The sequence below is a fragment of the Triturus cristatus genome, chromosome 8 (genome assembly GCF_964204655.1).
Source record: "Triturus cristatus chromosome 8, aTriCri1.1, whole genome shotgun sequence".
Taxonomy (NCBI): domain Eukaryota; kingdom Metazoa; phylum Chordata; class Amphibia; order Caudata; family Salamandridae; genus Triturus; species Triturus cristatus.
The window spans coordinates 28882889-29171246 of NC_140591.1; the positions used below are offsets into that span (position 1 = coordinate 28882889).

The 288358-nt window shown below is 48.5% G+C and overlaps 1 protein-coding gene and 1 long non-coding RNA gene across 7 annotated transcripts; one reads left to right on the forward strand and one right to left on the reverse strand.

Moving 5' to 3' along the window:
* Positions 1–35548: 35548 nt before the first annotated feature.
* On the reverse strand, positions 35549–68892 carry LOC146799878 (uncharacterized). Its single transcript, XR_014968042.1, has 4 exons — positions 67243–68892; positions 61866–61912; positions 55737–55783; positions 35549–35873 (listed from the first exon to the last, which is right to left on the reverse strand). It is a non-coding gene; the product is annotated as an uncharacterized LOC146799878 (long non-coding RNA).
* A 258-nt stretch (positions 68893–69150) lies between these two features.
* Positions 69151–228626, forward strand: LOC146799879 (uncharacterized). Of its 6 annotated transcripts, XM_085620796.1 has the most exons (7): positions 69151–69409; positions 76058–76168; positions 78674–78781; positions 79225–79332; positions 79770–79877; positions 177221–177328; positions 226824–228626. In XM_085620796.1, the coding sequence occupies exons 1-7, from the start codon at positions 69391–69393 to the stop codon at positions 227663–227665; spliced, it is 1404 nt and encodes a 467-aa protein (XP_085476922.1). In that variant the 5' UTR covers positions 69151–69390; the 3' UTR covers positions 227666–228626. The 6 variants fall into 6 exon arrangements, with proteins under 6 accessions (XP_085476922.1, XP_085476925.1, XP_085476924.1 ...); XM_085620799.1 differs by lacking the exon at positions 177221–177328; XM_085620798.1 differs by lacking the exon at positions 79770–79877.
* Positions 228627–288358: the final 59732 nt, after the last annotated feature.

The following is a 288358-nucleotide window of genomic DNA, read 5'->3' on the forward strand; positions in this document are numbered from 1 at the left end:
AGTTTCTGACAGACTTCGGTGAAAGTGGATTAGAAAACAAGAAAGAGGAAGACAGGGAAATTAGAGAAGGTATTGTGAGGAGACTGGTAAAGGAAAAGTAAATATATAAAAATTAAAAAAAAGGAGAGAGAGGGGAGACATAATAATAAGATTAAAAAATAAAAATAAAATAAAATAATATATAATTGAATAGAAAATGGAAGGTGTGGAAGGTAGCTTTGAGGACAGGATGAAAAGCTACATGGAGAAGATGTTTGGAGAGATGTCGGCTTCAACAGATAAAAAGATAGAAAGTAGTATGGAGAAAGGGATGCAGAGAAGGTTAAGAGAAGAAGAGAATTATTGGACCACAGAGGAACATGATGCGGTAGCAAGTGGTTCGAAAGAAGGGAATAAAAAGACTCAAAAAAGGAAGATCAGTGAGACAACGAAAAAAGGGAAAGAACGTAAGGTTCTAAAAGGTGTGGCTATAAAGGCCAAGGAGGGCGCCAAAAGGGCGCAGAGGGGGAAACATACTAGTGTTTCTTGTGATTCGACATCTTCAAGCGGAGATGTTGAGCTAACTTGTAGCTCAAGCATAGATGAATCAGATGTTGAAATTGTACCAGTTAAAAGGAGAAAGATTAAGGAGTGTGAGATTAAAGTGGAAGATAAAGAGATATTGGATCCTCAGAGTGAGGATATGTTTAATCCCTTAATGATTCAACATCCTCTCTCTCCACAATGGGCTCCGGTGGAGCATGTAACTAGATACGTGAAATACTGGATTAGAAGGGAGATTCCAAAGGAAGTCAGGACAAAAATGCGAAGTGAGTGCCCTAGACCTAGTCTACACAGTAAAGTTGCTTACACGCCGGAGTTAGATCAAAAAATGATGGCGTTCATAAATAAATATTGGAAAGACCCAAGGAAAGGTCTGGAGAAAGGGCTAAAAGGGTGTCAGGACAGGCTTTTGGATGCCCCGGGACCGCTCACTAAGATTTTTGATATGTGCGAGGAAGCACATACAAATAATTTTGGAGTGGATGTCGCAGAGATGCGTCAATGGGTCCAAAGGGCCATATGTTTATTGGGAAATGCGAATACAGCGATTTGTATTGAAAGAAGAAAATCAATACTGTTCAATGTGATGGCTTGCTCTTTGGGGCCGAGTTTGTAAAAGACATGTCTCGCTATGTTAGCACTTTTAGTTCATTGGAAAAAGCTCAAAAAGATATTAGGAGAGTTTTTGCAGTGGCCGGGAGGATGCGGGCCGTATCCCCGGCCAAGGACAATCCATTTCAAGAGGAAATTTTGGAAGGGGAGGAAGGCCCTATGTTTCGAGTTATGGATCAAACTATTACAGTTCAAGAGGAGGACAGGGAGTTTTCTTCCCTCAGAGGCAGAGAAGTAGGGCGAGAGGAATGCGTCCTGAGAGACGAGCAAGAGGTGCCTCAGGTAAGACGCTTATTAGACCCTTTTGCTATCCAAATAAAGTTGGGCGGCAGACTAGCCCATTTTGTTTCGAGATGGAAAGAGATAACCAGGGATCCTTGGGTTTAGGAAACTGTGACAGGTTACAAAATAGACTTTGTGCAGATCCCGGTTCAGTTAAGGACTCCGAATATTTTGAGGTTCTCAGGGGAAATGGAGGATTTAGTGACGAAGGAGGTAGAAGAGTTAGAGGAGAAAGGTGCAATAGAGGTGGCAAGGAGTGTCAAAGGAATTTTTATAAGCAATATTTTTCTAGTGGAAAAAAGGAGAAAGGTATGTGGCCAGTGATAAATCTGAGAGAATTAAACGATTGGGTGTCGTACAATCACTTCAAGATGGAAGGGATTCATATGTTGAGGGATCTCTTAAGGAAAGGAGATTGGTTAACAAGATTAGATCTGAAGGATGCTTATTTGACTATTCCTATGTGCAAGGATCAGAGGGATTTTCTACAGTTCAGGTGGAAAGGAAGGTTGTGGAGGTTCAAGAGCCTACCATTTGGTTTGAGCTCGGCACCATGGTGCTTCATGAAGGTAATGCGTCCAGTAGCAGCTTGGTTGAGATCAAGGGGAGTACGTTTGATAGTATATCTGGACGATTTTTTGATAATGGCAGAAGAGAGGAATTTGGCGAAGGAGCAGACGGAGTTTGCAGTGAAAGTGATAGAGGATCTAGGTTTTGTGGTGAACAAGGAGAAGTCTTGTGTGGATCCTCAGCAGACAGTACAGTTTTTAGGTTTTCAGATATAGACATTGGAATGTTTGTTGAAGTTACCAATGATGAAGGTGAGGATAATAAGGAAGGAAGTGAGGAGAGTAATGAAGTCGGAATGGATTACGTTGAGACAGCTAGCTCGATTGCTGGGTCTATTGTCAGCATCAATACAAGCGATTTTTCCGGCCCCTCTACATTACAGGGCATTACAAAGACTGAAAGCTGTTCATTTAAGGAGGGGGCGAAATATTCACAGAGAATTGTATTGAACCTGGAATTGAAAGATGAATTGAAGTGGTGGATGATGAATCTGGAGGCTTGGAATGGAAGGGCAATTTTCGGGGAAGTACCGGAGGTAGAGATAGAATGGGATGCAAGTCTTCAAGGATGGGGAGCAAGATGTGGTTTGGTTTCGACAGGGGGCAAGTGGTCAAGAGAGGAGAAGGAGATGCATATAAATTGTCTGGAGCTTCTAGCAGGGTCTTTTGCAGTAAAGAGTTTAATGAAGGAAAGAGTGAAATGTTGTGTGTTGTTGAAGATGGACAACGTGTCGGCAGTAAGGTATGTAAACAAACTGGGAGGTCCAAGGTCGAGAGGTTTAGCGGAGTTGGCAAAGGATTTTTGAAACTTTTGCTTAGAGAAGGAGATTGTAGTCCTGGCACGGTATATTCCGGGTCTGTGTAACGTAGAAGCGGATTGGTCTTCAAGGTATCTCAGGGACGTGAGCAATTGGAAGCTTCAGAGAAAGATCTTTCTGAAGTTGGAGAAGAGATGGGGTCCTTATCAGGGGGATCTTTTTGCGGACAGACTGAATTGTCAGTTGAGGGAATTTTACAGCTGGAGACCAGATCCAGAAGCAAAGGGAATAGATGTGTTTCTTCAGGATTGGAGCGCGGGGAGAAGTTATGCTTTTCCCCCATTCTCATTGATTCAGAGAACTCTGATGAAAGTCAGGAGAGAGAGGGCAGAGATGGTGATTTTAAAGCCATTTTGGAAAAGCCAAGTATGGTTTCCAGATATAATAGGTCTGTTGATAAAGGATCCGGTGTTGGTACCGGATTTGAGGGAGATAATTCTGGATCCGGAGGGGAATGTTCACGATTTAGTGATGAGGGGTCAGTTGAGACTAGTGGCATGGCTGATTTCAGGAGAGTGTGGCAAGTGCATGGATTATCGAAGGAGGCTGAGATTCTTTTTTTTTTTTTGAAACCTTTATTACAGAAGTCAAAAGAGTTACAAAAATGGGCCTACAACCTTCGGGCCGGCCGCTAGCAAATGATAAGAGCATAGAATACAAGTGGGAAACACACGCTGCAGCGTGAGAGAGATCACAGGAGTTGTAAAGAAAAAACATTGGCGGCCACACCGTCCGGACCCCCCAGATGGCGGTTCCATTTTTATGTAAGAAATAACAAACAAATCCACAAGGCAGCAAAAAATCGAAGCAGCAGTATGCGCTCCCCCGGGGAGGACCCTACCGATACACAGGAAAAGCGGGGGGGGGACAGGCCAGAGCGGAGACAAAGTGGACTCCGTACCCAGAACCAAGGAGACAAGGAGACTAGGGAGACGGGGCCAGTGCCAGTTCAGGCGTCAGCGGCGGGGTACAAATTCCGCCACGGTAGGAGTTCCAGGGGCCCCACACTTTCACCCATTTCCCAGGCTTACCTCTCGCGACATACACCACTTTCTCCCGAAACATACACCAATCCATGTTGTCCTTCCATGCCGAGATCGTTGGCGACCTCTGGGAGCCCCACAGTTGCGCTATGTCACGCTTTGCCACCATATAGCCCAGAGTCACCCACCACGTCTGCGGCACTGAGTAATCAGTCGGCTCCCACACATTTAGCAGACACCTCCTCGCCTCAGGAAGCAGCGGCACATGTGTGACCGCCCGCAACACCGCATGCACACCACGCCAGAATCGCGCCACCTCCGGACATTCCCACAAAATATGGACGAAGGTCCCCAATGAACCACACCCACGCTTACATAACCCATCCACGGAATATCCCATACGCAGCAAACCCGGCCCCGTAACATAGACCCTATGGAGTATTTTGAGCTGGATGAAGCGAAGGCGGGCCGGTATGGCCACCTCTTTCAGGGAGGCCACCGCAGACACCCAGTCCTCGTCGTCCAGCTCCAATCCATCGGCGACCCACGCCTCACGAAGGCTAGTCAACAGTCCCGAGCGATCATTGATGAGCTTTTTGTAAATCAAGGAAATCGTGCCATCCGGCACATGCCCATCTAGCACTCTATCTTCCAGAGGGGAGTACTCCGGGATGGAGGCAACATCCGGGAATACGGAGACCAGCGCGTGACGGACCTGTAGATATCGAAAGTACTCCCTGTCATGCAACTGGAATTCCGTCTGCAGCACATCGAATGTTTTGAATCCCCCCCTCGTCCAGAGATCGCCCACCCTGCTGATGCCTATCATGTCCCACTTCTCAAAGCCCTTCGAGGTCCACAGGGAGCCCAGCCGCTCAGAGGCATACAGTGGCGTCGCCCGGGTCAATCGATCCTTCCACCCCATCGCCAAGTTTGCCGCGTGCCACACCCGTACCATGACCCGCGTAGGGCCCGTCAGACGCGCGTCGAGCGATCGAGAATAAAGCGCCCGATTGTAGTCACCACCCGGCAGTAATAGTTTATCCATCTCAAAGGCTGGGTTTAAAGCAGGCCCGTAAAGGCCGTGGTTTATCGCGGCCAGCTGGGAGGCCCAGTAGTACCGTTTGATGTCTGGGAGGGCGACCCCCCCGTCATACCACGGGAGTGTCAGCTTCGCAAGGGCGATACGCGGCCTCCCATCCCAGAATAGCTGGCGCTGCAAACTCTCTACCTCGCGAAAGTAGCGCGCCGGGACAACATCCATCGTGTTCTGTAAAGCATATAGGAAACGTGGCAGCGACATCATCTTAAACAATGCCGCACGGCCAAGCGACGAGAGCGGCAGGCGCCTCCAACGCGCCACGTCCTCCTTCAGGCGCTGGAGGGGGGGGAGCAAATTTTGTCTATATCGGGCCTCAGCATCCAGGGTAATAAAGATACCCAGATATTTAAATCCCTGCGAGGCGACCTGGATAGGGCAGCCCCGCGGTAGGATAGGAGTCTCCCCGGAGAGGACATACACACAGGATTTAGCCCAGTTGATGACTAGGCCAGAATTACGGCCAAAGGAATGCAAAACATCCACTAATACAATCAGCGATTTACGCGGGGAAGCAAGGTATAAAAGGATATCATCTGCGTAAAGAGATACGCGATCCTCATATTCAGGGGTCCAACGGAGACCACGAATGGAAGGCTCCCACCGCAGCCACTCCGCCAGGGGTTCCAAGGCAAGTGCGAAGAGGAGCGGCGACAGCGGGCAGCCCTGCCGCGTACCCCTGCCCAGCTCAAACGGAGCCGACACTCTACCGTTCACCACCACCTGCGCCAGAGGTCCGGAGTATAACAGTTTCACCCAGCCAATGAATCCCGGGCCAAAACCAAACTTCGCCAGCATCGCCCAAATATACGGCCATTCAAGCGTGTCGAACGCCATAGTGGCGTCCAAGGACGCCAAAATGGCTGGCTCTCGTATGAACGGGACCCGCGCGAGCACCCCGTGCAGACGCCGCAGATTAAGCGCGGTGTTGCGATGAGGGATAAAGCCGGACTGGTCCTGGTGAATCAGATCGCACACCACGCTAACCAGCCGATTAGCCAGCACCTTGGCGAGAATTTTGGGCTCCGCATTCAACAGAGAAATGGGCCTGTAGGACGTGACCCGATCCCGCGGCCTCCCCTCCTTATGAATAACCACGATAGTGGCCAGACGCTGGTCCAGCGTGAGGGAGCCCGCCGAACGGGCCGCGAGGAACTTAGCGAGGAGATGTGGCGCCAGCGTATCCGGTCGCAGCTTGTACAATTCGATGGGAAGGCCATTAGGACCCAGGGCCTTGCCGGAAGCGACCGAACGTATGGCGAGGGCAATCTCCTCAGATGTAGGGGCGGCATCCAACGACACTTTATCCTCTTCCGAAAGGGAAGGCAGCGCAATGTCTTTGAGCAGGTCATGGGAATCCTCTTCCGAACGGGAAGATACCGGGGAATACACCCCACGGAAATACTCAGCGAAACATTCAACAATTTCCTCCGGCTCAGTGACACACACACCATCCAGTCTCTCAATCGACGGGACAACTCGACTCGCTCTCTCCTTTTTATCCAGCCACGCAATCAATTTACCAGCCTTATCACCCACATAATACAGTCGCCCTTGTTGCTCTCTACTCAGGCCCCTGGCTGCCTCCATGACTAGGGCCTTGTAGTCCGCCTGTTTGAGTCGGAGAGCATGCAGTTTATCATCCGTTACCCCACATTCCAGATCACCCTCCAATTCAGTTATCTCAGTTTCAATACGGGTCACCTCCTCCCGCCCGCGCCTCCGGGAATGGGAAATGAGGGACAGGGCCTCCCCCCGGATTACCGTCTTAAACGCCTCCCACAGAGAGACCGAAGACAATACAGACCCCACATTATCTTCAAAATACCGCTCCAGAGATTTAACCAAATCTGCGCGAATTGTTGGGTCACGCAGATACCAGGGATTGACCGGGACCACCCTCCCCTCCCCCCTCGGGACAATGTCGAAATGCAGCAGGAGCAGGGAGTGGTCCGAAATACCCCGCGCCAAATGTCGTACCTCCCCAACCCTCCCCGCCTGTGCCGCTGGCATCAGAACATAATCAAGCCTTGAAAGACTGCCATGAGCCCCGGAGTGAAAGGTGTACTGTATCTGCGTAGGGTGTTTCAGCCGCCAACAATCCACCAGCCCCAATGTATCCAAGAGGCCGGACAGCCACGCTTGGGCACGGGGGAGATCCCTAGGAGGGTGACGGTCCTCAGTACCGGAAACTACAGCGTTAAAATCTCCCCCAACCACTAGAATCCCCTCCGGAAGGCCAAGGAGGAGGCGTCCCAGATCAGCGAAAGTAGTTGTTTGCAACCCTGGCGGAACATAAACAGAAACTAAAACAATCACTCTACCCTCCAATCTACCCACCAGAGCCGTGTATCGTCCCCTGTCATCGTGGAACACCTCATCCATCTCAAACGGGAGCGAAGTTTTAACCATAATTCCCACGCCCCTCGAACCAGAGGTGAAGCCCGAGTGGGCTATAAGGCGATAGCCCCGTCTATTCATAGCACGAAAGGAGTTTCCAATGAGGTGCGTTTCCTGCAGAAATACTATATCGGGAGAAATACGTTTTAAAAACTGCAGGACCACACCCCGTTTTATCCTGTCCCCCAGTCCATTGACATTCCAGGACAAAAGACTCAGTCCCCTACCCCTCATCATAGCCGAAATCGAGCCATCTCCCCCCAGGGAGCACTGTAAAAGTAGCACAACAATACATCTGCCTTGTGGTACAAATAAACAATACCCAACCCCAACCCAACAGCCCCAACAAAACTCCCCCCTCCCTGCACCCCTGCATGAGCCCAAACAGCCCCCCCAACTTGCAGTGTGCCTGTCGCCCCTATGTAAATGGAACTACTAAGACCCCCTAGAGGAGGAGGGAGAACCCCCTCGAGACCCAGCACAACCTCCCATGGAGGGGAAACAAGGCACAATAGGCAAAAGACCCTAAGCATGGCCAAAAGTGGCATCACCCGGGTTGAGCCACGGTGTCAGTACCTCAGACCCGGTCTGGTGAGTGCTCACCTCCCGTCGCCCCCCCCCATCCCGACCATGTCCCCCAGACAAAGTGTCCAGCCAGTCCCCGGCCATGTCAGGACGGTCAAAGAAGTGAGTGCGATCATCAGCCTCCACCCGCAGCCTGGCCTGGAAGAGCATGGCATATTTTAGGTTCATGTCCCGAAGCCGCCGCTTGACACCCAGGAAACTCAATCTCTGCTTCTGGACCGCCTGCGTGAAGTCAGGATAAAAGTTCACCTCCATGTTTTCCAGCTTAATCGGCCCTTGCAGTCTGGAAGCTTGCAGAATCGCATCCCTGTCCCGAAAGTTAAAAATACGGGAAATAAGAGGCCGCGGAGGGGCTCCGACCTTCGGCCTGCCTCCGGGAACTCTATGGGCCCTCTCCACCGCAAAGAATTTACTCAGCCCCTTAGGCTGGAGATGGGTAGAGATCAGGTCCTCCACAAAGAGATCCGCCGCCGACTCCTCCCGTCCCTCGGGCACTCCAATAATGCGGATATTATTCCTCCGGGCCCTGCTCTCGGAGTCCTCCAGGCGCCGATCCAGGAGCGCACTTGCCGATGCACCTCCGTCTGAAGGGCCGCTACCTCAGTCGTGAGGCCCGACGCGGTGTGGGCCAAAGAGTCGACCCGGTCATTTGTCTTAGAGAGATCGGCTCTAACAAGGTTGACGTCGATGAGGACCGCGTCGAGTTTATGTGCCAAGGTGTCGAATTGCTGGCCCACTGAGGTCTTCATCTCAGCAATGGCGCCCATAACATCCTGCAAAGTCAGATCCGCAGGCAAATCCGGGGAATCCGAGGGGCACTCGGAGGACTTGTGCGATCCGCCGGGAGACCCCTTCGGGAGGGTGTAGCGGTCCATAATGTTGGCCTGATGCGCGGTGCCACGCCGGGTAGACTTGGCCTTCAACCGATCCCCTTCCTGCTTCGTGTCCATCATCGTGTGGCTCGCGACCTCACCAGGTACGCAGTGGAGAGCAAGCAATCAATCAAGGCCGAGAGCCCCGGGGGTCACCCCAGGACGGCAGAGCGGGCCACCGCAGGCAGGCAGGCAGGGTCTCCCAGCGAGGCCACCCCAACACAAAGAAACGCCGTGATCCCACTTGCGAAGATGGCAAGGGGAGTCAAAAGCGAAAGTGAAAGTGCGGGGTGCGCGACTCTCCAGGCCCAGCCCGCCGTTGTTGTTCACTTCGCCACTGGGTTACCCCCAAACTCGAATCCGGGGTCAGGAGGGAAGTAGGCCGCAAACTTCAGTCGGTGCTCACCCCGGCACCCGGGGTCCGATTCAAAAACGGAAAACGGGTACCACCTCGGCTCAGGCTCACCGACACAGTCCCCTCAACCAATGCAGGATGAAGACAGGATAAACGTAGGAGGTTGCGGAGGTCCTCGGGAGCCTCGCACCTACGCGGCCATCTTGGTTGCGCGCTAGGCTCCTCCCCTCGAGGCTGAGATTCTTATCGCTGAATCATGGTCTAAAGGAACGACAAAAGTTTACAGATCAGCTTGGAGAAGATGGTCTGATTGGTGTTTTAGGAGGAATTTGGATACCGTATCAGCCCCTGTAGTGGAAGTGGTTAATTATTTGTCAGAATTGTATAAGTTGGGTCTTGCTTACAATACGGTTAATATTAGCAGATCAGCGATTTCAGCAGGTCATGTTTTGGTGGACGGTATGCCTGTTGGGCAGAATGTGTTGGTTAAAAGGTTGGTTAAGAGTGTAAGGTTGATTCTACCACCTAAGGCAAAATATGGGGCATTTTGGGATGTCTCTTTGGTTTTGAAAGAGTTGGATAGCTGGGGTGATAATATTACGATGGATATGAGATTTCTATCTTGGTAGATGGCAATGCTTCTTTGTTTGGTGTCTTGTAGAAGGGTTTCTGATATAAAGGCTTTAGAGGTAGATTCAAGGAGCTATCAACCTGAAGGGGTGTGTTTTGAGTTAAGGAAAAGAACGAAGAGCATGTCAAGAACTATTTTCTATCCTAATTTGGAAAGGAATGAGAATTTGTGTGTAGTACGGTGTTTGAGGGATTATGAAAGAAGGACTTTATGTTTAAGGCAAGGAGGAAGTTCACAACTTTTAATTTCTTATAAAAAGCCTTTTAGGCCAGTATCAACGCCTACATTGGCAAGGTGGGTGAGAGAAGTAATGTTGAGGTCTGGAATAGATATAAGTGTTTTTGGGGCACATTCTGTTAGAGGAGCTATGGCATCAAAGGCGTTTATGAGAGGTTTTAGTTTAAATGGGATTATGAAGCCTGCAGATTGGAGTAATTAATCTACGTTTAAGAAATTTTATTTTAAGCCTGTGGAAAATGTTTTGGATAGAGTTTTAGATGAGCTTTGAACATGCATAATATTGGCCTCCGGGCCTTGATGTAAAATGCAGATTTTCCACATTTAGAAATGGGTAGAAAATCATGATTTTAATAAAGGCACGGAGGCTAATATTATCCCTCCACGGATCCCTCCCTGATTTATTAATGTTTTTCTTTCTTTATTATTCAGGATAAAGGAAAAAGAGAAGGAAATGAAGGTTCAAGGAAGTCATTGGCAAGAAAGTTGAACTTTGGTACTATATAATAAGGGACTTTGGTTTACATTCTTCGCAGCATACAAAGAGGAAGATGGCTGCCAGTTTTGTGTATTTATGCATGTTCAGTGTTCTAAGAATTTGATAGTGTTCTAATTCTACTGTTGTTTTTGTTGCTGCTGTCTGGGGAGCAATAAAACGGATATGCATAATATTAGCCTCCGTGCCTTTATTAAAATCCTGATTTTCTATCCATTTCTAAATGTGAAAATTCTGCATTTGCTGGTGGCCCAAAGGATGAGAGCAACGCGTCCTGTTGTCAGGGCAACCATACTGCTGGAACTAAACTGCAGAACACGATAGTGGCAGTAAAGGCTGCAACCCTATAACGTGATGTTGCACTGCTATGCTGTTCTTATCACAGTGTCCCACCTTAAGATGTTGACCATTCTGCGTGTGGCCACAAGCACCCCTCACACTATAAATTGGAGGATGTAAGTACCCTCCACATAAAACGCCTTAATTACTTATTCTTAAAATGTTGATTACACCCTTCATTAGTCTTATTAGTAGTGGAGTATGGAGCGCCCATCATTAGTTATTCTTTTTGCATTAACTTATTTCACCTCGGTGTGGTTCCTCAAAATACCCACAAACCGAAATACTTCTTCGCTGAACTAGGTGATATTACCCAGTCATGATATCTTTTGTGCACAGGCGTTCTCAGCTCTGGGTGTGGGTGAAACTTATTGAGAAAGAGACAACAACTTTACATCTCCCTTCTCTAAATGTCAGCGGGTGGATGTCTACCTATTAAGGGAATGCCATGGAATTTCATCGTTGAGGCCCACCTGATGACTTTTCAGACGGTATACCCATTTTATCTCTATCTACCAAAGGCCGGACTAGGCACACACACAAACACATACCTGGATACCCTCACGGGTGATAATGTGCTTTACCAATATTTATAACATAACAACATAACAGGGGTCAGAACCAACCCCTGTGATTCTGGGGGTCCAGAGACTGCATCAGTATCTCTGTTTTCTTTCTAATTCCACTCACCTGTACCTGCTTCCACTATTTGTCTCGAATAACATACTATGTGTGGTAAGTAGTAGTGGTGAAGACGGCTGAAGACGGCTGAAATGCCAGAAACCGGTCCTAGGAAGCTTGTTTCCGGTCCAGGGAAGGCATGGCTTGGCAGTTCGGGCTGGAATGTTCCCATGAGGCACAGGGTCAGACTGATTTGCATATGGCCATGTCTGAACTGGGGTGGCAGAGTGGGCTAAAGAACGGTGATGGATCAAACCCAGATCTGTTGACTGGGTGTGAGTGTTTGATTGGTTCTGATGCTCCGTCCATCACCACCCCCTTTTGTACCGCTTTGTTCGCCATAAGTAGTAGTGGAGGCAGGTGGATCACCAGTACACTATCAAATTTGGCCCTGTCTTGATGTTTATTCTTGAATGGTGTGATAAAACAAAAATTTGTGTTTTATCATTTTTTGTTGTTTGAATCCTTTTATTGATTTTATATATTTGGTATACAACGCTTTCAATGAAGGAAAGCAAAATTGTAATCACATTTAAAGCCAACGTATAGCTTATAAGTGATATCTCAAATCTGATAAATACAACTTTCAACAAGTACAGAGGGTAATGCAGGGGAGACAGGTGTTCATGGGCAAAAGGGGCGTTGCCCTGCCAACCTCCAGGGAGAAGCAAGAATAGGGAAATAAACACAGAACAGCTGAAAATAAAAATCCCTACTCTGAGACAGTGTGCTGAAACTCTTGGGTGAACTCTAGTGAACTTTGCAGATATCCTACTGTGCAAGGGCCAGTCCGGGCAAGGTTTTCTTCGATCTGCCGACACAAGCCCTGGGAGGAGTTACAAAACTTTCACCATCCAGTTCAATGGCAAAGGGTGGAGCAGGGTGTGGAGCAGGCTGATGAGACAAGGAGAGCCTATGAGACAAGGAGGGTGTGGGTGGCACAATTTGTTGCTCATCACAGAGGGCCAGGCTGTAGAAGGGGTGCAGGGGGCTGTTTACCTGGCAGTAGCCCCTGTTTAGCACTGCATTTAGTTTCACTTTGGAAAAACAACGTTATGGAGCTGAGCACAACTGAGTACTCCTTATCTTGACCATAGAGGCCCAAGAGAGTGAATTAACCAGCTGCGGACAACAAGTGCACTTGTGGACTAAGAAGTAAGTGTGCAGCTAAGATTCTGCCTGTTTCAGGGGCGTCATCAAACACCCCCCTTCTCTTAGCAGCTACAGTGGAGTTGGGTTCTTGATGGGTCTCTTCTGTCTGCAGCTGGGCAGACAAAGGCTCATAATTAACTTGGGGGAGTGAGTGAGTGAGATGAAGGATGGATGAAATGGTGGATGGATAGATGCATGGATGACTGGGTGAAAGGATGCACGTAGAATGGAAGAGTGAAAGGCAGGGAGGGTCTATACGTGAAAGGGAGGATGGATGGGTGGATGGATGGAGTGAAAGGATGGGATGACGAGAGAAAGGATGCATGGATGGTAGAATGAGTGGATGGATGGCTGGATGGCTGAAAGGGTAAATCGATGGATGAGTGGATGGATGATGGAGTGAAAGGATGGATGAGTGAAAGGATATATGTAAAGAATGATGAGTTAAACAAGGGATGGATGAGTAAAAGGCAGGGTAGATGGATTTCTGGGTGAAAGGATGGATGGATGAGTGAAAGAGAGCATTGATGGATGAACGAATAGATGAATGAGTGAGTGAAAGGGTAAAAGGTTAAATGGAGGGGTATATGAATGGATGGATGGGACGAAGGGTGGATGGATGGATATAAGGATGGATGGCGGAGTCAAAGGGTGGATAGATGGATAAACCTAAGGGAGGATGATGGATGGAAGAAGTGAAAGGATGGATAGATAGAGTGAAAGTGAGGATGGATGATTGAATTACTGGATTAATGAATAGATGGATGGAAGGGGTGGATAAGTGAAAGGATAGATGATTGAGTGTATGGATTTGTTTGATGGATAGGTGTCCTTGGACCAATGGTGGCTGTCCTTTATGGGCTCCACAGCTACACTACACCCTCCTTGTGTTCCATTGTTATTGTAACAAGAGTGAATAATGCAGACCCCCTTCGAGCCCAACAACAAACTGAGGCAGCTAGTGACGTTGTTTGATTGTTGACACAGGTGCATGAAGGTGCCTGCACCATTACAGCACTGTGAGCCTGTCTGTGTGAGTGTAAGAGAGAGAGAGTCAGTCAGTGAAGGAATGAGTCAGAGTGAGTGAGATTGAGTGACAGTAAGGACCAGTATGTGTTAAAATGAATGTGAGTGAGGGAGAATGACAGTGAGTGTAACTGAGTGTTACTGTGTGTGAGACTGAGTCACATTAAGACTGAGCAATTCAGAATGAGTCGGACTGAGGGAGGGCCAGTGTAGAATGAGAGAAACTGTGTGAATTAGTGAGACTAAGTGAGACTGAGTGAGTCAGAGTGAGACAGTAAACTTAGTGCAAGGAAGTGTGAGAGAACCCTTCAAGAAAAAGCTCTTTGGAATTCAAGCCAAGGATTACCCCCACAACTTTTAAAGGTCAACAGCTGCCACTGGGGTAATGCAATCGACTGATCACATAAACGACAAATTGCAGGTTTTAAAACAAATGTAAGCAATCTAGGTAAAGACATTAAGCATTAAGTGGTCCACATGGATCCGTTGAGGGACCAGATACCCATACCTCTGCAATAGAGAAGAAAAGATTCCATAATGTAAGAACAAAACAACAGAAACAATAGGAGCCTGCAACATCAGATCACTTCGCCTCCCCCCACACCCAACACACACAGACAAGTGAAGCATCCAACTCTGCCAGTAAATGTGCAAGATGAAGTAAAACCTAAAGAGGCTGTGGCAGGTAGAATGTCGGAGCAGTATGGCGGATGTGTGGTGCGATCAGCCATCGCGCTGTCTCTGTCTTCCTGTAGGCCCGTGTAGCTCCCGTCAATGAGTTTTGTATCATTAGTGTAAGAAAATGATTTTTAGTTTCAGCGGCTTAGAACTCATTTCTAGTAATGATCACAATCTCTGTCTGGGTGAACCACAAATGTCAATAAAGAAACCTGCGCTTAACTCTCTGCAGCTTGGCACAAAGCAGTCAGGCTTAACTTAGAGGCAATATGTAAAGTATTTTTGTAAGACGCAAACAACAATAAACACAATACAAGAATCCTATACCAATTTACAATATTAGATAATATTTTACTAAATAAAATGCCACCAAAACAACCAAAGTTCAATCAGTAGACCTGGAGTTATGAGGTTTTAAAGATTTAGGTAAACAATTGCACCAGGAAGCCTACAGGACTACCCGTGGGTATTTAGTAGCGGTGGACGGGGATGAAGTTACAAGCTCACGATGACCGCAATGGAGTGCGGGCGGGATACAGGACCAGATTCATTCTGCTGGAAGGGTTACCTTCCAACTTTGGTGCGGTAGCTATGCGGTGTTGCGCAGTCAAGCTCTGCATCAGATCCGTTGAAGCCTCCGATCAGGAGCTGCTTGATGTTGCACTGCCAGAATCTGCATCGGATCCATTGAAGCCTCCGATCAGGAGCTGCGGGATGTTGCAATGCTAGGATCTGCATCGGATCCGTTGAAGCCTCCGATCAGGAGCTGCGTGATGTTGCAATGCTAGGAACTGCATCGGATTCGTTGAAGCCGCTGATCAGGCGCTGTGTGATGTTGCAATGCTAGGATCTTCATCGGATCCGTTGAAGCCTCCAATCAGGAGCTGCGTGATGTTGCAATGCTAGGATCTGCATCGGATCCTGTTGAAGCCTCCGATCAGGAGCTGCTTGATGTTGCCATGCCAGAATCTGCATCGGATCCATTGAAGCCTCCGATCAGGAGCTGCGGGATGTTGCAATGCTAGGATCTGCATTGGATTTGTTGAAGCCTCTGATCAGGAGCTGCGTGATGTTGCAATGCTGTGATCTGCATCGGATCCATTGAAGCCTCCGATCAGGAGCTGCGGGATGTTACACTGCCAGAATCTTCATCGGATCCGTTGAAGCATCCGATCAGGAGCTGCGGGATGTTGCAATGCTAGGATCTGCATCGGATTCGTTGAAGCCTCCAATCAGGAGCTGCGGGATGTTGCAATGCTAGGATCTGCATCGGATCCGTTGAAGCCTCTGATCAGGAGCTGCGTGATGTTACAATGCCAGGATCTGCATCGGATCCGTTGAAGCCTCCGATCAGGAGCTGCGTGATGTTGCAATGCTAGGATCTGCATCGGATCCGTTGAAGCCTCTGATCAGGAGTTGCGCGATGTTGCAATGCCAGGATCTGCATCTGATCCGTTGAAGCCTCCGATCAGGAGCTGCGTGATGTTGCAATGCCAGGATATGCATCGGATCTGTTGAAGCCTCCGATCAGGAGCCGCATGATGTTGCAATGCCAGGATCTGCATCGGATCCATTGAAGCCTCCGATCAGGAGCTGCGGGATGTTGCAATGCTAGGATCTGCATCGGATCCATTGAAGCCTCCGATCAGGAGCTGCGGGATGTTACACTGCCAGAATCTTCATCGGATCCGTTGAAGCATCCGATCAGGAGCTGCGGGATGTTGCAATGCTAGGATCTGCATCGGATTCGTTGAAGCCTCCAATCAGGAGCTGCGGGATGTTGCAATGCTAGGATCTGTATCGGATCCGTTGAAGCCTCTGATCAGGAGCTGCGTGATGTTACAATGCCAGGATCTGCATCGGATCCGTTGAAGCCTCCGATCAGGAGCTGCGTGATGTTGCAATGCTAGGATCTGCATCGGATCCGTTGAAGCCTCTGATCAGGAGTTGCGCGATGTTGCAATGCTATGATCTGCATCGGATCCGTTGAAGCCTCTGATCAGGAGCCGCGTGATGTTGCAATGCCAGGATCTGCATCTGATCCGTTGAAGCCTCCGATCAGGAGCTGCGTGATGTTGCAATGCCAGGATATGCATCGGATCTGTTGAAGCCTCCGATCAGGAGCTGCGTGATGTTGCAATGCCAGGATCTGCACCTGATCCGTTGAAGCCTCCGATCAGGAGCTGCGTGATGTTGCAATGCCAGGATCTCCATCTGATTCGGTGAAGTCATTGATCAGGAGAGGCATGGTGCTGCGATGTGAGGCTCACAAAAGGGATCAGTTTGTTCCTTGTAGTATGCACAATTTTAAGAAGAAGAGGATATTCAATAAGAAATTAATCGAATCCGCAAATAGTATCAATTTCTAAAGATATTTAAAAAATGAAAGAGGTGTTGGACCATCTGAAATGCCAAAAAGGTTAAATATATGTGTGTGTAAATATATATATATATATATTCGGGAAAAAACATTTGTTTCAATGACAGTTAAGTGCAGCTAGCTCTGAGAGTGCTCTCTGAGCCGCTACCAACGTGTAGCCAGAGGTCCAGGTGTGGTATTCTCATTTTAGGGGCAGAGAGCACCAGTCTCTTCATATAACGGCTGCAGTGAGGCTGAGGGCGATTTAGGGGTGCACTAAACTTAAACAATCAGTCCGGATGGAAACTAGAATTAGCATGATGTTGTCATGTTGCTGGCTTGTTAATGAGTTACATTGTTTTAACAGTAAGTCACTGTGAAAAATGATTGCATCTTCCCCTTCCTGGTTAACATTGCGATTCACCTGAGTTATTTAAACCTGTTTAAAACTAATGAATCTAGGACCGGACTAGTTTGAGGAGCTAGCCGAGCATTGATCAAAGAGGGATGCAGTAGATGAAACGAGCGCACATTTTATTTCTATGTGCCAATGCTGGGCATAGATTGCATGCCACCAGATTCAGATTGCCAGCTGCAGTGTAGTTGTGGGAGGTAATATTTAAATTTAACCCTAGAGCATATGGCCTGCTAAGTAAGCTTGTCTTATTGGTTTTGGGGACAAACATCATTTCACTTTTGAGCTTGTACACAATGATTAATTCTAACTCTAAGGGGTCATGTTAAGGCTGGAGTTGGTGACTTGACATAACATATAGTTTGTTTACCTCCTCCCTCAGACTTGGAGTAAGTATGCAAATGGATAGCACTGCGTTCGAGTGCAGATGGGCGCAGACGGGATTGCCTTTAGCGCTCCATCTGTGTGCCCACTGCGCATCCACACCATCATCTTGCTTTTATTCTGGTGGAGCGGTCGACACAAGAGACCAAGGGTGTCTGGACCATCTACCAGCACTGCCACAATATAATATTTCCAGGTAGTGATGAAAGGGACCTAGGGGAGCGAAAGCTACCTGGAAGGAATACAAATTAATATCTAGGGCTGTGCTGCGTGAGAGGGAGAAGGCAGGATTGCGCAATATCTACCAAGATATCTAGGTTCTGCGTCGCCCTGCGTCCCCTTGTGAGGTGCCAGGGCCACGCAAAATCTTAATAAATCTGGCCCTTAGTGTTATCAGAGGGCTGACAGACAGCACTAAGAGCCTTCCGGCAAGATGTAGGCTATCTTCAGGTGAGGCTATCTTGAAACAGAGCTACGTCTCATCAGCCTGTTGGTAGCAGAAGATCCCGGATTTCACTAAGGTGATACTGAGCGGTTCAAGGAGGGATGTGAAGAATGCCTGGGCCAAAAAGGCATTTTGGGGTACACCTTGAGACACGCAGACAGGGCCAGAGTAACTGCTGACAATTGTGACCTACTGAGTTTGAGAAATCCTAGCAAATTGATATCAAGTATATTGTAACCTCTACCCCCACCCCCTCTTGATACGACCGAATCAGCTGGGGTTTGTCCCTGATAAATACACCTTGCATAATCTCAGAAGTATGCTAGCATAGTTACACCTAATATGGCCTGATCGAGAGGCGGTGGCAGTCTTCTAAGATGCCACTAAATTATTTGATTCACTAAAGTAGCCGTATTTGTTTTATATTTTACAACGTCCGGGAATTGGGAAAAGACGTTGTGGTGGATTTGCTAATTTTATGAGCCTCCAACAGCACAAATACGTCAAAATAGCGTGATTTCTGAAATTTGGAAATGCAAAACTATTCATACCTATAGGAATGAATGATTTAGCAATTCCTAAATAGCGATTTCCTAATAGTGATTCCTACTTTGTACATTCCATTTTGCATTTCCTAAATAGCGATTTCCTAATAGTGATTCCTACTTTGTACATTCCATTTTGCATTTCCTAAATAGTGATTTGTTGGGATTCACTATTTAGGAAATGCAAAATGGAAATTTCGTACATATGACCCCATAATACTATGAGCGAACAAGACATTTTAATTTATAGGAATTCTGGAGGTATCCCCAGAGCCATAGGGATTGGATTTCTGATCCTATAGTGCAAGAACTTAGTTCAGTGCACCAACATTGAATTAGAAAGCCAATTGGACTGCGGTCTTGACACAAGCCCACTGACAAATCTTGTGCAGGCAGCGCTTTCTGGTTACTATCAGTCCCGTTCAAGCTTCAGGGACACAGTGGTAATCCAAACGATGTGTTGGAAGCCCTGTGCAGCCCAGAGAGGAAGGCCAGTCCAAAGGTGGGAGGAACAGACAGCTTTAGCTGTGCAATTTATCTTTGAATTTGCTGTTTTTGTATGTTCACGACAGTTTAACTTTCTTTTTACAAACTGTACTAACGTAACTAAAGGTTGAGTTCCTAATCCACCCCCACCACTAAGCCAAACAAAAAAGGGGTACAAGAGGTTGATAGGGCTAGGCTTGTTATTTGAACTATGGCTTAGGGCTTACATTCCAATAGGTTCTTAGGGCTAGGGTTCTGATTGCTTGATAGGGCTAGGCGGTACAAAAGGGGGTGGTGATGGACGGAGCATCAGAGCCAATCAAACACTCACACCCAGTCAACAGATCTGGGTTTGATCCATCACCGTTCTTTAGCCCACTCTGCCACCCCAGTTCAGACATGGCCATATGCAAATCAGTCTGACCCTGTGCCTCATGGGAACAGTCCAGCCCGAACTGCCAAGCCATGCCTTCCCTGGACCGGAAACAAGCTTCCTAGGACCGGTTTCTGGCATTTCAGCCGTCTTCCGCTTTGTTCGCCATAAGTTGGCAGGGTATGCTCACGTCTGAGCATACCCTGCCAACTTATGGCGAACAAAGCGGTACAAAAGGGGGGTGGTGATGGACGGAGCATCAGAGCCAATCAAACACTCACACCCAGTCAACAGATCTGGGTTTGATCCATCACCGTTCTTTAGCCCACTCTGCCACCCCAGTTCAGACATGGCCATATGCAAATCAGTCTGACCCTGTGCCTCATGGGAACAGTCCAGCCCGACCTGCCAAGCCATGCCTTCCCTGGACCGGAAACAAGCTTCCTAGGACCGGTTTCTGGCATTTCAGCCGTCTTCAGCCAGGCTTGCTTGAATCCAGTGGCAAAGTGAGCAAGGGACTCACGTCTGAGCATACCCTGCCAACTTATGGCGAACAAAGCGGTACAAAAGGGGGTGGTGATGGACGGAGCATCAGAGCCAATCAAACACTCACACCCAGTCAACAGATCTGGGTTTGATCCATCACCGTTCTTTAGCCCACTCTGCCACCGCAGTTCAGACATGGCCATATGCAAATCAGTCTGACCCTGTGCCTCATGGGAACAGTCCTGCCCGAACTGCCAAGCCATGCCTTTCCTGGACCGGAAACAAGCTTCCTAGGACCGGTTTCTGGCATTTAAGCCGTCTTCAGTCAGGCTTGCTTGAATCCAGTGGCAAAGTGAGCAAGGGACTCACGTCTGAGCATACCCTGCCAACTTATGGCGAACAAAGCGGTACAAAAGGGGGTGGTGATGGACGGAGCATCAGAGCCAATCAAACACTCACACCCAGTCAACAGATCTGGGTTTGATCCATCACCGTTCTTTAGCCCATTCTGCCACCCCAGTTCAGACATGGCCATATGCAAATCAGTCTGACCCTGTGCCTCATGGGAACAGTCCAGCCCGAACTGCCAAGCCATGCCTTCCCTGGACCGGAAACAAGCTTCCTAGGACCGGTTTCTGGCATTTCAGCCGTCTTCCGCTTTGTTCGCCATAAGTTGGCAGGGTATGCTCACGTCTGAGCATACCCTGCCAACTTATGGCGAACAAAGCGGTACAAAAGGGGGGTGGTGATGGACGGAGCATCAGAGCCAATCAAACACTCACACCCAGTCAACAGATCTGGGTTTGATCCATCACCGTTCTTTAGCCCACTCTGCCACCCCAGTTCAGACATGGCCATATGCAAATCAGTCTGACCCTGTGCCTCATGGGAACAGTCCAGCCCGACCTGCCAAGCCATGCCTTCCCTGGACCGGAAACAAGCTTCCTAGGACCGGTTTCTGGCATTTCAGCCGTCTTCAGCCAGGCTTGCTTGAATCCAGTGGCAAAGTGAGCAAGGGACTCACGTCTGAGCATACCCTGCCAACTTATGGCGAACAAAGCGGTACAAAAGGGGGTGGTGATGGACGGAGCATCAGAGCCAATCAAACACTCGCACCCAGTCAACAGATCTGGGTTTGATCCATCACCGTTCTTTAGCCCACTTTGCCACCCCAGTTCAGACATGGCCATATGCAAATCAGTCTGACCCTGTGCCTCATGGGAACAGTCCAGCCCGAGCTGCCAAGCCATGCCTTCCCTGGACCGGAAACAAGCTTCCTAGGACCGGTTTCTGGCATTTCAGCCGTCTTCAGCCAGGCTTGCTTGAATCCAGTGGCAAAGTGAGCAAGGGACTCACGTCTGAGCATACCCTGCCAACTTATGGCGAACAAGGCGGTACAAAAGGGGGTGGTGATGGACGGAGCATCAGAGCCAATCAAACACTCACACCCAGTCAACAGATCTGGGTTTGATCCATCACCGTTCTTTAGCCCACTCTGCCACCCCAGTTCAGACATGGCCATATGCAAATCAGTCTGACCCTGTGCCTCATGGGAACAGTCCAGCCCGAACTGCCAAGCCATGCCTTCCCTGGACCGGAAACAAGCTTCCTGGGACCGGTTTCTGGCATTTCAGCCGTCTTCAGCCAGGCTTGCTTGAATCCAGTGGCAAAGTGAGGAAGGGACTCACGTCTGAGCATATCCTGCCAACTTATGGCGAACAAAGCGGTACAAAAGGGGGTGGTGATGGACGGAGCATCAGAGCCAATCAAACACTCACACCCAGTCAACAGATCTGGGTTTGATCCATCACCGTTCTTTAGCCCACTCTACCACCCCAGTTCAGACATGGCCATATGTATATCAGTCTGACCCTGTGCCTCATGGGAACAGTCCAGCCCGAACTGCCAAGCCATGCCTTCCCTGGACCGGAAACAATAGATAGGGCTAGGCTTCATGGGCTTGGATTCAGGTAGGTGATTGGGTTGGGGTTCTCATTGGTTGATAGCAATAGGCTTACTGTTGGACCTAGGGCTTAGATTCTGGCCAGTACCTAAGGCTAGGGTTCTGATTGCTTGGTGAGGCTAGGCTTACTGTTGGACCTAGGGCTTAGAGCTTGTATTCAAATAGGTTCATTGGGCTGGGGTTCTCATTGGTTGATAGCAATAGGCTTGCTATTGGACCTAGGGCTTAGATTCTGGCAGGTACCTAGGACTAAGCTTCTGATTGACTGCTGGGGCAAGGGCTACCATTGACATTAGACACTAAGGTTTTTACTTTTGGGCAAAGGGGTGCAGGTGTTCCATCATTGCATTAGGCTATACCATGGGCCACTGAAAATATGCGATTGTGCGGTCGACTCAGTTTTTCACATATTTATAGATTTGCCACACAATCAATCTGCTACATAATCTGAAAATTTCAACAAAGAAAATTGTTTCTAGCTCAAGTGGATCAAAAGTTACAAAATATGCAGTGATATGTGCTGCCGTGCAGTGGAAGCCCCTTTGCCCAGACAGTGTAAACAAGTGTAAGAATGTCAAAATAATTAAGTAATACTATGTCAAAATGTGCTGCATTATGCCAGAAAATGTACCTTTCTTGCTGCATAATTTACTTAAGGCTGCCGCACAATATGTCTCTCCCATGCGGCATAATTCCAGTCACCCTGGCTATACACTGACTCCAACAGGGGCAAACCAGTCTTTCTTCCCCTCTGGTGAGGCAGAGAGGGATTTCTCCCAATTTGCCTCCTTGGGGCAGAAACCCCACTGGACACCAGGGATTTCAAAATGGTGCCAAAACAAATAAAAGGATGGAAGCAGCCCACCCTGGCATCAGGCCATACTCCCCTTGCCAGAAGATGCACTAGCGCCCTTTCTGCCCCCCCCCCCCGCCCCCTCAGTGGGCAGATAGGTGGTTGGTCCCCATTGGGGAGGTAGCCCGTAATATGCCCCTCAGCGGGAAAAAAGGGCTCTAGACACAAGGATTTTAAATGTGGGCAAAGCAGTGGTGCAAGCATCCCACGCTGGCATTGGGCCATAACTGCAACCCAAAAGGGGCAATTCAGAGTTTCTACTCCCCCACAAGGAGCAGGAAACAGGGTTTGCTCCAATCTGCCCCATGGGGACTATGTCTACTTTTTAGGTCTTCACTGCTCATGTTCATTTGAGACCTGGCCACCCCCATTGGCAATAGACAGTCAGAATTTTACATTTGCGCAAAAGAAAGTGGTGCAGATGGTTAATGAACTCACTGTACTCGGCATCTCCACTAAATAAAGGCTTAAAGAAACCTACATGGTGTACTGGAATTCATTTGATTCATGGATTTAACAGGGGCGACAAACGGAACCTGCCATCAGGTTTGACCATCAGCCTCAGAGCCTATGAGGAGGTGGTACCTGCTAGCTGTGAGAGTGTGCTTAGGAGGCGACAGGCGACCAGGGCGGGGGATGAGAAGGGATTGGAATGGGTGAGGGCATGGGAGCTGATAGTGCAGGCTCTGAAGGACTACCGGCTGGAGAGCACAGAGCAGGAAGACCGGGAGGGCGGGGTTCCACGAGGCCGCGAAGCTATAGGCGAACAACCATAGCAGTAGAAACAGTATGCTAGACCCCACGAGCGGGGCCCACGCCAGCAGTAATGGGGGGTGGGTAGGGTGGGGGGGAGTTATTGGGGTGTTGTAGCAGTATAAGGACGGATGGCTGGGGACTGAGGCGGTTGGGTAAAAAGCAGATATTAACCTGGGAGGTCGACCAGCTCTTCTGTGACAGGATAGCTAGGATACTCAGAGGATTGTAACGATGTGCCGCCCGGCCTCCGGGATGTGGGCTGAATGGCTGTGTACAGCACTACAAAGATGGGGGGGCTCTGAGATACCTTGTGAGCACAGGTCGCTATTATGGAGTTCTTATTCTTAATGCTGCAATAAAAACACGTTTCAAAAAAAAAATGAGGAGGTGGTACCTATTTTGCAAACGTTCACCTCTATGAGTTATTACATGGACAAGATTATAGGATTAGATCCACTATGAATGCAGCAGCTGCATTTATAAATTGCCAGGATATCAAGCTTTGCCATTCCATCAATATAATGTTATTCTTTTTTTTTTTTTTTGAAAACTGTTTTTATTATTTTCATGTTCACGGCACAGATATTTCTGACATATTTAAGCATATACATATAATCATTACCTTTGAATTGATGAACATTGTGGCACTTGGTGTTATAAAATCGTAAACATTTCCTTAAACTGGTAACTGTCTTCACATTACATTTCCAACTCTCCTCCGTTTTCATTGTCTGAGTCCTCCTCTGCTTCGATGTCGGGAGGTTCACAAATGTATCCCCTGTATTTATTCCATGCCCCCCATATCTTGTACCATTTCCGAGGACAGCCCCGATTTACAAACACTGCTTTCTCTGCCACCATGGCCAAATCGAGATCTCCACACCAGGCGGCCAGTGACGGTGTTTCTTTCGCTCCCCACTTTTGTGCGATGTTGCGCTTTGCCACCATTATCCCCATTGTTACCCACTCCTGTGCTGGGCGTGTGAGGTCATTTGGCTCCCATACATTTAGAATGCATCTTCTAGGCTCGGGCGCCAGCGATATTTCCACCACTTGTGATATGGTCCTCATCACTTTTACCCAGTATTCCACTATCTTGGGACATTCCCACAAGGTATGGAGGGAAGTGCCCTTCTCCCCACAGCGTCTCAGGCAGTACGGATGTGGTGCCGACCCTATTGTGTGTAGGATACGTCTAGTGTAATAAGTTCTATGTTAGATTTTTAGTTGCACAAGTTTAAGTCTGGACGGTATCCCCACCTCCCGCGGCAAGGCTAGCGCCTCTCGCCATTCATAGTCGTCGAAATCGCCCATATCTCACGACCATTTTCCCCTGAGCGTCCCGTGAAGGTCCGGGAGGTTGTTCACTAACTTTCTATATGTGTAAGAAATGGCTCGTTTTTACATGCAATCTGTCAAAAGCCTATCCTCCAAGGGGATGGCCTCAGGGACCTCTGTGCCGGGTGGTATGGCCACCTGTAGCGCATGTCTAATCTGCAGGTACCTAAAGCGCTCAGAGGGCGCCAGGTCGTATTGCGCCCTGAGATGCTCGAACGTGGCTATTCCTCCCTTATGCCACATATCACCCACTGTTGATATTCCAATTGCATCCCATTTGTCAAAGCCCTTGCAGTGTCCCAAGCCGCTCAGCCGCTGTGTCACCCACAGAGGGGTGAGCTGTGTTAACTTTCCTGCCCATCCCATTTTAGCATGTGCTACATGCCAGATGTCAATCGTCTGCCTAGTGGGTCCGAGTAGTGTCGGTGTACGCTTTCTGTTATAAAGTGCGGACATCATGCCTTCAGCCCCAAGCCCACATCTATCTGCCTTATAGGCGGGATTCGCCTGTGGAGCATGCACCCATTGATTAATGACTTTCAAATGCGCCGCCCAATAATATAGATGGATGTCCGGTAGCGCAATGCCCCCATCAAACCACCCTTTGTTGAGCTTGCGTTGTGCGATGCGTGCCGTTTGTTCCCCCACATTAGCCCCGTGACTTGAGCCGCAATGTGCTTAAAGTAGGTGGGCGGCACTGAGTATGGCGTATTTTCGAGGGCATACAGAAATCGAGGCAGTGCCATCATCTTAAAAAGCGCTGCCTTCCCCAGCAGCGTTAGGGGGAGATTCCCTCAGTGGGTGGCATCTCTTATGAGACGCTCCAGGGGAGGCAAAAGATTTTGCTTAAAAAATTCATCGGGATCCGCTGTGGTGTAGATTCCCAAATATCGGAATCCCGCCACCGAGATCTGCAATGGGCAATCCTCCGGGAGCTGTGGCGGCGGGCCCCGGAGTACAAAAAGTATTGACTTGGACCAATTGATAGTGTAGCCTGATGCACGACCAAATTGGTCACATAAATTGAGAAGTATCAGGATGGAGCATCTGGATGAGGCCAGGTAAAGCAGAACGTCATCCGCATAAAGCGATATGCGATCTTCCCAGTCTGCTGTCCATCTAAGTCCGCGTATTTGAGGCTCCCACCTGATCCATGCCGCCAGTGGTTCTAGCACCAGTGCAAACAGTAACGGTGACAGCGGACAGCCCTGACGCATGCCTCGGGACAGTGGGAAGTCCTTGGATATGTGTCTATTAGCCGCTACGTGGGCCAGTGGCTTTGTGTAGAGTAGGCGCACCCACACACAAAACCGTGGGACAAACCCCAAGTGTGTCAAAACCGCAAATAGGAAGGGCCATTCCACCATATCGAACGCCATATGGGCGTCCAATGACAGGATAACTGCTGGCTCCTGAAGATAAGGTACACGGGCCATCACTCCATGCAGTCGCCTCAGATTTAACGCCGTGTTCCTATTAGGCTTAAACCCCGATTGATCCGGGTGAACCAGGGCCGTGAGATGCGGAGTAAGCCGCAACGCCAGGACCTTCGCTAATATTTTAGCCTCCGCATTAATTAAGGAAATGGGGCGGTAAGATGTGCATTCTTCTGGGGGCTTCCCTGGCTTCGGGATCGCCACTATTGTAGCCACACGTTGATCCCGCGGGAGTTCTCCCTTCATCAAGTTATCCCAGTACATGTTAAGTAGGTGTGGGGCCATTGCCCCGCCAGCTTTTTATGGACCTCTACGGGGATTCCATTTGGTCCTAGCGCTTTTCCCGTCTGCAAGGAGCCAATTGCCACCTGCAGCTCCTCGGTCGTCAGATCCGCCTCCAATGTGAGGGCTGTCTCTGGGGCGAGCTTGGGCATTGCAATATCCCTGATATAGGTCAGTGCCTCTTCCATTGTCATCGCTGACTGTGACGTGTACACCTGCTGAAAGTGTTGCGCTAGCCTGTGGACTATGGCTCGTGGGTCAGCGTTCATTGCATTATCTGTCATTCTAAGCTGTGCTATCTATTTTCTATCTCTCTCCCTTTTATCGAGCCATGCCAAAAGCTTCCCTGCTTTATCACCGGCCTTGTATATTTTATGTCTTGTTGCTGACAGTCCAAGTACAGTCACCCCCCTCAGATGTTCCCTATGCAATTGTTGTTGGAGGCGTAGGGTGCGGGCTGTAACGGGAGTCGGGTCCTGTGAATGTTGTGTGTCCACCTTTTGGAGCTCTGATTCCAAGGCAGTAAGTTCTCGTCGCTGTTCTTGCTTATAGCCTGATATAGCGGAGATAGCTTGCCCTCGGAGCACAGTTTTATAGGCCTCCCAGAGGGTGGACGGGGAGTGGACCGACCCGGCATTTTCCCTGAAGTATTGTTGTGTGGATTTGCTTATGGATTTCATAATAATGTTATTCTTAATGTTTATTTTGGTTCACATAATGAGGAATAACGCTTAGAGTGTACACAATTTGCCATTCTGGATGTTGGAACCCGAGGAGCGACGGTTACAATGTACACATACTGCTTTTGGAAATTGGAATTCGCTTCTGACTCTGTTTACTGTATGATGAATATATGGATTACACTCACATACTAGCTGTCTGAAAACAGGATTGTTTTTTATTTGAAGGCTGTATTAACGAACTGAGCATACCTTCTGCATGGGAACATTGATCTTACCATAAAGATTCTTGGTATTGTGACAATGCTTTTTAAGGAGAAACTATTATTTGCACGGTTATTATTCTCTGCGTTTTTCCGCTCCAGTTCCCTTCTGCTCACGGTGATCACCATTGTCATTGTTCATATGTACGGAACTTTTGTGGCAACTTTGCTACATTACTTGTTTTTCATTTCATCTATTTGCATTGCATTTTTTTTTTATATATCTTTGTTGTCTATCCTTTGTGTCGGTGGCAAACATTTCTCAGTCACCTGTTTTCTGGAAAAGAGTGATCCTATGCTCTCATCGAAGCAATGGAAAAAATTATATGATTCATATTTAGTAGCTATAGGTGGTGAAACTTTTACCACAACTAGAAACCAAGTAGTTTTGTTGCATAATTTAAGATTGGAAGGAAGAAATATATATATGACAGTTTGGAGCAACTGACCCTAGGCTCATCGTACGGGGACCTAGAGATGTATATGAAATGTCGGTGAAGATGCTGGAAAAATATTTTGGTACCATGATAAATGTTGTTCTTGAACAGCATATGTTCTCTCTCAAGAACCCAAGGTAAACTCAGAAAGTGGGTAATTATGTTGCTTCCTTAAAAACTCTAGCTCGTACACATGAATTTGATGCATTAGCTGATTCTCTCATCAAAGACCAATTGGTGAGGTGTAGCAACAATTACAAAGTGCAGGAAAACCTCTTAGCTAAGGATTATAGTCTGGAGTAGGCAATTGTCACAGTAGAAGCTCTAGAGAACATGTCTATGCTGGCTCGGGAATTTCATGGCAGTCAAACTCCTGACACCGGTAATCAGGGTGATAGGATGAAGGATGAATCTGATATGGAGGGTATTAGATTGTGGGTTAGAAAGGTAAATAATGAGACAGTGTTAATGGAGATAATAAGGAGGAAGAATTCAAGTGCTGTAGATGTGGTAGCAATGGGTACCTTTCTAACAACCAGGGGTGCTATTCCAGGAATGCTATTTGTAAGAAATGCTGGAAAAGGGGCCATTATCCGAGAGTGTGCAAAACAGGCTAAGTGCATGCAATAGATAATTTGTCAGTAAGCCCAACTGACACATTAAGGAAGGTGATTGGAACTGTGAAAGAGAATGGAGAAATTGACAGTGATCATTTGACCATGCCTGAAGATGAAATAATGGCTGGTGGAGAAAAGTTCACAGTTTTGATGGATTCAATTTCGACATACACCGTGGTTGGAGATCAACATTGGAACAGGTGTTTTGGTGGGGACAACATAAAGTTATTGCCGTCTGATTTCAATCAAGTGGAGTATGGTGGATCTAGGATTAATGTTATGGGTTACAAAGTAATGAGGATCCAATATAAAGATAGAGAAACCGTTGGCAGGGGCTATGTTGCCAAATGTGGTGACACAAAGGGGATACGAGTATAACTCTTAAACCAAACTCTCCTTAACCAGTTTTATTGGTGTCTAACAAAGGGAATGGCTGTGAGATTGTTAGCATGTTTCTAGAATTGTTTGAGAAAGAATCAGGATTGCTTCATGGATTTGAACATAAGATTGTTCTCAAGAAGACTGAGGTGCTGTATGTGTTTACAGTAAAGAAAGTACCGAATTTGATGATTGACCCTCTAAGGCTGAATTTCAGAGGTTGCTAAATTTAGGGATCATTGAACAGATTGAGTCCTTGGAGTGGTTGACTCCAGTGGTTCTTGCGGCCAAGGATAGTAGGAAAAGAATAAGAATGTGTGAGGACTTTAGAGGTCTCAGAAAACATATTTGGGTGGATCACCAACCATTCCCCAATATCACGGAAGCCCTAGCAGGACTTAACGGAGCTACGTTGTTTAGTATCATTGGCTTAGCCTCAGAATATCCTCAAGCACTTCATGCTAAATCTAGGCATCTCACTTCTTTAATAACAGATTATAATAATGCTTTTTGGGCTAGCTTCGGCAGCCACATGTTTTCAAAGGGTGATGAAAAGAATCTTGGAAGAGATACCATGGGTTCTCTTCTTCCAAGACAATATATTGGTATTTGGAAAGGACAAGGATGATCATGACTGAACTCTGGAGTGTGTACATAACAAATTACAATCTTCAAGTTTAACTTTGAAGAGTATCAAAGGCAGGTCTGGCACTGCTGCTGTCCCATACTAAGGACATACAATATCTGGTGGTGGTATAAGCTCAAAATTGGAGCTAGCCATGAGTATTACTGATGTGCCTACTCCAAGTGATTGTGATCAAGTGAGGTACTTTTTTGAATTGCCAGAGCTTTGCTCGAAATTCCTTACCATCTTTGCCAATGTTTTCCAACCACTAAGAAACGTGCTTGGGAAGGGGTCGATATTCAATTGGATGAAAGAATGTGAGCAGGCTTTCTGCTTGGTCAAATCATCCATTGGTAAATGACCACCCTTGGGGAACTATGACACTTGCAAAAGAACCATTCTGATCACTGATGCAGGTTTTAAGGGTTTGGGAGCTGTTTTATCTAAAATTGTTGATGGGGAAGAGAAAGTGATAGCGCTTGCTTTGCATTCCTCGTGAGGAGCAGAGGAACGCTACTCAGTCATAGAGAGGGAAGCCCTAGCTGTGGCTTGGGTGATATAGCATTTCAGATTTTATTATTGGGATGTACCGTTTGTGGCAAGATATGACCATTGTTCTCTTGTACAGATGTTTGTGTGTAGAGATAATACCATTTTAATGCCAATGATTAGGATATAGATTGAAGGTTTAACTGAATATAACTTCCAGGTGTAATATTTACCTGGGGGCCGAATCTTACAGCTGATTTGCTGTCTAGGTTGCCCATTGGGTGCAGCGGTGAGTAGATTGATCCTGCTACACCTGTGGCAAGGGTGAAGGACAAGGCGATTGCTAAGGAAGATTGGGAATGTGCCAAGAGTTGTGATGAGGAGTGGAGTAAATTATCTAAGTATGTAGTAAGTGGATGGCCAAATATCAAAGATGTTCCTGATGCTTTTACAAGATAATGAAATGGGTTCACACAACTAATAAGACGGTTATATACGAACTCACAGACGCAAATCCTAATTAACTCCATAAACGTAGGCACCTGTCCAATAAATAGAGGCACCAGACAAGGGTGTCCTCTTTCTCTGATTTTATTTGCGCTATTTATAGAACACTTAGCAATAGCAATTAGACAGAAAAAGGTGCAGACCCTCCCCCTTCAAGGGATGACGATATCATTATTTTCTTAAATCCTGGAAATGACACCCAGGAGCAAATCAAGAGCATTTTCTCAGATTTCCAGACAATAGGAGGCTATAAAATAAATAAATCCAAGATGAAGATATTTCTGTGCAATTGTTCCACCGATTCACTATTGCTAGATTTTAGATCCGTATATAACACTCGTCCAAAGAGATACTTAGGGATCTACGTGACGGAGAAAGTAGAAGACATATTCCACTTGAACTATACCCCGTTGATTAAAAAAGTGAAACGCCTCTTAGCACGATGGAACCAACTCCCTCTACTAATTTTAGGTTGGGTGGCACTAATTCGTATGTCTATTCTGCCCTTATTTGATTTCCTATTTAGAGCTGCCCCAAGCGCGCTTCAAGCATCTTTTTTTAAAGAGATAGATAGTATGTTTTCTTCCTTCTTATGGTCTAACAAAACACTGAGGTTGGCATTGAGCACTTTAAGCTACCCTGTTGCAGAGGGAGGGCTGTCCCTTCCAAATATTAGGAATTACTACCACGCTAGTTTTGCACATAATAGTTGTAGATTTTTATCTCTATTAGACCCCTCTGAGGTAGACAATTTTTTTATGAATAAAATATTAATGGAGATCAATATTGCCGACCCCACAAGAATAGTTAAATACCCCCAAAAAGTTTGATATAAGACCCTTCAATGGATGTTCAAGCAAAAAACTCAATTCCTAACATTTTTTGGTATTCCAAGAATGAATTGCTCGACAAGGCTGTCCCATTTTAATACATGGGAAAGATGTTTATTAGATACCCGTATCTTAAAAATATGGGAAGATAATGGCTATGTACAGATTCGGGATTTTATCATAGGCAACTGCTGGAAGTCTTGGCCTGAGATAGAAATGGGGCTCCTACACTCTAAAGCATTGCTGAAATGGTCATTTATCATTATTAAACCCTTTTTGGAAAAATTGGACCTAAGAAGTATACCTTCAAGAGCAGACATCAGTGAAGCTTTTGATACCCCGTCACAACGGTCAGTCAGTACATGGGTCAAAATTCGAGATAGATGGTGGAAAAGGGAAGGGATGCACCTCTCAAATTTAACTTGGAGCAGAATTAATAAACTCAATGCTTCTGTACTGAGAGGCGCAATTTTCTTCTAAATGGCTAATTTATAGGACTCTTTCTTTCCTACATAATATTTATCCACAAATTGATGACAGGTGTTTCTGTTGCGCCAAAGAGAATGGTGGCACCTGGTCACACATTGTTTGGGAATGTCTGAAAATCAGCACTTTGTGGGAAGAAATTAAAAACTATCTCTAGTCACCATAGATCTTTCCATTTCCATTGACATATCCATTGCAGTTTTGGGTTGCTCTCCCAATAGAATGCTAAGCTCCACCCATGACGAGTGCTTATTTATTGCAGCACTAGTAGCAAGATCATTAAATTTACAGAGATGACGAACCGATAAGATCCCTTCATTCCAAGCCTGGCGAGCGAAATTAAACAGAATCAAAGACTGTGAAAAAAAATATGCCTTAAGATCAGGGTCTTCAAGGAAGTTTGAGAAACGCTGGAGTTCCTTGGGGAATTAGTCCAAAAAGTAAGGTAAAGGGTCTCTGCTTTGACGGTGTATAAGGGGCCGAGGGGGTGGCAGGTTTTGGATCAAATAGCCAAGTATGAGAGAGTATGTATCTCGATGATCACCCTCCAAAACTTTTGATACTCCATGTTATGTACTTTTGCACTTTTTGTATCTCTTACCTTCTTGCCATATGAATGCTCTATTCCCTTTCTGCAACATGGTTATTTGTTTGACAGCTTGAATATGTATACTTTTAATTTTCTGCATTTCGCACTTTATACTGCGGATTTGTATGGTGGTATTTCTTTCCTGTACGATGTTTATCTGTAATGGCAGCTCGAGTATTTATAATCTAATTGTCTCGCACAATGCACTTTAACTTTGCAGTTATGTATCTCTGTCTATCCTTGAACTCTCAATAATTTTTTTTTTTTAAAAGATATTGAAATGCGAGAGACGAACTGTGTCTGATAGATGGATATCTGTTCCAGGTTGCACGTATGATTCCGCCGAAGGATTTAAGCAAAGAAATTGTAAATTTGAGTTAAAAGGGTAATCTAGGAAGGAATCTAGCTAAAACTAGCATAAAGGAGTTTTATTGGTGGCTTAATCTTGATAGTCACGTTAAGAGAGTAGTCAAAGTTTGTTTGCAGTTTGCTAAGAGTGACAACAGCAAAGTCATTCATACAACATCGTTATCTCCAGTGGGAGTTCCTCGTGAGCCATGGCTGAAGCTTGGGTTGGATAAATGGGCCCATTTGATTTGTTGCAACCAAGGAAGACTTATGTGTTGTTAGTTGATTACATGACCAATTTGGTGGTCACCAAATTGATATTTTGAAAGATGAATATGCATGCCAGGGGATTCCTAAAATCATAGTTACGGACAATGGAGTGAAATTTGTTTAAATGGAAATTAAGGAATTTTAAAAAAAGACTTCTTGATTAAGCATCATAGAGCACCCCTTTATTGCCCACAAGCAAATGGCTTTTCAGAGTGCATGAATGGGGTTCTCAAGTCATGTGCGTAAATGTGGATTACGCTCAAGGAAGTTCTCAGAAAAACATGGTAGCCACATCACAATGCCCCCAACTCAGTGACTTTGAAGTATCCTTTACTCGTTTTGAAAAGGAAGGGTTCTATGTTCCAAGCTTAATCGTGTATAGTTGAGCACTGATCATGGTGAGAGCTTGAGGTTGAATAAGGCGTATATTGTGGACAGAGAAAGAAACATCAGAAGGGATACAAAGCCATATATTATAGAAAGAACTGTGTGAGAAGGGGCACCTGGACTTTGGATGATGTGGTATTGATCAGGAAACCGTGTTTGGTGAAGAAAAGGAGGCCAAAGTTTGCAGGACCTTTACAAAATAAAAGAAGTGTGCATGAATGTTGTTGTTTTGGACACAGGCGATGAGCGGAGTATGTCATGCACTATCAAAGCAAATTCTGGAGATTTGAATTATATGAATGGGAAACCTTGCTTTTCTCCTGCTGCATTTCCTAGAGTGGAAGGTGGTCGTGCAATAAGAAATTGTAGAAGGCCTAAATGGTGGAAGAATTATGAAATGAATTAATGGGTGATATGATGTGTCTATTTATATTCTGAATATATTGCTAATTGAGCTAGTTCTTGTTTTAATATTTTATTGTGTCATTTGGTTGTTTGTATTAATATTGGGGAAGGTGTGTTGTGGCTTGCAAATATGCTAGCACTGTTTGTGACTACATATTAGAATTCAGAATCTTCTGAGGCATTTCTATGTTGCTTTGTGAATTAGATCAGTTAAGACCTGGCTGCCCTGCTGTCTGATTGATGGACTTGTTGTACTTGGCATCTCCACTACATAAAGGCTTGAAGAAACATATATGGTGTACTGAAATCCATTGGATTCATGGGAATTGATACAGTGCATTTTTGCCAATGCGGCTGCATACATGCATGTGTACACATAATGCTGCAGCAACGTCCATTTTTCTTTTGAGTCTTTACATATTGGCCAGCAGAGTGGGGCTAAATCCCATTACTGTCCTACTTGCTATGCTCAATGGGAGATCTATTAGGACTTGGGACAGGCTGCCACCTGGGGAAACTTTCCTAACCTAGATATTTCTGAACACTAGACGACCCAGGGAATTCAGGGAGGTGTGCCTTGCATGGATCCCACAACGTTGTTTTACTCACAGTACCCTGCAAACCTCAAAGTTTGCCTTAAATCATGCATTTCTGAGACAGAAACTTACGGAATCTGCTGGGATCCACAACACTCCTATCACCTACAGTTTCCCCACCTGTCTCTATAAAAACAAGATTCCACTTATGTGGCTTGACATATCAACTATGACAAACATAGCTCAGCCCAGGGACAATGGGAATCTTTTGTGTATTTTCCTACTAGTTTTTTTGTTTTCATTTTAACTATTATTTTTGGGGGGGAAAACAAGAGAGATCCTCACAAACGTCCACTTGCTGAATTCAGACTTTTGTTTACTTTTCAGAAAAGTATAACTTTCTGGGATCAACCCTGGGGTTCACACATATTTCTACCACAAACTGCAAGCAGGTTGAAACCTCAAAAATTAGGAAAACGGACTACCCCTCAGAAAAATGGACAAGACAGTAGTAGGATTATGTTTTTTTGTTATATATAAAACTCTGCTTTTTCCTGAAAGCTGTGAAGATGTTTACTATAGCAAAGCAACCCTATTGTTGATGCCATTTTTTTTTTAGAAAAAAACACATACTTTCTTGAACAGCACGTTTCAGCCCATAAAAAACATAATGTGGTTATAGTTTGTCTATTTTCTCTGTTTCCTCCAGGGGAATATACAAACCCAGATTATTTTTAGAACATCCAGGATGACCTTTATAACACAGAGGATGCTGCTAAAAATGACCCAAATGTGGAATGGATACATTTGTGTAAATACTTTATGAAGGTTTAAGCGTGAGCTACTCATACATCCAAACAAGCACTAGCAAAGCCAATAGGTCTTGCCTTACAAGATAACACACTTATGCATATCAATTTAAAAAAAGAAAGTGACGATGAAGCCAACCAATGGTAAATAAAGGGCGCATTCAAAGCCCTTTTTCTTTCTTTCTTTCTTTCTTTTTTAAACAAAAGATCTTGCAAAGAACAGCTTTCTCAGGTGAGCCTTAAAAAAGGCTTTGCGTGGGAAGATGCTATAGCAGACACGAGGCTGGTACATCTGGCCCTAAATCCTGATGCTGTTCATTTATCAGAAACCGTCCACAGCTTTTGCAATGGAAACATTTCTAGCTAACACAACAAGACTTTTCAATTCCATTAAGGACACGAAGATGAGGATTATGCTTCTGTTTCTTTACTGTTAAATTCACAGCAGCCAATCAAAACACTTAAAACGTTACACTGCATAGCCCAATGTCCCATCCAATCACAGGGGTCATGCCTCCCTATACATGTCGACATCACCATAGTCCTTCCACTTTCTTTGCGAACATCAACATAAAGCCTCAAAACCCGAGTCCAACATGAAACTTCAATCAAACCAACATGTCCAACCCACAGGAGTAACCGAACACAGTCAGCGAAGATGAACTTCTGTCGCAGCGATACAGCTGGTCAACCATCAGCAACTTTATATGCAGCTTCAAGCCGATTTAACTTCCGTTCCTGCAACAAAAACAACAAAGGTAATAGCCAATCCCAGAAAGATACTTCAATCAATTATGGTGAGAACGTAATAAGACAACAGTATCAGCAATAAGCAATGAGTCACAGAAAGCATAATAACATGCAGAAATAATGTGTACTATTAACAACCCATTAAAAGGTAGTGTAAAGTCCTAGGGTGGGATAATCATCGCTTATGTGTCCTTAATAGAATTGAAAAATGTTGGCGCCATAGCTAGAAAAAATGTAATTCTATGTCAGGAATGGAGGCTTTGGATTATGCCAGTTTAAAGTTGAGTCATCACCATTGATGCAACATCCACTATAGGCTTATGATAAAAAACCTTAAAGGTGTAATTAGAAGACCAGTATGACCTCCAAATGAGAACCAGTCAAAAAGGCTTTAGAATGAGCTCCAAAACTGGAGAAATGCATATGAGCCTCAGCCAACAATTTGACCCATCTGGCTAAAGTTGGCGAGGAGACCAGGTGGAAAGGTTTCTGAAGAGAAATGAGCAGTTGTCCCGCAAAATCTCTGAGCGATTCACAGGTACACTCCTTATATGATTTGAGGCATTTATCCGCACATAACAACAGATCATGAGGAAAAGGAAGATAACTGATATATCATGAAGCAGTCTTTGTATGTCTTGAAATAGTAAAAGGCACCCCGGAGGGAGTACAAGCTGTACCTGCTAAATCCAGGGCCTGCACATCCGAAATGCGTTGACAGGAAACAAGACACAACAGAAGTGTCAGCTTTGCCGACAACTGTTTACAAGAAAGATCCTCGTTAGCTGGCCATGATCTGAATAAACGCAAAACCACGTCAACATCCCATAACATAGAATACGTCGGTTGAGGAGGACAATCTAACCGAATACTGCACAGAAATTTGCAAACCAATAGATGTTCACCAACAAATTTGCCATCCAAATGAGGGTGTCCAGCAGAATTAGCAGAACGGATGTTATTAACCATCCTATAAGCGAGGCCTTGACTAGGCAATTCAGATAAGAAATTCACAATCATATGGAAACCTGCCCCCACGGAATTCACACTCCGTTCTCTCCACCAGCGTACTCATCGGTACCAAGCTGCCTCATATCGTTTGTGTATAGAGCAAGACCAAGTCTGTGATAAGAAGAACATAGTGTCCTGCGAAACTCCTAGCACTTGGCAGTGTCGCCTGGAAGATTTCATGCCAGGAGGGATAACTGGCCTGCGACACCAACAAATGCAGAAGACCCATCGGGTATGAGAGAAGGTTTGGAAAAGAAAGAATCTTCACTGGTGGAGCGCAAATCAGCGACATAGCCACAGGAAACCAAGACTGGGATTTCCAATTGGGGGTCACTAAGATGAATTCTGCTGTCTGTCGACTCAACCTCAACAGTACCCTCTGGATCATCGAGAAGGGGGAAATGTGTTCAGAAGACCAGTCGACCAAGACTGGAGAAAGGGATCGGAATTGGCCGCCAGATGATCTGGCCTCCAACTGTAAAAGATGTGCATTCAGACGAGACGCAAATAGATCGATCAAGCATGGGCTCCAAAGTCAATTCAGCTCCTGAAATACTCTGGGATGGAGTCTCCAATCGTTGGACTCACGTAAGAACCGAGAATTCCCGTCTATCACATTGAACTGCTGTCTGCCGTCACTGAGATTTAATGCTGTAGACAGTAATGGTAGAAATCCTTGGCAATCTCCACCAAAAGAAGGGCTTTTGTCCCACCCAGCCGGTTGATGTATCATACCGCTGATACGCTGTCCATTCTCAGAAGAATGCAACAACTAGTTTTGAGTGGTGATAGAGAGTGAACTGTAAATGACCCTGCCAACAGTTTGAGGCAATTGAGGTGGAGGTGAAGTTACTCCAAGGACCACCTGCCCTCCCCCCTCCCGTCTCCACCAACCACATAGGCCCCCCAACAGCTGGCATTCTATGGTCACCTCCGAAACTGATGCAAATATAGCCTTGCTTTTCCATGCATTCATGTGATCCAACCACCAGGACATCTCCCTCCTGGCTTCTTCGACAGTACTATTCACTCTGAGTAGGAAAGCCCCTTCCGAAGATGTATGATCTTCAGTCTTTGAAGGGCCCGGTAATGAAGGGGACCCGGAAATATCGTCTGAATGGAGGACACCTACAGACCAACAAGACGAGCTAGTATCCTCAATGATCTAGTCGGAGAGGCAAGCACTTTCCTTAACTCGGTCTTGATAAAACAACCGTTTTTTTCAATGGTAACTCTAGTTGGGCCTTGATAGAATCTGCCTGGAAACACAGAAATTCCAGAAAACTGGGAAGGAACCATGGCCGATTTCTCCAAATTGATGATGAACCCCAGATCCTGAAGGAGGATGTCATCTAGGTATATGATTTACCTTACTCGGAGATATTGGACAACCGGCTGCAGCATTTTGGTGAAACACCATTGAGCTGATGACAGTCCAATGGGCATGGTAGTGAGCTCGGACCATTGATGGTGCCACAAAAATTGGAGAAATCTCCGGTGGGGGCAAAGATGGGGACCGCTAAGTAAGCATCCTTGAGGTCTAGATGAACCATCCGATCTCCCTCTTGCAACAGATCGCGGAGTAAGTGTTTGCCCTCTATCTTGTAGCGGCAATACACTATCCAAGAATTGAAATGTTTGAGGTCCAGGACCAGCCAAAGACTGTGGTCCTTCTTTAGAACCAAGAAAATAGTGCTGTCAAAGCCTTGGGGATTAGGAGCGGTCCGCACAACCACTCTTTTGGATAGTAGGGTCTGAATTTCTTCGTCTATGAAATTGCTCTCTGTTTGGGAAAAAAGAAAGAGTGGGTTGTTTGCCCTGGTGAGGGGTGAAGTAGAACTCCAGATCTGAACCCTTGAACTGTCTTCAATACCCACGGATCCTGTGTGTAAACCTCCCAACTGTGCAGGTACAACTGTAGCCTTCCCCCACCAAGGCCTCTGAAGTCGGAATAACTCTTACCTGAGTAAGTGGCATCGGCTGCATTGTGAGCACCTCAATATCCGCCTCGGTGGACACAGCCATGATCTCCTCTGTTACGAGTGGGGTAGAAGTTGGAGGATTCTGAGGGAACACATCTTCCCCTCTGATAGTAGCCTCTGGGGGCCTGATGGAATCCTCAGCCTAGTGCTCTGCCTTTCGTGCACCCGGCCCTGACAAAAAGACCACTGTAGAACACCTTCTAGATAGACTTTTGGGCCTTATCTAAGGCGGAAAATGTGGCAACATACTTCCCAAGATCTTTAACAAATCTGTCCCTAAAGATCAATCTGTTTGCCAGAGTGCCTGCCTCCGTAGAGGCCAATTCCACCAGCTTCAGCTCAATCCTCATTAGAAACGATTTACTCCGTTCAGTAGACGAGGAGCAGTTAGCATTGCTGAGGAACCACAGCACTCTCTGGGCCCATTTAAGGATCTCAACTGGATCCAACTGAGCAATTTATCCTGTCACCCATGCCATGTCCAGACCTTTTTTTTAGGGTCTTTCACAAACTTCTTGAGAAAAGTTGCCATGTTGAGATCTAATTCAAGTGTATCTGCTACATTGCGAAGGAGAGATGGTCGAGGGCATTCCAACCTTATGGTGTTGCGCACGTCACGCTCAAATCCCTTGTGCCGAAGAAGTAGAAGAACCACCACCTAAGGCTATCTGGGGAATACCACTTGATTCGTTGCAACATCACTGGAAAAGGAGACACCAGGGGCCCCCATCAACTCGTGTTCCATAACGAACCAGCTACTGTGTAAAAGGCCTCAAAGCCCTAATCAGGGCCCTATTAACGGAATTCTGCACATGGGTGTCCAGTGCTTCCTCTAACCGCTCTTCCACCTGGTTTTCATAAGGCACTTCTGTATACGCCATGTTGCCTTCCTCCTCATCAGCATAATACGCGATTGCTGTTTGTCAAGAGGTGTGCAGCGAAGAGGTGGAAGAGTTTAGGGGGGATATGGACCCCAAATAGCAGGTACATTCAAGCCTGTAAGGCAACTAAAGAGCAAAGATGCTCAAGCTAGTCCAAATTAAAGTGAAGGGAGCCACCTGCATTTTTCCCTAGGGCAGGGGACAGTAAAAACCTTTAATCGCCCAGCCGGGCATTCACTGGGGACTGGAGCACTTGGAAGGCCTCTGCACAGCCGATCAGAGATTCTGAGGCCAGCAATAGAAAGAAGACAGATTCATCGCTCCAAGTGGTCAAATCACTCCGATTCCCTGAGCCTGTTTGTTGGAAATGGCCCTTTTTGTAGTGTTATCCCCAAACCTTTTACTTTTTCCTCCTATTTTTCCCTGACCTGTTTGTGTTGGTTTTAGGACTCTGGGCACTTTACCACTGCTAATCAGTGCTAAAGTGCATATGCTCTCTGTGTAAAATGTGTTATGGATTGGTGTTTCCATGATTAGACTATTTGATTTATGTGTCAGTCCCTAGTAAAGTGCACTGCGAGTGCCAGGGCCCATGAATCAAATGCTGTTCGTGGGCTGCAGCACTGGATTGTGCCACCCACGCAAACAGCCTGCAAAGTATACTCTGGCCTGCCATTGCAGAGCCTGTGTGCAGTCTGGGACTGCCATGTCGACTGGGCAAGTGCACCCACTTGCCAGTCCCTGAACCTTCCCTTTTCTACATGTTAGTCACCCCTAAGGTAGGCCCAAGGTACCCCTGTGGGCAGGGTGCATTGTATGTGAAAGGTAGGACATGCCCTGGTGTGTGTGGCATGTCCTGATAGTGAATTACAGCCTACTTCGTTTTTCACTATTGCAAGGCTACCTTTTCCCCATAGGCCAGAATGGGCAGTTTGATTATAACATCCTATAATCCTAACTGACCCAGGGAACATGGTAGAAATTCGAGTTTAGTATGCCTGAACTCAGAATGATAAAATACATCTTTTAGTGAAGTTGGTTTTAACATTCTGTGTTTGAAAATACCACTTTTAGAAAGTAGGTATTTTCTTGCCTAACCATCCCGATTGCTTCTGCTAGGTTGTGTATTGTCTGTCTAGTTTGTGAATGACAGGGGCTGGGGGAGACTCCAGGAGGCAGTGTGAGTCAGCACAGGGATGAATAGACCATCTGCATGTAGATGGGTGGGAGGAGTAGACCTGGGCCTGAATAGGGCAGTGCCTGCCTTCCACAATGCTGGCTCCACCTCCTGTGGTGCGTCTGAGGACCCTGGCCCACACTGACAAAGGAAGAAGGTGCACACTGGCAGAATGCACCCAGAACTGGTTTGACCTAAGTATAGGACCCTCTGCCCTCAGAGACAAAGGATTTGCTAGTATAAATATTGGGACCCAGACCCCAAGATTTCAGAACGCTCTTGGGATCAAGAAGACTGCCAAGAAGAAGAGCTGGAGAAGCTGTGAGGAGGGACTACCACTTTGTTGTGTGCTTTGCTGTGTTGGCCTGCAGTGGCTGCTTCTGTCTTGGGCAGTGAAAGGACTGGAATGAACTTTCTGCAATCTACTTTTGTGAGTTTCTCCAAGGGCTTGAGGTAGAGCTTGCCCCCTGTTAAAGAAGTCTCAGGAACACCAAAGACTTCAAGCTTGACGTCGTCTACGACGCCGCAGCCGACTCCGTGTCCTGAAGGCACCGCAGAGGGCACCGCCACAACGCCGCACCGTGACCCTGGTCTCACCGACTACGCCATCTGACGCCGCCACTGAGCCGCTGCTCGCACCACGACCTGAGGGCACCACACGCCGCACTTCGTACCGCAGCACCAGACGCCGGCCGACGCCAGCGCTCCTGACTTCAACAAAGAGGAGTTCGATCTGCAACACGTGTGACTTTGGGGGCCCCGACGACTCCTGCACCGACCTCCGGAACCGACGCCTGCGGACGCCGTGTTTTCGGAAGCTCAACGAGAGGTCATCGACTCCCTGCATTTCTGAAAGGTACTGTTTGCGGGTCTTCCCGACACCGTAGCTGGCCAGCGACACCGCGGTCAGCCAGAACGGTTTGGATTTGTTTGCTCACGACGCCGTGATAGCCCCGGACAGAGCTATCGACATCAAGGAACTGTTTTACAAGGTTATGTTGATAACTGAAGATTTTTAAGTACTGTATTGTGGATTTATTTTTATTGTTTTGGTCTTGTCTTAAGTATATACAAATATTGGATATTTTTCTAAACTGGTGTGGTGTCCGTTTGTAGCGCTTACACTGTATTACTGTTGGTATGTGGAAATGCTTTACACACTGCCTCTAAGATAAGCCTGACTGCTCGTGCCAAGCTACCAAGAGGGTGAGCAGGGGTTATTTTAGGAGTGTAACTCCCTTATCCTGACTAGGAAGAAGGGTCCCTATTTGGACAAAGGTGCAAGCCCTTGCTAACTAGAGACCCCCATTTTTAACACTGCTCCACACTGGCACGGCAACAGGCTACGTATGGGCATTTAAGGGGGCTGCACCCGCTGCCGCAAGTACACAATCACAATGGCAATAAAGCACTATAACAAGGCACAAAGGTACTAATATAAGAAAAGGCACTTAGCTCGGCTTCTGCAGCAGTAAAGAGGAAGGACTATGGGGATGTCAGCATATATAGAGAGGCATGAGCCCCTGTGATTGGATGGGACATTGGGCTATTGCAGCTCATGGCATATACAGCTTAACGTTTTAAGTGTTTTGATTGGCTACTGTGAATTTAACAGCAAAGAAAGAGAAGCATAATCCAAAGCCCTTGGTCCTAACATAGAATGAAAAATGTTCTAGCTAACGAGAAGGAAAGTTTCAATTCCGTAAAGGACAAAGTGGCAAGGATTAAGCATTTATTTCTTCACTTTATTTTCACAGCAGTATTAAAAGAACTTTAGACAAAAAACAGGAAATATTACAGACTACACATCTCCTCAACCATAGGGAAGCAGTCTCCATGGTAACCATAGTCCAATCACAGATCAGTCCGTTGCATACAATCAAGCGATGTCCCTTCCGCTTCTCTGGAAGATATTAAGCTGGGATCTTCAACTTATTAGAACTTTTGGGGCCAGATGTATCAAGCTTTTTACCGTTCGCAAACGGGCCAATTCGCAGAATTGGCCCATTTGCGAACGGTAAAAAGCCTTTTGGGATGCATCATCTCAAAAGTCATTTGCAAAATAGGGAATCACAATTTTTGTGATTACCTATTTTGCGAATGCATTTAAGGAATCGCAATTTGCAATTCCTTAAATGCAATGCAGGAAGCAAAAGAAATTGCGACCTGGCTTTAAGGAATCGCAAAATATCACCAACTTCTAGTTGGTGGTAATTTGCAAGTTCCAAGAAAAATGCACCTTTTGTATTTTTCTAGGTGCCATGTGGCGTACATACATGCCCTTAGGGCATGTATGTGCGCCACAGGTGCACACATGCATATTTCAGGGGTGCAACGGGGTGTCCATTTGGCACCCTTGCAATTACATGCGCAATTTGCGAGTACCTATTGGGTACTCGCAAATTGCGCATGCAATTCCCATTCATTCCTATGGGCCTCTAGGCCCATAGGAATGAATGGGAAGCCATTCCTTATTTGCGACTCGCATTTTGCGAGTCGCAAATAAGAAATGCGTAGGAATCGCAATTTTATTTGCGAAACCTACATACATTGCATTTTGCAAGTCCATAAAAGCGAATCGGTAAAATTCGCTATTAAGGACTCGCAAAATACAATGTTGGTACATCAGGCCCTTGATCATTACCTACAATACTGAGAGAGTCCCATAAAAAGCACTCTTCAGAATATATCAATATGTCAACACTAGTCAATAAATTCACTCAGAGTGCAATATTCCAACTGCATAAAAATCATTACAAGTAATATTTCAACAACTAGTCATTAACATGGAAGCATAGTTTTTACTGGTAACTAATTATCCTGGGAGGGACTGAGATCGAAGGGATTCTCAGGGCAGGATAATCCTTGCCTCTGTGTCCTTAATAGAATTGAAACTTTCCTTCTCGTTAGCTAGGACATTTTTCATTCTATGTCAGAACGGAGTTGAGGATTATGCATGTTCAAAGCTTACTTACGACCAGAGATGCTGCCCCCTTCTCAAAGGTAGACTCCGAAGACCAATGAGCTGCATTCATAATATCTTCCAGCCTACCACCTACCTGAATGGCTTTTGATGCCATAGCTTCTCTCATGGAATGTGCACCAAATCTACGCATACCCACAACTGCCTCTGTCATGATCCATCATACCCATCTGGCAATGGAAGGAGAAGAAACCGCTTTGAAAGGTTTCTGCATGGTGATGAGTTGCCGTTCCCGAGGGGGTCAGAGGTCCAAAGTCATATCCTCATATGCCTTAATGCACCTAACCACACACAACTGAGAATGTTCCGGAAAGAAAGGATGAGATACTGACCTGGTATTGGTTTTTGTCGTACTGGATATGGTAAAATTGACCCCCTCGGGGGTAAAAATCTTGTGGCGATGTCCAATGCTCTCGTATCTGTAACCCACTTACTGGAAATGAGACACAGCAGAATTGCTAGTTTGGCGGACAGCTCCTTGCGAAATAAATATTGGTTATCCTGCGAGCCTAGAAGATGTCTCAACACTGCATGAACGTCCCACAGGCCTGAATGTCCAGGCTCTGGAGAGTTAGACAGGTGGATGCCTTTCATTAACTTACAAACCCAGGGATGCTACCCTGCAGGTTTACCAACAATATCGCTATGTCCCGCTGAGATTGCCGAGCGAAAATAATTAACTGTTCGATAAGCCAGTCCAGCCTGAGCCAGTTCCGCTAGGAAATTTAGAGTGTGAGTAACCTTTGCTCCCATGGGATCCACGTGTCTCTCCAGAAACCAATGGTGCCATTGTCTCCAAGCGGAGCCACACCTCTTGACCTGACCTGCAGTGTGATCGCATAGCGCGCTGCGCTTAGAACGGCAATAGTGCAATTTTCGGCTTGTTTTTTTAACGATTCCCGCTTTTGGTATTTTATTTTATTTTCTTTCTTGTTCCCCTGATTTTAATTCGCTGGCCCTCTTACTTGCACTATATTTATTGGAACACTCACCGCTCCTTTAGCGGGTCCCTTTTCCATCTCCACTACCTACTGCGGACATATTGGGGGGAGAGAAGGACGCCTGGCGGCGCCATCTTTGTTGACGGTCTAGTCGTCAGAAGGACGCTAGACCTCTATTTAAGCCGGGTAAATCTAGTGGCAATTCTTGACCTGACCTGCAGTGTGATCGCATAGCGCGCTGCGCTTAGAACGGCAATAGTGCAATTTTCGGCTTGTATTTTTAATGATTCCCGCTTTTGGTATTTTATTTTATTTTCTTTCTTGTTCCCCTGGTTTTAATTTGCTGGCCCTCTTACTTGCACTATAATTATTGGAACACTCACCGCTCCTTTAGCGGGTCCCTTTTCCATCTCCACTACCTACTGCGGACATATTGGGGGGAGAGAAGGACGCCTGGCGGCGCCATCTTTGTTGACGGTCTAGTCGTCAGAAGGATGCTAGACCTCTATTTAAGCCGGGTAAATCTAGTGGCAATTCTTGACCTGACCTGCAGTGTGATCGCATAGCGCGCTGCGCTTAAAACGGCAATAGTGCAATTTTCGGCTTGTATTTTTAACGATTCCCGCTTTTGGTATTTTATTTTATTTTATTTCTTGTTCCTCTGGTTTTAATTCGCTGGCCCTCTTACTTGCACTATAATTATTGGAACACTCACCGCTCCTTTAGCGGGTCCCTTTTCCATCTCCACTACCTACTGCGGACATATTGGGGGAGAGAAGGACGCCTGGCGGCGCCATCTTTGTTGACGGTCTAGTCGTCAGAAGGACGCTAGACCTCTATTTAAGCCGGTCATGCTGACGCGCAGCGGGCACGCCGGATCTCCGCCGGAGTTACGCCTGAGTTCAGCCCATCTGCGCCCGTCCGCGCTCGGCCGGGCTCAGGGGCTTGGTCTCCTGGTCCGCGACAGGTATTCTCTTCTAGAGATCTACATTATTTAGATATTGGTAGGCAGAAGCTAGATCCCACTATCATGACTAAACTAGAGGATTTGAATATCCTTCGACCTCCCAGAGGGAGGTCTGGGACTGACCCGCCTTCTCTGAAGCTAACCAGCCTGAACACAAGATCGCTTCATAAGCATCATCTTGAAATCTTCACTCTTCTTCAGGATGAGGACATTGATGTTTTAACTCTTACAGAGACGTGGTTGGGCGATAATTCCTTGCCTGACATCATAGCCGCCCTCCCCAATGAATACGATGCGGTATGGCACAATCGTGCCGACAACGCTCGGGGTGGGGGGGGGTAGCAATTTTGTATAAAAAATACCTAAAGGTCGTCAAAATAGCGGCTGAGACCGTAGATCTATCCGACATACTTGGAGTGAAGATTACTCTGAATAATTCATGCCTTGTGATTCTTACAGTTTATCGTCCTCCAAATTCTACCTCAGCATTTAACGATTTATTTGCCCCTATTATGTCTGATTTTCGCACAAGATACCAAAAAATTGTGGTAACCGGGGACTTTAACATGCATTGGGATAAAGCCCATAAAGATCCGGCAACTCGACACCTGGAGAATATTATGTCTTCACTTGTAGATGCCCCCACACATATTAAGGGGCATACCCTTGATCTTATTTGGACCTCAGACCCAAAGGTAAACCTTGTGGACATTTTACCTTGTATCTGGCCGGATCATCATTTGTTGAATTGTGAGATCCCCACTGTTGGTTATCCAGCCCAAAAACCACTAAAACTGAAAAAAGTTTGTCAGTGGATAAAAGTTGATTCACAATCTTTGACCAGTATTCTTCCTGATCATGCCCAATCATTGGCCTCTAGTGGGGACTTAGATCAGGACTATAGGGACATAATGCGGAATTTGAGTCAGGCGATTGACCAGATAGCACCCGAGAAACTACAAAAAGCAAAAGGAGTAGGAAAAGGGGCTCCATGGTTCACCCCGCTTCTGAGGGACCACAAAAAGAAGCTCCGCCATCTAGAAAGGAACTGGAGGAGAACAAAAGATGGTATAGATCGGGAACAGTATAAAATCTCACTCAACTCATATAAAAAGCTGATTATGGCAACAAAAGCAGAATTTTACGAAACCCGCATAAATCAGGCCGAGAATATTCAGAAAGAAACGTTTAAAATCTTAACAGAGTTGAGTAAAAAACCAGAAACGACTGAAACCACAATAAACGTTGATACTTTTCAACGCTTTTTTCTGGAGAAGGTGGAGACTATTCTTTCTGAGATCGAGAATAGTACCTTGAATGGCCCGCTTCCGTCACAGGAAGTCCAAATCCCCTTGGAAGCCTCTATTTCAAGGTTCCCTGAGATAGACTCTCTAAGTCTTGAGAAGCTCATGAGTAGAACCAAGTCAGGTTCCCCGGCGGACCCGTGTCCCCCCAGGGTTTTTCGTCTGGCGCGTCCTATTTTAGAAGATCATATCATCTCCCTTCTTAATAGCTCAATGGAGACTGGCCATTTACCATCGAGTCTAAAGGAGGCACGAGTTAAGCCTTTGTTAAAGAAGTCAGGAGCCGATCCGGCTATTTTAAAAAACTATAGGCCGATATCCCAACTGCCTTTTCTGTCCAAGGTTTTGGAGCAACATGTGCTGAAGCCCCTTTCCTTATTCCTGGAGTCACACCATCTACTCCAGGAGCGTCAGGCAGGGTTTCGTGCAAACCACAGCACCGAGTTGGTGATGCTCTCGGTGCTGGATGAGCTTAGAGGCATGGCTGACAGTAAGAAACCGAGCGCCCCGATACTTTTAGACCTATCGGCGGCGTTCGATACTGTCAGCCATTCCCTGCTACTGGACAGATTGGCCACTTTTGGGATAAGGGGCTTGGTCCATCAATGGCTTCAATCCTTTTTGACGGGCAGGACGCAGAGGATTCAACTGGGGGATTGTATCTCCAATGTAGGTATTCTGGAATGTGGAGTCCCTCAGGGTTCTGCATTATCCCCACTTCTGTTTAACCTCTACCTGCAACCGTTGATTGACTCTCTAGTGAACATGGGTTGTCGTGTGTTTAATTACGCCGATGACACCCAGTTGCTACTGAGTATTGATAATACGGCTTTGGCGCAAACCAATGCCCAGAACATTCTTAGACATACGGTTGGCTGGATGACTGCAAACCTGTTGAAAATAAACCCGGAAAAAACGGAGGTTTTGGTGGTTTCGACCGTAGCCTCACCCTGGAGTGACCTATATTGGCCCCAGGAATTAGGTCCCACACCGATACCACGTGATAAAGTAAAAAGTCTTGGTATCAAGATTGACAATGAGTTGTCAATGGCCAGTCAGATTTCCTCCGTAGTAGGGATGTGTACCGGCTTGATCAGACAGCTGCGTAAGCTAGCTCCCCTGCTTTCTCTTTCCATGCTCCGTATGGTTGTCTCTGCTACAATCATTTTGAGTTTGGATTATGGGAACGCTCTCTACTTAGGTCTGCCTAAAACCTTGACCAATAGATTGCAGGTTGTCCTGAATGATGCGGCGCGACTAATTTTCAGGCTACCTAGAAGAACCCATGCCTCTCCTCTACTGCTTAAGCTACATTGGCTCCCTACTGAGCAGAGAGCGGAGTTCAAGAGCTTATGCACGGCCCATAAGGCAATTTATGGGCAAGCCCCCGCCTATATTAAAGAACGCTTGGAGGTCTATAAGCCCAAACGAATTCTTAGGTCTTCTGATTCCCAGCTATTGGTCTGCCCTCGATATAAGTTAGCAACCAAAGGAGGGAGATCCTTTTCGGTTTTGGCTCCACAGATATGGAACAAACTACCAGAACCGCTTCGGAGAGAAGAAAATCTCCTGCGTTTTAGGAAGCTGTTAAAAACGCTTCTATTTAGGGAGGCATTTGGCCCATTTAAATAGCTGCATTGTAGGCCTTTCTCTGCCTCTCTTACGCTTTGAATCAAAGCTGTTTGTCATCGGTCTTGAGCGCCTAGAGACCTGTAGGTGAGTTGGCGCTATATAAACCGAAGTTAACAATAACAATAACAATACCTGCTGCTCCTGTCTGTTGGATGAGGTTTGCAGCGTCTGATGAAAGTTGTTCGTCTTTCCACCATCCACTGAAATCCTCCATGCCAAGAGGGGCAAATGACCTTGGAGGACCAATGGATGACAGCAGCCCTGAGGGTCCTTGAGAATCGAAGGGAATGAAGGCAGTTGTATCGGTTAATCCCACAACAGTTCTACCAGTGTCTGGAACCAGACTTGGGCCCCCAGATCGGCGTGATCATCACTAGGGAAGCCGATTGCCGCCTAGCTTGAGCTGCTACTCTGGGGATTATCATGAATGGGGGAAACGCATAAAGCCCTCTTTCGACCAATCTTGGAGAAAGGCATCCACTGCCATGGCTTCCGGGTCTGGTTTCCAGCACACATTTTGTGGAAGTTGGTGGTTCAATCGGGAGGCAAATAGGTCCAGATAGCAGAGGCCCCATCTGTCCACCAAAGCCAGGAACACCACATGATCTAGTTGCCAGTTGCTGTTGTCGGAATAATTCCTGGAGTTCCAATCCGCTACCATGTTCTACAAGCCGGGAAGGTAATCCACTGTCGCTGAGATCTGCCTCTGGAGGCAGTAGTGCCATAAGTCCTTTGCCAGGTTCAATAAGGCCTTAGATCGTGAGCCGTAAAGATGGTTGATGTACTGGACAGCCGAGATATTGTCCATCCTTAGCAGAATGCAGCAAGATACCCTGTCTCTGGTGAGGGATTTTACCACAAAGGATCCTGCCAACAGTTCCAGGCAGTTGATGTGCAACTGTAGTTCCTCCTCTGACCATCTGCCTCCCATCAAAACCACCCGCATCGGGCTCCCCGGCCCAGTCTGCTGGCGTCCGACTCTATGACCATATCTGGAATTGATCAGAAGATCGATGTCTCATTCCAGGCTGCCATTTGGTCGATCTACCACTAGAGTTCTGTCCTGAGTTCCTCCGTCAGGGAGATGATCTCCAAGTAGGTTAAGCCTCTACTTAGATGCTGAAGTTTCAGTCTCTGAAGGGCCCTGTAGTGTAATGGGCCCGAGAAAATGCCTTGAATTGATGAAGGGAGAAGGCCCACTATCCTCGCCAGCTGTCGCAGCGAGTTTAGTCTCACTGAAGGACTTGCTTGAGTTCCTTCCATATCTTGGGCACCTTCAAAGTTGGTAGGCTCAAGGATGCAGAGACTGAATCTATGAGAAATCCTAGAAAGATCATCTGCTGCGCCGGTTTCAAATCCAATTTTTGCTCACTGATGACGAACCCCAGGTCTTGCAGCAATGCAATAGAAATGTTCAAGTTGCGGGTGAGCTGCATCAAAGACTGATCCATAATCAGGATGTCGTCCAGGTAGATAATCATTCTCACTCCCTTCTCACAGAGCATTTCCACCACTAGGCGAAGCAGCTTGGTAAAGTGTTAGGTTCTAGATCTGGAGTTTCACGTGGAACCTTCGCATGGAAGACGGTTGAGAAGGAGAGAGAAGGAGGGAGCTGGCATTGTGTATGTCCGTGTGTCCTGCTGCCTAATAAAGACCATACGAAGACTTCACTTCTTTTCACTGGCGACGATTGGCTAGCAGGACGTCCACGCGTGCAATGAGAGAGCTTTGGACGACGGAGCCCTGGAGATCTTCTAGATAAGCGGCTTCCGAGTGTCCCACGACGTCTTAAGCATCCGGGCAACATTGATCCCAGTAGCGGTGTGTATTTCCACAACTTGAAATAACTTTGAGGTATGTGGCGGCTATAAAGCAAACAAGCGATTCATCGCGTGCAGCACCGCGCGCCCCTCCTCGATCTCTGCGCATGACGCATGACGCACACGCTTCGACCGGAACTTCCAGCGCGTTTACTCGTTGCTGAGCAACACGCGCTGAAGCTTAAACTGTATACAGACAATACCGCATTTCTAATACAGCGATGCGCACGCTAATACATTGAAGACTTTAAACTGTGTATGGGCAATAGCGCATTTGTAATACAGCGCGCACGCTGATATATTGAAGAATTTACACACTTCAATTTGTAACAAATAAACAGTATTGCCAACAAAACTACCAAGTTTTGTTCCCAACCATTTTCTTTTATTGTTTTAACCATTTAATTGCTGCCACTAAAAATGCAACAATCTATATCTGCCCCTCCAGCGTTTTCTCCAAGCTCATCTTCTCCTGAATTAGACTGGGAGAAATGGAAAGAAAGCTTTGAGGCATATCTTGATGCTCTTGATGGCGATTCCTTTACACAAAAGAGGAAATTTTCGATTTTAAGGCACTGTCTCGGATCTGAAGGTCGCACCATCCTTAAACATAGAACAAAAGTTGTAGTTTTTTTAAGCGCAGACGAAGGAAGCGGAGATGAAGCTCATGGTGCGGAAGATCCTTATTCTACTGCTATTAAATCTTTAGATAATAGTTTCAAAGCATGCAAGAACATAACACTAGAAAGACATGAATCCAGGAAAAGAGCTCAGCTCTCTGGTGAATCTGCTACTACTTATGTTGGCGCTTTGCGTATTTTGGCTGAATCGTGTGATTACAAAAATGTTGAAGAAGAGATGATTAGGGACCAGTTGGTAGAAATGACCAACAGTAAAAAGGTTCAAGAAGCCCTTTTAAACAAACCTAATTTGTCCCTACAGAAGGCGCTCGAAATAGCCACAAGGATTGAAAGTACTTCTTCTCATTTAGAGCAAATGTCCATAACCAGTTCAGAGGGTCAAGCGCAAGCAGTCTCTTCGCTAAAAACCAAACCAAATTCCTTTTCAAGAGATAGACGCAAAGAGAAAAAGGAGGGACAACGCAACACTGAGAAAAATTCCAGAGCTAATAAACGTTGGGAGTGTTACCGTTGCGGGAGCAGTTCCCACCTGGTCAATGGCAAGTTTTGTCCTGCTCTTAATAAAATCTGCAGCAAGTGTCAAAAGAAGGGACATTTTGCAAGTACTTGCAGATCCAATAGCAAGATGTCTTTGAGCCTACCCAACACGTCATCCACTAAAAAAGTCATGAACATTGAACAATCCTCGGACACATCCTCTTCTAGTGATGAAGAACAGATTTGTACACTATTTGATGCCCAAAATGCTGATGTCATTGCTATAATTGAGTCAGAGGCTAAACGACCCACATGCATGCTAACTGTAAATGATGTCAACATCAAAGTACTAGCTGATTCTGGATCTCCATTTACTTTAATTTCAGTCAAAATTTGGGAAGAACTGTTCGAAGCTAAAGGCCATGTTTTGAGACATTCGTTAGTAAAACCTATAGCGTGTGGTGGTAAAAACATAAATGTTATAGGTGAATTTGATGCTAACTTATGTTTTAAGGGTAATAATGCTAGTACAATTGTGTATGTTGCTAAAGATGACACATGTCTTTTGAGTTGGAAAGACCAAGGTAATCTGGGAATTGTGTTAGATCCAAATGACCCTGAACAAGTAATATTAAAAAAAGACTTAGTTCTGGTACATGCACTCACGGATGAAACATGGGTGAATACTCATCCTGAGATTTTTAATGATAAACTAGGCTTAATTAAAGGTTTCAAACACAGAATTAAGCTAATTGAGGGAAGCAAACCTGTGGTGCATAAAGTTCGGAGAGTACCATTGGCTCTACGTGAAGCTCTCAAAAAAGAACTTGACAAACTCTGCGCGAGTGATGTCATCGAGTCCATAGAATCTTCGGATTGGGTTTCCCCCATAGTTTTGGCGCGTAAGGCCAATGGTTCTCTTCGGATGTGTGTGGACCTTCGAGAATTAAACCGAAACATTTGGATAGATCAGCATCCCTTACCAAACATTACCGAAATGACCAGCACCCTCAAAAATGGGAAAAAGTTCAGTTTGTTAGACATGACCTCAGCCTACCACCAAGTTGAGTTGCATCCTGATTCGCGGCATTACACTGCTTTCATCACCCCTGAAGGATTGTTCCAATTTAAACGTATGCCATTCGGTCTTGCATCCGCTTCGGCGGTTTTCCAAAGAATCGTCGAAAGTATGTTCAAGAACATTCCTGGGGTGATGGCGTTTCAGGATGACGTTTTGGTTTATGGTTCGGATCAAAGACAACATGATGAGACGTTGTCTAAGGTACTCAATACTCTAAAAGAAAAAGGTGTTACCTTAAGTGTGAGCAAGTGTAAAATGGATGTAGCTTCTGTGGATTATTTGGGGTATAGGTTATCTGATAAAGGGATTGAACCTAAGGATAGCCTAATCAAAGCCATAGAAAACTTCAGTATTCCAATTGACAAGGATCAATTAAGATCTTTCATGGGACTCATTGAGTTTTATGCTAGGTTCGTTCCTAATTGCTCATCTAAAACTTTTCACATGAGGAATCTTCTTAAGAAAAGTGTACTTTTCAAATGGTGTGAGGAATGCAACAAGTAATTTTCAGATGATTAAACATGAGGTTGCTCATGCCATTCCTCTGAAACCTTTTGACATCAATGATAGGACCATATTAATGACAGATGCCAGTCAGAAAGGTCTTGGCGCTGTGTTGATGCAACGCAGGGATGGAAGGGAGGATGTTGTAGCCTTTGCTTCAAGAAGCCTTAAAGGTGCAGAAGGAACATACTCGGTAATAGAGCGCGAAGCTTTAGTTTGTTGGTGGGGAATTGTTCACTTTAAGCACTATTTGTGGGGCTCTAAATTTACGGTGAGGGTTGATCACAAGCCTTTGGTACAACTCTTCACCACGAAAGGAGGGGAGAGAGCAACACCCCGTATTGCAAAATGGCAATATAGATTGTTGGAACATAATTTTGATGTGGAGTACGTTCCAGGAAAAAAGAATATAGTGGCGGATTGCCTGTCTAGGTTGCCAAATAGTGAGAAAATAAAAGAAGTAGAAGAGGTGGAGGAAGGTGATGTATTTTGCTTTGCCATTTTTAATCCATGTAGTGCAATTTCACAAGAAGAGTGGAGAGAGGCTTATGCCAGTGATGTGGACATCAAGGAGGTAATGAACACGATTCACACTGGATGGAATAATGGATTATCTCTTTGTGATTCTATTGGTAAATTCAAACATGTTTTTGATGAGCTGTCAATCATTAATGGTTGGTTATTTCGTTCCACTTCTCTGGTGGTTCCAACAGCTATGAGGAATAAGGTTCTTACCCTGGCTCATGAAGGACATATAGGGATACGTGCTATGAAAAGAAGGATTAGGGAGCAATTCTGGTGGCCGGGCCTTGACAAAGATGTTGAACATTTTGTCAGGGATTGTATGCAGTGTGTTGTCAGCGACAAAACTCAAATTACTGTTCCCAGTCTGGTTCAGGCTGTAGAAGTTCCTTCAAAACCATGGTCCAAATTGGCCATTGATCTCATAGGTCCCTTAAAGTTGTCGGATCATGGTGTGTCAGAGTATGGTATCGTGGTCATGGATTATTACAGCCGTTGGCCAGAATTAAAGTTTGTGAAGGTTCCCACATCTTCTTGTATTATAGAGTTCTTAGAGTTCCTTTTTGCAAGAGACGGTGTTCCTGATGAAATTGTTTCTGACAATGGCGGCCAGTTTACCTCCTCGGAGTTTGAGGAGTTTTTAAAATTCATTGACATAAAACATACCAAGACTTCTCTTTATCACCCTAGGAGTAATGGCCTGGTGGAAAGGTGTCAGGAATCACGGGAGGTTTCCTCCCTCTACTTCCTCTGTGGCTACGATTTTCTCACTGCAAAGGAACCCAAGGGCAAGCAATCCCCTTAGCTGGAGTGCTTGTTGGCACCGCAGGAATTCCAACATGGCTGCCAAACTTCCTGACCCTGCTACAGCACACCGCTGTTTAGCAGTCTAGTCTTCCAAACATATACTGCCTAAGAAGTGTGCTTCAACATTCCACTGCGCACTTCACCAAAGAATTCACTAGAAGAGCACCTGTCACCCAAGCTTCGTGGAAGTTAGTCAGGGTAGTCGCGAAATAACGGGGTTAGTTTCGCCGGTCTACTTACATTCAAAGAACCAGGTTAGCACATTTATTTTGTATTATTTGAAGAGATAAAATTCTGAGTGAAACGTTTTTTCTGAAAGGAAGACTGTTAATTCCTAGTAGAGAAATACAAAAGAGTTATTAACATCATTTCCGCTAAGTTTTAGGCGTTCCTCTAACCGAAGGAAAATAATTAAAGGAAGCCTTTTCAGAACTTGACAGAAAGTGCGTGTACATTTTACACGCAGCTCTGTAACGAAGTATTGTAAGGCAATTCGTTGTCTCCTCAGTCATTTGAGCCTTCTGTTAACTCAAGTAAAGTATTTTCAGAAAAGCTCGAGCGCGTTTGCCAGAACCTCCGTTTTCGTGCTCGAAACATAATTGGAAGCCTTGGGGAGAATTATTCTGACTTAGCACAGACCTTCTCTCTGAAGCATTAAATACGAGTTTCTTGGGCTGAATAACTAGGCATTCTTGGAATCACTCTGAAGTTCTGGAAGCGTCCTCATTGAGATAAAAAGTGAGACGCTTTCAGTTGGCATGCCTCAATAATTGACTATTAAATTGCAGAATAATACTGTGAGATTTGAACCAAAATAGAACAGCTAAATGTCGAAGGTTCACGGAACCAAGTTCTAAAAATAAATCCCCATTATTAGAGAAGGAATAGCAGCACATGCAATTAGCGCCCTCTGCTGCCCGTTTGTTTAACACCAACTATAGATTCCAAAATCACAATAAGAAGAAACAGTTTTAGTGACACAAATCCAGTCAAAGTCACGGAGGAACTGAACGATTCTTGTCACCCAATATCAGACTCACCCTAGCTCTTCACAGTGAGTAGAATAGGTAAAAGGGAAAGAAAACAACACACACTTAATAAGACATAGGAATTATACTCACCAAGTTTCTCTCTTTCACTATAGTGCAGAATCCGGAGCAGAAAAAACCTAAAAAGAAAATAAAGACTGCAGTGAGCTGAGTGAAGGCTTCTCTACACACACATATGATATATTAGAGAAGTAAGAAGAGGGGCAAGCTCCAAATACCTCCCTGGTAAGATAAGTAATCCTTAGTTTAAAATAGAAGGTATTAAAGTATTGACGCCAATTGATAAATGTATATGTATTAGCCTTGACCGTGTGAAGAAGAAGAAGACGAAGCAGAGCAGGCGGAGTTTGGAGCTGTCTCTTCTCTGTCCCTACCCCTTTCCCCCCCTTAGAACTTACCTGCGACGGAATTCTAAGATAACCTAGCAGGGAGAGTTCTGAGAAGGGCACTGGAACTTAGCGTCATTCTGCTCCTGTGTGGAAACATTCTAATTGAGGCTCGGATCTGACAGAGTGAAGTGCCCACGTTGTTTAAGCACCCGAGCAGAATGGCGGAAGGTTTAGATTTAAAGAAATTAGGGGAGATATTGAGCAACATACAAAGAGACTTAGAGGCAGTTCGAGAAGAAAATAAAATATTAAAACAGGAGATCATAACATTTAAAACAGGAGCCTCAGTTCCAGGTACAAGTCAAGGTACCACACCCTTTGGAACCCAGAACCTCAACCCAAGCACTTCGACCATTGCCCCCACACAAGTCATCCACTCCTTGTCCCCAGTAATTCCTCTAGCCCCTCCAGAGAGATTTAATGGCGACCCACAAAAGGCCCAAATTTTTTTAACACAATGTTCACTCCATTTTATGTGTCGCCCCACGATTTTCCCCGATGCTCAGTCCAGAGTGGCATTCATCCTATCCTACCTTAGCGGAGACGCCGCCTCATGGTCCATGCCATTGGTGACCAAGGATGATCCAATATTATATAGCTTGGACGACTTCAAGAAAGAATTTCTTCGAATTTTTGACCGAAGAACGGCCTCTCAAGCATCTGACAATGAATTGTTAGAGTTGAAACAGGGAAATCGAGACCTTGTGGCTTACCTAGCCCAATTTAACAAATTAGTAGTGGAAACCAATTGGCCTGAAGACAAAAAAGCAGCAGTATTTTATAGGGGATTGCGAGAAGAGCTGAAGGACGCTCTATCACAAATTCCAAATCGTCCCACCGACATTTCTGCATTGGTAGATTTAACCCTAGAGATTGATTATAGGCAACATGAGCGGAGAGGTGAACGAAGAAGGGAGTTCAGACCAAGTGTACCTCGTTTCGACCGAGTCAAAACTGAAGCTACACGAACCACAGAGAGTACCTCAGGAATTGAGCCAATGCAGATCGGAGTAGTCAGAGGACCACTTTCTAAGGAAGAAAAAGAAAAACGAAGATTAAATAAGCTGTGTTTATATTGTGGTGGAAGTGGGCATTTCGTTAAGAGCTGTTTAAAAAGACCAAAGTTGCCGACTAAGGAGAAGGAAAACTAGAGGCACCACAGGTAGGCGGAGTTGGACCTGTGGTTGCGAATGGAACAACGACTCCACTAAGCCATCAAATAGCAAACACACTACAAATTTCGTCACCCCATTTGATAATGACTGTAAAGTTAATGTTCAGGGATACAATTTTAAATGGAGTAAATGTCATGATTGATTCTGGGGCTACAGGAAATTTTTGCGACCACAAATTCGCAGACCAAATAGGATTGCAAGCTGTCCAAAAAGAGAAAAGCGAAAAAGTCCGTGCAGTGGATGGCACAGAGTTAACTTCAGGACCTATTACCAGTCACACTGAGTTAGCACTTATGACTACAAATGAAGGACACCAAGAGAAGTTACAGTTTGACTTAATAGACGCACCTCAATTTCAGCTAATCTTAGGTCTTCCATGGCTGACTGAACACAACCCATTGATTGATTGGGGAGCCCGAACTATTCACTTAAATTCAGAATATTGTGCTGGTCATTGTTTCAAAGAAGTGATTGACCCTACAGTACCCAGCGCGGTTACACAGTTATGCTCTACTGGCAGTTCTGTATGTGTGATTCAACTGACTGAAATACCTGAACCTTATCAAGACTTCGCAGATGTCTTCGATGAAATCAAGGCCGAGACCCTACCACCCCATAGGCCTTATGACTGCAAAATCGACCTGGAGCCGGGAGCGAACTTACCCTGCAGCAGAATTTACGCCTTAACCGAGAAGGAAAACGTCCACTTGAAGGAATACCTAACTAAAAATCTGGAGAATGGATTTATTAGACCGTCTCAGTCCCCAGTCTCTTCCCCCCTTTTTTTTGTTCCGAAGAAGGGGGGGGATCTCAGGACTTGCATTGACTTTAGGGCTATCAACAGGATAACCGTAAAAAACCGATACCCATTACCTCTCATTTCAGTTCTGATTGATCAAGTAAAGGAAGCAAAGATCTACACTCGTTTAGATCTACGAGGGGCGTACCATCTCATTAGACTCAGAGAAGGTGACGAATGGAAGACCGCGTTCAGAACTAAATTCGGGCTGTACGAGTATTTGGTAATGCCGTATGGTCTTTGTAATGCACCTGCAGCCTTCCAGTATTTCATCAACGATGTTTTAAGCGACTTCATCGATCAATGTGTTATCGTATACATTGACGACATTCTGATTTATTCAAACTCAACAGAAGAACACCATGATCAGGTCAGAGCAGTTTTACAACGTCTTCGAGAGAACTCTCTATACGTAAAATTGGAGAAATGCCTGTTCAACACCGATACAGTGGAATTTCTGGGCTTTGTGTTGTCACCTCACGGCGTTCAAATGGATGCGCAGAAGGTGAAGGCAATTACTGACTGGAAATCTCCTACTTGTATCAAGGAAGTTCAAAGTTTTATCGGCTTTTCCAATTTTTATAGACGATTCATTCATGGTTTCTCTTCCAAGATTTTACCTCTGACTCGTCTTCTGAAGAAAGGCGTTTCTTTCCAGTGGTCCGAAGAGGCTGAACAAGCATTCCAGTTGATGAAGAACAGCTTCGTTACAGCACCAGTATTGCTTCATGCTGATCCCTCAGAGCCTTTCTATTTGGAAACCGACGCTTCAGACCTAGCCATCGGTGGCATACTCTCTCAGAGGCATAAAGACACGGGACAGTTGCATCCGGTAGCTTATCGGTCTCGCAAACTCAGTCCTGCGGAATGCAACTATACCATCACAGAAAAGGAACTCCTGGCAATTAAGGATGCCTTCAAGGATTGGAGACACTACTTAATGGGAGCTAAACACACTGTAACGGTGTTCACAGACCATCGCAACCTAAAATTCTTGCGATCTGCCCGTACACTCACGCCGCGCCAGTTACGTTGGTCTCTGTACTTTGCGGATTTTGACTTTGTTATCACTTTTCGTCCAGGATCTAAAAACGGGAAAGCTGATGTCCTTTCTAGTCTGGATACAGAAAATCAACTCCCTATCATTGAAAATCACCAAATTATACCTGACGACAAATTCATCGGAACAATTTCATTGGAACCCTTTGAGCAGCATGTTCGAAATTCCATGTCGAACCTGGAAATGAAGACTTGGGCCTCTGAAGATCCGCAACGTCTCATCCGTAATGGCCTTCCCTACCAAGGTTCCACCCTGTATTTACCCACCAAAGCACTTCAGTTGAAAGCAATGCAGGAATGTCATGACAACCCTCTGGCTGGTCACAAGGGAATCCTTAAAACCGAAGATTTACTCAAGCGAAGCTTTTGGTGGCCATTTATGTGCCGGGATGCTCGCCACTATGTTTTGAGTTGTGAACTTTGTGCACGGGGAAAATCAGATAGGCAACCCCCAAAAGGTCTATTGCAACCCATGCCTACCCCTCCTCATCCTTGGCACACGGTTTCACTTGATTTGATCATTGATTTACCTTCCTCCCATGGTTATGACACCATTCTTGTAGTTGTTGACACCTTTAGTAAAATGGCACACTTCGTTCCCTTTAAGGGTACACCTACTGCCAAACAACTATCCCAACTTTTTAATCAACACATCATCCGCCTTCATGGGATCCCAAAGGTCCTCATTTCCGACAGGGGCTCCCAGTTTCTTTCACGTTTCTGGAAGGCTTATGTCACTGGTCTCAATATTGATCACCGTTACTCCACTAGTTTTCACCCAGAAACTGATGGTCAGACGGAACGCATTAACCAAGAACTAGAACAACATCTCAGGCTATATTTGTTAGATGAGGAAGGGGATTGGCCTGACCATTTATGGACTGCAGAGTACGCCTATAATAACGCCCTTAATGTATCTACAGGTTTCTCCCCTTTCTTTATAAATTCAGGCAGACATCCTAATTCTTATGCGAATTTTGATGATATTAACATCCCTGCTGTTCAAGATATTGCCCGTCAGATCTCTAAAATCCATCACTCTGTGACTCAGAATTTGTCACTCGCGAAGGCTCGTTATAAACACTTTGCTGACCGAAAACGTAGACAACACCCTAGACTTCATGTAGGGGATTTAGTGTGGTTATGCACTAAAAACCTCAAACTTAAGGGCCCTCGTAAATTCCAACCCCGTTTCATGGATCCATATCCAATTGAGAAGATAATCAACCCAGTCACCTATCGACTCTCTCTTCCCGGTTCTGCCAAAATCCATCCTGCCTTTCATGTATCCCTCCTAAAACCTATTCACCCGGGGTTGCGTACCATTTCTCCTCCTGATCCCCTGACCCTTCATGGCGACACAGAGTACGAAGTTAAACGAATCCTAGATTCTAAACTCCTTCACAATGAACTGTTCTACCTCATTGATTGGAAGGGTTATGGTCCTGATGAACGTTCTTGGGAAAAGAGTTCTGATGTTCATGCCCCTCGATTAATCAAAGCTTTCCATGCCAAATTCCCTACCAAACCCAGTCTGGAGGAAACCCCTTTGGGAGGGGGTACTGTCAGGAATCACGGGAGGTTTCCTCCCTCTACTTCCTCTGTGGCTACGATTTTCTCACTGCAAAGGAACCCAAGGGCAAGCAATCCCCTTAGCTGGAGTGCTTGTTGGCACCGCAGGAATTCCAACATGGCTGCCAAACTTCCTGACCCTGCTACAGCACACCGCTGTTTAGCAGTCTAGTCTTCCAAACATATACTGCCTAAGAAGTGTGCTTCAACATTCCACTGCGCACTTCACCAAAGAATTCACTAGAAGAGCACCTGTCACCCAAGCTTCGTGGAAGTTAGTCAGGGTAGTCGCGAAATAACGGGGTTAGTTTCGCCGGTCTACTTACATTCAAAGAACCAGGTTAGCACATTTATTTTGTATTATTTGAAGAGATAAAATTCTGAGTGAAACGTTTTTTCTGAAAGGAAGACTGTTAATTCCTAGTAGAGAAATACAAAAGAGTTATTAACATCATTTCCGCTAAGTTTTAGGCGTTCCTCTAACCGAAGGAAAATAATTAAAGGAAGCCTTTTCAGAACTTGACAGAAAGTGCGTGTACATTTTACACGCAGCTCTGTAACGAAGTATTGTAAGGCAATTCGTTGTCTCCTCAGTCATTTGAGCCTTCTGTTAACTCAAGTAAAGTATTTTCAGAAAAGCTCGAGCGCGTTTGCCAGAACCTCCGTTTTCGTGCTCGAAACATAATTGGAAGCCTTGGGGAGAATTATTCTGACTTAGCACAGACCTTCTCTCTGAAGCATTAAATACGAGTTTCTTGGGCTGAATAACTAGGCATTCTTGGAATCACTCTGAAGTTCTGGAAGCGTCCTCATTGAGATAAAAAGTGAGACGCTTTCAGTTGGCATGCCTCAATAATTGACTATTAAATTGCAGAATAATACTGTGAGATTTGAACCAAAATAGAACAGCTAAATGTCGAAGGTTCACGGAACCAAGTTCTAAAAATAAATCCCCATTATTAGAGAAGGAATAGCAGCACATGCAATTAGCGCCCTCTGCTGCCCGTTTGTTTAACACCAACTATAGATTCCAAAATCACAATAAGAAGAAACAGTTTTAGTGACACAAATCCAGTCAAAGTCACGGAGGAACTGAACGATTCTTGTCACCCAATATCAGACTCACCCTAGCTCTTCACAGTGAGTAGAATAGGTAAAAGGGAAAGAAAACAACACACACTTAATAAGACATAGGAATTATACTCACCAAGTTTCTCTCTTTCACTATAGTGCAGAATCCGGAGCAGAAAAAACCTAAAAAGAAAATAAAGACTGCAGTGAGCTGAGTGAAGGCTTCTCTACACACACATATGATATATTAGAGAAGTAAGAAGAGGGGCAAGCTCCAAATACCTCCCTGGTAAGATAAGTAATCCTTAGTTTAAAATAGAAGGTATTAAAGTATTGACGCCAATTGATAAATGTATATGTATTAGCCTTGACCGTGTGAAGAAGAAGAAGACGAAGCAGAGCAGGCGGAGTTTGGAGCTGTCTCTTCTCTGTCCCTACCCCTTTCCCCCCCTTAGAACTTACCTGCGACGGAATTCTAAGATAACCTAGCAGGGAGAGTTCTGAGAAGGGCACTGGAACTTAGCGTCATTCTGCTCCTGTGTGGAAACATTCTAATTGAGGCTCGGATCTGACAAAAGGTTTAATAGGGTGATTAAGGACAACATTCAACTCTCTAAGGCTAGCGGTCTTGATTGTAAGAAAGAACTTAAGAATCTGTTATGGGCTGTACGCACTACTCCGAACTCGGATACAGGGGTTTCTCCTTTTGTTTTACTCAGGGGTCGAGTTCCCTCTTCTAAAATGTTGAGAGGATGGATGGGGGTATTTAGTGTGCCTATAACAAAATTGCAAGAGGTTGATAAGAAAAGACATGATGCTCAAAAGAAGTATGTTCAATCTAGCACTAGACAACTGAATGTCAAAGTGGGGGATTGGGTGCGTGTTAAATGTTCTAGAATTTTACCCAAAGGTTCATCTAAGTTTTCTCAACCTCAACTTGTGGTGAGAACGAATAATAGTGCAGTACAATTGGAAGATGGAAGGTGGTGGAATAAGGGCAAGATTTCTGTTTCTAACCACTGTAACTCGTCTTGTGTTAATTGGCCTGTTACTGATTCTAGCCAAACTAGTACATCTATAGATTCCCATCTTCGGGAGCGTTCGTCCAGGTCAACAAAATTGCCTTGCAAATTTCGTGATTATGAAATGTATTAATGAACAATGTCACATGTTAGTGTTTGGTTTGCTATGCTGTTTTAGGGAAACATGGATGTATGTAATTTGTTTTAAACTGTGTAGGGGAAAGATGTGTTAGGTTCTAGATCTGGAGTTCCACGTGGAACCTTCGCATGGAGGTTCGACGGGAGTTCCAGAAGCGGGGAAGAAGACGGTTGAGAAGGAGAGAGAAGGAGGGAGCTGGCATTGTGTATGTCCGTGTGTCCTGCTGCCTAATAAAGAAGTAACTTACCATACGAAGACTTCACTTCTTTTCATAAAGCACCATCGGGCCGAAGAGAGGCCAAAGGGACGTGCTCAAAACTCTAATATCTGACCTTTCCATACGAACTGGAGAAATCTTCGCTGAGGAGGAAAGATGAGGCCAGCTAGGTAAGCGTCATTCTAGTCTAACCTGACCATCCAATCCCGACAGGATGATGTCCCGGAGCAGATGTATCCCCTCCATCTAGAAGTGGCGATAGACCAGCCACTTGTTAAATTCTTTTAGATTTATGACGGTCGGAAGCCTTTGTGCTTCTTTTTGACTAGAAAAAGGTTGCTTAGAAACCCACCTGGGTGGAGTACTGACCAGCAAATGGCTCGTTTTTCAGTAGTTTTGAGACCTCTGCATCTATGAGACATCCCTCTTCTGCCTAAAAAACCAAGGGTCTGTGGCCCAACTCCTGAATATGGGCACCGTAGACCTGTATGTGGAAGCCCCTTACAGTCTGAGGGTCCATTGTGATCCTTCACCAGTTGTGCACAAAGTGCAGAAGCCTCCCCCTTAAATCTTGTGGGGAAGAAAGGGTAAGTCTTACCAGAGGGTCCCGCTGGAGCGTTGTCACCTCCGCAGGTGGTTCAGTTGCTTTTCTCTCTGCCGGAACCCTGCTGGGGTAGAAGGTCCCTTGACTGCCATCATTCCAGCCATTGTTCTGTCGTTGCTGGCCTCTGGAGGGACCCTGCTGGTAAACGAGACCAGAAGAGTGGCCCCTGCCTCTTCCGGCCCCATCAAAAACCTGCCCTGGGAAAATCTTCTTGATTGAGGTCTGGGCCTTATCCAGGCTGATAAAAGTGGTGCCGAACTTACTTGTCAAGCTCTTTAACAAAAGGCTCACCGAAGAGCTTACCATGCGCAATGGGCCTTGCCTCAGAGGTAGCTAGGCCTCCTAGTTTGTGGTTGATCTTTATGAGAAGGGACCTTCTCCTCTACGCCGGCAGGGCACAGTTCGCGTTGCCGTGAAGGCATATTGCTCTCTGTGCCCAGCCAGCAACTATGTCTGTAGACATGGGGATTCCGGAAGCCTTAGATCCTTCCGCCATTTTAATAATTTGGATCAAGTGGCCTACTACATCCAGGAGTTTGTCCTGGCAAAGTCTCCAGGACCGATCAAGTCCCTTTTTGGGATTTCTCATATATTTTAAGTAATAAAAAGCACCTAACTTCTCATCGATCTCTGGTGTGTTCGCAACTTTTTCCTTAAGCAAAGGCCTGGGGCATTCTCCCCGAAGTCTATTCCTATCTTCTTTTTCCAAGGGCTGGTGGATCTTCCCCACCACATACTCCGCCACTTTGGCACAAGGGGTCCACTCTGCCGACCTGGTATGATAGAGTTGTGTAGGGTCAAACATATCTGAGTGGTACCCGTGTCAAACATATCCGAGTGGCCCCCGTTCCCCTCTGGGGACTCAGAGGTGTGGGATCCAGTTGTTAAGGCCAAGATACTCCTGTAAGTCCCCCAGGGTGGGGTAGCATAGAGATAGCATGCTGAGGGGAATAATCTCCGCCTCCGCATCCTTAATAAAATAGAAACTTTTGTTCATGTTAACTAGGAAATATTTCATCCTATGTCAGGACCGGAGGGGAAGATTATGCATGTTTAAAGCTTACTTACCACCGATGCGGCCGTGTCATAGATCGGTTTAAAATAGAACCTTTTGAAAGTGGAGAACAAGGACCAATCTGCCACATTCATGATATCCTCAAGCCTGCCACCTACCTCGACAGCCTTGGAAGCCATAGAGCCCCTAGTCGAGTGAGCCCAGAAAGCAGTGGTATCAATGCCGGCCTCTGCCATGACCCATCTTACCCACCTGGCAATGGTCGGAGAGGACACCGCCTTGATTTTTTTTTATGGCAATCAACAGTTGCTGTTCTCCTAGAGGCCGAACCTCCGTTATCATGTCCTCCTATGCTTTCAGGCACCTGACCACACATAACTTGGGGGCCTCCGGAAAAGCTGGATAGTATACCGACCTGGTACTCGTCTTCGCTCTCCTGGAAATGGTGAAGGTAACCCCCTCTGGGGTAAAGATCCTAGCTAATAGACCTAAGGCTTGCACATCCAAAGCTCTCTTACAAGAAATAAGACAGAGCAGACCAGGAGGATAACAAATGCTAGACTAAATTGATGTCCCAGAGGCCCAAGTACCGGGGCTCGGGAGGACGAGATATCCTGATGCCTTTGAGGAATTAGCTTACCCAAGGATGTTCACCACCTACCAGAACACTGTTCACCGGTGCATGGCCTACTGAGATAGCTGACCTAAAACAGTTAATGGTACAATATGCCAGTCCCTCCTGGAAAAGCTCAGGCAAAAAAATTCACTAAGTCAGTAACACTGGTGCCCACGGGATCCAGGTGTTTCTCCACACACCAACTAACCCATCTCCTCCAAGCCGATCTGTATCTGTATAAGGAGAAAGTGAGGAAGGGCGTAAGCTTGATCTATCGACCAGTCCTGGAGGAAGACATCCACCGCCCCTGGATCCAGTCTCCTGCTGACGTAGCAAGGAAGCTGCGTGTTCCATCTGGAAGCAAACAGGTCCACCTGACAAGAGCCCCATCGCCTCATCAGAGCCTGAAATACCCTCGCGTTGAGCTTCCAATCGCTGGCATGCTTGGGGTACTTGGAGTTCCAGTCTGCCACTGAGTTAAGCACTCTTGGAAGGTATTCCGCTGTCACTGAAATTTGCCGTTGGAGGCAGTAGTGCCAGAATTCCTTGGCTAGTTCCACCAGAGCTCGTGAACGGGTCCCGCCCAGTTGGTTGATATATTAGACAGCTGTCGTGTTGTCCATTCACAGAAGTACACAGCACGGTACTCTGTCTCTTGTGAGGGGCCGAATAGCAAACCACCCCACTAGTAACTCGAGACAGTTGATGAAAAGGGTCATTCTTCCTCTGTCCATCTGCCTCCCATGCAGCTCGAGCCGCATCTGGCTCCCCAGCCGAGGCGGCTGGCGCCGGATTCTATCACAAGGTCCGGACAGGAAACTAAACGCACCCGTCCATTCCATGCCTCCATGTGGTCTATCCACCACTACATCTCCGTCTTGGCCTCCGACGTCAGTGACACCAGCTCTGAATAGGTAAGGTGCCTCCGAAGATGAGCCGCCTTCAGCCTCTGCAGAGCCCTTTACTGGAGTGGTAGAGGGAAAATGGCTTTTATCGAGGAAGATAACAGACCAACAATACTGGCCAGCTGCCGCAGGGAGATCCTGTCTCTCCTGAGAACCTTCTTCAGTTCTTTCTTGATCTTGGTCATCTTCTGGTCTGGCAAGCTCAGGGTCGCTGCTCTGGAGTCTATGCGAAATCCCAGAAAAGTCATGGTCTGCTGTGGAACCAAATCCGAGTTTTGTTAGTTGATGACAAACCCCAAGTCTTGAAGCAAGTATATGGTGGTGTTAAGGTGAGACACCAGAAGATCGTGTGATTGATCCATCTGGAGTATATCATCGAGCTAGATGATTAACATGATGCCCAGTGTCTGGAGGTGTTCCACCACAGGTTTGAGGAGCTTCATAAAGCACCATGGTGCTGATGACAGACCCAACGGGAGAGTCCTAATCTCGAAGATCTGCCCTCCCCATTCGAATTGGAGAAACCTGCAATGTGAAAGAAAAATGGGGACCGTCAGGTAGGCGCCCTTGAGGTCTAGACGCGTAACCGATCGTCCTGGAGCAGAAGGTCCTTGAAGAGATGGATCCCGTTCATCTTGAAATGGCGGTAAACCAGCCATTTGTCAAAGGATCTGAGGTTGATCACGGGACAGAAGCCTTTGTCTTTTTTCTCCACCAGAAATAGATTGCTGAGGAAGCCTCTAGGGTGAAGAGCATAAGTGCATACCGCGCTCTTGGCCAGAAGGTCTTGTACCACTGGGTCGATAAGAAACACGTCCTGTGTGGAAAAATGCAGTGGCCAGGGTTTTACTGACTGGACCAGAGGCCCGTAAAACTCCATATGGTAACCATGTAGTCTCCAGCACCCACTGGTCTGCCATGATCTCCACCCATTTGTGTGTGAAAAAACACAGTCTCCCCCCCAAACGGAGAGGTAATGAAAGTATGGGGCTTACCATTGTATCCGCCGCTGTTGTTGGCCCCTCCCCAGGCCCGGTTGTTCCTTCATCTTCTACTGCCGCGGGTGGAGTGGAATGTCCCCTGACGGCCATCGTGCCATCCATTGTTCCTCCTGGCCTGGGCTCTGTTAGGGCCTTGATAGGACTGGCGGCCGTATGAGTGACCCCTGCCTTTTTCAGTCACTTCAAAAACCTTCCCAGGGAAGATCTTCTTCATGGATGATTGGGCTGCACTATAGGCCCCGCCTCCGATGATGAGTTCCCCCATCTTAGGGTCTATTTTGATCAGCAGGGAGTGAGGTTGTTCCGCAGAGAGGGAGCAGTCGGCGTTGCCGAGGAGGCAGATGGCCCTCTGAGCCCAGCCTGCTCCATCATCTGTAGGGAGGAGTTTCCCTGACTGCTCAGCCAGCTCAATAATCTTTGATATGGGCCCCATTCACAAAAGTAATCTGAGAAAAAAAGTTAGGATTTTGTCTCAGTTAAACTTAAGTTTTGGTCTTAAGTTAAACTTAAGACCAAAACTTAAGTTTAACTGAGACAAAATCCTAACTTTACTACTCCTAAATGCCCTTTGTGAATACTGAAAGTCGTAAAGTTAGGATTTTGTCTCAGATTACTTTTGTGAATCGGGCCCAAGAAGTTTATCCTGACATGCCCTCCAGGAACGGTAAATCCCCTTCTTGGGATCCTTCATGTACTTGGCGAAAAAGGTACACAGCTTGGGATCAATATCTGGGGTAGCTGTGATCCTATCTCCTAGCGATGGTCTGGAGCACTCCGCTTGGAGGCGGGCTCTCACCTCCTTGTTAAGTGGTTGGCGGTTCTTGTTCGCCACATATTCCGCCACCTTTCTTTCAGGGACCCACTCCGCGGAGCGCAGTCGATATATACCTTCAGGGTCAAACATCACTAGGGGCAGCGTCCCTCTCATATGGCTCTGAGGTGGCCAAATGTGATCTACCCGAGTCCTGGGCTTCATCAGAAGAAATGTTGTCATCCTCCAGATCACCCTCCCCCAATCGGGGAACGCCTCCTCTGGGTCAAAGTCTGTTGCGACATCATCACCTATTATCCCAGGTGTTTCCTCCTTCCGCTAGGGTGCATCCTTCATCGTGAGCGCACTCATATTGAAGACCTCGGCCAAACGGTTGAAGTCCTCCAGGTGCCCCAGGTCACACTTGCGGGCCTTACGCATAGGGACCGAGGTCAACCAGCTAGGACCAGCCCGCAGTCGCCCAGGATCCCGGTGTCTCTGGAAACCTGGGCTGATAGCCTAGCGACACTCTCCTGAAGAGGGGCAAGCGCAAGCGCCTGTGATATGGCCTGGGTGAGGTGCTTGTCCATCTCTGCAGTAGGCGCCGCTGGTGGGGGGGGGGGGCATTCCTCCTCTGAGGTATATGAGGGTGAGTAGTCGTGGTCCTGCTGGGACTGCATGATAACAGGGTGAGAGCACCAGCCACACCCTGCAATACTATTAATAAGGGCAGTCCTGTCGCTGGTGCGCTGAACTCTAAGCAATGTATTATATATTATGAGGCCAGATGGGCAAGGCCCCTTAAATCCTACATAGGAGGTGTCAAGCGAGGGTTGGAAGGGGAGAAAGGCACAGAGCCTAGAAGACCCCTCCAAGAGGCTGACAGAGCTGCTCTGTGGTTGATGTGCGCAGGTGACGCGTGCTTCTTTCACTCTGAGCATGCGAGCGGAAATGGTGTCTTGTTTCTGAGCACGCGCTAAGTACTCAAACACATTGCTTCACTCTTTTATGCACACAGCGCAGAAGCTCGCTGCTTCACTCTGAGCATGCGCGTTAGAGCAGTGTTTTGTTTCTGAGCCTGTGCTTTCCGAAGAGCGAGTCTTCCGAGCATGCGCACAGAGACTAACTGTATTTTCCAGTCTGAGCTCCTTGTTGCGCATGCGCCTTATCAATGACACATGTCTGTGCCTGACTCGCCTCCATGGTGCAGGAGCGGCTGAGGCGAGGACCGCCGTTACTGTGTGAGGGAGAAATTGCATTTTCGCTTCTTGGCCTCGCTTCTGCGCTTCGTTTCTGTGGGGGAGCAGCCGTAGAAGCAGACGAGCACCGGCCTGTGCTTCCCCCGTCTTTTGTCTAGTCACGGCCCAGACCCCGCATTTCACCTGTAAGGAATGTCGCGCCAAGAACCAGGTAAGGTAGAGATGAAAAAACTGGGGGGGAATCTCGAAGGGGCGTGGCTGATGTAATTAAATGCGTGGCTTAAACACCGAAGCTGTGCTTAGCAGGGTGTGCCGAACCCCCTGGCATTCTGCTGCTTCTGTCACTGCATCCAGATATATAATGCTACAAGCCAAGACTGTTGGCTTTATCAATGGTTGTTAGTTGCATAAGACAAATAAACAGCAACTCTGGCTTTTATATAAAATTGAAAATGCTGCAGTTCTGAAACAAGTGAGACTGGAAGACCCTCAACGATTCTCTTCGAAGTTACCTCACAGGCAGTGAGGGCTCCAAATAGTAACAAGCATTTGCTATGTAATAGGTCTCGCAATTTTAGGATTTTGACCTATTGGCATTGTAAATGGCAATGACATTTATTTATTTGTTTAAAAAAACTTGCAATAATAAAAGGCATTGTCATTTATAATACCAATAGGTCAAAGTTTCTAAAATGCAAGACCTATTGCATTGCAAATGCTTGTTTACAACTTGCATTCTGAACTCAAATATCTGAAAGTGCTTTCATAAGTGTTAATGAAGGAAAAAAAGAGTTTGGGAAATAAAATATTTGTCTAAGATCGCACAATTTAATCTGAAAAGCTGCAATTTATCCAGGTTTTCTAATTTAACTTTGTGCAAATCAGCCAGGAAATGGGCACCTAGGTGTCTTGTTAAGGCTTTGTTTTAATCTCTTTGTGGATTTTTCAGCAATTTTTATATAACATGAACTCGACCCAAATGTATTTTAGCACCTTACATGACTGTTACTTATATTACACAAGATGATATTCATTGTTCATAGGCAGGGGGGCGATTATGTGATTTACCCCAAAACACAGGATTTTGAGTCGATTCCTAAACTAGAAGCAGGTCCGAAGTTCTGACCGTAAAGCCACATCCTGGGTAGAGGAAGGCAGACAAACAGACAGAAGCCATTTGAAAACTCAGCTTGTTATGGGCTCGAAGTTCCAACAGGAACTTGAGTTGAGCCAGAGCCATGCCTCAGGCTCAAGCCTGGCTCGAACTTTCAGTAGCTCACCCACCTCAATTCGTAATGTAACCAATGTTTGAACAATGCCATGCAGTTCAATGCAAGCCTGGCTCGAACTTTCAGTAGCTCACCCACCTCAATTCGTAATGTAACCAATGCTGGAACAATGCCATGCAGTTCAATGCTCCAAAATACAACATTAATATGCGTGGTACCCTTACTCACAAGGTGGAATGTGTTTAGTTTTAAAGCCAGTACTGGCTGCTGGTATTACTTCTGACATTGAGCCACCTACTAGCTGCAAATAAGGGTATTATGCTGTTTCCATAGCTACCTGGCACTCCACTATTCACTGCATAACTATGAGGCATTTGGCATGTACTCCGCTATGGTAACTGACACGTAGGCGAGGATTCCTGCTAACAATTTTGCCTGTGACAAAACATTGCCAACAGATCAAATATGTTTTTAAATCAGGTGCTGTTTTGAGAGTTGGGTCCAATAGTGCGCCTGCTTAGCATGAATGAGGACTCTGCTGGCAGTGCGCAGTACCAGGGTGCCTGGAAAGTGCAGCACTGATTCCTCAAACACAATTTTAACAGAAAGTCAGGTCTGGCTGTAGCTCTGCAGAGAAGAGAGGAGGAGCTGCAAGGCACTTTCGAGGAAACCTGGCTCACTTTAATCTTCTCTCCCCTACCCCTGCTTCACAGTTCAGTGGGGGTAATGCATGAACCAGAGTATACCTTGATCGCAGCACATTTGAACACAGACTGAATCAACTCCGCATCTCATCTTTCCTATGTGGATAAAATGAGTTCTACTGGAGAATATTATCGTCTTTTATCAATGCCCTCCGTTTAGAGTGCGCATTGTGAGGTTGCTGCACACCCCTGACATGGAACAGCTTGAGGTCTATAAAAAGAATGAAGGGAGCCTAGCAGAGCCAAAACAATAAAAGCTTGCTGCATGAGCTGCACTCATTCAGTAAGAGATCTTGATGGAATGGATTAAGAAACTTAAACCCTGGTTGCTGTTCCTTACACACCGGATAGTGTGGTTACCCGTCGAGAAAGCTGCACTGACTGGGAAATGCACTGGGGTTTCGTGAACTATTTCTGCAGTACTTTAACATCCCCAGAGGTGTTATTTTAGTTCTAACTAAAAATTTTAACCCTAAGCATAACTAAATGCGTATTGGGCACAATCCAAAATACTTAACCTAAAAAATAGTTAAAACATTGAAGCACAAGGGAGTCCCAACAAGTAGAAAAAAACTTTAATGTAAGTAAAAGGTCCCTTGCCCTCTGGCTGTTCTCAAAAAGGCTGTTTTGAGACCCTGACAGATGTACTTTAAAGTTGCTATTGTCTTCTGAGTGAGCTGTTCATAAATTATGGGCAGTGAATCACGACTTGTGAGTGTGAAATTAGACTCCACAGTACCTGGGGTAGCAGCACACACATTCACGTTCCTCAAAGTGTGGAAGTACGGGTCCTGGGTTAGTCTCATAGGGCAGGCGTGGGCCGTTCAACAAGGTGACGCGGACACCTAACTGATCGAATCACGCTTGCCAGTACTGCCGCTCGATGATTGGCAACCTACCACCTCTCCCATTATATCAGTACTTCACTGGACGCAGGTGACGTAGGTAAGATGGAAACTCAGATGGTAACTGATTCGCAACACTTCCACTTTTGTTCGCCCTAGCGATGGAGCCGCTGGCCGAGTTGCTTACACAGTAGGGTACTGAATGGGGTATCCCACTGGGAGACGGTATACATGGAGTATCACTGTACGCTGATGACATCATGATCTATCTTAAAGATGTCCACACCCTCCCAGTTGCAGTAATGAACACCCTGACGACTTTTGCCAATCTGTCGGGATTGAAGGTAAACTGGAGTAAGTCCTGCTTATAGCCCTTTAGATGTGCACAACCGGATCCCGAACTCTGATGCAGCGACATGGGTATACCCTGGCGACCCGAAAGGCTCAGATACCTTGGAATCCGCATATACCACAGTCAGGAGGACCTGCTGGAGGGAAATATAGATATAACAATGACAGCACTGCGTTCCCAGATGACCTTCTGGAGCATGCTTCCGTTATCATTTACAGGCGGCATTGCACTGGTGAAGATGGTGGTGCTCCCCAGGTTATTTTATCACTTCACAAACTTACCCGTCTATGTGGCCCCAAGTATATTCCGGAGATTCGAAAATGCCCTAAGGGAATTTATATTGAACGGTTCCCACTGCCGATTAACGCTAGCAAAGCTGTACCTCCAACCATCACCTGGTCAGCTGCTACTGCAGATTGCGTACAAAACGTACCGTAGAAACGTTTACATTACACGAGAAGTGCCACCATGTGCACCTGCCCTACTGCTGCAGGGTACGTCTATCAGAGATGGCCCGCTGACTGCTGCAAGGCTGGCGGGCTGGCTCAATGCAGGGGTGCAGACACTGGGGGACCTCTACCAGGATGGGACGTTCATCCCATTTGAGGAGCTGGCGGAGGCTCACGAAATTCCACCTGGTCAGTTCCTACTCTACTATTCAGTTCTGGCAACACTGAAGGGCAGATGGGGAGAAATGAGTACGGAGCACCCTATGCATTATACCATACAATATTTGCACGTTATGGGATGGGGTCGTCACCACACTAGCTGGTTGCCGGCCTCACTCCGCCTTCACACGGCAGAATCAATGACGTCTGTTAGGCAGAAGTAGGAGGCAGATGAAGGGCGGCCGTTTACGGATAAGGAATGGTCTGTAATACTACTTAGTCTCACATACGTTCCGCCTAACTCATGTTTCAAACTCCTACAACACTACATAATCCAGAGGGCCTATCTCACTCCCTAGAGGACCAATACATTTTATGGCCAGACAGATGGGGCATGCCCCAGATGCAAACAAGTAGGGGCTGATTTATTACACATACTATGGCACTGCACCTCCCTAAATGCATACTGATGACGGGTCTGCGTAATACTGGAGGCGTCTATGGCTCGCCAATTAGAATGCACCTGGGAGGAGTGCATACTGCACCTCTGCCCTAGGGGTAAGAGACTGAGGGCAACTTCTCGTGTCCTGGACCTGGGTATGCTAACTGCAAAACATCTGCTAACCAGGAGATGGAAAAGACCAGATCCGCCGTCAATACCAGCATGGAACAATCGTTCATTAGTATGGGCTAGGGCAGAGGGTAAGGCGCTCTGTGTGGAATTCACCCGGGCTTCCGCAAAGTTCCTATAGCGATGCAGTGGGAGGTCATGGTGCAGGAATTGTATGGGTTGCTGTAGGATGGCGACAGGGACCCAATGTCGACTCTCCCCAGAACCGTCACATTAGATGTGGGTGTGCAAGCGGACTTTACAGCCAGAAATTGATAGATTGGTAGGGCTTCCCCTCCTCTATGTACCCCTATGGTTCCCTGAGCTCCTGAATTCATGGAATTGCTGGGCGGGAGTAACCATAGAGTGGCCTGAGCCTAGACAATACGAAAGCATACATATGCAGCGCTCCCTCACAACTCCAAACAGCACAGTGGTGACACGTGGGACTCCTACAGTAAAAGTGCTGTTCAACCCCCTCTCCCCGTTTTTTGTAACAGTGGAAACAAAACCGAAATGTAGTGTATAGGAAATGTCATAAGTCACACCTGTAATGCCGCTAAAGCACTGTGTACATGTAGGGAGATACAAAAAGTATAGTACATAATAGAATGCTCATCTGTTATTGTTATTGTTTTATATGTTTGAACCTGTTGCACAATTTTTAACCACCTGTACTAACACATTCAGGCTGATAGTGCCCAGCACTACTTACCGGCAAACTCATTGAAGTAATACACAAAGTGCGCAGTGGGTAAACACGAATTGAAGTGTACGATTGATGCTTGAACAACAAAACTGCTTGAAACCTTGTACAAATATTCAAATGTTATTTATATAATATGTGAGCAAATGTTTATTAATAAACTTCAATAAACAGATGTTTCAAAAATAAAACAAATGGGTGACTGAGTGGCTGTATGAGTGGCTCTATGGTGAGTGGATGGCTATGTAAGTGGCGGTATAGGTGAGTGTGAGAGAGATTGTATGAGACAGTATGTGCTTGTGTTAGTGACTGTAGAGGTCAGTGAGTACATATGTTGGTATATGTATGAGTAAGTTAGTTGGTGGGAGTGACTGTATGGGTGAGTGAATAGGCGTGTCAGTGTAAGATGTGAGTCCAGCCACTCACCTGAAATCCAGGTCTGTCTGCAGGAACGATGCTTGTTCCTCAACCCCCCTTGAACACCTCTCAGTGCTTCTGACTAAAACAGAAGCCCTGGCAGATGTCCAAAGAGGGAAGGGGAATATGGGAAGAGACCAGAAGAAAGGGAGACTGCTACGTCTTGCGTGTTCACCAAGAAATAAGGATGTTGTCTGGACCTGCCAGGTTCTGTAACGTTAACACGGCCAAACACTCATACGTTCCTAAAATACTCAAAAAACATGTAAGTTCAGGATGACCTCAATCCCTAAGGTAATTGCAATACTGCACATTAAAATTCTAACATTCAAAATTACCTTTCTTGGTATTCTGACGCTTCAAACAAGTTGTCTCTTAAAAATATATGAATATGAAATAGTTTCTTTTCTATAAACATAAAGCAGAATTTACATAAGACTTCGCTTTTCTAGGTCATGAAAATTCACTTAGCAATGTTAATGTATTTTAATTTGCAATAATCTCACCTTAATATGAACCAGTCTTTGTCTAAATGGCTCAAATGTTCCTTACAGTTAAATTCTTGCTGTCCTTCAAACTTAAAATGAAGCGCTTCTAAAATAGCCTCAAGCGTCTGTTATAAATCAGCAAATGTGTCCGTGATCACGCAAAAAATATACATGAATCTAGCATCAAGCAATACACACAGTGCCAGACTTAATTGCATACATGCTGCTAAAATGCATGCGACAAGCTTCTCTAATAGCAGGAAGAATTATTTGCCCTATTGTAACTAGAATTACCAGCACTGAACATGAGCCCAAAGTGTATTCAAAACAAGTTCCTCTCCACCTCATAATATTGCAAACGCATTTCTGGAAGCTTGCGTGATTAAAAACACCTCGCAACTCGTATATCTGTCTCCTCTGTCCTTTAGCATTCTCTGATTACTAAGGGGTTACTGCAGGATACACGCTGTTGGGGGGAGGGACCCTTTGCTGAAGAATTACTCCTTCATATACTAATGAGGACACTGGGCAGGATGACATCAATCTCCTTCTCCATACAGAGTCCGATGGTAGGAATCCTAGGCACTTCAGAAAATGTGAAGGAGCAGGTTGAGAGATCAATTAGGACACAATACGGAAGATCTTCTTGTTGTCCATGTTATTGCCTGAAAAAGATGTATTTGTGAATTCCTGAGTCAGCCATAAATGTAATGAAATCTAAGCATAGGTGGATGAAATGTGGAGAGACAACAGGTGTCCAAAGATCCCGCCTGTACTGCTCTGACTGACTGTAAAATAAGTGGATGTAATTAGGCCAGTAGGGAGTTGAAGAGAAACAGGACACACTCCAGCTCATGCCACTGACTGTGAAACAATTATTTGGTTTACCCATTATTACAGAAGAAGAATTCAACATAGTGATGGTCTCAGACGGCATCAAAGAAGAGAGAGGGGCCTATCCCGAAGCTGATCAGCACTCTGTGGAAGTTCGAAATGCCTCCTGCCCAGCAAGTAAGTGATCTTTCTACATAGATTCACATGAATATGTAATCAGTCAGAAGAATGAATTACATTGGGACACACATTTATTATTACTCTGCTATTAGGAGTAATAAGAATTCACTGATATGTTCAGCTGGCAAAGAAAGAACATAAACCAAATATGATGACTCCCCTGTCTTTTGACCAACTTCACTGAATATTATAAAAATGTTATGATAAAATCTTAAACATCGTACAGTACTATGGGCCAGATGTACTAATATCTATTGCAAAAAGCTGTTCTCAAACTGTGACTAGTAGTATTATCACCAATAAAGATTTTTGAGACCCGACCTATGCACTAATAGGTCAATTGTTAAAAATCCAGATCGTAGTTGATAAGCATCTGATCTACCCCATGAATATTAATGAATAAAGTAGGTTGCAAATTGTGACACACTATGATTGTATGCCATCACGGAGATGGTGGCATTCAGGGATCAGTAGATCACCATGTCTTTGATTGCATTTCAATAAAGTGAACTTTATTGTTTTTTTAAATGCAGTCCATTTTGCTTATAGGAAACCGGGCTGTATTTAAAAAGAAAAGTTTAGTTCATTTGAGAGATTGCAATGGTCCACTATCTACTCACAAACAAAAAAAAATTCTACTCAAAAGGGAACGATGACCCAAGGGATGCCTTCCCTTTTTCAAATAGGTTACCAACGCCACCAGACTCCGCTTCCAGGAAGGAATGAAAAACGTTGCATTCTGGATGAGCAGCAGCTGTCTCAAGCCGGAGAAGACAAAACTCCTCGTTCTCGGACCCACCCCCTGAGCTTGGGACAACACCTGGTGGCTCACCGCCCTCGGCAACCCCCACCGACCACGCCCTTAACCGCTGCATCGTACTCGACTCCTCCCTCACCATGACCCGCCAGATCAATGCCGTCCCCTCCACCTGCATCAACACCCTCTGCATCCTTCGCAAGAGCTTCAAATGGATCCCCCTGAATCCAGAAAGACCATCACCCACGCACTCATAACAAGCAGACTGGACTACGGAAACGCCCTCTATGCTTGAATCAACAAATCCCTGCTACGCAAACTCCAGACCATCCAGAACACCGCGGCCGGACTCGTCCTCGGCATCCCACGACATGAACACAACACCCAACACCTGCAAGACCTCCACTGGTTCCCCGTCTAGAAGAGAGTAACTTTCAGGCTACTGACCCACGCCTACAAATCCCTCCACAACACTGGGCCCATATACCTCAACGAAAGAGTCTCCTTCCACGTACCCAGGATTTCTGCTCTGCTGACCTCGCCCTCGCAGAAATCCTGCACATCCGCAGAACCAGTGCGGGTGGAAGAGCCTTCACCTACATCGCGGCAAAGGCCTGGAACAAGCTCCCGATCAACATCAGACGCTCCCCCACTCTGCACACCTTCAGGAAAAGCCTCAAGACCTGGCTATTCTGCTGACTCGGAGCTGCATTTCCCCCCACCACCCCCACCCAGTGCCTTGAGACCCTCACAGGTGAGAAGCGCGCTTCACAATTCCCTGATTGATTGATTGATTGATTACAACACCAACTTGGGGATCGCTAACTTTTCAGTGGTATACGACCGCAATTTGGGTCCTAACCCATTGATAAATTTGGAAAGGATGCCTTTAACACGCCCCTTCCAAATAATGATCCTTATCATTTTAAACCCATTTCAGGAGTCGATGAAAAGTCACCAACTCCTAAAATGAGTTTACAAACTCCAACTCTGAGCATTTGCGACCGAAAAACTGCTTTGTGCATCTGGCCGTTCTTACTTTAGCCTAGTATGGTAACACTCCTGCTGTGTAGGGATAGAGTTCAGAGACAGATGGCACCATGGTGCCCCTGCTGTGCTGGAATTGAATTACCAACATAGAGCCATCCAAATTGACAAAGGCTTTTTTACATTTCTGCTGGTAAAACAACACCACGGTGATCACTGCTGCTAATCTTGTATATGGTGGCCACCGATGTAATCTTGTCTAATGTGGTCACTGTTAAGACACTCATAATATTAGTAGCTCAGGATGAGTTTCATTGAACGTAAGTAGCTCTTATTGCAGAAAAGGTTGGAGACCCCTGTGGTAGAGGCACTGAAACAGCCCTGCTAGATATGCCTATAGAAATGCTAGATATTACGGACAAGGAGGACACGGCCTTTACTACTTGAAAGGAATGGATGTAATGAAGAGTCCAGGGCCCCATCTCCTCCTGCAGTGACTGGCTGACATGAATGTAGTTCATCGAGTGAGGTTTATAGAGGGCCAGGGCCCGTTACAGCTCATGTGACTCACTGTGAAATGAATATATGTAACAAGTAGAGCAAGAAGGCGATGACAAAGGTGTTCAGGGCCCTTCCTCCTGACTGACTGTGAAATGAATGCTTGTAATGAGGTCAGTGAGTCGTTGAAGAGTACCAGGACACACTCCAGCCTTGGTGACTGACTTTAAAATAATTCTTTGGTTTCCCCATTATTACAGAAGAGTTCAACATCGTGGTGGTCGCGGACAGCATCAAAGACGAGCGAGGTGCCCATTCCACGGCAGATCAGGGCTCTGAGAAAGTTAAAAATGCCTTCTGCCCGGCAGGTAAGTTTTCTTTCTACTTAGAATCACATGACTAAGTAATCAATCTCAAGGAGAGCAAGGGTGCGACCAAGGTGACCAGTGCCCCATCCCCTGCTCGAGTGACTGACAGTGAAATGAATGAATGTAATGAGAGCAAGGAGGTGACCGAGGTGTACAGCGCCCCATCTCTTGCTGCGAAAACTGAGATGACATGGGTGTAATGTGCCCTGTGAGATTTGAAGAGGGCGAGGACCCGCTCCAGCTCAGGTGACTGACTGGAATGAATGGATGTAATCAGGACAGCAAGGAAATGACCAATGTCCATTGCCCTACCTCCTACTCCAGTGCCTGACTGTGAACTAAATGCATGTAGTGAGGCAAGTGGGTAGTTGAGGAGTACCATCACACACTCCAGCTGATGTGACTGATAATGAAATATTTATTTGGTTTCCCCATTATTACAGAAGAGTTCAACATCGTCATGGTCCCAGACAGCATCAAAGACGAGCGAGGGGCCCATTCCAGGGCAGATCAGGGCTCTGAGGAAGTTAAAAATGCTTTCTGCCCGGCAGGTAAGTTTTGTTTTGTACTTGGAATCACATGAATAATTAATTCATCACAAGGAGAGCAAGGGTGCAACCAAGGTGACCAGTGCCCCATCCCCTGCTCGAGTGACTGATAGTGAAATGAATGAATGGATGTAATGAGAGCAAGGTGGTGACCGAGGTGTCCAGCGCCCCATATTTTGCTGCGAAAACTGAGATGACATGGGTGTAATGCGCCCTGTGAGATATGAAGAGGGCAGGGACCCGCTCCAGCTCACGTGACTGACTGAAATGAATTAATGTAATCAGGACCACAAGGAAATGACCGATGTCCACGGCGCTACCTCCTACTCCAGTGCCTGACTGTGAACTAAATGCATGTAGCGAGGCAAGTGGGTAGTTGAAGAGCACCACCACACACTCCAGCTGATGTGACGGACTGTGAAATATTTCCATTATTACAGAAGAGTTCAACATAGTGATGGTCTCGGACAGCATCAAAGAAGAGCTAGGGGCCTATTCCATGGCTGATCAGGGCTCTGAGAAAGTTAAAAATGTCTTCTGCCCGGCAGGTAAGTTATTTTTCTACATAGAATCGTATGAATATGTAATCAGTCACAGGAATTAATTACATTTAGACTCCGTTTATAGTGACTCTGCTCTTAAGATTAAGAACAATTCACTGCTATGTCCAAACTGGTGGAAAAAAAATGTAAACCTAAAAGCAAATATTATGACACCCACCTCATTCGCGCAACTTCACTGAAGTTTATAAAAATCTTATGATAAAATCTTTAAAAGCTTATGGTATTACAGTTCGATGTTTAGTCTGACAGTACTCCTGCTGTGTAGGGGCAGAGTTCAGAGAGACTGCATCATGGTCAGAGGAAGGGGTGTGGCGCCGAGGCCAGGGCGACTGACTCCGGAATCTGGGGATCACGGTTCGATCCCCGGCGCCGGCAGCAGATTAGCCCAGCACCATGTGACTCTGGGCAATAGCTTGCTTAATCTCCCCGACGGCCCCCAGCGCCTAGAGACCCTTACGGGTGATTGTTCGCGCACAAATGTGGATGATTATTATTATTATGGTGCCCTGCTGTGCTGGGATTGACTTTCAGAGACAGTTATGGTGCGCCTGAAGACCCACGTTATGGGGGATCTTAAAGTAGAGGCCAATAACTAACCCCCTTTTCCTCCTTGAAACCATCAACAAGTCAGTCCCTCTCTGGCTTCTAACATTTTGAGGTGATGGCAGACTGGCTTCTGGCGTAGTAGAAGCTCTGACACATCCCTGCTAGTTGTGTCTATGGAAGTACTGGTTTTGCAGTGTGAATCTTTTCTTGATTTAAATGATGTAAATTTACTCCTTCATCTAGTGGTTTGGTCAGATATAGTCTTTTTATTTTCTCCTTTATTTTATTATTTTTTTTTTTTTTTGTGGCCGTTATTTTTCATCATCACCATTTATAAAACGCTTTATTATTATTATTATTATTATTATTATTATTATTGGTATGTCCTCTGTAACATCAGACGTGCACACCAGAAGTTCCTGTGGCTGGTCACCATCTTCAGATTTTGGATGCAAGATGGAGGAGCTCTGGAAGAATCACAAAAATTCAACCGATCTTCTTCACATTTTGAGGAAAGAAGAGGAAATTATACCAAGATGCACCTGAGCATCATGGTATACACAGTAATAATTTCTCCCAAGAAAGCACGACTAAGAGAAGAACCTAGTGAAAGATCGCACGACAGTAGATGAGGGCCAGACCTCTCTCCTGGTCCTGCTGGATCTAACTGCGGCCTTCGATACCCTCTCCCCCTCAGTCCTTACATCTCGACTGAGGGAGGTGGGGGTGAAGAACGCAGCGTTGGATCTTTTGACCTCCTTCCTCACAGGGAGGGAGCAGAGAGTCAAGCTGGGGGAGTTCCTATCTCCATCCCGATCTGTGCTATGTGGGGTCCCTCAAGGGTCTGCTCTTAGCCCAACCCTTTTTAATATCTATGTGACCCCACTGGCCAAACTTATAAGATCTTTCGGGATGGAGGTAGTCTCTTATGCAGACGACACGCAAATCCTCGTCTCTCTTCCCCATTCTGATGATCTAATCGCCTCCAGGTTTAGATCTTGTATGGAGGCGGTTGGTCATTGGATGATTCAGAACTCTCTAAAACTGAATGGGGAGAAGACTGAGGTGATGGTGTTCGGGGGGAAAGAAAACATCTGGTCAGCCAATTGGTGGCCTGACTCACTAGGGACATGCCCTTCCCCTACAACATCTGCCAAGAACCTCGGGGTGCTAATAGATCCGGCTCTCGACTTAGGCAGCCAGGTGAGCAGAACTGTTTCCACCTGCTGGGGTCTGATTCATACCTTACGAAGGATCAGGAATTATCTCTCCCTGCAGGCAAGAAAACAAATAGCTGTTGCGCTCATTGGATCGCGTTTGGACTACTGTAATGCACTGTATGCTGGGCTTAACAAAGGCCAGCTGCATCGCTTACAGGTAGTCCAAAACGCCATAGCCAGATTTGTTTTGGACACCCCCAGACGCTCTTCGGCCTCTGCAGCCAGGAAAACACTGCATTGGCTGCCGGTAGAACAACGAATCTATGCATGACCTACAGAGCCATTGCCAAAAATAGCGATACAGGAATTGGGTCCATCATTTCCCACTATATCCCCGCAAGGAACTTGCGCTCCTCTGGGAAACTGCGTCTGACTACCCCCCGTGTGCGAAAAACCAAGTGGGGAGGTAGAGCTTTCTCCACTCTTGCTCCTAAGTGGTGGAACGACCTCCCCCTGGACCTGAGATCTCTCCCGTCCTTGCAGGACTTTCGTTCTGCTTTAAAAACTCTTCTCTTTCGGCAAGCCTACATGTAAGGTTTCCTGTCTCCTCTTTCTGATCATTTTCTGGTTTTTGTTAGGCGCCTTGATACCTGAGGGTTATTGTCCTGCGCAATATAAATTTCACTTCTTCTTCTTCTTCATTTACTCAAGTGGGGCCACGAAGGAAAATGAATACCATCCTCTTTAAGTTTTGCCTAAGTACCGCCACAAATTCACACAAAATGTTCCCCACAGGGGATAGCTAAAAGGAACATCGCACGGCGATGGGGAGTAGGCACCCCACCAAGTCTAGTGGACTGGGCTAAAGATATGGACTATGCCATGCTTGCAGAAAAAGCGGTGTTCACGGGGAGGGGGTGCCCGCGCAAGTGGGTCCACAAGTGGGGTAAGTGGAATAGGTATAGAGGCAACATCTGTATCTCTCTGACAATTGAACTAAGGACTGAGAGCAAGCGGTTACCGGGAAGGGCAGCACTGGATCCCCATGACAGTGAGTAAAGGGTCCCGAGGGACCACCTGCCTAGGAGGTGTCCAGGTCAACTAGATGGTGTAATAGCGCTGCCACTGTGGGGGACGTTCCCAGTACTGGGGAAGACGGCGACGCGGCTTGGGCTGTGTGGGAAGAGGGCTGCGAAATGGCTGAACTGGTAATGGTGGACATTTGTGCATTGTCAATGTATTTGTCAAGCTTGCTGTCTTTGTTTTCAATAAAAAGACTGTTGCTCAGTACCAAGTGCTTGACGTCGAATGCAAGAAGTGACAGCTTGAAGCTGAAAAGGCTGCACTCCTTCGTCAGTACGAACGTCGACCCCCAAACCCCCCTCCACGCCATTGAAAAAGGCTTCGGTCACGCCTTTGCCTTTGGGCCTAGGTCTACACCAAGAGACATACCTCGCTTCTGGGCCCGGTTAAGAAGCCCATCAAACCTTCAGGCAGCTCGGGCTCGAGCCAGCCTACCCTCGGTGCTGAAAAACTCTCATCGACACCGGCACCGAAAAAGAAAACGCCCCTTTCCTCGTCCGCGCCGAGCTCGACACCGATGCACTCAGTGCCGAAGACTGGCCCCGGCTCCTCGGCACCAATAACATCCTCGGAGCCGAGCAAGAAACCGAAAAGCCTTGACTCCCAAACCTCAAAGCCGAAACCCACCTCGGAACCGAGGAAGTCAAAAGACACTTCTAAACCCCACGGTTCCAAACCAAGAACCAGTGCCAAACCCACGGCTCCGACACCATCGGCACCGAAGGATCTGCCCCTTACAGAGGAACTGTTTCGACCCGATCCTTACCAAAAAACCCTTGTAAAGGATCCAAAGACAGGGCATTTGACGCTTTGCACCAGAAAAAGATCATTGGACACGCCTGCACCAGCTCCACCACCAAAAAGGAGAGACTTAGCCACCTCCCCTTTGAGGATTCCTCCTCCTCCTCCTCCTCCTCCTCCTCCTCCTCTGTCTCCCCCACCCCATCATCCTCCCACACCAGCTCCAGATGAGGATGATGATGATGACATTATCTACGACACAGTGGACGGGGCGGACAACCAACCAACAGGGGACCCTACTCCTACAGGCTCCCCAGACCCATGGGACGACTATAACATCCCAGACAATAATTCAACACCTCCCTGACAAATATAAACATATGGCCAACAAACTAATTCAGGAGGGTAAAACTATCACTAATACCTCCATCCGTTGTGCCCTCGCAGCTGACACCTTCTCCAGGGCAATAAATACTAGGGTCCTTCTGCGTAGGCATGCCTGGCTACGCATTTCAGGGTTCAAACCTGAGGTTTAGAGTTCCATCCTCAACCACCCCTTTGATGAGAAACATCTGTTTGGCCCTAATGTCAACGTAGCCCTCGAAAAAAATGAAAGGACACCGACACAGCAAATTCTATGGGAGCCTTGTAGTCGTAAGCTCCCAGGCACTCCTTTCGCCGTTCCTCCTTTAGAAGCACCACCAGAGGCTACTCCTCCGACAGCGCCTCCACTTCCTACAAGGCCCCTACCCAATCCACCTTCACTAGGGGTTACCAAAGAGGCAGTTTACAGGGGTAACAACAACAAAGGCAGAGGCAAAACTAACACCTCCCGCTCTGCCTCCACCCCCACCCAGTGACTTCCCTCCACTCCCCCCAGACTATTCCACTCCAGTCGGGGGCAGACTCCACAATTTCCTTCCTATCTGGGCTACCATCACCTCAGACAGATGGGTGCAACAGATAATTCAATCATACTGTCTAGAACTAACATCTACCTCCCCCCAACCATTCCACCCAAACAGCGCCTAATGTCACAGGAACATTGGTCACTTTTACTCCCTATATTGTCTCATACCAAAAAAGGACGGCTCTCTAAGACCCATTCTGGACCTCAGACCCTAAACCAATACATACACTCAGACCCCTTTCACATGGTCACACTCCAGCAAGTACTTTCTCTGCTCTCCCAGAACGACTTCCTTGCCACCATAGACCTCAAGGACGCCTATTTCCACATTTCCGTTCACAACGCTCACAGGAAGTTTCTCAGATTCGTAGTGGACGGTCAGCACTACCAATTCAAAGTACTCCCATTCGGAGTCACCACAGCACCACGAGTGTTTACCAAGTGCCTGGCGGTAGTGGCAGCACACCTGAGAAGACAACACATCCACGTCTTCCCATACCTAGACGACTGGCTCATAAAAGCCAGCTCATACAACCAGTGTGTACAACACACTCACGCCACTATCCAACTACTTCACGACCTGGGCTTCACAGTAAACAACGCCAAGTCCCATCCACATCCGTCCCACATACAACAACACCTCGGTGCCACCATAGACACCTCAAGAGCGTTAGCCTACCCCAGTCCTGCCTGGATTTCAACCACAACACTCTTCCAGCCCGAGTGTGTATGCAACTTATAGGGATGATGGCCTCTTGCATATTCATAGTACCTCATGCAAGACTCCAGATGCGTCCTCTCCAAGAGTGCTTAGCACGCCAATGGAACCAGGCTCGAGGTCAATTATCAGATCTTGTGTGGGTAGACGGTCTTGCCCATCGCTCTCTGCAGTGGTGGACCACCAAAAACCTTTCCAAAGGACGACCGATCCTAGAGCCGGTTCCTCAAATAGTTCTAACTGCGGACGCATCGCTCTTCGGCTGGGGAGCTTACCTACTACATCACACCATGCAGGACAGGTGGACACCTCAACAAAAGTTACTCCACATCAACCATCTGGAGTTACTGGCCATATTCCTAGCCCTAAAAGCCTTTCAAACACACGTCTCCGGCAAGGCTGTCTTAGTCCGCACAGACAACATGACAGTCATGTACTATATCCAAAAACAGGGCGGCACACACTCTCTGCAGCTCTCTCAGCTAGCACAGAGCATATGGAGGTGGGCCATACCTCAAAACATTTTTCTCCTAGCCCAACATGTCCCAGGAGTCCAAAACACCATTGCAGATCTGTTGAGCCATCAAACACAACAGATCCACGAGTGAGAACTTCATCCACAAGTTCTTCAACCATTCTTTCAAATGTGGGGGCAACCACAGATAGACCTCTTCGCCACCCACGAAAACACCAAATGCCCAAGCTTCACCGCCAGATATCCACACCCATTGTCCAAAGGCAATGCAATATGGATGAACTGGTCAAGCAGATTTGCGTACGCTTTTCCGCCTCTCCTACTCATTCCATTAGTGGTGCGCAAACTACAGCAACATTCCCTAACTCTCATCCTAGTTGCTCCGACTTGGGCCAGATAACCGTGGTACACCACATTGCTGGAACTCTCCGTAGTTCCGCACCAAAAGTTACACCTCTCTCCACGCCTCTTAACCCAGAACCATGGAGAGATCAGACCCAGCTCAGCTCAACCTTGCGATCTCGCTCCTGAAATCTTAGAATTTGGTTACCTTAATCTTCCCCCGACTGTATGAACGTCATTAGAGGAGCTAGATGACCTACCACTAGAGCTTGCTACACAGCCAAGTGGAAACGTTTCGTGATCTATTATCACAACAATAACGTCAATCCCTAAGATGTGTCTATCCAACACATCATAGGCTACTTACTACACCTACAAAGATGCAACCTAGCCTACACGTCTATTAGACTACAACTTGCTGCCATAGCAGCGTATCTACAAAATAGACCGCATCTATCACTCTTCAGAGTACCTGCCGTTAAAGCCTTCATGGAAGGCCTTAGAATAATTTCCCCCAGAGTGCCACCCTCACCTGTGTGGAACCTAAACAGCATTCTCACAAGACTAATTGGGCCTCCGTTTGAACCTCTGCATAAATGTGAGCTTCAATTTTTAACATGGAAAACTGCTTTCCTTGTAGCCATTACTTCGCTCAGAAGGGTCAGTGAGATGCAAGGACTCACCATTCAAGACCCCTTTCTGCAAATGCATCATAATGAGGTTGTTCTCCGCACTAATCCAAAATTCCTTCCTAAAGCCATTTCTCCTTTTCATCTCAATCAATCTGTGGAACTCCCTGTATTCTTCTCGCACCCTCAAACCATTGCAGAAAGAGCTCCACACACCCTAGTTGTCAAAAGAGCTTTACTCTACTACATCGAGAGAACACAACCTTTTCGTAAGACCAAACAACTATTTGTGTCTTTCTCTCATCACCACACAAAGGCAACCCCATCTCCAAATCTGGAATAGCTAGGTGGATTGTTAAATGCATACAGATTTGCTACCACAAAGCAAAATTAACGCTATCTGTTCCCCCTAAAGCCCACTCTACGCATAAAATAGGGGCTTCCATGGCATTTTTAGGGAACATCCCCTTAGATGATATCTGCAAAGCAGCTAAATGGTCTACACCGCACACTTTCACTAAACACTATTGTGTAGACGTGCAAACTAAGCAACAAGCTAGTGTGGGCCAGGCTGTCCTCAAAACATTGTTTCAAACAACTGCAACAGATACTGGTGGTTGCCGCTAGGAGCGAGTACTGCTATATAATCTATGCACAGTGTGTAATCTGCAGCTCATATGCCTCGAACGGAATATGCTACTTACCAGTATGCATCTGTTCTTGGCATGTAGAGCTGCAGATCTACACACGCCCACCTGCCTCCCCGGCTACCTTCATCTGTTCCAGTTTTACCTTATTCAGATACAGCACACATGGGGCATCTTTCCTGTTTCTTACAAAGCTCCATCATTTCCCCGCTGGCGAAACAATCTGAGGATGGAGCCGAAGCCCATGCGCAATATGATCCAAAAGAGGAGTCCCATACCTCGTGACTTCCAAAGACTTTCCAAGAGAAAAACAACTGCAACATCCGGGCCCAACACCAGATGGCGATCTATGCACAGTATGTAGATCTGCAGCTCTACATGCCAAGAACAGATGCATACTAGTAAGCAGCATACCCCTCTCAGAGGAACATTTGTTCTTCGATGCCATCACCGCTGAATGACCTGGCAGTGTACAAAGCACTTGTGAAGAAAATTGCAGATGCCTACGTGGTGCACCTTGAAGAGGAAGAGGCTGAATTGTTTTTCTTCCTTGGAACACTCTTTTTGCCCCAAAATAAGAAACTACCTGCTTCCAGGCATTCTCAAACAAAAGTTTCAAGTCCGTCTCGACTATTGAAGTCGAGGAAGAATTACAGATGGTCCTCCCAGGGCCCTGTCTTCCTCAAGGGGAATATGGTTGCAGACTAAATCATAATCACCACAGCCAAAAAGAGAGGTTATGCCCCCACATCAATGGCATCACCTCCAGACAATGTGCTTACTCAACCACTTTTGTTGCCAGTAGTGGGAGATCGAGCAGATCATACAGCACCTTCCTGATGAGTACAAGAAAAGGGTCAAATTAGTTATGCAGGAGGGAAACCCCATCTAAAACACCTGCCTCAAGTCTGTCCTTGATGTAGTGGATAGGATGAGCAGACTAGTGTGCACCAAACTAAACCTGAGAATGCATGCCTATCTTAGAGTCTCCTGGTTCAAGCCTGAGGTGCAAGCCTTGGTCATCAAACATGCCTTTCACTGGTGACGCCCTTTTTAGGCCCACGGTGGACAAAGCCCTACAGAACATAAAAAAAGGACAAATAAAAAATCAAAGTCATGGAGTGCCCTTCAGTTTCAAGGAGCTTTAAGAAGGGAGCCATAATGATGGAGAGGCCACAGGGAAAATGTGTTTTCCAACACCGTACCCTAGAACCATCCTTTAGGCAGCCATCATGCCCACAAGGCATGCCACTGCAATAACAATACGCTCAATGACAGCAATTCTGTGGGAGAGGAAGGGGAAGAGGACAAGCCCTGATGGCTTTGAGGCCTGCAGCCAAGTGGCTTTCGCCACCTATACCCCCAGCACATGACACCAGGAGGGGACAGGATAAGGGGATTCCTCCACAAGTGGAGGCCAATTACCTCCGGCAAATAGATACTGAAAATAACAAAGCATGGATTTTGCATTGAGCTGCTCAAAATAACAACAAAAGCAGTGACTCACCCCAGAGAGGAGTCACTCCATCCACAGCAGGATGTAATGGAGCTCCTGCTAAAACGAGCAATAGAATAGGTTCCCAAAAGCAAATCCAATCAAGGGACTTACTCAGGTTATTTCCTTGTTCCCAAACTGGATTAGTCCTCGAGGCCACTCTTATACCTCAGACAACTAAACCAATGTATAAGAACTCAGTGTTTCAAAATGACTACGCCACAGGAGGACATACCTCTCCTCAAAAGAGGTGACGACATGGCCACGGATGCCACACCAATGAATCACAGCCACCAGAAGTACCTTCAATTAATCATGGATAAGGTACATTACCAATTCAGAGTGTTACCTTTCAGCATAATGCCGTTACCTTGGATCTTTACCAAGTGCCTGGTTTCAGTTGGCTCACACGTAAGTAGACATGAGATACATGTTTAATCCTGTCTAAACGATTTACAGAGAAGGTGAGCTCGCAACACCAATTTCAAGAGAATATTCGCATTGTAATGTCCTCTTACCGTTGGGCGACCCTTCAAATTACAACTCCAACAATGGCCACCTCCACACAGATGTGCCACTCACAGGAAGGGGTACACACAAAATTGGGGGGCTTGTGGAGCCCAACAGTCAGGCAAGTACATAAATGTGTTGAAGCTCAAGACTAGCAATGAAGGCCTTTCAGGCCCAGATAAAGGGAAAACAGTGCTGATCCAAACAAGCACAACCACAAAGTTCTATCTAAACAAGCCAGAGGAACAAGATCTTAACTTCTGTCAAAGCTGACCCAGGTCGTATGGAAGTGGACCATCCAAAGGGGCACAATCCTGCTGCCAATACATCTGCCAGGTGTACTAAATGTACAGAGGGTGAAGCTAAGCAGACCAGCAAATGCAGCCCATGAATGTGAACTAAAGCAACAGGTGTTAGATGCAGTTTGCAATGGGTGGGGCACGACAGACATAGACCTCTTCGCAACTGTGGAAAAACAAAATGGCACCACTTAGCTTCCAAGTACCCACACCATCGAGCCAAGGGGAATGCACTATTGACTGGTCAGAGACATTTGTGTATGCTTTTCTCCTAAAACCAATAGATAAATACAAATAGTCAACCATGGCACTCATTCTAATAACCCTGCAATGGCCGAGACAAATATGGTTCACACACCTAGTGGATATTTTTCAGGGCGACAGAAATAAAGCTTCCCGCGGTTCAAGACTTCTTCAGTGGGGGGAGGAGCCAAGCGCGCAACCAAGATGGCCGCGTAGGTGCGAGGCTCCCGAGGACCTCCGCGACCTCCTGAATTAATCCTGGCGATATCCTGTCCTTGTTGAGGGGACTGTGTTGGGGAACCGGAGCTGAGGCGCCACCCGTTTTTTGGGCTCGAATCGGACCCCGGACGCCGGTGGGAGCATCGATCGAAGGTTGTGGCCTTCTCCTCGCCGGCCCCCCGGATTGGAGTAGTGGGGCGATCCGGGGACAAAGTGAATAACAGCGGCGAACGGGGCTGGGCGACTGGCGTACCCCGCACTTTCACTTTCGCTTTTGCGCCCTCCTAGCTCTCAAGCGGGGTCGGACTGCGGAGCGGGGTGTGGTGGTGTGGCTTTGTCCAGGAGCCCGGCTGACCCGCCGGCGGTGGGTAGACCCGCGGTTCGGTGGTCGCCCCTGCCCCCCCCCCTGGCACCCGTGACTGGGTATAGCGGCCCGTTTGGGGTGCTTGGTACGACGGTGGAAGAGCCAGCATGTCCACCAAACAAGATGGCGACCGGGCGAAGGTGAAGACGACCCGCCGTGGCACGGCGCACCAGGCCAACAGTATGGACCGCTACACGCTCCAGAAGGGTTCTCCGGAGACATCGCGTGCATCCCCGGTGGGCCCGACGGAGGCATCCGCTCATCCGGTGGATCTGACCCTCCGGGACGTCATGGGCGCCATCGCAGAGATGAAGGCCTCGGTGGACCAGCGTTTCGACACCTTAGCGCAACAAATAGACTCGGTCCTGGTGGATGTGAGCCTTGTGAGGGCAGACTTGTCCAAAACAAACGACCGAGTCGACTCCCTGGCCCACACCACGACGAGCCTCACGACAGACGTGGTGGCCCTCCAGAAGGAGGTGCGCCGGCTTGGCCAGGCGAGCGCCCTGATGGACCGGCGACTGGAGGACTCCGAGGGTCGGGCCCGGAGGAATAATGTCCGTATTGTGGGGGTGCCGGAGGGACGAGAGGCGGAGGCGGCGGATCTTTTCGTGGAAGAGTTGATCCTGACCCATCTCCAGCCCCGGGGGCTGAGTAAGCTTTTTGCGGTGGAGCGTGCTCGCCGGGTCCCCGGGGGCAGACCTAAGACTGGTGCCCCGCCGCGGCCTCTCATTGCCCGGATTTTTAATTTCCGGGACAGAGATGCTATCCTCCAGACCTCCAGACAACAGGGACCGGTCAAGCTTGACAACATGGAGGTACATTTCTACCCAGACTTTACCCCGGCGGTCCAGAAGCAGCGGCAGAGCTTTCTTGGTGTTAAACGTCGCTTGAGGGACCTGAACCTCAAGTACTCAATGCTCTTTCCAGCTAAGCTGAGGGTAGAGGTGGATGGTCGCACGCACTTCTTCGACCGGCCCGAGGCGGCTGGGGACTGGCTGGACACTCTGCCTGGAGATCGGGGCCGGGGGGGCGGGGGGGGCGCGGCTGGCGAGGAGGGCCCGCCGGAGCAGAATTGAGGGGTGACTGCATAGGCCTTGCTCTGGACGTTGTTCCTTCACCATTTATTGATTGCGTATTTTTCCCTCCTATGGAGGTCGTGCGGGGTCTGTTGGGGGCTTCCCTCCTCCTCTGGGGGACTAGTTAGTATTTTAGCTATGGGGCGACAGGCACACTGCACTTTGGGGGGGCTGTCTGGGCTCATGCAGGGGTGCAGGGAGGGGGGAGTTTTGTTGGGACCGGGGGGTGGGGGGGGGTGTGTTGTTTGTTAGCACCGCAGGGCAAACCCGCTACTATGTTGTTGTTTTTAGGATGCTCGATGGGGGACGACCGATTGTTTCGACGTATGATGGGGGGTAGGGATTTGGCTGTGTTGTCATGGAATGTTAACGGCCTGGGGGATAGGATTAAGCGTGGTGTGGTCCTGCAGTACTTAAAACGTATTTCACCGGATGTTGTCTTCCTGCAGGAGACGCACCTTATAGGTAACTCCTTTCATGCAATGAACCGGCGGGGATATCGTTTGGCGGCCCATTCTGGCTTCACCTCGGGCTCGCGGGGGGTGGGTATTATGATCAAGAACTCGCTCCCGTTGGAGATTGATGAGGTGCGCCATGATGAGAGGGGACGCTACACGGTTCTGGTGGGAAGAATGGAGGGTAGAGTGTTTATCTTTATGTCAGTGTACGTCCCGCCTGGGTTACAAGCCACCACATTTGCGGACCTGGGGCGCCTCCTTCTGGACCTTCCGAGTGGCCTGCTGGTGGTTGGAGGGGATTTTAATGCGGTAGCCTCTGGGTCTATGGATCGCCATCCCCCTAGGGACCTCCCCCGGGCACAGGCGTGGCTGCCCGGCCTTCTGGACACGCTTGGCCTGGTGGATTGCTGGCGATTAAAGCATCCTGCATTGCGACAGTACACCTTCCACTCGGGTGCCCATGGTAGCCTCTCGCGGCTTGATTACATCCTTGTCCCGGCGGCCCACGCAGGGTGGGTGGGGGAGGTGCGCCATCTGGCGCGGGGTATCTCAGACCACTCCCCATTGTTGTTGCACCTCGACGTCTTCCCGAGGGGGGATGGCAGGGTGGCCCCAATCAATGCATGGTATTTGCGCGACCCCACCATTCGTGCCGATTTGATCAAATCCCTACAGCGATATTTCGATGAGAATGTGGGGTCGGTCTCTTCGGCCATCTCCCTGTGGGAGGCTTTCAAGGTAGTTCTTAGAGGGGAGGCCCTCTCCTTTATCTCCCATGCCCGGCGGCGCGAGCGGGAGGAGGTGACCCGGGTAGAGGCCGAGATTGCAGAACTGGAGGGTGCCCTGGGAAGCGGGGTAACAGACGACAAGTTGCATGTTCTACACCTAAAGCAGGCGGCCTATCGGGCCCTCGTCACGGAGGCGGCCAGGGGCCTCAGTAGAGAGCAGCAGGGGCGATTGTATGATGTGGGTGATAAGGCTGGCAAATTGATTGCGTGGTTGGATAAGAGGGAGAGAGCGAGCCGTGTGGTGCCTTTGATTGAGAGTGTTGATGGTGCGTGTGTCACTGAGCCGGAAGCCATTGTCTCCTGCTTCGCGGATTATTTCCGCGAAGTCTACTCCCCGGTTTCCCCCTGCTCGGAGGCAGACTCCCATGCCCTGCTTCGGGACATCGCACTGCCCTCCCTAACGGTGGAGGACAGGGATTCGCTGGACGCCCCTCCCACCTCGGACGAAATTGCCTTGGCTATTCGCTCGGTTGCATCCGGCAAGGCCATGGGCCCCAATGGTATTCCCATCGAGCTCTACAAGCTACGCCCGGATGTGTTGGCGCCCCACCTGCGCGCGATGTTCCTGGCGGCCCACTCGCGGGGTTCCCTCCCGCCGGACCAGCGTCTAGCCACAATTGTGGTGATCCACAAGGAGGGGAGGCCCCGTGAACGGGTCACATCCTATAGGCCGATTTCGCTTTTGAACGCGGAGCCCAAAATCCTCGCCAAGGTGTTGGCCAACAGGTTGGTTGGCGTGGTAGGCGATTTGGTCCACCAAGACCAATCTGGCTTTATACCGCACCGCAACACGGCGCTCAACCTGCGGCGCTTGCACGGGGTGCTCGCGCGTGTCCCATTTGTGCGGGAGCCGGCCATCTTGGCGTCCTTGGACGCCACCATGGCGTTCGATACGCTTGAATGGCCATACATCTGGGCGATGCTGGCAAAATTCGGGTTTGGCCCGGGTTTCATTAGCTGGGTCAAATTGCTATATTCGGGCCCATTGGCGCAGGTGGTAGTGAATGGGCGAGTCTCGGCCCCATTCGCGCTGGGGAGGGGTACGCGACAGGGCTGCCCCCTGTCGCCTCTCCTGTTTGCTCTGGCCCTGGAGCCCCTGGCGGAGTGGCTGCGGTGGCACCCTTCTATCCGTGGTCTCCGCTGGACCCCCGAGCATGAGGACCGTGTGTCCCTCTATGCTGACGATATCCTTCTGTATTTCGCCTCCCCGCGTAAATCACTGATCGTCCTGGTTGATGTTTTGCGTTCATTCGGTCGCAACTCAGGCCTGGTCATCAACTGGGCGAAATCCTGTGTATATGTGCTTTCCGGGGAGGCTCCGGCCTTACCACGGGACTGTCCGATCCAGATTGCCTCCCAAGGTTTTCGGTACCTGGGTATCTATATCACTCTTGACCCGGAGGCCCGCTATGAGCGGAATTTGTTACCCCCCCTCCGGCGTTTGAGGGAGGACGTGGTGCGCTGGCGGCATCTGCCGCTCTCGCCGCTCGGCCGAGCGGCCTTGTTTAAAATGATGTCCCTGCCACGCTTCCTCTATGCCCTCCAGAATACTATGGACTTGGTCCCGGCACGCTATTTCCGTGAGGTGGAGGGCCTCCAGCGGCGCCTGTTCTGGGACGGGAGGCCGCGCATTGCTCTGGCTAAATTGACGCTCCCGTGGTACGATGGGGGGGTCGCCCTCCCTGACATTAAACGGTATTACTGGGCCTCCCAACTAGCTGCAATTAATCATGGCCTTTACGGGCCCGCCTTGAACCCGGCATTTGAGATGGATAAGATGCTCCTGCCCGGTGGCGATTACAATCGAGCGCTCTACGCGGGCGCGCCCGACTCCCGTTTGACGGGACCGACGCGTGTCATGGTGCGTGTCTGGCACGCGGCTAATGCAGCTATGGGGTGGAAGGACCGTTTGACCCGGGCGTCACCGCTGTATGCGTCTGAGAGGTTGGGCTCCCTGTGGACGTCGAAGGGCTTCGAGAAGTGGGACACGATCGGAATCAGCACGGTGGGAGATCTCTGGACGAGGGGGGGATTCAAAACTTTTGAGACGCTGCAGGCGGAGTTCCAGCTGCAGGGCAGTGAGTACTTTCGGTACCTACAGGTCCGGCACGCGCTGGGCTCCGTCTTCCCGGATGTCGCATCCATTCCGGAGTCTTCCCCCCTGGAGGACAGAGTCCTAGATGGCCATGTCCCGGACAGCACGGTCTCCCTCATATACAAAAAACTGATCAACGATAGATCGTGCCTGCTGACCAATCTCCGCGAGGCTTGGGTTGCCGACGGGCTGGAGCTGGACGATGAGGATTGGATTTCCGCGGTGGCCTCTCCGAAAGAGGTGGCCATCCCGGCTCGCCTTCGTTTCGTCCAGCTCAAGATCCTTCACCGGGTTTACGTGACGGGGCCAAGGCTTCTGCGTATGGGTTTTGCTGGTGACGGAATGTGTAAGCGTGGCTGTGGTGCGTTGGCGACTTTCATGCATATACTGTGGGAGTGCCCGAAGGTGGAGCGATTCTGGCGTGGTGTGCATGAGATCCTGCGTGTGGTGACGCGTGTTGCGCTGCTGCCTGAAGCGAGGAGATGCTTGCTGAATGTATGGGAACCGAATGATTATTCGGTCCCGCAGACGCGGTGGGTGACTCTGGGATACATGATAGCCAAGCGCGACATTGCTCAATTGTGGGGATCCCAGAGGCCCCCTGCGGTGTCGGCCTGGAAAGAGCATATGGATTGGTGTATGTTTCGTGAAAAGGTGGTGTATGTGGCGAGAGGTAAGCCTGGGGCGTGGGTGAAACTTTGGGGCCCCTGGAACGCCTACCGCGGGGGTATTTGTGAGCCACCACTGCTACCGGCTGCCTCGCCTGCTCCATCTCCCTAGACGGCCCCCCTCCCTCAGCCGCGGGCGCGCGGTCCCCCAGTCCCTGACCTATTCCCATTCCCCCCTCCAGAGTTCTGCTACTGGTTTGGATCCCCCACTTATGGAGCACGTGCTGTTATTTTGGATCGCGGGTTGCCTTGCGGGTGTGGTTTTTGGTGTTGTTTTGTTTCAAGAAAAGGGAACCGTACTGTGGGCTTGGAGCTGTGTGGCCTGCACCATTGATTACTCCTGTTTCACTGCTCTGCACTGCCTAGAGACTTTTACTGTATGTGTGCAATATGTTTTTGTCATTCTAGCGGCCGGCCGGCCGGATGGTTGTAGGCCCATACCTGTAACTTTTACGAACTGCAATAAACGGTTTCAAAAAAAAAAAAAAAAAAAAGACTTCTTCAGTGTACAGGACGGACAGGGCTGTCACCCAGAGCGACCAGCCTCAACCTGGTGGCCTGGGCCCTGATAACTTATGATTTAGGCACATGGACCTCCCACAAAGAAATATGTTAATTGTAATCGAGGGTAGGAGTCCAAATAAAAGGAGGTGCTACAGCGCAGGGTGGGAGGAATATCCACGGGTGATTTAACCTGGACTCACGGAGAGTAGAACTAGGGTCACTAGAGTCATCACCTACCTAACTCACTTACTAGATGCACATCACTCAAGGTTTACATGTCTGCCAAGGTAGCGTACACTAGAGTTCTCGCATGCAAAAGATTCTTTAAGACCCTAGTCATCAAGAGATTCCTAGAAGGAGCAAAAAGGGTGCACCCCCACGGTCGGCACACACATCCTTGTGGAACCTAAACATAGTGCTCAGTAACCTAATGAAAGAACCAATGCACAAGGCAGAGCTGAAATTTTGAACTCTAAAGACAGCCTTCCTTATAGACATTACATCACTATGTAAAGTCAGCGTGCTACAAGGACTAGGGAACCAAATTACAGATACATGAGGACAGGGTGGTCATGAGAACAAACCTATAGTTTCTGCCAAAGGTGGTGTCACAGTTTCACGTAAATTAAACTATAGAGATACTAGTGAGGCATGCTGAAAGAGCTGTGCACACACTAGACATCTGGAGAGCGATCATGTACTGCCTCCAGGAAACAAACCATGAAAGGAAGGTGTAAGGAAAAAGGCTTTTTGCAGTTTTCCTCCCCCCATCCACCCCATTTGGACTCGTATCTGCTGGTTTTTCGACTCGGAGTGCCATTTGGCCTGCTATCCAGACCTCCGTGTTAGTCTTCTAACCCCTTAGAAAATGTATGTCAAATCGACTATCCCCCAATTGGCAGAGACTGGCCTACTTACACTAGTAAATGGTACCCTGGGCATCTAAGGCATAGTGTCCAGCCAAGGCTGCAACACTGATTGTGCTACCCTGTGTGTGACAAAGTACAATATGTACAAAATGACTTCCAGCCTGTCCCTGCCAACTGAAGGGCAGTTGTCACACTGCTAGTTCGACTTTGCCATTTAAACTAATGGTAAAGCCCGCACTTTCCTTAACAATAAATGTAATTCTCTCTAAGTAAGGTCTATTGAGCCCAAGGCAGGGAGCTGTATATTATTAAGTAGAACTTATATTTTATACCTACATATCCTGACTGCAACACTGTCAAATTGTAGTTCTGCTGTGGGAGAGCTAGTAGCCCCATTGGCTAACACAGGGTTACCGGCTGACCACTCAGCCTGGATAACTTCTGAATGGGACTACTGAGATGGGTACCTTAAGGTATCAAATGAATTGTGGCATTTAACCTGACTTGATGCACAAGTCGAATTTAATGTCATTGTTACCAAAATGAAACTTTTAGAAAGGTGCCACTCTGTGACTCAGTTGATCCAGTGGCCTCAGATGGTCACTGGCCACCAGACAGCTCTATACCCGCCTGGGGAGTCGTGTATATTTTAAACTACTTTTAAGCCTTTGGGGATTGTTTTTTATGTACCGCGGTGACGTGCTCTGTTTGGCTCATTCCTTCCAATCAGAGGTGTGCCTGGGAGGAGCCAGTTCTCTTCCAGGGGATCCTCATCAATAGTCATAAGCACTGAATATTCCCGGCCATGTGCAGGGATGTCTGCTTTTCTATGTATTGTGTAAGCATAGGATTAGCACAATGCTATCCACGCCGAGATAGAAATGGACAAAGTCTTTTGCCATTTGTACAGCAAAGTCTTTAAGCATAGGATTAGCACAGTGCTATCCACGGCGAGCTGTAAAATGACAAAAGCCATTTATCACTTCAGGCACAGTTTATAGGTTTAGATTGGTGAAATACCATCCAAGCCAACCTTAAATGAATAAAAGCAACCCCTGACACGTGTTTCGCTGTCATTGCAGCTCTTCAGAGAGGTTTAGCTTTGTCCAGACACAAGGGAGCACCCAGTATAAGTCAAAACAATTCCCTTGCAGGCATAGAGTGACCTACATTATGCAAAAAAGAAGGAGAGAACTCTGGGTAGTTCCCAAGTTTAGGTGGATGGCAGCTCGTGTACAGAGCACCCTCAACACCAGCGACACTCTAAATTTGCTCACCTCAAATGTGTGTGTGTGTGTGTGTGTATATATATATATATATATATATATATATATATATATATATATATATATATATATATACACACTAAACATAAAGACTGTATTTGCCAATATATATAAAAACACAAGCGAGCAAGTAGCACTTGAACTCTGTTTTTTAATGAACAAAGTACTCATCAATAGCAAACTGCAAATAAAGTAGACATTGTTAGCCTACAGGCTGCATTGTAAACCAATAGCATTGTAAACCAATAGCATAGAAAATGAAAGCGTTTTCAACAGGCATTTTTAAAGAAAATAAACCTTTTCTGGGACACAAAAAAGGTACCACTCTCACTCTAAGGCAAAAAGACGTTGAGTGAAAGCACAAAAAGTAGAAAATTATTAGATATTTTTTGACAGAAAGTCAAAGAAGGACGAGCTGAAAATCCAGGGTCCTGACTGAAGGAGCCGGAAAGAACAACTGACCTGTCACCCCTGAGGCATGATGGGAAGCTAGGGGTCATGGCTGCCTTAAAGGCACGGTGCCAGTTTTTGTTGAAAATGCTTTCATTTTCTATGCTATTGGTTTACAATGCAGCCTATAGGCTAACAATGTCTACTTTATTTGCAGTTTGCTATTGATGAGTACTTTGCTCATTAAAAAACAGAGTTCAAGTGCTACTTGTGTTTTTATATATATTGGCAAATACAGTTTTTATGTGTGTAATTACATTGTTTAGCCTCCTAGATGGGAGCTGCATTGATATGAGAAAAAATATATATATGTGTGTGTGTATGTATGTATGTATGTATGTGTGTATATATATATATATGTATGTGTGTATATATATATATATATATATGTACATATATACATGTACATACAAAAAAATTCTTATTTTTTTAATTTGTTTTTTAAAGATTTTATTGTGCATAAAAAGGGTTACAAACATGGGCCTACAACCACCAGGGCCGGCCGCTAGTAGTCGAAGTGTTCCAGCAGATCAGAAAATAATGGCTGGCCCACAGGGGCTCCGCACTATCACAGTAGATCCGACTGCACATAAGGGAAATCAGAATACACACTTTTAATATAAATAACAACAAAAAGAAAAATACGAAAATACAACAAACAAGGCGAAACGACTTATGAAGGGCGGCGAACACCAGCCGGGAGAGTCAACACACCGACCACCCGAGGGCGGTCAATAAAAGAAGACCTGAGAGGGAGGGGGGGGCCACGAGAGAACCAAATCTGTACTCCAAAGTACGATATGCGCAAGGAACCCTCAAGGATCAGGGGGACGAGGCAACCCCGGACGTATCCACCAAAGGGGGAGCACAGATAGACCCATGATACGCGTTCCACTGCCCCCAAATTTTACCCCAAGCCCCCGGTTTACCACGAGCCACATACACCGTTTTCTCCCTGAACATGCACCAGTCCATGTTCTCCTTCCAGACGGACACGGTGGGAGGCCGCTGGGAACCCCAAAGCTGTGCAATATCTCTCTTTGCAATCATGTTCCCCAAGGCCGCCCACCGAGCCTGAGCCGCATTGCAGTCATTGGGCTCCCATACATTCAGCACACAACGACGCACCTCCGGCAGCAGAGCGACCCCGGTGACTCGTCTCATAATATCATGCACCCGGCGCCAGTATTCCGCCACCTCGCGGCATTCCCATAGGATATGGAGAAAGGTAGCACTGAGCCCGCAGCCACGCTTACAGAGTCCGTCGTCTGAAAACCCCATCGAGACCAGGCGGGGGCCCGTCACATATACACGATGGAGAATCTTAAGCTGGACCAGGCGGAGACGGGCCGGGATGGCCACCTCCTTAGGGGATGACAGTGCAGTCTGCCAGTCCTCATCGTCCAGCTCCACCCCATCTCCCGTCCATGCCTCCCGAAGACGCACCAAGAGGTCAGCCCGATTGTTTATCAGTTTTTTGTAAATCAGGGAGATAGTACTATCGGGGACGTGACCATCGAGTATGCGGTCCTCGAGAGGCGAAGAAGAAGGGACCGTGGTCCCCTCCCCAAAGACCGAAAGCAGGGCGTGCCGAACCTGTGCATAACGGAAGAACTCTCTATCACTAAGCTCATACTCGCGCTGAAGCGCCGCGAAGGATTTAACCGCACCTTTAACCCACAGGTCCCCCACTCTGCTGATGCCGATCGTATCCCAGCGCTCGAAGCCTTTCGTTGTCCAGAGGCTTCCCAAGCGGTCTGAGTCGAATAGAGGAGTGGCGCACGTTAAGCGCTCACTCCAGCGCAACGTGAGCCGCCTTCCATACACGGACCGCAATCCTGGTAGGGCCCGTAAGGGCCCTACCAGCAGACCGCGAGTAAAGCGCTCTGTTATAGTTACCGCCGGGGAGCAGGAATTTATCCATCTCATATGCCGGGTTCGAACCAGGAGCGTACGTAGCATGATTAATGGCAGACAGCTGGGAGGCCCAATAGTACCGTCTAATATCAGGAAGCGCGATGCCCCCGTCATACCAGGAAAGAGTCAGCTTGGCCAAAGCGATACGCGATCGCCCGTCCCAAACCAGTCTCCTCTGCAAACTCTCCACCTCCCTAAAGTAGGCCGCAGGAATGACATCGAAGGAGTTCTGGAGTGCATAAAGGAATCTGGGAAGGGACATCATTTTAAACAGCGCCGCGCGACCAAGCGGAGACAAGGGCAGCTTACACCACCGAGCCGTATCTGCCCTCAAACGCCGGAGTGGAGACAGGAGATTCTGCTCATAGCGGACCGCCGGATCCAACGAAACGTACACTCCCAGGTATTTAAAGCCGGACTCAGAGATTTGGAGCGGAAGCCGAGGCGGCAAGAGAGGAAGACCACCAGAGATAGGGTACACACAAGATTTGGACCAGTTGATTATCAGACCCGAGTTTTTCCCGAAGGAAGTAAGGACATCAAAGAGAACATTGAGCGACTTCCGCGGTGAGGTGAGATACAAGAGAATATCATCCGCGTACAATGAAACCCGATCCTCGAAGCCCGGGCCCCACCGGAGCCCTCTAATCGAGGGCTCCCAACTGAGTCAGGCGGCGAGCGGTTCCAGGGCGAGAGCAAAGAGCAGCGGGGACAACGGGCACCCCTGCCTAGTTCCCCTCCCGAGAGCGAAAGGCCGAGAAACCCGCCCATTGACAACCACCTGAGCCATTGGTCCAGCATAAAGGAGCTTCACCCAGCTAAGGAACCCCTCCCCAAAACCAAACTTCGCCAGGACGGCCCAAAGAAATGGCCATTCAATGGTATCAAAGGCCATCGTGGCGTCTAGGGAAACCAATATGGCCGGTTCAGCGAAGTACTCAGCCCTAGCGAGGACGCCGTGCAGACGCCGTAAGTTGAGAGCTGTATTACGATGTGGGATGAAGCCACATTGATCCGGATGTATCAAGTCACATATAACGCTCAGCAAGCGATTGGCGAGGACCTTAGCAAGGATTTTGGGTTCGGCATTCAGCAGGGAAATAGGCCTATAGGAGGCACAGCGGTCACGTGGCTTACCCTCCTTGGGAATCACCACTATAGTAGCCAGACGCTGGTCGTCAGGAAGGGAACCCCTCTCGAGCGATTCCTGAAACATATGACGGAGGAAAGGCGCGATTTTATCCGGGCGCAACTTATATAGTTCAATCGGCAGACCGTTGGGGCCCATAGCCTTGCCCGAGCGGAGGGAGCGAATCGCAGTAGCTATCTCTTCGACAGACAAAGGGGCATCCATCAGCTCGCGGTCCTCGACGGATAGGCCGGGCAGGGCAATATCCCGAAGCAGAAAACGAGAGTCGTCCTCATCTCTATCAGACACCGGGGAGTACACTGCACGGAGGTGGTCAGCAAAACACTCAACAATCTCACCAGGCTCAGTCACACACACTCCATCCGATCCCCGAAGCTCCGGGACCACACGATTCACTCTCTCCTTCTTGTCCAACCAGGCAATCAGCTTACCCGCCTTGTCTCCGGCATCATACAACCTACCCTGCTGCTCCCTATACATAGTCTTGGCAGCATCAGTGACGAGAGACTTGTATTTAAACTGCTTCAGGCTGAGGGCATGCAGCCCATCCGGGGTGACACCCGCCTCCAAGGCTGCCTCCAGCCCCAATATTTCAGTCTCCAGCGTCACAACCGCCTCTCTCTTAACCCTCTTGGCCTCCACTATCTGGGACAGGGCATGCCCGCGGAGCACTGCTTTGAAAGCTTCCCACAGGGATACTGAGGACAACACCGACCCCTCATTCTCAGAAAAATATTGATCAATCGACTTAATCAGGCTATCACGGATCTTGGGGTCTCGCAGGTACCAAGGGCTAATAGGAGCGATCCGCCCAGCGGACCGCGACCCGGTGTCAAAAAGCAACCACAGTGGGGAATGATCAGAAATACCCCTGGCCAGGTGTTTGACCTCTCGAATCCGAGTAGCCTGGGCCGCGGGCATAAGGAAATAATCCAGTCTGGAGAGACTCCCATGGGCCCCAGAGTGAAAGGTGTACTGACACTGGGTCGGATGCATTAACCTCCAACAGTCCACCAGACCGAAGGTCTCCAGGAGCCCGCCCAGCCACGCCTGGGCAGCAGGGAGGGCCCTGGGCGGATGACGGTCCAGGTCACCCGAGACAACCGAATTAAAGTCCCCACCCATAAGCAAAAGACTGTCAGGAAGCCCAAGCAACATACGACCCAAGTCTGAGAAGGTGGAGTTCTGGAGGCCCGGGGGAACATAGACCGAGATCAAGGAAAGGGACTGCCCCTCCCACCTCCCAGTCAGAGCCACATAGCGCCCTCTATCGTCTGGGACCACCCTGGTGATTTCCAACGGAAGTGAAGCTCGCAAGAGAATGCCCACCCCTCTCGAACCAGTGGTGAAACCAGAGTGGGCCACAAGTCGATATCCCCCCCCTGTTCATAGCCCGACAAACATTGCCAACCAGATGCGTCTCCTGTAAGAACACCACATCAGGAGTCAGACGACGCAGATATTGCAGCACAACACCCCGTTTGATACGGTCCCCCAATCCATTGACGTTCCAAGACATCAATCTCAACCCGTCCCCCCCCCCATCCCCTCCAGTAGATCAAGGGCCCCCTAGCAAAGAGCTCAAAACCCAAGGATGAACCATAGCCAATACTTCGCCTTGAAAACAAAAAACACAAATGCAAACAACCCCACCCACCCACCAACCCCCCCCCCAACTCCAACACCCCCCACCCTGCACCCCTGCGGTCCAAAAAACCACCCCAACTTGCAGTGTGCCTGTCGCCCTACAAACCCCATTCTACGAAAAGACCCCGGAGGAGGGAAGGGACCCGTCCCCGCCCGCTCCCCACACACAACATAATGAAACAAAATGCACAAAAGAAGTAGAACCCAGCCGAACAGTACAACATGGCAGAGTCCAGGACCATAAGTCACTCCAAAGGAGACCCGCCACCCTCGGTACCGGCCGAGGGCCCAGTCCGGTCACCCCGGTCCGGCAACGAATCCAGCCAGTCACTCCCAGTCGCAGGAGAGTCAAAAAAGGTAGTCCGATCTTCATGTTCCACTCGGAGCCTTGCAGGATAAAGCATAGAGTACTTGAGACCGAGGTCCCGGAGACGCCGCTTCACCCCCTGGAAGCCCATCCGCTGTTTCTGGACAAGTTGGGTGAAGTCCGGGAAAAAGTTAATGGACGAGTTCTCATGTCGGACCGGGCTATGGACCCGTGAGGCCTGCAGAATCGCGTCTCGGTCTCTGTAGTGGAAAAGTCTCGCAACGATAGGCCTCGGGGGGGCACCCGGTCGCGGCCGGCCACCCGGGACTCGATGGGCCCGCTCCACAGCGAAAAACTTACTCAGGCCAGCGGGAGCAAGATGTTCGAGGATGAGCTCCTCGACCAGGAGATCAACCGGGCGGTTATCGGAGGTCTCCGGAACACCTATGACGCGGATGTTATTGCGGCGGGCCCGTCCCTCGAAGTCTTCCAGCCGCCGGGCCATCAGATCACTGGCCGACTTGAGATCGCCGAGAGTGGCCTGCAGGTCCGACACGTCCGTACCAAGGGAGGACGTCCGCACATCCAGCGATTGGACCCTCTCGTTGGTCTTAGAGAGATCCGCCCGGATTAGCGTAATGTCAATGGCCACCGTGTCGATTTTACGGGCCAAAGCCTCGTACTGCGTAGCGATGGTCTCTCTGATGCCCTTAATGGCGCCCATGATGTCCTGCAGGGACAGATCCGGAGAAACGGACGGGCCACCACTGGCGTCCTCCGGGGGGACATTGGCCGTCCCGGGGGATCCTTTACCCTGAGTGTAGCGGTCCATGTTGTTCGTCTGGACCGGTCCCCCACGTAGGGATGTTTTGGTCTTACGCCTCTCGGGGTCTCCCTTGCCTCCCATGAGAACCTCGATCGCCGAAGGGGACCACCGAGGAAGCGTTGCGGTGGCACAGTCCAGGCAGACGCGTGTCGCACCACAGGCCGCAATATGGCGGAGCGAAGGGACCACCGTCAATGAGCACACTGGCAGCAGACGAAGCCACCGGCATCAAGCGAAGGCAAAATGAAAGCCCAGTCGCACCAAGCAAGTCCACAGTCCAGCCCCTCAAAGACCAAAAGTGAAACCGAAAGTGATGTGACGGCCACTGGCACAGCCCCGCTGCCGTTGTTGTTCAACTACGCCCCGGCTCCACAGATCACCCTCGCATCGGGCACAGCCGTCGAGTGGGCCTCAAAAGTTCAAACCGCCATAACTCCGGATTGCCAGGTCCGATTTGATTTCCGAAAGGAGTTTAGTGTTCAGCCAGCATTCGTCTCCCAGATTCCATAAACCAAGTCAGGATAGAGTCAGGATAAATTCCGAGGAGCAGCGAGGGTCCGGGGAGCCCTGTGCTCACGCGACCATCTTGGATGCGCGCTAGGCTCCTCCATTCTTCTTATTTTTGAGGAATACAGGCAATCAGGACTTTCCTTATTTTCGGAAATATCAGCTATTGCGAGAAACGCGCTTACGACCAATGCAAAGAACGCATCCCACGCAGAGAAAACAAAGAAGCGCAAAATAAGGAGAGGAAGGAAAGGGGGTAAAAGAATAACCAACCCCAATGGTGACACGCAGCAGGGGGAGAAGGGGCAAACGGTAATCAATGAAGATTTACAGACAGTAATTAACCTTTCCAGCAGACCCTTAACAGAAGATGAAATCAAGGTACTGCAGTTAGGTTTGAGCTTCTGTCGCACTTCTGATTATAACTTTGTCCAAACCAGAATAGATCTATTTAGATATATAAGAAAGTTGAAGTTACAAAAAAATCTTCATTCTGCACCCGAAAGGAGATGGATCTCTGAAGGAACAAAACACTGAAGAAAACGTTTTAGATCAATTGAGCAGCCAAGATCTGGAATTACTCGTAATGCAAAATATGGAAAGGGATATTTGTGAACTAGTAGTCTCTAGAACATCAATGGAAAACACACATGTTGAACAAATAGGAGGCAAAAGTAAATTCAAAAGAAAATCAAAAATGATGCCACAAGTTCTCTTTGACACCATCGATGTCTTTGGCGAAGCAATCCTTAAAGACCTGAAAGATCTATCAAAAACAAAAGCAGATTGAGAAATGATTATAATATACCAAGGATACAATGGGAAGCCATTAAGGTGCACATGCATCAAAAATCAGAAAAGCGAGTCCTTATTAGCGATAAATAAGGAATCGCAAATAAGGATTCGTTTTTCGGGATGCATCTACAGATTCGGTAAAAGCTAGCGATTCCTTAAAAATCGCTAAAACTAACGGAAAACACAATAGCAATTCCTTAAAATAAAGATTAGCAGATACCGAAATCGGTAATACCGAATTCGGTATTTGCGAATTCGGGGATAGCGAATTCTCAAAAAACGGGTCGCACCTGAAGCAGACTGATGACATCACAACCTGGAAGTCATCCAGCCCATTCCTCATTCACTGCCCTGAGGAGCTCACAGGAGGAGGCAGAGCATACAAGCTGAGCCAAGAGACGTCACCCTCGGAACCCATCCAGACTACAGTTATCCAGGATGGACAAGAATGCACCTACTCCATCAGACACGCCCAGGAAGAGAAAGTTCTCTGACAGGGAACTGGAGCATTTGATCGAGGGGGTGAGCAGCAAGCATAATAAGCTGTTTGGGAAGCTGTCACTCAAGGTGCCCAAAGCACAGAAGCGGAAGATATGGCTTCGCATTAGGGAGAGGGTGAATGCTGTCGGAGTGACGCACCGCAGCATCGACTACCTTAAGAGGTGGTATGACCTCAGTAAAAGGGCAAAGGAGCGCGTTGCCGAAAGGGTCAAGGAAGCAGCTGGCACAGGAGGGGGGGCCATCCAGAGTACCTGTCAACACAGCCCTGGAGGAGCTCATTGAGGGGACCATTGAGCCAGAGGCAGTCCTCGGAGTAACCCAGATGGACACCTCCGGCACAGCAACCACAGAACAAGGTAAGATGCATGCCTGCGCTTATACGCTGCGTATTGTATACCCATGCCCATCCCCCCAGGTCAATCACAGTGTGCAGGGAGAAATGCATAACGCATATACCCTCACATTAGTATTGCATCATGGGAGTTGTAGTCATGTTAGCCAAGTGTGCATGTATGATCACCAATGCACAATAAATGAGATCAGCAGTACAGTCCCAACAGTGTCTAAATATGTCATTTATTGTAGTAAAAGTATGCGGAATGACAAACAGATAAAGTCACAAAATAAACTAACAATGCACTGTTTCACACACAGATGCATCTCCGGTGGAACGTCAATCCACACCACCACCACCGACAACACCACCCCCACCACCACCGACAACACCACCAAGACGCAGGGCACATGTCCCCTCCCTGCAGGTGATGGATACAGAGCCGAGAACAGCACCCACAAGTGTCCCCAGTCAGACACGTGTCACTCCGCCAGCTCCATCACCAGCACGTGGCCGAGTCACACAGCGGCGCAGGTTCATGCGCAGTATTGCTGAGCTCCCCGAACAGCCAAGAAACCTCTATGGTGGTGTAGAGGCCCAGATGCTGCGTGTTCAGCGCCTGCAGGGGAGACGCATGGGAACAATGAAGCTCAACATCTCCAAACTGGCAAAACACATGTGCACTCTGACAGACGACGTGCGGCACATGACCACAGTTGTGGCTGAGGGCAATCGGGACATCAACAAGAGCCTACAGGAGCTCACCCGTGCCATCCTAGCAGGACAACACAGCGAGCGCAGGAGGCATCGGCAGAACTTGCTCCGTACTACTGCATGTATCAGGGCCATCACCAAGCTCTGCAACAGCACTGCAGTTTTGTCCCGCCACTCCGTGTCACTGCAGGTGGACCTAGGGCATTACTGTGGGGATGTAGCGAAGGCCTTAGGCCAGGTGACCACTGCAGTTGAACACTTACAGTCTGGCACATTTAGTGCAAGCAACTTGGGAGGGGAGGAGGGCAGTGAGGCCGCATCAAGTGTGAGCAGCGTGTCCGTGCCAGAGACCTGTAACAGGAGGCGCAGTTCGCGCAGCTCTACAGCCACAGACACACAGCGTGGTGAGGTAGAGGAGACACACGACAGGAGGCTGGGGGTACGTGGGAAGCGGCACTAGACATTCAGTCCCGCATCTCTGTCCATGGTGGTGTAACCATGGGCCACTTGCATTTTGCGTTTGCACTCCTGTGATGCCAACTGATCTGTTTTTCTCCACAATGTGTAGAATCACTGTCATTTATTCTACTCATGTAAAATCACTTTGACAAGTGCTCATGTGAAGTAAACATTAGCACTCCACAATATATTGTCATGGCTCATTCTTACCTGGCTCTGAAATTATGTTGTGTGATGTATGTCCGCCTCCTTTGACCTTCAGCTGTGTTTGGCACGTGTGACTGTCGGTGTTGTGCGGGTCGTTGGTCATCCCGATCGTTGTCATTTCTGTCCATCTCTATGGGTATCCCCCTTCTGGTTGCAATGTTGTGCAGCATGGCACATACTGCTACAATTCTGCAGCAGGTCTCAGGGTTATATTGCAAAGCACCACCAGTCTTATGTAAGATCCTGAAGCGACTCTTCAGGATCCCGAATGTTCTCTCAACCACATTTCTGGTGCTAATATGTGCTGCGTTGTAGCGTTGCTCCTGTGGTGTTGCTGGGTTGAGGTAGGGGTTGAGGATATATTCCCGCAAGGCGTATGCGCTGTCACCTACAGGGGGGAAGCAAAGGCTTAGCGGCAGTAATGCTAATACATATGTGATACTGATGTAATGAATAGGTATGAGTATGTACCAAGCAGGAGTCCCTCTCCGAATTCACCATTGAGCAGATGCCTGTGGATGCCACTGTGTCTGAATATATACGAGTTGTGTGTGCTCCCTGGAAATTGTGCCACTATGTCCGTAATTATGTGCTTGGCATTGCACACAACCTGCACGTTGAATGAGTGATAGGACTTCCTGTTACGGAAGATGTACTCATTGACTGAGGGGGGACAGATGGGGGACATGCGTGCAGTCAATGCATCCTATGACATGGGGGAATTGGGCCACCTGGTAGAAGTCCTGTTTGGTCTGGTCCATCTGCTGTGGGGTTGTGGGGAAGGTGATGTGGTTATGTATCATTGTCAGCATGGCATCAATGAATTTACAGAAGAAGCGTGAAAGTGCGCTTTGTGATACGCCTCCTGCTAACGCTACGGCCCCCTGGAAACTTCCAGACGCCAGTAGGTGCAGGCGGCATAGCACCTGGACATGCGCAGGAATGGCATTGGTCCTACGTGTCTGGTGCTGCAGTAGTGGTTCCAGGTCAGCAATTAGGCTCATTATCATGGGACGATTAAGACGGTACTTGTCATATACTTCCTCCTCATTTTGGCACAGCAATGTAATGCGCACTCTGAATACCCTCTCCTGGATCCTCCTCCTGCGCTGTGCTGCTGCATTTATTCTCATCCTCCTTGCGAGCACGTAGAGGGCTGCCATTTTGTAAAAGTAAACGGGGTCTCCAGGCCCATTTTTGAAGGCTTTCTGATTCATTACACCTGTGGTACACTTTAAAAAGATTTTTTTTTTTTGGGTGTGTCTGCAACTTTACCTCCTGGTTGAGATTCCCCTTATTCTGCTCATGTTAAATAGCAAATTTGAAGGTTTTCGGTATTGGCGATTTTTGATGCATTCTTTAGCGATTCTTTATTTGCTAATCACTATGCTAAACCAAGATGAATTCTTGTTTTTATACTGTGAATCACCGGTTCTCCCAAGATTTTATCACTTGCCCAAAATGCACAAAGATCCCGTTAATCCCCCTGGTAGACCTATCGTGGCCTCAATCAATAGTCTCTTGGAAAACACATCGTTGTATATAGATTCTTTTCTAAATCCGTTGGTCAAAGATCTGGCATCATAAGTCAGAGATCCACAAGATTTTTTACGATTGACGGAGGGCATTGTGTGGGAGCCTGATATGCTTTTAATTACCCTTGATATCAAGTCTTTATACTTGCATACATCACCAGGATGGGTTGAATGCAGTTAAATGGTTTTTGAACAAAAGGGCTCCAGAATTCCATACGCACAATATCATGCTATTAGAAATGATTGATTTTTGTGTACACAACAATATGTTTTTATTCTCTGGCAAACTGTATCAACAACAACGCGGTACCGCCATGGGCATGTGCTTCGCTCCCAACTACGCGAATCTTTTCGTGGGCTGGTGGGAGAAGCACGTGGCCTGGGGGGAGGTAAATGAAATTTGGCTGGACAGTATTATTTTATGGGCCAGGTATATTGATGACCTATTGTTGTATGGAGGGGAACTCGCTCCTCGGCTGAGGAGTATATATCCTCCTTGAACAACAATGGGTTAAATTTGGAATTCACAGGTCAAATTAGTGAAGTCTCTTTAAATTACTTAGATTTAGAAGTTTTTATCGAGAATGACATCTTACAAACCAGACTCTTTCGAAAGCCAACTGCTGGAAATGCGGTGTTGCACGCTGCTAGCCATCATCCCAGAAGCTTGATCAGGAATATCCCATTTGGAGAACTGTTGCGAATTAAACACAACTGTTGTAACCAAAATGATTTTAAATCAGCCAAAGATGCAGCAATGGAAAGATTTAAAAGGCGTGGTTATGGTAATTCTATCCTAAAACAGTTGAAAAACGAGAACGAAAAAGTCTATTGGTGACTAAACCTAAAACACGTTAGACCAAGGATAATGATGTGCGAATGATCACTACTTACAACAATAGATTTAATGCAGTGGGGCACATTTTTCAAAAGAATTGGCATATTTTACAGACGGATAATATTTTTTTAAATTATTTACCGTCTCGTCCTTTAATAACTTACTAACGCTGCCAATCCTTAAGTGACCATTTGACACACAGCCATTTTGATCCCAGTATGACAACTAGAAACAGGTTCAGTGTTTCGGGATTTTATCCATGTTTACACTGTAAAGCTTGTAAATTCAGCAAAAAAACTATTACCTACAGGGGAAGACCAGGGGATTCTAGACCGGTAAGAGTAATTAAAAAACTTCTCATTTGTAACTCAGATCATGTGATATACTGTCTATAATGTCCATGTCAGAAACGCTACATTGGTAGTATGATCAATCCAGCAAAAAAGCATATCCTAGAGCACATGCACGCTATATAACAAATAAAGATGCGATCTATGCAGTGGCACGTCACTTCGAACAATTCCATCATAGTGACCGAGATCTCCTAAAATATTATTGCATAGATCAGGTAGAGAGAGGAGAAAGAGGAGGTGACAGGATCAAAAAGCTACGCATATTAGAGTCTAGCTATATCGTAGCTCTCCAAACAAAGGCCACGACTGGGCTTAACAATGATGAAGAGCTCTGGGTACATTTGGAAGCATAGGATAGGAATTGTAAACTAGTACTACCTTAGAATAGATACTCTTGTAGAGAGAAATTTGGCATACGACTGACTAATGAATTGTAATAGAGCATTGTGTCCATATGAGTGAATGAAAACGTGGGTAACTCAAAAGCTTTAAGAAATAAAATCACTGCTTGATAAATGCCTATTGTGGGCGCAATTATGATGTAATTGGTATTCAAAAACCAAGTATAAATATATGCATAAAATTTTAAGGCAATAGGTAACTGCTTGTTTAGTTTGCCATCAGTCTAGAAATTGTATAATGAATTTAAAGAGCTGGGAACCAATATGACTCTATATGGATCCCAGTACACAATGATTTTAAAGTTTGATTAATCTTTTGTATATTTTGTATATTTATTTTTTCTGCACTCGCGCACTTTTATGTTTGAAAGAGACAGTATAGAATTCACAAGCTAAACATTATACTACAAGATGGCCACCAATTGTAGAAGCTGGATATAACGAAATGATAGTGCATCATTTATGTCATTGATAGGTCATGTGACATTTTGTTATGTGAAATACTACCAAATCATCACAGGGTAACTGACATTGATAAAGCCGCAAGGCGAAACGCGTCTGTCAGGGGAGGGGGTCTGCTCTAATAAAGTATTTGATACTTTAATTTATTGTCCCAGCGTGTGCTTTCCACCCGGTATTGAAGATCATCCAATACCCGTTGTTGCTATATATATATATGTATGTATGTATGTATATTTGATTTTCATATATAATTTTTATTATTTCCGGGGTCCCCGCACATGGGCGGGAATATTCAGTGCTTATGACTTTGATGAGGATACCCCTGGAAGAGAACTAGGATTACAGGTAAGTGCCCCCAGGTACTTCATGCACGCCTCAGTGCGGACTCGCGCAGCGGGTGCCCTGCTGGCACGCCAAAGGCAGGCCCGTCTGCACGTCACCAGGAACTATGCCCATTTGTCTCCTCACAGGTTAGTCTACACGCGCGAGGCCTTGCTTGAAGCGCAAAGGAACACACACTTGTGTGGAAACCATAGCTGGTCTCCCACCTCTGGCCCCTTACACTGCAGCCATTGTAAACTCCAGCCTTCTGTTCTAGTACGCCACCATGCAGAAAGAAATTTGAATATAAAATCGGCAGCCTTACTTGCCGTTCGTTAGTCAAGCACCATGCATGAGTATTTGACCTGTTGTCCGAACAAACACTTGATATTTTATTCCTGACTGAGTCATGGCTTTCTCAAGACTCCGTTGCCATCCCCGCCCTGGCTATGCCCCCAGGTGATGCCATGAGAAATGTGAATAAAGGGATGGGGAGAGGAGGGGCTATCGCAGGGATTTATAAAGATATCTATACATGCAGCTTCACCCAGGAAACCATCAGGACTGAGAGAGCGCTATTTTTAGAATTCCTCTAATAGATCATTTTACGTTCTCTGGATTACTTAGTTACAACCCCCCCCTCGCACCCCCCAGGGAGTCAAAACCTTTCAGAGAAGTAGTGTTCAATGCTGCGAACGCTTTAGCGCTTAAACTCGCCAACTTCACCATTATTGGAAATTTAAACCTCCATCTGGAGTCCCGTAACGACCCGGAAATTCGCACTTTCCTTGGTGATATGGAAGCCTGCCAACTAGTTCAACTAGTTCCAGGGCCCACACACGAGGCTGGCCATCTCCTCGACCCTGTTTTTTTCCAATATTCCGCTCCTTAAGATCCGGACACTCCTACATATGACCTGGACCAACCATAACCTTGTCCTTTTCTCGTTACACTCAGTAGGGTCCAAACCCCAGGCCCATCGCAACCCAATATATAAACGCCACTGGCACAAATTAGATCACTCCACCTTTCGAGACCCTCTTGGCATCTCTCAGCTGGCACGGTCCACCAACATCGAGACGGCGAGTGATCATTTCAGGAAGTGGGTCAATCATGCTTTAGACAAATGTATCCCAGCCAAATGGATCCATCCCAAGAAAACCGGGGCCATTGTCTGGTTTGATGACTCACTCACAACAGCCAGAAAGTGTTAGACTGCACCTGATAACTTTCATATAGTCCCACTGCTAAACTCAAATATAAAACGGCCATTAAAGCCTATCATAAACTGATAAGGATATCCCGCGCCACCTACTTTGCCCAAAAATCAATACCATCAATAACCCCTCTAAAAAATGTTTTCCTTGCTAAAGGATATGGTGAAATCCCCGCTGTCACCCGAAAACACCATAACATCCATTGCCCAATGTGAGGTTTTGGCCACCTATTTCATCAACAAGGTGGAGGGCATCTATGACAGCTTCCATCCTCAGAGCAATGCTCTGAACCCCCTAGGGGGTGATCTCACCGGCTCAGAGATCCACTCTCTCCCTACCCTCCCATTGATCACTGCTGAAGGCCTTCAAGCCTTGTTCATGAAGATAAAATCTAGGTCTCCAGATGACCCGCTTAAACCGGAAATCTTTGTTAAGTTCCAATACTGACTTATACCTAGCTGTCTGGAGCTCATCAATCTCAGCCTATCATCAGCAGAGACCCCGCAATCCTGGAAGCCCGCAAAAGTCATTCCCTTACTAATGAAGCCATCGCTGGATGCCTCTAGACCAGAGAGCTACCGTCCAATCTCTCTGCTTCCTTTTCTGGCTAAAATAACAGAATCACATGTGAACACCACTCTTACTCCGTATTTGGAATCCTGCTCCATATTAGATCCCTCGCAAAATGGCTTCATGCCACGACATAGCACGGAGTCCGCCCTATTGGCAGTTAATGAGCAACTTAGAGCATCCATGGATGAGGGCAGAACATCAGCACTTATCCTGCTCGATCTCACTGCCGCCTTCGATACAGTCTCCCACTACATTCTGCTCTTCTGGTTGCAAGAGATTGGCATCACTGGTAAAGCCCTGGCCTGGTTCGCATCTTTCTTTACCAATAAGTCCTTTCAAGTCATCGCCCCTCCCTTCCACTCTCTGACGCATTCTCTACGCTGTGGCATCCCCCAGGGGTCGGCACTGAACCCAACCCTGTTCAATGTCTAGGTTCGACCATTGGCTTTGCGGGCTAAAGCCTGCAATATCTCTCTGGTGTCATATGCGGATGACACACCGCTAATATTGTCCTTCACCAAGGATCCTAGCCTGGATGCCGCCAATTTTCAGGAGGACTTGACCGCCATTGCAGACTGGATGGAAGCTAACTGCCTCCAGTTGAACTCCTCCAAGTCTGAGATCCTCCTACTAGGTAGAGACTCGCATCTTTGGGGCAGCAATTGGTGGCCTCCAGGGCTGGGCACCCTGCCCCCCGCCAAAAGCTGTTGTAAAAAATCTAGGCATTTGGGTTGATAGCGCCCTCTCCTTCGAGGACCACCCCAAGTCCATGGCAGAACTGGTTTGGACTAGGCAAAGGCCTCTCTGCCTTCAGAGAACAAAGAGAAACTGTGTATAAAAAGGGGGACCCCGACCCCAGAATGTTAGATCACTTTTGGGAAAAAAGAAGAAACCTTTGCTGAGGAGAGAAACCAGAGAGACTGAGGAGAGACTATCCCTAAGCTTGAGGGATTGGCCTGCAGTGGTTGCCTAAACTGCCAAAGAGAGGAGGGAGGAAATTTGTGTGTACTTTCATCAACTTGTGAAGGATCTCCAACGGCTTGAGAAAGAGCTTGCCTCCTGCTGAAGTCTCGGGGACAACAGACTTTAACCACTAGCTCCCCAAGAGTTCTTTGGAAGTGCCTGCAATTGTGTTGGGCTTTGAGGGACTGCGTGTCGCAAGGAGCTGGAAGCGTGACTCACGAAGAAGCGTGTCGCCGCCGCAGCTGCTGTCTTCGCATCACTGGAGAAGGGTGTCGCAGCTATTGCTTCGCACCGCAGAAGCGTCTCGCATCACCGAAGAAGCGTGTTGCCCTGTCGTCGCATCACTGAAGAAGGGTATCGCCGCTGCAGCTGTCGCATCGCATTGCCGAAGCATCTCGCATCACCGGAGAAGCGTGTTGCAGCCGCTGTCGTTGCATCACTGAAGAAGGGTGTCGCCGCTACAGCTGTGGCATCGCATCACCAGAGTCTCGCATCACCGGAGAAGCGTGTCGCAGGGCCTGTTGCGGCTGTGCACGCATCGTGTCGCATCAAGAAGAAGACGCCATCTTTGTTTCATTGCACTGGATCTTCATCGCATCACGGGTGGCACCGCCACGGAAGTGCAGTAAGAAACCGACGCATCACCATTCCTGCGTGTAAGGAACCGATGCATCCCCTTCCCTGCAACACTTTTGCTGTATAGCGTTACGCATCCAAAGGTACATTGAACTCCGTGTCGCATTTTAACATCTAAAGAGAACTAAGCTAATTCTACCATTTTAAGTACAGTATTGTGGATTTTTGTTGTTAATGGTCTTGTGATAAGTCTATATAAAGAATACATATTTTTATACTACAACTTGTGTGGTGTCCCTCTATAGTGTTGTTGCTGGGTTACTGTATGTGTTCACAAATGCTTTACACACTGGCTCTGAGATAAGCCTGTCTGCTCGTGCCAAGCTACCAAGGGGGTGAGCAGGGGTTATTTTAGGAGTGTACCCCCTTACCTTGACTAGACGCAAGGGCCCCTGTTTGGTCAAAGGTAACTACCTCTGCCAACTAGAGACCCCAAATCTAACAGTTCCCATTTGCAGCAGCAGCACAGTCCTTAAAGTGCATGATGTACCAGTCTTAACGGTACTGAGGTTGCCATTTAGGGCAGCAGCGCAGGCACCATAGTCCGTTCCGTTTTAATGCAGTCTGCTACCTGGGTAGCCTGCCTTTTTAGGTCTCGCCTGAGCCAGCGCATGCGCTGTCTCAGGCGAGACATTTAGTATACAGGTTTTCAAAGTGCTACCAGCGCTGGCCTAACGCTTGCGTTCATGCGAGCGTGAACGTGCACAGCTGCCAGCTTTCAGCGCCCGAGGCGCCATCTGGAGCGTGATTGCTTTCACTTTTGGCAGTGCTGCGTGCGCACCACTCGCGTGTTTGCCGGCGTGCGCACCCCTGCAATGCTTGTTTTTAATTTTGTATTTTTTTAATTTTTTTTTTTATTGTTTTCAGAACAGTTAAAACAAAAGGACACTGAAAGACATCTTGCGCACAGATCCTTTGACCAATTAGCACCCAATTGCACAATCCCACAGCCAACCCCACTTCCGTTGTACTGATACAGACCGCAGCTCCCCACCGCCCCACAGGCCATCTCAACAATCCGAATCAGAGGAGTCCCCATCTGAAAACGATGGCGGGTCACATATTCCCCCCCTATACTTGTTCCATGCCCCCCAGACCTTGTCCCACTTGCGAGGACATCCCCGCCTAATAAATACTGATCGCTCAGCGAACATGGCTACATCCATATCTCTCCTCCATACGGACAGCAACGGCACCCCCACCGCTCCCCATTTTTGGGCTATGTTCCTCTTGGCCGTCATTATCCCCAACGTTACCCAGCTCTGCGCCGGACGATTGAGATCATTGGGCTTCCACACATTTAACAGACATCGCTGAGGCTCCGGCACCAACGATACCCCGCATGCCTGCGACATTGTACACAGCACTCGCTTCCAGAAGTCTTTGATGACAGGACACTCCCAGATAGTGTTATTAAAAGGTTCCTTCCTCCCCACAACCTCGCAAGCAGAAGGGGTGTAGCGCCCTGCCCATCTTATGCAGTAAGCTCCTGGTATAGTACGAGCGATACAAAATACGAAGTGGCACCAGCCGCAGCCTCGACGGTATACCCGCCATTCCGGGTCATCAAAGTCACCGACCTCGTCGGCCCACCTCTCCCTCAAGGGTCTCATAAGGTCCGGTCGATTGTTGATAAGTTTGCGTTATGTGAAGGACGTAGCCTTCACATGTATTCCGTCAACAGCCTGTCCTCCAACGGGGATACCTCCGGGACCTGCACACCAGGAGCCAGCTGTGCAACCAGGGCATGTTTCATCTGGAGGTATCTGAACCATTCCGACGGAGCCAGCTCATATTGCTGTTGCAGGCGCGTAAACTGGACGACCGCCCCCTTTTTGCCACACATCACCTATTACTGAAATTCCGATGTTGTCCCAAGCGTCGAAGCCCTTGCTATCCCTCAATCGTCCCAGTTGCTTGGCATCCCAAAGAGGTGTAAGTTCAGTCAAGACCCCCTGCCAACCCAACCGGGCCTGCGCCGCATGCCAGATAGACACAGTCTGCCTCAGAGGGCCGATCAACTTCGAGGCTAGTCTTGCATCATACAAAGGGGACAACATACCCCTCTTGCCCAGTACATCCCTGTCCGCCTTAAATGCAGGGTCAGACTGTGGCGCGTGGAGCCACTGGTTAATCACCTTCAGCTGCGCCGCCCAATAGTAGAGCTGGATATCCGGGAGCGCAATTCCCCCATCGTACCACCCGCAGACTAATTTAGATTGCGCAATTCGCGCCGGCTTGTTGCCCCAGAGAAGGCTGGAAACCTGCGCTGCTATCACGCGGAAATAGCTCGGAGGCACCGGGTACGGTGTATTCTCCATCACATATAAGAACCGCGGCAGAGCCATCATTTTGAAGAGCGCCACCCTCCCCACCAGTGTCGGAGGCAGCGCTCCCCAGTGCTGCACGTCACGCTTGAGGCGGTCCACTTGAGGGCTTAGATTGCGCCTGAAAAACTCCATCTGGTCCATCGTAATGTGTATCCCCAGGTACTTAAACGACCCCTCCGCCACCTGAAGCGGGCACCCCGCCGGCAGCCGCGGAGGGGGGCCCCGCAGCACGAGGAGGACCGACTTCGACCAATTGATCGTATAGCCCGACGCTCTGCCAAAGATTTTGCAGATGTTAAGTAGCGTCAATATGGAACGCCTAGGGGAGGACAAATACAGCAGCACGTCATCCGCGTACAGGGAGACGCGGTCCTCCCAGTCGGCAGACCACCGAAGGCCCCGCATCATGGGCTCCCACCGTATCCAGGCCGCGAGCGGCTCGAGCACCAGGGCGAAGAGCAGTGGGGACAAAGGACAGCCCTGACGCGTGCCACGCTCCAGGGGGAAGTCCTCCGACATATGCCCGTTGGCCGCGACATGGGCCAGTGGTTTAGTGTACAGGAGTCGGACCCAAGCACATAATTTAGGCCCGAACCCCAGATGCAACAGCACCGCAAAGAGAAAGGGACACTCTACCATGTCGAACGCCATACGCGCGTCAAGGGAAAGAATCACTGCCGGTTCCTGCAAACGTTCCACTCGGGCTAGCACTCCATGCAGTCGCCTCAAGTTGTGCGACGTACCTCTGCCGGGCATAAAGCCCGACTGATCCGGGTGCACAATGTCAGATAAATGAGGCGTTAGCCTGATGGCCAACAATTTCGCGAGGATCTTGGCCTCCGCGTTGATCAGCGAGATGGGACGGTAGGAGGTGCATTGGTCTGCCGGTTTACCCGGCTTCGGAATTACCACGATGGTAGCCGTTCGTTGATCCATGGGGAGCTCTCCCGTCTCCAGGCTATGCTTAAACATATTCAGTAAGTGCGGGGCGAGTGTCTCGGAGAGCCTCTGATAGAGCTCAATCGGGATGCCGTTTGGGCCCAGAGCTTTACCGGGCTTTAACGCGCCAATAGCCTCCTGAAGCTCCTCCACAGTGAGCTCGGCCTCAAGGGTCTCCCGAGCCTCAGGGGAAAGCTTGGGCATCTGCAGGTCTCGGATGTACGTCAGTGCCATCTCCACCGTCATGGATGAAGCGGAGGAGTAGACCCCTTGAAAATGCTCTGCCAGGGTGCGCACTATTACTCGCGGGTCGGTCGTCTTCAACCCCTCGACATCACTGCCACCTGCCACCGCTGTCACGTTTGTCCAACCACGCCAGCAGCCTACCCGTTTTGTCGCCCACATCGTAAACTGTGTGCTGTGAGGTCTGACACGCTCTGCGAGGTGCTCCTTATATTTTGCCTGTATCACATGCAGGTCGTGTGAGGCCGCGGGGGAGGGAGCATGGGCCTGGTGAGCCTCTGCCGCCCGGAGCTCGAGCTCAAGCGACTGCAACTCAGCTAGCTGTGCACGCTTATACTCCGAAACGGCGGCCATCGCCTGGCCCCGCACTACCGTTTTGTATGCCTCCCAGAGAATCGCAGGGGAGTCGACCGAAGCGGCGTTTTCCTGGAAGTAAGACTTCGTCGCTTACGCTATGGACTTACTAATCTTTGGTGGCCGTATGTAGCCAGGGCGGATCGGGTAAATGCGGCGACGCATCAGATGATAACTAGTGTAGTGCAAGAGTATCGGGGAATGATCAGAGATACCTCTGGGTCTGATGTCTATACTTTCAATATTTTGGAGGCAACCGGGAGAGCCCAGAAAGTAATCAATGTGGGTTAGACTATTGTGCACCCCGGAGTGATGCGTGTATTGCCGGGCCGTCGGGTGATGCAACCGCCATAGATCTGTGAACCCGATCGCCTCTGTGAAACTCGCAAGGCGCGACACCCCCCCGCCCTTCGCACGGGGCGGACACCGGTCAGTGAGGTCGTTCATAACAGCATTGAAGTCACCACCCAGTAACACCTCCCCCTCCGGTAGTGTAAGCAGAAATTCACTGAGCGCCGGGAGCGCCGCCGCATGCAGCCCAGGTGGTATATAGACCGACACTATGTTGAGGGCCTGCCCCTCCCATTGAGTGTGAGCAGCGGCGAAGCGCCCCGACCCCTCAGTGTGCACACTGAGCACGATCAAGTGGGACTGCTGGCGCAGCAGTATGCCAACCCCCCGGGACCCAGAGGTGAATTCAGAGTGCGCCACCATCTTATACCCCCACCTGTCTAACGCCTTAGTAGTGGTGCCGGTGAGGTGAGTCTCCTGGAGCAAGACCACCGCCGGGGTGCACCTCTTAATACTTTGTAGGACCAGGCCCCGCTTAATTTTATCCCCCAATCCCCGCACATTCCACGTGAGTAAAGAGAGGGGTTGCCCCGGGGACAAAGTGGTTTCAGGCGGTGGGTCTTCCAGCAAGCCAGACATTATGGCGGGTAAGGCAGAAGGCCGCAGGCAGTGCGGCACCACCGGCGCAGGACCTGCGTATTGCAATGAGTGCGCCCATTGTCGGATGTCGGTGTCAGTGTCAACAAAAACTCAAATAAAACAATCAAACAGTAAAACAGTCCCCAACCCCCCTCCCTGCCTCCCTGCCATATGGACCTAAAACTGCCCGCCACCCCAACTCAGCAGAGCGCTCATACCCCTTAACCCCAAACAGTACTTGCGTGCCAAGGAGCGGGAGGTCCAAGGAAGACCACGACATCCCCTGCCCCATGGTCCCATAGATTGTTCGACAAAGTCACATGAAGCGGGCCACTCCGGCGGCAAGAGGCCGACAAGTTCACCGGCTTTCAGCGTGTCCAATGAAGCGTCGTAGGGATTTTCATCCAGCGGATTCCTCCTCAGGGTCCTCAGTCCGTTGGTCTCGACCACCCGGGTCCTCCGATTCCGCCGACTGTCGTCCCCTCCGGTCCATGCGCCCAGTACCTGGAACCCGTTGCCAGCCCTCGAGCCAGTCATGAGCCTCCTCTGGTGTGTCGAAGGACCTCGTTTTCCCATCTGCCACCACCATCAGCCGCGCCGGGAAGAGCATGGCATAGGGAAGCTCTCGGGCCCTGAGCTTCTTTTTGACATCCAGGAAGCTCCTCTTCTGCGCCGCCACCGCCGCCGTGTAGTCCGGGAAGAAGGAGACTGTGGAGTTCTGGAGGCGGAGGGGCGGCGCCACCTGGAGAATGATGTCCCTATCTCGGAAGTTGAACATGCGAGCTAGGACCGGTCGAGGGGGCGCACCAATCTTCGGTCGGCCACCAGGCACCCTGTGGGCGCGCTCCACTGAGAAGAAGGCCGAGAGGCCCATGGGCTGCAGCTTGGACTTTATCAGGTCCTCAACATATAGGTCCATGGCAGGATGCCCCTCGCTTTCGGGAATCCCCGTGATGCGCACATTATTGCGACGGGAGCGGCCCTCCTGGTCGTCCAGCCTGGCCGCCATGCGTTTGTTCTCCGCTTCCAGCTGGGACACCTTTTGCAGGAGATAGCTAGAGTCTTTGGTTAAGGTAGCAGTTACCTGCTCCACATCCGTGACCCTGGCTGATATTTTCTGGAAGTCCGCACGGAGAAGGGACACGTCCGAGGAGATTGTCCCAACGGTGGACTGTACCTGCGTCAGGGCAGCCATGATGTCCTCCAGCGTTACTTTTGGCGTCGCCGGCTCTGCCGCCATCTTCTGGGCGCGGCCGCCTCGGTCCTGCGCGGGGTTAGTGCCTTTGTTGTAGGCAAATTTGTCCAGTTTGCCCTGCTGACTCGCCCGGGACCCCTTCCCACTCATGATCGCTCCGGGAGACTCCACCGCAGGAATCCCCCCACAGCCACCGGGCAACTGCCAAGGCGGGGAACCCCGACCGGGCACCGCAAGCCGAGGCCTGCACAGGAGCCGGGCACCCCAACGGGTCACACCTCCAGGCGCCGCGCAGGCAGGCGGGCGCAGCAATCCCAGTAGCCCGGGGTCCAGCGCCGATCACCCCCGCAGCTCACCGCGATAATCCCAGCCGGAGGGAGGAGGAGGGAGCCCCGGGCCCTCAATGTCGATGTCTTCTGGCTCCACCAAGCTCTCCTCAGTCGTCCCACTACGGGACCGGGGCAGCACCGGCCACCAGGCCCGATCACGGGTCCTCCGCGAGGTCGTCCTCCCCTGGGCCGTTTAGGCCCCGCCTCCTCTCGGCTCCGTCGAGGCCCCAGGCAGCAGTCGAGGATGCAAGCGGGGGCGCGATCCGCGCCCACCCCCGCTGGGCCCACCGCACTCCGCAACCCCCTTCAGGAGGCCCGCCGAGTCAGGCCGGACCTCCGCCCGCGGCACCCGGGACACCTCCGCCACTCGAGGTCCCGGATTCAACCGCCGGCACAGGCCGCAGCTTCCCTGGCCGCGCCGAAGAAGTTCTGGGCCGCGCTGCGAGCCGGGGATGGAAGCAGGCGGGGTCGCTTCGTCTCCGTTTCTCGTTCCGGGACTTTGGGGGCAAAAATTATACACGGATAGCTGGTCGGATGTCGGGGGAGTCGGCCTCACCCTCGGAGCTCGGTTAGGCTGCGGCCATCTTGCTTGGCTGCTAGCCACGCCCCCCGTTTTATTTTATTTTGATGTTATTATCAGCGCCATCGATCCTGATTATTGCACCGTGGCGCTTTCTCTTACCTATGTTTTGTTTGTTTCTGACTTGGTCTGTGTTGTGTGTCTAGGGTGTATGTGTTCTGATGTAGGTCCCGATGTGTACTGTAGTCTTCAGTTCTTCAGGTGTTCAGTGACGTCAGGAGGTATGTTTTAGGGCTCGCTTGAACGATAGAGTCCTAGCCCGCACGTTGGTGGAGGCCTTTGCAGGATGATGCCTATCTCTACGAGGTGCCCATGTGGCTTCACGGTTAGAATGTCGCTCTCAAGTTGTGAGCCGGCGTGTATCTTATTAGCGTTTATGACATGGATGCTGCTGCAGCGCATTGGGTCTTCTTGGATACCAAGGTGAGATGTTTGTGATAGGCTCCATGCTCTTTATAAAAATCCTCCTCCTATTAAACATTGGTTAGATGTGAACTCCTGTCTGACCCGGTTGCTGTTTAAAATGTATGTACAATCACTTCATAAACTCTTACAGAGCCTGGGGATTCAGATGATTGGTAACGTAAACAAAATTTTCTGTTTATAAAAACAAAAGCATATTTGAGACAATTTATTTTTAAATGATGCTAAATTGTCTCATCTGATTGACTTCTAATCGTGTCATCCAACAAGTTAAGCCTTGTCCAAGCTCCACAACATATCGAGGATGCTGGTAATTCATCCGTGCAACTGTTCTGAAGCTATGCTTTACTTGGAGAGCTTTGCATTCACCGCCTTCAGTAAGTTACCGTGGCCTTATTTCCCACCCTTTGCTTAACATTGGGTGACTGTCACTCTCATTTACTTGCTTCTTATTCAGTGGCTTGCCTTATTCATCGTGTTTTGACCCTCTCCAGGAGCATTGCCTCTTTACCATCCTTTTGCTTGGATGACTTGGATTCTTCCACTGCTCAATTTTTTACTCTCTACTCTCCATGAGTGTGCACGTGTATTATATCCCTCTCCTTTGTGTATTGATTCCTTCCCCTAACCTCCTGATCCCCTCCTGCACCCTCCACGTGGTTCTGTCTTGTGTGTTGCTCTCTTTTGTGTATTTCTCCCAATGTCCCTGCGGGCTCCAGGTAGCTTTCTTCCTCGTGTGCTGCTCTCTTGAGTGCTTCTGTCCCCGTGCTCGATGTTGATCTCCCTCTCGTGTACTGCTTTTATCCTTCTTCACTCTCCTGTCTGTATTTTTTGTAGTTTCTCCCCCTCCCCTTCCACTCATCCGTTGCTTCCCCACCCCTTGTGGGCATTGACATTTTTGATTTTACTTTTTCGTTTTTCTTTTTGAAGTCCTGGCAGCTGTCATTTGCTTCTGGGCTCCCCACTACAAAAAAACACAAACCAAAGGTGTTTTAATGCACCTAATATTTCTTTTCTGTTTTTTTTTTCCAGCTTACTAAAGTTGCGTCCGCTATCTTATATTGGTCAATTAAAGGTATAGAAAATGTTGCATTTGTTAGTAGATAGGTATGCGCAAGCTTGGTGTTGCATGTGCAGAAACAACAGAGCGCCAGTAGGTCCAAATGTTGAGCTATTGGTTTTGCCAAAACTTGTTTCTATTTAATTCAACAACTTCCTGAGAGTTTGTGTTTTATTTTTCTTTATTTTTATTTAAACCGTTTTTATTATCAAAAAGAAACAAAATGTTGGCACATTACATGAATCTCCAATGTAAATTCAATACCCACACAATGTGATCAGCGCACTATGATCCATACGTTCCCCAGCTGCTATCAAGCTCTGCAGAGAGTTTGTGTTTTCTTGCTCTCTCCCTCGTGTGCTGTTTCCTCCTCAAAGATCAATGCAAGCCACTTGTTTTTCAAAGGGTGTGGCATGGTTATATTCCATTGTGTGACGTTGAAGCATTTCAATCCATTGCCCAGGTGATGTGAGCTCACTTTATCCTGTTGGTCATGTGTCTAGTAACTTACTGAGCAGGTGGTATAATTTATTGGGGCAGGCCCTGATGTTGAATGAAATTTGAGTAAAATTAGTGCTTTTCTTTTGTATGGTTGGACAAGAGCAGTCAAAGGGCAGAACATAAATTCACAGTGTGAGAAGTTGGCCTGATATGTAGTGCTCACTATTCTAGTGATCACTGTGTATCATTCCAAACAACCCTTATTGATGATTGGTTGTAAGTCAACCTTATAGACCAGCTATCCTAGTAGCGTGGATACGAGCAGTCTTAGGCTAAACTCTAGAGGGCGTGTTAAGCCAGCTGGTTACCATCACATATACCCCTTGAACACCAAGTGAAAGGGCACCACACAAGTTGTTATGAAAATAAAGGATATTTATTTATAACAAGACTACCCTGGCTCTTTATGAGTCAGGGAGCTAAGCACAATACAAAACTCTTAGGAAAATACTTCTGGTTGCACAATTTACACAAATGCCCGAGGGCACGAAACCATTACACTGCAAGTGGAAGGGGTGAAGTTAGAAAGTCTAAAGTTACTGATTGCGGAGTGATCCGATCAGTGGGACTAAACGGGAAAGGAACTGGACACTTGTAAAGCAAACCTGCGATGGAGCACCGAAATGCTCGAGTTACCTAGCCCAGAGGCTGCGACTGTGGAAGGTTCGGCAAGATGTCGGAAGTTCTCGTTGTAGTCTCAGGAGCCTGAAAGAAGAGTTGCTGGCAGGCGACCAGTGTCGATGTTCAGCGAGATCCAAGCCTGGATCGGTGATGAAGGAAACCTGAAAGCAGAGGGGACTCAGTTCTCAACCGCTAGCCAGCGATCGGGTGGGCACCAGGAGGGTACCGGCTGAAGTCACCTCGACCAGGTGAGTGGATGACGTCGGACTCGGCCGTTCCTCGGACCAGGAGGCGCGGCGGCGACCAGGATGGAGGGCGAGCTGTCCCACGCAGGTGTCTGCTGTCGATGAGGCTGGGCCCAGGAATGGGGCAGCAGATCTTGGCAGTGGCAACCCACGCGGTGGAGTCAAGATGGCGTCTGGAGTGGACCAGGAGGGTCCGAGGTACTCCTCTGTTGAAGGGGAGCAAGGGCCAGTCTGGAACAACCAGACCAGTGATGAAACAAACGTGGTGCGTCGTGAGGAGGGCCACAAGCCGGTCGGCGAGTGGTCGGACAACGCGGTGAACAGCAAGGAGCAGAAGGGCCCCCACGCAGATCTCGTGGATGCTGGGGAGGCGGACTTCGGTGCTGCAGCTGCTCAGGGTTAGGGCTTCTCAAACCCTTGGTGCACTCACTCGAGGATCCCTCGGTGGGCGTGCTAGATAAGCGTCGTGCAGGTTCTGAAGATGGCCGGTCCCGCAAGTCTCGTCACACCTACGGTTCTCAGCTGGGCTGATGGAGTAGGTAAAAGGTCAGAGATGGCAGGGAACTCTGGTCTCGTCGAGCTGGGCAGTCTTGATCCGTGGGAGAGACTTACAGCAAACCGCAAGCGCTTAGGTGGTGCCTGCTGGTGCAGGGTGGCTACTCCTTAGCCACAAGGGAGAGTCTTCAGAAATAGTCAAGAGTTCCTTTCGTGGAAAGTAGTTCAAGATTCAGAATTATCCAATTTGGGAAGGGGACTCGCTCCTACCTTTATTCTAAGAAAAGGGGCTGGCCCGTGACTAGGTTCTACCTATGGGTGGAGCCAGGAGGGGGGTGGTTACACCCCTCTCCTTTGTCCGGCTTCGCCCCAGCTCAGGGGCTGGTGTGCCCCCGAAACTGGTTTGAGCCGGGCTATGCACAGTGAGCACCGGGGTGCCACTGGCAATCACCTTCCTTTCAGCCCTGCCTACCTGGGATACACAAACCCTGTCTGGGATGGTGCCAACACCGCCCTCGACAGGAAACCCTTTGTCCAAGCTCCCCTCGCTGGAAGGTCTCCCAGCAGCAGGAGGTCAGACTTGTGTCTGGTGGCAGCATCCATTTTGTGATGCTGAGGCTTGAGTCAACTTTAACCGGGGTTCAAGGTTACTTCCATGTCGTGCCCCTCTAAAAGGGGGGAATGCTAACCCCGTCGCCAGAACTGGCGAGGGGTTCGTATTCCAATTCGTATGACACCTTACTCGACATGTGTAGGTGATGCGATGCCAAAGTTAGCAAATAACCGCGAGGATTATAATGCATTTAAAAGTAGTTGGCCCGCGTCACCCTGGAACGGCTATTAGGACTTGGTTCCGCAAGCCGTCGACGGGCTCAGCTCGCGCCAGAGCACCGTCCCACATGATTCCCTGCACTCTGCCTTCAGGATTGATAAGGCCTGCCATAGGAGTGACTGATAGGAATCCATGTGTCCATTTTAGGGTTAGGTGTAGGAATACTACACCTACAGCAACGGGTGACTACACCACGTTGCCCCAGCTGTCGTGCAGCCAGTTGTGTCAGATTTGGGCGGCCATTCCAGGGGTGGCATAATACATGCTGCAGCCCCTGGTAGGCCCTGGGTACACCGATGCCCTGGATACCTGTGGTATGCTGAGACAGGGACTGACAAGGCGGCCCAGTTCCAATTGGTGGATGCACCTAATGTACATGTGTTTAATTTCGAGAGAGAACAGCTAGGCTGTGGGTCTGATTGGCAGGCCCACAGCCGGGGAAAGTCATAAACCAATGAAGCAAAAGCAAAATAAATCTGGGTGATCATAGGATTGCAGACCCTACTCTCCTACATGACCCCCCCCCAAACTTTGGGACAAGAAGCTAACCTTGACCAGGTGAGTCTTCTTGCTCTAAGTGGAAATACCTGGAGAGCCCATCTGCATTGCCATGATCAGTGCCAGGTCTATGCTCCACTGTGAAGTCCATCCCCTGTAGGGAAATGGACCACCTAAGTAGTTTGGGGTTTTCACCCTTCATTTGATTTAGCCACAAGAGGGGCTTATGGTCGGTCTGAATCTTGAAGTGAGTGCCAAACAAGTATGGCCTCAACTTCTTCAGGGCCCAAACCACAGCAAAGGCCTCCCTCTCAATAGCTGACCAATTCTTCTCTCTGGGGGTCAGCCTCCTGCTAATAAAAGCTATGGGCTGGTCATGACCATCAAAATTCAGTTGAGATAGAACAGCTCCCACACCCAGCTCCGAAGCGTCTGTTTGGACAATGAATGGTCTGGAGTAGTCTGGACTCTTTAGGATAGGTGCTGTGCACATGGCCTGCTTTAGGTCATCGAATGCCTTCTGACAGCTTGCTGTCCACTGAACTTTTTTTGGCATCCTTTTACTTGTCAGGTCGTTTAGCGGGGTCACAATGGATCCATAATTTCTGACAAACTTCCGGTAATAACCAGTCAGGCCCAAGAAAGCTCGAACCTGAGTCTGGGTGGTTGGAGGAGCCCAGTCCTGGATGGCCTGTATTTTGCTCTCCAATGGTTGAACCTGGCCTCCACCTACAAGGTGGCCCAGGTATACAACCTGTGTCTGCCCTATCTGGCACTTAGTGGCCTTGATAGTGAGGCCTGCCTTTTGCAGGGCCTCTAAAACATTCCTCAGGTGGACCAGGTGATCCTCCCAGGTGGAGCCAAAGACAGCAATATCGTCCAGATACGCCGCACAGAAGTCGTCCAACCCAGTGAGAACTCGATTCACCAGCCTTTGGAAGGTGGCAGGTGCATTTTTCAAACCAAAGGGCATTACCACTAACTGATAATGCCCACCCGGGGTGGAAAATGCTGTTTTGGGCTTGGCCTCCTCAGCTAACCTGATTTGCCAATACCCAGCTGTCAGGTCAAACGTACTTAAGTAGCTGGCCGAAGCCAACCGGTCGATAAGTTCGTCTGCTCTTGGTATTGGGTGGGCGTCAGTCTTAGTGACTGCATTGAGACCTCTGTAGTCCACGCAAAACCTCATCTCTTTCTTACCGCCCTGGGTGTGAGGTTTCGGCACGAGAACTACGGGACTAGCCCAGGGGCTGTCCGAGGGTTCAATGACTCCCAGCTCCAACATTTTCTGCACCTCCGTCTTGATGCAGTCTCTGACATGATCAGGCTGTCGATAGATTTGACTCTTTACGGGCAGACTGTCCCCAGTGTCGACCTCATGGGTACACCAATTGGTCTGACTGGGCGTCAGAGAGAACATACGTCGAAAGGATTGAAGAACCTGTTTACAATCCTTTTGTTGATGTCCAGAGAGGCTGCCACAAAAGACAACACCATCTACTGACCCATCGTCAGGGTTCTGAGAGAGCAGGTCCGGGAGAGGGTCACTCTCCTCCTCCTGTCCCTCGTCTGTGGCCATGAGCAAGCCCATGCCCTCCCTGTCGACATATGCCTTGAGCCTGTTTACATGGAGCACCCTGTGGGGGCTCCGGGGAGTTCCCAGGTCTACCAAGTAGGTGACCTCTCCCTTTTGCTCAATGATCGTGTGGGGCCCAGACCATTTGTCTTTGAGTGCTGCTGGGGCCACCGGCTCCAGCACCCACACCTTCTGTCCAGGCTGGTACACAGTCAGGACAGCCTTTTGGTCGTGCCAAGCTTTCTGTAATTCTTGGCTCGCCTCAAGGTTTTTAGACGCCTTTTCCATGTACTCCGCCATCCGCGAGCGGAGACCGAGTACATAGTCCACAATGTTCGATGCCGGCTTTCTGAGAGGTCTCTCCCATCCTTCCTTTACCAAACAAAGGGGTCCCCTTACAGGATGTCCGAACAGAAGCTCAAAAGGGCTGTAGCCAACCCCCTTCTGCGGGACCTCTCTGTAGGCGAACAAGAGGCAGGGTATCAGGACATCCCATCTCCGCCGAAGCTTTTCAGGTAGTCCGTGAATCATCCCTTTTAGGGTCCTGTTGAATCTCTCAACAAGCCCATTGCATTGTGGGTGATAGGGTGTGGTGAACTTGTAGTTGACACCACACTCCTTCCACATTGCAGTCAGATATCCCGACATGAAGTTTGCACCTCTGTCTGAGACGACCTCCTTAGGGAAGCCCACTCTGGAGAACACTCCCAAGTAGGGCCCGTGCCACCACAGGTGCTGTAGTGGTCCTAAGTGGAATAGCTTCAGGATACCTAGTGGCGTGGTCCACCACCACCAGTATAAACTTGTGCCCTGATGCTGTCTGGGGTTCCATTGGTCCAACAATGTCGATCCCCACTCGTTCAAAGGGTACCCCCACCACCGGTAGTGGTATGAGGGGGGCCTTTGTCGTGCCACCTGACTTACCGCTGGCTTGGCAAGTGACACAGGAGCGGCAAAACTCCTTCGTATCTTCGGACATGTGGGGCCAGTGAAAGTGTGGAACAATTCTGTCCCAAGTCTTATTCTGGCCTAAGTGACCTGCAAGGGGAATCTCGTGGGCCAAGGTAAGAAGGAAACCTCTCAGAGACAAGGGGATGACCAGCCTCCTGGTCGCACCAGGTTTGGGGTCTCTTGCCTCGGAGTACAGGAGTCCATCGTCCCAGTACACCTTGTGGGTACCTGTGGCGTTCCCTGCAGCCTCAGCAGCAGCCTGCTGTCTGAGGGGTTCAAGGGAGGGGCAGTCTAACTGTGCCTTCCCCAGGTCTTCCCTGGAGGGTCCCCCTGAGCCCAGAAACTCAACCTGACCAGGTTCAAGCTCTTTCGGCTCAGTTTCCCTCAGTTCTTTAAGGTCAGCCTCCTCAGAGACTTGATCCACGACCTGGGGCAAGGGGGAAGGCGAAGCCTTACCCTTACTGCTCCTCTTCTTGGAAGGTGTCTGGTCCGTTCTTCCAGGATCCAGCACCTGTTCAGTGGGGCACCTTTTGGCCTGTGACCTGGTCACAGCAAGGACATGTGCTGGCAAGCCTAACATTTCCATGTGAGTCCTCTGCTCCACTTCTGACCATTGTGACGTTTCCAAATCATTGCCCAACAGACATTCCACGGGGAGGTCTGAACTAACCACAACCTTTTTCGGGCCACTTACCCCTCCCCAGGAGAAATCAACAACTGCCATACTGTGATTGGTAGTGACGTTGCTGGCATTGGTCACTAGGTAACTGGTACCTAGCATGATCTGTCCAGGGTCCACAAAGTTAGGCGTCACCATGGTGACACTGGCACAAGTGTCCCTGTAGGCCTGAGCCACTTTTCCATTAATCAAAGGTGTCTGTCTGTATTTGCCCAAAGTATTGGGACTGGCATCAGGGGACATATCCATATCCCCTGTACAGACAAGGACGGCCTGAGTGAGTGTGCCGACTAAGTCGTCACTCCCCTCGGTTCCCAAGGTTAACCCAACTAATGCCTTGGGAGGCGCACTACCACTGCTGACTGTACTAGGGGGTGCAGGTGCCTTAGGGGCTGCAGTGGTAGGAGTTTGCCCTCCTTTCTTGGTGCACTCACTAAACCAGTGAGTCTTACTTTTACAGTATTGGCACCACCTTTTTGACTGGCCTTCTTGAGTCTTCTTCTTCTGTGAAGCCTGACCCTCACCCTCTTTGGTTTGTTGGGGACCTGTCGAAGACTTCTGGTCATTTTGTTCATTCTTGTTACTACCCTTCTGGTCTGCTTTCTTCTGACCACCCTGGTTCTGGTTCTGCTTGACCCTTGTTCTGACCCATCTGTCTGCCTTCTTTCCCAATTCTTGGGGAGCGGTCAGACCCGAGTCGACAAGGTGCTGATGCAACAATTGGTTCTGACAGTTGTTTAAAATCTGTTCTCGCATGATAAGATTGTACAATCCTGTGTAATCAGTAACCTTGCTACCCAGCAACCAGCCTTCCAAAGCCTTAGTGGCACAATCGACAAAGTCAGTCCAATCCTGAGACTGAATTTTCTGGGTGTCCCGGAACAGCACCCGGTACTGTTCCGTGGTTAAGCCGAACCCATCAATCAGTGTGTTCTTCAGGACTTGGTAGTTGTTAGCATCCTCAGCTCTTGTAGTGAGGAGCTTGTCCCTTCCTTTACCTTCAAAGGAAAGCCACAGTATAGCTGCCCACTGACTTGGGGGGACGCACTGGACAGTGCAGGCCCTCTCCAAGGCAGTTATCCACTTGTGGATGTCGTCCCCTTGTTTAAAGGGGGGCACTATTTTACTCAGGTGTCTAGTGTCTATACCCCTGTCTTTCTCTCTATTGAGAATGCTGCCACCAGTGGGATCTAACCCACTCAATTTCTGCTCTCGGGCCAGGGCAAGTCTTTCTTTGGCGAGGGCAAGTTCTTCCCGCTCGATCCTCAGATTGACTTCCCTCATCTTCGCTTCATGCTCCCTTCTCTGAGGGGACGTCATTCCTCTCTGAGAAGATGCCTGAGAGACATGTGTGTGAACCGATCTGCCAGAGCCTCTGGAGAGAGACCTAGCTCGTCCGTTCCCAAGGTTAGGCCTGCTTGAGCGTGGGCCCGGGGCTCCCCCAGTTCCATTCTCATGCCTGCTTAAGTTGGTCCTTGTAAGCCTGCCGACTACCACTGGACCTTTGTCTGCCTCGTCTCCTGATAACTCCTCCTCGTCCTCCTCCTCTGCGTGGAGGTCGAGGTCTGGGTCACCGAGGGTTCCCTCTAAGGGAGGCATGTTCCCATCAGCACTGGGGGGACCTGTGTTAGAGGACCTCCTAGCATCGTACGCCTCTAAGAGACCTATCAGAATTGCGATGGTAGGGTTAGAACCCTGGTTTAGCTTCCTGGAGGCACACAGTTGTCGCATCTCCTTGAAGCTAAGAGCTGCATATCGCGACACGACCTGTGGAGGGTCACTGACCACTAAGGGAGTCTGCGAAGACTCTCCGTGGACCGACATGCTTTTCTAGTGAGGTGTAAGTGATGCACCTACCTACACTATGTGTTTACCTACTGATCCCTTGCTAAGAGTTGTAGTCAGGGTGTGCTAAGCCCTGTTACACTACAACAGCCGGTTCAGTAGAACTCGGAGTATTCTAAGTTAAGTTATATGTACCTGGGTACTTATGTGATCTTTCACTGCGATATTCTTAGGATACGTGTGTGGTAAAACAACAGCAAGCTCAAATCCCACCGCTGCTCACCAATGTGAGAAGTTGGCCTGATATGTAGTGCTCACTATTCTAGTGATCACTGTGTATCATTCCAAACAACCCTTATTGATGATTGGTTGTAAGTCAACCTTATAGACCAGCTATCCTAGTAGCGTGGATACGAGCAGTCTTAGGCTAAACTCTAGAGGGCGTGTTAAGCCAGCTGTTTACCATCACATATACCCCTTGAACACCAAGTGAAAGGGCACCACACAAGTTGTTATGAAAATAAAGGATATTTATTTATAACAAGACTACCCTGGCTCTTTATGAGTCAGGGAGCTAAGCACAATACAAAACTCTTAGGAAAATACTTCTGGTTGCACAATTTACACAAATGCCCGAGGGCACGAAACCATTACACTGCAAGTGGAAGGGGTGAAGTTAGAAAGTCTAAAGTTACTGATTGCGGAGTGATCCGATCAGTGGGACTAAACGGGAAAGGAACTGGACACTTGTAAAGCGAACCTGCGATGGAGCACCGAAATGCTCGAGTTACCTAGCCCAGAGGCTGCGACTGTGGAAGGTTCGGCAAGATGTCGGAAGTTCTCGTTGTAGTCTCAGGAGCCTGAAAGAAGAGTTGCTGGCAGGCGACCAGTGTCGATGTTCAGCGAGATCCAAGCCTGGATCGGTGATGAAGGAAACCTGAAAGCAGAGGGGACTCAGTTCTCAACCGCTAGCCAGCGATCGGGTGGGCACCAGGAGGGTACCGGCTGAAGTCACCTCGACCAGGTGAGTGGATGACGTCGGACTCGGCCGTTCCTCGGACCAGGAGGCGCGGCGGCGACCAGGATGGAGGGCGAGCTGTCCCACGCAGGTGTCTGCTGTCGATGAGGCTAGGCCCAGGAATGGGGCAGCGGATCTTGGCAGTGGCAACCCACGCGGTGGAGTCAAGATGGCGTCTGGAGTGGACCAGGAGGGTCCGAGGTACTCCTCTGTTGAAGGGGAGCAAGGGCCAGTCTGGAGCAACCAGACCAGTGATGAAACAAACGTGGTGCGTCGTGAGGAGGGCCACAAGCCGGTCGGCGAGTGGTCGGACAACGCGGTGAACAGCAAGGAGCAGAAGGGCCCCCACGCAGATCTCGTGGATGCTGGGGAGGCGGACTTCGGTGCTGGAGCTGCTCAGGGTTAGGGCTTCTCAAACCCTAGGTGTACTCACTCGAGGATCCCTCGGTGGGCGTGCTAGATAAGCGTCGTGCAGGTTCTGAAGATGGCCGGTCCCGCAAGTCTCGTCACACCTACGGTTCTCAGCTGGGCTGATGGAGTAGGTAAAAGGTCAGAGATGGCAGGGAACTCGGGTCTCGTCGAGCTGGGCAGTCTTGATCCGTGGGAGAGACTTACAGCAAACCGCAAGCGCTTAGGTGGTGCCTGCTGGTGCAGGGTGGCTACTCCTTAGCCACAAGGGAGAGTCTTCAGAAATAGTCAAGAGTTCCTTTCGTGGAAAGTAGTTCAAGATTCAGAATTATCCAATTTGGGAAGGGGCTGGCCCGTGACTAGGTTCTACCTATGGGTGGAGCCAGGAGGGGGGTGGTTACACCCCTCTCCTTTATCCGGCTTCGCCCCAGCTCAGGGGCTGGTGTGCCCCCGAAACTGGTTTGAGCCGGGCTATGCACAGTGAGCACCGGGGTGCCACTGGCAATCACCTTCCTTTCAGCCCTGCCTACCTGGGATACACAAACCCTGTCTGGGATGGTGCCAACACCGCCCTCGACAGGAAACCCTTTGTCCAAGCTCCCCTCGCTGGAAGGTCTCCCAGCAGCAGGAGGTCAGACTTGTGTCTGGTGGCAGCATCCATTTTGTGATGCTGAGGCTTGAGTCAACTTTAACCGGGGTTCAAGGTTACTTCCATGTCGTGCCCCTCTAAAAGGGGGGAATGCTAACCCCGTCGCCAGAACTGGCGAGGGGTTCGTATTCCAATTCGTATGACACCTTACTCGACATGTGTAGGTGATGCGATGCCAAAGTTAGCAAATAACCGCGAGGATTATAATGCATTTAAAAGTAGTTGGCCCGCGTCACCCTGGAACGGCTATTAGGACTTGGTTCCGCCAGCCGTCGACGGGCTCAGCTCGCGCCAGAGCACCGTCCCACATGATTCCCTGCACTCTGCCTTCAGGATTGATAAGGCCTGCCATAGGAGTGACTGATAGGAATCCATGTGTCCATTTTAGGGTTAGGTGTAGGAATACTACACCTACAGCAACGGGTGACTACACCACGTTGCCCCAGCTGTCGTGCAGCCAGTTGTGTCAGTTTTGGGCGGCCATTCCAGGGGTGGCATAATACATGCTGCAGCCCCTGGTAGGCCCTGGGTACACCGATGCCCTGGATACCTGTGGTATGCTGAGACAGGGACTGACAAGGCGGCCCAGTTCCAATTGGTGGATGCACCTAATGTACATGTGTTTAATTTCGAGAGAGAACAGCTAGGCTGTGGGTCTGATTGGCAGGCCCACAGCCGGGGAAAGTCATAAACCAATGAAGCAAAAGCAAAAAAAATCTGGGTGATCATAGGATTGCAGACCCTACTCTCCTACACACAGAAGGCGTTGTTTTCTAATAATGACATCAGCAGGTATAACATTGCCTGAGATTCGCATACGAGAAGTCCATGTGTATTATTAATCACACAAAGAAGTAATACAACCCATTGACTTTCTTGCGCCTCGCGGCCCCCGCTTCGCAGGAGCCGCTCGTAGGCTTAGACTCTGCTGCCTGACATCTGGGGCTCTTCAGGAAACTTGCTTGCACGCTGAGAAGGACGCTGCCTTTGCCCAGGTGAAAGCCCGCTGCTGGAAGCCGGATTGTGGCGCGTGGAGCCACTGGTTAATCACCTTCAGCTGCGCCGCCCAATAGTAGAGCTGGATATCCGGGAGCGCAATTCCCCCATCGTACCACCCGCAGACTAATTTAGATTGCGCAATTCGCGCCGGCTTGTTGCCCCAGAGAAGGCTGGAAACCTGCGCTGCTATCACGCGGAAATAGCTCGGAGGCACCGGGTACGGTGTATTCTCCATCACATATAAGAACCGCGGCAGAGCCATCATTTTGAAGAGCGCCACCCTCCCCACCAGTGTCGGAGGCAGCGCTCCCCAGTGCTGCACGTCACGCTTGAGGCGGTCCACTTGAGGGCTTAGATTGCGCCTGAAAAACTCCATCTGGTCCATCGTAATGTGTATCCCCAGGTACTTAAACGACCCCTCCGCCACCTGAAGCGGGCACCCCGCCGGCAGCCGCGGAGGGGGGCCCCGCAGCACGAGGAGGACCGACTTCGACCAATTGATCGTATAGCCCGACGCTCTGCCAAAGATTTTGCAGATGTTAAGTAGCGTCAATATGGAACGCCTAGGGGAGGACAAATACAGCAGCACGTCATCCGCGTACAGGGAGACGCGGTCCTCCCAGTCGGCAGACCACCGAAGGCCCCGCATCATGGGCTCCCACCGTATCCAGGCCGCGAGCGGCTCGAGCACCAGGGCGAAGAGCAGTGGGGACAAAGGACAGCCCTGACGCGTGCCACGCTCCAGGGGGAAGTCCTCCGACATATGCCCGTTGGCCGCGACATGGGCCAGTGGTTTAGTGTACAGGAGTCGGACCCAAGCACATAATTTAGGCCCGAACCCCAGATGCAACAGCACCGCAAAGAGAAAGGGACACTCTACCATGTCGAACGCCATACGCGCGTCAAGGGAAAGAATCACTGCCGGTTCCTGCAAACGTTCCACTCGGGCTAGCACTCCATGCAGTCGCCTCAAGTTGTGCGACGTACCTCTGCCGGGCATAAAGCCCGACTGATCCGGGTGCACAATGTCAGATAAATGAGGCGTTAGCCTGATGGCCAACAATTTCGCGAGGATCTTGGCCTCCGCGTTGATCAGCGAGATGGGACGGTAGGAGGTGCATTGGTCTGCCGGTTTACCCGGCTTCGGAATTACCACGATGGTAGCCGTTCGTTGATCCATGGGGAGCTCTCCCGTCTCCAGGCTATGCTTAAACATATTCAGTAAGTGCGGGGCGAGTGTCTCGGAGAGCCTCTGATAGAGCTCAATCGGGATGCCGTTTGGGCCCAGAGCTTTACCGGGCTTTAACGCGCCAATAGCCTCCTGAAGCTCCTCCACAGTGAGCTCGGCCTCAAGGGTCTCCCGAGCCTCAGGGGAAAGCTTGGGCATCTGCAGGTCTCGGATGTACGTCAGTGCCATCTCCACCGTCCTGGATGAAGCGGAGGAGTAGACCCCTTGAAAATGCTCTGCCAGGGTGCGCACTATTACTCGCGGGTCGGTCGTCTTCAACCCCTCCACATCACTGCCACCTGCCACCGCTGTCACGTTTGTCCAACCACGCCAGCAGCCTACCCGTTTTGTCGCCCACATCGTAAACTGTGTGCTGTGAGGTCTGACACGCTCTGCGAGGTGCTCCTTATATTTTGCCTGTATCACATGCAGGTCGTGTGAGGCCGCGGGGGAGGGAGCATGGGCCTGGTGAGCCTCTGCCGCCCGGAGCTCGAGCTCAAGCGACTGCAACTCAGCTAGCTGTGCACGCTTATACTCCGAAACGGCGGCCATCGCCTGGCCCCGCACTACCGTTTTGTATGCCTCCCAGAGAATCGCAGGGGAGTCGACCGAAGCGGCGTTTTCCTGGAAGTAAGACTTTGTCGCTTGCGCTATGGACTTACTAATCTTTGGTAGCCGTATGTAGCCAGGCGGATCGGGTAAATGCGGCGACGCATCAGATGATAACTAGTGTAGTGCAAGAGTATCGGGGAATGATCAGAGATACCTCTGGGTCTGATGTCTATACTTTCAATATTTTGGAGGCAACCGGGAGAGCCCAGAAAGTAATCAATGTGGGTTAGACTATTGTGCTCCCCGGAGTGATGCGTGTATTGCCGGGCTGTCGGGTGATGCAACCGCCATAGATCTGTGAACCCGATCGCCTCTGTGAAACTCGCAAGGCGCGACACCCCCCCGCCCTTCGCACGGGGCGGACACCGGTCAGTGAGGTCGTTCATAACAGCATTGAAGTCACCACCCAGTAACACCTCCCCCTCCGGTAGTGTAAGCAGAAATTCACTGAGCGCCGGGAGCGCCGCCGCATGCAGCCCAGGTGGTATATAGACCGACACTATGTTGAGGGCCTGCCCCTCCCATTGAGTGTGAGCAGCGGCGAAGCGCCCCGACCCCTCAGTGTGCACACTGAGCACGATCAAGTGGGACTGCTGGCGCAGCAGTATGCCAACCCCCCGGGACCCAGAGGTGAATTCAGAGTGCGCCACCATCTTATACCCCCACCTGTCTAACGCCTTAGTAGTGGTGCCGGTGAGGTGAGTCTCCTGGAGCAAGACCACCGCCGGGGTGCACCTCTTAATACTTTGTAGGACCAGGCCCGCTTAATTTTATCCCCCAATCCCCGCACATTCCACGTGAGTAAAGAGAGGGGTTGCCCCGGGGACAAAGTGGTTTCAGGCGGTGGGTCTTCCAGCAAGCCAGACATTATGGCGGGTAAGGCAGAAGGCCGCAGGCAGTGCGGCACCACCCGGGCAGGACCTGCGTATTGCAATGAGTGCGCCCATTGTCGGTGTCAGTGTCAACAAAAACTCAAATAAAACAATCAAACAGTAAAACAGTCCCCAACCCCCCTCCCTGCCTCCCTGCCATACGGACCTAAAACTGCCCGCCACCCCAACTCAGCAGAGCGCTCATACCCCTTAACCCCAAACAGTACTTGCGTGCCAAGGAGCGGGAGGTCCAAGGAAGACCACGACATCCCCTGCCCCAAGGTCCTATAGATTGTTCGACAAAGTCACATGAAGCGGGCCACTCCGGCGGCAAGAGGCCGACAAGTTCACCGGCTTTCAGCGTGTCCAATGAAGCGTCGTAGGGATTTTCATCCAGCGGATTCCTCCTCAGGGTCCTCAGTCCGTTGGTCTCGACCACCCGGGTCCTCCGATTCCGCCGACTGTCGTCCCCTCCGGTCCATGCGCCCAGTACCTGGAACCCGTTGCCAGCCCTCAAGCCAGTCATGAGCCTCCTCTGGTGTGTCGAAGGACCTCGTTTTCCCATCTGCCACCACCCTCAGCCGCGCCGGGAAGAGCATGGCATAGGGAAGCTCTCGGGCCCTGAGCTTCTTTTTGACGTCCAGGAAGCTCCTCTTCTGCGCCGCCACCGCCGCCGTGTAGTCCGGGAAGAAGGAGACTGTGGAGTTCTGGAGGCGGAGGGGCGGCGCCACCTGGAGAATGATGTCCCTATCTCGGAAGTTGAACATGCGAGCTAGGACCGGTCGAGGGGGCGCACCAATCTTCGGTCGGCCACCAGGCACCCTGTGGGCGCGCTCCACTGAGAAGAAGGCCGAGAGGCCCATGGGCTGCAGCTTGGACTTTATCAGGTCCTCAACATATAGGTCCATGGCAGGATGCCCCTCGCTTTCGGGAATCCCCGTGATGCGCACATTATTGCGACGGGAGCGGCCCTCCTGGTCGTCCAGCCTGGCCGCCATGCGTTTGTTCTCCGCTTCCAGCTGGGACACCTTTTGCAGGAGATAGCTAGAGTCTTTGGTTAAGGTAGCCGTTACCTGCTCCACATCCGTGACCCTGGCTGATATTTTCTGGAAGTCCGCACGGAGAAGGGACACGTCCGAGGAGATTGTCCCAACGGTGGACTGTACCTGCGTCAGGGCAGCCATGATGTCCTCCAGCGTTACTTTTGGCGTCGCCGGCTCTGCCGCCATCTTCTGGGCGCGGCCGCCTCGGTCCTGCGCGGGGTTAGTGCCTTTGTTGTAGGCAAATTTGTCCAGTTTGCCCTGCTGACTCGCCCGGGACCCCTTCCCACTCATGATCGCTCCGGGAGACTCCACCGCAGGAATCCCCCCACAGCCACCGGGCAACTGCCAAGGCGGGGAACCCCGACCGGGCACCGCAAGCCGAGGCCTGCACAGGAGCCGGGCACCCCAACGGGTCACACCTCCAGGCGCCGCGCTGGCAGGCGGGCGCAGCAATCCCAGTAGCCCGGGGTCCAGCGCCGATCACCCCCGCAGCCCGCAGCTCACCGCGATAATCCCAGCCGGAGGGAGGAGGAGGGAGCCCCGGGCCCTCAATGTCGATGTCTTCTGGCTCCACCAAGCTCTCCTCAGTCGTCCGACTACGGGACCGGGGCAGCACCGGCCACCAGGCCCGATCACGGGTCCTCCGCGAGGTCGTCCTCCCCTGGGCCGTTTAGGCCCCGCCTCCTCTCGGCTCCGTCGAGGCCCCAGGCAGCAGTCGAGGATGCAAGCGGGGGCGCGATCCGCGCCCACCCCCGCTGGGCCCACCGCACTCCGCAACCCCTTCAGGAGGCCCGCCGAGTCAGGCCGGACCTCCGCCCGCGGCACCCAGGACACCTCCGCCACTCGAGGTCCCGGATTCAACCGCCGGCACAGGCCGCAGCTTCCCTGGCCGCGCCGAAGAAGTTCTGGGCCGCGCTGCGAGCCGGGGATGGAAGCAGGCGGGGTCGCTTCGTCTCCGTTTCTCGTTCCGGGACTTTGGGGGCAAAAATTATACACGGATAGCTGGTCGGATGTCGGGGGAGTCGGCCTCACCCTCGGAGCTCGGTTAGGCTGCGGCCATCTTGCTTGGCTGCTAGCCACGCCCCCCCGTTTTATTTTATTTTGATGTTATTATCAGCGCCATCGATCCTGATTATTGCACCGTGGCGCTTTCTCTTACCTATGTTTTGTTGTTTGTTTCTGACTTGGTCTGTGTTGTGTGTCTAGGGTGTATGTGTTCTGATGTAGGTCCCGATGTGTACTGTAGTCTTCAGTTCTTCAGGTGTTCAGTGACGTCAAGAGGTATGTTTTAGGACTCGCTTGAACGATAGAGTCCTAGCCCGCACGTTGGTGGAGGCCTTTGCAGGATGATGCCTATCTCTACGAGGTGCCCATGTGGCTTCACGGTTAGAATGTCGCTCTCAAGTTGTGAGCCGGCGTGTATCTTACTAGCGTTTATGACATGGATTCTGCTGCAGCGCATTGGGTCTTCTTGGATACCAAGGTGAGATGTTTGTTATAGGCTCCATGCTCTTTATAAAAATCCTCCTCCTATTAAACATTGGTTAGATGTGAACTCCTGTCTGACCCGGTTGCTGTTTAAAATGTATGTACAATCACTTCATAAACTCTTACAGAGCCTGGGGATTCAGATGATTGGTAACGTAAACAAAATTTTCTGTTTATAAAAACAAAAGCATATTTGAGACAATTTATTTTTAAATGATGCTAAATTGTCTCATCTGATTGACTTCTAATCGTGTCATCCAACAAGTTAAGCCTTGTCCAAGCTCCACAACATATCGAGGATGCTGGTAATTCATCCGTGCAACTGTTCTGAAGCTATGCTTTACTTGGAGAGCTTTGCATTCACCGCCTTCAGTAAGTTACCGTGGCCTTATTTTCCACCCTTTGCTTAACATTGGGTGACTGTCACTCTCATTTACTTGCTTCTTATTCAGTGGCTTGCCTTATTCATCGTGTTTTGACCCTCTCCAGGAGCATTGCCTCTTTACCATCCTTTTGCTTGGATGACTTGGATTCTTCCACTGCTCAATTTTTTACTCTCTACTCTCCATGAGTGTGCACGTGTATTATATCCCTCTCCTTTGTGTATTGATTCCTTCCCCTAACCTCCTGATCCCCTCCTGCACCCTCCACGTGGTTCTGTCTTGTGTGTTGCTCTCTTTTGTGTATTTCTCCCAATGTCCCTGCGGGCTCCAGGTAGCTTTCTTCCTCGTGTGCTGCTCTCTTGAGTGCTTCTGTCCCCGTGCTCGATGTTGATCTCCCTCTCGTGTACTGCTTTTATCCTTCTTCACTCTCCTGTCTGTATTTTTTGTAGTTTCTCCCCCTCCCCATCCACTCATCCGTTGCTTCCCCACCCCTTGTGGGCATTGACATTTTTGTTTTTACTTTTTCGTTTTTCTTTTTGAAGTCCTGGCAGCTGTCATTTGCTTCTGGGCTCCCCACTACAAAAAAACACAAACCAAAGGTGTTTTAATGCACCTAATATTTCTTTTCTGTTTTTTTTTTCCAGCTTACTAAAGTTGCGTCCGCTATCTTATATTGGTCAATTAAAGGTATAGAAAATGTTGCATTTGTTAGTAGATAGGTATGCGCAAGCTTGGTGTTGCATGTGCAGAAACAACAGAGCGCCAGTAGGTCCAAATGTTGAGCTATTTGTTTTGCCAAAACTTGTTTCTGTTTAATTCAACAACTTCCTGAGAGTTTGTGTTTTATTTTTCTTTATTTTTATTTAAACCGTTTTTATTATCAAAAAGAAACAAAATGTTGGCACATTACATGAATCTCCAATGTAAATTCAATACCCACACAATGTGATCAGCGCACTATGATCCATACGTTCCCCAGCTGCTATCAAGCTCTGCAGAGAGTTTGTGTTTTCTTGCTCTCTCCCTCGTGTGCTGTTTCCTCCTCAAAGATCAATGCAAGCCACTTGTTTTTCAAAGGGTGTGGCATGGTTATATTCCATTGTGTGACGTTGAAGCATTTCAATCCATTGCCCAGGTGATGTGAGCTCACTTTATCCTGTTGGTCATGTGTCTAGTAACTTACTGAGCAGGTGGTATAATTTATTGGGGCAGGCCCTGATGTTGAATGAAATTTGAGTAAAATTAGTGCTTTTCTTTTGTATGGTTGGACAAGAGCAGTCAAAGGGCAGAACATAAATTCACAGAAGGCGTTGTTTTCTAATAATGACCTCAGCAGGTATAACATTGCCTGAGATTCGCATACGAGAAGTCAATGTGTATTATTAATCACACAAAGAAGTAATACAACCCATTGACTTTATTGCGCCTCGCGGCCCCCGCTTTGCGGGAGCCGCTCGTAGGCTTAGACTCTGCTGCCTGACATCTGGGGCTCTTCAGGAAACTTGCTCGCACGCTGAGAAGGACGCTGCCTTTGCCCAGGTGAAAGCCCGATGCTGTGCGTATCATTCACCAGCTGCACCTGGTCCTCTTCCCGACTCTTCCCCTAATCTTGCCTCATCCCTCTTTATTAACATAGCCCCGCCTACACGCGCTAGCGGGACGCGCGCGGGCCGTAGCTCGGGGCGAAGACCGGGCAAAGAGCGGGCCGTTTGAGGCCGTTCGAGGGCGGACGAGGAAGGAGGAGGACTACTTATCCTGCGCTGAGGCTCACCGGCACCTCCCGTGTCACTACTGAGGCGAGGATGTCTCCAAGAACAACCAGGAGTAAAACATCGTCGGCCCTGGGGGCCCCCAAAGGTACACTGGACACATACTTTGTTAAAGCGGGGTCCCTTCTTATAGATGAAATCACCATATTAGAAAGGCGTATTTCCCAAGAGCTAGAATGGGCCAGAAGATCTTCCCTGGGCCACCTCCAACATGTTACATCCCCTGATCCCTTAGCTAATCGTTCATTAACAGAAGAAGGGGGGGCAAACGGAATTGTGTCTATTACATCTGAGCACTTGGTACATGGTAATCCTAATTCTTCACCATCCGAATGTGATTTCTCCACTCACACTGATTTCAGTCTATTACCCCTCCCCCCACCTGTTGCATCGATGCCAACAACCATCACCGAATCTAGTCTACTCAACAGAGAGTCAACTTCCACTCTTATTGCTGAGCATGACCCGACATCAGTACCTGACAGGGTTGGAGCAATTACAAAAACCAAAAGAGGGGCTCAATTTATAAGAAGGGGTAAAAATAAACCCATTAAACGTACCCCCATAAGGGCCAACAATGCAACTAGAATGACCAAAAAAATGTTAATTGATAAATGTAAATTGATACTTGTATAGTGCACTACTCACCCGCAAGGGTCTCAAGGCGCTTGTACGAATACCGCTGTGGAACCCATCCTGGCTTTCCCTGTGAGGCGTCCACTCCTGGGCACCCCCAAGGTGGAGGCCAGGCATCCTTAGCGTTGTGGGGGCCGTTGTGGAGATTAAGCAAGCTATTGCCCAGAGTTGCAGAGTGGGACTCCATGATTGGAATGGCACCGAGGCGAGAATTATCAGGTCCGTGGAATTTTTGAGCCCAAGACCCGCCAAGGCGGGGAATTGAACCCTGGTCCCGGGCTAGACCTCTGCATCAGGGTCTGCCGCTCTAATCATTGAGCCACACTTCTCCACCAAACAAGCTATGACTAGAATACAAAACCAAGGGTTTTTACCCTCTAATAACCCACCCAAGGAAACATCAAGTACAAATGCTGTAGTAAGAGAGGAGGGCCTCACATTACTCAATATTGGCGCACTTCTGAGGGATTTACTTAACCCCATTTTAAGCTGTTTAGGAAAGATAGAAAATGCATTAGCTATGCGACAGAAGGATTCCACACCAATAGTTGAGGGTCATAACTTACCCAACCAAATCCAAAGGAATAAATCACATGGTGTCGCTAATACTCCTTCACCTGAGACCTTAGGGGAGGCTGGCTGCTCGATTTTACAACCTATACAGTCGCAGCAGCCAATCATTACCCCTGCAGTGCCATCTAACCATAATCTCATAACGCAAGCTAAAGGCCAAAGTGACCAAGTAAAGGCAGTGGCACCTCCTATGGGCATCAACGGCAATGATCCAAATTATAGAACCATTGATCTGCCGCCTGAAGCAATACCATACACTGTAATCCTAGCTGGTATCCCGGAGCTAAACTCTTCTGTCAGAGAATCACCGGGGGCCCTGAAGAATAAGGTGATTCACTGGCTTTCTATGAACAGGCCGCTACCAGAAGGAATATATAGCGAGGTGCTGATGGCGAGGCGAATCCCCTGGATAGGCAATAATAGGAAGTCAATCCAAGGTGATTGTGCCCTGATTAATTTTAGAGATCCCCTCACTGTCTCGCACATATGTAGCTGGCCATCCCAGACACAAGGGTCATCAATACACTCCCTTCCTCTGTCTTTTTTCTATCCAACTCCTAACTGCGTAGTGCGGATCAATGAGAAATAGTGCCTAGAAGGGCAAGAAATCAGGTTTCCAGAGTACCAAGTCTAATTCCACATACCAGGCAAACTTGCCTTGACTATTTTCCCACATAAAATGGATTTAGCAGTCTTGATATGGTGGATTGACCAACGGAGATAGAGGGGGAGTAAATCTCAGTTTAATGGTTTTATTGACACACAAGATAGGTTGGTTGTTCCCTTTGAAAAGACTAAAACCAACGGGGCACACCAGGTCATGGAGATAGATCCCGGAACTCCCCTCCCAACGCCCAGATCTCCCGAGGAGCTCCCACTGCAAGTGGTGTATACACAGGGCGTCTTACCCTTAGGGCAGGTAACGAGGGAGGTTGTATCTATAACCCCAGCAACAGAGAGACTCAACGGCCCCTGCCTTAAGATCTTATCCTGGAATGTGGCGGGTCTGGGTAATAAAGTAAACTGTCGAATGGTGTGCATATATCCAGGCCCAAGACATTTGTCTTTTTCAAGAAACCTGGGCGAGAGAACATCTTTATCATGCGGGTTTTGCCACATTCTCTGCGCAGGCAAAATGGGCAGGCACAGGACGCCCTTTGGGAGGCTTGGCTATCTGGGTTTCTAGCGACTTGGGTTGCAGGGCCGATGTCTACACACACAACTCGGATGATATTCTTGTGGTCCGGCTTGATTGCCCGAACGCAAACAGCCTTTTGCTGATCAATGTATACTCCAGACCAACTAAGAACTCGCAGACTTCGCACACGATAGAGGAGCTGGCTGCTGTTTTAGATGATATCTCCCATGGAATTCCCTTTTTGATAGGAGGAGACCTTAATTCCCACTATGAGCCCCTTCCGGGCTTATTGATGGATTTAGCAGAAGAGGAAGACATGGAATGGTCCATACCTCCCCTGCAAGCATCGGCTCCTAGAGCTTGGACCGCTCTTGCCACACAAATTACCGCCTTAACCATGAATTATGGTCTGCGGGCATGCAATGGTAGGGCATCCTCGGATAAACCGGCTAGCTACACTTTTAATAGCAAGGGTAGGGAATCAAGACTGGACCATATACTTGTTCCTTTAGCCCTTTGGATAGGCATTGCTGACTTCCGGGTGTTACCCAGGGAGGACAGCGACCATAATGCGCTTGAATTGGAATACGTCCACCCTGGTCTAGATCCAACGCCGAGACAGAGGGCGCCCCCGGAGGCTGAGCTCGGCCTTACCCAAAACAGACGTAGAGTAAAGTGGGAGAAATTGATCTCTAACCCAGAGAAGATTCCCATGCTTTACGCGAGGGTAGTTCCCATACTTGAAAAGGTCCAGGGACTCATGGCTCATGAGGCAACCCAGAGTGCCCAAGAACAGCTAGGGCAGTCCCATAGAGACCTCTGGCTCAGTATCCGCATTCCTCACCTGCGAAGTGAAGAGGGATAATGGTCGCGCTGCTGGACCAATTTGGTATAATAAAACCTGCCGCAACGCTAAAACAAGCTTATTGACTTCCATTAAGGCTGGTATGGGAAGTGAGCTAATCAGGGCCAAGAGATCTGCTTACAAAATCTTAATTAGCAATGCAAAAAAAGAATGGCAACACCAAAAATGGGAAACCCTCACTGCATCACTTGCCCTGGGTGACTCACGTAAATTTTGGCGAATAGTGAATACTGGTTCGATGGAACTGGCCACAGCACTGGAGCCGAATATTTCAGCCAGTGTGTGGTCAGACCATTTTCATTCGCTATACCAATTACCAGCTGGGGAATTGGCCGCTTCCCCCCTATCATTGGCTGAAGAACCCATAGAAATGCCTTTGTTCACAATCAAGGAGGTCATTGTTGGACTGGCATCAGGCAAGGCTCCTGGTTTGGATGGTCTTCCGGGTGACCTTTTCAAGCAGGAGCCGGACATTTGGACACCCTATCTTGCCCTACTATTTAATTGTATTTTGGGTGGCATGGAAGTCCCTCCCTCTTGGCTGGGCGCAGAGATCGTCCCCATATATAAAAAGGGTTCTCCTCTGCTCCCAGCCAACTACAGACCGATTAGTCTCATAGACGTCCCCCCAAAAATTTTTGGCAGACTTATTTTGAACCGACTTCAAGTCTGGATAGACGAACACAATATTCTGAACCCCTTCCAAGCAGGCTTCAGGAGGGGTGTTTCAACGGTGGATCAAATCTTCCGTTTGAACCTCCTTTACTGGAAGTCGGTAACAATTGAGGGGGGTAGCCTATACACAATATTTGTAGACTTGCGAGCGGCATTTGATTTAGTCCCTAGGGACAAACTCTGGGCCGTCTTGACAGCCCTGGGGGCCCCCGCAGATCTACTTATTATCTTGAAAAAACTACACCAGGGCAATTATGCAAGAGTAAGGTGTGGCAGAGGAGGAACCCTTTCGGAACCCTTTCCTGTTGACAGAGGGGTCAGACAGGGTTGCGTGCTTGCACCTACCCTTTTCTGCCTCTTTGTCAATGGGGTTTTTAGCCATCTAATCTGGTTAAGCAACATCGATGCCCCTAGGTTGGCAGGCACCAGGGTACCAGCAATTATGTTTGCGGACGATACCCTGCTGCTCTCCAAATCTCCTATGGGCATACAAAGGGTCCTCGATGGATTTGTCGACTTCTGTAAGTCTCATGGTTTGGAGATCAATACCACAAAAACTAAATATATGGTCTTCAACCCGCCCGCCTCAACCCGATCGAACCCGCGGATAGGGACTGCCAACCTTGAGAGGGTATATACATTTGAATACTTGGGGGTCATTTTTAACCTATCTATGAAGTGGGACTCTCACCAGACAAAAGGACATCTGAAGTTGACACAGATGACAGGCGCCATCTCCAGAATGATGAGTGGGCTGAATTACAAACCACTAGGCCCGCGTCTCCACATCTATAAAACTCAGGCTAGGGCGGCTGGGTTATATGGGGGCGAAATCTGGGGTCATATATCAAATCAGAAATTACAGATCATTGAGAATAACTTCTTGAGGCAGTTGACAGCTCTTCCGACTAGCACACCACTACTACCTCTAAGATTAGATATGGGTCTAAGACCCATTGCGGCTGAACTTGGCCTCAAACCATTAATTTTTTGGCGCAAATTATGGTGTACCCCAGAGCTCGAACCACAGAACGGAGTTACAAGAGATCTTGCGTCTTGTAAGAACAGACCGAGTACCATGGCTACTGTATGTCAAACACTCTTGCGAGTCAATAGGTAGACCCGATCTGTGGTCCGACCCAGCCAATGCATGCTGTAGGTCCTCTCGTAAAACCATCTCACTGGCCTACTATGAGCACAATCTACGCATTCTATCTATGAAGGCTAGGCCTGGGTCCCTAACGGAGCAATTTCTGGGGTACAAAGACATGTACAATCGAGAAGTAGTCCTAGATGCCATTGAGCCAATCTTAACTAGGAAACTCTATTTGCAATGGCGCTATGGCACTCTGCCTCTAGGAGCTCACACTGCCAGATGGTCACATTCACAGTTATCAACAGATTGTCCAGCATGTGGCCATCCTTCTGAGTCTGATTTGCACATAATATTCTTCTGTCGAGCATACCATAGATCAAGAAAATACTGGCTCCTTCCACTTTTAAAAAATCTGGGTTTTAAGCACTACATCCCAGCTTATAGAATTTTAAAAACTGACTTATCAGCACCTACAGTGTTTGCAGTTGCGAAATTCCTAACAGCTATGTGGATTAGTCGTAATCGCTGTATAAAATCAAACACTGAGCTTGAATAGGTTTCCTACTGCTAAATAGTAACTCTTATCCGCTGTATTTTAATATGCTGTGAGTATTGTGTTTCTTATTGTATTTTTGTACTGTTTTATTCTTTTATGGCCCTAGTGGCCGAAATAAAGTTGATAATGAATACAACCAAGTTCACCAAAGAATAATTGTCAGTTAATCTCACGTGAACATTGGACTAAATGTTCTAAACTGTGTAATAGAAACCAACGATGCCTCACCCAGCTCAGCATAATGGGATCCTTTCTCAGTTATGTGGTGTGGCAAATGAATGAACGTTTGTTTTCTTGACCACATCTTCTGTTGAAAGGTGTTTGTGTGACCAAATTGCTTTTTTTGTAATACGACCTATCTCATATTGGCAAACTGACTTGGCAGTGTCTGACAAAAACAATCACTACAGGCATTTTCCTCTTTCAGTGTGTGCTGTTGAATGCAGCACGCATTGAAAGAGGAAACAAGCATTTGCATAGCCAGTAGGTCTCGCCTTTGGGACCTTATAAGTGTTTAGCTATCCAGCACAATATCCTTGGTGCAACAACATCAACTGTTGCATGGTTAAACACTTATAAGGTCCCAAAGGAACTGTAAAATACAGGGTACCATATTTATTATATTTACCATAAGTTACTCTTTGGACAAACCTTCTCCACCATTTGTTTACTGTTTGGTTCTTTGCCAAACATAATTTACTTCTTAAAAATATTTTGACAAAGATTATATGTGTCCTTGTCTTGTGTGCTTTTAATATCACTTGTCTATGCAGACTCCAGGTTCTTAAACAATGAAGCCTTCTTGTGCCAAGAAGCATTATTCAAACATTTATTAAAGGGTAGGCCATTCCTGGGCAGTTATTGACTGGGGTGAAGTCAGAGGGACAGAGGTCACAAAATTGTTTGTTAGATGGTATGTTTTTCATGAGACTAGTAAAACGCATTGTATTGAATGCCTGTTTTTGGTTGTGACTAAAAAAGGTTATAAAAAGTATGATTAGTTATTTTTTCTAACACACAATTCACTTATTGGTGGTGCGTTATTAATTTTAAAAACTGTGGTGACTACTACGGTGATGTAACCCTATGGAAAATGCTGGTCGTTTTGATCGATTTGATGAACCATTTTTGAGTAGACCTTTTTTTTCATGGAAATTATAGTTGCTGCAAATTAAACAAGCATTGGCAAATCCAATATGTCTCGCCTTTGGGACCTTATAAGTGTTTAGCCATGCAACAGTTGATGTTGTTGCACAACGGATATTGTGCTGCATAACTTAATACTTATAAGACCCCAAAGGCGAGGCCTATTGGCTATGCCAATGCTTGTTATGATCGTTTCTGCGGCGGATAAGTATTTTACCAGGCAACAGCTTAGTTGGATGTCCTCACCAGAGGAGGATGCTAGCACTGCTTGTCGACAGGTTCAAATGGATTTTTTGGTTGAAGAAAGGTCTTTGCAGGGTCCCTCGTTCCTGTTTTAGGGCCTTGCATATGGTCAGTAGGTGCACTATATCCTCCTCCCGGCAGAGTCGGCAAGTTGCTGGCTTCGGGAGACGTAGCCAAGGTGGCATGTGGTATGCAGATGGTAGTATGCCTAAGCGGGATTTCAGGAATTTATCTTTTGTTGCTCTGGAGCAGCTGGTGAGGAGGTAGGCTTGTGGAGATGCCTTGCTGTAAGTCTGCAAGGTAAACCAGCCGTGAGCGCACTCTGTCAGGGCTGCTTTGTCGTGTTTGAGTGATTCCTTTTTGATCTCGTTATTTACTATTTTTTTTAAAGCTGGCAGCCATCGCTGGTACCTCCCAAAGTTCCTGCAGACCCAGCTGGTTAAGTGAATCATCCAGATAGCGTCGGGCTGGCCATGCCTTCTTGGTGTTCAGTTCTTTTCACAGATGCATGTTTAGTGAGTCCGGCGGTCCCCTTTTGATTTTGAACCAGCTTTTGATGAATGACCCTTTGCGGGCGAGCTCTTGCCTTTGTATCCCAAACTCCAGCCTTAATTGTGCGGGAGATGTATATCCTGGTAGCCCAAAAATCAATCTAATTGCTCTTGTTGTTGTGCGATCCAGAGTTTCTGCATCTCTCCCTCTCATAGCTTCACTTCCGTAGCTGATTGATGGTATAAGCTTCGCCTGGATCACTCTGATTAAGGGAATTAGATTTGGGCCAGAGATGTTGTTCTTAAGGTTTCTTAGTGCCACAGCGGTCGTTAATCCCTTTTTTTATGGCCTCAAGTTGAGGTGTGAACTTTCCTTTATCATCGATGATGATTCCGAGGTACTTGTAGTTTTGTACGGCTTGCAGGTTACATGACGCCAAATGCCAGCGAGTTTGTATCTTTTTCTTTTTTTTGCGCCAGTTCACGCAGAGAGTTTTCGTTTTTTCTCTATTAATGCTGAGTTTGTTCTCCTCCGAATACAGAGATGTAGTGTCAAGCAGTCACTGTAGACCCACTGGTGTCCGGCTTATGAGGACCAAGTCGTCTGCGTAGAAGAGGTTAGACAGCTGGAGTCCACCTATTTTGGGTGCGTGCAAGTTGTTGCCATTGCGGGAGATTGAAAGCTCTGCCATGAAAAGATTAAAGAGTAGCGGAGCGAGCACGCAACCTTGCTTTAGTCCGTTGGTGGTTGGGATCTTTTTTGTTAGGTGGTTTCCTGTGCCCAGTATACTTGCACCCAGGTGTTGTTGTGCAAGAGGACTAACTGTTTTAGAAGTAGCGGTAGAATATTCAGCTTTTTTAGTTTTTGCCATAATAAATTCCAGTTTATGTGGTCGAACACTGAGCTGTGTACAATGAAACATAGATACAAGGGCTGTTTTATGGCAAGTGTGGCGTCTTTCATTAGTGAGAGGGTCATGGTGTTGGTGGTAGTACCCATGTTCTTGCAGAAGCCTGTTTGGTTTATCGGGATTGCAGAGATTTCCGTCGCCCAAGATGTTAATTCTTGTAAGAGCAATCCTGCGTAATATTTAGCTTCGTTGTCAAATAGCGCTACCAGCCCGTAGTTTTTTGGATTGTCCCCATTGCCTTTTTATAGGTCTCGCCTATGCAGCGCGCATGCGCTACATAGGAAAGAGACCTTTAGTCATTGGCACAGCTTTGCGGGCAAAAACGTGCACGTGTTGCAGTGCTTTCAATGGCAATGCCTGCACGTCTGGCGATTCCCTTGCGGGAGCGAGCGGTGCCATATGGTAGCAATTATCGCGCTCGGTCCCGCAAGGGAAACACTGCCTGCTCTCGGCCGCACTCCCCCCCGCCTTCTACTTGCGCAAGGCGCGCTTGCTTGCTTTTTTCCCTTCCATTTGCTCTACTCTGTAAGCAGAGTTTGTTTTAAAATGCGTAGAAATCACACATCTGTTGCAGTATGTCGTTTTTTTCTGCTGTTTGAGTTTGACCGACTCTACCATACAGTTGGATCCTACACCGAGGAAGGTTAGCAGCCCTGCTGATCAGGTTAGGGTTTCTTTGTTTATTTAATTTAAGTCTGGTGTAAGGGGTTGTAGCGGTTTGCTTACGCTTGTCTTTGTTTTCAGCCACCTTGCTGTTTCTTTGCAGTGTCTGCACCTGACAAAGGCTGCAAGCTGGAGGGAGTCTTTGTCTGGTCCCTGTGCGTGTGTGTGTTGGGGGTTAGGACAGTCTGGGAAGTGAGACACGGCAGCTAGAAGCTAGCATTCAGGGACCGGAGGGGCTGGGAAAGGATCTGTGTAATGGAATCGGGAAATCTTTCAATGCCTCGCCTTTTGTACTGGATCATATTGTCTGGATTTGAATCATCCCAGCATTGCATGTTTATCAGTAATCATTGTGGGTTTTGTTGTTTTGTTTGTTTTGGAGTGACTGTGCTATTGAACTTGCATTATCAACGCATGAAGTGTTTGTTGCATGTGGTCAGGGTTTTGGGCATCGGCGTGTTACAATTGTACGTCACTTGCGCTAGTTGAATAAGTTATTTAAAATAACGTCGGTTTCTTTTGATGCTGGTGCGCTCACTGTTTTTCTGGTCATTTATTTAAAATTCATTTATTGGACCCCTCTTCTCGCCCTTTAAGCGGATAGGTTTTGATGCAACAGTGTGGTTGCATTTAATGATGCTTTTCAATTTTTGCATGTAGAAAATGCAAACTGTAAATTAAGAAGTTGTTTGGATATTTGAATGATGCGAGGGCACAATTAACACTCTGAACCAACATGTGTATTATGGATATATCAGAAGTGCTTTCTGGGATGGAAAGATAAACATCTTATGAAAGAAAAAAGTACTGGGATGAAGTAGGACTACAACTCCCACAATGCATTTGCTTGTTAAAGCTCAATATTGGAGCACTGCGCTCTTGGTGACCCCACGTCACCAGGTGTCCCTGTCCTAGCATCAGTGCAAGTTGTGCGTTCACATAGCACCAGTGTAGCAAAGGCTGCTCCCGAAGGGGGCCTCGAGGGCCGGTGTTCCCAGCGAAAGTAGGCATCACGGCAGCCCGAGGAAAGCCAGGGCGGGAAGTCCGGATGGAATCTCGGCGATTTGCACAACAACCCAGGCAGAGGACAGCCGCTTTCACTGTGCGGGAACCTGGCCGACCAGGGAGGGCCGGTGAGTTGGCAAGGTTTATGCTTAATGTTAAGGAGTTTGAAGATTCAAACAGAGGATACCACGATCAGGTTTAATTGCAGCAGTTATTTATAGACTTAAGCGTGATTTTGACGCATTCGATTTCTGATTTCCAGCCGGCAAAATAGTAGAACAATATTAAGAGACAAGCTGTGCGTGAGGTGCGGGTTCAATTCCCGCTGGTGTCTGCTCTTATCCAGTCGGAGGTCACAAAAATGAGTACCGACTTTGATTACGGAAAATAAATGTATGTAAAAATAGTACTATGGTGGACTGCGTTCCAGTAGACGGTCAGCTGTGCGTGTGCCTTAAAGCAGCACCACGTAACGCTCTGCCACCCAGGAATGAATCCAGGAATTCAACTTTGGCGCCCCCACCCCCTTTTTTTCAAGCCACGGGTTCCTGCTTCGGGCTCTAAGCTCGCAGCTAGATGTGCAAAATCATGCGGAGTGCCGAGAGTCCCATATTTTAGAAAGAGTTGCATTCAACCCAGCTCTCCAAACGCACATGGCAATAAGGTTCTAATCATCACCGTTCCATCGTCCTAGAAACAGGTTTCATTAACACGGCATTCAAGAAACTAAACACAGGATAGTCCTCCCTCGATTCAGTCAATTCATTTTACTTCCTTGTGTCGAACAAAATGAATGGGTCTGCTTGTTGCGCAAATAGTGCTCCCGTAAAGCGCTCTGAAACCATTCGGTCACGTTCGCGCCATATACACCAAAAAAAATAAAAGAAAGCATTGGCATAGCCAATAGGTCTCGCCTTTGGGACCTTTTTATATAAGTATTTAATTCTTCAGCACAATATTCTTGGTGCAACATCAACTTTTGCATGGCTAAACACTTATAATGTCCCAAAGGCGAGACCTATTGGCTATGTCAATGCTTGTTATAGATAGGGGAGATGATCGAACCCCTCCATGAGGATGGTATTGACGAAGTGCGCAGGATTGATTCAAAGGTCCGTTTTAATACAGATGCCCAGTATCCTGGGTCTTGTTTGAATAGTATGGGCGGGATCCTGTTTGGTCCTGGAGCTCCTTCTCGCCTCCCCTTTGAAATTCTTTTGCAGATTTGTTCGCTCGTGACTAAAAGAAGCTGTTCTGAAATTGTGTTAGAAGGTAATTGAGATGTTCGAGCATCGCTGTCGAGCGGCAGAGTGTTGGTATGCGGTTCGGGTTCATAGTCTTTATTGAAGTGAGTTTGTAGATATCCAAGCCTCTTCTGTTAGGTGAGAATTGATGCCTTGATTTAACGGGCTGGCAAGACTACTGACCCTTAACCAGAATTGGGCACTGTAATTGTTTCTAATGTTGTGCAGAAGTTTAGCCCAAAAAGCTTCCTCAGTGTCTTTTTTGAAGCGCCAGCTTAATTTTCTACGCTTACCTTTCAGTGCCCTCAATTTTTGTAAGGTCGTAGAATCGGCGTTGCCTTTCTAAAATCTCCGAAGTGCACGGTTTATCCGTGTTTTAAAACTTTTCAGTTGCTCGTTTTTTTCAATGTGGGGACAGGGGCATTTGGTTCGAGCAGGTCCTGAGTTCCTGTTTAAGTGGGATCCCTTTTTTCTGCCATATTTGTTTCCTAGATTTCGTGTGAATAACTCCCCGCTTCTCAGGCCATCAGAGTCTGCAGATTGTGCTTCCTCCACAAGTTGTTTTGCAAGAATGAGGAAGCCTTCTGGATCATCCATTTTGCATTTTATTCTCTTTTCATTTGATGTAAATTCTGAATCGTTAATGTTTGCTGGCAGAGTTTGTGTTATGAAGATTGAACTTATTGTGATTTCCTGGGGTAAATGATCGCTGTGTTCAGAGGTTCCAATGTGATAGTCCGCTACTTTTCAGAACATATAACGAGAGGCAAATGTGAAGTCTATTGTGGTGCTTGCTACTGTGTTGTGGAAAGATGCGGTCTGTGGGCGGTCTCCGGGAAATCTTCCATTTAGTGATCGGAAGCCTAGCGGCTCCAGGATTGCTAAAAGCCTCTGTGCTGTTTTTGTGTGTCTCCCGCCTGCATTATTATCTTTTGTTACTGCGGGCCACAGAAAAGGGTCCTCCTCCGTGTCGGTGTCTTCAGGTGTTCTCCTGAACATGTTTGCGTTGAAGTCCCCAGTGATGATCAGGCTGTTGGTCTGCTCTTCTGTTAAGATTTCCTCTAACTTCTCTTTGAGCTGCAGGATGCCTTTGGCTCTATCGCGGGGGTGTAGGTAGAGATTTATGAGAATTACCTGCACGTTTTTTTCCTCTCCCTGTAGGGTTAGTCTAAGCGCTTGCATAGCGTTTGGAGATGCTAGGCTGTGCGTCATTGACTCTATAGCATAGATGCTCTTAATGGAGCTGTATGTAGCCAGACCTCCCTTGCTGTGACCAAATTTGGCACTCTTTATAGCAGGTAGGGAGAGCAGATTGAATCAGTTCAGAGCAGTGGCGATTCACTCCAAGTTTCCTGGAGTGAAATCATGTCAAAGCTTTGTAGGTATTGTTGCAATTCCAGATCCAGGGTCTTGTCTCCTACCCCGTTGATGTTCCAAGAGCAAAGTTTGAGGGAGTTTTCAGTGTCAATGTTATGTTCAGTGAACTTGGTGCATCACAGGCTTCGTTTTTTTGTGTTTACAGTCCTTGATAGCCAGCTCCATTCTTGTGGGGGGATGTTTTTATTGCATAGGATCTATGGGGCCGCTGGTCTTTAGTTTCTTTGCCCTCCGGGTTTTTGCTGCGGGCTCCACGTAGCACGGAGTACAAGTGTAAACTTGGTTGGGTCCCCTCAGACTCTTTTTGATTTTCAGAGGTTATAATTAGGGGTTCCGGGTAGCTTGGTTTATCGAAGGGCCGTAGCTTAAGGCCCCAGGTGTTAAACTTAGTGTATTCTTTTAAAACTTTGTCTGCTATACCAGGTGTATCCCAAACTGTTTTAGTCGATTCTGCTCCCGGATGTTCCGAAGGCTCCACAAATTCTCTCGACTCTAGATCATCAGTTCTTATGTTCTTCAGGCTATTGATGGAGTTAATTAAGCGTAGGATGTTTCCTCTATTTAATATATCAATCCGTCCCTTTGACTTGTATTCGGGGTGGAACATGATTGTTGTGGAGTCCGATTGCGCCGTTTGATCTGCGTGTGGTTCCTGATTGGCTATGGATATGTCCGCAGCCTCAGGGGATTCACTTGATGTGATTATTGCCGCACCGTCAGTTGTGCCCTCGTGAATGCGTCCTCTGTTCTCGCTGGGTTCTCTCTTTGGGGCATCTCCACCGCTTGTGATTGTTATGTGGACATTGCTTCCTCTTGCATCTATCCCCTCTTCCTGGGGCAAATGTTCTGTAAGTTCCTGTTGGCTCTTTGTCCTGTCGCCCACCTGGGTTGTGGTATCGGGGGTGGGGGTGTTCCCCCTTGCAGTCTTTTCCCTGTTCCTGGATCAAGGCCCTGCAAGGAGATGTTAATTGAATCAGCTTTTGATTTCACCCCTTTCTTTTCAGCCTCCTTCGCTGTTTAGATGTAAGCGAGCTGGTTGGAGAAAGGTTCCATCCAGGGAGTCTGCTGTTAGGAGGCGTATTGCGCCTTGAGGTCGGTAATCCTTGCCTTGTTTTTTTTTTCCTCTGGTCTTGTTGAGGCTGAGCCATCCTCAGGCAGACTAATCTCTGGTTTCTGGACCACGATGTCGTGGGACACATCCTCGATTTTCAGTTGTATTGGATGTTGCTTGGCAGTTCCCGCTGTGGCTAGATCTTTTGGTGTTAGTTTCTGTGACACCGCGATTCTTATGTCAGCTAGAAGGTTGTCCATTACTGTTGGGAGGGTTGGCAGCTTATCTACTATGGTTACGCAGGTGCAGCTAGCGTGTACTATTTGTGTCTCCGCTTGTGCTCTTCTGATCAGATTATTGAGATCTGCCAGTTTGTCGTCGATATTTGCGACAAAGAGAGCGAGTTGAGAACTGATAATTGGATGTCCATCTTGTCAGACTGATAATGCATGGTGTTTACCGACATTTGCATTGTGTGTAGCAAAGTGGTCCAAATGTCGTCTTTTTCCTGCAATTTGGAGTGTGTTGTGTTAGTCCTTGGCGAGCTGTTTCTTCGTTGGGGTTCTGCCATGGGTGCGAGAAAGTAGGAGGCAACCAGTTCCTCCCATTCCTCCGGTGTGAGGTAGGATGATTCAGGTTCTGTTTCCTGTGTTGTTGAGGTGTGGTGCCATTGTGTTTTAATTTTTAGTTCATCTTGTGCAGTCCCTGCAGGTAGTTGACCATGGTTGCCATGCGGCTGTTCCTGAATTCCTGCCTCCGTTTCGATTGATGAGTGCATGCGGTCGCTATTCCTCGCTGTTGCCATCGAGGGCTGTGGTCCTGGAGGGCGTGAGGGGGAGTTTTGCTTTGCCTTGTTAGTGGTTTTTCTTCGGTATTCTGATTCCGTTGCCATATCCTTTTGTTGTTGGTGGAGTTCGGGGGTGCCTGATTCTTCCCTTTGAGTATTGTTTTCATTGTTGTTGGCATTATTATTAGCGAGGTTTCCATATTCTTGGCATTTGAGGAGTTTCGGCCCCACTTTTCCCGGGTTGTGTGGTCCTCGATTGGACGGGGTTCCTTCCTTGTTGTCGCTGAGAGGGGTGTGTTTGTTGATATTTTGGTTTGCTTTCTCTTTCATGGCCTCTGTGAAGCTGTTAGTCTGAGCTTGGCCTGTTTGGCCATCTGTCTCCCTTCCGTTGATTTTGTTGATGTTTTTGTTGGTTATGTTTTTGTTGATGGCGTTTCCCTTCGGTGTCGGCTCCGATTGGCCCTGTTTGACCTTGTTTGTTCCTTCATATGCCTTGTCCCCCTGTTTCCCCTGTTCCGTGTCCTCATTGGGCTTCTAATTTTCTGCGCTTGCTTTGCGAGGTCTTGTTGTGCATCACGTTTCACTGCCTGCCAGGAGCCCCTCGTAGTCTCCATTTGGCTGCTGTTGCGTAGTTTGTAGTATTTTGATGGGTTGAAGAGGGGTTGGGAGCTTGCTTTCTTTGTTGCTGGCTAGGCAGGGGACCGATCTGGCATCTTTTAGGAAGGAGAATTTGGTGGAGAATTTGGTGTATATTTTCGGTTGATATCCTTTAGTCTTGATGGCCCCGGTGGTTGCGTTATTTGTATTATTTGCATTGACAATCAACTGTACCAGCGGGCTGCCGAGAAGTGGGGAGATCAAGGAGGTCTCCTCTTCCTTTGATGCCTGATCTTCTGTGCTTTCTAGGCTTTTAGTGCCAGAAGGCTTCTTTGTTGTCCTGTGCGTTTTCCTGATGGGGTTCGGCGCCGGCTGCTGTCTTGCCTTACGTGATCTCATTGTAGCGGTGGTGTAACTGTTGTGGGCTCCCCTTCCCGATTTCTTCCTCACTTTTTACTTAGCTTGGTCCTTGACCCTTGGAAGTAATTCAGCTGATTCCGATGACCCGGTGGTTATTGCCTTGCCTTCCTCCTTCACTTTGAGGAGCTCAGTAGTCAGTAGCTCAGTAGTCTAGATGGTGTGGTGGATCTGGAGCTACAGATCTGGAGCTGAGCTGGAGCTGAAGTTGGGAGGGATGGAAGGGTGGATAAGATTGTTGCTGCGTGCTGTGCATCCGGCGTCTTGAGATGCTGTGATCATTAAACTCTGCAGGGGCTGAAGTTAGAGCTCGGACTCAGAGGTTGCCCCCCCCACACTAGTGCACAATCCACTGCACCAAGCCACATGCACCGTCTCTTCCCTTCACCTGCCCCCCCCTCTCCTGCGGTAATAGTTGAATTAGAGGACCAAGCAGGCACTAGATACTTTATCCAAGAGGCAATGAACACCATATTTGCACAATACTATGTAGGACTTTACCGCAGCCCTACAGGGAGTGATGGATCTGGAGCGCGGGAATATTTAGAGGGGGCGCAATTGCCTAGGCTAGAACCAGATGAGACGGATGAAATAGGGGAGGACATTGCAGAGCAGGAGGTTCAGCGGCCATGAAGCATATGGCACATAACAAAACCCCCGGCACCGGTTGGTTGCCGGCTGAGTTTTACGGAACATAGAGCGAAGAACTGGCTCCTAGACTAACTGCACTGTATAATGCGGCCCGCGAGGCCAGAGTTCTGCCAGCGAACTCTAGAGAAGCACTCATTGTACTGACATTAAAGCCAGGGAAGCCAGCATACGACTGTACAGCGTACCGTCCCCTGTCCATGTTAAATATGGACTACAAAATACTAAGTAAAATCCTAGCAACCTGATTGTTGCCCCATATGACTAAGTTTGTACACCCGGACCAGACCGGGTTTATCCTGGGGCGAAACACAGCGATCAACATAAGGCGGCTTCTAGAAAACATGGACTCGTGGGATCAGGGCCTACCAGAGGCAGCAGTGGACATCGAGAAGGCTTTTGATAGTCTTGAGTGGGCCTTCCTCTACGTGGTGCTGGACGCCATGGGTCTGGGAGTGGGTTTCGCAGCATAGGTATGGCTACTGTACACCAACCCTACGACGAGAGTGCGCACAGGTAAAAGGATATCGTAAAAGCAAGAGGTGCAGCGGGGATCGTGCCATGGCTACTCCCTCTCCCGGCTTCTATTCGCCTTAGCAATGGAGCCATTGGCCTCCCGTGCGTGACAGGGACAGGCCTACAGAGGCCTCCAGGGAAGAGGCGTGCAGCTACAAATAGCTCATATGCGGATGATCTTCTGATCTTCCTCTGGAGCCTGGGGGGGAGGTAGGGTGGGGACCTGCAGGGCGCAAAGGCCATGCTGGAGGAGTTTTGAAATCTGTTGGGACTCAAGGTCATTTGGCAGAAGTCAAAGCTCTTTCCTTTGGTGCCGAACACACCTCCGCCCATGGTCTTGCATAACCTCCAGTGGGAGCCCCAATGCCTGTCATACCTGGGAGTAAGACTTTACCACGAAACAGCGGACCTGCTGGAGGGCAATGTAGGCAGCACAATCAACGCCTTGAGAGCAGCCATGGGCTTTTGGGGAACCCTGCCGCTGTCCATGGCAGGCAGAGTTGCCTTATTGAAAATGGTATCCATACTGGGAGGGTGCCGAAAAAGTACAGCAGCCTGGGTAGGGCCACCAAGGGCACTGTTTAGAGACCTGGATTCCATGATCACGAGGTTCCAGTGGGGGAACGGGACGCAGGTGAGTGGCCCTAACCACGCAGAAGCGATCTTCGGCGACAGGTGGTCTGGCGGTACCAGATTTAGAGCTGTATTACCTGGCGGTGCAGCTTAACTGGCTAAAACAGTAGTTGGCAGCGGGGCGCGACCCGGAAAGAGCATAATACATGTTTGCGCCAACAGATGCGGAAAAGGCAAAACGGAGGATACAAGTGCGAAGACAGACAGCGCACAACACTATGGAAACTAAGGTAGTCAATAAGTGCTGGTCCAGGTACCTTCAGCGCGCAAATCATAAAATTCCATACTCGCCCAAGCTGTCACTGGCGATACTTAGGGGCCTCCCACACAGGGGGAGCTGGGTGGGTATTGGCTGGAGAAGGCTGGAGTGCAGAGAACGGGAGACCTATACTGTGACTCCGAAATGCTCCCCTTTGAGGACTTTCGGGCCACACATGATCTAGGGTCACTTCCTACTACACAGGGCACTTACCATGAGCATGAGAAAGCATTGGGGGACCGGAATTGTGGAGCCCCAGGCGCTGGACGGTTGCCAATATGTCGCCACATTGGCAGGGAGGACAAAAACAGTCTCTTGTCTATATAGAGCCATGAGACAGGATACTCAGCAACCATTGGAGCGATTGCGAGCGCAGTGGGAAGACCACTTTGGGATCCCACTTCCGGAGGAGGACTGGGAGGGTATAGTTGAGAGAACATTAAAGGCATCCAGGAATGCAAGTTTTAAACTAATTAACTACTATGTCCTGCAAAGGGCCTACCTCACTCCAGCTCGTATCAGGAAGAATTTCCATTTCGAGGAAGCGGCTTGCCCTAGATGTAGGTTTAGAGAGGCACACATTCTACACATGTTCTTGGACTGCCTCAGGCTGAACCCATTCTGGGACAAAGCCCTTCATATATTAGGGGTGATAGTAGACAAAGAAATCCCAAGCACCCTTGTACAGTGTATTCTGGGCTGGTTCCCGCACGCAGCCACGACTAAAACGACAGTGAAATTCCAAGACCTGACCCTAGTACTAGCCCAACGGGAGATCACTAGAAACTAGAAATCGGCAGGGGGACCGAGAGGTGGGACATGGAGACATGAACTAGAAAAATGGGCAAGTGCGGAAGAGACTATTACTGGCAGAGGTGGAAAGAAGCATAGGCACCATCGACTGAGCCAGAGCTTGGAGACAATTAGCAGATGAACTGACTGCACCGGAGCAGGGACAGGCACAGCCAACACCAGAGGGAACCCCGCCATGAAACCAAGCGGTAGAGGAAGTACAGGGTAGAGACAGGGCCCCCCGGGAAGGCCCCCCTCAACCTCCCCATCGACATAAAGGCAAGTGATACACATGTTTAATAGATCCTACTCCAGGGAGGTACTAGTCTTCAAGCATCCGAGAAAAGAGGGTAACTAGCGGAAGCAACTCAAGAGGGAGGGAGGGAACGGGGCATCAGTTGGGAGTTTGAACATAATGAGCCAGCCATGCGCTAAGATATATGTAAGTACCACTTAGATTGGACTGTATGTACAGTGGTGAAATTTTAAATGCCAATAAAGATCTGGTTTAAAAAAAAAAGATTCTTGCTGGCACAGGTTCAGCGATTCGGAGCAATCTCTGCGCTCTTTACACCCCGACACGTGCCCTACGCTCGGCCGACCTCCAACTGGCACGTATTCCTCGGTTCCATAGAACCAGAGCAGAAGGGCGCTCATTTGAGGTTCTTGCACCGACTCTCTGGAATTCTCTACCACTTTCCATCAGAAACATTCCTAACCTTCTAGCCTTTAGAAGGGCGTTGAAGACCTGGCTGTTTCAATGATCGGTAGTCTCCTCTCTCCTGACAATTAGCGCTGGGACGTCCTTTTGCCAGGACAGCCATGTGCTCTACAAATCTCCTAACATAACATAAACGACTCCCAGACTTAAGAACAAAAGCAGCCTGCTACAGATCGAGGTGTTTAATTTCTTTCGCAGGAAACCTCTCAGGATGTTAGCCCAAAAGGCGAGCTTCAATGGCGTAGCCGGCTTTGGTGGGCAATTGGTGATCACAGTCTTGAGGGGCTGCCCTTTGTTCAGGTAGACAGGCTGAGGTGGGAACAGAGAGGGGAGACAAGTGCCCAAACTGTTGTTTCCCGTGAAAGTGTAGCCTTCAGGTAGCCTCACCTCTAAGGCTGCTGTTTCCGCAGCATCAAGACCACTTGTTAGAAATGGGGGTCTCTAGTTGGCAATGGCTGGCCACTGTCCAAGTAGGGACCCTTCTTCCTAAGTCAGAGTAAGCAGCCTACACCCTTTGACAACCCCTGCTCAACCCTGTGGTAACGTAGCATGTGCAGCTAGGCTTATCTCAGAGGCAGTGTGGGAAGCATTTATGACCATACACAGTAATATGAGGAACACTACAAATGGACACCACTCGAGTTCCTGGAGCAAAGCAACAAAAATGTCGCTAAGGAGTTGTAGCGAGAAATTTCCTCACGCTAACCAGCGATGCGTTGAATCCTTACCGCAAGGGAGGATGATGCGCTGGGTTGCGGGCAGGACAAAGCGACAAACTTCTTCACGCTGAACCGGTGATGCGATAAAATCCTTGCCGCGAAGGGAGGATGATGCACCGAGCCTGTTGCGTGTGCGATCTTGCTGCGATGACAAAGATGGCGCTCCGCGAAGAAGCGACGATCCGGATGCGATGCGGGGAAAATGGCGAACGCTCTGCGTCCGCGCTGCGATGATCCTGTTGCGATGATTTCCAGATAGCGGGTGTTTTCAGGCCCGCAGACAGGTGCTGCGACGATCTTTGGATAGCGGGCGTTTTCAGGCCCGCAGACAGGTGCTGCGACGATCTTCGGGGTTAGCGAGCACTCTGCGACAGCGGAGCGGCGATTTTTCTCACGCTCACCAGCTGCAGCGGCTCGCTAACGGAGGTTAGCGACGATTTTCAGCGCTCTCTTCTCAGCAGTAGAACTAGAGGCCCTGGAACACACAGGAGCCTCACCTGCAGATAGTAATCCTCGCTGGGAGGAAACAGGAGGCTGATGGTGGAGTCTGATGTGCCTGAGACTCCAGCAGGAGGCTAGCTCTCTCCTAGCCCTTGGGTAGTTGCTGTAGCAAAATAAATAAAAGTCCAATCAAAGTTCTTTTCCTCTTCTTGAAGTCCAGTAGTAACAGCTGCAGGCCAGTCCCAGGAACAGCACACAAGCACAAGGACAGTCCTTCTCCTGCAGATTCTTGTAGCCACACGGACAGAGGTTCTTCTTGTTATCCAGGAGCAATACCAATTGTAGGGGTTTGTGCACAAATATTTATACCCCCAAAGTCTTTGTTCTGAGGGGTCCCAAGTCTCTGAACCCAGCCAGAACCAGTTCTGCCCAGCCCTGGAGCACTTTGTTGATCAGGCTGCATCCTTCCTTTCAGAAAGAGGGGGTCTGCCTCAGACGCACAGTGGGAGGTGGAGCCAGCATTCACCTTGCTAGGCACAGTCCTATTCAAGTGCAGGAGCTACCCCTCCCCTCACACCAAGGCAGGTCGCTCTATTGAACCCAGGTCTGACTCAGCCTGCCCTGTCCCTCCAAAACCAGACAGCCAATACACATAATAGCAGAGCAAACTGGAAGGCTTAGGCAAGAAAGTACCTATACTCTAAAAGTGGTAGTTTCAAACACAGAATATAAAAATAACCTTCACTAAAAGATGTATTTTAATATTCTGAGCTCAGGCATAGTAAATTCGTTTTTCTACCATGTTCTGTGGGTCAGTTAGGACTATAGAATGTAATAGCCCAGACCTCCCATTCTGGCCTATGGAGAACAGGTAGCCTTACAGTAGTGAAAAACGAAATTGGGTGTAATTCACTACTAGGACATGCTACATACATCAGGGCATGTCCTACCTTACACATACAATGCGCCCTATCATAAGGGGGGCTTACAGGATGCCAAGGGAAGGTTTAGGGGCTGGGAAGTGGGTGCACTTCACAGTCAAGATGGCAGTTCTGGACTGCACGCAGACACCGCAGTGGCAGGTCTGAGACACACTTTACAAGCTGCTTCTGTGGGTGGCACAAACCAGTGCTGCAGGCCCACCAGCAGCATTCGGTTTACCAGCCCTGGGCCCACACAGGCCACGCTACTAGGGACTAACAGGTAAACCAAATAAGCCAATCATGGATGTACCAATTCATATGTCATCTTTACAAAGGGAGCATTTGCGCTGTGGCACTGAATAGTAGTGGCACAGCGCCCAGAGCATCTATAACCAGCAAAAACAGAGGAGACACAGCGAAAAAAGGAAGGGAGACCCACACCAATGGTGCCAGGTCTAACACCACTCCATTAAAGTCTGACGGTTGTGCTGTAAAGTTTGTAACTGGACTGGAAAGCACTTTGGTAGTTGGGTAACTGTCCAAATGCTCCTTATTTTGACCCCCAACCTTCTCCCTATCAAATTTGGTCATCCAGGCCACCTTTAGGTTTGGCTTCCAAGCTCCTAATATCCGAGGAAGGGCACTCATGGATTGCTAGATGCCACACATAGCTGGAAAGCCATCATTAAGGGGGTGGGGACCTGGTAGCCCATTGGCTAGTGAGCACATTCCCCCCCCCCCCCCCCCCCCCGCCCCCCGGGGGACTTTCTGGCAATAAATATTGCACCTCTTGCGCCCTTAACCTCAGATCACACCGAAACTGGATAAAGGACCAAAGAAGGACTGCCCTGCTGACCCTTAGTCTTGGCAAGGAGAGGCTGCACAGTCTGCTGGACTGCCCCTGCTGCACCTTGGGCTAGTGAAGAGAGGACTGTGCCTCCTGGCTTGGGGAGAAGTCTTTCCCAAGCCCCAGACCAAAGAAGTGACTCCAAATGTCAGTTGACTGACCCCCTGGAACCAGCACCGGGGACAACAAAGCTGAAGTAGTTCAACTCAGCTAGTCAGTAGCCTTTTCGCAAGAATCACCACTAACTACTGCTGTGCACTTCAAGAGACAGATCCTCGATGGCCAAAAGTTGCACCCATTCAGTTTGAACCAGGAGTGTTGTCTGAGGCGAGTTTGGTCGCCTAAGAGTGACACCACCCACCACGAAAGGATATTGTTGGAACCGCTGTGCACGAAAACTGGTAGCCCAGCCCCAGTTGGCCTTTACTGTCTTAAAGATGGCTTTGAGGGACCTGATCCATGGACCGAGGAATAACCACACAGCATCCAGAGCATCCTTGAACAACTTTCATCGCCATGGGGACGTCAGTGTTTTAAGGGGGCCATCGCTTGATGGATAGTGCAAACAATGAGGGCATACTTAAGGAAGGCAGTAGTGACACTAGAGAAGGGAAACCAAGGTCACACTCTATAAGAAAGAAGGGAGAAACTGTTCTTTTTGGCAAATGTCTCTATCAGCAATATCTTTGTAGCAGGTACCTGGTCATCCATACACACCGTCACAGAGTATTTGTTTGTAGACATCCAACGCAACAAAGAAACTCGGGTGAAACAAAGTCTTATAACACCTGTTTGAAAGGAATAATGATGTTCTACATAGAGACAAATACGCTACAAAGTTGCAATTCTCCAGGGAAAAAAGAATCTGAAGATGACGACCAGACACAGGGACTTCTGAGGCCCTCGTCTGATGTCAAAGTGGAACAGACATACCATCAAATAGTCGATGCTGATGCCCACAAAAAGAAAGGATAAAGACCATTTTGGACCCAACTAAACACAGAATAAATGTGCAGCATGTGACTCCAGAAAATTCTTCAAGCTGCAAAGTACTCTTACAGGTAAGTAACCAATTTGATATTACGATAAAGAGAGGCAACCTTCATTATTTGAAATGAATAGGTGCAATGAAGAGAGTAAGAAAAGGCGACCGGGGCCCCATTTCCTGCTCCATGAACTGACTGAAATGAATGGATGTTCTGCAAAAAGGTGACCGGTGTCAAGGGCCAAGTCTCCTGCTCCAGTGACTGACTGTGACATGAATGGATGGATGTAATGTGGACGCGACAGGTGTGCCTAGAAACCTCACCTCCTGCTTCAGTGACTGACTGTGAAATTAATAAATGTAATTAGGCAGTGAGTTTATAAGAGTGCCTGGGCCCACTCCAGCTCATGTGAATGTGGAATTAAAGAACAAGTTACTTTCCTTCGGTAATGCTCTTTCTGGTAGAGATTCTTCACCTTTTGAATAGTCTCCCATGTGACAAACTGGATTCAGAGAACTTTCGATCGTATTTCGGCACGCCGAAGGTGGCACTGTGCCGCTCCACACCGACCTCGTTCAGCACTGGTAATTGCACTCTGATGTCGGGTGCTTTCGAGGATGTCTGCGTCCCCATACACCGAGCCCCAACAGCTAATCAATCGTGAACAGTGTGCAGATTCCTATGATTGGGATCTTATTAATTAGGACAGAGTCCAATCACAGTATGGAGAGGATTGGAGGGTCGTGAGTAATCTGCGGCTACATAGATTCTCTACCAAAAAGAGCGTTATCAAAGCTAAGTAACTTGTTCTTCTGATAGACTTCTAGCTGCAGATTCCTAACCTTTTGAGCATGACCTATTGGAGGCGGGTCTGTGAATGAACTCAAACTGAAAAAGGCAAAACGCCCCTCTTATTGGTCCTGGCTATCCAGGCAGTGGTGCTTCCTAAATGTATGTAGGGACACCCGTGTAGCTGCCTGGCAGATGCCTAGAACAGGGGCTTTGTGTGTCAATGCGGTGGTAGCAGCTTTGGCCCTGGTAGAATGAGCACACAGTCCTTCTGCTTTTTGGCCAGTGCGTAATGCACAATCCAACAGGAGTTGATCATCTTCTGCACAGTCTTGGCTTTCTTGGCCCCAGTGACTCCAACGAAGAGCTGATCATCCACACTAGGTTCCCGAGTATGACCAGTATAAAAGCTGAGAGCTCTGGGATCCCATCGATGGAGTCTCTCCTTCTACTTAGAGGGGTGAGGCAGCGCATAGAACATCGGCAAAGGGAATAGTTTTACCTCTCGGTCAAAGATGGCTTCACGTTCATCGGCGCTCAGTCACTGCAGTTTTTGGCTTGACCGCAGGCACTACGGCAAACTGTGCCAGGCATTTGTTTACGATAGTCCTTTCACAGTTTGAAACCTGTCATCTTTGGAGGTGACCTACCCCATGCCAACTGGGAAAAAGACTGAAAAAACAAGATTGAGGTAACCGTCTCAGAGAGACTCTGGTGGCGCAACAAGTAAAGGAACTGACATCAGCGCACAAGGGAGGCGCCTATATAGGCCTCGCATGTCACAGGGTGTCACAACTTTAGGCAAGAAGAAAGCTCTTGTCCGCAGAACCAGGTTGTCCTAGAAGAAGTTGGTATAGGGTATGTAATCACAAAGAAGCTACAGTTCACTCTTGCGCTGTGCAGATATTATAGCAATAGGAGCTCTGTCTTGAGAGTAAGGAGCCACAAAGAACAGCTGTGTAGCGGCTCAAAAGGAGTGCACATGAGATATGTGAGGACCACGTTAAGGTCCCATTTTGGTATGACAAAGGGTGAGGGAGGAAACCAATTTAAGCCTTTCAGAAATCGCATCACTAGAGTCGACTTAAATAATGAAGGCTGGTCCGGCCCGGCGCGGCATCCAACAGCTGAATAGTGGCCTTTAACAGTGCACAGAGCATGGCCTTGCTTGGCTAGGGACAAAACAAACAGTAAAGTGTCAGATAACTTGGCCTCTAGGAGGTCTATCTGTCACAAACCGCACCAAGCCATACACTTGCCAATCGACCAGCGTACATACGTTTAGTCAAGGGACGCCTGGCTGCCACGATGACATTAATTACCTCCGTAAGGAGATCGAAGGTGTTTAACTGTCTCCGCTCAATCGTCAAACATGAAGGTGGAAATTGTGAAAGCCTGGGTGCAGAACCCTGCCCTGTTGCTGCGACATCAGATCCTCGCGGTGGAACATTCTAATCGGAAGCCAGATGCTCAAGCTCAGGAGTTCTAGATGCCATGGTCTCCATGCCCAGTTAGGAGCCACTAGGATGACTTGGGCCCGGTGTGTCCTGATATTCATGAGGACAAGAGTAGTATCAGTGGAAATGCATTGAGGAGTCCGAGTTCCATTCGAGGCAGAATGCCTCACTGAACGGGAGACGCTTTGGAAACTCTAACATGCAGAAGTGCTGGCATTGCACGTTCTTGGCGGTGGTGAAGAGATCGAGCAAAGGTTCTCCCCAGGTGCAGAAGAGACTTTGCGATACCTCTGGGTGTAACTGCCCCTGGTCGTCAGTGGCTGAGTTCGTCCACTCTGGCATTCAGAAATCCTGCCAGATGGTTCACTACCAGGGAAATGCCCTGGCGACCAACCATTTTCAGAGGCGCAGGGCCTGTGACCCAAGCTCCCCCCCCCCCCCTCCCCTTCCCCCTCTCCGACCTGTCTGTTGCAGTACCACATGGCGGTGGTGTTGTCCATGAGCGCATGTACCAGCCTTACTTTGATGAATGGGAGGAATGCTTTTAACGACAACTGGATATCCAAAAGATTGATATTGAGTAGGGACTCTGCCAGAGGACTTGGACCTCACTGCCCCAGCCCAGAAGTCATGCACCAGTCACATATGTCAGCTCTGGGTCGGGAAGGGAGAGTGGTCTGCTGGTGACCCAATTGCAGTCCAGCAACCACCCCTGCAGATCTTGTCTGAGAAGGAATTGGGTGCCGCTTCAGCACTTTAATATTGAACCCCAAGGATGACAGGAGGCTCGCTGTAGTCTGGAGGTGGCCGATGGCTGCCTGGTGCAGGCTTGCCTTCAATAGCCAGTCATCGTGGCTGAGGAAGACTGGTATCCCTGTCCTCCAAAGGTGAGCAGTTACCTCCACCATCACTTTCGTGAACACCCGAGGGTCACTGGTAAGACCAAAAGGGAGCTCAGGGAACTGGTAATGGTCCTGTTTCACCACAAACTACAGGTAACGCCGATTGGCTGGCAGGAGGGAAATATGGAAATAAGCGTCTTGGAGCTCCAAAGCTACCATCCTGATTCCAGGGACGAGCGCAGACGAGACCTGATCTAGAGAGTGAGCATCTTTAACTTGTCCTAGCAGAGGAGGAAATTGAGAGGACACAGGACAAGGAAAGGATGAATGCCTCCATCCTTCTTGGGCACCAGAAAAGAGCAGGAATAACAACATACGTCCTACTTCTGGCACTGCCACCTTTTCAATGGCCCTGGTTCAAGCGGGCTTGGACTTCCTGACGCAAATGAAAACAATGGTTCTCTGTCAGACATTCCTGTGATGGTGGAAGGTGCGGCTGGAATGAAAGGAAAGGCATCCCCCTTGTAGACTATTTGCAGAACACACCTGTCCGATGTTATGGCTTGCCAACCCAGAAAGAATCGTCTGATTCTGCCTCCCAGCGGGTGGTCGTGGGCCACAAAGGGAAAGATAAAGGGGTTTGGCAGGTGGGGCTGCAGGGACTGGATGGCCCCTGGTCTTGGCCACAGGAACCCCGTGGTACCACAACCACAAAAATGCTGGTTTCCCTGCTGTGGTTGGGCAGGCTCATTGTATGGGATGCCACTGCCAAAGACGCAAAAGGAGCAGTTGAACTAGTTGGTTAGCTCATAGTGGCGGAAAAGCCAATAGAGCGAGTGGTAACTCTACTCTTCTTGAATCTTTCCAATGCAGAATCAGCCTTGTCACCAAATAGGCAAATCTCATTAAATGGCATGTCCATCAATGCGGGATGTGTGTCGCCTGAGAACCCTGTTAGATGCAGGTACACATGGTGGTGAATGGCAACACTGCTGCCATTGTCTCACCCAATGGAGTAAATGGAATCCAAGCCACAACGAATTGTGAACTTGGCTGCGTCTTGCCCATCTTGTGCAGCCTGAGCAAGGAGGGGCGAAGGTCATTTGGGACGCAAGGGCGGACTTGAGCCACCAAGTCCCAAAGGGTTTGGGACTAACGTCCCAGGAGGCAGCTGGAATTGATAGAATAGAGGGCCAAGCTGATGGAGAATGGAAACCTTTTACCGAAAGTCTCCATCCGTTTAGACTCCCCGTCAGGAGTATATGTGGGGAAAGTGTTTGGGTAATCCTAACTGCAGACACCTACACCACATAATTTGGGGGTTGAGAAAGAAATGCGGTTAGTTCATAACAGGCGATGGCTTCTCGCAATCTGCCTGTTGATAGGCCAGAACAAGGTTTGGTCTCAGGCCTCCAAGAGAGTGTCGGTCAAAGCCTCATTAATCGGGAGAAAAGACTCTGAAGACATTGCTCTTGACTTCTAAAGTTGGTAACTAAAGGTCGAGGACCTCGGTCACCCTGCACATCACCGTAGCATACGAGGCAGATTGCTCTTTGGCAGGATAAAGTCTCGGGGGATGTCTCTAGGCTTCTGGCATCCTTGTGATAATTATACCAATTTTCCCCATGGCAGGGCAGAGCAAATCCATCACCTTCATCATAATCATTATCTGAATCTGTGCCAAATAGGGAATGAAGCTAGGTAGTATCCCAGGAGGAGGGACATCCATAGATGGTGGAGAAGTGTAGCCTCGACCGAGCACGGCCTCAATCATGGTTGGACCGTCATTGTCTCAGAGTCAGAGAGCACAATCAGTGTCCCCTCGTCCATCAATGGAGTCAGCACTGGCTTTGATGTACTAGGAACCGGTGTAGGCCCTGGAGCTTGCGGCAGAGTTGACAGAGGAGCCAACCCCTTTGTTACGTGTTTGTAGGGTCTGGCTGGGGTTGAGGGCAAACCTGCCAACCGTATCCAAGCTGGGAGGTTTTGTGGCTCTTTGGGGCCCAAAAGCATGCCGGAGGGAGTCGGGAGAGAACGAGGAGTTGGAGCATGGCATTGAGGAACTGTTTAATCTGTTCAGGCATGGCAGCTCCGGAAACTCTGGTTGTGCCGGAACCATATGTGGGATCTGCTCCAAAGACAAACTGCTTCAGGCTGAAGATCAAGAAGAATGGCGACGTTCCCACATCTGCTCAGGAGAATGTGAGTGATGTGAGGGGTCCGAATCCCCCTTAGATTTCTTCTGTGTTTTTGTTTTTTGTTATGCTTACCTGAAGCTTTGGACTTTGATGAAGAATGACTTTTGAATCAACTTCATCAACTTTTGATTTGGATCGGTCCTGACCAGACGCTTTCTGATGCTTCGTGACTTACTTTTGCCTTTCGGTCAGAGATGGCTTTGCGTTCATCGTCGCTCAGTTACTGTAGGGCTTGGAGTCATGACTTGACCCCAGGCACTACGGGCTAACCTGGTGAGAATCTGTGATAGGCATTTGTTTGTGACAGTCCTTACAAGGTTTGAAACTGGTCATCTGTAGAGGGGACATAGCCCTTGCACACTTTGAAAAATAAGATTGAGGTAACCATCTCAGAGAGATGAGAGCCCACGAAACTGCCCCGTGTGGCGCAAAAAGAAAAAGAACTGGCATTATTGCGTAAGGGAGGTGCCTATTATGCACACATGTCATTTCTGGTGGTGAACGGTGTTGGTGCAGGGGTGCAGAGTGCCACCTACCGGTGCCCCAAGGTACTATCAAAAAGTTTCCAGATCCATTCTGACACCATGGAGAATATTCAAAAGGTGAAGAATCTGCTTCTGAAAGTCTGTATCAGAATGAGTAGAGCAAGGAGGTGACAGGTGTCCTGGACTCCAGCTCCAGTGACTGACTGTGGAATGAATGGGTTTAATTCGGCCAGTCAAGTTTAAACAGAACCAGGGCCCTCTCTAGCTCATGTGACTCCATTCATTCATTTCAAAGGCAGTGAGGTGAGCTTGGAAGTAACAGATGCAAGGACTCCAGCTCCTGCGACTGACTTTGAAGTGAATGGATGTAATGAAGAGTGCCAGGAGGTGAGAGAAAAGTCCTGGACTCCAGCTCCTGCGACTGTCTGTGAAGTGAATGGATGTAATGAAGAGTGCCAGGAGGTGAGAGAGAAGTCCAGGACTCCAACAACGGCGACTGCCTGTGAAGTGAATGGACGTAATGAAGAGTGCCAGGAGGTGAGAGAGAAGTCCAGGACTCCAACAACGGCGACTGCCTGTGAAGTGAATGGATATAATGAAGATTGCCAGGAGGTGTTAGAAATTGGGAATTGGCAGTGGCTGGCGCCAATGTCCAAATAGTGGGTTGGCGGCGAGGTAGGAGAAGGATCTGCCGTCGCCGGTGGTTTTTCGGATGCGAGGGACTGTGGCGAGGGCGAGGTTGGCTGAGCGGAGGCTTCGGGTGGGGGTGTGGAAGCTGAGTCGGTTGTTGAGGTAGGTGGGTCCGGTGTTGTGCAGTGCTTTGTGTGCGTGGATTAGGAGCTTGAAGGTGATCCTTTTGTTGACGGGGAGCCAGTGCAGGCCTCTCAGGTGGAGTGTGATGTGGCTGCGGCGGGGGACGTCGAGGATGAGTCGGGCCGAGGCGTTCTGGATGCGTTGGAGTCTTCTCAGGAGCTTGTTTGTAGTTCCTGAGTAGGGGGTGTTCCCGTAGTCGAGTCTGTTGGTGATGAGGGCCCGGGTAACAGTTTTTCTTGTGTCGAGGGGGATCCATTTGAAGATCCTGCGGAGCATACGGAGGGTGTTGAAGCAGGACGCGGAGACGGCGTTGACTTGTCTGGTCATGGAGAGAGTGGAGTCGAGGATGACCCCCAGGTTGCGTGCGTGGTCCGTGGGTTCCGGGGCTGTGCCTAGTGACGTGGGCCTCCAAGAGTCGTCCCAGGCTGATGGGGTGGGTCCGAGAATGAGGACCTCTGTCTTGTCTGAGTTCAGCTTCAGTCTGCTGTCCTTCAACCAGTCGGCTACGGCCTTCATTCCTCTGTGGAGGTTATCTTTGGCGGTGTGGGGATCTTCGGTGAGGGATATGATCAGCTGGGTGTCGTCGGCGTAGGAGATGTTGAGGTTGTGTTGTCGTGCGAGGGGGGCCATGTAGATATTGAACAGCGTCAGGCTGAGGGAGGATCCCTGTGGGACGCCGCAGATCTCGGTGGTTTTGGAGCGGAAGGGTGGGAGGTAGACGCTCTGGGTTCTGCCGGAGAGGAAGGATGTGGTCCAGGCCAGGGCCTTCTCTTCGATACCGGCGTCATGGAGGCGTGCTGATAGGGTGAGGTGGCAGACCGTGTCAAAGGCTGCGGATAGGTCCAGGAGGATGAGGGCGGCTGTTTCTCCTTTGTCCATCAGGGTCCGGATGCCGTCTGTGGCGGCGATGAGGGCGGTCTCGGTGCTGTGGTTGCTGCGAAAACCGGATTGGGAAGGGTCCAGGATGTTGTTAACTTCGAGGTAGCGGGTCAGCTGTTTGTTGACAATCTTCTCGGTCACTTTTGCCGGGAAAGGGAGCAGGGAGATGGGCCGGAAGTTCTTGAGGTCCTTGGGGTCCGTCTTGGGCTTCTTCAGAAGGGCGTTGATCTCGGCGTGCTTCCAGCTTTCTGGGAAGGTTGCTGTCTCGAAAGAACAAATCTAACCACCTTATATCCTTAATTACAGGATATTATTGCAAAGTTTACATTTTAAAGTGACGGCGTGCATTGCATACCATTTCCATGTATATAGCGGAAAAATATTCTATCAAATAACCATTAATTTCTACTATGAAACACTACACATGTTATATTTCAAAGTGCTAATGGTAAAGTGCAGAAGTGACTAAAGCGAAGAAGTTTCTATTATACATTTCTTGCACCCATTACTTTTCAAAGTGCTAATGTGCAATAATTGCAACGACCATCATATCAAAACATTAAAAGTGCATACATTTACTGCAATGGTAACCGGCTATTGTTACATTTCAAATTAATACCCTTGCAACCCGGTTAAAACTGTTATTCACCAAAGCCTTAAAAACAGTAGGGATCTGCCATATTATATTAGACATGTTTCAACTGCCATTAAATTTTTTACCAGTTGACATAGTAAGGGAACCGATTCTCCAGACAATGACGAGATTAATGCGTGTCGAGCAGATCTCACGCCACTCATCAAAAAGTAAGGTCTCAAAACTAAACGTATAAGATTAATCAGCTTGGGGCATACACATACTGTATGTACAAGAGTTTCCTGTGGCCATCCACAAAATCTACAGTTGGAATCCGGCCACTGCTTGATCCAATATTGAGTGCCCTCCTTTGTTGGGTTTATTCCCATACGTAACCTTAAAAATATTTTTTTAAACTTCGCAGAAAAGAAAACATTCAAATACGGCTGAACACGCAGGGATTGGTATAAATGAATCATATACAATGCATACATTTTCTCTGCTAATGCTTTTTTATTCAATTTAAATGATTCCGCTTTAACATGCTTTTTTAAATTAACTTATAATTGGGCATTTTCAAATCTAGCAGTGCATTTTGCAGGCAGATATCTCTTAGGGAAGTTAAAATATAAGATCTCCATTTAGCCGCGTAGACAGACTTGTCTATTTCTTGCCAACAAATACTCCCTAAAGATGCAGTGGCTGACGTTGACAATGCGACCATACATTTAAAAAAAGCTCCCTTTGATACCAGGCACTGTCTTTGGAGACCGAATTCCAATCTTGACACACTGACACTGGATTGTCAAACATCACCCCTAACTATTTGTACGTTTTAACAATCTCAGTTGTACCTGCTCTGGCCTACCAGGGATTAAACTTCTGTTTAACTACACAAATGTTCATCACTTTGGATTTTTTACCATTCAGTTCATGGCCATTCTGTTGTGTATAGTCATCAAAGACAGTAATAAGTCTTTGTAGGCTGATAGGAGTATGACTCACAAGAATTGTGTCATCGGCATACTGGAGGTAACTAATTTGCACCCTCCCACATCTCCCCCCCCATCCTATGAACATGCCCATTAACAACATCCAATTGCTGAGAAAGATCTGATAAAAATAAATTAAATAAGCAGGGGGCAAGGACACAACCCTGCTTTAGGCCATTATATGTTCTAATCTTCCTTGATAAGGAATTGTCCTCCCCAAGCTTAACTTGAACCCAAGTGCCGGTATACAGAAGTATGATAGCTTTCAACAATTTCTTTGATTTGCCCCAATCAGACAGTTTTTTCCATAACAAGTTTTCCACACTTTCTTCTAAACTTTGCTTCCGTTTGAAGAAGTTGTGACGTTCTAGTACGATGCTAGGTTCTTTAGAGTATTGTTTATTTAGGCGTGCAAAGGACACGCAGTGGAGCGCCAGGGGTCGAAGGAGCCTAGTGCCGCGCAGAGATGAAAGTAAGCCAAAAAGTTAATACATTTGTACAACCATAAGTCTGATGATCTTGAGATCACTGAGGGCAGAAGCAGGCTCAATATGAAGGTGAAGGGCAGCAAGTTGCTCCTTTGAAGTTCAGGTTGCAGTAGCCTCATGTAAGATTTTAGTGAGGCTGGAGGCCGGATCTTGGCGGTGGGTGCTGAAGAAGTTCCCGCATGTCGTCAAGTTGTTAAGTAACGACGCGGAAAGTGTGGGTGAGGTTTCCAAGCTTTATTCAGGTAACAGATGCACCCACGACCGGAGCCGTCCAGCTGCAGAGAATGCCACGCCAAGATTGGCATTGCTAAGGTTCTCAGCAACGGAGCGGCCGTGCTCGAGAATGTAGGTAGAATACAAAGATAAACATTACAACCACGAGTCGCGTGGGGACACGCGACACGTGAGGAAATAAATACATTGCACATAAATAATTGCATTGCATTGCACTTACAACAGCGGCCGTCTGTAGAAACCTACTAAACCCAGACATTTTTGAAAACTAGACACTCGGGTTGAGTCCAGGGATGTGTGGCTTGCATGGAGCCCCAAATGTTTTCTTACCCAGAATCCCCTGCAAACCTCAAATTTTGATAACAAATCTAATTTTCCTCACATTTCTGTGTAGGATCACCACCCCTGCACAAATTCCGTACCACCCAGCCTTCCCCTCACTATACTCTCACCGCCAGCCAAGCACCTGTCCACACACATGCCATCACATTTTTATTTTACAAAAAATAAAACGCCAAAACAATTTGCAGTAGATACAAAAGTATAACTACAACACAACAGTGCTAACTAAATACATCATACTAATGGCAACTGTGAAATCTGAAACAAAAAATATAAAGTAGTCGGGGCCCAGCGGGCAAACCTACGCTGCGCATGCCAAGGCGGTGCGCATCGTGGGGTTGGCTGTCTGCTGGGGTTTTGGCCACTGGACCTGGTGGCAGGTCAAGCCCTGTGGCCAACGCCCCGCTTCTATTTCTACCGCCAGGCCCTATGGGCAACCCACTGCTGTGCATGGCCAAAGACCATGCGCTGCAGGGATTTGCTTTATGTATGGTGATAAAATATACTTTACATTTTTTTTTTTTTTTTTAAATCACTGGAATAAACAAAGGTTAAAGTAACGTTATAGTTAGTTTGAATATCTCAGTGAGAACATTGATTTTTTTGAACTAAAAAAACACACCCATTCACCTATAAGTTGCACCCCGCCATTGACTGCTTATGATCTCACATATTACATCTCTCATGACGTGTTCCGTGCCATCACTTAAGACGTCATAATTGATGACCTCATGCAATGAGTGTGTTAGATTGTTTTACAGTTTATATAGTGGCGGGCAACTACCATATTACTTTTCTACCTAATTTTGTACACCCTATGTTCATCTAATGGGTGTAAGTGTTTACAAAACACATGAGCTCCTAATACATCATAGGTGTGTTGAGGAAATGAACAAGTTATAAATCTTTGTAATCAGGAGTAACTGTGTCGGTGACAGGTTTTTTCCCACTGATTTGTGGCAAATTCTTTTAAAAAACACTTGTGTGCCTACCACCAGGCCTAGAGAGGGGTCAGGGTATCCGTACCTACCCTATCCCCTTATGTATTTAAATTTTTTTTTTTTTTTTTTAGGTCTTAATCATAAGATGATTGGCTGCCACCACCTCAACCGGGAAGTGGTGCCAATCAGATCTCAGGATGATATTTGTCCGCTCCGTGGATCCTCTGGCATGAGATAAACATTTTGTTTTCAGTAAATGCTCAAAAACTACTGAATGGATTTACACCAAATCACAAAAAGCACTCTTGCCAGATTTGGTGTAAATCCGTTCAGCGGTTTGAGCTGTAGTTTTGTCTGAAGTTCATATGGAAAAATTAATGGAGTAAACTCATTTTGGACCCTCATTTTTTCTCGGCTCCCGCTTTACGGATCACCCTGAAACTTACCATGCCAACAGAGTCAACAAGTAGCCCTTTTTTGGAACGTTTCATGGAGATTCGTGGAATGGTGCCAAAGCAACGCAAAAAAGTGTATTTCCTATGGAAACACGATCCTAACTATAACTACCCAGTGGTGATCTATATAAATAAATGTATTAAGTGCTGTGTTGATTTTTGATTTTCTGGTTTAAAATGGAAGAGATATAAGCTCTACAATGACGAAACGGCAACATTACATTTTGGGAGACTAGCAATTTTAAGTAGTTGATTCTGCCAATGAGAAAAATTGGTGGAAAACGGACGTTCACTGAGAAGACTTTGACTTCCCTCCTTTCAGGCTCAACTATTTTATGCCAATTTGTTGATGAATCCAAAGGGCTTTCTTCCCAAATATCTTATTTGAGAAAATGTTAATTTTGACAGATGCAGACAGTGTTGTAAACCTCCATCTTCCGTCTCATAGCTGATGGTCCTGCATCCTTCTGAGATTCTTGATCGACCTTCCCAAGGAAATCTTGTCTCTCCTCTATCCATGCATTTGAATGTGTCTCTTACATATGGTAGACTGACTGCACTTCACAGTTTCCTTTTATATTCAAAGAATTATTCTATGTTTTGACAGAAATGGACGGCATTACATCTCAGTCATCAAACTTCAAAGAGGAAAAAGAGACTTGTTCCATAGACCATCAGAACAGTGAGATAAAAGGAAGCATCATTATTTTTATAGGTTAGTAAATGACGCTCACAGAACAGGACATCTGAGAGTCCTGTAGTCCAGTAGTGGGACACTATCATCCATGTTCGTTTGTTATTACATTCAGCTCCAGTTCACTCTGTCTGGTAACTGCTTTGTTTTGTTTTAATTTCTCTGTCCCCTCTATTATTTTCCTAGTGGTTTATACATGGGAACTGGTGTTGTTCATTTCCATGCTTCCTCAGCACCTCTTATCGTTTATGATGTTCTCGTTACAGGGCAGAAAGAATTACAGCGAGGTATACTCATTTACTTGCCTACAGGGTTTGGAACTTGTTCATATTGCTGAGAAGCTGTATCTAAATGGTTCATGTTCTTGATTTGTTTATATTTGCATTATAAGAAAAATCTATTTGTCTTTTAGTTGTCATATTTGCAACCCATATGAAATAAAAGGAAGCATCAATTGTTATATAGGTGAGTAAATGGCGCTTGCAGAAAGACATACAAGGGACTTCCTTTTGTCCAGTATTGGAACGGTACTCCTCATAACTCGTTGGTTATTGCATTCAGCTTATTCATCCTACATTCACTCGGCCTAGTCACCGTTTTGTGTTGTTTTAGTTTCTTTATCCCCTTTATTTCTTTCATAGTGGATAATACGTGGGAACCATTTTGAGTAATGTATCTGCTGGTGTTGCTCATTTCCTGATTCCCCTGCAAGCCTCAACACCTCTTACTGTTCGAGTTGTTATAGCTTGTTCCAGGGCAGAAACCATTGCAGAGAGGTACACTCACTTAATTACTCGCCTACAGGGTTTGTAAATTGTTCGCATTGCTGGTAGGCCATACTTAGATGGTTAATGTTTTTGATTGTTTATATTATATTCAAACAATCCCCTATGTTCTCTTCAGTGACTCTTCAGCGAACCTGTAAAACTGAGAAATGTTTTTTTTTTTTTTTTTTTACAGTTTTAAGACCTTTATTGACACCATTCAGTTCTGACACAGCATAGTGCCTACAACCCATTGGGCCGGCACTGCAATAAAGCACGTTCTTTGATTTCGGCAGTTGGGGGTAGAAACACAGCAAGCCGCCTACAACCACATCGGGCCGGCCGCGTCAGGTGGGCGTGTGTTAATAGTGATATCAAACAAGGGTCCCGAACAAATACAATTCAACAACTAACTCAATCGAACATGATAATATCACCACTGCTTGTCCACTACGTCCAAGTATCGCCAGATCCACAGTATATATATGTGCCGCTACTCAAGTATATCTGTTTAAATTATGCAGTCCCAACCCCATGTGGAAGTGCTGGTCGGTGCACCTCGGCCGTTTGGGGAGCCCTTTCCTCTCAATCCCTCCCCGCGTTCCGTGTGGCCTCCTCGTTCTGACAGGGATCGGAGTCGGTGTCGGTGGTGATGGTGTGTTCTAGGAGGTATGTCTGGAGAGGAGCCCAAATATATCGTGGGCAAGAGGAGGGTGGTAAGAGTTCGGCGTAAGTGCGCAGCTGTTCGTGGCAATAGATGAGGTCAGTCAGCCAGTCCTTGAATTTAGGGGCACGGCCTCTGCCCCACCTGCAGGCGACTTGTCATTTTGCTAGGAGGAGAGCCAGGGAAGCATTTCTCCGCACCTTAGCAGGTAGTGGTTCAATATATCACAGAAGGGCGGTGAGAGGGTCAGTGGCCACGTGTATGCCTATCATTTTATCTAGGGCATGGAGGACTTCTCTCCAATAATCCTGGACAGGCGGGCAGTCCCAGGCCAGGTGGCCAAAGTCTGCGCCCGCCTTGCCGCATCTATCACATAAATCGCTGTTTCGCAAGTGTAAGCGGTGCAGGCGAGCCGGTGTATAATATAGTCGGTGAATGTATTTGTAATGTATGAGGCGTAGCCTACTGTTGGAGGAGACATCGCCGGTCTGGCGACAGCAGAAGGACCATTGTTAATCTGTAAGAGGATATCCCAGCTCCTCTTCCCAGCGGCCCTTGGATAGAGTGGGGTCTCTCTCCCGTTCCTTCTGGGTGGTTCGATAAAGCAGAGATACCACATGCGTCGGTGTAGTCTGTTGTAAGAGAGCGTGTAGAGGAAGCATGACGGGGGGCTCAAGTGGAAAGCATGGGGTGAGGACCCGCATGTTCTGCCTTAGTCTTACGTAATAGAACCGCTCCAGGGGGGTGTGGGAGGTGGTGCCGAAGAACTCCTCGCTAGTGTGAAACTTCCTGTGTGTGTACAATTGTCCCCAGGTAAGGCAGGACAATTTGCACAGCATGCGGCGGCAGCCTCCCTTCTGCGTGACCGGGAGATCATGGCGTCCCTGTAGAGTCGCCAAGGGCAAATAGAGCAGGGGCATTGGACTTTGTGGGCCAGATCTCGCCAAGCGCTGCTGGTGCATTGCACTGTGGTGGAGGCCAGGTGTCTAGGGACCGCTGGAGTGATGAGGTATGCAGCACAGGGTATGGGGGTCATGTAACCGTTTTCTATAGCTAAATGAGGCATGTAAGGGGGGGGGGTGTATCCAATATGCAGTGAAGTGAGCCTGGGTGCATGCAAAATAGAGCTCCAAGTCAGGGACTTCGAATCCTCCGGCTGCAAAGGGTCGCATGAGGACATTCCAGGTTAGTCTGGGTTGTTTTCCGCCCCATACCAGACGGATCAGCTGGGTCTTAACACTTTTTAAAAAATGGCGGCTGGGAGCTTGTGGAATGTTGGTGAAGAAGTAAAGCAGTTTGGGCAGCATGACCATCTTGATCAGGGATACCCTGGCAGCCATGGAGAGGGGCAGTGCAATCCATTTGGAGATTTTGTCGGTTAGGCGACCTAGTGTCCGCCCATAGTTGGAACGCATCAGCTCCTCCCAGTTACGCGATATAGTGATCCCGAGGTACGTGATCATGTCTGCACACCACGCCAGGGGATAGTCGGGTTTGAATTCTGCAGTGGAAAATGTAAGAGGATAGATCTGGGATTTCCCCCAATTCACATTAACTCCGGAGAGGCGACCAAACAGTATGAGGAGACGGAGAATGGGGTTGAGGCTGACAGCAGGATCCCGCAGATACAACGTAAGGTCATCTGCATACAGGGAGATGAGTATCTGCCTTTCTGGGTAAATCAGGGCATAGTCTCGAAAGTGTTGTCTGACTTTGGCCGCTAGGGGTTCAATCGCTATGGCAAAGCGGAGGGGCGAGAGGGGTCATCCCTACCGGGTGCCCCGTGCGATCGTGAAGGGAGATGACTGGACACCATTGACCATGACCCTGGCCTGTAGCCCATGGTATAATAGACTGATCCGTGCTAGGAAGGAGGCGGGGAACCCCATACGTTGCAGGACAAAGGCGAGGTAGTCCCACTCCAGGGAATCGAACGCCTTAGTGGCGTCGAGGAAAATTGTGGCAGCATTCATGTCAGGGTCAATGTCATGGAGTATCGCGAACAGAGTGCGCAGATTATGAGACGTGCCCCTGCTAGGTACAAATCCTGATTGGTCGGGAAGTACTAGCGCAGTCATAAGTGGGCTAATGCGATTAGCGATCAACTTGGCCAATATCTTGGCGTCAACATTAATTAATGAGAGGGGCCTATATGAGTCACATTGTATAGGCGACTTGCCCGGTTTAGGTACAGAGATGATGCGTGTCTCTCGCATTGTTGGGGGGGGGAGTATGCCCGTTTCCCGAGCCTCCTCATATACGTGCTTCAACACCGTAATAAGATGTCGAAATGTTTTAAAAATTCGGACGACAGGCCGTCCGGTCCGGGCGCTTTACCGGATTGCAATTGCATTATCGCCGATATAATCGCCTCATCCTCATGATGTGTTAGGAGAAACTCCCTGCCCATCTCCCAGCCAAGCGATCGCAGTGTCTTCAAAGAAAGGGGCGAAATCGACCGGGTGGGTTCTGTGCGTCTTGTACAAGGGTTTGTAGAACCTGTGGAAAGTCTCCACTATATCCGATGTATTTCTGTGTGACTGGCTGTCCTCACCTTCAATCTCGAGGACCATGTTTGAGAATCGTGGCGGGCAAATTAGGGACGCCAACGCCTTCCCCGGTCTGTCTCCCTCTCCATATTGGCGTGCTGTGTGGTATTTACCTCTAAATCTACACTCACTCTCGGCTGTCTCCTGGTATTCAGTGAGCAAACTGCGCAGCCGGGACTGCAGCTCAGGGGTAGGGGTACTTTGTAGCTCGGCTTCCGTATTTTAGAGTTCTGTCTCCAATCTACGCAATGTGGATCGGATATCTCGTCAAATTCCCCCACTCTTTGCAATACACAGGCCACGTATGGTGACCTTAAAGGCTTCCCATAGTGTGGAGTATTGCGCCACCGTGTTCTTATTACGAGGGAAGAAGTCGGTGATCTCCTGTTCCAGTTCCTGTTTAAACACTGAATCGGTCAGGGACAGCGGTTTGAGGCGCCAGGTTAGAAAAAGCGCGTCTTCGTGTGGGGGGCAAGAGTGATAAGCACCGGAGAGTGGTCGGAATATGTGCGAGGGGGATGGGAGGCGTGCGTCAGCCAGGGGACGAGGCCCTTGGTGACAAGCCAGCCATCTATCCTCGACCAAGAGGAGCGGGCCGTAGTATAGCAGGTACCCTCTCGCAGTTGTGGGTGCAGATGGTACCAGGCATCGACCAGGTCATGATCGGCAACAATCAGTTTGAGGGCTGAGTGGGAGCTGGAGTAATGGTGCGGGTGCGAGAGGTCTAGCGTGGGATTCATTGTAACATTGAAGTCACCGCCCCAAACCAAGTGAGTAGACCCGATGTTCAGGATCTTGCCCCAGAGCACCCGGAAGAATTCCTGGTCATCAGAGTTTGGGCCATAACAGGATACGAACGTGAAGGACTGAGCAGCTAACCTGCCCCAGAGAATGGTGTAGCAACCTTGCTTGTCTTCGAGGGAGCCTATGGAGGTGTAGGGAAGACTTTTCTTAATAAGGATGCGCGTGGCCCGAGCATAAGAGTAGTAGGAGGAAAAACATGCATAACTGGTCCAGCGGGACGCGAAGTTGGTGGGGGCAGTGGGGCTGAAATGTCTCTTGCAGCATTGCGCACTGGATGTTGTGGCGGTCTAAATAAGATAGAATGTGTCAGCGTTTGCGGGGTTGCCCCAGGCCTCGCACGTTCTAGGTAAGGAAGTGGTATGTGGGGGGTCTACATTTGTCAGTCATGGTAGCAGCGTAGTTAGCGTACACATGGATGTGGACATGGTCTAAGTCGGTGTTGATGGTCAAGCATGTGGTTGTGCGACAGAGCAGTGGTGTACTGGCTTGTCATGAGGTCCTAGGCCTCTTAAAAAGGTGTGCATGAACTCCCCTCCCCCACCCACAGCGGCAATCCTGCCGTGGCCTGCATCCCACCCTCCCTCCCGAATACTCCGTAGCGCCAGGATCCCAACTGGGGAAAGTGGCCTAAATGACAGCCGAACGTCCAAAAAACAAAGAAAACACAACATTGATAGTAAGGGTTCACCTGATGGGTGGAGTCCAGAGGGCGACCAGAGTCTCCTCGCGCCAGCGAGAGCGTTCGGGCAGTCACATGACAGATCATCTCAGGTCAGGTACTGTATCCTTCATTTGGCTTGATTGGTGGCCTTGACGAGATGGTAAAGGAAACAGGATGTTGTCATTACTAGCATGTAGGCCACAGGTGTGGGACGTAAGCAGATAGGAACTGATGCGTGCCGGGGACACAGCTCCTCAATGAACGGGATTGGTGGGGTGCACGGCCCAAGGGGGTAATTCACAGTACTAATCAGCCGAGGAAAGCATTACATCCCAACGTGGCCACGCACCATTCCCAGGAGAGTCCAAGAGTCTCCCACAGGTTACACCAGGTTTACTCCCGTGGAGCGATGGTCAGAGCGATAATGAAGTGGCGCTAGTTCATTCAATGTCAGATGCGCCGCCTCCTCCCTCCGGGCGGTGGGGCGGGAAGGGACGATCCGCCGGTTGTTTCGGTAGAGTCTTGAGGAAGTCTTGCGTTTGTTGCAGGGTGTTGAAGAAATGTTGTGTTCGAGGCATATGAGCTGCAGATTACACACTTTTGCATAGATCGCCATCTGGTGTTGGGCCCGGATGTTTGCAGTTTGTTTTTCCTCTTGGAAAGTCTTTGGAAGTCACGAGGTCGGTGACTCCTCGTTTGGTCCGTATTGCGCATGGGCTTCGGCTCCATCCTCAGATTGTTTTTTTTCCGCCATCGGGCTCGGATCTGATACTTCACGCTCCGGTTATCGAACATTTCCAGTTCGACGATCGAAGCGGAATCCTCGCTCTTCGCAGTATTGTTCAGATCCTGATCTCCTCAATCACCTTCTCTTCGACACACCTTTGATTCCAGTCGTCGACGGCGGCCCTCGGGCCTATCCAAGCTCATGGTCCCGACTGATGGAAAGAACTCCATTCAAGAAGTGCCCTCGATGTGGGTCCAAATTCCCCCACACCGATCTTCATGAGGTGTGCAACCTCTGCCTCTCCCCTGAACACGAGGCTCGAGACTGTCCCGCCTGCAAGTATTTTAGATCCATAAGGACTATTCGAGATCGAAGGGCCAGACGAAACATGGCGCACTCCTCGACCACTGTTCCAGTCGACCTCTTCGGGGACGACGTCGATGCTCCGGGACAGCAGCACACCAAAGAGGACCTCGTCAGTGCTTCCGAAGCCGACGACTCGGATGTGGAGGACATCACCCCGGCGCAAAGGGTCGTGAGTAAAATACCCCCTCCCACACCTGCGCCGACACCCAAAAAGGCTCCGGTCACGCCTTCGCCTCCGGGCCTAGGCAAGACCAAAGACACTGCTTCGAACACTGAAGTACTGGGTTTTTCAGAACCAACCCAGCGGTGCCAGGGGACACACCCGAAGACTTCGAGTTCTTCCTGTTTCAGACTACAGAAACACAGAGTCTTCTAGATGAAGTCAAAGATCGTATTTATTGGCTGCAGACCAATCACAGGTATCCGAGAAGTACAGCACGGTGTATGTTCTCAGGAGACTGCTCCCAACCAAAAACCAGTCTTTTCTTATATACAGAATATTACGCTCTGGGCAACACCGCCCCTATATTACAAGTGGTCGTTCACATATTTTCGCTTCAAAGAAAGAGCACAGTCATGATGATAATCCCACATTTCAGCTCGGTCAGCACATAATTATTTACCCAGCGAGGCTCAGAACCCTCATCAGATATCAGCAGACCCCAATAAAACGGACACCTCCTCCTCGTAAAACAAGCCATAAAGTAGGAAACAGTCAGGTGTGAAAAAGATTAGTCGGGAGTCGTGTGGGATGCACGACTTTATGATGTGTTGGGCCCTGATGCTAATCCCATAAGGCCGCAGTTAAAGGAACCGGCCGGGCAGGACTGACCTCGGGCAGCGGAGTCAGTTTGCACGGGTCACAAAGAAGTCACAGAAAGATTGCGTGTCCTTTAGCCCTAGGCATGGCCTCTGCGCAGCCTATGTGAGGGCAACCACAAAATGGTTACCGTTTTAAAATGGAACCCGTGGGTTTAATATGTAGTATTGCATACACGGTAAGTTCATCGGGGAAACGTGACGAAAACACTCATACATACCGCATTAGTCATTTGTGGTCCGCTGATACCAAAATCGGCATGGTAGGACCATGCTACCAACATGGTTCCGAAATTTACAGTACCACAGACCCTCCTTTTGCCCTTACATAGGCAATAACTATACTCATACTAATCTGAGTCTAGGTCCATATTCATAAAGTCATGAAGATGTTGCTGTAGCATCATCCTATTGCTTAGCTCGTCCCTTGATACAGGGTTCCTTACACATGATGCAACACAGAGGCTACACATTGCAGGAGCACACTGTATACATAGACAGAACAGGAAAAGAATGGCTAAGATCGTCCCAGTGACTATTAGATTCTTCCATCCCCAAGCTGATATCAGTCCCCAGAACCACCCCATCATCAACCAGTCTCCTTTATCCACATGAATGGATTCGGAAATCTTATGCAGTTTGGAAATGGCCTGATAGACTGTCGGAGCGTTATCTGGTATGAAAATACAGCAGCTTGATTGGATAACCTTACATACCCCACCACGGTCTGCAAGTATGACATCTAGAACCATACGGTTCTGCAACGTCATGAGGCGATCCGCTTGGAGCTCAGCTGTCAAGTTACCAAGGGCACCAGCCGTTACATTAACAGTGGATTCAACTACACGAGTCAGTTGTCTCAGGTTCCGACTATTGACCATTGGTCCCCAAAACGGCAGGAAACCCAGGAAAAAGTCTCCCGCTTCCTGACCGGCAGTATCCTCCTTACTAACAACGCCTCTCACAACTCTGGTTTTGTGATAATCAGAGGCGGCAGTAAGTGTCGGCGATAGTAAATTTGCAACATAACACGTGCCCGAGAAATCAGGGGGCAACCATGTATATGCTCGATCATTACAAACAAAGTATGTACCCTTGGCAGCCAAAAACGCAGGGGATAACTGTGATGGAAAAATGTACGTTTCAGCACAGTTACTTTTCCCTAATTGAGCTCTTGGATTCTGACCATTACCTTGTAAACCGAACCGACCTATGTGGGGTACGACCCAAATCGGAGATGAACTTTTACGCTGTTTCTCGCCCAAACTAATGCTATACCCCGTCGCGTTCCAACCCACATAAGCTCGCAACTCATCCTTGGGAATAGATGAATATGCATCGATATCTCTACTCATATCAGCAACTCCTCTCATCAAGGCTTTATTGTTCGTGCTAGGTCTATTGGAACGCGGTGGTCGTGGGGAATAGGTCTCAAGTGCAAAAAGAAACAGTCTGGAATGCCCATGATGACCCATTATAGCTAAACGGCAGCACTAGATACGGGATACCCTTATCAATGGTATGCGGCATCAAACCACACACCCAGCAATTTGTTGTGTTCATAACTAGTTGGTGCTGGTGCAGGAGTTGAATAAAGGAATTGTTTACGAACTCAGAGCGTCTAGCTTGTTTGTGTTCAGGCAGAGGGTGGAAAGAGTGTGAGTGAACAGTAGGAGGAGGTATGGGCTGTATAGTGGGTGCAAACGGCACTTGAAAAGACAATAATACATAACCTACAGAAAACATCATCATGCTAAATAGTACAAACAGGCATAATATTACAAAACGTTTGCTATTCATTACTTTACATATTCTGCCCTTAAAATTTATTTCCTCAGCGGGTCTCTTCATCTCGAAAAACTCCATCCTCTAATCGTGCTGTTCGTGGCGGATGGGTGTCTTCTGCTAAGGAGTACACCTGTCAGTCCAGGGAACGCCCTAGACCAACCAGACCGTTGACCTAACGTCTCCGGCTTGTACCCCAAAGTCTTGGCACCGCGACCCTACAGCTGAACCCGGATGGGGGTTCGAAAAAGCAAAAATAAGAAAGTTTCTCAGATGGAAGAGAGAGCTGCACTTCTCAAAAAATATCAAAGAAAAATAATTTTTATTTGTCTATAGTTCTCGGCCTCAAATTGTAACGACTTCTTGTAGGTACTGTTTGGTCTTGAAACAAGAGTTCAGGCTCTGTAGTGTCCAATTGACTTGACGGTGGCACAGTTTCTTGCAAGATGTCATCGCTTTCCTTCTCAGAAAGCGTTCCTTTTACTCGTGCATCGCTAAACGGCAGAAAACGAGGCACATTCTCAGTCTCTGAGTCAGCGATCCCTTCCTGTACCCACTGGTCGTAAGGCAAAGGCAAAGGGACCCTCTTGCAGTGAACGCCGTGTATCCAGTTCTTTTTCCCTTTTACTCAAACAGCCGATCTCGTTGAAAGAAGGACGAGATGGGGGCCGGTCCAACGGGGCTCATCATTCTTTGTCCTCTTGAAGTTTTTGACCAGTACCCATGATCCAGGATTGATAGGATGTCCTGGAGCTTCAGAGACCTGAGGCAGAGTATCCTGCACCTGTTGGTGTAAAACACGCAATTTAGCCGTCAATTCATACAAATAATCAAGCAGTACTGAATGTTCGATCTCCCTGAATATTGTAGGCATTGGCACTCCCCATATATTGGCCGGGCGGCAAAACACGATTTCGTAGGGACTAAGTCCCACTCGTGAATGCACAGTCATTCTTGTTGATAGGAGTGCTAAGGGCAGAGCATCAGGCCACTTAAGACCAGAACTTGCTTGAATCTTAGCCAACTTGAGTTTCAAAGTGCCATTGTAACACTCTACTAGTCCAGCTGATTGGGGGTGATTTGCAGCGTGGAATTTCTGCTTTATACCTAGTCCCTCACATACATTCTTCATCACTCGTCCCACAAATTCACTCCCATTTATCACTCAATACCATTCTTGGCATTCCAAACCTCGGGAAAAATTCCTTGACGAGGGCTTTAGCTGTGGATAAGGCAGTATTGTCTTTTAGGGGATATGCTTCTATCCACCTTGAAAAAGCGCAGACAACAACAAGTACATATTTCAAATTGTTGCACCTTTCCATGTGGATGAAATCTAGCTGCAAAACCTCAAACGGATACGTTGGAGGCGCAAAATGACCAGCTGGAGTTGGGGTTCCCCTACCAGGATTGTATTTCAAACATACCATGCAATTTTTGACCACATTCTCTGCACACTTGGGAATTCCAGCATTCTGCCATACTGGAGCTAACAACTTACAAATCCCTTTCACACTGATATGCGCCATTCCATGTGCCATCGTGACCACTGGAAGCACATATGCATCAGGTAACAACCATCGACGGTGTTCTGACAAATCAACCCAACAACCATTTTCATCCAATTTACCCTTACTTTCTTTCCACATGCTCAATTCTTTCTCTGTGGCTTCAGCTTGAAGGGACTTCACACTCTCTATCGTGTCATCACACATTCCAACATCACCAACCCATCTTGCAGGGCCTGCAACATACATTCGATTTGTAATATCTTTTGCTGTTTCTTTCGCAACTTCGTCAGCAAATGCATTACCACGACCAACATCATCGGTAACTTTCTTGTGTGCACTGCATTTCACAATCGCAACTTGTAATGGCAAGGTCAATGACTCAAGGAGATCATTCACCAACTGACCATTCTGAATCTTAGTTCCATGCGAAGTCAGGAACCCACCTTCTTTCCACAAGCGCCCAAAACTATGGGCCACGCCAAAGGCATACTGGCTGTCAGTATAGATGTTCACTTTCATTCCTTTCGACAACACGCATGCTCTTGTAAGGGCAATTAATTCTGCTGCTTGAGCCGAATTATGTGGTATACGTGCAGTTTCAACAATCGTGTGTAAAGTTGTGATAGCATATGCAGCAGTCGTATCACCATTCGGAAGCTTGAAGCACGAGCCATCCACCCATAAGGTACCATCACACTCGACCAGGGGAGTATCTTTAAGATCCACTCTCCCTTTTGTTTCTTCTTCTGTTCTGAACAGACAATCATGCTGTTCAATCTCATCTGTGTCTGCTGAAATCGGCAGTAAAGTAGCTGGATTCAACGTGTTGCACCTCTTTATGTGCACATGACTCGCTAGCAGTGTCAACTCGTACCCTGACAATCGAGCACTAGTTAAGTGCTGTGTCTTGGTCCTGTTTAACAATGTGTCCACTGCGTGTGGAACCATCACAATCAACGTGTTGTTCATTACTAATCCAGCAGACTGTCGAATAGAAACAGCTGCTGCCGCTGTGGCTCTCAAACAACTTGGCAATGCCTTGGCTACCGGATCCAAAATTGACGGAAAATACGCGCACGGACCCTGTTTGTCTCCGAAAGACTGTGTCAGCACTGATAATGCACAACCTTCTTTCTCGTGAACATACAACGTAAAGGGCTTACTGTAGTCGGGGGTACCCAACACAGGAGCTGAACATAATGCATTACGCAATTCCGAAAAACTTTTCTGACACTCTTCAGACCATGGGACGGGATCCGGTGTATCTTTGCATGTTAATGCTAACAAAGGTTTTGCCAGCAAAGAAAAACTCGGGATCCACTGCCTACAGTATGAAGTAATACCCAAGAAAGCACGCACTTCTCTCTGTGTTCTTGGCACGCTCAATTGTGTAATGGCCTGAATTCTTTCTGGGGTCAGTTTCCTTCCCTTTTTCGATAAGAGATGGCCTAAGTAGGTCACTTCTTGTCGACAATATTGCAGTTTTGAGAGAGACACTTTGTGATGAAAAGTAGACAAATGACGCAACAGCGACAATGTAGCTTCTTTACAAATCTCCTCAGTATCCGCGGCGATTAGTAAATCGTCAACATACTGAATAAGGGTAGCACCACTAGGTAGAACAATTGTATCAAGCTGCGCTTTTAAAGCCTGACTGTATATTGATGGACTTTCACAGTAGCCCTGTAGAGCGCGTTTAAAACTGAAGCTTCGACCTCCTAGACTAAAACCAAAAATATCCCTGCTTTCCTCTGCAATCAGGATGCTAAAGAAAGCATTCTTTAAATTGACCACTGAGAACCAAGCAGCGGAAGCTGGAAGCATAGTTAACAAGGCAGTTATATCAGGGAAAACTGGAAACTGTGGCACAACTATCTTATTGACCTCTCGAAGATCGATCACAAATCTGTAAACAGGTGGCTGAGAAGGGTCAGTACGTTTTAAAACAGGCAGAACCCTTTTCAATCAAGTCATGGATGATCGCTAACAACGCTTTCTCACCTTCATTAGAGATCTTGTACTGGGGAATGCATGGCAATTTAACATTGGCTTTCAAAGTGACCACATATGGTGGTATTTCCAAGAGGCCCACATCATTAAGACCAGAAGCCCAAAGGACAACCGGAAGAGACGACAATTCAGCTGGCAGTTTGTTCTTCGACAAATACATTGGAGAAATCACTTCCCTACCCAGTGTAAGTTGTACTCCCGAGGGGGAACAATATAATATTGCATGTAATCTCTTTAACAAATCCAATCCTAACAGGTTTTCACCACATCCTGTCGTTAGGATGAGGGGTGCTTTCAGCTCACAAGGTCCAACAGAAAGGGGCATAGGACTAGAGATCGGGTTCCTAACCGGGGCGCCAGAAAAACCTACTGAAACATTCATTTCGCCAGACAAAGGCGCGCCAAGGAGTTTTGAGTGCATAATAGAACTCTTTGCAGTACCAGTATCCAATAGAAAAGGCTCCGATACACCCGCTGTAGTCACCTTGACATACGGTCCACTCTGGTCCACTGGCACTGAAACAACTACCTTTGCATTGGCTTGCTGATCAAAACTATTCATCGTATTTTGAGGCGGAAGAGGACGCGCGTTCTGGGGAACATTCCCACGCCCTCTACCTCTAGGAGCTTGCTGACCACCTCCTCTCGCGCCATAAGCATTATTCGTGCGCTGCGACAATATAGGACAACTATACTTAAAATGACCTTCTTCTTTGCAATACGAACACTGATTGGGACCTACAGGAACACGCGGTTGGGAGTACCCGAACCTTTGCGAGTTACTTTGAAACTGCTGAGGTTGCTGATAGTTACTCTGACTACCGCGTGGTGGGTAGGCCTGCTGTAACAGAACCTTCGTTTTTAACTCTTTTGTTTTCTTGTCTGCTTTATCTTTCTCATCTTTATCCCTATTTTCGTAATACTGTGCAGTAGCCAGTATTTGCGCTGATGAGGAAACAGCCCAAGAACTCTCTGAATCTTTTAATTTCTTACACAACTCGGGAAGCAAATTATGCACAAATTTATCAACAAATAACCGTTGACCACCTTCCGTACTCATGTCTTGACCACTGTGGTCGATAAATGTTTCTTCAAACCTGGTGAAGAAATCAGACACTGTTTCGTCTTTCTTTTGTTTGCATGCCGATAATTTATCCCAATTCACACGCATCGCGGGCATTAAAGTTTTCATGTAGGTAATAATTCTACCAGGGAGTTCTGCTACTAAGGGCTCAGGTTTCGCACCACCAACTTGCTTAGTGTCTGTAGCAATGATATTCGCCCATGTGCCACCTAGTTCTGCAGCATGATCTGTATTATGAATCAACCCCCACAAAGGCTGCGGAACAACGTTCCCGAACAACATATCAATATCAGCTAAATTCATGACATACGATTCTGCGGTCTGTGATAACTCCTTATAATATCCTGCAGGGTTTTTACGGGGGTCAGGCAATGTCTGCTTGAGGGCTAAAACTTCTGATCGCTTCCATGGCACGTGTACCCAAACACGCTGAAAATGTGGCTAAACAGGTGGATTAGCATTTAAATCACCAGGTCTCCAAACTGGAGGAACTTCACGCATCGGATATTGGCGCGCTTTTACCTTTTTCCCTACAGGGAACTCCTGTTCGAACAACGACTGATGACAATCCCCATTCCTGAAGGACAACAATGTCGTAACTGCTCTATCAACATCGGGTCCCACAATCGTGCCTTTCTCAAAATCGAACCGTACATGACACAACTCCTGCGGGCTTGAATCTAGACCATGATCTTCCAATTCCTCACAGAGGAATTCACACATTTTCTCAAACGTATCTCTGTTTTGGTGCCTCCCATTGATGAAAAACATTTACAACAGATTCCACATCATATCTTGAAGGATAAACAATCCATTTATGTGCCATACGGTCTAATACTTCTTTCTCTTCAGAACCTGGCAGCTGACTACGCAACTGCGTACGTTGTGAACCAGGGGTCGTACTAGATGACCCGAAGAGAGGCGATATAAAACTAGTGACCGCACTAGCTATTCGTTGTCGTGTAGAAGGTGAAGTTGAGGCAAGAACAGGGGGAAAGACAGAGGGAAGAAAAACGGGTGCGGAGGCTGGTACAGGGATCGTATCAGGAATAGCGCCGAGAGAGGCAGCTGATGTACTAGGTAGAGTCGCAGGGAGCGCAGAAGACATAGGTAGCGAAACCGGCGGCCCTTGAGAGGGCTGCGCCGTAGGCATAGGAGCAGGCTGAGGAGGAGCTGGCGGCTGCGGGACGGCTTGCGGCAAATTAACTAGAGGCTGTACATTTAAGGGTTGCGGAGGTGCTGTAGCACTCTGCGCATACGGGGGTGGCGAACTCAGCAAATGTGACATTAGGGGATCTTTCTCCTTTTTTTTTTTGACGCATCTTGCTGAAGGGGCGGCAAAACTGGGTAACATTTATCAATCACTAGTTTACGTTGCCTGCGCAGCTGCTCATTCATTTGTTCTTCTTCATTATCTTTAAACTGTAAGGCTGCTTGCATTATCGACATACCTTTCTCTCTTTTATTTTTCTTCGCTAATTTGATTTCTTTCTGTTTGGCTTCCTTTCGCCATAGGCGGAAAGAATCAAACATCGCCGGCCGGGCTTTCTTTTTAAATAATTTAACCTCTAAATTATCAAAATCTCTGTGTTGAAACTACCATATTGGGGCCATTTTAAATCAACATCTTTCCTGGTGTATCGGATCCATACTTCATTGTACGTAATGGGGCCCACGCCATGTTTTACATAAAGCTCATAAGTTGGAGTTCCAATTGGAGGAACCGGACACGAATCCTCTAATCGGGAGTCCTTATTATAACCCAAACAAAACAAATTTCCAAATATACTAGAACCAGGCATCTTCGCTCACTAGTCTAGTTTCGAACGTCAAAGGATTATCGAATACGATAGTCTCGTGAATACACGAGTCCTTCGGCTTTGGCACTTGCAAGTTCCAAATCAAAGCGATCCCAAAGGGATACCAAACTAAGAACCAAACTAAGAACTGGGAGACGCTCCACTTATACTTAACTGAGGTATCGATGACGTCACCAGAAGACTCGTTAAATCGTTTCGCTCTACCAAATCATCAAGGGTCCAAAACAGGGCGATAGTCAGGGCAGCAGTCCTTTGTAGCCGTCGGGACGCGGAGAACCTCGCAGTAAAGACTTTCGGACCACGTCGACATGCAGGGGTCGATGAAGTGGCGGCCTTCCTCCAGAATTTTCACACGAAGCTCCTCATGAACCTCTGGCTTGGACTGGTACCGCTGAAATCGCCCCACGTTGGGCGCCAACTGAAGTACTGGGTTTTTCAGAACCAACCCAGCGGTGCCAGGGGACACACCCGAAGACTTCGAGTTCTTCCTGTTTCAGACTACAGAAACACAGAGTCTTCTAGATGAAGTCAAAGATCGTATTTATTGGCTGCAGACCAATCACAGGTATCCGAGAAGTACAGCACGGTGTATGTTCTCAGGAGACTGCTCCCAACCAAAAACCAGTCTTTTCTTATATACAGAATATTACGCTCTGGGCAACACCGCACCTATTTTACAAGTGGTCGTTCACATATTTTCGCTTCAAAGAAAGAGCACAGTCATGATGATAATCCCACATTTCAGCTCGGTCAGCACATAATTATTTACCCAGCGAGGCTCAGAACCCTCATCAGATATCAGCAGACCCCAATAAAACGGACACCTCCTCCTCGTAAAACAAGCCATAAAGTAGGAAACAGAGTCAGGTGTGAAAGTCAGCAGTCGTGTGGGATGCACGACTTTATGATGTGTTGGGCCCTGATGCTAATCCCATAAGGCCGCAGTAAAAGGAACCGGCCGGGCAGGACTGACCTCGGGCAGCGGAGTCAGTTTGCACGGGTCACAAAGAAGTCACAGAAAGATTGCGTGTCCTTTAGGCCTAGGCATGGCCTCAGTGCGCAGCCTATGTGAGGGCAACCACAAAATGGTTACCGTTTTAAAATGGAACCCGAGGGTTTAATATGTAGTATTGCATACACGGTAAGTTCATCGGGGAAACGTGACGAAAACACTCATACATACCGCATTAGTCATTTGCGGTCCGCTGATACCAAAATCGGCATGGTAGGACCATGCTACCAACATGGTTCCGAAATTTACAGTACCACAACACCCCACCTTCGGGCCCGGTGAAGAAGCCTAATAAGCCTTCCGGTGGCTCGGGCTCGAGCCAGCCTGCCAGCGGTGCCGATAAACGCACTTCGGCTCAGAAGAAGAGATCGGCCTCGACCTCGACACCGAACTCCGAACCAAAGCCCTCGGTGTCGAAACCCAGCCTCTCGGTACCGACCAAACATCATAAGGCCCTCGGCACCGACACTCCCGCGCCGAAGCCTGCCCCGGCGCCGACCAAAAAATCGGAGGTTCCAAAAAAGCACGGCACAGACAAGCCTAAAAAGCCATCGGCCCCGAAACCTTCTGCGCCGACCGAACAGCCATTGTCTCAAGAATTGTTTACACCGGATCCTTTGCAAAAGACACTTACCAAGGATCCAAAAACTGGGCATTTGGCACTGTCTTCTAAAAAGAGACATTTGGACAAACCAGCTCCACCTCCACCTCCAAAGAGGAAAGACTCTGCTACCTCCCCTTTCAGAGTGCCTTCCCCACCTCCTCCACCCTCTCCACCTCCGCCCCCTCCACCTTCTCCACCCCTGCCTCATCGCTCTCCGACCCAGTCTCCAGACCATGATGATCAGGGGGACCCATACTACGATCCAGTAGATGTGCCACAAGACCCCACCCCTACAGGATCCCCAGACCCATGGGACGATTATAATAATCCAGACGTTCCAGATGTCCCACAAGATGACCTTTATCCATCCAGGCCATCTCCACCAGAAGACTCATTAGGTTTTCACCACCTACTTCAGAGGGCTGCACATTATCACGGGGTGGAGCTACACACTGACCCAGTAGAGGAAGATTTCCTCCTAGACACCTTTGATACTGCACATAGGTCTACTTCTATACTACCTATGCTCAAAGGGGTAATAAAACATGCGCCAGAGGTTTTTAAAGACCCAGTCAGGGCTAGGGTCCTAAACCCACGCATAGAGAAAAAGTATAAAGCTGCCCCCACAGATCCTGCCTACATCAAAGGGCCAGCGCCACTGGATTCCCTAGTGGTATCCACTGCAAGTAAGAGGTCAAATTCCCAGGCGTCAGGCGAAGCACCACCGCCTGACAAAGAGTCAAAGCTCCTGGACGCGTCAGGAAAACGCACTGCGTCACAGGCCGCCAATATATGGCGTATCGCCAACACTCAAGCGCTATTGGCCAGATACGACAGAGCGCATTATGATGAACTAGAAACCATCATGCACCATCACCCAGAAAAATACAGAAATAGGGCCAATGAATTAATTTAAGATGGTAAGACCATAACTAACACCATTATACGCTGTGCCTTAGACGCAGCAGACACAGCCTCCAGGGCCATTAACACTAGCGTCCTCCTCCGTCGCCATGCTTGGCTGAGAGTTTCAGGCTTCAAACCTGAGGTACAAGCCTCCATATTGAATCATCCATTTGATCAAGAACATCTATTCGGTCCAAAGGTAGATGAGGCCCTCGAGAAGATGAAGAAAGACACAGATACGGCGAAATCTATGGGAGCCCTACAGTCACACCCTCCTAGGCGCTCCTTTCGCCGCTCTTCCTTTTGGGGCACGGGCAGAGGCTACTCCTCAGATAGCGCGTCCACGTCCTACAAATCCCCTGCTCAATCCACCTTCACAAGGGGTTATCAAAGAGGCGGCTATAGAGGCAATAACAATAAAGGCAGAGGCAAAACAAATACCGCCCGCTCTGCCACACCGCCTACCCAATGACTTTCCCCTGCTCCCTCCAGACCATCCCACTCTGGTCGGGGGCAGACTACAAAATTTCCTTCACGTCTGGGAGTCCATCACATCAGACAGATGGGTGACCCAAATTATTCGTTCAGGGTACTGCCTAGAATTGACATCTACCCCCCCCCACCCCAACATTACACCCAGGCAACGCCCAATGTCATAAGAATATTCCACGTTACTAAAACAGGAGGTAATCTCCCTCCTACAAAAAGAGGCGATAGAACAGGTCCCCGCCAATCAGCAAAATTTAGGGGTTTACTCCCTATATTTTCTGATATCAAAAAGAGACGAGACTCTACGACCTATCTTAGATCTCCGGCCTCTAAACACATACATACATTCGGACCATTTTCACATGGTAACACTTCAGCAGGTACTTCCACTCCTCTCCCAGAACGACTTTCTCACCACACTGGACTTGAAAGACGCATACTTTCACATTCCGGTACACCATGCCCACAGAAAGTACCTCAGATTTGTAGTGGACGGGCAACACTACCAGTTCAAGGTGCTCCCATTCGGGGTCACAACAGCACCAAGGGTATTCACCAAGTGCCTAGCGGTAGTGGCGTCACATCTCAGAAGACAGCACATTCACGTATTCCCATATTTGGACGACTGGCTGATAAAAGCAGCGTCCTACAACCAATGTGTACTCCACATCGCCACTACAATCCAACTACTTCACCAACTAGGCTTCACGGTGAACCACCTAAAGTCCCAGCTAACACCATCTCACATAAAGCAATACCTCGGTGCCACCATAGACACCTCAAAAGCCATAGCCTACCCCAATCCGGCCAGGATTGCAAGCATTCAGGCTTTGCGTCAAAAATTCATACTTCAACACTCCCTCCCAGCAAGAGTGTTTATGCAACTAATAGGAATGATGGCTTCTTGCATTTTCATAGTGCCTCATGCAAGACTCCAGATGCGTCCACTCCAAGAGTGCTTAGCGCGCCAATGGAACCAGGCCCAGGGGCAACTGACAGATCTGGTGTTGGTAGACGGTCGCACCCATCGCTCTCTGCAGTGGTGGAACACCACCAATCTTTCCAGAGGTCGACCGTTCCTGGACCCGGTTCCACAAATAATCCTAACAGACGCATCGCTCTCCGGCTGGGGAGCTCATCTATTACACCTCACAGTGCAGGGCACATGGACGCCGCAACAAAAGTTACTCCACATCAACCATCTGGAGTTACTGGCAATCTTTCTAGCCCTAAAATCCTTTCACACTCCCATTTTAGGCAAAGCAGTCCTTATTCGCACAGACAACATGACGGCCATGTACTACATTCAAAAACAAGGCGGCACACACTCTCCACAGCTCTCTCAATTCCACACAAAATCTTTCTCCTAGCCCAACATGTCCCAGGAGTCCAAAACACTATGGCAGATCTGCTTAGCAGACAAACGCAGCAGATCCACGAGTGGGAACTTCACCCGCAGGTTCTTCACCCGTTCTTTCAGATGTGGGGGCATCCACACATAGACCTCTTCGCCGCCCACGAAAACAAAAAATGCCCAACCTTCGCCGCCAGATACCCACACCCATTGTCCAAAGGCAATGCGATATGGAAGAACTGGTCAGGCAAATTTGCGTACGCCTTTCCACCTCTCCCACTAATTCCATTAGTGGTGCGAAAGCTACAACAGCACTCCCTCACACTGATTCTAGTAGCTCCATCATGGGCCAGACAACCATGGTACACCACGCTGCTGGAACTCTCGGTAGTGCCACACCAAAAGTTACACCTCTCACCATGCCTCCTAACCCAGAACCATGGAGAGATCAGACACCCGGACCCAGCTCAGCTCAACCTTGCGATCTGGCTCCTGAGATCCTAGAATTCGGATACCTTAACCTTCCCCCTGACTGTATGAACGTCATCAGAGAAGCTAGACGCCCTACTACTAGAGCCTGCTATGCGGCAAAGTGGAAAAGATTTGTTGTTTATTGCCATAGCAACACAATCAACCCTTTAGACGTATCCATACAGCACGTCATATGCTACTTACTCCATCTACAAAGGTGTAACCTAGCATATACATCCATTCGGCTACACCTCGCAGCAATTGCCGCTTACCTACAAAACAGACAGCACCTATCACTTTTCAGAGTGCCTGCCATTAAAGCCTTAATGGAAGGCCTCAAACGAATAATTCCCCCCAGAATACCCCCCTCACCTGTGTGGAACTTAAATATAGTTCTCACAAGACTAATGGGCCCGCCTTTCGAACCTTTGCATAAATGTGAACTGCAGTTTCTCACATGGAAGACAGCTTTCCTTGTAACCATCACTTCCCTTAGAAGGGTCAGTGAGATACAAGCACTTACTATACAAGAACCTTTTCTCCAAATGCACCCAAACAAGGTTGTTTTCCGTACCAACCCAAAATTCCTACCCAAAGTCATTTCCCCCTTTCATCTAAACCAATCGGTAGAATTACCGTTTTTTTTCTCGCAACCTCAAACTGTTGCACAAAGGGCTCTACACACACTGGATGTTAAAAGGGCCTTACTTTACTATATCCAAAGAACACAACCTTTCAGAAAGACAAAACAACTGTTTGTCTACTTCTCTCCACCACATAAAGGCAATCCCATATCAAAATCAGGGATAGCTAGGTTGATTGTAAAATGCATACAGATTTGCTACCACAATGCAAAGCGCACGCTATCTGTTCCCCCTAAAGCCCACTCTACAAGAAAGATAGGGGCTTCTATGGCTTTTCTAGGGAACATCCCATTAGATGATATCTGCAAGGCAGCTACATGGTCAACACCGCACACTTTCACTAAACATTACTGTGTAGATGTGCAAACCAAGCAACAAGCTAGTGTGGGCCAGGCTGTACTAAAAACACTATTTCAGACCACTGCAACAGATACCGGTGGTCGCCGCTAGGGTTGGGAACTGCTATATAGTCTATGCAAAAGTGTGTAATCTGCAGCTCATATGCCTCGAACGGAATATGCTACTTACCAGTATGCATCTGTTCTTGGTATGTAGAGCTGCAGATCTACACACGCCCACCCGCCTCCCCGGCTACCTGTATCTGTTCCAGTCTATCTATTTTAGATACAACACACATGGGTTTCTTCACTATTATTACTACGCCCCATCTTTCCCTGTTGGCGAAAAACAATCTGAGGATGGAGCCGAAGCCCATGCGCAATACGGACCAAAAGAGGAGTCACCAACCTCGTGACTTCCCAAGACTTTCCAAGAGGAAAAACAAACTGCAAACATCCGGGCCCAACACCAGATGGCGATTTATGCAAAAGTGTGTAGATCTGCAGTTCTACATGCCAAGAACAGATGCATACTGGTAAGTAGCATATTCCTTTCCTAGGTGCGTGATTTTCAGACGGGCAGGGAAAAGCATGGTGTACTGTAGATTTAGTAGTTGCAGTCTCTTCTTGACGGGGAGGAATTTCCGCCTCTGTTCCTGAATAGCCATGGTAAAGTCCGGATAGATAGAAATGTCCATTCCCTCAAAGCGAAGCTGTCCATGCTCCCTGGAGAGGCGAAGAGCTGTGTCGCTGTCCCGGTAATTGAGCAACCGGGCTATGATCGGGCGGGGTGTGGCGCCAGGGACAGGGCGGGCAGCCAGCGACCGGTGAGCCCTCTCAACCACCAGGACTGGTGAGAAGGCCTCCCTGCTGAACGTTATGAGAAGATGCTCAATGTAGTCCTCCATCCTGCCTGTACCGGTCGATTCCGGCACCCCTAGGATTCGTAGGTTGTTCCGCCTAGAGCAGGATTCTAAATCCTCATTTTTGTCCGCTATAACTTTGAGGACCCGCTCCATTTCCAGTGTGCGAGATGCATTGGTGGTGGAGGTGTCTTCTAAGTCCGAAATGCGGCGTTCCGCCTCTGCCAGGCGGTCATCGTGCTTGTCCACTTGTCCTGTGTGTGACACTATCGAGCCTAGCGTTCATGGAGTCCATCTTCGATTCGATGGAGGTCAGGCTGGACTGCATGATGAGTAGAAGTTCCTTCAGATCCGCAGTGGAGGGGGCCGGGGCCTCCATCTGAGCCTCCTCGTGTTCTGCCTGAGAACGGGTGACCTTCCGTGCATCGAAGCTGATCTTTGGCTGGCGCCCATCTGGCTTCCCCATGGCGTCCGGAAAGGGAGTACGATGCAAGCAGAGGGGCCAGGAGGTATTCGTCTAACGGTAACCGGAGCGATGGGGCGAAGGCCGGGCGCAGGGCAGTACGCGCAGCCCCTCGTCCCCGGAGGGTGCTGTCACCGAAGGGCCGGTCCCGCAGCTCCGGGAGGTGATTGGAGCAGCCGACAGGCACTGGAATCTCCACAGGAAGGGGTACGTCAGCCGGGCAGTTCTCTACCTCCACGGCCCCCTCAGCGTCTCCGAATGTTGTCACCCTGCACTCGGGCCCGTGGTCCTCCCGGTTGGGTCCCCACGTGCGATTAACAATGATGGATTGCCAGGCCCTCCACAACCCTGACAGTCAGCCGTGTGTCCTCCCCTCCGGGCACCACGTGTTCAAGTGCAGCAGCCGGGGTGTCAGCAAATGGGGCGCCCCCACCCCACCAGTGCTCGCAAATCAGGCTCAGGGCGTCATCAAGAGGGGGCAGCACGACAGGGCGCGTAGGTGTACAGGGCCACAGCAATGGACCCGGATCCCGCATAGCGGCCCAGAGTTACAGGGCTCGCAGTCTCCGGAGACCTCGGCAGAGGCTCAGCCAGCGTGTGATCGCCGCTAACTGGCGGCACCGAGGGGCCGGCAGTGGGGCACAGGCAGTTTCTCGCAGCGGTCTGCACCGTCGCCGCACAAGCTCCTCAGCCTATGGTCAGGGGTGGGAAGGGGCGTAGACGGGACAGCAGAGCAGGAGCTGCAGGGTCGGCCTCTGCGTATCAGTCCAGGCACAGTAGCGGGTGCCAGGCGCGCGCAGCGCCGCCTCAACGCTGCAGGGCCTCGGCAGATCCACCTCCTCAGCAGTCCACTTTTCGCTTCAGACAGTCTGGGGGCCGCAGCGGGCCGCGTCCGGGAGCGCAGGTCCGGGGCTGGTCAGGAGGGGGGGACGCCTCCTCCGATCTCCGCCGTGATCGGCGGATCGCTCCACACAGGCGACCCCTCGATGTAACGGCCGCAGGTGTCGAAGTCCGTCCCCTCACTTTAGCTCCATCCGGGACGGCTCATCCGGCCCGTGCCGCCGCCATCCTGCGGGTCGCGGCCCCGGAGTCCGGATGACGGTTTGCAGGGTCTCCCACGCATAAATGTCGTCGTTTTCTTCTGTAGATGGACACTGCGCTATTCCAATGACTGGATATTCACTTGTAGCGCGTCAGTGGTCCAAGATTATCAGGATTAGTGACGGATCTCTGCCCGAACTGCAAGGACCTCGCACAAGTGCGGCCAGCTTGCTTGGCGCCCTCTAGCGTCCCGTCACCCCCCAAAACTGAGAAATGTTAGTTTTAATGGGCTGTTTCCCTGGTCTCTTGTTCCAGCAGTAAAGATATGCAAGTTTACTTGCATCTTTCCAGCCTAAAATAGAAAAGAACTTGTAAGAAAATGCCTTGTTTTGTATGATCACTCCCACGTTTTTGGACTGATGGTGATGTTTGTCGATTCTTTAATGCAATGGGCTGTGCTGTCCAGCTCAAGTACATGTGCTCTGTCCCCTAAAAGTTGTGTGTATTTGGAGAATACCTGATTGGTATATTTAACGTACATACGAGTCCTTGTATATGGTACAAGAGGTACCCAGGGCTAGTAAGTTAAATGTCACTGTCACTAGTGGACTGCAGTATTTATTTATGCCACCACTCCGGTGACAAGGTAAAAACATGACTCTATACCTGCCACTGCAGCGTAGTTGGGCTTTTAAACTGCCAACCCGACTTGGTAAATAAACCCTTCTGCTAGTCAAGGTCTTCCTTTTTTAATATGGAGAAGTCTCCTCTAGGAAAGTCATTGGTAGCCCACAAGGCATGGTGCTAGATATTAAAAAGAGGACTTGTGGTTATTGTGTTTTACATGTGCACACAGTGAAAATCTGAAATTATTGTTTTCACTGTGGCAAGATAGGTAGCCGCTTTGGCTAACCTGGATTTTCACTAGCTCCCGACCCCCGCGCCAAGTGCTAACTTCCATTTGGGACTCCAGAATATAGTTCTCAGAGCTATCCAATCAATTGTTAAATTAAGCCTGTCTCTATTGCTGAAGTCAAGTTTAAAGTAGCTTTTAATTGTAAGGCAACTTTAGAAAGTCACCATTTACTACCCCCCTCCCCCCCCCCATAAAAGTTCAGGAAGCCTTGCTGAATAACCACCACTAGTTTTCCCCGAGACAACATGCTGCACTCCTGCTAGGAGGTGTGAAGTGCTCCCAGGAAGGGGAACAAAGGGTCCACTGGAGGGATTAGGTGTGACCTTCTCCTGCCAAGATAGGCCAAGGGCGGTGGCCACAGATGACCTAGTTTCAAAGAGGCTACCACCTCAGTGAAGCAAATGGCTCTAGTGCCTTCTCCTGCCCGCTTCTTTGTGTAGGCAAACGGGCTGACCTCTCCTTCAGAGGGGTAAAGCTCATTGCACAACTGGTTTTCCAGAAGGAGTTGGTAATTATGCTGGGCATACTCGATGTGCCCAGAGCTCTTTACTGGGACCCCAGTCATCTAGGGATCAGGCAGAGAGGGGTACTCTTTCCCAGAAAGTGATGTAATGAGGGGAGGGTTGCCCTGTTGGCTAGTGAGTCCTCTGCTCCTACAAACATGAAGTTGGCATAAACGTGGCACCCCTGGCAATCAGTCCTCCAATCACTACTGTTCTGGAAAGAAGACAGAAAGACTGCTCTGCTGCTCCCTCAACCCAAGAGAGGCTGCACCAAAAGCTGCACTGCGCATGCTTTACCTGAGGTTTGCAGACAGGACTGTGCCTGCTCCTGTGCCCACTCGTGTACAAGAGCTCCACGTGTGCCAGGACCGAAGATGTGACTCCAAGGTCTAGTTGGCTAACCTCTCGTTAAGCTCTAGGACCAGGAAAAGCTCTGAAAACCTGCACCCCTCTAGAGTACAGCTGGCACAAACACGTCCCCGCTGCTGAACTCCACATTGCCTGTTGGAAGATAGTCCTGACCTGCTCGAGATGTCCCCAATTCCGTGGGACCTGTGGCTGAAGTCAACGTGGACCCTGGTCCCCTGAAAAAAACGATTTACTTACCTGTAATCAAATGTCCACATGAGTAGGAATGCACAATCAGTAACAATCCAATAAAGAAACTAATTATTTAAGAGCATGCAAGTAATGTCCTGTAATATTGGAATATATTGCAAATCTAATTTCCTTGTCTCTATTAAAAAGTAGGATGGGGAATAATGGTTTTCACAATCACTGGTTGATCTTAGAATACATGGGTCTTAATCGGAACACATGGTGAAATGTATTCCTGTTTGATTTTGGGCTCACAAGTGGTGATCTCACACTCAGATTATATGAAATGGAACTGTTTTTTAATTATTTGTTTGTTTGAAATAACAGCCTTGGAAAAGCCCCGGGCGAGCCAGCCTTAAAGGGGCAAAACATGTGTTGGCTAATCTTGTTTAATTGGTGGGGTTGCAAATCATCAAATAACATCAGTTACAAGCTTAAATAATCATTGGATAATTGTGGTACTCCACAAATCGAGTTGGGACTTGTGGAAGCATATTTAACATTGTGGTGATTCCACAACGGAAGGAACAATTGCTAAATAATTACATTTATGGAAGAAAGAGGATCAATTAAAATGTGGATGCTATGCCTTAAATTGTGTAATTCTTGCGGCAAATGTGAATGAATAGGTACAGTGTGCACAGGCCACAGTCCCCAGAGGTTTGGCAGAGGTTAAAGTTAGATATAACCTTACTCTCCAAAGTGGTAGCTTGGTCGAACAGTAAGGGAGTATCAGAAGACCGTGTAAAACATTTGTTGCACACACTCAGTCAGCAAATGGTCTCACACACTCAAGAACTGAACACTAGGCCAATGGTTCTGTATAAAAAATGTGTTTTTTATTTTAGAACCAACAATAGATTTCAAAATATATGTTCTCTGAATGAGTGGCTTTATATAAATACTTTCAGTATGCAGTAGGCTTTTGAATGCAATAGACACAGTTGTTGCAATAGGCAACACAATTTCAAACACAATAATACATTGAGCTCAATGGGAATTTCTAATTAAATGCAATTAGTTACTTTGAGGATTACTTTTCTAACCAAAGGACTGGATCCTGGATTTAGTCCCGGGACATTTCCTGTAAACAGTTGAGGAAAAGCGTTTTGGTTACAGAAGTGATTTTTAAGCAATATTTTGGTATTTTAAAAGTTGACACTTCTCATAGAATCACCAATGTTATCCTATGGGAGGAATTTCATTTAGCAGGTAAGTGGGGTTATTGTTACTTTTTCTAACTCAGTGTTGGATCCTGGATCCAGCACTCTGGCACCACCTGTAAACAGTTGAAAGTATGTGTTTTGGTTATACAGGCGATTTTTAACGAATATTTGTAAGTTTGCAAAATCGACACTGACATTTTTGCAATCAAAAACCAGGCAATGTTATCCTATGGAAGGAAATTCAAGTGGCAGGTAAAGTATGTTCTCGTTACTTTTGTAATCCAGTGCTGGACTCCTAGGTTCAGCACTGGGACATCTATCTAAAACAGGTAAGTAATTACGTTTTCCCAGTTGGTGCGATTTTTAAAGAATATCTGTAGTTTGCCAAAATCCACACTTAGAAGAAATTTCACAGAAAAACAGTCAATGGTTTCCTATGGGAGAAAATTGGGTTAGCGATAAGTATGGTCATAAATACTTTTCAGGGTCAGTGCTTGGCACCAAGATCCAGCACTGGGATCTCTCCTGATAGCAGGTGAGTAATTTCGTTTTCGTTACTCAGTTGATTTTAGGTGAATATTTTAAAGTTTAGAAACTCCACACACAAGAATTTCCAAGTGAAACCAGTCAATGTTACCCTATGGAAGAAAAGAGAGTTATCGGCTGTTGGGTAAGTACTCGACTGGCAGAGTTAAGGTTCTGTGCATAGACTCAGGGGTCTCCCAGGGTCGGGTAAGTAAAGTTGTTACACCCTCAGTGGTACAGGGGCAGCCGGGTGCAGAGTGAGTTAGGCCCAATATCATCCTATGGGAGGCAGGGGGCCCTTGGTTGGTGGCTGCTGGCTAGCAGGCCACGCGGCTGTGGGAGCTGGGCTCCTGGTCACTTACTCAGGGCAAATGGGGAAGTAGAGTAGAGTAGAGATTGCACTGCCTGGGGCACTCGTGCGGCTGGGTGCAGGGTGCTTTTGAGCTGTTGCGCGCTCAATGGATTGCAATGGAGAAGCTCAAAAACTAACAAAGGCTGCAAGCTCGGGACGAAGATTCTCCAGGTGTGACCACCACTTTGAGAGGTAAGTTGGGTAGTTGGAGGATAGGTAGGCACCCAGGAGATGGGCACAGGGGGCCGCAGGGCGCCGGGTGCAGGGGTGCCTTTTGGTGTCGGGAAATCTTGCCCTCGGCTGGTAGCGGTTGGAGGGGTCCCTGGTTCTGAGGCTGCAGGCCTCGTCAGGAGCGTCGAGGTGGGTCCTTGGGTGCTGGATTCGGGGTCACAGTCGCAGGGGGGGGGACGTCCTCGGGGTCTTTGTCCACTCCAGCACAGGCCATCCTTGGCGGGTGCAGAGTGTACAGGGTTCGTGGTTCCTGGCTGATGCCAGGGGTCAGTTACTGGCTTTGAGCAGTACCACTGCTCGTGGGAGTCCCAGTTGCTCAGAGTCACAAGGTAGCCAGGTCCTCCGGGGTTTGTGAGGTTGCTGGCCACTGGAGATGCCGGAGTTTAGCAGGAGCAGGTTCGAGGGTCAACAGGCCGTTAGGGCTGGGGCCAAAGCAGTTGTTGTCATCCTCTTGTGAGCAGCTGCACGGCAGGTCTTCTTGTCTCGTGATCTTCTTTGCTGTTTCGGAATCTGGATCTAAGGAAGGAAGGTTCAGGATGCGCTTAAATACTAAATTTAGGGGCGTTACAGGTAGGTAAAGGGCAGGGAGCACTGGGTCCCTGCCCGGGGGTGGGTACACCCCCTATCCTGCCACACTCCTGTGGGAGGGGGGCCAGTGGCCTAGTCCTGATTGGGCAGGGATCCCCATCTTCAAGATGGCAAGAGCCTGGAGATGTGCTTCACCTCGCCTCCCCCACCTGAGGGGTGGGCTGGCAGAGGCTGGCACACCCCCTGTCCTTCCTTGGGGTTTCCGCCAGTCTTCCTGCCAGGGTGGGGGTCAGAACGGGTAGGGGCCAGTTGCTGAGTACAGCAAGTGGCCTGGAGAACCTCACAACGGCGGCAGGCCTTTGAAGCTTCCCCTGCCCATCCTGGGGGAGGAGACCTAGCACCTCACCCAGGATGTGCATTGTTGCAGGCACATGAGAGCGGATGGCTCTCTACCCAGGGGTCCAGCAACATGTCTGCTGTGTGGCAGCCTAGGCAGCCCCTCAGACAAGGCGTGGGTTGTAGGTAAGGTTCAGGGGGCATCTCTAAGATTCCCTCTGTCGTGCATTGTACATTAAATCCTGCACTGGCATCAGTGCGGGTTTAATGTGCTGAGAAGTTTGATACCAAACTTCAGTCTTCAGTGGGGTCATCATGGTGCTGTTGAGTTCGTGTTGACGATCTCCCAGCACCTTATACTCTTTAATGGCAGCACTGCACTTACAGTGCCCAGGAATGGACATGGGTACTGTAGGGGCACAGGGCTCATGCACCTGTACCCACACCACTGGCATAGGGCACCCAGCTAGAGGGGTGGCTGATGTATGACAGGGCAGTGTGTGTTGTGGGCATGGCACACAGGGATGTGTGCCATGTTGACTCTGTTTTGTTCTGTACCTAGACACTCAGCCTGCAAGGGCAGTGTGTTTGTGTCAGGGTGCAGGGCCTCTAAGGGTGGCACAATAAGTGCTGCAGCCCTTAGGGGCCTTCCCTGGTCACAAGGCCCTGGGTACCTAGTGTACCATATACCAGGGGCTGACATGTGGCCAGGGGTTGCCAATTTGGGTTTAGGTTTCTGCACAGTTTTTAGGGAAGGATCGTCGGCCCTGGGCACCTGATTGGCAGGAGCCCAGGGCACACTCAATCAAAGTACATTCAACAAATCAGCAAAACGTAGGGGCATACCATGCAAGAAAGATGGCACTTTCTCACACAGATTGATGAAAGGGAAGAAAAAGAACACATAGAGAGTACAGTTCAGACTGGGTGTTGTTCAACAGGTGCACCTAGCCCAAACATAAGACACTAAAACACAAATGAAAGCAAAACAGAAAGAGCACAGGACCTTATAAATATCTGCCATCCAAGCAGCAGAAAAGAAGGATATTTAAAGGGTACAAAGCACTCTTTATTCCTTTACTCCATTGCTTGTTTGTCGTGTTCTGCTTATTCTTGTTGCTGCTGGCAGAGTTTGCATAAAAGATTGTTCCTATCACATTAGGCTCTGTAGCACGCTTTAAAATTCAGATGGTTACGATATGAGGTATAATGGCTTTAGAGGGCAAAATAATGTAATGCTTAAGTTACTGTTATCAGGAGGTAATTGGTAGGTGATCCATAACATCCTCTGGGGAGAGAATGTAGCCTTACGGCTAGAGCGGTCGACTTCGAAGCTGGGGAACCGGGTTCGAGTCTCGGCAAAGACGCTCAACATCCTGTGATTCTGGGCAAATCATTTAATCTCTCCCTGTGCCTAACAAAAATGAATGTGGCCTTGTGTAACGAAACTGGTGCTCATGCAAAGCGCTCTGATACCCAATATCTTCGAGTCTAGTTCGCGCTATATAAAACTCTTTTAAAAAAAAAAAACCAGATGGATCTGATAGACATCTAGCCGCAGATTACTTTCCTTTGAACTTTCAGGCGTCAGGCTAGATCTGGAAGATTTTTGATAGCAGCACCCCTGCACGCCGATAGCTGGTGTCGGTCAACTCTGGGTGAAGTTGCAGGTGTCTGGTTCGTCGTCGTCATGACATCCTCGCTGTGTATATAGGCTCCACCCCGGCATGTTGACGTCAATTCTTCTGTTTCCGCCCCAGCCAGTGCAGATCTGTAGAAGAGAGCTACCCCTGCCACTTTTTGACAGACTTTTTCGACTTTTTGTTGACTCATTTTGGTGTGCTAGGTATGTTCAGTAAGAAAGCCTTAGGGTTCAAGCAATGTGGTGCCTGCCATCGTGCCATGTCGGTCACTGACACCCATTTGATGTCTCTCTGGTACCTGGAGCACGTCAACGACAAAGTTGTGCTCCAATTGCCTGGCCCTAGCGCTGAAAACTTTGAGGGAGCGGACCCAAAAGCTGATTGCGGCCCGGCGTACTGTGCCACGGAGGTTGCCTCGTCGATCCCGATCTCAGTCAAGGAGACACCATTTGGGCCATATTTGGGCGGCCTGATCCTGCCGGTGCACCTTCGGGCCCCGCAGGTTCAGCTGAAGGAGACCCTGTGGGTTCTGGTCCTTTGGCACCTCTGCGTCCTCTTGGATCCGTTCCCGGACCGACACCTGTCATACCTCTGCGAACTTCCCAGATGCTTCGTCTGATGTCGAGGCCCTTGGTGTCGCCGGTGCCCACCGGCAGCACCTCCCCATCATCATTCCGGACGACAGACACGGTCGTGCGTCCACCGACACTGAGACTGGCGCTGACGGAGCCGTACGGCCCCATGCCATTCAACTTGCCCCATTCTGAAGGGTTAAGCATGGAGGATGAAGATTGGGAGAGGCAACAGGATCCTGCAAACCCATCAAGACCAGAACTGGTATGAAGACCTGGGTGATGCCAGCTGCCTGGGCACCTCCCCAGATCCTGGCATGCTATCTCCCCCTAACCTGGCTATGGAAGAGGGAGCTTCATTCGCAATGGTTGTCCCATAGGGCTGCAGAGGTCTTTGATCTGCAGCTTTCTACGGTGGCAGTCAAAACTAACGTCCTTACAGAGGTCTTGCAACCTGGGGTCTCCTCCTTGGAACCCTTGCTGCCTTTCAACAAGGCCTTAAGAGATGTTCTACTGGGCACCTGGTCCAAACCCAGCACAGGGGCTCCTGTGAATAGAACCATTGCCCAGCGCCACCGCCCTCCACCGGTCATCCCAGCTTTCCTCTCTACCCACCCCACCCCACAGAGCTTGGTGGTCCAAGCCTCCACTTCCCACGGCGTTCTCTTCCGCACCCCTGGACAGGGAATCCAAAAGGCTTGACAGCTTCGAGAAGAAATTCTTTTCTTCCACCGGCCTAGCATTGTGGTTGGTAAACACTGCATGCCTCTTGGGCCGTTCCTCCCATTCTCTATGGGATACAGTTGCGCAAGTGCTGCCCAGAGTCTCGGAAGAGGACCGAGCTTTCCTCTCCCAAGCCATTACAGACTGGAGAGATGCGGCTAAGTTTGCCATACGATGTGGCTTAGATACGACACTCGCTAGGCCTCACTAGGTCTGATTTTTGCTCCTTTGTGGCTACGGAAGGGGCTTCCAACCCCACCATCTCTATTCCAGCCAGAGGAACCCGCAAGCCCAGCAACCTGTGCAGGGCCGCAGGCGTGGTTCGCCCAGACTCCGTGGGTCAGGTGGCCAGAAGTCAGGTCAAGCCACAACCTTGTCCTCCACCGCAAAACCATCCTAGTCTGATCCTTCTGGAGCATGGATGCCCAGTTGGTGGTAGGATACGCCATCACCTCCACCACTGGCGAGATATCCCCTCTAACCAGTGGGTGCTGCAAATAGTCCGACGGGGCTACTTCCTCCCCTCCTCTTCGAGACTACTACCCCGCCAAGCATCCAACTTACGATCGGGTGACGGAGGATCACCTTGCCTTACCCCGCGAGGAAGTCAAGACTCTCTTGGCCAAGGGAGCTTTAGAGAGGGTCCCCAGGCCAAAAATAAGCTGTGGTTGCTATTCCCGCTATTTCCGGGTTCCAAAGAAGGACTGAGGCCTTCGTCCCATCCTAGACTTCAGGGCCCTCAACAAGGAGAGGTTCAGTATGCTCACCCTTAGTCAGGTCCTGTAAGCTCTGGACACAGTAGACTGGATGGTTGCATTGGACTTGCAGAATGCTTATTTCCACATCCCCGTCCTGCCTGCCCTACGTCGCTACCTGCGTTTTACTGTGTGCCACAAGCACTTTCAGTTTGCCATGCTCCCCTTCGGCCTCACCAGTGCCCCTTGGGTGTTCACGAAGGTGATGGTGGTGCTCGCAGCCCATCTGCGAAGATCAGCGGTTCCAGTTTTCCCCTATCTGAGACGATTGGTTGTTGAAGGTGGGATCATCCCATGCAGTCATCTCCTGTATGAGAGTAGGATCTGCTTCTTATGGTTACCCCCACTTTTTACTGATGTTAAACTGTTTTTCGAATTTAGTTTGGCTGGGGCCCTGCTATTCAGGATCCCAGCCTAGCTGCTTCCTCTCTAAGTTGATTCCTAGTACCTTAGGTACACCACTGATTGGATTCTGGGGTGCCCTTATAAGTCTCTCTAGTATATGGTAAACTATGTACCCAGGGCATAGGTACCCCAGAGACCTAACAGGGGCTGAAGCATACATTATGCCATCCCTGGGAAGCCCTCCAAAATGACACCACAGGTCTGCTACTGCAGCCTGGGTAAGATGGTGCATGCACCCCTTACTGAGATATAGGTTCACTATATCTCACCCTATCACTGCACATAGAAACCTATCAGTCACCCCTATGACAGGCCTTATCAATCCTGACGGCAGGGTGCTTGGTTTTGTGTGAGCGGGTGCCCATGCATGAGCTGAGCCCCTCTGCAGCCTTCGGAATCTCTTCTCCGGGGTTGTCTGTGATGCAGCCTGACCATATACTTTTAAGTGCATTATAACTAATCAGTAAATGCTAACTTTGGGATGGCTGCAAGGAAACATGTCGTGTTTGGTGTCAAACAACTTGGAATCACACCCCCACACCAGTAGTTGGTGTGGGAGTATGATCCCATCCTTCTAGAGGGAGAGACTTGACCGCACCGGTATACCTGGTACCAGCTAACAGAGCCCTGGCATCACAAAATGGATGCTGCCAGCCACAGACACGAGCTTGGCCTCCTGCTGCTGACCGTATCTCCGGCAGGGGAGGCCTGGACAATAGGTTTCCTGTCACAGGGAGGTGTTACCACATCCCAGAAAGGCCTTAGTGGATTAGGGCTGGGTGGGAGCACTCCAGGAGTGCTTTGAAGTCTGCACTGGGGGCACATTTGGTGTCCCTGTGCATAGTCCAGCTCAAACCGGTTGCAGGGGCTACCACCCCCTGCTCTGGCGTGAAACTGGGCAAAGGAAATGGATGTAGCCACCCCTCTTTCCTGACCCTCCCATAGGTGAGTCCCCAGAGTATGTATGTCCAACACCTTCCTTGGGTATAAGAAAGAAACTCCTGGCTACAGGACTTTAGATTACACCTGGACGTAACTCTGGTACAGAAATCCCGGAACTTCGACGATCTACACGACTAGATGACTGAAGAATCTCCCTTAGAGTAAAAGAGTTACTCCCCTGCATGGCAGGCACCAGAGACTCATCTGTCCGGTATGCATCTCCGAAGCTTCTGCCAGACGCCGAAGAATTTACAACACAGGAGGTGGGTTTCCAGACTTTCCAGAGGCTGACCCGAGTCCCCTGCAAAGCTGAGACCCGTAGCCCTCGTGCATCAGCTTCTTGACGTCCTTTGAGGCTGTGCATTGGGTTACTTGTAGCCCAGACCCTGAGCACCTTTTACACTGAAGATTGCCGGCCTACAATCCACGAGTGATCCGTGAGCCCGCTTTTGGTGTTTTCACTTGAGGCTCCTTTGCGATCCCTGGTCCGTTGACTGGGGGTCCCTGTGAAGGCAACTCTTACTTTAATTGGGCTTCCCTGGTTGCTCCAGACGTGCCCTGACTCTCCATCACTTGGGGAGTCCCCAGGACCTTGCTGGTCCGCACCGAAGCATCTTTCTTCTTCCTGCGTAGGTTGCTGTTGCCAAGGCTTGTTGTGTCCGGGCACCGATGCTGCAGCACTCTACATCCTTTGTAGGACAGCTCGAATCCAGCTCCTGGTCATCCTCGACGCCTCCTGGTCCTTGTGGCTGAAGAGTCAAGCTTCCCCTCCTCGCACCTGAAGCACCCGACATCGGTGGACATTCGACTTTATGCCCCTGGTCACTGGCAAGTGACCCAGACTCTGTCCCCTCTGCTTCCAGGTTCTTCACGTCTCCGATCCAGGCTTGGATCTCTTTGGACACTTCTCATCTTCCTGGCAGCAGCACTTTTCAGCAAGCTGCCATTGAAAACGGCGACGCGACCCGACACCATTTGACACCTATGCACCCGGCTTCCGTTGGTGAGGTAACACGAGTACTCCGGTGCTCCCGTGAATGTTGGCCCTAGAACCATCTTAGTCCAAAACGGTTTGTTCCTAGCCCACTCTTAGGTATCCTTAAACTTTAAAATTCTAATCGCGACTTTCCTCATAGAAGCTAACGGGAGCGCGCTGCTGTGTTCTCACACTGCACACGTCCCCTGTGGGTCCCCTGTCACACTACCTTGCGTGGTTCCTTGGGGTCCCAGCAATTCTACAGGCTCTAGGCCTTGTGTCTAGTCAAGTTGTGGTTCTTATACCACTTTCTTAATATATATTTTGGTTCGCCCCTAGGGCCTAACGTATATTGTGCTAATTTACTGTGATATTTGAAGTGTAACATATGTCCTTTTACCTCTAACCTCATAAAGAGACTTGTAGGGTGTGTTTAGAAATAAATACATATATTTTATATATATACCTGGTGTGGTATCCTTTCATTTAGCCACTCAAGAGATTATAGACTGGTAAAACAAGATGCTTTACATTCCTTCAAGACTTAGCCTGAAGGCTGCTCTCCATAGCTACCACTAGGATAGCTTTCAATAAAGGTTGTCTTTAACCTATCATCAATAAGGGGTTGTTTGGACTGGTGCAAGGTGCCCAGTATAACTAGTGGCCAGCATATACCAGGCCAACTTCTCACTTTCGTGTGCAGCGGTTGGGATTCAAGTACGAAGAAGCTCAGATGAGAATCAGAAGAGAGCGGATAGCCTTAGAAAGGGAGTCCCCAGAGCTTCAGAAAGCTAGAAGACAATTGGCACTAGATTCCCATGGTGGCAACAGCATCCCTATTGTTAGGGAGAGGTCTCATTACCATAGAAACCTAAACAAGAATGTCCCTCCCTACCAGAGTAGGGATGACATCCACAAATGGATCACTCCACTGGAAAGGGCCTGTAAAGTTCAGAGGGTCCCCCAGGAGCAGTGGGCAGCAATCTTCAATCAATCAATTAAACATTTGTAAAGCGCACTACATACCCGTGAGGGTCTCAAGGCGCGGGGGTGGGGTTTTGGGGGGGGGGGGCGCTACTGAACGAACAGCCAGGTCTTGAGTAGCCTCCTGAAGGTCAGCAGGTCTTGGTCCTTTGCAGACAAAGGTAGAGATAAGCTCCTCACTGTAAGAGAAGAGGATGCTGATGATTACCAAAGCTTGAAGAGTGTACTAGTTGAAGGGTTTAGCCTAACCACTGAACAATATAGGTTAAAGTTCAGAGATACCCAAAAGGCACAGAATCAAGACTGGGTGGGCTTTGTAGATTGTGCTACTAAGGCTCTGGAGGGCTGGTTACTTGGCAGTAAGGTGTGTGTTTTCAAAGAATTGTACAACTTAATTATGAGGGAGCAGATCCTTAATAATTGTCAAAATCAGCTGTTGCATCAATACCTGGTGGACTCTGAGCTGACCTCTCCCCAAGAATTAGGAAATAAGGCAGACAAATGGGTCAGAACCAGGGTGAGGCAGAAGGTTCAGAACCAAGGCGGTGAACCAAAGAAGCAAAGAACTCTGACAAGGGTTGGGAAAAGGGTAAAGACCAGAAGTCTTCTCAGGATCCCCAAAAATCTGCATCGGGGGGGGGGGGGGGGGGGGGCGGGGAGTCCCAATCTAACAAAGGTAAAGGCCAAAGTAAACCATGGTGTAAAATCTGAAAACCCATTGGACTAGTGACTGTACAAAGTCCAAATACGCAACTCCAGCCACCATTGCCCATAGGCAACTGATCCCCCTAGTGCAGCTACAATTGGTGGTACTCCGAATAAGGGTGTAGTAGGGTTAACCCAGGATTCGGAGATGGACTCTGGCCTAGTCAGAGTTCCAATTCAGGCTGACCTGATCTGTGATGAAGGCATGGACATGTCCTCCTTTGTGAGTCCCAGTAACTTGGGCAAATACAGACAGCAGCCTTTGCTAAATGGAAAAGAGGCTTTGGCATTCAGGGACACAGAAGCAAGTGTCACAATGGTGACAAAAGATCTTGTGGCTCCTGAGCAGATTATACTTGGTGAAATGTACCAAGTGACCAATGCTAGCAATGTCTTGACAGACCATTCCTTGGCAGTTGTTAATCCCTCCTGGGGATGGGTAACTGGCCTCAAGAAAGTTGTGGTAAGTGCAGACCTCCCTGTTGAATGTTTACTTGGCAATGATCTAGAAACTTCACCTTGGGCAGAAGTGGAGCTCAGGACACATGCAGAAATGCTAGGGATCCCTGCACATGTATTTGCTGTGACCAGGTCACAAGCCAAAATTTCTAACACTGAACAGGCCCTGGATCCTGGAAGAATGGACCAGGTGCCTCCCAAAAGGATGAGCAGTAGGGTTAAGGCAGTTCCTCCCCCCTGCTGACTCAGAGTACAGATCAGCCTCCTGAGGGAGATGATCTTAGTCCTGAAAAAGGAACTGTCCCAGATGGGCTTGAGCCTGATGAGGTTGAGTTCTTGGGGACAGGGGGCCCTTCCAGGGCAGATCTGAGCCAGGAGCTGCAAAGCTGCCATTCTCTTGAACCCCTCAGAAAGCAAGCTGCTGGGAATGCTAGTGGGTCCCATAAAGTCTATTGGGATGATGGACTCCTATATTCAGAGAGTAGAGACCCCAAGACTGGTGCCACCAGGAGGTTGGTAATACCTCTGAAGTTTAGGGGCTTCCTATTAACACTAGCCCATGATATTCCCCTAGCAGGACAGCTGGGCCAAAACAAGACTTGGGACAGAATTGTCCCTCACTTTCATTGGCCCCACATGTCTGAAGACACCAAGGAGTTTTGTCGCTCCTGTGTAACCTGTCAAGCCAGTGGGAAGGCAGGTAGAACCACAAAGGCCCCCCCCTGATACAACTACCTGTGGTAGAGGTTACCTTTGAGAGGGTGGGGATTGACATAGTTGGTCCCATGGATCCTCAGACAGCATCTGGGCATAGATTTATCCTGGTGGTGGTGGACCATGCCACTAGGTACCCAGAAGCAATTCCACTTAGGACCACCACAGCACCTGTGGTGGTAAAGGCCCTCTTGGGAGTATTCTCAAGGGTGGGTTTTCCTAAGGAGGTAGTATCAGACAGGGGTGCACACTTCATGTCTAGTTACTTGACTGCAATGTGGAAGGAGTGTGGAGTGAATTATAAATTCACCACACCCTATCACCCACAATGCAATGGTTTAGTTGAAAGATTCAACAAAACCTTAAAGGGCAAGATCAAAGGTCTCCCATAAAAGCTTAGGCGCAGATGGGACATCCTTTTGCCCTGCCTTTTATTTGCCTACAGGGAGGTGCCTCAAAAGGGGGTTGGTTACAGCCCTTTTGAACTTTGATTTGGCCATCCTGTTAGGTGTTCTCTGTGTCTGGTGAAGGAGGGATGGGAGTTACCTCTCAAACCCCCTAAACAGGACATAGTGGACTATGTACATGGTCTCCGCTCCAGGATGGCAGAGTATATGAAAAAGGCAACTAAAAACCTTGAGGCTAGCCAGGAATTACAAAAGGCCTGGCATGACCAAAAGGCTGTGCTGACTGTTTACCAGCCAGGGCAGAAATTGTGGGTGTTGGAGCCTGTGGCCCCAACAGCCCTCTAAGACAAGTGGAGTGGCCCCCATACAATTGTTGAACAGAAGGGAGAGGTTACCTACTTGGTAGACCTTGGAACTCCCAGGAGTCCCCAAAGGGTACTCATGTCAACAGACTGAAACCATATCTTGACATGGCAGACATGGGCTTGCTCATGGCTACTGATGAGGGACTGGAGGAAGAGAGTGACTCACTCCCTGACCTGCTCTCTCAGAACCCTGATGATGGATCAGTAGATGGTGTAGCCTTGGCTGGCAGCCTCACTGTCCAGCAGCAAACTGACTGCAGAAAAGTTCTCAGCCAGTTCAGACATATGTTCTTTCTGACTACCTAGTCAGACCACCTGGTGCACTCTTGAAGTGGACACTGGGGACAGTCTGCCTGTTAAAAGGAAGATTTACAGGCAACCTGATCATGTCAGGGACTGTATCAGGACTGAAGTCCAAAAGATGTTGGATTTGGGAGTCATTGAACCCTCAGATAGCCCTTGGGCTAGTCCAGTAGTCCGTGTGCCTAAACCTCACACTAAAGATGGAAAGAGAGAGATGATGTTTTGTGTGGACTACAGGGGTCTCAATGCAGTCATTAGGACTGATGTCCATCTCATCCGCAGGGCAGATGAGCTTATAGATACTTTGGCCTCAGCCAAGTTTCTAAGCACATTTGACCTGACAGCTGGCTACTGGCAGATCAGACTAACTGATGATGCATAGCCAAAGACAGCATTTTCTACCCCTAGTGGGCATTATCAATTTGTGGTGATGCCCTTTGGTTTGAAGAATGCTCCTGCCACTTTCCAAAGGTTGGTGAATCAAGTCCTTACATGCCTGAAATACTACAGTGCAGCATATCTAGATGATATTGCTGTCTTTAGCTCCACCTGGGAGGATCACCTGGTCCACCTAAGGAATGTTTTGGAGGCCCTGCAAAAAGCAGGCGACTAAGTGGGGCAGAGTCAGGTTGTGTACCTGGGCCACCTTGTAGGTGGAGGCCAGGTTCAACCATTGCAGAGCAAAATCCAGATCATTATGGACTGGGTTGCTCCAACAACCAGACTCGGGTCCGAGCTTTCTTGGGCCTGTCTGGGTACTACAGAAGATTTGTAAAAGGTTATGGATCAATAGTGACACCCTTGAATGACTTAACTTCTAAGAAAATGCCCAAGAAAGTTCAGTGGACAGTTAGCTGTCAAAATGCATTTGATGACCTGAAGCAGGCAATGTGCACTGCTCCCATTCTGCAAAGTCCTGACTACTCCAAAAAGTTAATTGTGCAAACAGAGGCATCTGAGTTGAGGGTAGGGGCTGTACTGTCACAGTTGAATGATGAAGGTCGGGATCAGCCAGTAGCTTTTATTAGCAGAAGGCTGACCCCCAGAGAGAAACGTTGGTCAGCCATTGAGAGGGAGGCCTTTGCTGTGGTTTGGGCTCTGAAGAAGTTGAGGCCATACTTGTTTGGTACTCACTTCATTGTTCAGACAGACCATAAGCCGCTCTTGTGGCTAAAACAGATGAAGGGTGAAAACCCTAAACTTTTAAGGTGGTCTATTTCCCTACAGGGGATGGACTATACAGTTGAAGATAGACCTGGGAGTAACCATGCCAATGCAGATTGACTCTCCAGATATTTCCACTTAGAACATGAAGACTCAACTGGTCAAGGTTAGTTTAATGTCCCTGCGTTTGGGGGGTGGGGGGTGTGTGTGTAGGAGAGTAGGATCTGCTTCTTATGGTTACCCCCACTTTTTGCTGATGTTTCACTGTTTTTCGACTTTAGTCTGGCTGGGGCCCTGCTATTCAGGACCCCAGCCTATCTGCTTCCTCTCTAAATTGATTCCTAGTACCTTAGGTACACCACAGATTGGATTCTGGGATGCCCTTATAAGTCCCTAGTATATGGTAAACTATGTACCCAGGGCATAGGTACCCCAGAGGCCTACCAGGGGCTGCAGCATATATTATGCCACCCCTGGGAAGCCCTCCAAAATGATACCACAGGTCTGCTACTCCAGCCTGGGTAAGATGGTGCATGCGCCCCTTACTGAGATATAGGTTTACTATATCTCACCCTATCACTGCACATATAATCCTATCAGTCACCCCTATGAGAGGCCTTATCAATCCTGAAGGCAGGGTGCTTGGTTTTGTGTGAGAGGGTGCCCATGCATGAGCAGAGCCCCTCTGCACCCTACGGAATCTCTTCTCCGGGGTTGTCTGTGATGCAGCCTGACCATATACTTTTAAGTGCATTATAACTAAACGGTAAATGCTAACTTTGGGATGGCTGCAAGGAAACATGTCGTGTTTGGTGTCAAACAACTTGGAATCACACCCCCCACACCAGTAATTGGTGTGGGAGTATGATCCCATCCTTCTAGAAGGAGAGACATGACAGCACCGGTATACCCGGTACCAGCTAACGAGCCCTGGCATCACAAAATGGATGCTGACAGACACGAGTCTGGCCTCCTGCTGCTGACCGAAACTCTGGCAGGGGAGGACTGGACAATAGGTTTCCTGTCACAGGAAGGTGTTACCACCTCCCAGACAGTCCTTTGTGGATTAGGGCTGGGTGGGAGTGCTTTGAAGTCTGCACTGAGGGCACATTTGGCACATTTGGTGTACCTGTGCATAGTCCAGCTCAAACCAGTTGCAGGGGCTACCAGACCCTGCCTTGGCACGAAACTGGACAAAGGAAGTAAGTGTAGCAACCCCTCTTTCATGACACTCCCATAGGTGGGTCCCCAGAGTATGTCCAGCCCCTTTCTTGGGTATAAGAAAGAAACTCCTGGCTAGAGGACTTTAGATTACACCTGGACGAAACTCTGGTACAGAAATCCCGGAACTTCGACGATCTACACGACTAGATGACTGAAGAATCTCCCTTGGAGTAAAGGAGTTACTCCTCTGCTTGGCAGGCACCAAAGACGCATCTGTCCGGTCTGCATCTCCGAAGCTCCCGCCGGACGCTGAAGAATTTGCAACACAGGAGGTGGGTTTCCAGATTTCCCAGAGGCTGACCCGAGTCCCCAGGCAAAGCTGAGACCCGTAGCCCTCGTGGGTACCGTGGAACCGGAACCCCTGCACACCGTGCACATTTGCAAGTGCATCAGCTTCTCAATGTCATTTGAGGCTGTGCATTGGGTTACTTGTAGTCCAGTCCCCGAGCACCTTTTACACCGAAGATTGCTGGGCTACACGCCACGAGTGTTCCATGAGCTGGCCCTTTGTGTATTCTCTCGAGGTCCCTTCGCGATCCCTGGTCCTTTGACTGGGGGGTCCCTGTGAAGGCAACTTTAATTGGGCTTCCCTGGTTGCTCCAGACGTGCCCTGACTCTCCATCGCTTGGGGTGTCCCCAGGACCTTGCTGGTCTGCACCGAAGCAGCTTTCCTCTTCCTGCGTGGGTTGCTGTTGCCAAGCCTTGTTTTGTCCAATCCGGGCACCGACGCTGCAGCACTCTACATCCTTCATGGGACAGCTCGAATCCAGCTCCTGGTTATCCTCGAGGCCTCCTGGTCCTCGTGGCTGGAGAGTCAAGCTTCCCATCCTCGCACCTGAAGCACCCGACATCGGTGGGCATTCGACTATCGTGTCCCTGGTCACTGGCAAGTGACTCAGACTCTGTCCCCTCTGGTTTCAGGTTCTTCACATCTCCGATCAAGGCTTGGATCTCTTTGGACACTTCTCATCTTCCTGGCAGCAGCACTTTTCAGCAAGCTGTCATTGAAAACGACGACGCGACCCGACACCATTTGACACCTATGCACCCGGCTTCCGTGGGTGAGGTAACACGAGTACTCTGGTGCTCCCGTGAATGTTGGCCCTAGAACCATCTTAGTCCAAAACGGTTTGTTCCTAGCCCACTCCTAGGTATCCTTAAACTTTAAAATTCTAATCGCGACTTTCCTCATAGAAGCTAACGGGAGCGCGTGGCTGTGTTCTCACACTGCACACGTCCCCTGTGGGTCCCCTGTGTCACCACCTTGGGTGGCTCCTTGGGGTCCCAGTGATTCTACAGGCTCTAGGCCTTGTGTCTAGTCAAGTCATGGTTCTTATACCACTTTCTTAATATATGGTTTGGTTCGCCCTTAGGGCCTAACGTATATTGTGCTAATTTACTGTGATATTTGAAGTGTAACATATGTCCTTTTACCTCTAACCTCATAAAGAGACTTGTAGGGTGTGTTTAAAAAATAAATACATATATTTTATATATATACCTGGTGTGGTATCCTTTCATTTAGCCACTCAAGAAATTATAGACTGGTAAAACAAGATGCTTTACATTCCTTCAAGACTTAGCCTGAAGGCTGCTCTCCATAGCTACCACTAGGATAGCTTTCAATAAAGGTTGTCTTTAACCTATCATCAATAAGGGGTTGTTTGGACTGGTGCAAGGTGCCCAGTATAACTAGTGGCCAGCACATACCAGGCCAACTTCTCACTTTCGTGTGCAGCGGTTGGGATTCAAGCTTGCCATTGTTTTACCAGATAATTTCAAGTGAGTGACTAACAGAAAACCACTAAAGGTACCTGAGGTACATATAAATCAAGCTTAAAATTACAGTAAGTTCTACTGAACTTTGAGTTGTGTGTCAAGGGCTTAGCCCACCCTTTCTACAATTCAAGAGAGTTTAGTAGGCCACACTAGAGTAGGTAGTGCATACACCACACCTCACTAGTGATGTCTTCAAGGCCAGGAACCAGTGGGTCCATGCCAGAAACCAGTGGGCTTCTCATCTTCCCGGCAGCAGCACTTTTCAGCAAGCTGCCATTGAATACGACGACGCGACCAGTGTTGGCCCTAGAACCATCTAAGTCCAAAAGGGTTTGTTCCTAGTCCACTCCTAAGTGTCCTTAAACTTTAAAATTCTAACCGCGACTTTCCCCATAAAAGCTAACGGGAGCTCGCGGCTGTGATCTCACACTTCACACGTCCCCCGTGGGTCCCCTGTGTCACTACCTTGGGTGGCTCCTTGGGGTCCCAGCGATTCTACAGGCTCTAGGCCTTGTGTCTAGTCAAGTCATGGTTCTTATACCACTTTCTTAATATATGGTTTGGTTCGCCCTTAGGGCCTAACGTATATTGTGCTAATTTACTGTGATATTTGAAGTGTAACATATGTGCTTTTACCTCTAGCCTCATAAAGAGACTAGTAGGGTGTGTTTAGAAATAAATACATATATTTTATATATATACCTGGTGTGGTCTCCTTTCATTTAGCCACTCAAGAGATTATAGACTGGAAAAACAAGATGCTTTACATTCCTTCAAGACTTAGCCTGAAGGCTGCTCTCCATAGCTACCACTAGGATAGCTTTCAATAAACGTTGTCTTTAACCTATCATCAATAAGAGGTTGTTTGGACTGGTGCAAGGTGCCCCCTATAACTAGTGGCCAGCATATACCAGGCCAACTTCTCACATCTCCCACCTCCAGACTACAGCAGACCTGCATTCGCTGGGGTTCACTATCAATCTGCCGAAGTCACACCGGACTCCCTCTCAGGCACTCCTTTTCATCGGAGCGGTTCGGGACATGGTGCAGTTTCGGGCCTATGCTATCGAACATTGAGTCCAGAATATTCAGGCTATAATATCGATGTTTCAGCCTCTTTCCTGGATTTAACTCCTGTTACTGGACCATCCCAGATGGCTTATGTGGGCTCTGCAGTGGGAGCTGAATTTCCAATGGGCGGAGCATCGGGGAAATCTCATCGACCTGGTTCAGATATCAGAGGGCACTGCGAACGGCTTGAGATGGTGGAGGCAGACCCCTCTCCCTTCCCCACCCAGATCTCACGGTAGTGACGAATGCGTCCCTTCTGGGTTGGGGCGGCCATCTGGGAGAGGTGGAGATCAGAGGTCACCAGCGAACTCCAAGCTCCATATCAACCTGTTAGAGCTTTGTGCGATCCTGTTGGCACTGAAAGCCTTTTTACCGTTCCTCAAAGGAAGGCTTGTTCAAGTGGTCATGGACAACACTACCGCCATGTTGTACTGCAACAAACCGGGTTGAGTCGGGTTGTGGACCCTTCGTCAAGAGGCCCTGTGTCTCTGAACGTGGCTGAAACAACAGCGCATTTACCTGGTGATTCAACATCTTGCCGGTTTTCTGAACGTCGAAGCGGACGTACTCCTCCACCAGTGCCTTGCGGATCACGAGTGGCATCTCCATCTGGAGGTGGTGCAACGTCTCTTCCAACAATGGGAAGAGCCGTAGTTAGATCTATTCGCCTCTGAAGAGAACGTGCCATGTCAGTAGTTTTGCACATTGGAGTTTCCAAGGCGGCTCTTGCTCTGTGACGCTTTTTGTTGCGAGTGAAACACAGGCTTCCTATACACCTTTCTGCCCATACCAGTCCTCCCCTAAGTGCTCAAGAAGATCCGGAGTGACCGGGCCCAAGTCATCCCTGTGGCTTTGGATTGAGCATGGGGGTCTGGGATCCCGAGCTTCTGCAGATGAGCATCGATCCTCCAGTCAGGCTGCCTCTTCAGGAAGATCTTCTGTTGCAGCAGCAGGGAAGGGTCCTCCACCTGAACCTGTCCACTCTACGGCTCCTTGCGTGGAGAGTGAGCGGCGACAGTTTTTGACCTTCCTGCCGAAGTGTGCGAGGTTATTCTGGCAGCCAGGTGTCCCCCCACGAAGTTGGTATATGCCTGCCAATGTCAAACATTTTGTAAATACTGTACAGAACGGTCTATTGACCCTTTGTCAGCTTCCCTGTCAGATGTCCTTCTCTTTATTCTCTTCTTAGCCCAGCAGGGCTCTTCTCTGGGCACTCTCAAGGGCTACCTTTCGTCCCTGTCTGCTTTTCTTCTGCTACCGGATCAGCCATCTCTTTTCAAATCACCTCTTGTACAGAGATTTTTGAAGGGGCTAACCCATATGTTCCCCCCTTTGCCTTTTATTATGCCCCAATGGAACCTCAATTTGGTCATTACTTTTTTTATGTGTGTACCATTTGAACCTCTACACAATTGTCCCCTCCGGCTGCTCACTATTAAAACAGCTTTTTTAGTGGCAATTACTTCTGCCAGGAGGGTGAGCGAACTACAAGCACTGTCATCTCAACCTCATTACCTGACCGTCTTTCCGGACGAAGTAGTGCTCCGCACTAGGGCATCTTTTCTGACAAATGTAGTAACACCTTTCTGGCCCAGTCTGTTACTCTACCCACCTTCTATGCATCTCCGCATCCTTCCAAGGAGGAGGAGCGTCTCCGCCGTCTGGACCCAAAAAGAGTGTAATCGTTCTACCTTGATTATATAATAGAGTTACGGGTGGATTACCAACTCTTCATAGGGTACGTGGGAACAAAGAAGAAGCAAGCAGTTCAGAAGAGGACCATTTCACACTGGGTCATCCGTTTCATAAAAATATGCTATGCCTTGGCGAAGAAGCAACCTCCTGAAGCCCTTAGAGCCCATTCTAACAAGGCGAAAGCAGCCACCACTGCTCTCCAGCGTGGGGTTCTGGTTTCTGATATCTACCAAGTGGCCACGTGGGCATCTCTGCACAGGTTTCCCAGGAAACACTGCCTTGATTCTCAGGTCCGCAGGGAGGGCCTCTTTGGCTGCTCTGTCTTGCAAGGCATCTTAGTCTGCAACCTTTCCACAGCTTCTCCGTGATGGTATTGCTTGGGTATCTGTTCAAAGGTAAGGAATATACGGCTAGATGTCTCTATCAGATGGACAAGTTACTTACCTTCGGTAATGCCTTATCTGGGAGAGACATGATCTAGCCACAGATTCCTTACCGACCCACCCATCCTCCTCACACTGCTGATTAGTTTAGTGTTAGGGCTGTTCCCTTTCAGGGCCCTAGTTGCTTTTGGCACACCACAGTCGTTCACTTCATGGCTCCTCGCTTCTGGCGTGGAAAGTCGTGAAAAGTACTGACTGCAGCGCGCCAAGGTGGCGCCTATACAGACTACGCGAATGAAACGACAGTGAACCCGACGCCTACGGCGTCACGCAGAGACGACTGATGCCACCCATCGGCACGCAGTGGTACTACTATCAAAATTCTTCTGGATGCATCCTGATGCCTGGAAGTTCAAAGGTAGGGAATCTGCGACTAGATCATGTCTCTACCAGATAAGGTGCTACCGAAGGTAAGTAACTTGTCCTTTATGATGAGCTGATGCTGTAGTGTGAGAAAATGGGGTTCTGTTGCAGTACCCCCCACTTTATGCCTGGCTTCTGATGCAATATTGACTGGAGTACTGAGTCCCTGCTATTCAAGCTTCCCTGTGCCAGTGTTCTTACCCTAAAACGAATCCACCATTGGCCCTCCAGGCCCCCTGTAAGTCCCTAGTAAAAGGTGCATGGGTACCTAGGGTATTGGGACTGAAGAGGGTCTCCTGGGAACCCCTCACCTAGGCCATGCAGACTACCACTGCAGCATTCATGGCCTGGTGCAGACAAAACAAAGTTGACATGGCACACTGCCTGTGTGCCATGCTAGCTGGTACAGCCTACGTTATAGGTAAGTCACTCCTCTAGCAGGCCTTACCGGCCCTAAGGCAGGGTGCACTATATCCCAGATGTTTTGGCATATCTGCATGAGCAGATATGCCTTTACAGTATTAGGGTCTGTTCCTTAATATTGTAAGTGCCAGGCAAGCCATAGAGAGTATATGGGCTGGAAACTTGACAACTTGAGTTCCACAGCACCAAGATGGCTTCACTGAACCCATGAGTGTTTGGTACCAAACAGCTCCTTGTAATAAATCCACACAGGTGCCAGTGTGAGATTTATTAAAACATGTACTCAGAGGGCACCTCAGAGGTGCCCCTGAAAACCTACCAACCCTGGTGTGGTCTCTGACCGTCTTTAGGCAGCCACCCACCACCAAACATGTTTCTGGACCCCTGGGTAGAGAGCCTCTGCTCTCAGGGACAAAAACAATACACATCCTGGGCAGAGGTCACACCTCCTCCTCCAGGATGGGCCAGTGCTCGAAGAGGGAAGCTTCAAAGACCTGCCACCTGTGTAATGCAACCTTCAGCCTCTGCTGCTAGCAGCAGATGGCGGCCCCTGGTTTACACCCCCCACTTTGAGTGGGAAAGCCAACAGGAAAACTTAGGAAAATAGGAGGAGTGGCACCTCTGCCAACTCCACCCCTAAGGTAGGAGCGGCGAGGTGAGGTGAAGCACATCTTGCAGTCCCCACCATCTTGAAAATGGGGAAACGCACTCCAATCAGGGCTATGTCTATGCACCCCTCCCACAGGAGTATGGCATACTAGTGGGTGTAGTCACCCCAGGTACGGTGCCCACTGGCCCTACCTGCTACTCCCCTAAAACACCCCTAATGTATTATTTAGGTGGCTCCCCCAGACCTAGAAACTAGATCTGTGAACACCTGAGTAGAAATCCCTGCAGAGAAGCCTGAAGACAACGACTGCCTAGGCCCCAGCCCTACCAGCCTGTCTCCAGCTTCAAACCTGACTTGCAGCAGCGACCTCTGAAAACCCTGGGAGAACTGCTGCCTTCGAAAAAGACTCCGTTCTCCCAAGGACAGCAGCCCTGTCCAGAAGAGATCTACTCCAAGGACCCCGGATCCAGGTGAATCAGTGTCTCCTGCCCTCTCTGCACCCAATGCTCACAGCCCGAGTCTTGAGTGTTTCACCTGTGCAGTGAAGTCTCCCCAGCAATCCTGACCTTGAGTTCCAGCATTGGCTGACCTCTCCTGGTTGCAACGGCGGCTCCTGCAGTGTGAATCCAGGGACCGGCTCCGGTAAGAAGACTCCAAAATCGAAAGGCACCCCTGCACCCGAAGCCCATGGGCCTTGATGAGCTGAACCGACGGTGCCCCTATGACCCCCTACATCTCAACTTACCTCTTCTGTCATTGGTCTCCCTGCGGTGCAATGCCTGCAGCCTGTTTGCCAAAAGAAGAATCTCCTTTGAAAAGCATTGGGCGTCCGACATTGAAATTGCACCCTACACCCAGCCGTACCTGTGCTGGTGGTGGTGTATGTTTGGTATAACTTTGTGGGCCCCCCCGTGCTGGTCCTAAACCACAAAGCTTGGCCCCTGCAACCGATCCACTTATTTACAAGTAGTGTGGCTCCACGCACCCTCAGTCTCCATTGAAACTCATTGGGTTGAGCTGCAATGGGAGCGCTGTGCCGCTGGTGGTGCAGTTTTGGTACTCACCTGACCCTTGCTCCTTGCTGATCTTTGGGCCTGTAGACTGGATTTGTAAGTGTGATACTTCCCTGTTTAACTGCGATATTGTTTTCCCCATAGGATAACATTGAACTGTGCAGAAAATATTAAAAGTGTTGATTTTTACAAGTGAAAAGTATTTTTATTGAAAAATGTATTCACTGCATTGCAAAGATCTTGATCTTAAAAGAAAATACAAACAAAGTACATTTTTATAAAAATTGGTGTGGATCTCCTTTTTGAGTTGTGTGTCCATTATTGGTCAATGTTGTGCAATAAATGTCTTACTCTCCCCTGTGTTATGCCTAAGGTTGTTTGCCTACACTACCACTAATATAGCACTTTGGGTTCTACATTGAGCCCTGCACACTTCTGGGGAACTCCTGAACTCTGTGCATGGTATAACCACCTACTGGGCATACCATATACAGAGCTAGCTACCTACATGTAGGCTGAAGCATCTGGGCAGGAAATATCCCCCAGAAGTAGAGCACGTCTCTCAGAACTAGGTGCATTGCACTTACTACTAGATACGTTTACACTTACCATTGTGTGATCCAAAACACTTAATATCACTGGTCTCTGTGATATTAATTACTGCACTTAATGGTTATTGCGTACCACTGGATTTCAAATTCAAGAACTGCACATTTGTCTGTTAAAGGTTAATACTTTCCTTTTATTGGACCACCCAACAGCTTCCTGAAATAGGTCTGTGCACCTTGGATATATATCATTACCACACTGATTATTTTTATTATTATTGATCTACTTTTCTCATATATGTTTTCACTTTACTTTTCATTCTGCAGCACACCAATCGGAAACAGTAAGAATGAATGAGAAAGAGTCCCAGCTATGCTCACAAGAGAAATACCAAAGTCTTGAGACAAATGAGAGACTCTTCAAGTGCACTACGTGTAAGGAGAAATTTACCACTAAGAAACTTTGTGCGGCGCATCGAAGAACCCACTCAGAGCTGAGACGTTATCCCTGCAGCAAATGTAAAAAGCGTTTTATGTCAATGTCGGCTCGTAAAAATCACGAAACAATACATACCGGAGTAAAGCCATTTCAGTGCACAGTGTGTTCGAAGAGCTTTACTCAAAGCTCATCCCTTAAATCCCACCAGAGAATACACACAGGGGACAAGCCATTTCACTGCACTTTGTGTGCGAAGAGCTTTACTCAAAGCTCATACCTTAAATCCCACCAGAGAATACACACAGGGGACAAGCCATTTCACTGCACTTTGTGTACGAAGAGCTTTATTGCTAACTCGCAACTTATAAAGCACCTAAGAACACACACAGGAGAGAGACCCTATTTCTGCATGATTTGTGACAAAACGTTTTATCAAAAGCAACATCTTCTAGCGCACCAGAGCACACATACAGGAGTGAAGCCCTTTCACTGCACACAGTGTGAGAAAAGCTTTACTTCAAAATTTAATCTTGTACAGCACCAAAGAAAACACAGCGAAGTGGGCCCCTTTTGCTGCATGGACTGTGAGAAAAGTTTTACACAGAAGATAAGCCTTATAAGGCATAGGAGAATCCACACTGGGGAAAGGCCCTTTCAGTGCACTGTGTGTGAAAAGGGTTTTATTTGTAAAGCAGGTTTTGTAAAGCACCAGAGAATCCACACCCTTTGATATCAACCGCGAAACAAGCTTTCCTCAAAAGTGAATCGTGTAACAGCATCTAAGAACACACATGGTTGAAGAGTCCTCTCTAGGGCAAGAACCAAAACATCCAAACAAAAGTTAGCCTTTTTTTTGCAGCAAATATTTTATACTAAAGGCTTATTGTCAATACAGACTGTGTTCTCCGACAGGATTTAGGCTCTTACCATTCACTGCGTGTCAGAGATGCCTTGGTGGGAATCCATCCCATAATACCACATGAGCATCCATGCAGGGGTGATGATGTTTTCTTGCATCAAATGTCAGTCTTTTACATGTGGAAGAGAGTTTTAGTTCATAAATAATTCTGAATTTAAAACATTACTCTAAATCAGCAGAAGTAATGCATCAAGCAGGAAGTGAGTCGCATCTTTTAAAGACCTTTTTCCTGCTAACCAATATTTTTTAGGTCTTTTACATCTTATTATATTAGGAATTATTTTTCTGTTCAAATATCTGTTAAATGTCGAAAATATGTACCAGCAGGAAAGGTGTCGTAAACCCAAGCCAAATCTGTAAACAACAGAAATTCATGAAAAACGTTTACAGACATATCACAAAAGGTCAGGTCTGGAGAGGCATGTGGATACCTAGACCAATATCTTTGTGGCTCTGTCTGCATTGCTGGATCTTGAACTTTTGCATTGGACTTCATCATAGGACCTGGCAATATAAGCACTGTAAGCCTAAAATGTGATATAGTTAGAAGGAACCCAACGTCAACATGTTTATTCAGTGTGGCACATGCCTTCGCCTTGTTAACCCTTGCCATTAAAGAACTATTGACCCTTCTGTCATTTCATTAGAAGGGCTGTGGTCTGCTCCAGTGTCCAAAATACGTGTATAATTTGTCATATGCTTGTCTTCTTTGATGATGTTTACTATATAGGGAAATAATGTCATGACTTTTAATTCAAAGTCTTGGAATGTTTTTCGTACCCTCTGCCCATCTTTTCATCTTTTCTCAGTGGGAGTGCTCAGATACGGGAAAACTAAGATATGAAAATTATTGAATGGTACTGGGATGTGTTTTTGAGACTCATCGGAACAAAGTCCTGGATCAACTCCATACTAAGATAGATACCTGTTTTCAGGACAAGAGGAACTTGTTGTGTCACTCTGAAATAGCAAGCTGGCTATTTCCAATCACAGTTGTGCAGTGCTGGAGCTTAAAAAGCAACAAGTGAAGGCTACCATCCTTGCTACCAACTTTGAGTAAAGTGTGTGTTAATATCTGGCGTGCCCCCGTCTGTAAAAGCCCCAGCGTGAAGCTCCCCTCTGATGCATATGGACTGATATTTGAGGTTTTATAGGATCTAGTCGGAGGTCTTGTTGAATGCCTGCAGCCTAAACAATAAACTCAGTGGTATTGTTGATAGCCTTTAGCTTGAACCGTAAACCTGAATTAGCATGGTTATTATATTGATTTTTATAAAAGGAATCTATGATGTAACTTGTGGACAGTGACCTTCTGGACACTATGTTTGATAACAAAAGATGATATGATAAACTCAGAATTAGGAATAATAACATGGATGTGGATGCATCAGCTGGATTATCATACTTATCTGATACATGTACCATGTTAAAGAATCCTGCAAGGCAGGTGTCCTTGAAGCAAGCATTTCTAGGCATTTCGTAATTGCATTTCGTAAAGGAATTAGTCACTCAAAAAGGAAAAGCAGTGTTTACGACATCCCTGGAATGATAATTATGATAGATGTCTTGAAAACATTCATGTGATATAGACTATTATATGCAGGATTATAAGTGCAGTGATAGACCAAAGAAAACTAGGCGAACCATTTTTATTTCTTACTATTGCTGCTGGGTGCAAAAAAAAAAGGTACAAATTGTTCCCCAACACACTTTTCTTCATTTGGTTTCCAAAAAGCCAGAATAGTGAATTTCCTTCGGCATTGGAACTTGATTCAGGCGACTTCACTGTTTTTGAACCATTGACGGTGCTGTGAAACTTGCACGAAATCCAGAAATTGAGGTTATGGGAGGCATGACACTTGGTGGAAAAGAATATAAGTGGTTTGTAATTTCTATTCTTGATTCAGAGACCAATGATGAGGTGGATGGCCATATGCATTGAAAACTGTTATTAATATCCTGGGTGTGCAGTGATGAAGACATCTCCTGCAGCCCGGCTCTTGTCAGGACAGGTGGCTCAAGGGATCGAGCACTGGTGAGATTGACGGCCCATCATACTTAGCATATTTCAGTATTGGCAATTGCAGTGCTGGGCAATAGTTTTGGTGTAATCGTATTGGTCAAATTTGTTCTTTCCTGTTGAGGGACGCCACAGGTCTCCATTGTGCAGCACTTAGCTTGTGGAAGAACAGAGTCCAGTACTTACTTAGGACTATTAGCCATTCTACTTTGAGGGAAAATATAAAATTCTCTCAACAATGCTTCTCAGTGGGATAGACATTTATGTTCTTGGTTGGACTGGCTTTTATTTTTTAACTAGAAGAAAGACCAGAATTGCACAGCCAATGATCAGAAGAATGTTTGAAAATTTACCAAACAGACTTGAAAACTGTGTGCGAAAAAACACAGGACTGAGTCCAAACACTGTTTTTAAGCCGGTCAGAAAGCCAGATCCAGTGCTCTTGAAAAAGTGTGTTGTGCCTGTTTTGTTTGATAAAGATGATGTGCAAGAGATTAGCAGAGTGAGTCGGAAACTGAGTTTGCAGGGGTTTTTGAATCTCTGACGCAGAGCAGGCTGTCTGTAGGGCAAGGGTTTCTGCCGCTGAGGTTAAGGACACTTCTTTTTGCGTATAATCACTGGAAGTTTATTTAATTTATCAAAGCACATATTTATCATCTCTGTTTTGGGCCAACAAGTATTTTCAAATAATCTCATAGGAGGCAGATACATATATGTTCGAGGCATATGAGCTGCAGATTACACACCGTGCATAGATCGCCATCTGGTGTTGGGCCCGGAAGTTTGCAGTTGTTTTTCCTCTTGGAAAGTCTTTGGAAGTCACAAGGTATGTGACTCCTCCCTTGGATCGTATTGCGCATGGGCTTCGGCTCCATCCTCAGATTGTTTTTTTTCCGCCATCGGACTCGGATGTGATCTTCGCGCTCCTGTTCCGAACAGCTTCCAGTTCTTCTATCGGCGCGCAATCTTCCCCCTCCCCCCCTTTTGCGGTCTTGTTTTCGATCGCGATCTCCACACTCGACGCGGCGCTCTTCGATCCAAGTCTTCGATTCCAGTCATCGACGAGGGCCTTCGGGCCTACCCAAGCTCCGGTCCTGGCTGATGGAAAGGACTCCATTCAAAAAGTGTCCTCGATGTAGGTCCAAATTTCCCCACACCGATCTCCATGAGGTATGCAACCTCTGCCTCTCCCCTGAACACGAGGCTCGAGACTGTCCGGCATGCAAATCCTTCCGGTCCAAGTAAACCATTTGAGACCGAAGGGCAAGAAGAACCATGGCACACTTGTCAACAGCAATCCCAGACGACATCTTCGGAGAAGGCGTCGACGCTCCAGAAGGACAGCACACCGAAGAGGGCCTCGTCAGCGCCTCCGAGGCTGACGACTCAGTTGTCGAGGACATCACTCCGGCACAGAGGGTCGTGAGTACCAACATCCACCCCCACCCCACACCCTCGACGGCATCCAAGAAGGCTTCGGTCACGCCTTCGCCCTCGGGCCTAGGCACGACCAAGGACATTGCTTCCCACACCGCGACGTCGGGTCCGGTAAAGAAGCCTATCAAGCCTTCCGGCGACTCGGGCTCGAGCCAGCCTACCGTTGGTGCCGAGAAACACTCCTCCGCACCGACGCTGAAAAAGAAAATGGCCTCCTCCTCGGCACCGAGCTCCACACCGAAGCATTCGGCGCCGAAAACAACAAGCACCAGCTCCTGGCTACCGACACCATCCCCGGAGCCGAGTAAAAAAAACACAAGGCCATCGACACCCACACCTCGAAGTCGAAAGTCATCTCGGAGCCGAGTAAACAACCAGCCATTCTGAAGCAGCACAGTTCAAAACAACGAACTGATGCAGACTCCAAAACTAAAAAACCTACGGCTCGACGCTTTCGGCGCCGACGGATCGGCCACTCACTGAAGAACTATTCAGGCCTGATCCATTACAAAAAACACTGATCAAGCACCCTAAGACTGGACATTTGATGCTATCCATCAAAAAGAGACCGCTGGACAAGTCTGCCCCAGCTCCACCTCCAAAGGGGAAAGACTTTGCTACCTCCCCTTTGAGAATACCTTCAGGCCCTCCTCCACCTCCTCCTCCAGCTCCTCCACCACCTCCTCCTCCAGCTCCTCCACCTCCTCCTTCTCCTCCCCCACCTCATCATTCCCCCACACCCTCTCCGGATGATGATATCTATGAGGACACAGGGGATGAGCCCCATGACCAACCCACAGGGGATCCCACTCCTACAGGCTCCCCAGACCCATGGGACGACTATAACATTCCATACATCCCTAATGTCCCGCAGGATGATCTCTACCCTTCGAGACCATCCCCCCCCGGAAGACACAATGGGGTTTAACCAACTACTCTAGAGGGCTGCACACTACCACGGTGTGAATCTCCATACTGACCCCGTGGAGGAGGCCTTCCTCCTAGATACCTTCGACATAACACACAGGGCCACTTTCATACTGCCCATGCTCAAAGGCGTTATCAAGCATGCGCCGGAGGTCTTTAAAGACCCGGTCAGAGCCAGGGTCATCAACCCTCGCATCGACAAAAAATATAATGCTGCCCCTACAGACCCCACCTACATCAGAGGGCCAGCACCACTAGATTCCCTAGTAGTGTCCACTGCAAGAAAGCGTGCAAACTCCCAGGCATCAGGCGAGGCACCACCACCTAATGAGTAGTCCAAACTCTTGGACGCATCGGGCAAGCGCGCTGTATCCCAGGCTGCCAACATATGGCGCACCGCAAACACACAAGCGCTTTTGGCAAGATATGACAGGGCACATTATGACAAACTTGAAGCCATAATGCAACACCTCCCTGACAAATATAAAAATAGAGCCAATGAGCTAATCCAGGAGGGTAAAATCATCACCAACACCTCCATTCGCTGTGCACTAGATGCAGCTGACACCGCCTCTAGGGCAATTAACTCCAGCGTCCTCCTCCGTCGGCATGCCTGGCTACGGATTTCAGGTTTCAAACCAGAGGTGCAAGCTTTCATCCTGAACCACCCCTTTGACCAGGAACATCTGTTCGGCCCAAAAGTTGATGAGGACCTAGAAAAAATGAAGAAAGACACAAATACGGTGAAGTCTATGGGAGCCTTACAATCGCACCCTCCCAGGCGCTCCTTTCGCCGCTCTTCCTTGCGAAGCACCTCCAGAGACTACTCCTCTGACACCGCTTCTACTTCCGATAAAGCCCCTATCCAATCCACCTTTACAAGGGGTTACCAAAGAGGCGTATACAGGGGCAACAACAATAAAAGCAGAGGCAAAACAAACACCTCCCGCTCTGCCTCCACCCCTACCCAATGACTTCCCTTCACTCCCCCCAGACCATCCCACTCCAGTCGGGGGCAGACTCCACAATTTCCTTCCTGTCTGGACTACCATCACCTCAGACAAATGGGTAACGCAAATAATTCGGTCTGGCTACTGCCTCGAACTAACATCTACCCCCCCAAACATTCCACCCAAACAACGCCCAATGTCACAGGAACATTTAGCACTACTAAAGCAGGAGGTAATCTCCCTCCTACAAAAGAGTGCGATAGAACTAGTTCCTACCCACCAACAAAATATTCTCCCTATATTTTCTCATACCAAAAAGGCACGACACTCTAAGGCCCATCCTAGACCTCGCAACCCTAAATCACTATATACACTCAGACCATTTTCACATGGTTACACTCCAGCAGGTACTTCCACTGCTCTCCCAAAACGACTTCCTGGCCACCTTAGACCTCAAGGACGCCTATTTCCACATTCCTGTGCACAACGCTCACAGGAAGTTTCTCAGATTTGTAGTGGACGGTCAACACTATCAATTCAAGGTGTTCCCCTTCGGAGTCACCACAGCACCACGGGTGTTTACCAAGCGGTAGTGGCAGCACACCTGCAAAGACAACACATCCATGTCTTCCCATACCTAGACGACTGGTTCATAAAAGCCAACTCATACCACCAGTGTGTACAACACACTCACGCCACTATCCAACTACTTCAAGACCTGGGCTTCACAGTAAATCACATGAAGTCCCATCTGCAACCATCCCACGTAAAACAATACCTCGGTGCCACCATAGACACCGCAAGAGCGCTAGCCTATCCCAGTCCTGCCAGGATAGCAAGCATTCAGGCTCTCCGCGCCAAATTTCAGCCAGAACACTCTCTTCCAGCTCGAATATTCATGCAACTTATAGGAATGATTGCCTCTTGCATATTTATAGTCCCTCACGCAAGACTCCAGATGCGTCCTCTGCAAGAGTGCTTAGCGCACCAATGGAACCAGGCCCAGGGTCAATTGACAGATCTGATGTTGGTAGACGGTCGTGCCCATCGCTCTCTGACAACAGACGCATCGCTCTCCGGCTGGGGAGCTCACATACTACATCACACCATACAGGGCAGGTGGAAGCCTCAACAAAAGCTGCTCCACATCAACCATCTAGAGTTACTAGCCATATTCTTAGCCCTAAAGTCCTTTCAAAAGCATGTCTCAGGCAAGGCCGTCTTAGTCCGCACCGACAACATGACCGCCATGTACTATATCCAGAAACAAGGCGGCACACACACTCCGCAGCTCTCTCACCTAGCACAGAGCATATGGAGATGGGCCATACCCCAAAAAATCTTTCTCCTAGCCCAACATGTCCCAGGAGTCCAAAACACTATGGCGGATCTGCTGAGCAGACAAACACAACAGATCCAAGAGTGGGAACTCCATCCACAAGTTCTTCACCCGTACTTTCAAATGTGGGAGCATCCACAGATAGACCTCTTCGCCACCCACGAAAATGCTAAATGCTTCGCCGCCAGATATCCACACCCATTGTCCAAAGGCAATGCGATATGGATGAACTGGTCAGGCAGATTTGCGTACGCTTTTCCGCCTCTCCCGCTCATTCCATTAGTGGTGCGCAAACTACAACAACACTCCCTCACTCTCATCCTAGTAGCTCCAGCTTGGGCCAGACAACCGTGGTACACCACACTGCTGGAACTATCTGTAGTACCGCACCAAAAATTACACCTCTCTCCACGCCTCTTAACCCAGAACCATGGAGAAATCAGGCACCCGGACCCAGCTCAGCTCAACCTTGCGATCTGGCTCCTGAAATCTTAGAATTTGGTTACTTAAATCTTCCCCCTGACTGTATGAACGTCATTAAAGAATCTAGACGACCTACCACTAGAGCTTGCTACGCAGTCAAGTGGAAACGTTTTGTGATCTGTTGTCACAACAATCACTTCAATCCCCTAGATGTGTCCATTCAACACATCATAGGCTATTTACTACATCTACAAAGATGCAATCTAGCCTACACGTCGATTAGACTGCACCTTGCAGCCATAGCAGCTTATCTACAAAACAGGCAACATCTGTCTCTCTTTAGAGTACCTGCCATAAAAGCCTTCATGGAAGGCCTCAAAAGAATAATTCCCCCAAGAGTACCTCCCTCAACGGTGTGGAACTTAAACATCGTTCTCACCAGACTAATGGGGCCTCCCTTCGAACCTCTACACAAATGTGAACTTCAATTCCTAACATGGAAAACTGCTTTTCTTGTAGCCATCACTTCTCTTTGAAGGGTCAGCGAGATACAAGCACTCACCATTCAAGAACCTTTTCTGCAAATGCACCATAACAAAGTGGTTCTCCGTACTAATCCAAAATTCCTCCCTAAAGTCATTTCTCCCTTTCACCTAAACCAATCTGTGGAACTACCCGTATTCTTCTCGCAACCACAAACCGTTGCAGAAAGAGCTCTCCACACATTAGATGTCAAACGAGCCTTACTCTACTACATCGAGAGAACACAGCCCTTTCGTAAGACAAAACAACTGTTTGTTTCCTTCTCACCACCACATAAAGGCAACCCCATCTCCAAATCTGGGATAGCTAGGTGGATTGTCAAATGCATTCAAATTTGCTACCACAAGGCAAAACGAACACTCTGTTCCCCCTAAAGCCCACTCTACACGTAAGATAGGGGCTTCCATGGCATTCTTAGGGAACATCCCCTTAGATGATATCTGCAAAGCATCTACATGGCCAACACCGCACACTTTCACTATACATTATTGTGTAGATATGCAAACTAAGCAATAAGCTAGTGTGGGCCAGGCTGTACTCTGCTCCTGCTTCACCACACTGGGTGGATTCTCTTTCTAAATTTTTTGAAGATAAAATCTTAACCATCCATCAGTCTCTGACTTCCAATACTAACAGTTCGGATTTAGTTAATGAGCCCTAGGCTCCTATGGTCCCGTCCCATCTTTTTGAGGAATTTATTGAGGTTGATCCAGGATCAGTCCTTAAGACTCTACAGAGGATAAAATCTGGTTCTCCCACCGATTTGATTTCCTCTAAACTACTTGTAATGATTTCCCCCGCATTGCTCGACAACATCACTGACTTATTGAACAAATCACTATCAGAAGCTGTTTTCCCCTCAAATTGGAAAACTGCCTGCGTGAAGCCTATTCTGAAAAAACCCACGGCCGATCCTAGCCTCCTCTCCAATTATCGTCTGATCTCTTTACTCCCCTATCTAGGGAAAGTATTGGAATCTCTTGCTAATCAGCAACTTGTCGGTTATTTGGAGAGTAATGAGTTATTAGACCCTTCACAATCAGGGTTCAGAGTGGCTCACAGCACGGAGACGGCATTGGTCGAGGTCACTGATAACATCAGGCGGGCTTTGGATAGACAACAACCAGTAATTCTTGTACTCCTTGACCTGTCGGCCGCATTCGACACCATCTCCCACAGCATTCTAATACATCGCATGGGGAGATTGGTGTCAGCGGTACGGCTTTGAACTGGTTTAGAAGCTATCTCTCGGACCGCAGCACCACTGTTTAGTTGGGACTTAGTACCTCCTCTACTAGACCTGTTACTATGGGTGTCCCGCAGGGTTCCATTTTGAGTCCCACCCTTTTCAATCTTTATGTGGCTCCTCTGGCCCCAGTGATTAGAGCATACGGATTTGAGGTCATATCGTATGCTGATGACACTCAGATCATAGTCACGCTGGGCCCTGACCCAAAAGAAACCATGACGCGTTTCAAAAACTGTATGTCCCATATCAACAGGTGGATGAAGGATAACCATCTGCAACTGAATGGTGCAAAATCCGAGATTATGCTTGTCGGGAAAGCGTTAGAATACTGGTCTTCAGAATGGTGGCCCAGTGACCTTGGTGCCTGTCCTGTTCCCAAGGAGGTGGTCCGCAACTTGGGTTTCTACATGGACAATCAATTGTCCATGAGGGCCCAGGTTAATCATGCTGTCAGCTCCTGTTTTGGAATAATGCGTACATTGCGGAGAGTCTTTAAGTGGATCCCCCTGGAAGCGAGAAAACCGTTGCTTCAGGGTTTGATCACCAACCGAATGGACTACAGAAATGCACTTCTGCAGTCCATAAATGAATCCTTGATGAATACACTTCAGACATTACAAAATATTACGGCCAAGTTGATTTTGAATCTCCCTCAACCAACCTCCTCTGCCCCATGTCTTAGAGCTCTGCACTGGCTCCCAGTGAGAAAGCGCATTCTCTTCAAGGTTTTATGCCTTACCCATAAATACCTGTATGGGAACAAGCCGCAATACTGGTCCAGAAAACTCTGCTGGTACAAGCCCCAGAGGGCATTGCGGTCGAGTACTAAGTCCCTGCTCACTCCTTTTAGAATTTACACCACTAGGCAGGGTGGTAGATCCTTTTCTTACTTGGCTCCGTCTTCTTGGAACAAGTTGCCTGTTGACTTGCGATCCATCCCTGTTCTAGGGTGTTTTCGAAATAAACTCAAAACCTGGTTATTCGATCAGTAATCTTGTTCTATTCCCTCTCCGCTTCCAGCCGCTGCAAGCGCCATGAGACTCTTCGGAGTGATATGTTTGCGCTATAGAAGTGTTGATGACTTGACTTGACTGACTTGTTTCAAACCACTGCAACAGATACTGGTGGTCGCCGCTAAGGATGGGTACTGCTGTATAATCTATGCACAGTGTGTAATCTGCAGCTCATATGCCTCGAACGGCAAATGCTACTTACCAGTATGCATCTGTTCTTGGTATGTAGAGCTGCAGATCTACACATGCCCACCCGCCTCCCCGGCTACCTTTATCTGTTCAGTTTATCTTATTTAGATACAACACACATGGGCATCTTCACTGTTTATTACTACGCTCCATCATTTCCCTGCTGGCGAAAAACAATCTGAGGATGGAGCCGAAGCCCATGCGCAATACGATCCAAGGGAGGAGTCACATACCTCGTGACTTCCAAAGACTTTCCAAGAGGAAAAACAACTGCAAACATCCGGGCCCAACACCAGATGGCGATCTATGCACAGTGTATAGATCTGCAGCTCTACATGCCAAGAACAGATGCATACTGCTAAGTAACATTTGCCATAATATCATAACATTTTACTGCTCTTTATATAGTTAATATGTAGTAGAATCCAGAGGCAATGTCACACCATGTTTCATTTGTCTTTGTGAGAACGGTTATTTAAAAGTGGATGAAGGGAGGGAATAAATGGAGCAGGTGTCACTAATAACTTGTAATTTAAACCTGGTGTCAGTGGGAGCTCCCTTGCACGGCAAACAAAAGCATTATGTATTTTCACATACCAGCCCCGGGACCTGTGTTTGACCGTCATAGAAGTGAAAAACAGAAAGGGTAAAGAGATTACTCCATGTCGGAGCTACATGATATGTGGGTCTTCTGCCACAGAAACCTTGGACCCTTCTAGCTCCTCCAGACTTAAAACGGCGAATGTGGCTCCTTTTTTAGCCATACTTTTTTGGGTTGGAATCAAATTAGAAGGTTCAAACAAAGCAAAGCAATCTCAATTATGAGCTGCCATGCCATCATCGGTTTTCCTAATTCCCTCTGCAGCTTTCCTTACTGAGTAAGCCTACTCTTGTTTCTAAATGGCATCAATCAATCAATCAGGGCTTTGTGTCACCCAAGGCGCGGGGGGGTGCAGTTCCCAGATCAGTTGAAGAGCCAGGTTTTGAGGCTCTTCCTGAAGGTGTGCAGCGTGGGGGGACTAACTCCTAAAAGTGGCATAAAGATAATATGTTTTACATAATGAGAAAATCACTAAAATCAATTTCTTCACTATTTGTGGACCGGTTCTCCTCGCAGCTACTAGGCTGGAATGCGGTAGCCGTTGCTAGCACAGCCTACCTACACTGTATGTGCTTACAGTTACAGGTTTATATTTATTACACCTGGGATCTCGGCGATTAGCTAATAGACAAGAATTATTGGCAAGAAATCTATCCGTGCATACAGTAGTATCAATTGATCATAGGGCTACTCTGGATCATGTCGTTCAGTTTGGTGTCTGTAATATTGTTTTCCTCCACTGCCAAATCAGAAACTGTCAAGTTTACTTTTGGAATATAAGATATATTTAAATCTCTAGCAGAGCCAAATCCCATGCATTCTGTCTGCTGGACTGTTTTATTGAGGAGCATTACTTCTCTGGGTATTGTGCATGCTCTAAATAAGACTTTGGTATCCTGAATTTGCCAAACCTTTTCTTTCCCAAATACGTTTTTCATTAATGTTTTCTTTCCAATACTCTTAGCCTGTATAGCAAGGTTTTCAATGCATTGTGGAGAATATACTAGTTTGTGATTGATAATCAGCCTTTTCTTCAGCTTACCTGGTTTTTGTTTGTAGTAGAAAGCAGATGGGTCAGGCCTGTCAGCACTGCTGAAATACATTTTCTTTTCTCAAATGCTTGACTATTTATGGTCGGGAACCTGCAGTGTTCCCATTGTGTATAATCATGTTTCTCTTGGGGACTATTGGTTCTGTGTATGTAGAAATGGCCTTAATGATGAAAACAGTATATTTCTTAGTGACTGTTAGCATTTAAATAAGGATCTTCTTTTTTTTTTTTTTTTTTTTATTGTTTATTGGGATTTTACATTTCTTATTGCTTCATGACTTCGTACATCATTTCAAAGTCTTAAAACACAATTACAAATGGGTGTGAAGTACTTGTGATCATCAACATATATTTTACTATTTCACAATGTTATCACTATTTAGTCCATGGTGAAAGACTGTTAGGAAATAGTCTTCTCGTTGTTCTGAGCTTGTCAGCAACACTGTCTCATGTTCGGGTAGTATTTGTCGCCGATGGGCGTTTTTGAATTTTGCGCTGATGTGTAGACTTCCCGAAGTTAACATGCCTATTCTTGTCTATGTGTTCCCAATAAACTGAGTTATGTCCGCCAACACGAACTTTCAACAATTAGGGTAAACTGTGGGGAAAAGAATATCAATAGAATCGATATTGTCAATGGTATTGTTTCTTTTGTGAGGTGTGGAGGTATGGAAGTATGTATATGGAGGGAGGGTTGGGGGTGTGAGCCTCATTCACAGGGTGCTCCAGTACAGTCTAGGGGGGATTCCCGGCATGTCGTCTACCCAAGGTTGGCTCTGGATTGGGGGGTTCTCTTGTGGTGTTGCTGCGGTGGAGCTAGCCGGAGATACCGGCGGGGCCTGGGGTTGGGAGTCTGCGGGTGTCTCCGGCGGGTTTGTTTCATGCGTGAACGTATACAATAATTGCACCCATTCTAATGAGATAGGATGCTTACGGAGTCCCTTTACCTCTTCTTCCCTGAGTACCTCTTCCTCTGCCTTTTCCCATTTTTTCATATCTCCTATCCAGGCTGCTTCTGGGGGTCCCGTTGGGGACCGCCTGTGCATGGCTATTCCCCTTTTCGCTAATAGGAGGGCCAGAGACATGAAACGGCACTGTACTTTTTCGGTCTTCCGCCTGCGGAAGATCCTGAGAGCACATGCTTCTCATGTAGACATAGTCGTGATGCTGGTCGTTGCCCTGAGCGTCCGATGGACCCTGTCCCAGTAGTTTTGAATGGTGGGGCATTCCCAGAACATGTGTTTGAAGTCCGCTTCGGGGGTTTGACATCGGGGGGCATGCAAAGTGTATGTCTGGGTAGAACTGATGAAGAAGGCGTGGCGTGAGATAAGCTCTGTGGAGGATATTGAACTGTATGTTCCGAAACCGTGCATTCCTGGAGACCTTTTTGGGGTATTCTAAGGCTGTATTCCATTCTTTGTCGTTGACTACCCTTTCTATTTCTGTTTCCCATTTTTGATGTAAGAGCTGTAGGGAGGGGAGAAGTAGTTACCGTACAGCTTTGTAGAGCCACGTGACCAGATGTCGTCCCATTCCCATGTGCAAAATGGTGTGTATCACTGGGTGTGTCAGGGGTTCCCCTTTGTTTGGATTTCAGTACCGGAGGCTGCTGTCTATGAGTTGTCTGTGGGTTAAAAATTGCCCAGGCGGGAGATCGTATTGTTCAGTCATATGGGCATATATTTTGAGTTGGCCTTCCTCAAACAGGGATTCCACCTCCGGAACTGCCAGTCCATACTTGGAGTGTACCTGCGGTGTAGTATGTCTCATCTCTGGGGAAACCTACCAGCGGGAGCAGGGGTGAGTATGGGGGTCTACCCTGGGACATGCGATGTATTCTCATCATACAAGTGCGGGCTATGGACACCTGTAGTGGCCAGGTACGCATGGGTTGGTGTCCAGTAGCAGCATCCTATGGATTGCCGGCAGCGATATGTGGCCCTCCACGGTGGTGGTCTCCCCTGTATGGCGTCCCGCCGTCCATTATGACAACCACTGTAGTTGGGAAGTATGCCTTAAATGATGGTGCTCCAAATCCCCCTCCCGTCGTGGGCAGGTATAATGTTGATAGCGCAACCCTGTGTTGGCTTCCTCCCCAGATCAGCTCAGTGAGTAGGGTATCTAGTTCCTTAAAGAATGAACGTAGAGTATAACTGGGAGGTTGGCGAAATAATAAAGTAGTCGAGGGACCATTATAATTTTTGCCAGTGCCACTCGTCCTATAGAGGCTAGGTCAATGTTTTACAGAATCCCACCGCCGTTCGAAGCCACGCCAACGCCCTACGATGGTGCCCTTCATAGAGGTCCTCGGGGGTATGGTACAATCTCACTCCAAGATACCTGGGCGCCTCAGCGTTCCACGCGAGTGACTTAGTTCCGATCTGCACTTCGAATGGGGCCACGTGAGGGCTCATGGGTATATCGTGGATTTCTCCCAGTTCACTTCGAGGCCGGAGGCGGCCGCGAAGTCTCTGAGTGCCCCCCAGATAGACGTTAGGTCTTCAATAGCGTCACGAACATAAATTAATGGGTCATCTATGTACAGAGACACGCAATGTACCGTGTCTGCTAGTGGAATTCCCCACTCCACGCCCTCCCATCTTAGGCGCATCGCCAAGGGTTCCACCTCGAGGGCGAACAGAAGAGGAGATAGCGGTGTAGTAAGGGATCTCCTTATCATTGAGAAAGTAATAACTTCAGATGCTCCAAATAGGTTAAAACGTTGAGAGGTTTATTACAGGAACAGATGACCCACGACGTGCTCTATCCGTAACTCAGTCTTCATCTGGGTGTCACAGCAACATTCCAGAATCATACAGAGTCACGCAGAACACTCACAGTAATTCTACATCTTAAAGTAACCACATACATATAATGTAATTACATATAATACAACACTTACTACACACCCTCCCCTTTAACAAAATAGAAATAGACATCAACTATGAGAACATAATTATCTTGAAAAATTAAAACAATGAAAAATAATCCACAAAGAGAAAAACACTAAATAAATAAATAGGCAAACTAAGTCATAACACAGTCACGGAAACGGAGAGGTACTGACCGTACTCTCGAACCAACAGAAGTGTCAGGGGCTGACCTTACTCCACAACGAACAGAAGTGCCAGCACTACCGTCACCTTCTCCTTTTTGAGGTGTAAAAGAAGGTGAGATTTGATGAGATGAAGTGATATTAGAATCCCCTCTATCAGATTGACCTGAATGACTAGGAGATGAGAGACTTTCTGAACGAATGCCAATATTATCACAGACACCAAACCAATCAGATTTCAAATTCTCAATTGCATCAGTGTTAAGTTTGTTACTACGAATAATATCAGCTTGTCTACAGGTTATTTTAACCAGCGCATTCCTGTTCCACCAGCCTCTATCCTGTAAAAGAACAGACATGCGAGAAGCCTTTAAGACTTGCACTGGAGATGAAAATTTTGAATGACCTCATCAAGACCCAATCACCAGGATATAAAGGTTGATCAGTAACATGCATGCGTTTATCATAATCCTGCTTATAGTTATCTTGTTTTTTGATTACATTCTCTCTGATTTTGTTTAAATCAAGAGGAACATGAGAAGTTTTCTCCAATAACCATGACGGATTAAGTTTAGAGGTAGGTATGCGGCCTCTTAACAACATGAACGGTGAAACACCTGTGGTAGTGTGTGGTGTGGTATTGTAGTTCCACACTCTCTGAAACAAGAAAGAAGGAATGTTTAGACCATTACTAGCAGCTGTTTGTACAGCATCTTTCAACATCCTGTTGGCACGCTCAACCAGACCATTTGTAGCTGGGCTGTACAAAGAAGCTAAAGTATGTTTAACATCAAATTTTCTTAAAAACAAATTAAAATCATGAGCAGTAAAATGAGAACCATTATCCGTTAAAATATCATCAGGTGTCCCTTCAGTGTAAAATAAACGTTGCAAAAATAAAATGGCTGTATCAGAATCTGCGTTTTTGACAAAAGAAAAATAAATCCACTTTAAAAAATAATCTACAGCAACAATAAGATACTTTTTATCTGAATTGAAAATAGAAAATGGACCAGAATAATCTAAACCAATTTTCTTCCACGCTGCAGAAGGCCATTGAACGGGACACAGGGGAGAATTAGCAGACTTCCAATGCTTGTCAGAGCAAAGACATTGAGGACATTGATTAATATGAGTTTTGACTTGATTGTCAATACCAGGCCACCAGTATATTTGCTTAATTTTGTTAACTGTAGCAGTGGTACCAGGATGTCCCTCATGTGCAAGAAAAATTATCTTGTCCCGAATGCCCCTAGGAGGAACAAATTTATCTTGCCGTATTAAAATATCATTAGAAAAGGATAATTCAGAAGCAATTTGTGAAAAATGTCTTTCTTCCACAGATAGACTCCTATCCGAAGGCCTACCCTTAACTAAAAACTTTTTAACATTCTACAAGCAATCATCACGCTCAAAACTCCCTACCCAATCCTCTTGTGTGATTTTGTAACTTTGGACAGCATCTTCGACCGAAAAGACACATTCAAGCTCATCATCAGAATCAATAGTTGTTTGACTGTGAGGAAGAGGAATGCGTGAGAGACAATCGGCTCTAACATTTTTGCCACCAGGAATATATTTGATCTCAAAGTTAAACTCCTGAAGTTTAGCTAACAACCTCACCAGCCGAGAAGATGCTTTGTTGGAAGAACTGTCACCGAGCATGTACATTAATGGTTTATGATCAGTAAAAAGCTGAAACCTAGTTCCCCAAATATACATGCAAAATTTTTCCACTGACCAGGTACAAGCTAATGCCTCACGCTCAATGGTGCTATAGTTGAGTTCAGCAGAGGTCAATGTACGAGAAGCAAAGGCTATCGTGGACTCTTGACCATTCATAATCTGACTCAAAACAGCTCCAAGACCTTTGGCACTAGCATCAACTGTTATGATACTCTGAACACCATATGTGAATGGTTTAATTGCAGGTGCATTAACGATTAACTTTTTAACTGATGTAAAAGCTTTGTTTACGTCTGAAGACCAGTCAAATTTTGCATGATTTTTTAACAAACTCCTAAGAGGTTGCACAACAAGAGCATATCCCTGAACGAAGTGAGCATAGTACTCACTCAAACCGAGAAATGCTCTCAAAGAATCCTTATCAGAGGGAGCTGGTGCATTTTTAATAGCATCCAATAATGAATTTTTAGGCTTGATACCCTCACTTGATAGATTGTGACCTAAGTAATCCACATTCTGGGCAAGAAAATTGCATTTCTTCATGTTGACAGTCATGCCATGTGTTTGTAAATGCTTCAACACCTTTTCAATTAAAATGTTATGTTGCTCTAAAGATTCAGAGTGCACTAATATGTCGTCCTGAAAAGCTTGAATACCAGGACAATTATCAAAAATGTTATCCATCAATCTCTGAAATATACTAGCAGCTGAAGCTAACCCAAAAGGAAGTCTCTTATACATATAAACCCCAAACGGAGTTACAAAAGTAGAGGTTGAGATTTAGTTGACAAAGGAATTTGATGATACGCAGAGCGCAAATCAATAGTAGAAAAAAACTTGCTGCGACCCAACTTTGCAAGCATGTCATGAATTTTAGGTAAAGGATGTGCATCCACCACAATGTTGCGATTGAGAACCCTCAAATCCGCACATAGACTAATATCACCAGAGTGCTTACGTACCGCAGCCGAAACCCCCTCTGATGACTCCACAGGACAAATAATATCTTGAGAACACAACTCATCAAGATGTTTCTTGAGATCATCTCTAACCGAGAGTGGAATAGGACGTACTTTTTGAATGACAGGACAAACTTTCTCCTTCAATTTTATAATGTGTTCAAAGTTTTTGACTAAGCCAACCTCTGAACTAAACACAGACCTGTATTTTTCAATCAATTTACAAAGAATAGAATCCTGTGTTGTATTATCATCAACAGATAGAACAGGAAAATCACCAAGAACAACAGGTTCAGGATGACCAGGTTTCAAAAGTATTCCTAAACCTGCTTGGTCACGCCAACCCAAAATGTCCCTACCATCCAATGCAACATAAACTTTAGTGTCAATAACCCGTCCTTTAAAATTAATGGTGTCATTAAAGTACCCGCGCATGATGATGTCATATTCACCAAACGCTTTGGGATTCACATCAGTAGACATCAATTCAGTATTTGGCCACAACCTGTAAAATGTCTTCTCATCTAGAATGGTGATTGGCGAACCCGAATCAGCCATTACATCAATATCAATTTGACCTATCAATACCTTGCAATTAGGACCTTTGACTTTTTTTATCATCTAGTGAATTAATATGTACAGATAAAGAAGAAACATTTAAAGCATCACAAATTTCATCATCTGTATAAACATAGTTCACTCTGTTTTTGTCTTTAGGTGCCCTACACATAGTAAAAAAATGACCAATTTTTTTACAGTTATTGCATCTCTTGCCTTGAGCCGGGCAATTGGGATAATTACCCACATGAAATTTTGAACCACATCTATAACAAAAGATGTTAGGTTTACGCTCAAACATTTTTTTATCCTTAAAACGATTGTTAACAGCATTAACATCAATTTGGTTACTATTATCAGACGATAAGTTCATAACATTGGTGTTGTTGGGTGCACAAGCAGTCTCAGATAAAATTCTTTGCGATGTAACAGAGCACTCAATACTCTTTGCGATAATAATAACTTCATCCAAGGTTGGATTTTACAAGTCAAAATGCGTTCCTGTATTTTTTTGTTAAAACAATTAAACACTAATTGATCCCTGAGCGCAGTGTCTAAATAGGAACCAAAATCGCATTTTGCGGCAAGAACCCTTAACGTTGCCAAATAATCCTCTATAGATTCTTCTGATAACTGCTTTCGTTTAAAAAACACGTCTTTCAACCATTATAGAGGGCTCATCTTTGAACTGATTTCCCATGCGAGCTAAAGCTTCAGAATATACATTCCAAGAGTCATCAGACGTTGTATGTTGAACAGAAGGTAAACTATCGAATAACTGTTGTCCCGCATCACCAAGATGATTAAATAAAATGGCCCTTTTCCTTGATGAAGAGTACTCAAGTGCATTAATTTTTTTTTTTGGGAATGTTGGCTTTTTTATTAGTTGCGAGGGTCGTGGCCCCATGTTAAATAGAGAATACATTTTCCAGTGTGCTAGTGGCATATCACATAAGCATTTACATTGGCAAGAATCACTTGAGGGATGCAATAACTAGGCCTCCAAGCAGGTAGGTCAGAATGGATACACCCCCAAGGCCCACTCTTGAAGATGCCACAGGGACCTCTCCGATTATAATTCCACATAAATGGGTTGAGGTTACCAAAGGCAGACCAGGTGTGTGTCCATAAATACCAAAACACAACACCAAAGAAAACACTGAGGTGGGAACTCGAGGCACAACTTACCATTTACAGTTACTTTCAGTGAATATCCGAGTTAATTAGCTACGTCATACCAGTTAGACTTGACATCCTTGGTGTGGTTTCCCCAGACTTTTTGCCACTACCTCCTGCATCTTCGACTGTGTGCTGGATTTCGATTTTTGCTGGCTTAGATGCTTTTTTTTAAAAAAAATCTTATTTTGAAATTTTAAGACAAAAAAAACATACAGCTGTAGTAGTTCAAGGAGCGACATTTCGTATACGTATCAACATGGGCGATACATAGTAGGCTGGACAGAGGCATAGAAATCACAGTCCTTGCAGGGGTGACCTGGACATCAACATAGACCCAGTGTAGAGCAGTATCTATAAATCGGAACCAAAGAGGCTTTTGCAGGGGGCACCGACCCTTGGGGGGGGGGGGGGGAGGAGGACCTCTCACTCCATACTCCTCACATCAACACACTCCCACGCCAGGCCGAATGGAGACCCACAACCGAAGCGCAAACAGTGCCAGCCCACCCCGGAAACATCCTCGGGCAGCCACCTTCCAGGTGACACAGTTCCCCAGCACGAGCTCACTCAGCAGCCCGACAGTCATCCGGGGCCGTCGTCCCAGCAAGGAGATAACATTGTAGTGGGGCCCATATATCAGCGGGCCGCGACGTGGGCAGCATAAGCTCAGAGTACGTACGGATCTGATCTTGACAATAAACAAGATCTCGCATCCAGTCCTTGAATTTTGGGGCCCTGCCCCTGCCCCAGCGACACGCCACTCTCCTTTTCGCAAGCAGAAAGGCAAGTGCGATGAATTTGCGGTGCGCCGCCTGTATAGGCTCTACATAGCCCAGCAGGGCCAGGAGAGGGGAGGGCAACAATACTGTGTTGATCATTTTTTTTTTTTTTTTTTTTATAAAAATTTTATTGTGCAGAGAAAAAGGGTACAAGCACGGGCCTACAACCTCCTGGGCCGGCCGCTAGTATGCAGAAATGATCAAGCAGTTCAAAAACAATGACTGGCCCGCAGGGGCTCCGCTAAATGACAGGAGATCAAGCTGCACATAAAGGAAGTCAGGATACACCCTTTTTACATAACTATCAACCAAAGTAAAGAAAAACAAAAAGCAAGGCGAAAAACATTGAAAGGGCGTCTAACTATAGCAGAGGAACTCCACATAGGACCACCCTAGGGTGGTCAATAAAAGGGGGGTCTGAGAGGGAGGGGGGGGCCACGGGAAAACCAAATCTATACTCAGATGAACAGAGTAAGCAAGGAACCCTCAAGGATCAGGGGGACAAGGCAACCTCAGACGTATCCACCAGGGGGGGAGAACAGATAGTCCCTCGATACACATTCCACTGACCCCAGATTCTACCCCACGCCCCCGGTTTACCACGAGCCACATACACCGTCTTCTCCCTGAACATGCACCAGTCCATGTTCTCCTTCCATACGGACACGGTGGGAGGCCGTTGGGAACCCCAAAGCTGCGCAATATCTCTCTTTGCGATCATGTTCCCAAGGGCCGCCCACCGAGCCTGGGCCGCATTATAGTCATTGGGCTCCCACACATTCAGAACACATCGGCGCACCTCCGGCAGCAGAGCGACCCCAGTGACTCGTTTCATAACATCATGCACCTGGCGCCAATATTCCGCCACCTCGCGGCACTCCCAGAGGATGTGGAGAAAGGTGGCACTGAACCCGCAGCCACGCTTACAGAGCCCGTCGTCAGAAAACCCCATCGAGACCAAACGGGGACCCGTCACATAGACACGATGGAGAATCTTAAGCTGGACCAGACGGAGACGGGCCGGGATGGCAACCTCCTTAGGGGATGACAGTGCAGACTGCCAGTCCTCGTCGTCCAACTCCACCCCATCTCCCGTCCATGCCTCCCGAAGACGCACCAAGAGATCAGCCCGATTATTTATTAGTTTTTTATAAATCAGGGAGATAGTACTGTCGGGGACGTGTCCGTCGAGTATACGGTCCTCGAGAGGCGAAGAAACGGGGACCGTGGTCCCCTCCCCAAAGACCGAGAGTAGGGCGTGCCGAACCTGGGCATAGCGGAAGAACTCCCTATCACTAAGCTCGTACTCGCTCTGAAGCGCCGCAAAGGATTTAACCGCGCCTTTAACCCATAGGTCCCCCACTCTGCTAATGCCGATCGTATCCCAGTGCTCAAAGCCTTTCGTTGTCCAGAGGCTTCCCAAGCGCTCAGAGGCGAATAGAGGAGTAGCACACGTTAACCGCTCACTCCAGCCCACAGCTACATTCGCCGCCTTCCACACACGTACCGCAATCCTAGTAGGGCCCGTGAGGGTCCTTCCGGCAGATCGAGAGTAAAGCGCTCTGTTATAGTTACCGCCGGGAAGCAGGAATTTATCCATCTCATATGCCGGGTTCGAGCCAGGAGCGTACGTAGCATGGTTAATGGCAGACAGCTGGGAGGCCCAATAGTACCTTCTAATGTCAGGAAGCGCGATGCCCCCGTCATACCAGGGAAGAGTCAGCTTTGCCAAAGCGATACGCGCACGACCGTCCCAAACCAGTTTCCTCTGCAAACTCTCCACTTCCCTAAAGTAGGCCGCCGGAATGATATCGAAGGAGTTCTGGAGAGCGTAAAGAAATCTGGGAAGGGACATCATTTTAAACAGTGCTGCGCGACCAAGTGGAGACAAGGGCAACTTACACCACCGATCCGTATCCACCCTCAAACGCCGGAGGGGAGACAGGAGATTCTGCTCGTAGCGGACCGCCGCATCCAACGAAACGTACACCCCCAAGTATTTAAAGCCGGATTGAGATGTTTGGATCGGAAGCCGAGGCGGCAAGAGAGGAAGGCCACCGGAGATAGGATACACGCAAGATTTGGACCAGTTAATTATCAAACCCGAATTTCTCCCGAAGGAAGTAAGAACATCAAAAAGCACATTGAGCGACTTCCGCGGCGAGGTGAGGTACAAAAGAATGTCATCCGCGTACAACGAGACCCGATCCTCGAAGCCCGGGGCCCACCGGATCCCTCTGATCGAGGGCTCCCAGTGGAGCCAGGCAGCGAGCGGCTCCAAGGCGAGAGCAAAGAGCAGAGGGGACAACGGGCACCCCTGCCTAGTACCCCTCCCGAGAGCGAAGGGCCGAGAAACCCGCCCATTGACAACAACCTGAGCCATTGGTCCAGCATAGAGGAGCTTAACCCAACTAATAAATCCCTCCCCAAAGCCAAACTTCGCCAAGACGGCCCAAAGGAATGGCCACTCGATGGTATCAAAGGCCATCGTGGTGTCTAAGGAAACCAATATGGCCGGTTCAGAGAAGGACTCCGCCCTAGCGAGGACGCCATGGAGACGCCGCAAGTTGAGAGCGGTATTACGATGCGGGATAAAGCCGCATTGATCCGGATGTATCAAATCACATACAACTCTCAGCAAGCGATTAGCGAGGACCTTGGCAAGGATTTTCGGTTCGGCATTTAGTAGGGAAATAGGCCTATATGAGGCACAGCGGTCTCGTGGCTTACCGTCCTTGGGAATCACAACTATGGTAGCCAGACGCTGGTCGTCGGGAAGGGAACCCCGCTCGAGCGACTCCAGAAACATACGACGGAGGAAGGGCGCGATTTTATCCGGGCGTAGTTTATACAGTTCAATCGGCAGTCCGTTGGGGCCCATAGCCTTGCCCGAGCGAAGGGAACGAATCGCGGTAGCGATCTCATCGACAGACAGGGAGGCATCCATCTGCTCACGATCCTCGACGGATAAGCCGGGCAAGGCAATATCCCGCAGCAAGAGACGAGAGTCATCCTCATCTCTATCAGACACCGGGGAGTACACCGCCCGGAGGTGGTCAGCAAAACACTCCACAATCTCACCAGGGTCAGTCACACACACTCCAAGCGAAACCCGAAGCTCCGGGACCACACGATTCACTCTCTCCTTCTTATCCAACCAAGCAATCAGTTTACCCGCCTTGTCCCCGGCATCATACAACCTACCCTGCTGCTCCCTATACATGGTCTTGGCAGCGTCAGTAACAAGAGACTTATATTCAAACTGCTTCAAGCTGAGGGCGTGAAGCCCATCCTGAGTGACACCCGTCTCCAAAGCTGCCTCCAGCCCCGATATTTCAGTCTCCAGCTTCACCACCGCCTCATTCTTAACCCTCTTAGCCTCCACTATCTGGGATAGGGCATGCCCGCGGAGCACTGCTTTGAAGGCTTCCCACAGGGACACTGAGGACAACACCGACCCCTCATTCTCGAGAAAATACCGATCAATCGACTTAACAAGGCTATCACGAATTTTGGGGTCTCGCAAGTACCAAGGGTTAATAGGGGCGATCCGCCAAGCGGACCGCGTCCCGGTGTCAAAAAGCAACCACAGTGGGGAATGATCAGAGATACCCCGGGCCAGGTGCTTAACCTCTCGAATCCGGGCAGTCTGGGCCGCGGGCATAAGAAAATAATCCAATCTGGAGAGACTCCCATGGGCCCCAGAGTGAAATGTGTACTGACACTGTGTCGGATGCATTAACCTCCAACAATCCACCAGACCGAGGGTATCCAAGAGCCCGCCGAGCCACGCCTGGGCAGCAGGGAGGGCCCTGGGCGGGTGGCGATCCAGATCTCCCGAAACAACCGAATTAAAATCCCCACCCAAAAGCAAAAGACTGTCAGGAAGCTCAAGCAGCATACGACCCAAGTCTGAGAAAGTGGAGTTCTGGAGGCCCGGGGGAACATAAACCGAAACCAAGGAAAGGGACTGTCCCTCCCACCTCCCAGTCAGGGCCACATAGCGCCCTCTATCGTCTAGGACAACCCTGGTGATCTCTAGCGGAAGTGAAGATCGTAGGAGAATGCCCACCCCTCTAGAGCCGGTGGTGAAACCGGAATGGGCCACGAGTCGGTAGCCCCCCCTGTTCATGGCATGACAAACATTACCAACCAAATGCGTCTCCTGTAAGAATACCACATCAGGAGTCAAACAACGCAAATATTGCAGCACAACACCCCGTTTGATACGATCCCCCAATCCATTGACGTTCCAAGACATCAATCTCAACCCGTCCCCCCCCCCATCCCCTCCAGTAGGTCAAGGGTCCCCCAGCAAATAGCGCGACACCTGAAACTGAAACAGAGCCAATACCTCGCCTTGAAAACAAAAAACACAAATCCAAACAACCCCTCCCACCCACCAACCCCCCCCCCGAATTCAACTCCCCCCACCCTGCACCCCTGCGGTCCAAAAAACCACCCCAACTTGCAGTGTGCCTGTCGCCCTACAAACCCCATTCTACGAAAAGACCCCGGAGGAGGAAAGGGACCCGTCCCTGCCCGCCCCCAACACAGATCATAATTAAACAAAATGTACAAAAGAAGTAGAACCCAGCCGAACAAAACAAAATGTCAAAGTCAAGGACCAAAAGTCACTCCGAAAGAGGCCCGCCACCCTCGGTACCACCAGAAGGCCCAGTCCGGTCACCCCGGTCCGGTAGAGAATCCAGCCAGTCACTCACAGTCGCAGGACAGTCAAAAAAGGTAGTCCGGTCTTCGTATTCCACTCGGAGCCTAGCAGGAAAAAGCATAGAGTACTTAAGACCCAGGTCCCGGAGACGGCGCTTCACCCCCTGGAAGCCCATCCGCTGCTTCTGGACAAGTTGGGTGAAGTCCGGGAAAAAGTTAACGGATGAGTTCTCATATCGGACCGGGCCATGTACCCGTGAGGCCTGCAGAATCGCATCTCGGTCTCTGTAGTGAAAAAGTTTTGCAACAATAGGCCTCGGGGGAGCCCCCGGTCGCGGCCGACCGCCCGGGACTCGATGGGCCCGCTCCACGGCAAAGAACTTACTCAGGCCAGTGGGGGAAAGCTGGTTGAGGATGAGATCCTCAACCATAAGATCAACCGGGCGATTGTCGGAGGTCTCTGGAACACCTATGACGCGGATGTTATTGCGCCGAGCCCGTCCCTCGAAGTCCTCCAGCCGCCGGGCCATCAGGTCGTTGGCCGACTTGAGGTCGCCAAGAGCAGTCTGCAGGTCCGACACATCCGTACCAAGGGTGGACGTCCGCAAATCCAGCGATTGAACCCTCTCATTGGTCTTAGAGAGATCCACCCGAATTAGCGTAACATCAATGGCCACCGTGTCGATTTTACGGGCCAAGGCCTCGTACTGCTTAGCGATGATCTCCTTGATGCATTAATGGCGCCCATGATGTCCTGCAATGACAAATCCGGAGGGACGGACGGAACACCACCAGCGTCATCCGGGAGAACACTGGCCGTCCCAGGGGACCCTTTACCTTGAGTGTAGCGGTCCATGTTGTTAGTCTGGACCGGTCCCCCACGTAGGGATGTCTTGGTCTTACGCCTCTCGGGATCCCCTTTGCCACCCATGTTGAACTACGCTCGCCGAAGGGGACCACCGAGCAAGCGGCGAAGGGGCACAGGCGAAGCAGACACGAGCCGTACCAGAGACCGCAATGTGGCGGTGCGAGAGGATCAAAGTCAATGGGCACACTGGTATCAGGCGGAGGCAAAGGCACCAAGCGAAGGCCGAGTGAAAACCCAGCCGCACAAAGCAACTCCACGGTCCAGCCACTCAGAGATCCAAAAGTGAAACCGAAAGTGATGGGACGGCCGCTGGCACAGCCCCGATGCCGTTGTTGTTCAACTATGCCCCGGCTCCACAGTTCACCTTCGCACCGGGCACAGCCATCAGTTGGGCCTCAAAAGTTCAAACCACCGTAGATCAGGTCTCCCAGGTCCGATTTGGTTTCTGAAAAGAGTTTAGGGTTCAGCCAACGTTCATCTTCCAGAATCCGTCAACCAAGTCAGGATAAAGTCAGGATAAATTCCGAGGAGCAGCGAGGGTCCGGGGAGCCCTGTGCTCACGCGACCATCTTGGATGCGTGCTGTGTGTTGATCATTTTTGAGAGCGCTTCAAACACCTGGCACCAATAGCGGTGAACTGCATCACACGCCCATGCCAGGTGAAGGAAGTCCGCACCTGGAGCCCGGCATCTGTCGCATCTATCATCCTCACGAAGCTGGTATCTGTGAAGTCTGGCCGGCGTGTAATAGAGCCTATGAAGGTATTTGTAATGTATAATCCTAAGGCGGCTACTGGAGGACACGCGGCCAGTCTGCATCAGGCAGAATTGCCACTGTTTATCCGTCAACGGGGCCTGCAGCTCACGGTCCCATTTCTCCCTGGCCGCCAACTGCGGCGCCTGTGTGGAGGAGTGGACCGATCGGTATATTTTGGAGACGAGCTTAGCTGGAGAGTCATCACTCAGTATACGATGCAGCGGAGCCAGATGCGGGGGTTACCGGGGGAAGCAGGGCATGAGGGCTCTCAGCCCCTGCCGAAGGCGGAGGTATAGAAAAGCATCGAGGGGAGTAGGCTGAATGTTGGCATACATGTGCTCCATGGACCGGAATGTGCCGTTGTGGTACAGGTCACCCCACGTCTTCACGTGGATAGCGCGAAGTAATTTCCGGAAGCCCGTCTCCCATAGTTAGCCCGCATGAGTTCATCTCTGTTTTTTTCCACACGGATGCCCAGATATTTAAAGTCCCCCTCACACCAGGCAAGGGGGAAATTGGGCACAAATCGCCCAGTGGAGGCCGTCAGGGGAAACAAACCAGACTTGCTCCAGTTGATCTGGATACCGGAAATCATGCCAAACCGAATGAATTCCCGGAGGATCGGGTTAAGATTTTCCTTCGGGTCCCGCACGTAGAGGGTGATATCGTCGGCATACATGGATATTAGTATCTGCCTCTGGAAGCACCGTAACGCTTTGTCCCGATGGTGTTGCCGCAGTTTGGCCGCCAGAGGCTCCATGGCCAGAGCAAATAATAGGGGCGAAAGTGGGCAACCTTGTCTGGTGCCCCTGGTAATAGGGAAGGCAGGAGACACCCGACCATTCACTAACACTCTGGCCATAGGGGCGGTATATAATAACTTAATCCACGAGATAAATACGGTCGGGAATCCCATGCGCCCCAAAACTTGGAACAGATAATCCCATTCAAGGGAGTCAAAGGCTTTCGTGGCGTCTAGGAACACGGCGGCCATGGGCAGATCTTCATGTACCGAGTTAAGGATTGAAAAGAAAGTGCGCAGATTATGGGACGTAGCCCTACCTGGCACAAAGCCGGCCTGGTCGGGCAGTATCAGGTTGGGGAGCAACAGCTTGATGCGATTGGCGATGAGCTTGGCTAAAATCTTCACATCACAATTAAGGAGGGAGAGAGGCCGGTAGGAGTCGCAGTCACCAGCCTCCTTCCCCGGTTTGAGGAGCGATGTGATGAGGGCCATGCGCATCGATGGGGGAAGATGACCCACCTCCAACGCATCCTCGTAGACTTCTCTCAACACCGGGGCCATAAAGTCAATATAAGTTTTGTAAAATTCAATGGGTATCCCGTCTATTCCGGCGGTCTTGCCCGACCTCATCTGCATAATGGCCTCCCTCACCTCGTCTAGCTCAAAGGGGGAGCTCAGAAACTCCCTTTGCGTGTCGCTAAGCCACCCCAGGGACACATCCTCGAGGTAGTCATGTAGTTGGAGCTCTCCAACCCTAGTTGACGCATACAGCACACTATAGTGGGCCACAAACGCGTTGAGGATATGCGCGGTATCACTGTAACGTGTGCCGTCCGCCCCGACAATCTCCATGATCGTATTAGGCGGTCGTGCGAGCCTCATTGTCGCAGCCAGGGCTTTCCCTGGCCTCTCGCCCTCGCCGTAACTCCGGGCAACCCAGTACTTGCCTCGAAAGTTTGCCTCCCGGACGGCCTCCGCAGTATATTCCGAGATTTATTCCCAAATACTCGCCAACGCGGCATCATCAGGGCCGGCCGCCAGAGACGTCTCCAGCGTCTTAAGGTCAGCTTCCAAGGTGTGCAGGCGCGCCATAATACTCTTCAGGACCCCTGACCCCTTGGCAATGCATTGGCAATGCACAGACCCCGCAGGGTCACTTTGAAAGCGTCCCAAATGGTCTCAACGTCCCGCACGGAGTCCTTGTTACGCTTAAAGAAAGCCAAGCATTCCTCCCGGAGCTCCTCTTGAAAAAGGGTATCAAGGAGCATCATGGGCTGCAGCCGCCAGAGGAGGGCCGAGCTCCGCCGCCCGCAATGTGACCCGCACCGGCGCGTGGTCCGAGAAAGTTCTCGGAAGGTGTCTCGCTCCAACCAGCGCCACATGAAAGTGTGGGGTCAGGAGGACATAGTCGAGCCTGGCCCAGGAACGCGCCTGCGCCGTGAAGTGAGTACCCTCATGGCCGTCCGCGTGGAGGTGTCTCCATGCGTCAATCAGCCTGTGCTCCGCTATGAGTTCCAGAAGTGCCTCCCGGGACCGCGTATAATGATGCGAGGCCGGGTGGGACCTGTCCAACGTCGGGGCAAGCGTGACATTGAAATCTCCCCCATATGAGGTGCTGCGTACCCACACCGATTATATCCGCACCGAGGTCAGCGAAGGAGGCAGGGTTGTCCACGTTGGGACCGTAGCAGCAGGCCAAAGTAACCATTCTATGTCCTAGTCTGCCCCACATCAGGTAGTATCGGCCCTGGACATCGCTTTTCGTACCCGCTAGCACGAAGGGGGTGTTCCTTTTAACTAATATGGCTATACCTCGAGAGTATGAGGAATAAGAAGAAAAGGCAGAGTACTTCGCCCATCTATTAGCAAAGGTAGGGGCAGCCCGTGCCCGGAAGTGGGTCTCCTGAAGAAACGCAATGTGTATGGTGTGGCGATCTAAGTAGGACAGGATGTGTCTACGTTTTCTAGGGTCCCCCAGTCCTCTGACATTCCACGTGAGTACGTTCAAATCAGCGTCCCCCATAACCAGGTCAACACGAAACAGGCAGGAAGTGCATCGGTAAAGGGGCCTCTCTCAGTCATCCCACATCCGCCGCGCACACCATCTACTCTACACACCCCGCGACAAACCACCTTCGTTCCACAGTCTACAACATCGGCCAGGCCGAGGCAATATCCACCTCCAACAAGTGTGCACACTCCAAGTCCCACCAGGCGACCTTTACGCAACCGCACAGCAAGAGCTTGAGACATTTTCATGAACGACAACATCCTGAACACAGCTGCATCAAACAGAACAACAACATTAAGAAACATCCCCAGACTCCCACCCACCCAGGCTGTCTGCACCAGCATAAACCCCGCACCAAGCTCAATTGCAGAGCCAATGGGAGAAGCGAAGCCCTTAATACTACAGAGCTTTGAACTGGGACCCCACCCTATCGCCCCGAAACCAGTCCTACAACGCCCCAGAGCTAAGGAAGTCCGCAGAGCCCCGAGTCCCACCACACCACCCCCCACCCACTGAAGCAACCCCAACTCGCCAGAAATGTCTACCCACCCCCCACCCATCAGTGCCATCAGAAAGCTCAACAGGAGCAACTCAGTCATTGAAGTCAATGGGGTACACCCTACGGGGGTCATCCAGAGGGCACACAGATCCACCCATTACTGCCCATATCCCACCATAGTCACAGAGGGAAGGGAGAAGGGTGGTGCCTGGCATACATTACCGATCCCCGACCGGCACACGACCAGCACAGCTCGTTCAGTCTTGATGCCGCCCATCAAGAGGGCCTGCAGTGGCGGGCAACCAGGGAAACACAGAGAAGCAGCACATTGATGTAAGGGAATGATCCCGGTTACCCACAGGCTAGCAGTCAATGTCCGTTCTCTTGGGCCGCATCCTCCTCATCAGGTCGTTCGTTTTGTATCCTCCGCAGGGATTTCAAAAAGTCCTCCACCTGCTGCGGGTTCGTGAAGAAATGTTGCTTCGCTTGATGGGTGACCCGCAGCTTCGCCGGATAAAGCAACGCATAGTCGATTTGGAGAGCTCGCAGCTTTTTCTTAACATCCACGAATTTACGACGCTGTTCCTGAACAACAGGCGTGAAGTCTGGGAAGACGGTGAAGCTGACACCTTCGCATGACAGGTTCTGGTTCATACGCGCAGCCCGCAGCGCAGCATCTCGGTCGCGGTAGTTTAGTAGCCGCGCGATGATGGGCCTAGGTGGGGCACCCGGTCGCGGTCCGAGTGAGCGGTGCGCCCTCTCCACTATGAACTGTTTAGAGAAGGCTTCCGAGCCAATGGAGGCAATGAGAATCTTTTCCACGTATTCCTCCATGCGCCCTGTATTGGTGGACTCTGGCACACCTACCACTCGAATATTATTACGCCGGCTGCGGGCTTCCAACTCCTCATTTTTAGCAGCTATAATCCGCAGGACATTGTCCATTTTTGTTAACTGCGTAGAGTGGGAAGCAGTCGTATCCTCGTTCTCCGAGATCCGCCGCTCGGCCTCAGTGAGGCGCTCTTCATGGGCATCGATTTTCTGTGAGAATGCATCCATACGTGAAGAAAGACGGTCCACCTTATCCACAACGGTGGCAAATCCCTGCCTCATCTCCCGGATCATCTGTTGCATATCCATTGGCGGCGAGGCCGCGTCCACGGGCACCGGGCGGGCCCGTGCGTCTCCAGCTTCCTGCACACTCCGCAGCCCGACCTTTGCAGCCGGGGCAACAAAGGACAGCTTCGACTGTTTATTATCCTGCTTGCCCATCGCGGGCTCGTTGTAGGGGGCCGCACCACACCCCAGAGGAGCCAAGGTCGCCCCCGCCTCAGGCAAGACAGGAACAGGGGCTCACAACGGGCAGTTCAGCCCCCGTCGGTACCGGAGCAGACGACGGGTCCACCCGGCAGCGCAGGAACAGTCCAGGAAGGGAGCTTCTTGCCAGTCCACACCCTCACAAGGGCAGAACCGGTCAGCGCTTCGTTGTGGACCTCGGCCGCCTACACGCAAGAAGGAGGCAATCCCACGGCGATTCACCCCCCCCCCCCAGGAATTCCAGCAGGCTAACAGCAGGGGGGCCCCCAGGCAAAAGCAAGGAACTGCGTGGGGGGGTGGTAGGAGCAATCCCCAGGGGGCCTCAGCAGCGGTGGAGTCCCGGTCAGTGCAGCACTAGAGCACCGCTACGCATCTCGCCTCAGACACCAGTCCCGCTGAAATCGCTGCCCAGCGCCACCTCAGCCAGGTCTCAGGGCCTTGTCGCAGCGTGTTTAGCAGTAGGGCCACCCACCTGCCAGGGGGCCACAGATTCGCGGGCAGCGAGGGGTCCGAAGCACCCCCGGGGGCGAATCAGCCAGGGCACAGGGGGGGGGGGCAGCTCACGCACGCACGCCACGCAGAGAGACCCCTCCGGCCACCAGCACAGTCCATCCACAGGGCACAGGACCCAAGACTCGTCAGGAGCCCCTCGCCGCCTCCTTCACACAGGCCGCCTCTTCGCTCCCCGCTCCGGCGATCGCCGCGACGGCAAGGGACAGGCCGGGGCCTACCCGCCTCGCGGTCAGCACCAGAATCGCGTAGTTCTAGGTCCCGGCCGCCACCACCACGCATCAGCCGTTGTCCCGGCGTAACTTGCGGCGCCTCTCGCTAAGTCCCCGAGAGTCTCTCGGCTCCCAAACTTCTGTCGGAGCCGCAGCGGAACAGCAGCTACCTGTACATCTGGTCGCGGTCCGGCAGGCGATCAGTTACTGAGGATAATTGCAGGATATTTAGTCCAGGCAGCAGGAGCCTCACTCGAGTGCGGCCATTCTGCGTGCGCGCCCTCTAGCGCCCCCACTCAAGTGCATTAATTGCTTCCAAATAGTTAGTGAACACTCTTAACCACTTGTGCCAAGGCGTAGGTGGCTTACCTGCAACCTTCAGAAAAGCTGGTGGAGCCACAATGCTCTTGTTGGAATTAGGCATTGTGAATTTTAAAGTTTAACAAATAAAGCTGTTTTTTTTTTTAACTTATATGAGAATTCAAGCTGACTGTCTTCAATATTATGAAAAAACGAGAAGAGAAAAAAAAACGATCTGCAAGAATGACGTGGCTCCAATGTTTTCAAATAGAAACTATCCCAATCCTCCAAAATGGCCGCTCTAACGTGATGAGGCAATCACGCGTTGTATCACTGACGTTGGGCGTGACAATAGTGAGCAGGCTTCCGAATGCTCAGCTGGAGTTAGAACTCAAGCGCAGACCACGAAGAACCATGCGCACGGAATCCACAAAGCGATTCAAACAATGCCCACATCAGCCAACCGGCACCAAGCAAAACGTTGCATTCAAAGACACCGGTGAGTGAAAACATTCGTACTCACATGTGCCAAATCGCATAAAATACAGTTATACAAAGGATGCAGCAGTCGGTGGGTCTTTTTCCTCTTCTTAATCCGCTTGGCCGTAATATCCGGTTAAACGCCTCCTTAAATCGAAAGCGCTCTGCCCGAACAAATCCTAGCGTCGCCAAAATATGTAGTGAGGGATCTCCTTATCATTGAGAAAGTAATTACTTCAGATGCTCCAAATAGGTTAAAACGTTGAGAGGTTTATTACAGGAACAGATGACCCACGACGTGCTCTATCTGTAACTCAGTCTTCATCTGGATGTCACAGCAACATTCCAGATCATACAGAGTCACGCAGAACATTCACAGTAATTCTACATCTTAAAGTAACCACATACATATACTGTAATTACATATATTACAACACTTACTACAAGCGGGCAACCCTGTCTGGTTCCCCTTTCCACTGCAAATGCTGGAGAGAGATATTTACCTATTCTGACTCTAGAGGAGAGGCGTGTGTAGAGGAGCTTTGTGTATGTCAGCAGGACCGGTCCGATGTTAATTTTACTGAGGACCTCGTCGTATCGAATGCCTTTTCGAGATCTAATATTAGGCACGCCGCATTGGGGAACTGCATATCCGTCCTGTCTTGTATGTGAAATAGCCTGCGTACGTTTTGTGATGTGTTTCGGGATGAAACCACATTGGTCAGGATGAATCAACGGTGTTAGAATTTGGGCGAATCTTTCTGCTAAGATTTTGCCTAATATCTTGCAGTCTGTGCTGAGGAGGGTAATTGGTCTGTATGAAGAGGGGAGCGTTGGATCTCTATGTGGTTTTAGGAATGTGACTACGATCGATTCCCTGAAGGAGTCTGGTAGTTCACCTCTATCTAGTGCGTCATTATACATGGTGACCATGTGCAGGATCAGTTGGGCTGAGAAGTCGCTATAATATTCGAGTGGTAAGCCATCCATTCCAGGGGCATTGTTCCGTGCTAGTGCCCTGATCGCTTGTGTTATATCTGCGTGTTTAATCCTCCCCTCCAACGTTTTTTTATCCACTTGCGAGACTTGGGGTAGAGTTAATGAGTGCAGAAATCTAGTAGTTGCGTGAGGGTCATTCTGTCTTGGGGCTTAATAAATGTCAGAGGCAATAGTTATGGAAGATATGCAAGATGTCTGGTTGTGAGTGTCGGAGCATACCCAGCTTGTCTCTGATCTCTGTGATTGGTTTTACCTTCGAGTCCTGTCTGTTTGGCGAGCCATGCTAGGAGTGTCCCTCCCCTATTGCCCTCCCGATGAACCCTGGAGGCATATATCCTAAAATTATATTTACAGACGTCCCTCAGCGTTTCCGCGAGATTTGTCTTGGCCGTGGCCACTTGTTCTGAGGTAGCCTCGCCTCTCTCCGCTTTTTTCGAGAGGTCTGCTAAGGCGTGCTCCGCCACTTGTAATGCCTTATCTAGTATTCTGCGCACCCATACTGTTTGCTGTATGCAATGCCCCCTCGCTACCAATTTGCATGTATCCCATTCGATCAGCCGAGATGTTGCTGTTCCCGCGTTCAATGTGAAATGTTCCTGAATGTGTTCCCCGTGTTCTTGCCTGAACACCTGGTCTGTGAGGCATTCTCGTGGTAACTTCCAGGTAGGTATGGGATGGTGAGGTGGTCTCCATTTAAGGGTCAGTGTGTGTGCGTCGTGATCCGATAGCACCCTTCCTAGATAATCCGAGTGTTGCACTCTTGGGAGTAGGGTAGTAGAGCATAAAAATCTATCGAGGCGCACTTGTAGGTCATGTGGGATGGAGTGAAAAGAGTACAGTTGGTGGTGGGGTTTCCTGCTCTCCACGCGTCTGTCAATGCCCAGTGTTTCACCCATGTATTAAAGAGTTCCGTTTGCCTGTGCGCGGGTGAATGAGCGGGTGGGGGGTGGGATCTGTCTAAGGTGCAGTTGTAATCACCGCCGAGTATCCACGGGGTGAGCGTCTGATGGGTTAACATTCCAGGGAGGCGACTCCAAAATGTGTCCTGCTCTACATTAGGGGCATATATACTCCCTATCAGTAGGGGTTGCCCTTCTAATAGTATTGTATTGTATATAATATTTATAGAGCGTGACAGACACCCTACGGATACCCCTGCGCTGAAGATACGTGAGCACGGACCAGCAAGAAACAGGAGAATAGAAAATAAAATAGAGCCTAAAATAAGCAGTACTCAAAGAGAACAGGATCAGTTTCTAGGAAACAACCACGTTTTGATCCTTTTCCTAAACAGGGACAAGGTACTACATTGTCTGATTGCAAGTGGAAGTTCATTCCAGAGTTTCGCAGCAGCATAGCTAAAAGATCTTCCTCCCAGTCTAGCCCTGTAGAATCTGGGTACCTTTGCCAGACTGGGGGAAGAGGAACGGAGACTACGGGCAGGAGTGTACCAAACCAGTTTCTTCTGCAGTGGCTTAGGGCCCAGTCCATGCAGCGCCCTGAACCCAATGCAAAGGGATTTGGAAAATATCTTTTGCTGCACAGGAAGCCAATGTAGCTCGGCCAGGCACATTGAGGCAGAAGAGCTTCGTGGTCTGGACAGAACTAGTTTTGCTGCTGTGTTCTGAACACGTAATCTCTGGATTCAATATTTGGGGGATTCCAACAATAAGGCGTTACAGTAGTCAAGTCTACTTAAGATGGCGCCTTGGACAATCAAGGCTCTAGCCGAGATTGGAAGCAATGGAAGGATCTTTCTTAAAGCTCTCATAAGGCCAAAACAGCACCCTACCGTCTTGTTCACTTGCGTCTCCAATGACAGGTTGGCATTGAACATGACTCCCAAGTTTCGCACCATCGTAGACGGTGCCAAGGGAGTGAACGTGCCGAGAGGCCAAAAGTTACCAGGAAGGGGCAGAGGAACCTTCCCAACTGCGCAGTGCAAAATTTTGGTCTTATCCGAATAAAATTGTAAAAAATTATTACGGAGCCACTGTGCTGTATCATGCATACATGCATGAAACTCCTCCAGGGCATTAGGTTGGGTTCCATCAAGAGAAAGAATGATCTGAGTGTCATCAGCGTAGTTTATCAATTTTACATTATGAGCCTGAATGGTATTAACCAATGGGCGCAAATAAATGTTGAATAAGAGCGGGCTGATGGCAGATCCTTGTGGAACCCCATGACAGATATTAGTGAAGGCTGACTGGAACGGTGGAAGAGCCACAGCCTGACATCTGCCCGATAAATATGATCAAAACCAATTTAGGGCAGTGCCCACTACGCCCACCTCCTCTAAACGGGTCAGCAAAATATCATGGTTGACCGTGTCGAAAGCTGCAGACAGGTCAAGCAAAATAAGTATTGCTGATTGTCGAGGGGCGCTAGGTGGCGCCAGACCAACATGGCTGCACACCTGTGAGGCTCTTGCCAGCCGGGCGATTGTAATATCCTCCAGTCCATCCTGAAGCGCGTAAACCTGATTCCCGCGGGGAATCCAGATACGGATCGAGTGTGGGCGCACTCGTTGAAAACTTGGAGTCGAACGGTGCAGGCGTTCAGAAGTTAGGAGCGTTGATTTGCAAGCGGGCTGAGCTGCGGAAAATTTCTGGAGGAGGCAGCGGCGGACGTTGGCGCGCAAGTCCGGAGAGCGGAAGGCCTAGCGGCTCAAGCTGCCACTGCGTAGGCCGCGAGGCGGTGGCCGGGAGCCCAGGAGCAGCGGGGGAAGACTGCGAGACCCGAGTGGCCTGTGAGATGAGGTGACGGCAATCGGGGGATGTAAACTCGCTTTCTGGACCTTGCCAGCCCTCGGAGGCGGTTAAAAGAGCCTTGTGCTGCCATCGGGGGAAATAAAGAAACAAAAAAACAAACAAACACACGGCCTACACGTGGGTGGAGAGGCAGTGTAGCCCAGTCGGCTTTGGTTGTGCAGCTTCTGTGGAGCCCCAGTCTTACTCAAGGAGTGTACCAACGTGGGAGCCCTCTGTTGAGCTATTCACAGATACAGTACCCCACTGAATGCAAGGGAGTGGGGAATTACCTGTGTGGAGGCCTCAAGAGTGATAGGTCATTTCTGCAGCTGGAGGTGGGCCGCCCTGTAGCTCACCAGGGCCCTTCTAATAAACTACATTGTGTATTGGCATCTGTGGGATTTGTGGTGAACACCTCGACGTGCCACATACTGCTCCCCTTTGCGATTAAAGTACTAGCTCTGTTTTTCGGTGGAGTGGCGAGGGCGCTTCGGTGCTGATCTCCTGGGTTGGGGCCTCCCCTGCCCCTAGCATGGGGAAAACTGACGCCAAACAATCTAAGCTTCCCTTCGAGTCCCACAAGAAAAAGTCCCGAGCCCCACAGACGGTGGAGGGTGACTCTGAAGGTGATGATGGCGCAGAGGTGGACTGGAAGGCGATTCTGCTCCATATGCAGACAAGTCTCACATCCATAGACTCTAAAATAGACCACATGTCCAAACGCCTTGATTCTGTGGTGCATAGACTAGATCAACAGGAGGAAAGAGTAAAGGAGGCGGAGCAAAGGGTTTCTGGGCTGGAGGACGGGGCTGCGGCCAATGCCACCAAAGTATCACAAATGGAGAGACTTTTAAAGGTGATAGCCGATAAGAACGAAGATTTAGAAGCGTGGTCGCACCGAAACAACGTGCGCCTTATTGGCCTGGCCGAGTCCACCAATGTTGGCAAAATGGAAAACTTCATAGAGAAACTATAGACTGTACTCTTCGGCCTGGAGGCCTTCTCCCAACAACTGGTGGTAGAGCGGGCTCATCGCTCTCTCGCCCCCAGGCCCATACCCGGGGCCCCCCCTAGGCCTGTTAGTATTCGTATCTTGAACTACAGAGACCGGGACACTCTACTACGCTTAGCTCGTGAAAAACAACCGGTTCAGTTTGAGAACACCACACTCTCCTTCTACCCGGACTTCACTCAGTCAGTGCAGGATGGGAGGCGCAAGTTTGCTGCAGTAAATAAAAAAACTCTCACAGAGTGGCATCAAATACTCAATGATGTATCCAGCTAAGTTACGTTCCCGCTCGCCCACCTCTGCATTGGACTGATGGGTGGATTTACTCCGTTTTTGTTTCCTTTTTTTCATATGATTCCCATGTCTGGTGTCATGCCTAGCCCCACTCTTTGATATGTATTTATATTACCTGCAGATTTCGTTCTACACTTTGGTTTCTGTCGGTTTCTGTTGCTCGCGTAGGAGATGTATGCCTCCAGCAACTTAAGGGTTTCCTTTATGCTTTTGCTATTACTCGCCCTGGCACTTCCTTCCCCCATCCCGCACTTGCTGCTAGTTCTGTAGACTCGCGTACTGCGGGTGCAATACCGGGGGAGATGGAAGGCGGGTCTGGACCCCTTTTGTCCCCCACCATGGGTGTGCCCCTCTAGGGTGATGATTTGGTGTTCTGGGTTTGCGCGGGGCGGGAATCATGTCCGACATGATTGGGATGTCGATGTGGGTGGGGGGGATGTTCACAGGGAATTGTATATGTTATGGTTGAGAATGAAAAGGATTGCAAGACAAAGCACAATGCTGAGTTACTCCCTATCATGTTTAGTGCAAGGGTAGCAATAGGACTGGCGCTTGACGGGGCCTATATTGACCAGACCCATTCTTGTTGGGGATATGAGTCATGACGGCAACACCGATACTAAATCGGGGGGACTGATCTCTTCTCTTACTTGGAACGTTAGGGGATTGGGCAACCCCAGAAAGTGCAGACAGATAGTGAATGCATTAGATAGATTAAATGTGCACATAGTATTTTTACAGGAGACCCACATGGACCCGCAGCGTAGAGGCAGCTTCGCTTCCGGATGGGCGGCTCATTCTGTCTTCGCACATTACTCTTCCTATGCTAGAGGTACCGCTATCCTGATAAAAAGAAATATCCCCTACAGTCCCTTGGGAGATGTTGTTGACCGGGATGGGCGATACTGCTTAACTTTCAGGGTATGCTCAGACGTGAGTCCCTTGCTCACTTTGCCACTGGATTCAAGCAAGCCTGGCTGAAGACCGCTGAAATGCCAGAAACCGGTCCTAGGAAGCTTGTTTCCGGTCCAGGGAAGACATGGCTTGGCAGTTCGGGCTGGACTGTTCCCATGAGGCACAGGGTCAGACTGATTTGCATATGGCCATGTCTGAACTGGGGTGGCAGAGTGGGCTAAAGAACGGTGATGGATTAAACCCAGATCAGTTGACTGGGGGTGAGTGGTTGCATTGTTCAACACTCCGTCCATCATTTCCTTTGGTTTTTGCTTTGTTCGCCATAAGTTGGCAGGGTATGCTCAGACGTGAGTCCCTTGCTCACTTTGCCACTGGATTCAAGCAAGCCTGGCTGAAGACGGCTGAAATGCCAGAAACCGGTCCTAGGAAGCTTGTTTCCGGTCCAGGGAAGACATGGCTTGGCAGTTCGGGCTGGACTGTTCCCATGAGGCACAGGGTCAGACTGATTTGCATATGGCCATGTCTGAACTGGGGTGGCAGAGTGGGCTAAAGAACGGTGATGGATTAAACCCAGATCAGTTGACTGGGGGTGAGTGCTTGCATTGTTCAACACTCCGTCCATCATTTCCTTTGTTTTTTTCCCAACTGCGATGACCCTAGAAGTTTCATGGCCCTCTGGAATAAGATACGAGACATAGGTTCGACACATATGATATGGGGAGGGGACTTTAATGCAGTTCTTAACCCAGTCGTCGATAAATCGAACCCCTCTGCGCATCATTACTCTAGCACGTACAGATACTTGCGGGACCTATGCGACAACCAAGACGTTGTAGACGCTTGGCGGCACACACTGGAATACTGCACACGCCTCTTGGGCCAGACTAGATTACATTTTAATCTCTCGGGGGCTGGCCCCGTCTTTGGCGGCGGCACAGCACCTGGGCCGTACATTCTCCGACCACTCCCCGGTCCTGGCTAGGTTCCGGCTGCCTGACATAGTTGGGACATCACGCATATGGAGACTGCAATCTCACATTTTACTGACAAACTTTTCCGAACTGAGTTGGGACAAGAAATTGAGGAATTCCTCTCACATAACAGGGGGTCGGTCGAGTGTATGGCGACTATGTGGGAAGCGCTGAAGGTCACAGTGCGGGGAATCTGTATTTCCAAGAACTCAGGAGTACTACGCGTGCTGCGTACCACATTACATACACTAGAGCACACACTACGCACTCTAGAAATCCGATCTGACTTTGCTTCTAACGTAGATGTACAACTCCAATTCAGAACAGCATTGACTGATTATAAATCCACTGCTGATAGAGAGGCTCACTTCTGAAGTAAGTATTATAGGGCTAGGGCATACAGAGAGAGAGAACGCCCGGGACGGTTCCTGGCGGGAGTTGTGAGGCCCCCTAGGCGGTCTAATTCTGTATTGGAGCTGGAGGGTGACGGAGGGAAACTTTTGCGTGACACACGATCGAGCATGGCTGCTTTCACCACACACTATGCATCACTATATACCACCACCAGGGAGGGCGACCTTGAAATGGATGACTACCTGCGGGAGCTCACTTTGGGATGGCTGCCAGACTATCAGCGAGAATTCTTGGCAGCGCCCATTAGCTTGGACGAAATCAGGGATGCCATAGGGCAGATGGCGTCCGGGAAGGCGCCGGGACTGGACGGTCTGCCTATAGACTTTTATAAGGCCTATGTGGATCTACTGGCACCAGTGCTTAGGGAGGTATTCCTGGAGGCACATGAGTCCGGGGTACTCCCGCCATCGATGCAAGAGGCCTTAATCACCTCTCTACTCAAGCCCGGGAAGCCTCCTCAGTCCTGCGACTCCTACCGGCCCCATTCTCTTATCAACTGCGATGCCAAGATCTTGACTAAGGTACTGGCAAATCGCCTGAAGCTATTGATAGAGGGACTGGTGCTATCTGAGCAAGCGGGATTCATTCCCGGCAGAGCCACCTCACACAACTTGCGGACCCTATTCTCGATATTGCAAAATGTCGACCCTGGCTGACCAATGGTGGCGGCCTTTCTAGACGCCACCAAAGCCTTTGACTCATTGGAATGGGATTACCTTCTTTGTATACTTCGCAATATGGGACTACCCACTGGATTTCTGCGGTGGATCACAATCCTTTATCATAAACCTATGGCCAGGGTAAGTGTTAACGGCAGTATATCCGAGGCCTTCTCGATATCACGGGGCACTCGCCAGGGGTGGCCCCCTGTCACCTCTTCTATTTGCGCTGGCCATGGAACCTCTGGCAGCCCGGCTCCGTCAGCACCATCGGGACAAAGCTCTGCGCTGCTTTCAGAGGCAGGTTCTGATTTCCCTTTATGCGGATGACATTACGCTTTATGTCAGAGAGCCATCCGTTAATCTTAAACCTATACTGAGGGAATTCATCCGATTTGCTGTACTGTCCGGTATAAACATTAACTGGGGAAAATCTACTATACTCCCTCTTACCGCGGCAGCGCAGCCTTTCCCCCTTGACTACCCTCTGCAATGGTGCGACGGTGAAGTTAGGTATTTAGGAATAATGATCTCTCGGGATCGAGAAGAACTAATGCGGTTAAACTATGGTCGTGCACTGGACCACATTCAGACGTGTGTGACTAGGTGGATCACTCTCCCTCTTTCAATGGCGGGACGAGCGTCCCTCATTAAGATGGTCATTCTCCCGAAACTCCTTTATTTGTTTCTGAACATCCCTTTTCATCCGGGCAAGCCCTTTTTCAAACTCTTGCGTTCTGAGCTTATTCGGCTGGTATGGGGAGGTAAGCGACCTCGGTTGAGCTGGGATACTTTGACTCGCCCATTTGTCCAGGGAGGTTTTGACTTACCTGATTTTGAACTCTACAATCACAGTGCACAGGCCCATTTCGTCTATTATTGGATTCATCCCCCCCCCCCCCCTTTATGCCCCAGGTGGCGGTCGAACATTGGCTGGCGGACCCTGTCCCGCTAGAAGGGGCATTATTCAGTAAACCTGAGACACAGGCTGCATATCATAACCCTGTCTCCAGCTCCATTCTAGCCTGGCGTCATATTGCACAAAAAGTCCAGACGTCGCTGGTTTATTCCCCATTGCTCCCACTGGCGTACCACCCTTCACTGCCTTTGCTACAGGAACAATTGTTTAAAAAGATTATGACCAAACTCAATATTAAGACATGGGGGGATTTATATCAGGGGGCCGTTTTCGTTCACTGGCGCATATGTTTGGGGACATGACACCTACACCCATGGACACATTTCTGTAGATCATTCTCCGCAGTGGGATCCAGGCGGTGACTGAGACGTTCCCTGATGAACCACCCACACTGGCTCCACTGCACAAGTTGCTCAGCGCGGACTCTCCTGCACACGCGGTCTCTACACTATATCATTCACTGCACACCTCACTTGATTTTGGGCCTTGCAGAGCGCGCATTAGATGGTAGGAGGAGTTCGATACATCCATAGAAGACGAGATTTGGTGTTTCTGCTGCCAACAGACTGAACAGATCTCATCCAGCAGCAGATTCAGGATCATTCACTATAAATTCCTGCACAGGCTTTATTGCACTCCTGCTCAGATGTGCAGATTTGGCCTCTGAGAGGATGACCTCTGTGGGCACTGTCGCGCGCCAGCAGCGGATTTTTTACATCCAGCTTGGGGATGCCCTGACATCGTTAGATATTGGCAGCGGGTATACTCGAGCCTTTCGGAGATGATTAACACCCCACTGACTCCATCTCCAACTCAGGTGCTATTGGGTTACACCAAAACAATTAAAAGTCCGTACCGCAGATTCATAACTGCTGCTCTTCTGTTAGCAAAGAGACGAGTAGCTTGTCAGTGGGGGAGGGGCAGGACCCCAAAATTTAAAGAATGGTTACAGGATATGGTGCATTGTCAGGACACTTTGCTCAGATACGCGGAGCTTCTACCTTCTGCCTCTAAACCCGTTGATATCTGGGGTCCCCTGAAAGGTTATCTATTGTCACATCTCGATGGAGATGCCGAAGACATTGTCGCCACTACTACAAGTTCCGCAAATTAGTCTCTATGGATGTGGGTGCAGCCGCTAACATTGGGGTCACCTGATGTCGTCCAGACTACCTAGGCTTGGTTGGACTGAAATGTCCAGGCTTTGTATTGACGCCCACCCCCCTAACATGAAAGTACCGAACTGTAACTGTTTTCTCGATGGTATAGGTTACTAGGCTGCCTTTGGAACACTGTCATTGCTTTGTATGGTATGTGATATTATTGCACCTTGTATTCTCAACCCATGTTCAAGTTGTGCATATTTCTTTGAAAAGTATAAATAAAGTTTAAAAAATATATATATAATGCTGATTGTCCCCTGTCTGCCAACTGACGTAGATCATCCATCACGTTCACCAGAGCTGACTCAGTTCCGTGTTCTGGGCGGAAGCCAAATTGTACATCTGCCAGGCAACTAGTCTGTTCTAAAAATGCTGACGGAGATTTGCTGACCAGGCGTTCAAGAATTTTCACTGGATAGGGGAGGAGAGAGATGGGCCGATAGTTACCCGGGCAGGTTGAGTCAAGAGTGGCCTTCTTCAAAAGTGGCATGACTACAGCCTGTTTCCAGCCAGATGGTACCACTCCACTGGAGAGTGACTGATTGCAAATCTGTTGAAGCCTGGGAAAGAGTTCTAAGGCAAATTCCTTCCAAATTTTATGTGGAAGGGGGTCCAAGGGGGAACCTGAGGAGACGCCCATGGCGAGCCTACTGAATTCCTCTTCCGAGAGGATCTCAAAATGGTCCAAAAGACTCGGTTTACCGGTCCCTTCCCCAGTCTGTATACCTGCATAAGGCACTCCGCCCACACTATCAACTGAGGTAGCGCCTTTAGTAATCAAACTTCCTACCCCCCCCCCCGGAGGTGTTATTTTCTTTAGCCCCATGGTGATATTACTGATTTTTCGTGAAAAAAGCTTGCTAAACTATCGCAGAGATCTTGAGTGGGCTGAATCTGATTTTGTGAGCACTGAGGGTTAGTGAGATCATCAACTAATTTAAAAATGCATTTAGACTTATTTGACGAATTTAGAATGATCTCAGCGAAATATTCCTGTTTAGCGGCAAAAATGTATTTTTTATAAAGAGATGTGGCGACTTTTCAGGTAGCCTTATCCTCATCTGCAGAGTGCTTTCTCCATTTCCGTTCTGCCTGTTTACATTATGATTTCAAGTCTTTAAGTTTTTCATTAAACCACCTGGCTGAGGGTCTGCCTCTATTTTTACAACATTTCAAAGGGGCAGTAATATGACTACAGAAGACCGAATGGACTGTGTGCACAAAAATCCCCACTAGAAGGCAACAGTGGTGCCTGTGTTGCTTTTTCCAGCAACCTCTTCCAATCCCTGCCCAGGAAGTTCCTAACATCCCTCAGGGCAGTAACTCCTCGGCTCGGAATGGCCATCGAGAATTTGATCAAATGGTGGTCAGTCCAATCCACCTGAAGAATTTCCATGCGATCAATAACCCTTTCCTCCGTGAAAACGAAGTCGAGCATATGTCCCCTTATATGTGTAGGTCCGGTTACTCTTTGAAATAGGCCCGGACTTTCACAAGATTGGAAAAGTGTATGACAGCCTGTATCTAAGGTCCCATTATGCCAGAGATTAAAATCCGCTGCAATAAGCAGTCTCCAGTGAGTAACAGCCATATTATTAAAAACAGCTATCCGCATCTGCAGCTGAGAAGTATTGACTGCGCCCGGGAGTCTGTAGCATACTATGCCATCCAGAAGGTGTCCCCTGGGGTCTTTTAAGGAGAACCCCAGGAGCTCAAAAACCTCTACTGCGTCAATGTCCAGAAGGGCAAAGTCCCAGCCATCTTTAAACATAAAGCCAACCCCAGCCCTTGGCTTATGAAAGATCTTATAGCCTGGGGGACAGGCCAGACCAAGTTCAAAAGCGGAGTCAGGAAAAGTCCAAGTCTCAGTCATGAGTAGCAAGTCAAAATGATGCACCTCAATGAGTAATTGGATCTCTGTGACATGTTTGGGGAGAGATCTAACATTGAGTAACCCCACAGACCAAAGCTTCCTTCCTAATGAAGTCGGACTCCGGTCTGGCAGAGTTCTCGAGTATAGGCATGCCTACCCCGGCACCACCTTTCTCACCTATCTCCCGCAATGCCTGGCTTGAATAACGCAGTCTCCTAGTGTCACGGGCAGCATGGCTGGCGCTGTGCGCGGACAGGCTTGCCTTTGGCGCGCCGCCGGTGCACCCGCTGCGCTCCCTCGATCTTGCTGGCATAAATGTCCAGTGTTAGCGTCAGCTCCACCCCTCACTCGTTCTGATTGAGTGGCACCAGGAAGCTACAGCAAGTTAAGTGGAGCGGGTGTCGCTGATCACAGCGAAGTGTAAATTTTAAAAAACACAAGTTCAGTCTTTTTAAAACAGTACACAAACAAAGTAGAACGATTAAAAAATGGCTCCCTAAGCGCTGGGCAGCAGTCACAAACTAAGTGAGCGCTCCCGCGGTCTTGCCGGCATAAATGTCTGGTGTTAGCGTCCGCTCCACCGCTCACCCGTTCTGATTGGCTGATCTGGGGTAGTGGCACCAGGAAGCTACAGCAAGGTTAGTGGAGCGGGTGTCGCTGATCACAGCGAAGTGCAAATTAAAAAAAACACAAGTTGTCTTTTTAAAACAGTACACAAACAAAGTAGAACGATAAAAAAAAAATAAAGGCTCCCTAAGCGCTGGGCAGCAGTCACGAACTAATAATCCCTCTATCACTGTGTATCGCCCTTCCTTATCTAGTACTCGCGCCTATTCTTTAAAGGGTGTTCCCGGTCTAATCCAGACCAGAGTCCCCCTGGCATATGCTGAGTACGCTGTGGCGCAGATGATACCCCACCATTTTTTACGCAGGCGTTCTACCTCTGTCGCTGTCAGATGTGTCTCCTGTAGGAGGGCTATGTGCGCTTGCTGTCTCTTTATGTAGGCGTATACTGCTTAGCGTTTTCTCGCCGTGTGCATACCTAAGACATTTAACGTGATGACTTTAATGTCGGTGTTAGGGATTCTCGCGGTCATGGCAGCAGTTGCTTGTATAGAAATCACTTATGCGCTGTTCTGTCCTGCCGTCGAGGCCCCTCCTGGCAGTATACTCGTCCTCCACGTACCTTGTACCGTCTCGTCCATGCGCTCCTGTAGGGGTTCTAGGGAAGTGATCTAAAAGGGGGAACCTGAAACCAAACTTCGGGAAACATTCCCAACTAAAGGGACCTATTGCTCGAAACAACCAGTCCAAACTGTATATCTCGTACTGTCTCTAGTTCGTTACGTGGGGGTGGCGGCTAGGCTTCGTTGTTGGGGGTCCGTGCCATAGCTGCCCGCTCCATGATGTGGAATTGTAGATGCCTGCTGATGTCTTTACTTCTTTTCCAACGTTCAGCTGCAGGTGTCGCTGTGGGTTGTTCTGGGTGCCGTTGTAGTGTGTCCTCTTGTGTCGTGCATATAATTGCGAACCAGATGGTGTGGTCTTGGGGGGCCTCCCCTTCGTCCGTCATCCCAGCTGTGCCTGTGTTCATCGAATCATCATATCAGTGTATCGGCTGTTTGTGGGGTCACTAGTGGTGGAGTGACCGAGCCATCACAGGAGGTGTGTGCATCGCTGACTTCCTCTTCTGACGTGAAGAGTTGCGGGCCCCTGTCTCCATCCGAGCTTTCCCCTGTCTGTCATGTCACTGCCGCTGCTTGTAGGGCTCTCCTGCTCATCGCTATTATTTGTTCCAGCTCGGGGGAGCTCTTGGTGTTGGGGACTGATCAGTGGCTCAAAAGCGTGAGAGTGATCTGTTCATGCTGCTGGCGCTGCCAGTTGGGAGGTCGTTGATTTTGTGTTTCTGCGTTCGATCAGTTCTCCTATGTGCTGTTCCACCCAGTTCCTTGCCTCTGCCGGATCCGTAAAGAAGTGTGTGGACCCTTCGTGAATGATCTTGAGGCGGGCTGGGAATAGGAGTGCATATTGTATGTTTTTTTGATGTAGGGTGCGTTTTACCACGAGGAACGTGGCTCATTGTCTCTGAACTGCTTGGGAGTAGTCCGGGAACAGCATCATCTGTTTGTCCCCGACTCTGAGTGTCCTCGCTTGCCTGGCTGCTCATAGCACTGTATCTCTATCTTGGTAATGAAGCAATTTTAGCAAGAACGTCTGGGTGGAGATCCTGGAGGAAGGCTTCAGAGCCGGAACCCTGTGCGCCCTCTCTACTGAAAAGAATGGCGTTAGATCCTGCGCTTGATCCATGTTTCCCCGTACCGTAGAGGGTCACCCCCCTTCACTCCCTCCGGCAGATTCAGAACGCGGATGTTGCTCCGGCGGGAGCGTCCCTCCAGGTCACCTTTCTTGTGTTCTTGGAATTTCATTTTGGTCTGAAGTTCTTTGATGGCCTCCTGATGCAACTGGATTTGCGGTTCCACCGTCTGTAGAGTTCTTTCTCCCTGCTTGACTCTATCTGCCAGTTTTCTATGATCATCTCGCAGTAGATTGAGGTCCGTGGCTAATTCGCCAAATTTGCTCTCCATGGTCATCCGGGATTGCTCTATCGCTGCCAGGACTTTGTCCAGCTTAGCGGACATGGATTTCGAGTGTGGGGGGGTCCCCCATCTGTTTCACTTCTGAGGGGCCCGGGGAAGGCTGTCTCACTGCAGCTGGGCCAGGCGTTGTGCCTGTTATCCGTTGTCTCCTCATGTCGTTTTGGTCGTATGGTCCTCCCTTGCTGCGTTCTTTACTCCGTGACCTTGCGATTCTCTTTCATGCGGCGACACGCTCCGTCTCTCCTTCCTCGCCTTGTGTATCTTTCTCTTTGTATGATGTAAGGTCACCGTAGTGTATGCTCAGTTGTTGACGATAACTGCTGCTGGTGGTATCTGGGAGTGTACAGTATTGGCTTGCTAAGGTTTTTCCCAGCAATGCAGGCGTTGGTTGTGCCAGACTTCAGAGACGTGGTGTTAGAGAGGGTATTATACTGGTGCTGCTGGTGAAGCTCTTCTCGTGGTACTTTCCCCGGTCTCCTGTCTCTGAATTGCTCCCAAATGCACTGAAGGATCCTACCACAATGGATGTACGATGCCTCAGTTCCTTACTGTGTCCTGTACCTCCCGGCCTGGGCCCACGTGTCTGGGGGCAGCTAGTTGAGCCGGCTGTCGCCTGCGGGTGTCCCTCTTCTATGGCCCCCGTGCCCTTCCTTAGTTGTTATTGCTTCCCTGTTCGTTTGAGGCCCCGATATAGAGTTGGGAGGCTCCGGCCTACCACTCCTCTCAGCCTCGGCGGTGGTGACCTCTGGGTCTGGCTCCGTCTCTGCACAGTCCGTTTCTGTGGCAGTCGGGGGTTGCTGAGCCGTGACGAGGGGAAACCAGGGTATCTGTCTCCCTCTGCCTTGGCGATGTCTCGGGGGGGGGGGGGACGGGACTCCCCTTCCTCAGTGCCATCAGGAGTTGTGTTCCCAGTGCTTCGGGGGTGATCTAGGGGCTCCTTCTCCCTCCGCCGCTACCGGTGAGTGGGTCCCGCCATTTTGGCCGCGGTCAGGGGCCGTCTATCTATGCTGGTAGCGCTTCAGGCACTTCAGCTGGTCAGGGGTCGTCCGCGCCCTCTTGTATTAGGGGGGCCCCCCTCCCGCTCTGGCTTCCCCACAGCGATCTATGGTTGCGTGCCCTACGTGGCCCCTTTCCCTTCAACTCGGGCCTCGAGTCCTGGCACTGACTGAAGGAGAAGGGTCCGTTGCTTTCAGGCGGCTCAGGACTCATATCGTAGTGGGGAGTTCTCGGCTCTAATATCTGGCTACGACAGAGGCACGGCAGTGTGTATACGGGTCCTGGTGTCCCCCCGAAGGTACTCACTGTGTCACCAAACCGTCTCGGACTCCCGTCCGGGTATCCCCTCCACAGCGGTGCCGCAACCACCGTTCCGCTTGCTGGGTCGCTTGCTTTTTGGGCATTTCTCAGCTATCTATTGTCGGTTGACGGGTGCCGCCATTTTGTACTTGTTCTGGGATCGGCGGGCCGGTCCCGTTTCGTAGTAACCCGCGCTGACTGGGTCGCAATTTTTGGCACCGCGGGGATCTCTGAGGATGGCGGCTCTTACAGCCTTGGATTTTGCCGAGGTTTAGGCATTTTCAGTGAGGCAATGTCGAACTCGCGCGGGCAGCCGATCGGAGCACTAGAAAGGTGCGTCCGCCATCTTGGCTGGCTTGGCCACGCCCCCTTTAAATAAGGATCTTCATTATCAAGTGTATTATAAGCAGTCAGATCATTCAACATTTATTTAACAACATTGATGTCCCATTGATCTGAAAAGCAACCAGAAATGATTATATCATCTTGTGACCCTTTTAAAATATACCATTATTTTATGAGTTCAGTAGGCCCCATAACCTAATAGATGATCTTTCCCAGACTACTCCGTCCAGTACAGAATGCACAATGATGGGCACAGCATGATGATTCCAACACGCTCTATGCGAAGATGAATGCAACTGCAGTTCTTGAACCATAGTTATATAAGGTCTATAGTTCCCATTTATTAGCAGCAAGATTGTAATCCATATGATAATACACGTCAAAAGAAAAAATACTTCATTAGGACCACAGGAGTAGAAGATATCTGCTTCACAACCAGCAGCAATCAAGAAGCCGTTGATGACGCTGAGCAATCATAGAATGCTCTGTAGATTACTTAGTTCACAATATGCATCTGAATCATTCTCATTGTATAATTTCTTTCAATGGCACCATTTCATTAGATGTTAGTTTGGTTAACGCCTCGTAGTAAATTACAGCTGAAGTTGCAACTGTTGGGATTATTGAAATTGCAGCATCAGGCTCTTCTGTTGAATCGGGCGCTTGGTATAAAGCTGGAGACACAGCAGGTTCTAAAGTCCTGATAATGGGACTCGGCATGCCTGTACTCTTCTAGGCGTAGTTCCTGCATAGGTAGAGGATATATAGTTCTACACCGAAGGTACTTTGGTGTTGGGGGAGGAGAGAGTCTGCTAAACAGATTCTTCCACATAGCGCTTTTTGATTTGATTGATAGACACCTTCCTGTTTTTCTTTGAAACAGGCAATGGACGCATTATTACTGTCCATGTGCATTCTACCCCAAAAACTAGAATGGGTGGTTTGTAAAATAGCCCGAAAACCTGTTTATGATGAATCTTTTCTTGACCTAGTTCTCCTACATTGGGGACCCACCCGTTAGCAGCTTTAGAAACCTTGTCTTTGCCAGTCGTAAAGTCCTAATCCTTCACATTAGTTTTATTTTGACCTCTTAGACATTCTATGAGAGATTCAAGCCACTTTTCTAGGGATAGCAGATGAGGCCCACATAGACCGATACTCCAAAGAGTATCTCATAAGGTGCGCAACCTCCTAATACTACTGTAGGCAGATTATTGATCTCGCAACTCCATACAGATTATGAGGCAAACTCAGTCCTGAACTCAATACCCTAGCAGTCAAGGCTTGCTAAAGCGTACAGTTGGTACACTCTACTACTCTGTTCGGTTCTATGCAGAAGGGGTGCAAGTATACCAGAGCAAACATAGCCTCCCTGAACACCTTGGTGGTGAATGCAGGATAATTGTCTCAATGAAAGATATGAACTTCTTTAATTGCTACTTGGCACTGAAAATCTTTTAGGACCACTCAGGCATCAGCATTTCTTTGTGGCCAAACCCACAAGAATTCAGAATGTGAACCAACAGCATCTAAAATAAATGCATATCAGTTTACTGGTATGCCAGGCCTGATAGAATATGTACATCTCCCACTGTGTATGAACACCATTGGAGCGGTATCTGAATTGATGGTGTATGGTGTATCACTGCGAAATGTGTTGATTTTGGTCAGACATCTGGTACCTTAGAGGTATGCGCTGCTGTTTTGGCAGCAAAGTCTGCTGTACAGTCCCGTTTAACATGCATTTGTTCACTTTTATGGGCCATGGTTTACTGTACATGGACAAAAGGAAACTTCTAAAGAATAGCCACCTTTCCCCAGAGTTGCTTATTTTTTTTTTTTTATGTACCTTTTGGATCTCTGAATCTGTTTGAGAGTGTGAAAAGCGGTAAATCTGCATTGTATCCATGGACACAAAAAGCTGAATCCAAGTCTATTAGTGTGGGAACTGATGGATTATCTTTTGTAACATAAGTGACAGGGCATGCATTTGTGTGAACTGTGCAATGGAATCACGTAAGAGTTTAGTATGTACCTGCTTGAAGTCGCTATTTTAAAAAATTCCCTGTACTTCAGCACAAGCCACGGAGTATTTCTGTTTTGCACCAACTTCAGGCTAAGCAGAGGTCTCCGTGTAGAACACGCTCTTGTATACTCATATGGGTAAGATATTAGACGTTTTTGAAACATTTTTTTCTTACTGCAGAAATTTTTGTGTGCTCAGAGTAAGATCATATTCAAACTTTACATCATTGCCACTTGATGAGGTTCCCCACTACACCCAGCGCAGGTGCAGAACGTGAGCATTTGGTATACTTTCTTTTTTACGCTGGTTGTAGGGCAGAAATAGTAAAGATTATGATTAGTTTCCTTTGCGCCAAAGGAAGCTCTTTTAACCCCTTCGATGCTCATGACGGAACGGTTCCGTCATGAGCATCGGTTGGGCTGTGCTCATGACGGAACCGTTCCGTCATGAGGACAGCCCCTGGGGGAAGCGCTGGCGCTCCCCCCCTTGTGCCTCGATCTTGCCCCCCTTTACGGGGGTGGCAGCGGAAGAGCTTCCGCTGCCACCCCCGAGCCCCCCCGAGCCCCCCCACGCTTTCTGATGACGTCAGCGCGCACAGCGCGCGCCGGCGTCATCAGGAAGCGTTGGACGCGCTGGAATCCATTTCTTCCAGCGCGTCCAAGGCAGCAAGAGGTAGGTTCCCTTGTCCGGTGGGGGCCGCGGGGGTGATTTCTTTTGTATTGAGGCATCGGGGGAGAGGAAAGAGTATTTCCTCTCCCCCGATGTCTCAATACTGGGCATTCCTGCTCCACGATCGCGCACAGCGTCGCGATCGTGGAGTAGGGATGCCCCACTAGACACCAGGGATTTGTTTATTTGAGTTTGGGAAGCGACCCCTTAGGCAAGGGTCGCTTCCTGGGGGGCAAAATTTTTCGAAGTCTTTTCTGCCCCCCCTGGGGGCAGATCGGTTCGCTTTCTGCGCGTTTCTGCCCCCAGGGGGGGCAGAAAAGCCCACTAGACACCAGGGATTTGTTTATTTGAATTTGGGAAGCGACCCCTTAGGCAAGGGTCGCTTCCTGGGGGGCAACATTTTTCTAAGTCTTTTCTGCCCCCCCTGGGGGCAGATCGGTCCGCTTTCTGTGCGTTTCTGCCCCCAGGGGGGGCAGAAAAGCCCACTAGACACCAGGGATGTCGTTTATGCTATGTAGGAAGCGACCCCTTAGGCAAGGGTCGCTTCCTTGGGGGGCCCAATAATTTGAAGACTTTTCTGCCCCCCCTGGGGGCAGATCGGTCTTCTTTCTGCCCGTTTCTGCCCCCAGGGGGGGCAGAAAAGCCCACTAGACACCAGGGATGTCTATTTCGTTATGTAGGAAGCGACCCCTTGAGCAAGGGTCGCTTCCTTGGGGGGCAAAATAATTCGAAGACTTTTCTGCCCCCCCTGGGGGCATATCGGTCTTCTTTCTGCCCGTTTATGCCCCCAGGGGGGCAGAAAAGCCCACTAGACACCAGGGATGTCTTTTATGTTATGTAGGAAGTGACCCCTTGGGCAAGGGTCACTTCCTAGGAAGGCAAAATAATTAGAAGACTTTTCTGCCCCCCCTGGGGGCAGATCGGTCGTCTTTCTGCCCGTTTCTGCCCCCAGGGGGGGGGCAGAAAAGCCCACTAGACACCAGGGATATAAATATTATTGTAGGAAGCGACCCCTTGGGCAAGGGTCGCTTCCTTGGGCCCCTAAATTTTTTGAAGACTTTTCTGCCCCCTCTGGGGGCAGATCGGTTTTATTTTTTTGCCGTTTCTGCTCCCATTGGGGGCAGAAAAGCCCACTAGACACCAGGGAATTAGTTCAATTAGAAATAGAAGTGACCCCTCGCTTCCAGGGTGCAATTTGTTATATGTATTTGGCTCACCCGCCCCGGGACTGAGTAGCCTTTTTTTTCCTGCTGTTTTCTGCCCCACCTGGCACACAACCCGATTGACCATTTGGGTAGTGACATGGCATGTTATAATGTTTATTGTTATATTTTTTGTGATTTCCAATTGTAATGTTTTTTTTTGTTTACTTTTTTGTTCTAGGTGAAGGCTTTTCTTCTTTTCACGTTGACGTTTTGGTACTGGTGGTTCTGCTGTTTGTGTAGTTTGGTAAGAGACTGTTTTTTTGTACAATGCAAATGTGTTTGATTTCTCTGCCTGTTTTTTTTTTGCAAATGGTGTAATACTAGCAGTATGTTGGGTTTTTGAGTGTCAAAAACTTTTTGCATTGGTGCTCGATGTGTATTTTGTTGTCTTGTGAGTAATTTGTTTTTTTTTCTTCTTTCTAGTTTGATATCGTTGGTCTTTGCTGTGTCACTGCAGAGTTTGTTTCTGGTGAGTGCAGCTGTCTCTTGTAATTGGATTGTATAGTTTTTGAGTACATTGATCTTTGTGATAAAAGGTACACATTTCTTTACTTACTTGGTTTGCACATTGTTGGTTGTTGTTGACTTGTTTGTGCAGTCTTCTATCTTAGTAAGTATAATGGCTAGCCGCAGGATGACTGCTCAGCAGGTTATTGGTTTGCTGTTTGAGTCTTCCTCTGATATTGGGTCAGAGACTGACTCTGCTTCTGAGGGAGAGGAGGCAGGGGACGATTCTGGCAGTGAGTTTTCTCTCCGTATGGGGTCATCGGATGATGAAGATACTCTTAGTGCGGATGAAGTGCCTGTGTTAGAGGAGGAGACTGATGTGCCGATAGTGCGGCAAGAGGCATCTGGGCTGCAGCCTGCGGCTGCAAGGCTTCCCGTTGGTGTAGTGCGGCAAGAGACATCTGGGCTGCAGGCTGGGGCTGCAAGGCTTCCCGTTGGTGTAGTGCGGCAAGAGGCATCTGGGCTGCAGGCTGGGGCTGCAAGCCTTCCCGTTGGTGTAGTGCGGCAAGAGACATCTGGGCTGCAGGCTGGGGCTGCAAGTCTTCCCGTTGAAAGTGATGACCTCTGGGTTGCCCCTGGCATGGTGCAGCCGGAATTTCCAGAGTTTACTGGTGTTCCAGGGTCTAGAGTGAATACTGAGAACTTTTTGCCTGTAAATTTTTTTCAGTTGTTTATGGACGATGTGTTTTTGGCAGAGATTGTTGAGCAGACTAATTTGTATGCCGAACAGTTTTTGAGGGACAACAGTGCCAGTCTTAAGCCACACTCTAGAGCTACCCGGTGGACTCCCACAAATGTTGAAGAGATGAAGAAGTTCTTGGGTTTAACTTTTTTGATGGGCTTGCTAAGGAAGCCATCATTGGCTTCATATTGGTCTAGCAGTCCCTTGATGGCAACGTCTATTTTTCCGGCAGTCATGAGTCGTGACAGGTATTTGCTTCTGCTTCGGATGATGCACTTTGTTGATAATGGTTTAGCGTTGCCACGAGATCACCCTGATTGTGACCGTCTTTTTAAGATTAGGCCTGTCCTTGATCACTTTGTTGATCGATTTTCTGAGATTTATGCCCCTGGTAGAGAAATTGCAGTGGATGAGTCTTTGGTGTTGTTCAAGGGCCGCTTGGTTTTTAGGCAATACATTCCTAGTAAGAGGGCACGCTATGGAATAAAGCTGTATATGCTGTGTGACAGTAGGACTGGATATGTCTCTAATTTCAGGGTGTACACCGGTAAGGAATCTAGGTTTAACCTCCCTGGTTGTCCGTCCACTTTTGGAGTGACTGAGAAAATTGTTTGGGAACTTGGTAGAGGATTTTTTAACAAAGGCCACCATTTATATGTAGATAACTTCTACACTGGTGTGCGGTTGTTCAGGGAATTGGCCAAAGTGGACACTTTTGCTTGTGGCACAATCCGCTGTAACCGTAAAGGTTTTCCAAAAGAACTTGTTTGTCAAAAGCTTGTGCGGGGACAGTGCAGTGCGTTGCGTTGCCAGGAGCTTCTTGCTGTGAAGTTTACAGACAGGAGAGATGTCTACATGCTGACTTCCATCCATGATGAAAGCACTGCACCTGTGACTGTTTGGGGTCAGGTCGCTGAAGTGCGCAAACCTGTGTGCGTTTTAGACTATAATAGGCACATGGGTGGTGTTGACAGAGTAGATCAGAGGTTGGAACCTTACGCTGCTCTTCGTAAGGCTTACATTTGGTACAAGAAGTTGGCTATCCATCTTTTCCACTTGGCAATGTTCAATGCTTTTGTTGTGTTCCAGGATTCTTGCCCTGAGTCAAAGATGACTTTTGCTAAGTTTCAGGAGTCTGTAATAGGCAGCCTTGTTGTAGTGGAACAGGCAAGTGTTCCTAGAGTTGGACTGGTGGAGGATGTTGCTAGATTGAAAGAACGCCACTTTCCAGATCACATTCCTCCCACACCCGCAAAAGATTTTCCCAGTAGGAGATGTAGAGTCTGTTGGCGAAGAGGTTTGCGGAAGGAGAGTCATATGTACTGCCCCGATTGTCCCTCTCATCCTGCACTGTGTCTCCCTGCTTGTTTCAGAGCGTACCACACGCGAAAAAACTTTTGGGAACATTCATGAGTGGTAAAGTGAACTAGCTGGTCTGTATTCTTTGGAAAATATGATTCTGTTTCAAGGTTGGTGTTAGTGCAATGTATTTAGTTGCTGATTTTCTGTTAGAAGATTTGTATCTATTTGCAATTTTTTTTTTTTTTTTTTTTCTAAAAAAATCCAAAATGTGATGGCGGTGTGTGTAGGCTTGCACTTGGCTGTTGGTGTGTGTGGACTGGCACTTGGTTGGTGGTGTGCGTGGAATGGTGCTTGGCTGACAGTGTGCGTGGACTGGCGGTGTGCATGGACTGGCGGTGTGCGTGGACTGGTGCGTGGCTGGTGGTGTGCGTGGAATGGTGCTTTGCTGGCGGTGTGCGTGGAATGGTGCTTGGCTGGCGGTGTGCGTGGAATGGTGCTTGGCTGGCGGTGTGCGTGGACTGGTACTTGGCTGGCGGTGTGTGTGGACTGGTGGTGTGTGCGGATTGGTGTTTGGCTGGTGGTGTCCGTGGACTTGTGGTAAATAATTTAATTACCGGGACTTAATTTGATACAGAACATAATAAGAATAGCTCAATAAATAAGAGGCAGAATCCGTGGTATTAGAGGTTAAGAACGGGCTTTATTCCAATAAACGATTTCGAAATCGTGGACTCCAGGTTCCATCACCACGGAGGCTCAGGAAGTGAAGTACATACATTATTGATAATTAATAACTTTTATACAATAGGCATTACAGCGAAGCAAATGCAAGAGGCGTAACAATTGATAGCAAAGATAACATTTCACGTGCGTAGCTGAAGGAGGCGTAATTGGGAGTAACAAGGAAACGTCATTGGTTGTGATGTTACATATGGGTGGACCTATGAAATAATTTCGCAATGTCAGCAGAAATACTTTGCAGAGATGCGCGCGCAGCAGCATGACGTGTGATTGACGTGCAGCTAGGGGGTGAAGGGGACTTGACATTTAGCTCTACATGTGGCGACAAATGTCTGGAGGGTCAAGTCAACCTAATCCCAAATCATATCTAACATCCTATGTTTAAAGAACTATGTTATCCAAAAGAGAGGCCTTCTTGGAGTAGAATCTTATTCTATACTGACTATACTGACTGTTAGTGCGTGTACAAGCGTCTAAGTGTCTACACTAGATGCGAGGGCAGGAATCTTCCATAGTAACAGGGCTATGAATTACTTGCATAAAGACAGAGAAGCCGGGCCTTTGCTCGGTAGCTGGAAGAATGTTTACTTAAACTACTAGACAGGAATGCATTGGGCAGGGAGCGGAGCAGATAATTTCCGAAGGTGAAATACAGTTCTTGGCAGGCAGCAAGCTGATGTCAGGCATCGTGAGCCGCGCAGAGGATGAGACAAAGTTCATGGTCACAGATGCAGGCTCGTACTGGAGCTTCAGAGGTAGAAAGCAAGAAAAGCTTGATGACAGAATCAGGGCCTACTTGCCTGGACTGTAAAATGGCATAAGTGAACCATATAAAGGCGGTGGCCTTTCGTACTTAGGAATGGAATATCCGGCTCATTCATGGCGGATCTAAAAGAGGACATGTTAACGGTGGACGCACATGTATTTGCGTCTTCATAACTGGAACTGGAGGGATCATACATGTACTTGTAACATGCACATAGAACCGTTGGGGTCCAAGATAGGGGACATAACTGATCATAAAAATCCATATTTCCACATTCCCTCCTTGTCCCCTACTTGCCCGTCAAGAGATATCAATCTTCATTAATCCATTGATCTGTTCATATAGCATCATTTGTTCTTCTTTCTTCTTCCGGGATCTTGAATGAAAATCTTGATGTGGAATGCACGATGTGGCACACAGACCACAAATCGCTGGTCCACATTGCAGGCATAAGCAGCAACTGAATAGTATGAGAAGGCCAATACCTAGGAAGGATAGAACTCTCCATCCCCAGGCTGATAACACGCTCCAAAACCAACCGGACCAAGTCCAGGTGCCTGGATTCTGGTGTATCTGGCTTACAATCTTATTAAGGTGGGTTATGGCTTTATATACAGATGGCGAATTTTCTGGTATGAATACGCAACAGCTTGATCCGATGACCCTACAAGCTCCGCCCCTATCGGCCAGGATGACGTCAAGGACAAGACGATTTTGAAGCACAACAATCCGCATAGCAGACTGCTCTTCTGTTAAATTGCCTAAGGCGGAAATAGTTTCGTTCACTACTGCTTCAAGGGTTCTAGTCAATCTACGTATCAGCTTACTATTAGTAACGGTACCTATATAGGGAAAGAGACCTTTATTGAAATCTGTGTATTTTTCCCATGCTGTTTCAGTGTAATCGACTATTGGGAGATCTCTCCTTACTCTATTATATACTAAATGAGTATTTCTGTGATAATCAGGAGGAGCTAGGAAAACAGGTGGCAAAAGAAATCCAATGTAGCAGGTACCATCCCAATCTAGAGGCAAACGTACATATGCCGTCTGACCACATATAAAATAGGAATGGCGGGAAGCTCTAAATGTCGACTTGCCTTGATCACTGAATTCTATTACAGTGGTGCATCTACTATGGCCCATATGTATGGAACCATTCTTTCTTACACATAATTCACCTTTTACTGGAAATACTGACATGGCGGGCAAACTTGGATTAGCTTCGGATTCGACATTCAAGATCAGGAGATTAAGCGTAAAATTACCTAATCCATATACTTCATTTTCTAGATCAGTTCCTGTTCTTTTGGGAAGTCCCTCCTTGTTGGGGTGGCAGACTTTAAGTAAAACTAAGTTCAGATTTCCCCATACCCCATTGTCTTGATAAACTGCAGAGTTCGAATCTTGGGAATTAAGTAAACTAAACCATGCTCCACAGGAGCCGTTGTGTGTGAACGGGTATGGAAAAAGAGGTAGAATTCCTTTATAGTTCTGATAGGGAGGGAGTCGGCCACATATCCAACAATTTGTAGCATTGCTAACCTGATGGGAATGATGTAACATACTAATAAAAGTGTTATTGCGCAGCGCAAATCTGTATGACAATTCATGCGGAGGTAATTCGCTAAAAGAATGTTCAGCAGTAATATTATAAACATGTCTAGAAATAGGATAACATATGTGCAACAATATACTTGCAGTAATTATTAAAAGACTTAGGAAAAACAAAATCAATAACGTCACTGTGCAATGACTACGCAGTGATTTACAGTATGTATGTCGTTTCAACATTTTTCGGGTGCATTCTCTATTCAGGTCCAAGGGATACATGTCAGAGACAATTCAACCGCTTCACCTCGGAGAGGACTTAAACAATCAAATTGCTTGACTGATTGGACCTGAGTTTTAGTTTATAATGTTCGTGACTACCTGAGTCAACCAAAGGAAGTTTTGAGTCAATGGGTGAAGACACACGAGGTGTAGTTTTTATATCTGATGGTAGTCCATAAAATTTCTTGATATGACTTAAATGTACCCAGCCTTTTCTGCCTTCGATCTTCACGGCTGTCCTTGTGGTGAGTAAGACCAGTTGAGGCGACCTCCACCTAGGATCCAGCTGAGTCTTTCGATCAAAGTTCCTCACTAAAACGAGATCCCCCGGAATTACGTCATGGGGTTTCACTTCAGTGTTGTCAGGGAAAGCTGCAGCTACCTGTGAACGACAAGATTGTAGTGCAGACATCAAGGAAGCCAAATAATCTGTCAGCATATTACAGTCAATATCAGTTATTTTACGTGGTATAGGCGTCCCCCACATATTTGGTGGTCTGCCAAAGATCACCTCATACGGGGATAGCCCTGTTCGAGAGTGTGCTACCATTCTCATGTAAAAGAGTGCAACTGGTAATGCTACTACCCAGTCGACACCTTTCTCCCTGCATATTTTGGACAGTCTGATTTTCAAAGTTTGATTATGTCTTTCCACGAGACCTGCTGCCTCGGGGTGTCGGACACAGTGGAATTTCCACTGATAACCTAACAAAAGTGAAACGTGTTTCATTAGTTCGGATGAGAACGGCTGGCCGTTATCTGAGTAGACAGCACGTGGTAAACCGTATCGTGGGAAGAATTCTCGAACTAACTGTTTGGCAGTAGTCGGGGCAGTGTAATCTGAAACCGGGTACGCCTCTGTCCAACGGGAAAGAGCACAGACAACTACGAGAACATATTTGAATCCTCGACATCGTTCCATCTGGATATAATCCATCTGGAGAATTTCAAAAGGGTGGTCAGGAGGCTGAAATCCACCCTGCTCTACGGGAATGCTTTTTCCTGGGTTGAACTGACAACAGATCATACAGGTACGAACTTTTTGTTTCGCTGCTGCTCGTAAATGCTTGTTGAACCAAATATGTTGAATGCTGTCTAGCATAGCTTTCTCTCCTAGATGCGCTGGACTATGGACAGTGTTAATAATGACTTGGACCATTGAATCAGGAAGGAACCACACAGATTTTTCCTTCGTCATCCATCCTTGATCCGTTTGGATCCCTCCTAATTCAGTCCATTTCCTTATTTCGTCTGGAGTAGCATGTGTCTGTATGTCAATTACATCAAGAGCGGGATCCTTAACCATCATGCAATGTGTTGGTGTCTGGACTATTGTCTTTGTCATGTCGGATGTTTGAGTTTGAGCAGTCTGTTTAGCTGTTCTGTCAGCTAGATCATTGCCTTGAGAAATGATATCAGTAATTTTCGTATGAGCTTTACATTTCATAATCGATATTGCAATGGGTAGATGTATTGCATCTAATAAGGCATGAATGAGGGGTCCGTGCTGAATGTGGGCACCGTGAGAAGTTAAATAACCTCTCTCTCGCCACAGCACGCCGAAGTCATGTACAACTCCGAATGCATAACGTGAATCAGTGTATATGTTGACTTTTTTATTTGTGGCTTGAATACAGGCCTGTGTCAGAGCGACGAGCTCTGCTGCTTGAGCGGACAAGGTATTTATACACTTGGTTTCAATAATTTCAGTGTCTGTTGTGACTGCGTAAGCGGCCACTAACTCTCCTGTACCTGTTCTCATACATGAACCATCTACATACAACGTCAGGTCTGGATCTGACAATGGAACATCTGTCAAGTCTTGTCTGGGTTTCGTCGTTATTGTAATAACATCAATACAATCATGAGCTAGTGGGTCTGTTCCATTTACAGGTAAAAGTGTGGCAGGATTCAATGTGTTACAACGTCTGATTTCTATATGTGGCTGAAACAATGTTAATTCGTAACCTGTAAGTCGCGCTATAGTCAAGTGTTGTGTTTGCGTTCGATTCACAAGAACCTCTACTGCATGTGGTACTTGAACTGTCAATGGATGTCCTAACACTATGGCATCGCTTTGTCTGATTGCTAAAGCTGTCGCTGCCACTGATTTCAGGCACGCAGGCAGAGCCTGAGCTACGGGATCTAATGTACTAGAAAAATAAGCACACGGTTTGTGTGATCCTGCTTGTTCCTGTGTGAGTACTGACAAGGCAGTACCTTCTCGTTCTGTAACAAA

Bases quoted from the DNA above. Each gene is read 5' to 3' on its own strand.
- LOC146799879 (XM_085620796.1), top strand. The intron at 78,782-79,224 runs GTAAGTTTTCTT...CCATTATTACAG, and splicing joins AAATGCCTTCTGCCCGGCAG to AAGAGTTCAACATCGTCATG. The intron at 177,329-226,823 runs GTTAGTAAATGA...TTCATTCTGCAG, and splicing joins AAGCATCATTATTTTTATAG to CACACCAATCGGAAACAGTA.